Source organism: Equus caballus, chromosome 5 (genome assembly GCF_041296265.1).
Source record: "Equus caballus isolate H_3958 breed thoroughbred chromosome 5, TB-T2T, whole genome shotgun sequence".
Classification (NCBI taxonomy): Eukaryota; Metazoa; Chordata; class Mammalia; order Perissodactyla; family Equidae; genus Equus; species Equus caballus.
The window spans coordinates 19,054,576-19,342,933 of record NC_091688.1 but is presented as its reverse complement, the minus strand read 5'-3'; the positions used below and the strand labels follow the sequence as shown (position 1 = coordinate 19,342,933).

The 288,358-nt window shown below is 38.4% G+C and overlaps 4 protein-coding genes across 13 annotated transcripts; 2 read left to right on the top strand and 2 right to left on the bottom strand.

Annotated features, from left to right (window-relative positions):
* The first annotated feature begins 60,891 nt into the window (after window positions 1–60,891).
* IVNS1ABP (influenza virus NS1A binding protein) lies at window positions 60,892–81,982 on the top strand. 5 transcript variants are annotated; one of them, XM_005609791.4, is made up of 15 exons: window positions 60,892–61,214; window positions 66,829–67,057; window positions 67,838–67,966; window positions 68,184–68,353; window positions 68,490–68,565; window positions 70,359–70,532; window positions 70,850–70,975; window positions 72,326–72,433; window positions 76,400–76,529; window positions 76,765–76,989; window positions 77,452–77,573; window positions 77,666–77,792; window positions 77,879–78,010; window positions 78,128–78,301; window positions 80,080–81,982. In XM_005609791.4, exons 3-15 carry the CDS (start codon window positions 67,856–67,858, stop codon window positions 80,331–80,333), a joined length of 1,929 nt encoding a protein of 642 aa, XP_005609848.2. In that variant the 5' UTR covers window positions 60,892–61,214; window positions 66,829–67,057; window positions 67,838–67,855; the 3' UTR covers window positions 80,334–81,982. The 5 variants fall into 5 exon arrangements, with proteins under 5 accessions (XP_005609848.2, XP_023496478.1, XP_070123984.1 ...); XM_070267880.1 differs by lacking the exon at window positions 60,892–61,214 and adding an exon at window positions 61,907–62,056; XM_070267881.1 differs by lacking the exon at window positions 60,892–61,214 and adding an exon at window positions 61,930–62,116.
* A 4,782-nt stretch (window positions 81,983–86,764) lies between these two features.
* SWT1 (SWT1 RNA endoribonuclease homolog) lies at window positions 86,765–188,310 on the bottom strand. Of its 2 annotated transcripts, XM_070267875.1 has the most exons (20): window positions 188,149–188,289; window positions 185,328–185,456; window positions 178,691–178,780; window positions 175,737–175,820; window positions 174,155–174,213; window positions 167,930–168,671; window positions 162,395–162,454; window positions 161,028–161,157; window positions 160,003–160,104; window positions 159,422–159,610; window positions 155,292–155,385; window positions 148,345–148,490; window positions 146,715–146,878; window positions 145,354–145,492; window positions 140,905–141,053; window positions 139,860–140,047; window positions 133,214–133,345; window positions 101,307–101,373; window positions 97,988–98,052; window positions 86,765–87,747 (listed from the first exon to the last, which is right to left on the bottom strand). In XM_070267875.1, the coding sequence occupies exons 3-20, from the start codon at window positions 178,769–178,771 to the stop codon at window positions 87,618–87,620; spliced, it is 2,721 nt and encodes a 906-aa protein (XP_070123976.1). In that variant the 5' UTR covers window positions 178,772–178,780; window positions 185,328–185,456; window positions 188,149–188,289; the 3' UTR covers window positions 86,765–87,617. The 2 variants fall into 2 exon arrangements, with proteins under 2 accessions (XP_070123976.1, XP_070123977.1); XM_070267876.1 differs by lacking the exon at window positions 185,328–185,456 and having other exon boundaries at window positions 188,149–188,310.
* Window positions 187,884–225,981, top strand: TRMT1L (tRNA methyltransferase 1 like). Of its 5 annotated transcripts, XM_023640706.2 has the most exons (16): window positions 188,358–188,977; window positions 190,361–190,504; window positions 193,770–193,880; window positions 195,154–195,267; window positions 201,779–201,843; window positions 203,300–203,429; window positions 204,860–204,983; window positions 205,455–205,534; window positions 209,782–210,031; window positions 210,650–210,862; window positions 212,154–212,344; window positions 218,586–218,664; window positions 221,348–221,514; window positions 222,210–222,272; window positions 224,489–224,615; window positions 224,720–225,981. In XM_023640706.2, the coding sequence occupies exons 1-16, from the start codon at window positions 188,719–188,721 to the stop codon at window positions 224,970–224,972; spliced, it is 2,370 nt and encodes a 789-aa protein (XP_023496474.1). In that variant the 5' UTR covers window positions 188,358–188,718; the 3' UTR covers window positions 224,973–225,981. The 5 variants fall into 5 exon arrangements, with proteins under 5 accessions (XP_070123980.1, XP_023496474.1, XP_001491202.1 ...); XM_070267879.1 differs by lacking the exons at window positions 188,358–188,977; window positions 190,361–190,504 and adding an exon at window positions 187,884–188,101; XM_001491152.5 differs by lacking the exon at window positions 190,361–190,504 and having other exon boundaries at window positions 188,393–188,977.
* An 18,381-nt stretch (window positions 225,982–244,362) lies between these two features.
* RNF2 (ring finger protein 2) lies at window positions 244,363–288,116 on the bottom strand. The gene is made up of 7 exons (XM_023640704.2): window positions 287,781–288,116; window positions 257,318–257,406; window positions 252,890–253,050; window positions 252,023–252,238; window positions 247,690–247,962; window positions 246,666–246,837; window positions 244,363–246,371 (listed from the first exon to the last, which is right to left on the bottom strand). The coding sequence occupies exons 2-7, from the start codon at window positions 257,402–257,404 to the stop codon at window positions 246,270–246,272; spliced, it is 1,011 nt and encodes a 336-aa protein (XP_023496472.1). The 5' UTR covers window positions 257,405–257,406; window positions 287,781–288,116; the 3' UTR covers window positions 244,363–246,269.
* Between the last annotated feature and the right edge of the window lie 242 nt (window positions 288,117–288,358).

Here is a 288,358-nt window from a genome sequence, read left to right as displayed (position 1 = left end):
TTCATCCAGTAAAACTTCAAAGTTATTTGCTTGCTCCAGAAAGAGCTGACAGAATAAGGATGTCAACCTGGATTAAGAGCATATTCAAGTAAATGCAAGCAACAATTTTTAATTTCTTCAATCCAACTTTTAGCTATGAGAACTATAGTAGAGGAATGATGCAAGAAAGAACAAACAAAAAGAATGAAAATCCTACTGAGTTGTTTGCCAGAACCCCATGATTTCTTGTTTTTTCCACCTACCATTGGCCACTCCTCAAATATCCTTTACTAGTGCTTCCTCATCTCTTGGACTCCCTTTTTTCAATGTACTTTTTTAACAGCTAAGGCTGTTAAATTGAGGCATAATTTATAAACCATAAATTTCACGTTTTAAGCATGCAATTCAACGATTTTTAGTAAATGTACAGAGTTGTACAACCACGCTGGAATCCAATTTTAGGACATTTCCTTCACCCCAAAAAGGTCCCTCATGTGTGTTTCTTTGACTTCTTAGCAAGGAGCTTAGTCTTTGGATCATCACTTTGTAGATGATCTCATCTACACATTTTAAATGTCTCCACATTTTAAATACCAGGTATATACTGAGGACTCCCAAATCTGTATCCCCACCCTGAACCTCTTCCCTGAATTCCAGACTCGTCTCCTCTTAAATGTCTAATAGGCATCTCAAACTTAGCATGCCCAAAGCCGAGTTTTGATCTTCCCCTAAAACTGCTCCTCCCATGGTCTTCCTTAACCAGTTAATAACAATTCTTTATTCCAGTTGCTCATGCCAAAAGCCTTGGAGTCATCCTTGTCTCCTCTCTTTCTTCACACCCAACACCCAATCTATGAAGAAATCCTACTGACTCTACCCGTAAAAATATATCCAGAATCCAGCTACTTCTCATACCTACACTGCTTCTACCTGGGTCCAAGCCACCACATTTCTCACCTGGGTTATAGTAATAGCCCCATTACTGGTCTCCTGCTCCTACACTTACCTCTTAACATTCTATTCTCAACACAAGAGCCAGAGTGATTGTTTTAAAATTTAAGTCAGGCTATGTTACAGCTCTACTCAAAACTCTGCAAGGACTTCCCATCTCACCCAGAAAAAAAGTCAATATCCTTACAGTGGCTCACTGGTTCCCATAGGCACTCAGCTCCTGGTGCTCTTCCCCTCGTTCACTCTGCTCCACTCTCACTGGCCTCCTTGCTCTTCCTCGAACACATCTAGCTCAGAGCCAGAACCACCCTCTTCCTTCTGCTCACAAGACTGTTCCTCAGAAAACTGGATAATGTGGACAATTTCTGTATCTCCCATAAATCTTTCCTCAAATCTTCCTTCTCAGTGAGGCCTATCTTCATCACCCTATTTAATACAATAAATTTCCCCCTGCACTCTCAATCCCCCTTACCTGGTTCTACTTTTTCTTGTTGCATGAGAATTTCCACACTTTTACTTGGCAAACTGCTCCTAAATTTAAGAAGAACAAGCAAAGGGCCAAGAAGAGCGAGACAATTTTTAAGGAGAACAAGGACAGCTATTCCCTCTACTGGATAGGAAACTCATTGTAAAGCTGTAGTCATTAAAAGAGTATGGCAATGGTGCAGAGATGGAAAAACGGGACCAGCAAATAGAATAAAGGGCCCAGAAATAAATCCATGTCTACATAGGAACTTGGGATATGACATGTTAGCATTATAAATCATCGAGAAAGAAAAGATTATTTAATAACTTGTGCCAGGACAATTGGCTTTCTATTTGGAAAAAAATAAAATTAGATCCCTATTTTACATCATACACAGAGTAGATTCCAGAAGGATAAAGGAACTAAACGTAAAAAGAAAAGCTTTCAAAATCTTAGAGGAAAATATGTTTGTGACATCCTGGTAGGAAAAATTTTCACAAACAAGATAAAAACTGCCCAACTATAAAAGAAAATACTGAAATATTTGGCTATATTAATATTAAAAAGGATCTGTATAACAGAAGACACAATAAACCAAGTTCAAAGAGATGCCACAATCTAAAAGATGATACATATAACTGAAAAAGGACTGGTTTCCAGTATTTATATATTTTTTAACTGCCACTGATTTAAAAAAGACAAATAATTCCATGGAAACACTTTTAATGTTTAAAATAAAATTTAAGTGTTGAAATATGTGACTAGGCAACTAATTCACAGAAGGGGAACTTTATCTGGCTAACATACGTAGAAATATGTTCAACCTTACTGAATGAATATGCAATTAAAATGATGATACTCTCCAATTGGCTCTACAAAAATAAAAATAACTTTGATAATACAAAGTGCAATTCATAAGGATGTATGGGAAATAAAGCTGTTATACACCCTGACGGGGTATGTAAACTAGTCTAACTACTTGGGAGAACAATTTGGTAATAGCCAATAAAGTTGAAAATGTGCATATCATAGAATCTAACAGGTTCGTTTTTAGAAATGTACCTAGAGAAACTCAGATGTATGCACACAAAATTGTGTACAACCATGTTCATTGCAGTTTTGCTTATAATTGAGAAAAATAATGGGAAATAATTTAAATATCCATTGACAAGAGAAAGTATACATAAGTTGTGATATTATATGCATTAAATTCAGCATAACAGTATATTCCAAAAACATAGTTGTGATTTTTTAAAAAACAATATGCAAAGCATATATTGAATAGGATATTAATTATGCTAATTTTTATAATACAAAATATGATTTGTAAATATGAACACATCTACTAAAAATGAAAGACACATACATGGAAAAGTACATATGTTTTGCAGTAGATCACAGAAATGGCCACAATATACCTCCCCTCCTAGAAATCCACTCCCCCTCACAACATGACTTTACCACCCCTTCTGCTAAGAAATGAAGTCTATTTTCCCATCCATTGAATCTGATGTCTTTGTGACACTCATTTTCACCAGTAGTATGTAGTGGAAGCAATGCTTTGCCACAGGTCCTTCACACTCCATTCTATGTCCTTCTTAGAATCTTGCTGCTACCTTGTGAATAAGCCTGGGCTAGCCTGCAGAGTGATGAGTAACCCATGGCCCAGACAACCCTATCACCCCAGCCTACAATCAGTTAACCACTAGATACACAATTAACCCTGTACTAAAATGAGCCAGCTCCCAGGTGACCTGCCAGTTGACATAGAACACGTGAGCAATCCCAGCTAAGATCGGCCCAGCCTACTTCGTATCAGTAGGAACACCCAGCTGACCTGTAGACTCATGAGCAAGAACAAATGGTTGTTGTTTTAAGTCACTAAGTCTTTGGGGTGATTTTTTCACAGCAATAGGTAAGCGATGCATGCATCATCTTCAGAACAATAACCTTTAAGGAGAGAGGGAAAGGAGAGATATCAAGGGGAGACGGGCACCTTCACCTTTTACATTCAATTTTTTAAGGATTTAAAAGCCTTCAAATCCTGTGTTAAATCTGGGCGGTAGTAACCTGGGAGTCTGCTGTATTATTTTCAGAATTACTCTGAATATTGAAATGTTGTCTCATTTGTGTAAAGACACATGCTACCATTCTTTCAATTTTTGTCATATTCATATGAATGTGGTAGAACTAGACATTACTGAAAGATTTGGTTCTCATGCCGACTGGCTACACAGAGACTTGGAAATATTAGACTTCAACTTATGTAACTGACCTCATGAACCACAGTGACTCAGACAGACCAAATATTATGATCACACCTCATTCTGTGGTAGCATATAAACAAGAGCTAACAGAAAAATATCAAACCCTCAATTAATCAGAACTCAAGAAACAAATTTTCTTTCATGAACAAAATCTATTTTTAGGAGAAAACAAAAACAAGCTGTTATCAAAGATATTCTCTGATTTTCAGGTTAAGTACTAGGGTCAGCACTGAATCAAGCTAATCTTCTCATGTTCAGTATTTGTGTAGGAGAGTGATGTACACTTTTGAGAAATATTTTCATCAAAGACTGAGCTAAAATGGATTCCTAGCTGATCTTCATTTTACAACAAAAAATCAATTTAACTGTGCATCCCATCCAACGATGCTGCTTTTATTGAGATAGAACTGTTTATTTCAATTTTGCTGCAATTTAATTGCAAGATTTAAACAACTCATACTGGAAGAGACCGTGGAGGGAGGAAATTAAAGAATTTATGCAAAATCAGACCCATCCATAAATCCCAAGACCCCTATGCAACCCGTTGAAAAAGTTCCATTAATCTTTATAAGACAAGAGATTTCTAAAGAGCCCATGGCCCTGATTTTGATAGGATCCTTTCACCCTCAACCCCACAGTCAAATAAATGGAAGACCAAGTCTGTACCTAAAACTTTGTGTGAAAATATAAATAAGCAATAACCAATCTGTCTGCCGTTTAGAGCCAGGAACACAAAAGCTTCCTTTACATGGAAATTAATGGAAAGAGCGGAGCCCACATCATGCCAAGTGTGAGAAAAGGCATTTGTGGCCAAAGGCAAGGTCAGGAGAGGGGATCTGTTAGAGTCTGATGTGAGGCAAACAGACAAAAGGAAGTAGAAAGCATGCGCTCTGAAGTGATTCAAGCCACGCACGAACCAGGCCAGCAGAATGGATCAAGGCTATGCAGAGCTGAAGATGAATCAATTTCATTTATAAACAGAATTGCAAGGCTAACCTTTTCCAATTTGCCTATCTATTAAATGCACTTTTTTCTTTCTGTGTCTTCTACTGTCCATAAGTGATTACAATACAGTTTGTTATCAGTTTTTGAGGTTTGATCTCTGATAAAGAATGACCAGAGAGCTTCAAAAATAGTACAGCAGAAGGTCAAAACGGCACAGTGAACCAAATAGCAAAATCATCTATCCCAATATTTGAGAAAACAGAAATCAAAAAAATGTATCAATAATATTTAAAATGTAAATAGCGCTTAATATGTGCCAAGCATTATTCTAAGGACTTTAGACATATTAACTCATTTAATAATATAATATCTTTAGGAAAAGCAACACTATTATTATCCCCATTTTACAGATGTAGAAACTGAAGCACAGATCATAGCTTGCGTCTTTAATTACCATGCTATACTGCTCTCAAACAGATAAAGCAGGCGAAAGGGAAATGTGAAAAGTAAGAAGAAAAAGAAGCCCTCAGTTACCGAACAAGGAAAGAGTCTAAGCTTATGCTAGAAACTTTGAAAACAGGCATCTAAAAACAAAGAAAGAAAAGAAACTGAGAGTATCTGCTAATCCTGTCTCCACTTACCAGAAACAATATTCAACTAACATTTTGAGTCAGACAAACCAGAAAATTTTTGCTCGCAACCTCTCTCCCTCCCCTACAAAATTTGGAGATAAGCGAAGCAATGGAGTCCACAGGCAGTGTCAGGAGAAGTCAGCAGTCCAGACTTTACTCTTTTCCAGGGCTCTGTGAAGAACTGGAAAAATGAACTAAAGCATGAGAGAAACTGTCTAAAAAAAGAATACACCCCCAACTAGTTCGACTGACCTTTGGTATAGAACATTTACCAAAATCTCTGATGAGAGAACAGAGCTCAGGTCTTCCAATGAAGACTGCAGGAAGCTCTGATCTCAATATGCAGCCTATAAACCGTACTCTAAATGAAAGAGAAACAAATCTCAGGTAAGGTGGAAAGTGTCCAGAAGAATATACCTATAGCAGAGCAAATTGAAGTTCAGTCCACACTAAAAATGAACAAGAGAAAAATTAATGGCATAGCAATGGCAAACACACGTATGCACACACACGAAAGAAAGGAATATGACATGCAAAAAAAGCAAATGAAGAACCCTGTCCAGAAAAAAACACAATCCAAGGAAAATTCACTGTGAGTGCTCTCATTGCAGAACATTAAAAGAACATAAACTCCATAAAATGGAGGGAAAAAAAAAAGAGGCTAAAACAGAATAAGATGAAAAGAAAGTTTGCAGAGTTAAGAAAACTAATTGGGCACAAAAACCACACCATTGGATTAGGTCTACAAACTATGACCCCTAGGACAAATCCAGGACACCACTTATTCTTATAAAATTTTATCAGAACACAGCCATAGCCCTTCGTTTATGTAATGTCTGTGGTGGCTTTTGCACTACAACAGCAGAGTTGAGTAGTTGCAACAGAAGCCATACGGCCCGGAAATATTTACCAAGGGTCCTTTTACAGAAAAAGCTTTCCAACACCTGCACTAGAGAATTAATACATTATAAACAGGCTGGCTCTCCTGTTCTGGGCTCTTCTACATACCTCTGTACCGCTGCTTTCTGGTTACACCCTGAAACTGAACACACGCTAGTATAAACACAGTATGAGTTGGTGGGTCACACTTCAAACCAAGCCCCTGAGAACATGCCTTGAAAAATGTACGCTTCTAACCCTCAGCTCAAGCCTAGCATCTTTGATAATATGTAACTACAACAGCTAACATTTATTTAGCATCCTATGCTAGGTACTGTTGTGCTTTTATAAGAATACAAGAAAACGGTAAAGGTGGTATACAGATAAATAAAGTTTAGGCAATACTACCTCCATGGAAAACACTTCACTGTTGTATAATAATTCTGCTTTATAGATCCATCTACAAATGAGACAAGGAGGAAAAAGAAAAGGCAGGCTCGAAGTTTACACCACTTTATTCTGCTTCCATAAACATGTTTTCTTGGAAGCATCTTTGTAGTAAACATTTTAGAGATTTATTTACTTTATTAGTTTTCAGGGGAAAAAATGGGCTGTAACCCTGATTATTGAAGATTTATGATTCTTTCAAAAATTACAAAGTACAATGCAAAATTATATGCTACTACTTTAACCTTGGCTAGGAATAAATAGAAAACACATTTATTCCCACTGGCCATTGGATTGGAATTTACAACTTTGAGGAAAATATCCCACTGAACTAGCCTGATAAAAACTCCTCAAACCCCTAATGCAAGTTGCCACAGATCCCTTGGGTTTTTCCTACTATTGAACAGATCTTAAGTTTACTTATTTGAAAATAATTATAAAGACTTGCACAGGGTCGGCCCACAGGCACAGCAGTTAAGTTCACATGCTCCGCTTAGGCACCCAGGGTTCACCAGTTCCGATACCAGGCACGAAATTACGCACCACTTATCAAGCCATGCTGTGGCAGCGTCCCACATATAACACAGAGGAAGATGGGCATGGAGGTTAGCTTAGGGCCAATCGTCCTCAGCAAAAAGAGGAGGATTGATGGCAGATGTTAGCTCAGGACTAATCTTCCTCAAAAAAAAAAAAAGGGTTTGTACAGAAAGTAATTTTGTTCAGAAATAAAATTTCTCAAAATGTACATACTTCATTGTAATATTGTCACTGTTTTGTATATTCTGTATGATCACTACATTTCAATTTCAATTGCATTCCAGCACCCAAGACATTCAGAACATACTTAGACATTGCTAGCTAATAAAACATTTTAGCATTTATTCTCTAAATATTTATCCAACCCAAACAATGTTCTCCAGGCACTGTGCAAGGTGCTGGAGACAGTAATGACTAAGCCTCATGCTTTCTGGAATTTAAATTCCTGAGTATAGATGAGCTCTTCCAAGATGGATATGTAAAACAGGAGTGGGGGAAAAAATCCTTCTCATGTGCAAACCACCATCATTTGGTGGTTGCCTCAAGCATTTCTGAGAACTCTAAGATAGCATCAGGCATCAGAGAAAATTGCCAAAATCAATTAGCAATGTCTGCTTTGGGCGTGTGTGATTGGTTCCTATTGTATGTTTGCTCTCTCTTGCAGCATTATAAGGAAAAGGGACCAAGTATGGAATATCGGATACCAATATTTAAGTTATGAATAAAGGAAGGGGAAGAGCAGTGGAAAACTATTCACCAGCAACGTCACAGAAGCTAAAAAGAAAAGAGTTTCCAGGCAGAAGGAGTCAATAGCGTCAAAGGTCATACTCCTGAAGGAAGGAATTTCGACAAACTGTGTTCATTGGTGACTTTCCTGGAAGCAGTTTCAGTAGAGCGGTGGAGTGGAACTTATGTACAGAGACTAAGGAAGTAGGGAAGTGGATACAATCTATACATTTTTCTAGAAATCTAAGATTTCTCACACTTCACACTGCTTCTTAATGTATAATAATGTGTATTTGGTTCTGAGATTGTTTCTTTGTTCACAATTATGTACCCTGAAGTTGAAACTTCTAGGCTGTGATCTTCTGGTATATCTAAATCTCCATTATACCATTTTTCTCTATAAACACAGATAATTCTTGGAGCCCGTCTTACATTATTCTAATGCTACATTCATACACCTACTTTGCTATTTTTGCTGAATTTTTGACTTCCATTTTTTGCTAAATAGTATCTTCTGTTTCAATAACATGAAATTTACTATACAATATTTACAGCTCCCAGGATATCAGATTGGCATTCACAATGGCTGTCTTCAACTAAAGTTCAAAGATGAGTTTTGATTCTTCAAAATTTAACTTATTAATCAGGATTTTAGGTTTTTTAAAAATCCTTTTAGAATATATAAAATCCTGAATTTGGTTTGGGAACCCCAGAGTAAATAATTCACTAAGGAATACTTCATCTAAGTCACACTGTGATAGAAAGGCAGAAATAAACATGATTTCTCAATGTGAATATTCACTAAAATTGTAGACAATTTTATACTAATTTATAAGACTCACAATACTGAAAATATAATAGGGTGAGTATGGCCAGATCCAACAGTACAACCATGGCCAATTTGCCACACCTCACTAGTGAGGACCTGGAAATACCAGTTTTCCACTCACACATCAAGGCTTGTTCCAGGGAAAGCATTGAACACAATGTTTCAGAATAATCTGAGTTTACCACACATTTATACATTTGAACTAAAATATTACATCAAGACTCAGAGAAATTGCAAGAAGGTGAGTTGGGAAGAAATAAACCATGAACAGAGCTGAGAGTCACGACCTAGAGTCTATTCTCCACTTTGAAGCTGAAGAAAATGATTGACTTGCCTGACTCATGGTTTTCACGGCTCAAAAATGAGGGAGTTGAGTTAGAAGAGCTCTAAAGTTCTTTCCTGTTCCAATACCCTACGGCAGTGTGAGTCTACAATGATAGGAAAGCAGAATAAGATACCAAGACAAATTAGAGCACAGAAGATCAGCTTCAAACTCAAGAAGAGCCCTCGTGTTAAAGATTAGATTTGTACTTAGGACATTCGAGGGAAACTGGCACGCAAATCCACTCAGAAACAAATACTGGTTAGTCCTTTGGGGCTAAGCTGCAGGCCTATTATGAAGGCAGTTATGATCAGCTAAAATGTGCCTATATAATCAAATCATCCTTGTATAAGGAAGGATGAAGGCGACGCCAGCCTATTACATCATGAGTCATTAAGTGAGTGATTTAAGCTGTGTCAATAGCTTGTATAACAAGAAAAAAATCCATTGCTGTTAAATATTAGGGTAAGATTTGTGTCACATAATTTAAAAGTCAGGATCAAATAATTTAAAAGTCAGGATCAAAGCTTTGTTGTGGCGCATACAGACTACCAGCTCAATACCTCATCATCCTTTTATTTCCTTTTATTTTTATGCCTAGCAAATATTAAGTCTTAATTTGGAGGGCAGTTCTTAAATCTAGACTAGTCTAAAACATAGCAAAATATTCCATCCTGTCAAGCTAGTCATTGCTCATTCCCTAACTGAATTTTAAAAGATATCTGTCTTTTAACTTCATTCTCAATGACCAGTATGAGGTTAACCATATAAAAGATATAAGGTCAAATCCCTTGGTTTTCTAGAATCACCAAGTGAAATCCAATTCTGAACAAGCCTATCAAGTTATAGATTGCATGTACCAAAATGTTGAAAGAGTACCTCATCATATTTGCCATTAAGTGATAATCATTCATTCAATTTTTACTATTTTTCAATTGTACCAAGCATTTTACATAAATTATCTCACTTAATCCTCACAATAATGTAGGAGGTAAATATCGTTATGCTTATTTTACAGAAGAGGGAAGGAAGTCTTAAGGAAATGAAACATCAAAGTGGCAAAGCCAGGCTTTGAAGTCACTTCTCTTAACTTCTGTGGGAATCAAAGTGTGACAGATGGAAGATGAGCAGTTGTTGAATTCAAGAGAATAAGAACTTGCTTGCTCTAGTAAAATCAGGAAAGGTGAAATTCTACCTTCCTTATGGCACTTTGGAATATCAGGCACTCAAAGAATCCATAGTGATTGACAGCTGATTGATCAAGCCCGGAATTCAGCGGGATCATTATCAAAGATGAAGACAGTTTGGTTGTGACTGCAATTGTGTTAGGTGGGCAGGAAAGGTGTTACTATCCTCATTTTACAAAGGAGCAAACAGAAGCTCAATGATGATAAATAATTTACAGAAAGTTACACAGCCAGTAAGGAAAGAAGCACAGACACACGTAGAGGTCTTCTGAAACTAAGTCCGGTGTTCCTTCCACAGAACCACAAAACCTTCCCAAAGATGGCACTCTGTTTAACTCAGTGAGGGCCATTTGCCTGTTTTACTTCGTTGTTTGGATTCTTAGTGACTTACCAAGACTATCTTGGACTTTCCTCCAATCCCAAATAGTCTAAGTTCTATGTTGGTGACCTTGAGTACAGCCTTGAATTAGATGCAGCACCACTCTACTGCCTGGAGATGGACTGAACCCTCCAAGCCCCAGAACCTGGAAATAATGAAGGATTGCTGTGCAATGAGGTAGTGATATCCTTGAGCTTCAATGTGACAGAAGGAGATGATCACTCACTGCGGACCTTTGGAGCCGAGAACAGGCCTGACATTCAGAAGGAACTCTATAAATGTTTGCTTACTAAGTAACTGAATAAACACAGCCATAGTGACCACTTCTGGTTTAGCCAGTAGTCTCCAGGTTAGGGAGTATGAATCCCAAGGGCTATGGTCCACCAGGAAATAGGAAGAAAATATTAAATTTTTACATAAAATTATGTCATCTTTTTAAAATTTCTATTTTGTTTTATAATGTATATGGTGTATTAGCATCGTGGTACATGTAAATAATTTATGAATAAATGTATAAATATAAACATACGAATGTTAGGATTACATGATACAAAAGGTTTTATTGATAGGGATGCATAATAAAAACATTTTTTGAAACTTCTGGTTAAGATAATTTAGCTGCCTTGCCCTCCATGAGCACCTCGTGTCCTTGAGTGAGGGTAAGAATCATTTGGGTTGCTTGTCAATGATGCAGGTTCCAGGGTTCCATCCCCAGATATACTGACTCCGTAGATCTGCGTCAGGATCCAAGAATCTGCATTCTTAACAAACAACCAAGTAATTCTGCTGCAAGTGGTCTCAGGAGAAGCCCTACCTCACAAGGCTGCAGTGGGCTGAGGGGTCCCCCTCCTCCCACCATCCCTGTTCAGATACCTCTATACAGTGTTGAGAACCAAAGGGATAAGGCTTCTCCTAGGTGTGAGCTTAATGCCTTAAAGAAAAAATACAATGGTAATAATAATAATGATGACAAAATCAGCTACCATTTACGGAGCACCCACTTGGTATAGATTATTTCTAATCACCACAATAATCCTACAAGGTTGCTATCATCAGCCTCATTTTGACAGAAGAAATGAGTCTTAGCAAGGTTAAGCAAGTTACCTGAGATTTTCCATTGCTTTTGTGTAAAGCTTCAAGGCGCAGAAGAAACTTTCTTTACAATTTCCCAACAACCTCATCCCACTTCTGTATGGGAGAAGCATGTTTATGCCCTTGATCCTTTCTCTGCATTCAGATTCGCATGACTCAAAGGTCGCTAAGATTCAGACTTCTGGTTTTCTCATTGCCAGCCACTACCTTGTCTTTGTTCCCAAAGAGCTTGGGAAGTCCAGAGATGGCTTATCTATACTCTACTGTAATAATCTACCCACAAATAGAGGTTAATTAAAGATGATGACTCTTTTAAATACAAATACTCTGAAGTATTTATGTTGAATTTCGCTTCTCATATCCTCAACTGCCATCTGTAAATGGGAAGTTTGGGAAAAACACTTGCCCAAATCCTTCTATCCCAAATGTTAAAAAAGGATAATTCACCACAACTTTCAGCAATGCATAATAGTCATTTATTTAAAAGAATTCTCCTGGATTCGGGGCCAGAGGCATCTCCCATCTTCCACATCTTCCAGTCCACTCATTTGCTTCCCCTGTTAAAGCAAGTGAGCCACATTGGGGAAGTCCACACTATTCCCAACTACAGTAGCTGTTACTGGCATGAAGACATGAAGCAGCTTGGTGGTACCAAGACTCTCTAAAATCTCAAAATCCAATTCCAAAAGCCACATTAATCAGAGTCCTAGCTTCTCTCTTGGATTCTCACTATGAGGGAAACTAGCAGCCTTGTCGTGAAGACACTCAAGCAGGCCCACAGGCAGGTTGAAGGCAAAATGGAAGGTACTGAGGCCTCCAGCCAAAAGCCATGTGAATGAGCCATCTTGAGCCAATGATGCCCATCTTGGAAGTGGACCTTTGAGCCCCAGGCAAGCCTTCAGATGACTGCAGCCCTGGCTGACACTTTGACTGCAGTAAGCGAGAGATTCTAGGCCAGAATCACCCAGCTAAGCCACTCCCAGATTTCTGATCCTCAGAAATTATGTGAGATAATAAATGTTTGTGGTTTTAAGCTTAAAGGCACATATACACACATGCTACAGCAATACTACTCCTAGGGCTCGTCTCTAAAATAAAAGGCCCAAACCATCCCCACAGAGATTTGTCCTGGAAGGCAGTCTGGCCTGAACACCAAAACCATGTTTTGTAATGGTGTGTTGTTGACTCCTCTTCCTATATTACCAACCCTCAAGTGATTATTAAGAATTAACATCTCCCTCCCTTCTCACTGCCTTCCTGGATCTAATCAGGAGGGGAATGGCAAGTGCCAGGGCAGCTATGGTTCTAGTCTTTACCCATAAACTCATTGCTAAGTGTTGACCTCTCATAGCAGAACATTCTGACCCTGAACTATTCACCAAGCTTACATTTAAGTAGCTTACAGCAACATACAATCTACTCACAATAAAGACAGCATAGCCCTTGATCTCCAGCCTCTCGGAGCTTTTGAGAGTCTGCAAGGAACCTAGATTGGCCTATGTGTTCTGTTGCTATAACATTCATGCTTCTAGGCCATGATCTCTGTCCTACTCTGTTGAGATTCCAAGGAATTTCCACAAACTGGTGCTGAAGATGAACCGTGTATTTCATTTTGGCCCAAAAGGAAGCAAGGAGGATTCTAATTATTCAAACAAGGAAGTTGTGAATCTTTGGACCTTAATGATACCTCTTGTGAATGTAAATATGAGCAGTAAGTTCTGTGGCTGGTACAGCATGCCAGTATAATAAGATAAAAATCAGCCTGTTTTTACTTGCTCCATATGGGCCTGGGGCACATCCTCACCACAGAATTTATTCTCTGACTTCAAAGAGAATTCTGCTGTAAAGAAGTGATGCATTTGGAACTGAAGAATGAAGCTAAATATATGCCAGTATATAATGATGGTTGGAAAGACTTTTTTAAAACTTCCTTGTTTATGTTTTGCAAATCATAGGCCTTTAGCTTAATGTGTGCTGCCCACATGAAATGGCCCAGATATACTCCTGTAGACTTTTTGATAGAGAATTCTCCTTTTTCAGCTTCACTCTCCTTCATTTTATGCAATCTGCACTGAGTTTCAACAATATGAGGATTCAGTGATTCATTATCATTTAATTTCATAAAACGTAGAGTATAAAATAACTTCTATCATTTTAGATTTTAATGGTTATTTTTCTTTGGGCCATAAAATTTTCTTAATTGCTGGAAATGCATCTTAGAGGAGCTATGTTGCCCTCCCTTATCACACTATTGGCACTCATCCACACCATTCCAAACAGGTTCAAGTTGAACCATTCTGCCACTAGCTAGCTTTGTGCCTCAACTTCCTCGATTTATATGGGAAGATTTGAAAGGTGTGGTGTTTAAATTCCCTTCACATAGCATATTCTATAAACCCAAAATCTTTTCTTTTTTTTTTTAGGAAAAGCTTGTGAAAAACTGACCCTTATATTTACAGTTACAAAACTTAAGTAGAATAAAAAATGGTCTGGCCCAAAACGCTTCAGGATAACCTTCCAGCATTTTCTTCGATTGTTCGCATCCTTTCAGAGAACTCAGCCTCTTCCGTTCACCCTCTGGATCTCCCACTGTCCAAGGAAGGGCTTTCTGCCCAGTGCATTCCTTGGTTGAACACGTTTCAGGATGGGCAGCCAAAACAAAGAACACTATAGCACTGCAACCGGTTTATTACAGTAGTTTCTAACCTGGCTACGGCCACCAGCTAGGGGCTGTGGCGAGCGCTCACACTGGATGTGCTCTGCTCCATGCATATGTAATTCTTCTCTTAATTAAGTATCTTCTCCCTCCTTTGAAAATGTGACTGTGTGAATCCTATTCCAGTTTGCTGTCTTATTCATCAGAGGTCACAAACTGACCACATACAGACATGATTCAGCCTAGAGAGATGTTTTCTTTATCCTCCACATTCTAGGACCAAGCATCCAGTTGGCCCAGGACTCTCCCTGGTTTTAGCGCTGAAAGACCCATGTCCCAGGAAACTCCTCAGCCCCAGAAAAGTCAGGATGCTTGGTCACCCTATTAAAAATGTTGGCCCAAGAGGTTTTTTTAGATTTTTAATTAGTTGCCAAGATTTAAATATCAAGTGAGTTCACAGAAAAATCCAGATTTCTGGCTTGTCTTTAAAAAAGAAATACCTGGCACCACTGAACCCTCTTTCATGGCAACAATCAACAGGAGCTGAGTAACTGCTGCCCCATTAGACAAGTCATGTTATTTCCAAGGTCCCAGAGGCCTTGCCACTCCAACCTACTCCCCCAGTGCCAGGCTGAACACCATTCATTCATCACTGCCCTAGGGCTGTTGCTTTTCTTATGGTAAAGTGGAAAGAGAAATGTTTCCCATAGCTATGTCTTTTATCAGAAGGGTGAAGATGAAAGATCCACCAATGGGAGAAAACATTTTTGTCTGTGGAATGAAGAATATGCCTACCTGTTAATAGATCTGGCCCTCTACACCTGGTACACAGCCTGCTGGCCCCTCTAGGCCTTGAAGTCCTGACATACATCATGGTCGTTGGGGTTAGTACCTTTATTCAGGAATTTGGCAATATTGGTCAAAGTGCTCAGGCTGCTAGCATCCCGCAAGCATTATTAAACCATGCTTAAACACTTGATCCTTCCTGACAGGAACTCAATTTCTGTCATGGCTTCTGCCCGATGTAAAAGTCAGATAAACCTTATTGTCCTCACCAGGGATTTCTTGAGTTTCAGCCTCTTTAATTAATTTCTGTGCTTCATTAATTTTGAAGTCATCAAGGATGCTAGGCAAACACATATAACCTAGGGCAGGTAATCAATTTTAATCTTCTTTCACATGGGAATATTCATAAAATGGTCATCCCGTGCATTAAAAAAAAAAAATTGGCTATCTTTACATTCTTGTCTGTGTTTGACGGAAGTTAATCCTCGCCCATAAATAAGCAACTAACCTGGAGGGAGTGGCGATTCTCAGCTTCCTGTCCCTTCTCAAGGGGCAGGGGTGGTGCCCCTCTTTCAGCTCATCATTTTAATCCCAGCAAACGGCACATGCCTGGCCCATAGTAAGCACTCGAGTAGCATTAATTGAATAAATGAATGAATGTATGTGTGTGAATAAATAAATGTTGCAAAAAAAGGAGGAAGCTCTCAAGTTGGGAGGACAAGAGCTCAAACCCCAGTCTCTAATCCCAGCTCTGCTCTTCCTAGCCAGGTGTCTTTGAACAAGCGATTTCTCTGAGCCTCTGTGTCCACACCAGCATAACAGAATTAATATTTATGCCTCAGAGGGAAGCTCTGAAGATGAAATGGGAGAATGTTCCAGGACTACCACACAGCAGGTGCTCAATAAAGAGTAGCTATTGTAGAAGTCCTTCACGAGGGAAATTGGAGAGAAAAAATAGAAGAAATCCTTAAATTGTCTTTAAGTGTGAAGTACTTAAAAGGAAGAATTTAAAAGTTGTAGAGAATTTCAAATTTCCTAAATTTGATAAAATCATATTCTTAAAAGCACATTCTAAAGCTTTGTTTAGGTTTTTCTGTATCTCTATATTTTTCGTTGAGCAGGGGCTGCCAAATTATCATTTCATATTGATTCTATTTAAAGCTAGATTTTAAGTATGTAAAACAGAGAAACCAAGCACACCTATAACTGCAATAGGCTTTTTAAATATTGAAGAGCATGCAGATGTCAGGTTAAGAATAAAAAGAACGTGTCAATTTTTTCCTTCCAATAAAATGAATTAAGTAAAATATATATATTGCATTATGTGATCTGATGTAATGTATATATTTTAGGAAAATAAATAGATTCATTCAAGTAAATAAACTTTTATGGATTTTAATTAATAAAAATGAAATCAAGTAATGAATTTCTTTCTTAGCCAATGCAAAAACTCCCTATCTGAGATTTTGTGCCACTTAAGGCCCACTTAATGACTTTAATTTACCACTGCCCTAAGTTGGAAAGAAATGTGCAGAGCAAGCTGTGAAAACAGTGCCCAGGCTGACCCATATCACCCTTTTCTTGTAGCTCTGTAAGGTATAAACAGTTCCACTCTCCAGGAGCTCTCAGATCATGGCTTTATTGAGCATGGTCTGTTTGAGACTGATGCTTTAGGAATGGTGATGCTATTTGCAGTCACAAACATGCTATTGTGGGGCTGGCCCCGTGGCGCAGCGGTTAAGTGCAGACGTTCCAATTCAGCAGCCCCGGATTCACCAGTTTGGATCCTGGGTGTGCATACGGCACCGCTTGGCAAGCCGTGCTGTGGTAGGCATCCCATATAGAAAGTAGAAGAAGATGGGCATGGATGTTAGCTCTAGGCCAGTCTTCCTCAGCAAGAAGAGGAGGATTGGCAGCAGATGTTAGCTCAGGGTTAATCTTCCTCAAAACCAAAAAAAAAAAAATCATGCTATTGCATCTTTGGGGAAAAGTAATTATCCTGAAACTGTATGAACACTATCCATCAGTACAGTGTACAAGAGAGTCTTGACTATTTGACTTGTTCTCAGTGTGACCTTATTGTTTGGCAGATATGAACTTGAAGATTCATTTACATTTTTCTATCACTTGTCTCTCCATCCTGTCTTACCACCACACCTGCATATGATGGATTGGCCCTCAACACCCATTCTAACCTCCTTACAATGTGCCTTTCTGTGCTGCAGAGACTGGAAAGCTAAAAGCCACACCTCCCAGACCTGCTAGCAGCAAGAGTTTTAGTTTTAGTTTGTTCCACTAATCAGAAATGCTGGCACAAGAGCTGGAAGATCAAGTAAGGTGAAAGACATGCTTCGGCCACTTTTGCTCTTTCTGCTGGCTGACACTGGGGTGGCAGTGTCTGGTTTTTCTGGGACAGTTCCCTGATCTTGACAGTTCCTGATAATGTCAACCTCCTTCTCATGCTAGCTTTCTGGTTCTGGCAGTGGTGGTTTGGTCTCAGAGCCAGTAGCTGGCACCTCAGCTTCCCAGTTTACCTGGAGGTCTCTGGATTGAAGAGCAGTCCTTCCCTCAGAGGTCCAGTCAGTATATGGCTTTCAAGGTTGTTCTTGAAAGCTCAACCTGGAGGCTATTTCTTCAGCCTTCTCAATGATTCTGTGAGCCAGATGCTGTAATTAATCCCCTTCAGCTTAAACTAGCTAAAGTGAATTCTCTTCTTTGCAACTAAACCCTGACAGATACAACCTTTCACTCCTAGCTATTAAGAATCTTTTCCAGGGGCCGGCCTGGTGGCGTAGTATTTAAATTTGCACACTCTGCTTCGACAGCTCAGGGTTCACAGGTTCAGATTCCAGCCTCAGACTTAGACACTGCTCATCAAGCCATGCTGTGGTAGCATCCCACATACAAAATAGAGGAAGACTGGCGAAGATGTTAGCTCAGGGCCAATCTTCCTCACACACACACACACAAATCTCTTCCATGCTGAATCAGTTAGGATATAGGCTTACTCATTCAAGCAGTCCACAAACTATGGGTTTGGAACTGTTCTAGACTGTGAGGATGCCATAATAAACAAAGCTTATAATACCCAGTGATTGGAGAACATTCAGAGAGAGACAGAAACCCGCCACGTAAACAAACAAGATAATTTCAGAGATAAATGTGATGAAGAAATTGAATCAGGGTAGCATGACAGAGAGTGACTCTGATAGCAGGGAGGGTCCTGTTGGATAGGGTGATCAGGGAAGTTCTCTCTAAGCAAGTGACATTTGAGTAGAGACCTGAGTAACAAGTTGGGGTCCACCACATGGTGACCTCTGGATACAGCTTTCCAGGAGTAGGAAATGAAAGAAAAAGATGGGAAGGTAACAATGAGCTCAGGATGTACAAGAGGCGGAGAAAGGCCGATGTAACCAGAGCTTAATGAGCACAGAGGAACAAGGTAGGAGCCCATTTAATTTATTCACTTGCTCATTAAATATTTGTTGAGCACCTACCACTCACCAGGCTCAATTCTGGGTATTTGTATCACAGCAGTGAACAATAGAGACATATACCCGTTCTCATGGAGGTTATATTCCAGTGGTTGGGAAGGGAGGAACAATAAACAAATCAAGAGGTAAAAAACATATTGTCTTTGATCAGTGGTTCTCAACTAGGGATGACTTTGCTCCCCAGGAGACATTTGGCAATGTCTGGAGAACTTATTGGCTGTCACAACTGGGGAGGAGGAAAAGGCTTGATAGTATTTAGTGAGTAAAAGCTAGGGATGCTGCTAAATGTGCTACAATGCACAGGGCAATCCCCAAAAGCAAAGAATTATCTCAAAACGTCAGTGCTACCAAGGTCAAGAAACCCTGTATTAGATGGTGACAAGAATTACGGAGAAAAAAGCAGAGAAAAAAGTAGAGAATACCAGGGGCAGGGCAGAGAGGAAGACGGAGTATTTCAGGGGAGAACTCAGTAGGAATAGGACATTTGAACAAAAACCTGAAAGAGGTAAGGCAGGGAGCCGTGCAGATGTCTACAAAAAACATCGTAGGAGAGAGAACAGCACATGCAAAGGCCACCGGGAGGAACTCTGGAGGAAGCAGTCTGGGAGGCAGTGGAGATCAGAGATTCCATGTCGGACACACTGAGGTTGAGATATCTACGAGAAATCCAAATGGAGATGTCACAGGCCATAGAACACGAGTCTGGGATTTAGCAGAGAATTCTGGGCTGGCTATATAAATCTGTGAGAATCGATGAATGGATGGTATCTAAGGGCACAGGTGTACAAAATCACTAAGGAAGTGAATGTGGCAAGAAATTTGATGACTGGAGAGTTAAGCAGGGCCCAGATTTTACAGAATAGTTATCAAATTGCTAGAAATACGTGGTCAAATATTTTGCTAGAAAAGACAAGATATAATTATTAATCAGAATCCTGTTTGTAAAATGTATGACCGCTGTTTAACCTTCATATATTCATCTTTCAAATTAATTCGCAAAAGTACATAATTATTACCATAAATTCCTTAAAGAAAGGCTAAAAACAAGTATCTAAAGAAACAGTATCATAGATTACTGAGATTGTTTAAAGAATTCCATAACTGGACCATAAAAATCATCTAATCTGAATCCAAAACATTAAAGCTGAGGCAACTGAAGCCCCACATTGCCAGGTCCTAGACTACTGGGGACTTCAGAGTACCATTTGGGCCTGCGGCCCAAAGCCACATGGTTAATTAGGGGCAGAAGCAGAATAGGAAGCTTAATCCCCTATTTCTCATTTCAATCCTCTTGCCACTTTATCATGCTGAGAAGTCAACTCAAAACCAAGAAGAAACCCTCATGAGATAATCATTTCAACTGGGGGAGAAATTTGTTTATGAATATTTGATATTCACGAAACTCATCCTATAGACAGTTGTAGCACAAAGCAAGGCACCTCTGTGTCTGCAGAATAGGAATCAATCCTGCATACTGAACTCAAGGATGAAACACACCAACCGAGTTTTGAGAGGACAAAATAAGCCCTCTGGCAACTGGCCCTGTCGCGCTCACAGCTGGGAGGAAGGTAAGGAAGTGAGTCAATATGGGGATGGAACTTGGTTAGCTGGAGATTTTGTTCTAACCCTGCAATAAACAAGCCAACATTGAGAAAGCTGCTATTTAGCCCTGGTGGAATATCCCATGGGTGTTGTTGGTGCTAACAGTAATAGAGGGCAGAGTGATTCTGTGCTTCGCCTGGAGAGGACAGGAACTAATCTCCTTTTCAACCTTGTCTCAAAGCACGCTCACAGATATATGCATTTGTTTCCATGGAATGAAGAGAGGTGGTGAGGATCGCTAGAGCTCCACTGTACACAAAGGAAGGGAAACATCAGAAGGGGAAGAGAGCTGGCCTAGTCATCTTGTGAGTCAGTGGTGTAAGCGGCAGTGTTCTATCCCGTGGCTTAGCCACTGACCATATTCCTCCTCTGTACACAGTGAGCAAACCCAGAGAAACAGAGCAGACTTGGGTCTGGACTAGCTCAGGGTAGGGGGAGATGAACAAGAGAGCTTACATTCAGCCAGTGAGTAACCCATCTGGCACATCCAGGGAATGCAAATCAAAAAACCTCAGACATGAAACCTCTGCCGTTCAAGCACACCAAGGTTCTCCCTCTTAGAGGGCATTTGTGTGCTATAGGACAAAAATCTGGCTTGCTCGCCTTTTTGCTCATTCCTATTTAAAAATTTCTGAATAAAAGTACCTTTACAAATGTCTCCTTTGGATATTTTTTCAAAATGGGTATGTTTTACGGTTGCTTTCTGGAACTCTATTTACTTCCTTTCTTCTATTCAGTATAAGATTACTCTGGGGACAGGAAATATGGGTTAGTATGAAACTTCTGTTGAAAAAGAGAACTACTAGGATCTCTGAAAAATCAAAGGGTGCAATAATCTACATTCCGAAAGCAAGCCGTTTAATGGAAAGCTCTCCACAGCTGCCTTCTGAGACATGGGGTCCTTAAGCAAGTGACCTGAATCCTATTGATTATTTTCCCATGTGATAGAACTTTGCTTATTTTCTAGGTCATTCTTGGAAAAGGCTTTCCAATATGGACCCTCTTTAAGGCTAAGGTCACATACTGTCTCTTCCCCAAAACTTCTCTGATTATTCCTCCCAGGGAAAATTTGTGTGTCTTGTGTCTAAATTCCTCCACTAGACTGAAATTTCCTTAAAGATAGGACTCTATTCTGTGTTTTTCAATCTTCTACTCTCCCTGTAGCATCTAACATGGCACTTTTGTATAAAAATAGAGAAATCTCATACAATGATAGCTAGAAGGAAAAGGTTACTTGGCTACCACACTGAAGGGGATGTTCCTAGAATATGTGTGGGGCGTATATAAATACACCAAGGAAGGTATTAGCTAAATGGGTGTTTAAGTGCACTCCACGTCATTGAAGATGTACAAGAAGAAAGAGTTATTACTCTTAAGAGACGCTGTACAGTTCACACGGCAGCTGGGGAGGTAAACCACATGACCTCTAGAACCCTTTCCAGCTCTAAATCTCAAAATGATTTCCAGAAGGTTTTGCCTTAACTAAATGGTCCTGTTTCACTAAATAATCCAGTGTCCTCCATGGACACTGCCACTACAGCAGGCAACTCTAGGAGCTTTTCCAAAGAGCCTGATTGAAACATCCCAGTTTATAGCTTCTAAGGAATGCACCACAGAAGCCTTCTAACTTTGCCGTAAACTCGTCCTCTACTTGATCATCGCAAAGGCCGTGCTTCAGGATGTCCATAAAGTGGTTGGAAACTGTACTCTTTAACTCTCAAGCCCAGATTCAGAAATTCAAGTTTATGAGCCAATTTTGGACTCCCTCACTCTGTGTGCTTGACCTCTCCAAGCAGAAACCAGATCCAGGAGTCTGAGAGTGACTCTCCTGATATTTACCGTTGTTGCAATTTCTCCTGTATCTTGTCAGTAGGGACTATTGCCTGGACTTTTGCCTACTTCTATTCTTTTCCAATAATTTTAAGTGCCAGGTTAACGACACAGAGAAAAAGTATCAGAAAAGTTGAAAACATTCCCCTTGAATGTGCCACACTGCCTGATTTTTCATGTTCCTTGAGGGGCCTCATCACTCTCTGAAGAACTCACACAAAACACTACTGAAGGAGACTACGCCTAACACTATGGAATAAGGCATGAAAAGTGGAATTTCAGTCATCAATGTGGTTTGGGGACTAAGCTAGAAAGAGCATTTCATTGTTGTCTGTCTATCTATCTATCTATCTTCTAATCACAGCACATATCACAGTAACGTTAGTCCCTTCGTGTGGTATGTGCGATTTTATATAGAGCAAACAGTTGAAGGAATGGAAGTTAATCAGGACTCATAGCAATATGTTATAATATGGTAAGCTGTTTATTCTAATTGTTGTACTACTTTGAAAAACTGATAAGAGACAGCCCTGATGGCCTAGTGGTTAAAGTGCAGTGCACTCATCATCGGTGGCCCGGGTTTGTTTCCTGGTTATGGAACCACACCACCCATCTGTTAGTTGCCATGCTGTGGCAGTGGCTCATATAGAAGAAGTAGAAGGACTTACAACTAGGATGTACAACCAAGCACTGGGGCTTTGGGGAGGGGGGAAAAAAAGAGGAAGATTGACAACAGATGTTAGCTCAGGGTGAATCTTTCCCTGCCAAAAACAAAAAAATACTGATAAAGTAAAAAACACCATGACAGACTTGTCACATGGTTCTTTTCACCAATCCACTTCACAATACATATATATCTTTTTGTGAGATTAATACCATTTTCCCCAGCTAGAGATTATTCTTATCAATATAAAGATAAACAACTATATATTAAATTCTAAAGGATAATAGTCACAAATTACTTAAAGTAATTCCAGCTAATTGAAAAACAAGTTCTCCACTTAAAAATTATCTGTGGCGTTTTAAACAGCTTCTTTGCTCTCATTGGGAAAATGTGATCTATCTGGGTATCTGTGGAAGTAGTTACAGTACAAAACCATCAAACCACCTCCGCTGGTAAACAACCCAACGAATGAGAGCAAAACCATAATTGCTTCAGCTTCGAAAAAGACTTCTCCCGTGGTATCACCATCAGGCTCGAGAAGACATTGTGTTGATTTATTGCTTGTATATGACTATACCGAAGAAGTGTATCCTAATGAGGTTGTAATGAATCCAGCAAAAAAAAAGCCTCCAACCCCTGTTATAAGGACTAGAGATGTATATTTATCTATCTATTTATTTAATATATATATATTTCCAAAACCTTCCTGATTTCCTTGGAAATACCAAATTTAGGCTTCTGTAGCCTAGTACATGCTGGTTATTTACTAAAGAGTTGTTAGTCTGAATTAAATCAAATATCCACCAAATCTGGTTAATCAAATACTATGAATTCATTCTTATGCTGACCAAAAAAAATAAAAGGAATTGAGGCACCACACCTGAGTTGCTATGAATCCAGTGTATTTATACCAGGACAAGTGACCACCAGAATCAGATGAGTTACAGACTCTCAATAATTTGTTGTGAGGCTATAAAGGAGGAATCGTATTCCTGCTGAAAACTCACTGACCAGGGCATGGAAAAATCCCAAACTCAGCACCTCCGCTTCCTTTAACCAGTCCTGCTGGCGTCCTGGCAGACCAATTTGGAAACCATGATTAATCCCCTGGTAAACAGAAAATAGGCTCTGGAGCCAAGAGAAGTCAAACCTGAGTCACTCTCTGGAGACTCTACCCTTCGCCAGTCTGACCCTCCCTCCTTCTCCAGGAGCTGGCCCACTTGCCGGGAGATTTTTAGCAAACAGGAAGGCCTTTCCTTGGTGACAGAGGAGCCCAATGAGGCAGAGATGGGAATGTCACTATAAATGACTGACTACAAGCTGGTGTAACCCAAATATATGCAGGGGTCACCATGTCCTATATGGGTCAAACGAAATTGGCTGAAACCCCATCCTACACGAAATGGAAAATCAATGTCCTTCCCAACTTTTCCAAGGATTGGAGGAAAGGAGGGCAATGTACCTAGATTTCTCTTTGTCACCAAAGAGTCTGTGTCGGGTCTGTGGTCATCCCACCATCATATAAATGTTACTATTGCAGTTGCCCCATGCTGGACAGGGACCTTCTTCCTTCACACCCACACCTCACTTTAGGTACTTACTCCTACTGGGTAGGGTACCCAGTACTGGGTAGTACTGGGTGTAACTAACTTTTGTGGAGGATTCAGTGCAATGGAGAAGAGTAAGATGGAAGCACCAAAAACAATTTAAAAGTAAAAATTAAATATCCCTGTTCTTAGGCTTTCAACCATCCTGGCCCAAGAAGTGTCTTACCAGCTGTCCTTTCTCCTCAGGCCCTCGCCTCCTACTCTGCCCACGCCTTCTCTTCTCTACTTCTTCCCCTCTCTTTTCTCCAGTTAACCCTTTCTCCCAAATTCCTGTCATTTCATTGTGCAAATGTTACTTTGACTTCCCTGTCTCTTTCAGGGAGACTGTGTCCTCATCTTGCATTCGTAAAACTTTTCCTAAACAAAGACATTTCTTTTTCTAAGAGGAAATTTACAGTCTGGTGTTCAAATACAGATATACACACCGACACATGGGTGAGCATACACACACACACACACACACACACCCCTGATGACCCTCAGGAAACAATGGAGCAGAGCTGAGAGTTCCCGGGAGCTGTGTCCTTAGGACTAGAATAGCACAACTGGACAGAATAAGAGGTTTCTTTACAATTGTGTCTTAATTTTTACCTATCAGTACAGCTTTTCCCTTACTTTCCTAGGGTGCAGCATTCACTGGAAATATTAAAGATTCTTGGCGGCTGTGTGACTCTGAGGACAGTTGGGCATCAAGAAACCCAGCTCCTATTACTCACCACACATCCACTGTGCTTCTGGCCGCTCAGGTTATCGCTTTTTCCCGCTCACACATGTTGTTTCAGACTCTACACTTTTGCTCATTCTCTCTCACTCCCGTCACACACACGCACGTACGCACACACACACACTCTCTGTTGCATCCTGGAATGCTTTTCCACATTTCACCTCTCTGAATCAGATCCATTCTTCAAGGTTTTTCCGCATGAAGTCTGCCAGATTGTGGCATTTGATTTTATTCTTTCTCCTACTTATTCATTTCATTTACGTAGGCGTTTCCTCCCTAATACTGACGTAAATTCTCTGAGGGCTCGGACTGTGTCTGGCCGTTTCTTTGTGTTCCCCACATTAACTAGCACAGTTCTAGACATGCAATAAGTGCTTGGCAAATGCCTGTTGGATTGAATTAAATAGATCACAGGACCTCTGAACAAGAGTGTAATTAACCACATAAATAACTAAAAACATTCACACACCTTTGAGAACGGCTGAGGAAACCCGGATCCCAGGAAACAGCATTGTATAGCAGATTTTAGTAGTTTCTAATCACAAATCCAATACCTACCTTTATTGTGACCTTGGGCCAGTCATGTAACTTTTCTGATCATCATTTTCTTTTATCTGTAAAATAAGAAAAATATAAACACTTGCTCTACTCAGTTCACATAGTAGTTGTGAGGATTAAACAGGAATATATATACGTGAAAGTGATCTGAGAAGCATTGTGAGCAAGACAAATAAATTATTACAAGTACTAAGAGGTTCCAAATAGTTTTAAAAGAATTTGAATAATTTATCAAGTAGCATAGATTATAGATAGAAAGTCATATTTATTATGAGGCGTTTTCCCATAAATAAATGCCGCTATTACTTTCCAAGAACATTTTCCTATTCATAAAGGAAGATTTATTACAGCTCTCCAACCTATGCAAATCTGACCTGTAAGCAAAACATCTCCTGTTTTTTCTCTCCTACCCAACAGAATTTGTTTCATTTCCTGCAGGATACGCTATCATAGGAAAATCAAGGTACATACAGCCCATCTTTGATGCTAACATTATGAAAATTATTACACATTAACACTCAACAGCAAACTATAGTAGAAAAATGTTTTAGATGTGACAAATTTTACTTAACATAAAAGAATAACTATTTTTAGAGTTTTTAAACAATAGCAAGCATATTTTCTTATAAGAATCTAATGAATTTTTAAATACTTTAGCCTATGGTTCTTCTCTCTTTATTTCAGTGTGTATTAGTTTCCTGCAAGTGCTGTAACAAATTATCACAAACTTGGTGGCTTAAATCAGCAGAAATCCATCATCTCACAGTTCTGGAGACCAGAAGTTTGAAGTCAGTTTCACTGTGCTAAAATCAGCAAGGCCACCCTGTGCTCCTTCGACAGGCTCTGAGGTAGAGAATGCATTCCTTGCCTCTCGCATCTTCTGTGGGGTTGTCAGCATTCCTTGGCTCATAGCTACATCACTCCAGTCTCTGCCACCGTGGTCACATTGCCACCTACTCCTCTGTGTAATTTCTCCCTGTGTCTCTCTTATAAGGATACTTGTGATGGCATTTAGAGCCCATGCAAATAATGCAAGGTAATCTCTTGTCTCAAGATCTTTATGTACATCTGCAATGACCCTTTTTCCAAATAAAGTAATATTTATGTGTTCGGGGATTAGAATGAGGATACCTTTGGAGTGCCATTTTCAGCCTATCACATGTAGCTTTCAAACTTCAGCATTTATCAGAATCATCTGGATGACTTTTCAAAACGCATATTGTTGGGACCCACTCCCAGAGTTTCTGACTCAGTAAGTCTGGGGTAGGGCCTAAGATGTTGAAGTGTTAGCAAATTCCCAGATGATGTCAATGCTGCTGGTCTCAAGCTCACACTCTGAGAGCCATTAGCTTATGTTATCTAATATTTTAAAAATTATCTTCCTGTTTAATTTTCCCACCTCAAGCTATATGTCAACTTTTTCTATGTCTTTTGTACATATTCTAACATCAGACATGTTGACACAGACAGCGCAGCTGACACCTGTTTCTCTTTTAGATACCGCCCTGCTTTCTGCTCTCTGTTAGAGTTCTGCATTTAGACATATCCAGAGATCAGAGTTTTTCTTCTAAGGACTCATTTGGTGCTCCCATTGGTTTCAGTGAAAGACAGCATAGGATTTATTAGTACACATTCCTTAGCCTCGCATTCAAGGGCCTCCACAATATCACTTTAAACCACACCTACAGTCTGCAGCTAAATTCCTCTCAGCTCCCAAATGCCCTGTACCCTTCTCCCAAGTAGGGGACTTCCTCACATGGTTTCAGCTAGATGGCACATCCGCTCATAACTTCTCCAAAGTTCCATCTATGCCTGTCAGAATCCTGATGTTCCATAAGGTCCAAACCACCACTTAGCCTTTCCTGTTCAAATAACAAGGTCTCTCCCTCTGCACAGACCTTTCTATAGCCCTTTGCATGCTTTTGGTGATGATTAGTATATTCTCTTTTGAATCATAACGACCTATGCACTTTCTAATCTCTCCATGTATTACAAACTTAAGGATAAAGATTGTGTCTTGTTTATTTTCATTTCTTTTGAGACACCTAACACAGTGATAAATGTTTGTAAAATTAGCAACAGGATTTTGTCTGTTGTTGACCACTTCGTATCTGCTCTAACCTCTTTGCAGTTAAAAAACACAGAGACAGTGGTGGTGTTTGCTTTGGTGACCCGGTACCACACGTCTTTGGGGGAACTACTCCCTCCTCACTGCAATGAGGTTATGATGATGGCTGCCAATCACAGTATCCCCACACCTAACCCATACTCCTCCCTACTTTTCCCACAGAAGTGAGCCCCTTTCCCAGGGTTTTAAACTAAGGTCTAGAGAAATGAGCCCTTTCCTCTCAGGCAGAGAAGCTGTGGATACGTCAGTCTTGTGAGGAATATAGGTTTGAGAGAATGAGGTTAGCACACAAAGAGAAATAAGGATGAGAAGAAGGAAGATGTGAGTCCCTATGCCGTCATATCCCCAGGCTCTGTGGTTCCCACCTTTCTAGCAGTTTCATTATATGAGCTAATATGGTTGCCATTTTGCCTACTCTGGTTCAAATTAGATTCTGTCAGTCAGTCAAGAGTCCTGACTAATAATCTATGTAAAGGTAGAGACTCATAATCCTTTAATAATTCTTATCAGAGAAGTGGTACATCCATTGTCCTGATGACAGTTTCTAATCCCTCAAGTTTATTAGACCATGCACTGTCCTTGAAGATATCAGGTATAATGGAAAGTTCTATATAATTGTTATGAACCGAAGGCAGCAGAAAAATATAAACAGAAGGGTCCAACTCTTTCCCCTCAGGAGAAATTTTCACAGGAATCTTGGTGATGAGGCCCATGTTATTAGTTTTATATTTGGTAGTTTAAAAAGATAAAGCCCAGAGAGGTCAAATAGCCCAGTTCTCTCCTTCAAGAGGCTTAGATCTAGTAGAAGGGGAAAGACGTGTAAACAAATTAAAAATAAAGTGTATGGGTACTATGGTAGAAGTATATGCAAGGTATACCTATGGGCACAAAGATGGCTGGGTATTTCTACCTAGAGGCACAAGAGAGAAAGGACTCAAAAATGACTTTATGGAGGTGGCAACTCTCGAACTCAGTTCCTCAGGACAAAGACTGGCTCATAGCATCAGCCTTGTTCTTTCTAGGCTTCTACTCATTCACGTAAAAATCCTTCATCCTTCAGTCAACAAGCATTTATAAGAACCTATACATGTGAGGTGCAAGTTAAACAAGACAAGGATCCTTTCCTCAAGAAGCTCATGGTTTAGAGAGAGACAGAAAATATCAACTTTTTAAGTACAACACGGTTAGAAGATAAAATGATATGATGCCTAGGATTTTCTTCCCCACAATGGATGGGGGACAGGACGTGGTTGGAGGAATAGATGCAACAAGAGCCACCATGGGGTGACAACGTTGAAATTAGATGTGGTGGCTTTGCAATGTGTCGACTTCGCTAGACTGAACCACAATTTTCCAGGATTTCCTCTCCTCTATGTTTCTGGTTAGGGTGGGCTACAGGAGACATTCTTGGGTGGAATGTGGGGAGTGAAAGTAAATCTGCAGCCATTTTTATAGCCATCCATATTGTCATTTATTTGCTGGTTCACCAGCTTGGAGTGAGACAGCAGACAGGCCTACAACTGTTCCATCTACTCCGGGAACTTCCTTTCGTTTCTCCAACTCCGGGGCGAGGTGTTTGTGTCTAGCTCTGTGAAAAAGGACCCTGACTTCTGCAGGACACCCACATCACCAAGGTCAGAGGCAAGACAAGTCTCCGTTTGTCCTCAAACTTGTCAGCTCCAAGTTGTCCAATCTTGCCCTCCCCCACTTTCCACCCATCTTTCCCTCCTGATTGCCTGCCCTGTGCACTTCAAATTCAGCATCAGATGCAAGGACAACAGCCTTGCAGGGACTATTTAACCAGGCCCCACAATTGCACAACTGCATATATACAAGCATACACACACACACACACACACGCTAAGGGTTCTGCTTTACTTATTGAACTCCGATTGATGTACTGGGTGATGGTGACATTGCGTTCATTATATTACTCTCAAATTTTCATATCTGTTTGAAATTTTTCCCACTTGCTCTCTATTTTAAATTCACTAAGGAAGACTTCGGCAATAGAGTGTGCCCAAGATGCTGTGGACCCTCCCAAGGAGAGCCACCTCAGGCAAGTGAGGGAGGAGCAAAAGTGTCCCCCGCACTGGCCAAACTCTCTTTGTTTGCTTCATCAGCTCCCTTTTGTGCTCCTTCCCCCTAAATGCAGGTCAGTTTAATCCTCTTAACCTTTCTCCTAAGCATCCACCCTCAAATGTCAACCAGCCTACCTATGGCATAGCTCTTAATTCTCCATAAATATCACTGTCCTCTTCATGCATTTTCACACTCTTGTTTCCAACCACATGTTAGATGTCTCCTTATTCACGGGCAACCATCATCTAAAATGTAATATTACTTTTCAGAACTAAAAGCTAATACTTTCAACTTTTAATTTCTCTTGGTCATTCATTCCTGGTCCCTAAACATAAAATCCAGGGTTACCTTTGACACCACCTCTCTTCCATCCAATCTTTGGCCATATCCTGTCAACTTTCTTCCACAGATCTTCTGTTTCAGAGTGTCACAATAGTTTCTCTTCTCTTCATTATCTTACCCATCTGATCAGTCCTTTATTCGTTCAATGGTTTTCTTTTTTGAAGAAGAAGATTAGCCCTGAGCTAACACCTGCCGCCAATCCTCCTCTTTTTGCTGAGGAAGACTGGCCCTGAGCTAACATCCAGGTCCATCTTCCTCTATTTTATGTGGGATGCCTGCCACAGACAAATGGTGTGTAGGTCCACGCCGGGGATGCAAACCAGCAAACCCCCAGCCGCTGAAGCAGCATGTGCGAACTTAACTGCTGCACCACCAGGCTGACCCTCAGAACAATGGTTTTCTAAGCATCTGCTATGTAGAAACTTGTGAGATAGATTGAGGGAGGAATTATATCCTTATACTGTATCATTGCTTAACTTTACAGCATCTCCCATTACTTATAGAATAAAACTCATGCTCTTGGATCTTAAGGTCATCTAGAATTTGGCCCCGTCTGTGGGAGAAAATGTGATTGCTCCTGTGGTGACCAAAGATGCTTTGGGGAAGGACTGTTTCTGAAGCAAGAACCTCCCTGGAGATCTGGCCGGGAGAATCTCTGTATCCTGCACCATTCTGAGTCAGAGTGAGTTAAGAAAATGCAGCTTTTAATTTCTTTCTAGTTAAAAACAAAACAAATCTGTGATTATGCAAATGTCATGTGTTCTTTTTTTTTTTCTAATTTCAAAAGTGCAAAGAAGTTAAAAGAATAAGACAACAATGTCCTATAATACTACGACCCAGAAATAGATACTTTTCATGTTTTGGCATACGTTCTTCAAGAATATTTAGAGCTTTAATTTGTAAACTTTGGATAATACTGTGCATACTGTTTTCTAATCTGTATATTTCATTTAACAAAATGTTGTGAAAAACTTGCCATGTCAATAAATACATTTCTGCATCTATCATTTTTAAAGGCAGCATGATATTCTATTGTATGCTTATAACAGTTTATGTACACGCTTCCCTTTTGGAGGATATTTGGGTTATTTCTAATTGTTCTCTACAAGAAAAAAGTTTGCAATACATATGCTTATAGATGAATATTTTTCCGCATCCTCAATGTCCTCCTTAGGATAAACTCCTAAAAGTAGAATTTCTGGGTCAAAGGGAATGCATATTTTTAAGGGTTTTGTTGTAAGACCATGTCTTTTTCTGAGGATCATTTGAAACACTTGTGGAGGACTTCAGCAACAAGCCAATGATATAAGGAGTCTGAAAGTGGCAGAACTACACCTAAAGATGCCCTTCGTCACCCACTTTCTGAAGACTTTAGAACTCTAAGGTGCCAGTAGGTTAATTACGTCTTTAGCACAATATATATTACCCTGATAGTTTGAAAGAAAACAGTTTCATTTATATAGACAGAATATACACTGTAAGAATTTTACTCATCATTTTCTTTCTTTCTTTCTTTCTTTCTTTTTTTTTTGAGGAAGATTAGCCCTGAACTAACATCTGCTGCCAATCCTCTTCTTTTTTGCTGAGGAAGACTGGCCCTGAGCTAACATCCATGCCCATCTTCCTCTACTTTCTATGTGGGACACCTGCCACAGCATGGCTTGCCAAGCGGTGCCATGTCTGCACCTGAGATCTGAACCCGGGAACCCCGGGCTGCTGAGAAGCGGAACGTGCGCACTTAACTGCTGCACCACCAGGCCAGCCCCTCTTTTTTTTTAAGGTATGCTTTTTGGTGAGAAAGACTGGCCCTGAGCTAACAGCTGTTGCCAACCTTCCTCTTTTTTTTTTCTCCCCAACACCCTGTACATAGTTGTATATCCTAGTTGCAAGTCATTTCTAGTTCTTCTATGTGGGATGCCACCACAGCATGGCTTCATGAGCAGTATGTAAGTCCACGCCCAGGATCCAAACCAGTGAACCCCAGGCCACTGAAGCAGAGCACAGGAACTTGACCCCTCAGCCATGCGGCAGCCCCCATCATTTTCTAATATTACGTAATTTGGTCCTGGGTTTGTTTCTTTGGGTAGGCATTTGCGTTGCGATTGTTATTTTTTAATAAGTAGACATTTTCTGTTTTAGCACAATAAGATAGTAATAAGTTTGTTATGAGATGGTATGGCTGAAAACTTCCACTCTACCCTTCTATAAAAATAAAACTTAGGGGCCGGCCCTGTGGTACAGCGGTTAAGTTCGCACATTCCGCTTCAGTGGCCCAGAGTTCACTGGTTCAGATCCCGGGTGCTGACCTACGCACCATTTGTCAAGCCATGCTGTGGCAGCCATCCCACATATAAAGTGGAGGAAGATGGGTGCAGATGTTAGCTCTGGGTCAGTCTTCCTCAGCAAAAAGAGGAGGATTGGTGGCAGATGTTAGCTCAGGGCTAATCTTCCTCAAAAAAAAATAGAACTTAGCCACCCAATGAAGAGCAATATTTCCCACTTTTCCTGCTAGGTGTGGCCATGTGACCAGGTTCTGGCCAGTGATATGTAAGCTGAAGGGATGTGTGCCCTCCCCTCTGTTCTTCTCCTCTTCCCACTGGTTGGAATGCAGACATGGTGGCAGTTGCAGGAGCAGCCACATCAGACTACGAGATAGAAACTTCATGTTGAGGATGGCAGATCAAGTAGATAGAAAAAGCCTAGGGCCGGCCCCATGGCAGAGCGGTTAAGTTTGCGCACTCTGCTACGCCAGCCCAGGGTTTCACCAGTTCGGATCCTGGACGCGGACATAGCACCGCTCATCAAGCCACACTGAGGCAATGTCCCACATGCCACAACTAGAAGGACCCACAACTAAAAATACACAGCTATGTACCAGGAGGCTTTGGGAAAAAAGGAAAAATAAAATCTTTTTAAAAAAAGAAAAGAAAAAGCCTAATCCTTTGCCCTGTGAATCTGCCGAATCAGTCCTAGTCTACTTAAGCTTGATTATTTTGTGAGAAAGAAATAAACTTCTAGACTGTTCCTTTGACCTTTGTTTCAGGAGGTGACCTGGTACCCTAATATGGAAGAAAGATTTGGGAAGCTTGGCCGTTTATTGAAGCTTGGCCATTACCAAATTAGTCCAAGTCACAGATTCAAATTGTAACAGAGACTTTTTTAGGTTAAGGGACAAGGAATATTCTTGACAGTCAAGTAAGTGAAAACCAGAATATTTTACGAGAGAAATAAGTGCAAACTCTTTCAACAACTAATGAGCTTTTTTCTTTGAATCAAAAATCCAGTTATGTAAAGGAAATGATTTGGCTTATTGCCTTTTTGGCTTGCATCTACATTATATAAAAAGTTGACGTGATGACCTGGGTTTAATTTTATACTTGATTTAATTTAATTCTTGATTTAACTTTTGTGAGTTTATAGATTTCTTCAATGTCCTTGATATTTAGGGAGATTATAAAGTTAAATAAAGCTTTAAATCATAAAAGTTAACTTGACTTAAATTGCATACGAAACCACGTTGGGATAAACCATAAACCAAGTTGGGAGCCAACTTACTTGTTAAAACTAGTAACTCCACCCTCCAAATGGACAGAATTATTTGCCTCTGATTTGCATGGATTTCCATTTTACACATCAGCCAAGCAGAAATGACTGGTTGCTAAGCAACAGCTTTCTTCTCAGGGACCAGAAATAGATTATATAGAAGGCCAATTTTTAAAGTATAATATACATATATATGAAGTTAAAGAGAGACCCAGCACCACAGTTTGGCCGTTTGCCAATGTTGAATTTATAATGACAGTATGCGAATTCCCAATACATTTGATCTATGAATTCTTCAGTAACCACATCACCTTGTATTTTCTTCCAGTATCTTCCTCACTACTGAAAAACAATGAAGTAAGATAGAAACTAGCCTTTTGCAGCAAATTTGCGTAGAAAAATGATTTGTAAACTCTACACTTCAATTTTGTTGAACCAAGGCGTTGCTAATGTAGCATTAACATTTCTGTAGCAATACTGTTTTCTTGGTTAAAACTGCATAATTAGGGGCTGGCCCCGTGGCCGAGTGGTTAAGTTCCCGCGCTCCGCTGCAGGCGGCCCAGTGTTTCGTTTGTTGGAATCCTGGGCGCAGACATGGCACTGCTCATCAAACCACGCTGAGGCAGTGTCCCACATGCCATAACTAGAAGGACCCACAACGAAGAATATACAACTATGTACCAGGGGGCTTTGGGGAGAAAAAGGAAAAAAATAAAATCTTTTAAAAAAAAAACTGCATAATTAATGCCCTAGGAGGATATACTCCAAGTGGTTAATAGTGATTACATAGGGAAATGACCATTTGCTTTTTCTTCTTTGTATTCTTTATAAAGAAAATAATAATTGCTAATATTGTCTGGGCATTTGTGAAGTGCTGTGCACTGTTCTAAGCTTATTATATGTATTAACTCACATTAATATTCTTCACTTGGCAGATGAGGAAAGAAGCTCAGAGAAGTTACATAACTTGCTCAAGGTCATGTGTGTAGAAAGCAGCAGAGAGCCAGAATTCAAACTCAGGCAATGAGACTCCATCCAAGTCTTTACCACTTTACTCTTCTTCACTTTATAAAGTAGTTCATGTATTGCCTGAATATCTTTTTAAAAAATTATGCTGTCTCAGGACACACGGAATTATAATTACATCTGGGTACTCAATTCATTAGCAGCTTTTCGCCATTGGCTTTAATCAGTTTTACAGCAGTAGGAGTTAAGAGCATAACAGAAATCTAACCAACGTATGAGGATCGCCATGTGGGCCGATTTTAGTTAACAGAGAACTGAAATTGTGCCAATTCAATTGAACCTGTGGCCACATGCTGTGTTTATTCAAAATAGATCATGCAGTTACAGAAGTTTCTAAGGAATTGCTTTAAATACATACCACTTACGGGAACTGATTTCCTTCTCAAATGTATTGTTAGTGATTTTTTTAAAAGATTGACTTAGTATACCAAAAAAATAAGAATAAAAGACAAATTGTTTTCATTTAGAGTACTTGATAACACATATCCTTTCTACCCTTTGTTCTGTCATTTGAATTCCTAAAATGGTATATATATTGATAAGAAACCGTGTTCTGGTGTATAAGTTTCTCTTTTCCTTCCTCACTTTTGAGCTCAGTGTAGCAAAGGTGAGTATTTTCCAGCAATACAGGCAGAAAGTATTTTCTCCTTCCATTATTCCCACCCCAAGGATGTAGAGAAGGTATTCAAAGTAAAGAAAAAATATAAATCAGACCAGGAAAGGAGCACTGAAACACTTTACTGAATACAATCATCTTATTAAAGAGAGAACACCCCAAATGCACTGGTTTGGGGTTAAAACTTTTTCTTACCCATTTATTCATTCATTCAGTCTGTGTGAGGAAACTATGCTGGATGCTAGAAACGCAGAAATGAAATGCACACGTCTAATCTTCGCATTCAAGGAGAGGAAGCAGGGGCCGGCCCGGTGGCACAGCGGTTAAGTGCGCACATTCCGCTTTGGCGGCCCAGGGTTCACCAGTTCAGATCCCAGGTGTGGACATGGCACCGCTTGGCATGCATGCTGTGGCAGGCGTCCCACATACAAAAAAAAAAGTAGAGGAAGATGGGCACGGATGTTAGGTCAGGGCCAGCCTTCCTCAGCAAAAAGAAGAGGATTGGCAGCAGATGGTAACTCAGGGATAATCTTCCTATAAAAAAAAAAAAAACAATAACTTTAAAAAATAAAAGGAGAGGAAGCATATTCATAAGCCCAAAATCACAGTTTAATACACAAGTGTTGTAATGGAGGCAGAAAGAGGGTCTTGGGGACCCATGGGATTGACCACCCAAGACAATGAGAGACAAGAAGGCTTCTATAAAAGGGTACGTGGGAGCTGGGTCTTGAAACATGAATGTCAGAAAAAAAAGGAGTTGGATTTCCAGAGTTAGAGTTAATAAAATGTGCAAAGTCCCAGTGAGATAAGAAGCCAAGGTTTATATGAGGTTAGTGAGAACTCCTGTACTGCAGGCCAGGGAGACAGGGGCCAGGTGGTTAACGATTTTATTCACTATATAGTGGAGAACTTGGACTTCATCCTGAGGGCTGGCCAGGAGGTGATGGAGACGCTAGAAGACAATGAAGCATGTTATAAATGTGAATGTCATAAACTATGGCAACATACAAAGAAAAACACAACTAAGGAAAATTGGGAGGAAAAGAGGGAACAAATACCTGTGTTAATTTCCTCAACTTTCATAGCAAATCTAAAACCATTCAGAAAACAGGCGCCATGTATATTGTCCAGTCATTAAAGGCAGCCACTAGAACTAAATGTAATACTACAGGTAACAAATATCAGGAGGCAAAAAACAGTCATTTAGGTAGAAGGATCTATGAGAATCTTTCTCATCCTTTACAGCAAGGAGTCAGTACACATTGCCCAGAATTGATAAATCAAGAGTTGGAAATTAGCAGCAGAATTTAAAATAGATGCCTCTGCAAAAGGAGACTTGGTTAAAAAATACTTTCTCTGGGTTTGATACATGGAATTCCCTGTATTTAGCATAAAGGGAGCATAGATGCTCTTTCTTTCTCTTTCATCACTTCCTCCAACAGGATATTTATTGCTGCCTCTTAACCTCCTCTCTTGGGAGAAAGTCTCCAAAGGGATGTTTATTGCTCTTCTGGGTTCAGTCAAAGCTTTGCTCATATAATGAGAAAAATATCTTTAGCCCATGCATTAATGATAAAACATAGACTCTTAAAGACCAATGAGCTTAAAATAATTAGTACTAATGCCACTTCTCTGCTTTAGTTACAGAAAAACTAGGGAACAAGAAATGTAAAACCTTTAATCCTAAGTTCATTGAGAAAAGACTATTAGTCATACTGTAGGTGCTAACGTAACAACTTAATTGTTTTTTATTTCTTCCTTGTTTTTCACACATATTAGGGAAGGTTCCAACCTTATTAAAACTGTCTTAATGACTTAGAATGGAAAAATGCCACAAGGGTCTTCAACTTTCCCTTGGAAATAACATCTTTGTGACAAAATTCAAGCTAATTTTTTTTAAAAAGCACATCTGAAAAAATCAACAACAAACTGCTAGAAGATTATGCTAAAAAGCAAAGAGCCCATATCCCTAAAAAAGAAGAGGTTCATGTCATCATTCCTCAGACAAAAAGAATGGCATCAATTACATTGCTATTTTGCATATGCAAAAACAATTTTTAAATATTTCTCATAGTAGGATCATCTGCAGAAACCATCAAGACACAATCAATAAGGCTTTCCTCTTCTCAAGCAAAAAAGTATATATATTTATGAGGTCCATATTCTGTAATACTCAAGAATATAGAGACTGACTCTGCGAAAGCTGGGTTAGAAACTCGGCTCTGACACTAACCGGGTGACCAGGGACAGCCATTTGATCTAAGTCTTGGTTTCCAATAGTACCTACCTCACAGGGTTGTGGTGAGTACCACCCAGAAGAATGGATGTAAAGTGCTGAGCACAGTGGCTGGCACAATGTTAACTATTGTTCTAAGTAATATGTTATTTATTTAACAGAATATTTTATATTTTAAAAAGCACTCTTTTAACACAAATATCCCAGGCTCGCAGTTAACTTTTAATAAACGAAAAATCAGAATTTTCTGGATGTTACGGATCCAGCAAGGAATACCTAAACAGTGTCCTAGAAAAAGACATCTAGAACCCATGAGGCAGGTTATGACATCACCCAGCCCCTCGCTGGCGGCATGATCTTTGTTGGGGCCATCTCATTCTGGAGGCAAACTTCTTCCAAGGAAGGTCATTCTATTCAGAGGCTGTTTTCTCAGGAGCAAGAAATGATTTGGTAATTGTCTATTGGAGTGAGAAGGATGGTTACATGACAAAGGGTACTTCCTACAAAACGCTTTCTAAACCCAAATGCTAACAAGATTTTCCTTTGACGGTTTTGTCCTAACATGTTGATAATTCCAGGATCAGGCAGTCTTCCCTTTGGCAAGAGATGGACGTGATGGGGCAGAGGAGATATTGAAAGTATGTGCGCACACAGAGAAGATAAATGACCCGCAGAGCCAAAAATATTTACCATCTGGCCCTTTATGGAAAAAGCTTGCTGACCTCTGCTATAGAGTCTAAACATTAAACTTTGAGAAGCTCTGCCCTAAAGATTTCAAACTCTATAAGCAGTCAAATCAACCTTGGTTTCTGTGTAACTAGTGAAATGACCACATTCTTCTAGTCATGGTTCTGGAATATTGACTGGAAAAGGACATTTTCCTTCTTCTGTCTATCTGCCTGAATTATTACGGATGAAATCATTCAAATTAAACAATCGGTTTATTGGAAGACACTCAGTTGTTATACAATCAGAATCGTATATCATTTGTTCCAACACTGGGATTGGAACTGAGAACAGGAACCAGAATTTTCCTGAAGCCAAAAGCTCTATGAGTCATGGAGCACCCCCAAGCCAGGAAAATAGCTCAAAAGCTCTAAAACCAGAAGTTTTTCCCATGCTTTTGGCACTAAAACTCATTTTTGTAGAAAAATGTGAATGGAACTGATGTGGGCTATTTGTCATCTTTATCCCACCCAGTATGACCAGTCCTACTTTTCTCTGCAGAAGTGTTGACATAGCTGATTGTGGGGCCCTGTCCCGGGGTCTGCTGGGTATGCAGTGAATGAGTGAGCCCTCACTACCTTCTCTAACCTGGGGGGCAAGCTGAACTCTGGGCCCAGCTGACCCTAAAGGTTTTCAATAAGGAACTGTGAATCTACATTCCATTTGATTATGGTCTCGGCAAAAGCAGGATTGTGCAGGTGCCACTACTTTGAAACCAGCAAGATTCTTTTTCCACAGTGCGCCCACATAACACGCCCCTCCAATTTCCTAGTGTTTGCAAACGGTATAAGCCAAACATTTGTTCCAGCAAACACGTGAATACATTGTACTAATAGGTTTCTCTTTTACAGACTGTGGACCAAGTAGTAGTAACGTCAAGGTTATAAACACTATGAGTACAAACATAAAGATTCTTAAAGCCGCACACACTGTTCTTTCTGTTGTTACCACTCCCAATTTAAATGAATTTCATTCAAAAAATTCTTTTTTGAGACTCTACTATGTGTGAGGCACTAAGGTGGGTACACTGATGAACAGAACAGGCATCTTCTCCTGTAGGAAAACTATGATTTGAAAGTGGATATACACGATTTATCTATTGACTCATTCCTTTATTCAACAAATAAATTTATTGAGCCCCTACTACAAACCAAGCACTATTCTAGGAGCTGGGAATTTAGCAGTGAGAAAATCCCTATCATCATACAGCTTATATCCTAGTGGAGGGAGACAGACAATAAGCAAAATAAATAAGTAAAATAAGTTAAAACAAAGCAGAGAAGAAAATAGGGAGTGCCAGAGTAGGGGATGCAATTTTAAATAAGCTGATCAGAGAAGGCTTCACTGACAAGGTGACATTTGAGAAAACTGGTACAGATGAGAGAGTGTCATGTAAATACTGGGGGGTGGGAGGTGTGCCAGGTAGAAGGAACAGCAAGTGCAAAGGTCCTAAGGCAGGAGGGCACCTGGCCAGCCTGGAGGAATAAGAAGGAGGTCAATGTGGCTGGAACTGAGTGAATAAGGAGAAAGGGTCACAGCAGACAAGGTCAAAGATGTGGGAAAGAAGATCATGTAGGATGATGCAGGCCACTGTAAGGACTTTGGATTTTAGTCTAAATGAAATGGAGACTCTTTGAAGGATTTTGAGCAGTTGAGGGACTAACCAACATTTTAAAAGTTTCTTTCTGCTACGCAAGTATTAAGTATGGAAGAACATCCAGGAAAGGAATTCACCTAGGCTAAGAGGTCAGTGAAAACCTCACTGGAGAAACAGCATTTAGGCCTGAAGAACTTGTGGGGAGTCAGCTCTAGGGGCAGAGGGAGGAGTTGGCTCCAGGCAAAAGGACTAGCAGATGGGAGGGAGAACAGAGCGAGCTGGAGGCTTTCAATGTGCAATCAGCATCCTGTACTTTATCCTAAGGCTAAGGAGTGGGGAATTATTGAAAGGTTTCAAGCAAGAAGTGACAGGAGCCGCTCAAGGTTTTAGAAAGACTGTCTGTTGTTTGTAAAATGGAATCTAAACCGTAGGTCATGACTCATCAATTCAGGGTGTTCACCAGCTAGCTTTTCTTTTTTTTATGAAGTAGAATAGAAAACATCAGATGCCCTATGGGTTATAAGGATAAGTATAGATGCAGGGAACTCTTGATTCTGTATATACATATATTCGTGTGTGTGTGTGTGATGTCTTTGTCTAAAGTTTGAAAGTCACTTGATTAGAAGGAAGGACACAAAAAAAGAGAGAGCAGGGGTTGGCCCAGTGGCATAGTGATTAAGTGCACACACTCTGCTTTTGCAGCGTTCATAGATTCAGTTCCTGGGCGTGGACCTACACACCACTCGTCAAACCATGCTGTGGAGGCATCCTACATACCAAATAGAGGAAGATTGGTGCAGATGTTAGCTCAGGGACAATCTTCCTCAAGCAAAAAGAGGAAGATTGGCAACAGACGTTAGCTTAGGGCCAATCTTCTTCACTAGAAAAAAAAAAGAGAGAGAGAGCAGTAGAGGGAATGTGCTATAATCTTTTTAAAGGTATCACTGGTTGCTGAGATTAGAATAGGGAGAAAAACAAAAAGGCCTGTGAGAAGTCTCAGAGACCCACCTAATGGATGTAGGGGCGAAGGAAAGGTCCAGAGCAGTTCAGGAACTGGATGGATGGTGGCAACATCACTGAAACTGAGAACATGGGTAGGGAAGATAATGAATTTAGATTTTAAGTGTTGCCTGCAAGACATCACAAGGGAGATTCTCAGTTTAGAGCCCATAATGAGGCTGGATACTGAGATTTGGACGTGGTCAGCACTGATAGATGAAAAGAATTTTCAAAAGATTTGGGGCTGGCCCAGTGGCCTAGAGGTTAAGCTCATGCACTCCACTTCAGCGGCCTGGGGTTCGCAGGCGCGGACCCGCACACTGCCTATCAAGCCATGCCGTGGCAGGCATCCAGATGTGAAATAGAGGAAGATGGGCACGGATGTTAGCTCCGGGCCAGTCTTCCTCAGCAAAAAAGAGGAGGATTGTCAGCAGATGTTAGCTCAGGGCTAATCTTCCTCAAAAAGATAAATTAATAAATAATTTTTAAAAAAAGATTTCATGACAAGTCATTCCAACATATTTTATAGTCATCTCATATAATATTTTGAAGTAAAATATGCTAAACATTTGGGGACAAACTTGTACTAAAAAATTTCTTTTGTTTATCTGGGATTCACATTTAACAGAGCATCCTGTATTTTGTCTGACAGTTCTAATCAGTGTTCAAGTCTGCTGAGAACACAGGCAGATACACCAGCTAGGACACAACGACAACAATCCAGGCGAGAAGTTCAGTATTTCACAAGGGCTTCTTTGCTTGACTAGTATAAACGGAAATCTTAAAATGCAAAATGGAATCATTAACCCAACCTTTGAAATAATTGTAAGCATAATGATGTCCTACAGAGGTACCCCTGGGTCACGATGTGTACCTGTGTGGCTCAGATTCATAATGGGCCCCACTATCTGCTGTAGCTCACTGGCGGGCTGCAGTATCTCACGGAACACATACCCCCAGAGAGAGAGTTAAGCACCAACACCCAGCTGGGTTGTCCTAAAGAGACTTATCTGTGGGAGGAAAGTTCTGTTTGCATTTTCACTTCAGTAGAACTTAAGTATTGAACTTGACATCAGAACAAAAACTGAAAGGCCCGATTGTTGATATAGTTTCCCTTCAGGAAAAACTTTTTAAACCAGACAGTTCCATTAGAGACCCGTGATTTGAGTAATTTGGCTTTAAAAAGAAGCAAGCGAAAAGTGAAATGAAAATAAATCCAACATATCAAAACTGTTTCAAAATACTTAATATTTTCTTCCTTCAGAGCAGCTATGCTCCTACCACCCTGACATTTCATACTCTCTATGCTATAGACTGAACTCCATGGCCTTGATCTGTCAGCAAACACTGAAGACCCCATTGTCCCTGGGCTCTGACTCCAGAGGACTCCCGGGAAAGGAAGGAGCAAGCAACTGAATCCACACACACACTCTGGAAGTGGATCGGCAGATCCCACACTGGCAGCTGCTTGACTTTTGATAGCCACAAGCTCCATGATCAGATAGCTCTACAGACAAGGCAAAGCAATTTTTAAAAACCTATAAGAAGACGTGTAGTAGAACTATGACTAAAAAAACATGAGTGACATCTGCCATTTAACCATATGACATTTTCAACACCCAGATTCGAATGTAACCACAGTGAGGGCAGCAATCCTAGTCTGTGCTCTGGGTGCCAGTGTGGTTCACAAAAAGTGGGCAAGATGAACAGTCCCTGGTAGCCAATCGTTCTCTTCAAGGGGATGCTGGAACTGTCCAGAGCTTTTCATTTTTAAGCTTCTCAAATGCAACTCAGTAACCAAAGGCAGACATTTCAATTCTTTCACTCATTCAATGAACATCTGTTGAGGGCCAATAAGTTGCCAGGCACTGTGCTGGGCTCTGTGCTTCAAGAACAGAAAAGGCCATTCATATGTAAACTGGAGGGACTACATTGTACAAATCTGCCCTTTAAAAAAGTGACCCTAGATGCTGTCTTCAAAGAAAGTTAGTATAGTAAAAACCACCAAATTGGACACTTTAAAAGGGTTAAGCAATGTGAGTTATATCTCAACTTTGGAAAAGTGGAAAAAAATAAACAGTTAAAAGTAAAAAAAACAAAAGCGGGAAGTTAGAGTATAATTAGATATTATTTCTTTTTTATCCAAGTGGATAAAGGCAGCAAAACTAATAATTTTTAATTAATAAAAAACTAGAAATTGTCAAGTTAGCCTAAGACACTACCAAAAACCAAACAATAAAGTTACAAAAATTAAAAGACAAAAAAATGACTCTTTAATCTCAAAGTAAAGACTGACTTCTGACTGCCCAGGATAAACAATTAAAATGACTGACATAAAAGAAAAGAAAAACAAAAAGGAGGGAAATTCTCTTAAATGAAAAGTTTTCCTGGATTCTCGGGCAGCTATTTTTAAAGGGAAATGATTTTGAAAATACTTAGGAGTACTTTGGAGATAATTTATCCTTTTTTTCAATAAAAGCTATTTAAGAGTTGTTGAATCTTTTATTACACTACTTAGTAAATTTCAAAAGGCCCTAGAAAATTGTGCTCTGAATTAATATGTCATTGTTTCATTAATTACCATATCTAATTAATATAATATTATGCAGATCTCCCTAAGTAAATCAAAGTGCTTCGCAAAGTTATCTATCCTCTACTGGAATGTTAAAGAAAAAATTACTGGCGGCTGGCCCGGTGGCGTAGCAGTTAAGTTCCCACGTTCGGCTTCGGCGGCCCGGGGTTCGCCGGTTTGGATCCTGGGTGCGGACATGGCACCGCTTGGCAAGCCACGCTGTGGTAGGCATCCCACATAGAAAGCAGAGGAAGATGGGCATGGATGTTAGCTCAGGGCCAGTCTTCCTCAGCAAAAAGAGGAGGATTGACAGCAGATGTTAGCTCAGGGCTAGTCTTCCTCAAAACAAAAAAAAAAAGAAAAGAAAAAGAAAAGCTTACTCATGACCCTTGTTGAAGACAGGAAGGAAGACTTTATTCAAGGGGAGCGACTACAATGGGGTTTTGTAGTAGAGGAGAGAGATGGGGCTCCAAACACAAGGAAAAGTGGGGGTGTACAGCCAAGGAACAGAATGGGGGAGGTCAGCGGATGGGAAAGTACTAAGAGGAAGCATTATGGGTGAGGGAGGATTCTGGCTAAATGACCTCGCAGCACTCTTGCTGAAGGCGGCCCACGGTGACCAGATATTACCAGGGGGCTGGTGGAGGATAAGGACTTCGATCAGAAATGGTCTACAAAGGCTAAGTTTTCCTTTGAAGTCCTCCCCTTAATTCACACTCAGCTGGCCACGTCTTGTGCAACTAAGAATGCCCTTGAGGTAGGAAAGCAAAACTAATTTAGGCACTAAGAGAACCTCAGTGCGGTTCCTATGTGACTGTGGATGACAGTTAATTATGTGTAACGAGGTCTTCAGGAAGACAAACTTATGTAGGTAAGTTGCCTAGTACATGGTTAATAGTCAACAAACTTGCAGGCCTAAGTTAAGAAGAGCAATCAGGGGGCCGGCCGGGTGATGCAGCGGTTAAGTGAGCACGTTCCGCTTCTCGGCGGCCTGGGGTTTGCCAGTTTGGGTCCCAGGTGCGGACACGGCACCGCTTGGCACGCCATGTTGTGGTAGGCGTCCCATGTATAAAGTAGAGGAAGATGGGCACGAATGTTAGTTCAGGGCCAGTCTTCCTCAGCGAAAAAGAGGAGGATTGGCAGTAGTTAGCTCAGGGCTAATCTTCCTCAAAAAAAAAAAAATGAAGAGCAATCACACCTGCCTGGGCATGTCCCAGACCCAACCAGGGTGAATAAGGGGTTTAAGGCAGTGGTCTTCAAACTGGGGAACCCACAATACTAGGGTATATATATATATGAAGACTTTCCAGGGGTTCACAGGCAAGGATTGTTTTCACAGAATCAGTGTTCAAATCCTCGACTCCCACATGTCCTCTCATGACACTGCTTTACTGCAAAGAAAGCTGTGGTGGCCGGTGGTTGCCTTTCCCACACGCCTTCCCAGCCAAAGGCCCTGCAACCACTTTACAAAAGAAAGTGAAGGCGAAGCCCCGCGGGGCCCTAACCTTTATGCGCTTGCTCCAGGGGTAAACACCTCCAGGCCACCAAACAGGGTCACAGGGGAATGTGGATTTCCTGAGGACATTCCCAAAGAGAGAGCAAAGCAAAGAAAGCCACCACAAGGTTCTGTGCCTTCTCTTTCTCTCAACTCATTCTCTCTCTCTCTCTCTCTCTCTCTCTCTCTCTCTCTCTCGAATTCAGAAGTGAGATTGCACAGACACACAGACATGCATTCAACCATGTCTACTTTCAACAAGAAAACAAAAATGAAGTCAGCCCTTTCCTGACTGAGAAAGTCAGTCTGATTTGGCCGGATACTTTGCTCTCTCACTTTGTAAACAATGTCTGATCTGAATGAGGCAAACCTACAACTCTGAGATTTTGAGGACAAGGCATTCAAAGCATGATGACTATATAGATTCTTTGTCCAACATGTTCAGATGTTGACTTGGAAATGTGCTAAGAGATACAAATTTTACAAAGATCTTTTCAAGCTTTCAAGAGCAAAAGGTTTGAAAACCATTGGTCTAAGGAACTTAACCCCAGGAAAGGTCTATGCTGGCTTATACATGTGATTTAATGACAAGCACAGGCCTTTGGAAGGAAAAGGTGACTTTGAATGCAGCTGGATTGTTCTCAGCCTGATCCACAGAAACTTTTGTCCATTCCTAGGGAAGATACATCTACAACAGTGCTGGTAAATAATAACATGGGGGGCCGGCCCCGTGGCCGAGTGGTTAAGTTCGTGTGCTCTGCTTCGGCAGCCCACGGATTCACTTGTTCGGATCCTGGGTGCAGACATGGCACCGCTGGTCAGGCCACGTTGAAGTGGCGTCCCACATGCCGCAACTAGAAGGACCCACACTAAAATATACAACTAGGTACTGGGGGGATCTGGGGAGAAAAACCAAAAAAAAGAAAAGAAAAAAGAAAGATTGGCAACAGTTGTTAGCTCAGGTGCCAATCTTTAAAAAAAAACTCCTATTAATAATAATAACATGGAGCCACAGTACCCAAACATTTGTGGGAAACAGCTCGAAGTGGCACTGTTTTAAGGTGGACTTTGATACAAGTGAGGAGTGAGGTACTACCTTCGTGATGGTGCCCATCTCAAAAGCTACAGGGCACTGGAACTATCCGAAAGCACAAAGTAGACAGAGAGATCACAGAAATTCCAAATCACTTGTGTGACAAACCCTGGAGACTTCCTGTAACTGTTGGGAGGGGCTGGGAGTGGCTCCCTCATTTCATCCAAACTGTAGGCTCAGCATCTCATTGATGTTCTTTGAGCCCATTGGGTGTGGTCTGGGGAAACCAGGGAACTCTTTAGATAAAATGTCTAGAGCTCATTACATATGTAATCCCTTTCTTCACTCTCTCCACCTCCAGCCTCCCTCTCTTTCCAATTAAAAATATGAGGAACCTGAGGCCCGGGAAATTGAATTGTCAAAGGCTCTGAGGTAGTGCCTATTCAAGCTGGGACAGGAACATAGATCTTTCCATTTCTGCCTCTGTTTAATCTGTACTCAGCTCTCCTAATTTCAAGTCCAGAATTTTAGCCACAGACTAGACACTACTGGAAATAGACTGTCTCAGAAGGCATAACTTTCTTTATATTTTTCCTAAAGTTGTTTTTCATGTCTTTTGGCTAAGAAGCAGAAGTGGCTTGGACTTGAGCAGGAAGCTGGGAGTGAAGTTGTAACTGTCCCTGACTCACCAGGTGCGTCACTTCGCTGGGCGGCAGCTCATCCACCAACAGGACAAGCTCACTGGGAGATGTAGGCTGGGATTTGTCTGGATCCTGTGTGATCAAGGATACAGCATTACTGTTTTCCTCCTTCATTCCCAAGGAAGTATGCTCCCTTTGATGGTGTCACCCATTGCAGGGCCTTTGGGATCTCTGTGGATAACAGAGGCCTCATTTGCTAAAGGAAAGAAAATTCTTTACTCTTTATATTGAGAACTTCATGAAGGATTTACAGCCCCACTTGGCAAAACACAGATAATAATGAACATGAACTCCATGAACTCACAGGAAAGATCAACTATATATAGTCTCCAACAGAAATTCTCACCTAGACACTATCCTACATTTGAAGACTTACACTTCACTTGCCAAAAGAGATTTGTAGACTTCTTTGTCAAGGACCCTTTTCTACGGGGTCCAGTGTTATACCACATTTCTGCAAAGTTGACATTTCTAACCTAAATCAACGTAATATGGCTCCCTTGAACACCAGCTTTCCAGACTTATGGGGTTATACATCTTCTGGGTGACTTGACTGGATCTCCTGAATCATTTTTGTAATAACCTATATTTCTCGAACAGTTATTTCTGAGCCAATCCAGCTCACCAGCACCCTTTATGACCCAACATGCCTCCAAGTATGACTTAGAAAGGGAATGGCAACTATAAAGATGGAGAGCTTCACTCTCTCTTCCTCCACACAAGGCACATACTGTCCATCAATAGCCACACTTTTCCCACTGCCTTGAGACTCAGTCTCAATTCCTCACAACCCAATACTCTAAGCAATACTGTCAACTAATTGCCATCTAAATTGAAATCTATTTGCTCCCAAGATTAGAATAAATCACTAGAAAAATCTAACTAACTGTTCTTGAGAGGTATTTTTTAACATCCCAGATCTTATGCCTGGCAACCTAATGTCACATTCCCAATGGTAACATTCTTTAGATGACTCCAAAATTCCATCTCCCTTTGTTTGAACTACGCATTAAAATTCTAACTCCCTTTCTGAGTTTTGACTTGTATGAGGAAATATCTTCAGGTGGAGGACTAGGAACAGCTCATCTACTCCTGAATTTCTTTTAATTCTTTAAAACGAGTAGACCTAAGTTGGTCGTTAGGTTTTTAATTTGACTTGAGTTTAAAGCTGACATATCTGTTCATATTTTATCTGCTTATCCATCCTTAAAATAAGTAGTCATTGCCTAGTTATTATTAAATATTGGCAGACTTGCTTCAGAACTGTAAGATCACTAACTCCTAACAGATAAACACTATGGAAAAGTAATTCCAAGACTTAAATACTTTTTAGGATTTCAGACCTTAAGGGGAAAATCTTGGAGTTGCCAACAGAATCAAATGTATCTGATTCAGTATTTCACTAAGTGTGTGCCTTAGAACAGAAGAACATAAGCGCTCCCTAAAAGGGATCCTGTGATCAATTAAGTTTGGGAACCCTGAATCCAATAGCCCACTCAAAGATTCACAAGGCACATTAGCATGTCAAAGGATGTAAAAAGCACAGCAGGAAATAGACAGGCCTATCCAGTTGTACCGAAGACAAACTTTTGGAGGGTGCTGAAGCTTTGTTATCTGTTCATGAAACATCTGTTAACAAGTCCTCTGAAGAACACACTTTAGGAAATCTGAGCATATCTAACCTCTTGCCTCAACCAGACACATAATTTAAAATGTGAATGGCAACCATCCTCTATAAAGCATCTTCAGGTCTTCAAAACCTCTGTCTAATCATCCATAGAGTCAAGTTCTTTGTCTTATCAAACTCTCGTTTGCAATGATTCAATCCATGCATCTCAGCTTTTTCCCTCTTATTCTCTCCCTCGTGGATTTGGGGAACTCATAAGCTTTCTCCTTATGAAAACTCTCCACTAAGGCTTTTTTTTAAATGCAGATATGATAATGCTCCTCCCTAGATTAATATCCTTCAGTGGCTCCACACTGTCTTTAAGACAATTTCAACTTCTACAGAATAACTAGTAAGGCATCTTCTTCCCTGCCCACCTTCAGGTCTTTTGTTGTCCAATTTGTTGCTGTCTTACTCTCTCTCCATCATAATCTCCTTGGGAATCCTCAGACACGCAGTCATTATCACATGCTTTCTAAAATGCCCTTCCCTATCCATAACCATCCTTCAAGTCTCAGGTCAAACCCCACCTCCTCTGGAAGTTTCCCTGATCACTGCCCTCAAGACTTACTTGCTCTTCTTCCAGACTCCCATAGCACTTGGAGCCTCTCTCCCTCAGCATTATTACAGTGATTATAGTCATATATGGCAATGTCTGTCTCCTACCCCACAGGATGAAAACTGTCCATAGTGCCTGGTCTAGAGTAAGCATGTAATAAACATTTGTTTCATGAATTAATTAGTAAACAAGCAGACAAGAATTTGAGATCAGCTTTCCTTTTTCAGTAAGAACCACTGGTTTTACTTTACCTATCCTATGTTCTACCACCTAATTTCTCCCTGCTTTTCTTAGGAACCTTTCTAGTGTCTCCACATCCCTATCAAAGGGGGAACCCAAAAATAGACCCCGTGCAGTACTTTGTGGAATCTGGAACAGAAGGTTCTTTCCTTTGGCTGAATCTGTAATGAATCTGATTTCAAATCTCCCTTCAAGTTTTGGTATTTCTTCCCACAAACATTTTCTTTCAAGAATAAAAACAGGAGATTAAAGTTAGAACTTTTGTGGGTCTATAAAATCACAGTGTTAGCAATAATTTCAGATTTCTTCCAGAAAATTAATTATCTGAACAGTAATATTGCTAAGAATTCTCAAAGACGTAAACTACTTTGTGCTATATGTTACTTTACAAAGCTCTTTATTAGAGGATTATGTTTCAGGCACTAGGGGGAATATGCTATTTTGAATGTTAAAGGATTTTAGGTTCCTTAAAGGATTTTAGTGCCTTTGGAGTTAGGTATATAACTTGTTTTTGAACATAAAAATATTAATAACCTAAAGATATTTGTATAGCTTCCCTAAAGACAAACTAATGAAAACGATGATTAAAAAGAATTTAAGCCCACTATGTTGGATTGTTACGGAAAATGAATAAGAAAAGAAAATATTCTTTTCAGCCATATGTAGAACAGTAAAATTCAGAATCACAAACACAACTATGCATTGTCAAAACAATGACTAACGATATTTCTTCTATTGTGCCTAGTGGCCAGAAGAATCCCAGAATGGGACATTAATAAGTTCTTTTAATTATCAGCACTCCCTGGAAAAAGTCCATCTTGAGAAAATACGCCAGGAACATAGCAGCTCTGATGACAATGCACAGACCACAGTTGCAGTTGAGAAACAGGCTGGTGACAGCCAGGACTGTTGGGCGGCAAGTGATGAAAAGCCAAGTCACCTGGCCTAAGAAAAAAAAGAAATTAACTGACTCATATAAAAGTCTAGGCACTGGCTTCAGCATGGCTGGATCCAGCAGCAATATCCTTGCATTACCAATTTCACATTGCTTTTGAGCTGTGCAAGTACCTAGCTTCCTATTTCCTAGAAATTGGGCATCCTGAATCCATGGGGTCATCTTTTCATATCATAATGGTTACCTCAAATGCAAATGTTCTTTTTATGACAATGGAAGTATGCTGATTTGTGAGAAGGTTCTTATTTCACAGCATGTTAGATGAAGTTTTACTTGTCTCTATATTTTAGCTGAAGTCCCAAAGCTGAGAATAATAACAGACAATTACCCCCACTTTCTAAAAACAGTGCCTGACACATCCATGGCAGACTTAGTAAAATAAAACAGATCACTCCAGTATCTACGAAACCCTCACCTCCAGCTTCTATATGACAAGGCCAAATTGTAAAAGGTGATTGAAGAAAGCCAAGGAGAACAGGAATTCAAAGGAGTAGAGAGTGTTTTGGCTTTTTTTCTTCCTCTTCTCATGCAGAGAGAAAGATGTGCTACCTCCCAACCTCCCACATAAAGGAGGGAGGTATCTGCAGGAGGGGAGACAGGCGCCTTGCTTCCTAGGGGAAGTGTAATTTATCAGATGGTGAGATGAGAAAAATAAGGCAGAGTAAGGAAGTGATGGGTGTGGGTGTGTGTCACTTGAGATAGAGAGGTCAGGGAAGGCCTCTGATAAGGGGGCATTTGAGCAGATGCCTAAAAGTGAGGGAGCAAGCAAATAGCTGGGGGAAGAGTGTCTCAAGCAGAGAGAACAAGAACCCAATGCTCTTGGCGGAAACACGTTTAATATGTTCTGGGATGGAAAGCAGACCAATGCGACTGGAGAGAAGTGAGCCAGAGGGAATATGGCAGGAAAAAAAGGCAGAGATTAGAATGAAGTTGCAATTACTACAATGGGTAGCAGTAAAGGAAGAGTGGGACAAAGATCACACCCTCCACATCCACGGCAGGTATTGAATCAGGCCTGGGCTCGGTGGGGGGGGGGGGGGGGGGGGGGGGGGAGGCCAGGGGAAACTTTGAATTAGATGTTAGATTATATGCAATTGGATTAGAGAATTAGAAGTAAGGTTTTGATTTAGACCGAACTGTATTCATCTATTAATATCTGAAAGTAAGCCTTAAATACTCAAAAGTGACTAAAAAGCTATGAGATCTATCTGAAGGGTTATCTATAGGGCAGGATGGAGAGAGTATATGTTCAAAAGTTAGAGAAAAATAAAGCCATTCCTTATTTGTACCCCACAGAGCTTACCCCACTCAATAAACTGATTACTTTCTAAAAGATTCAAAGCCTTTGTAATCCACCTGTGAACTCACTGTATACAGCACAATTTTTTACACATTGGTATGTGTAAGCTTGTAAAAATGATATGACACTAGGTCAATGGTCAGATAAGACAAAGTTGAGCTAGGGTCTAACCCTCTAAATAGTACAATTCAAAACCTGAGATTAACTTATAGAGTTTACACATGACCTTTAATCAGAGTCACCTACAAAGGACTTACTGTGAACTTGTTAGATAGAACCAATAACCAAACAGTCTAGGACATAGAAATGATGTTTGCTGCTTGCTAATTTCAAATGCGCAGTGTAGGTTCCAGGAAACACAAACAACTGCAGTATTTAAGATGAAATAAATTGAATATAAATAGAATAATACACAAAAGGGACACTTTTTTAAATGATAGAAATCATTAAATTGGCTATTTTTACTTCCATTTTTGGCTTAAACAAGATGAAAGTTTGTTACTCTTTCACATAGAGGATGTCTAGAGTTTGGCAGTCCAGAGCAGGAATGGCAGCTCAGAGGTCATCCGAATCTAGAGTCTTCCTATGGCACTGCTCTGGTCATCCTTGACCTGTATCACCTCATGAGCCAAAATGATTGACTTCCACCCATGACATCTGACTCCCAGCCAGCAGGAAAAAGGAAGGCAGAAGGGTTTTATTCTGCGGCCGGCCCTGTGGCCAAGTGCTTAAGTTCATGCACTCTGCTTCGGCAACCCAGGGTTTCACCGGTTCGGATCCTGGGCGCGGACATGACACTGCTCATCAAGCTGTGCTGAGGCGGCATCCCACATGCCACAACTAGAAGGACCCACAACTAAAAATATACAACTATGTACCAGGAGGCTTTGGGGAGAAAAAGGAAAAACAAAATCTTAAGGACACTTCTATGAAGTCTTTGTACAATACTTCAGTTTACTAAAACTAGCTGTAAGGGAGGTTAGGAACTCTGGCCTTCAGTTTCTAAAGAGGAAAAGGAGAACGGATGGAACACATAGGCAACTAGCCGTTTCTGCCTCGCCTTGTTTCTCTTAGGAAACTGTTCATGGAGTTAGGTCCATACTGTTTATCAGGAACAGTTACTCCATTTCTTACGTCTGCAAGCCAAGTTGGCGGGTTTACAGCTCTATTTACTGGTTATGTTGTGCTTCTGATTATCCTTAATAGCTAATTCCACTAGCTTCAAAGACAAAAGTTCAGTTACATAACCTATCAATATCCTCCCAGTCCACCCCTCCCGCAGATAAACTAGCTGTGTCTGCTGATTCATTTGTCTCCTATGGAAATTATTAACAAATCAGTTCAGTAAACACGTACTGAAAGGCAGAGCATGATGGTGGAACAGGAGTGGGCTTCAGATCAGACTCTCCTGGTGGAACTCCTGGCTCCAACATTCAAGGTATGCGACTTTGGGCAAACTTCTCAACATCTCTAAATTCCCATTTCCCTATCCATAAGATAAGAATAATAATAAATACCTCTCGAGGCTGTTGTGAGGAGTGAATAAAATAACACGAGAAGTGACCATATGCTGCTATGATACTCAAAATTGTTATCCCATAATTCCCTCCTGGCTCCTGGAACGCTTGCTATGTGTCAGGCACCAGGCTTGGCACTGTGGTTGTTAAAACATGAAGAAGACATGGAAGAAGCTTGTGATGTAAGGAGGAGCTTAAGAAATCCAGAAATAGGCTCTGCAGAGAAGGAAAGGCTTCACATATGTGCAACATTAAAATAAGCGTACCTCCCTCCACTCATAGCAAAATTGCAGATTATCTTCCAGAAAATGAAATGACTCATTTCATTAAGAACTTGTGTGCTCGATTTGCTGTTTGGTGACTAATATTGTCATGTGGGCCACTACATGTAGATAAACAGGGTCACTTGAAAGGTTTGCATGACCCCACTTACATATTTTTCTGAAAAGTGACGGAGAAGTACCTACATGGTACTTTGTCGACCATTTTGCGAACGTCACATATTACATTAGGTTAGAATTTGAAAGCTAAAACAAACTGGTCATCACATTACAAAGACTCAGGGAAACGTCACTTTCTCTCTATCTGTGTGTCTTCAAAGCTCAAGGCAATAATAGTAACACACTATTCAGTCCCTCCTTCATTCGTTGTAGAAAGGCGTTTTGAGGCTCTCCACTTGTCTGGACTAGGGTAGGCAATGGGGATGCGAAGATGAATAGAATGGCATCTACCCTCCCAGCGAGTAGCATAAAGAGGGGGCACAGCCAAGTGATACTTTCGTTACTGTGTGATTAATGCTACAAAGAGGGGAGATGTCCCAGGGTGCTATGTGAGTTCATACGAGGGACAGCCTGCCCAGCCCTAGCTGGCCCAGCCTCGGCCAGTCAGAAAAGGCTGCCTGGAAGAAGTGAGTTCTACGCTGAGGCCTGGAGGACGAGCAGAAACTAACCAGGTGAAGGGTGCTCCAGTCGGTGAGAATGGCATGGCACATCCAAAGGACATAGTATACTAAGGAAGGGAGGGGCTCAATGTGGCTGAAGAGGAACAGGAGGGATGAGATTTTCTAGGGCCAGTTCTTGCATGTAGCATAGACACGCCCAGGGCAGAACCTTGATCCCCACTGTGAATCAGATCACAGCCTTCTCCTAATTTTCCAGGAAATGCAGAGAAAAACAACAGGATTTATTTCATTATGGGAAAAAATAATTTTATGTGAAAATCTGAGAAACAGTTACACAATGACACTTTTCCACTTGGAGGAAACACAGGAAGCAGTATACTGTTTACACACACTCATTCTAAAAAGCTTTTCAATTCATTATAAGTGCCCTAAGCCTTTAGTAACTTGGGTTTCATTCTTTATACCACTTTACAAATAACACAGTAAAGAAACGACTATGATTCTGTGGTGTCTTTGAGGATTTTCAAAACCATATATAACTTGCTTCCTTGATGTAGACTCTCCAAGAAGTTCAGGCTAATTATAAGGCATGTCTATATTACTGTCCTTTTGGGTGAGAGCTCATCACATTTCATAAACTTAATGAGACCAATACAAATTGGTACAACTCTAAGAGACTACCCAGAATTTCTATATAGTGACACTGTGGTCAATTAATGAAGGTAATTTCTCAGTAGGCAATGTGGTACCTTTAAAAAATGCATATAACTAGAGGATTTTTCTCTTTCATTTATATTTAACATGCAATTGGATATCCATAAATTCGTTCCAGATAGAGTAAAAACAATAAAAGTTTTATGATTCGGCAGACCCTTAAATCATTTAAGGCACTATAATAAGCTATTGAAGAAAGAAGTTTAAAAGTTGACAGGATCCCCTTATAGCAAAGAAAATGTTAGTACTTTGTAGAGAGAGGAAAATTCTTCCCAAATTTCTTATTCAACTGACATAAGAAAATCATTTCCAAAACCTGGATTAATCTATGTTTTAGAAGATGAAAATCATGCGCAGAAACACTAGGCTAGGTGCTATGGTTACACACAGAATGAACCATGGTTCTTATCGCCAGAGAGCCAAGCACAAAGCAGAACAGATTACCCTCTCCTTTCCTATAACAGCGTAGGTTTTAAGGCTCCCACCACTAACGGAATAGAACATTCTTTGAATCTAGAACAACACGAACCTAGGTGAAGGGAGGGTGGAGTTGAGACTTCTATATCCCCTTCACCATATTTGAGAAAGAGAAAAGAAATTAGCCAAGGAGACCAAAGTCCTTGTTCTAGTCACTTGAGGGTACTTTACTCTCTCTGGTATGTGATACGCCTGAGTAACCACTTCCTTTCTTTTTTTTTTTTTAAAGATTTTATTTTATTTTTCCTTTTTCTCCCCAAAGCCCCCAGGTACATAGTTGTATATTCTTCGTTGTGGGTCCTTCTAGTTGCGGTATGTGGGACACTGCCTCAGCGTGGTTTGATGAGCAGTGCCATGTCTGTGCCCAGGCTTCAAACCAATGCAACACTGGGCTGCCTGCAGCAGAGCATGCGAACTTAACCACTCGGCCACGGGGCCAGCCCCCCGACTTCCTTTCTTATTTTACTAGTCCTCTATCACTCCAGCTTCCTCCACCACTTATCTTCACTACTTAGAAACATCAGTTTGACAGAAAGAGCCATGAGAGGCACAGGTGATTCTGACATTCATTCATCCAACACTTCTAGATGTCTGAGAGCAGAGCCCGGGTTACTGCCACGTACTCAAAGATTCAAACCACTCATCTCTTAAGTCTGCAAGTATGAAAGTACCCCATGTGGATTAAGTGACAAATGAACATTACAAGTGAAGAGCCAGGGTTCAGGGAGATGGAAGAGAAGTTATATATGCTGGAGGATTTGGGGAGGCCTTAAAATTTGTCAATAAATATTCACTTATCACCACCATGTGCCATGTATATACTTCTGTGAGGCAAGTATTATTGTTCCCATTTTTTTTTAAGATTGGCACTTGCACTTACATCTGCATCTGTTGCCAATCTTTTTTTTTTCTTCTCCCCAAAGCCCCCCCAGTACATAGTTGTATATTCTAGTTGTAGATCCTTCTTGCTGTGCTATGTGGGACGCCACCTCAGCATGGCTTGATGAGTGTTGCCATGTCCATGGCCAGGATCCCAAGCGGCCAGACCCGGGCTGCTGAAGTGGAGCGCGCAAACTTAACCACTCTGCCATGGGGCCGGCCCCTATTATTCCCATTTTAAAGATTAGAAATAGAGTCACCAAGAAGACAAGCAATTTTCCTAAGGCAGTTAATTAACAGAGCCAAGATGTGGACCTAGGCCTTCAAGTCCAGCACTCTTTCCACTATACTAGCTCACTTCTTGGAAATGGCAAGGTGTCAAGTGGGTCTTGAAGGATAGGTAGGAGCAAGGTGCTGAGAAGAAAGAAGTGTGGACTGACTGAGGGAGACGGGTATCTCAGGCACGGTGACCCACAAGGGTGTTGGTAGAACACGTTGCCACCACGGTTTTTAGTTCACATTTTTCTCTCTAGTAAGACATTAGAGAAGAGGTGATTGGGCAAGAAAACATTTCACTTGATAATTCTGTTCCCAAGGGCACCAATTTCAGAGAAATGTGGCCGGGAGAGATTACTCTCAGCGTTGGAACCCTTAGATAACAACTTTATGACTTTCTGTCTTCAGCAGTATAGAAAACCTAGTTCACTAGAATCTTGTAAAATTTCATCATTTTCTCATTGTACTTCACTCTGGGCTCCTCTAGACAGTAGGAAATACTATAGAAGAAGGGAGAACGGATGTTAGAACCCCACTGCTCCTTTCTGTCTTTTTCTTTGAAGTAGTCTCTTGTCTTCATATGTTAAGTGATCAGTTTACACTAGCAACAGTTGGCTGGCTAGTCCAGTTGAACTATATTGTGTAACTTTCCTCTATCAGGTAATAAGTTTTGGATGTGAAAACAACAGAAGATCTCTTTCTTTTCTTACAGGATTCAACTGTATAGATTGTGCTACATGTTACCACACTTATGTTTATACATTTGATTTTAATGTTTACGTTAAAAACTTAGTTTAGAGTAAAGGTTGCTTATTCCACGCCTTGCTTTTTCTCAGCAATCAAGTTGATTAAAAAGAAGGTTTTTTTGGATGAAGTCTTTTGGAAAGCTTAGGTTGCACATTAGAATGCAAGAGCTGAATCTACACTTGTGGCCACATAGCTCAAAGAGATAGCATATCACATTTCTAGATGACTGAGGGCAGAGCCTGGGTTACTGCTGTGTAATCTTGAAGGTCATATAATGTCACAGGAGGAATGTTTGAATGACATGAGAAGTTTTAATTCCTAAAAAATTGTTGAAAGAAAAATAAACTATTAGGGGATTTTGGTTGTTCGAAGAAGGGGCTAGATTTGTTCTCAAAATCTTTAGCAGCACTAACTTTAGAAAACTAGCAAAAGGTCATTAGTAAAACAGTCAGCTTGGATAATGTAATAGCCAGTAAGGATAATACAGCACCAAAAGTATTCTGATTTTATAAGCTCTAGATTAAAAAAAAAAAAAAAAAAAGTACTATCTCAACAGTTTGCCTGTTTGGAAACAAAGTCTGTATGGAAGTCTTACCAGGAAGATGGCAGATGCTCTCTAAAAGAGAATACTTAAGCAAATTTCTTAGAGAGGCATCAAGTTCTCAGATTGTTATGCATTGCAATACATAACAAATTCCAATGACCTATTTTAACGGAAATGTTTAGGATTTTTTTCCCTGTGCTTTTGTGCCTTTTATGACACTACCATTTTCTTGTTTCTGCTCTTAAGACACCTCTAATGTACTCTAAAATCATTTTAAAATGCCAAAAGAAAAGAGGAGAAAGAAATTGAGAGAAATCAGCATTGATTGCAAGGGATGAGAGAAATACATGAAATAGACAGTCAGTCCCTCAGAGTACAGGGAAAACTAGTTGACTGGAGGAGGAAAGCATTGCTTTGCCAAGCCGTAGATTGGCAACAATTTTCATTAGGCAAAGAACGTCCAGAAAATGTAGATCGTGGATCAAAAATAACGTAATGCGATATAGAAGCTTTAAAATGTAAACAGATTTCCAATTTAAAAATGTTAGAATCAGACTTGTAAATTGTGTGAATTGCTAATTAGTGTATTTAGATTAACTTATCATAATTAGCATGGCTAATAAATGAGAGGTGACTCATATCTGGAATGGACCGGAGCATGTTCATATGCCTAGACGGGGCTTTTGTATCTGCGGTGGTTATCAAACTTTAGTGTGGATACAAGTCGTTGGGGTGCTTGTCAAAATGCAGATTTCCAGGCCCCGTTCTACAGCAGGGTTTCTCAATCTTGTCACTACTGACATTTTGGGTGGGATCGTTTTTTGTGTGGGTGACTGTCCTGTGCATTGCAGGATATCAGGCAGCATCCAGGCCTACTATGTACCAGTAGCACCCCTCCCTTAGTCTTGTTTCCAGAGATTGCCAAATGTCCCTGGGGGCAAAAGTCACTCCTCTCCCTTGAGAACCACTAGTCTAGGGTGAAACCTAGGGACTTGTCTTTCTAATAACATCCAGGTGATTCTGACGAATGTAGTCAGTGGACCAAACTTGAGAAACACTGAAGTGTTATGAGTTAAATTATGTCACCTCCAAAATTTATACGTTAAAAGTCCTAACCCTGAGTATCTCAACACATGACCTTATTTGGAAAAAGAGTGGGCCCCTAATCCAATAAGACTGGTGTCCTTATAAAAAGGGAAAATTTGGACACACAGACAGGGACACATGGAGAACGCCATGTAAAGATTTGGAGCTATGCTGCCACAAGCCAAGGAACTATCAGAGGCTAGAAGAGAGGCCTGGAACAGATCCCTCCCTAGCACCTACAGGGGGACCACAGCCCTGCAGACACCTTGATCTGGCGCTTCTAGCCAGAGAACCGTGAGACACTCAATTTCTGTTGTTTTAGCCACTCAGCTATGGTACTTTATTACAGCAGACCTAACAAACTAACACATAGACAAGAAAATACAAGTCTGAGTTCAGGTCTGGGACAAAATTTTAAAGAGGATCAGAGAGGAAAATGGAAGAATAGCAGATTGGCACCAATTCCTAATTTATCTTTTGCAGTGCCTGACACAGAATAAGTACTCAAGGAGTTGATAGTTTTTATTTTTATTAAGCACTCTCCTAATATATCTTGTCTAATTTAAATATTAAGAGCAAAATTTATAACATAATTGTTACTTTGTAAGGTCGAAATTGCCCACCACGTTCCATTTTCAGGTTTTTACCTGGATTATATATAGTACTTGGAGAGGAGTTACCTGGAAAACAAATGGAATGTAAATTATGCCATTATTCATAGAGAAGGTAATATGTAAATGTGAAATTCCATACAAAGTAAAAATGCATTGACTAATCTACACTGTAGCTTTAAGAAAAGTGTTGACTGTTTCAGGTCACAAAGGCACTATTTAGAGTACAGCAAGTGGGACCACGTGTCCAGCAGGCCACACAGTCATGTGCCTACCTGAAGTGGGCAGATCATACTCTCTCACTGGAAGGATGAAGCCCTTGGTATTAAAAGAATTTAAAAGGTATGTACTGTAATAGTTTCATTTGCAATAAAAGTGAATACTGTTATTATCAGAAGACAAAAACATGAGCCCAGTGGCAAATGTCAGTCTTTTTCTCAAGAAACATATAAGAATCATACTAATAGATATCCTAGTTCCTGTTTCCTACCACAATTAAATTGGGGTGCAGGGGAGGAAAGAAGTCTCCTTGCCTCTAGATTTTAGAGTAAGAATTGTAAAGCTTCTATTGCAGATGAAGGGCCCCAACATTTATATTTCCTGCTCCTATAAGCATAAACTGGATAGGTAATGATAAAGAATGGTAGGAAGCATGACAGAGAACTCCTACCAATTAATCTGACTGATCAAATACAAACAAGGTTAGGCCTGAACTACTTAAGCGCCCTCCCTGAATCGGGATAAGCTAACAGGATATTAACCCGGAAGCCTTTGCCAAACCCTAAACAATTTTACCTCACTAAATCCCCTCACCTTCAATCTAGGAAACTTTCCAGCGTGCCCTTCAGAGTCACACGAAGTCGCTGTCAGCGCCCAGCACACGCCATGCTTCCCCTAAACAGCTTGCCTCCTGCGGGCAAGGTGGTGCGGTGGACAATTCAGCTTGGCACCTGGTTTAAGAGGCCCCAGGAGGTTTGGATAGGGACTACGAATCCTCAAGGCTATTTTCTTTTTCCAAAAGAGGGCAAGACCAGCAATGTACTGACTCAGTGTCTCCGAGAGGAGAGCTGCACTCAGACCAAACAGAAGTCCGGGGGACGAGAAGTAGTAGTAAACAGGTTTTTATAGCAACACTAATGTCAAATACGCCTTCTTTGACCCCTCCAATTGCTTTTTCTAAGTTACTGTAGCCTCTCGCCCCTTCTCTCAGCTCGCCTCTCCCGTTCCTCACAATCTCCACGCCTGCCCCCCGCACACCACCACCCTCCAACAAAGGTAAGGTCGACTGCGGCCAGCTCCAGCCTAGGGCGGTTGCCTAGATGGAAGTTTGACGCCGAGAAATCTAATCTCCCACGACTGATCTCTCTAACTGTTATGCCTCCAGGGGGAGGCAGAACAGGTGAGGGCGGCTGGAGGGAACCAGTTCCCGGACAGTCCGAAAGGGCGAGGCGAGGGTGCGGGGCGAGGGAAGGAGGGACGACGGCGCGACACGTAAAAGGTGGCGCGCTCAGAGCACTGCCTCTCTCCCGGAGATCACCTTGCGTTGACCTAGTTGAGCGGTGCAGTAAGGAATCAGAGAAGAAGAAGAAGGGCGGGGCAGGGCGGGGCGAGAAGGGGCGGGGTCGCGCGCGGGGGCGGGGCCGCGCGCGATATCTTTCTGGTCCTCGCCTGTGATTCGCGGACGGACTGGAGCCGGAAGCGTCTGGGAGGCGTTGGCGGCGGCGGCGACGGCGGCGGCGGCGGCGGCGGCGCACGTGGTGACGTGCGAGGGGGTGCGGCGCGAGCGGGCGGCGGCAGCGGCAGTGTCTCCGGGACGCGCGTGGAGGTCGGTCGCTGCCAGCTGCTGGGCAGTTTCTCCGCCTGCTGCTTTGGCGCGGCTGTGCCAGCGAGCGAGCGAGTCCCCGCGAACCCTCGTTGGCGCTCCCGCCTCCTCGCAGCCTCTGCGGGCTGACCGCTCGCCCTGCCGCTCGGTCACTCCCGCACTCCGCCGCCTCGAGGCGCTTTTCGTTGGGCCGATTCCCGCCCGCTTCCTTCTCCCCTTCGAAGCTCCAGAGATGAGTTTTTCCATCTCTTTAGAGATGAACCAGGTATTACGCGCTGGTTCGAGCTGAGGAATGGCGAGCGGGGGTCGGGGACAGGGTGGGAGGCGCGGAGCGCTGTCCTGGCGCCGGGGGGAGGACGCCCCAAGCCGCCGCCGCCGCCGCTCTCTGGGGACGAGGAGCCGGCGCCGCGCGGGCCCCGCGCTCCCGGCGCTGCCATGGTTGCCAGGTCGCGTTGGCGGCCGAGGGCGGGTGCCGGTCGCCTCGGAGAGCGCTGGGGCTCGCGTCCCCTCTCTCCGCTGGGGCAGGGGAAGCCAGGCGGGAAGAACGGGAAGTTTTTGCTTGAGGGGTCCTCGGGGGCCGGGGACCGGGCGCCGCGGGGCTGGGACGACCTGCAGGAAGGAGGGCGCGGGAATCTCGGTTCCCGCTGTCAGGGACCGACGCCTCGTGTGTGGGTCCGCCCGGGCTCTGGACTCCACTCCGTGAGACCTCCCGGGCCCCGGCGCGTGTGGGCGGGGAGCCGGCCCCGGGCTGCATCGGGGCTCCCGCTTGGAGGGGGGCAGCACCGCGTCCCCGATAGCCGGGGGCCGCGGGGTCCTTTGTTCCCGCTCCACGTTGCCCGCTTTTCTTGCCAAGCGCGGGGAGAAGGGGGCGGGAGGAGGGAGGGAGCGGCTGTCCTGACGTGTCGGCGCTGAATGACTGCGGGGCGGGCCAATCCCGGGCGGGGGTGTGCGGGCGCTGGGCTCCTCGACTCCCGGCCCTCGGAGCGCGCGCCGACCCGCCGCGCGGGGAGGGAGGCTGGGGCTGCGCGGCTCTCCAGACGGTCACTCTGCGGCGCTCGCCGCTTTTTTTTTTTTTTTTTTATTAATACAAAAGAAATCAGCGGAGAGGTTTGCTCTTTTTCTGTCCTTCGTATCTTGCAAAGGGTCTCTGGGTAGAAACTCCTGAAGGTAGGAAGAGATCAGGCGGTATCTGATGGAGTGTTGAACGTAGGGAAACTTGAACCACAAATATTTTAGCAATAGATCTACTTTTTCTCGATACGTAGTAGACAGATCTTTTGTCCGAGACAGCTGACGTTTCAAAAACTATAGCAAGTAGAAGTCAGCTGCCTAAAGGGCGCATTTTTGTTTCCTAATGTCTGTTGTCAGTGATGGAAGATTAGAACACCCTGGCATCAAGCTGTTGTTTGAGGACTTGTGTGTGGTGATCTTCTGTCTAGTAGTAAATAACAGCTCTGAAAGCCTAGTACTACTCGTAACAGATGAACAACTACAGCACGGACTAGACTACCAGAAGCCATATTTTCTTTTAGTAATTGTAGCACCGGCGGTTGATTTAAGGATAACAAAATACTAATGAATAGCTTTAAGCATAATCCTGCTGAAAGTTCTGTCTTAAAGATGCTGAAGGAGCAGTTGTATTTGTATATCTGGAGGTGAGGCAAACACTGGCTATTTAAAATTGGATTGAGTATGCTACCTATCAAATGTAATTTGGTAATTTGGTAGCTGGAGGTAAAACCAGAGTAGATCCACTGACCGAAAAGAGACCCAGAATGGTTTTCCTCTGTATTTTCCTAATAGATGAAACCTCTATAGTTAACTAATGGATATTATTTTCTTAATTTATCTTAATTTGTAGTTCTGCTTTTCTAACTTTTCCCCCAAATCAAAGAATTTCAAGTTTTGGGTTTTGTTGTAAATTAGTGTCTTTTTGGCTACTTACTTTGGTGTAGGGTTTTGTTTTTCTTGCTTGAAGGATATTTTAGGTGGCAGTTGAATTCAGTTTAGCAAAAAAGTGTTTTTTTAATGTAAAATGTTTTCCTGTTAGAGAAATGTCTTAATCATTGACTCTGAGATGAAGTACCCCGAAAACTCATTTCATTGACTTTTCGACAGTACGATCATACTGTCAAATCTACATAAAGGATTCTTAAAGTTTGGGGATCCTCCCACCTTGTGCTCTATGGAGAATGTAAATGGAGTAATTATGAATAAGGGAGTGATTTCTGGGTTTTTCTTAGAACCACAGAAAATACATGCTTATCTTCACTCGTAAACTTTAATTACCACCTTGTAAATGATTTCTAAACTTATACCTGGATCAATATTCTTATACTTTTGCCCAGTAGGTACCTTAGCATTACAATATCCCAAAGCAAATTCCTCTTTTTCCTTCATTCCTAACTTTTAGCATGTAGCAAACTAAAAGTGGCTCTCTTAGGTGTTTCGGAATTCTAATTTTGATAATGATGCCACATATTCAAGCTAAAATATCCTTACTGCCTTAGTTAGGATAAGTAAACATATGTAATATCTTTACTTCATTTCCCTGCCTCCATGTTTTACCTGTTCCTCCAGACCATCCCTCACATTTCTGCTAGTCTCCTATGCACCTCCTTGCTAAAATCCTTTTTTGCTCTCCAGCATTGTTTAAACCTTAGCATTGATGTCTCTTACTTCCTCTTCCACTATTTACCATATGCATCCTGCAAACTACAACCTATTGAAACAGAAATAGCTGCCGTTTCTGGAATATGTGTGCTGTCATACCTTTTTCCCCTTTTGTTTGGGCTATTTTCACTGCTTGGGTTATCCATCGTTCTCATTCATCTGCATTCAAGGCTGGGGAATGGAGTCAACTCCATTGTGTTATGAGCATATGTTTGGTGCCGCAAATGCTTGTGGGATGAAAGAACTACAGCACAATGAGGTTAAAAGTGTGGAGCAAGTGAGAGAGATGAATGGTGATAGTCGTTTCAGAGGTGACATTGGGAATCTGTAACTTCTAGTTTTAAAAAGATTCATTGATTTACTTTGTATTCTTATGAAGTCTGTCCTTTAAGAATGGAGTTGACTGCTATTTTGTATGAGTCAGCTGCCCTCAAAAGATTGCCTTGAAGCCTAAATAATACTTGTAATTTGCCTTGAGGTTTTAAGGATGCCTTGAAAGTTTGATGATAACGTTTTATCTTGCTCTTACTGAAGGCCTGAGAAGAATTTTGGAGGAGGCCATATTGTGCCTACCTTTTTTACAACTCTTTGATAAGACCTGTTGAATTCTGTTTCCCTTAAAATCATCTTTTTGGGGGTTGTGGTAATGTGTGAACTTCTGGATGTTCCTAAAGTAGTGTTATTACTCATTTATGAGTCTTCTGTCTCTCTTTCCTTTCACTGGCCATATTAAACACTGAAGTATATTTACCGGGATGTATTGTATTTGATTTGTTTTAGTTTTAGTGGACTAGTGGAATGTATATTTTAAATGTTAAACAAAATTCTAAGTTTTAGACTCATATAACTCTCAGATGTCGGAGCGTTTGGTTTGGCTTTTCAAAGAAAAAAAATTCTCCTTGCATTTTTATTCTACCAGTTATTGAGCTTGAGTTTCGTAGACCAAACTAAGATCTTCTGTGAATTTTTGGAGTAGTTTAAAACACTCAGTTTGCCCAAGCTTACTTTAGTGAAAGTGAATGTGAACTTCCAAAGACATAATTTTGCTGACAGAAGTTGATACGACCTCCTCCAACTTGAGGGGTGGGTGAGAGTAGGGACATACTGTATATGAGGACAGTAATTGAATAACGTAAGTTTGCTGCATTAACTTAAATGTCAGTGGACTTGGACTAGCTTTTAAAATCAAGTAGAGTTGTACTAATCAGTAGACAGGAAAGAGATGAGGTTCATATTAAGACCTTCGTGTACTGAAAATCAGCAAGTACTAAATTTAGTAGAACTCAGTCTATGGCAAAACTAATAATATTGTACAAATTTGTGTGCCATGAGTTGCTCCAAAAATTCTCCAGTGTTTTCTCCCAAAGAACTGCAGTGATTTTAATCAGCTGCTGCTGTTGTTTTCCCCAAGATAAATATAAGGTAGAACTTCGAATTTATCAAATATGAATAGATGCCATTTTTATTCTTGATTAGCTCAAGGCTAGTTTACAAATAAATACTGAATAAAACGAGTCAAAGTTTAAAACATTTATAAATCTCCATATGATAATGTTTTTGGTTTTTCAAAGGATACTTTTTAATCATAACAATGTAATTTGCATGGTGGGTTCCCCTCCTTTCATCCTTGTTTTATGCGCAGCTAATGAGACTGAAGTAAAGCGTTACCAACTGTGCCTGTGGATTGGCCACCCCAGCATATACCATATATGCAAAGTTTTTCTCAATTTGAACTGGGTCTTGGTTGAAAATGTATGAAGGTTTCTTTAGGATAGTGTGTTCTCTCTGTGTACGCAGAATTGTGTGTTACCTGGAAAATGTTTGTTTTGTTAGAACTAGTTTCTTAAGAAAAGCTGAATTATCTAATCTAGATGCAAGTGGAGAGCAGAGGAAATTAATATTACATAGTGGTATGATATTGTTTCACTGCAGTGGTAAGTACTGACAACCTGAGTCAGAATACTCAGGTTTCCTTGAAATAAAACCTAAGTCATGGAGAAACCAGTTAGGGCATATGGGACCCAGTTCTCTTTCAGATTGTGCACGTGTTGAACTTAACTGTTGTTTGTTGCAGTAGAACTGGACCAGCCTTCAGTGGTTGTTCACCTTAACATAATCATTAGATTTAGATTTGTGGGTTTGATTGATGTATATCAGGAAAATCTTTGTAATTTTAAGATGTCCATTTTAAAAAGTATGCTCATCTTTCAAATAATTTATTTAGTACTGATTTCCTGAATTTGGCAGTGGTGTGATAGCAGTTCAGGTGATTAAAAAAAATACCTACCACCTGAATTTGACACTTGTAGTTGATGGCATGGGAAAGAATAGGTAAGAGGACTCAATATGCTTACCTTGAAGACTTGGTTTGAACCAGAATTGTTCCATTGGTAGTTTATTACTGTTTATGAGGAAAATGATCATGCAAAGCACAGGCATCAGTATTTTCCCGTTTGTTTGTTTAGTTCATTTTAACAAATTACTCATTTTTATATTCAAGTTTCTAGGCCAGTTGTTTTGCTAGGGGGGAAATGGGATGGATACATAGATGCACAAGACAGAGGCTCTGCCTTCAGGGACCTTGAAGCAAGGAAGATAAAGATAAAGCAGGTCTACAGAAACAACCCAGAACACACCAGCTGGAATATTACATACTTTCAGAGAGGGTTCAGTATGTAGAGGACGGAGAGAAACTGCTTCTCATGGCGGGTGGCGGGCAGCTTTTGGCAGGGGCTCTGTGGAGGTCAAATTTCATCTGGCAGAGGTTGGACTAAGAGTGTTCCAAGAAAAGAGAACACCACATTTTGGGGAACAGTGTATCTGGTTTGATTGTAACATTGTATACGTGTCTGGGAATAATGCCCAAAAGTTGCTTGCTGGCTGGTGAAACAGATTACATGTTTGTATATTAGTTGCAATCTAATAGTAAAGAATATTAGAGTTAACCAGTGTTTATATTTGTTCTCTAATCTTGTTCTTGTGTATCTCACTTGAATGATAAACGTTATTAGCGCCTGCCTTCTGGGGAAGGATTTTTTTTTTTGATCACCTGAGTAGTTGCAGGTTAAATGAAAAATTTTTATGTATAAATGCATTTTGAGGTAAACTCAAAATCTCTTCAAGGACTTACTTTGCATGATCTGATCTACCTAGATCAATGACAGTCTTTGATCATTCTGAATATCTAAACTTTGTCGATGTTACAGATTATGATGCATGATTATCACAGAAGAAGTTCGTGTCTATAGCTTTTAAGGACTTGATTACATCATTTTCAAGCCTGATAGTTTTGGGATCACCGTTAAAGCTGAAGACACCTCTGCCTTCACCTCAACCACCAGTCTTCATACCGCAACGAAGTGCTGAGTTTTAACACTCCTTTTTCCTTGGATTATTTAAGACATCCCTGAAATACATTTCTCACCAGTATAACAGGTAAGTGAATACTCAGTGCCCAGTGCAGCATTGAGACACATTGTTTTTCTGAAGAGTGTGCTGAGTACACTAACAGCCTTTTTTTAAAAGGCAGAGAAGTCAGTAATCATTTGCAGAAAAAACATTTTCCTATTTTTTCTTTTCTGTAAACTATTTTGAATTTAAATAAATTAGTTACTTGAAACTGAAATCTCACTACTGCTTTTTAATGATGTATGTTGTGTAGCCGTTACTCAGTTGTTCATAAGTAAAGATGAAACGGAAAATCTTTTAAAAGAACATAAATTTCTATCATGTATTCTTAGAAGATAAGTGATTTAAAATATATGAAACTTGCAAAGGGAACAGAGTTTAAGTTCATCCTATATGTCAGTCTTGTTTGTGAGTAAAGAATGACAGCAGCCCACATCCAAGGAAACCTATACATGGTGACCACTGCACATCCTTCCAGGCTTTTTGGTTGCTCATTGTGTGCGTTTGGGCAGGGCTGGGTTTACATTTCTTTGCCTTCACAGTGACTGTGCTAATAGGCGTGGAAACCTGGCCGAAAGTGTTGAGATACCCAGTGCTGTATGAGTCAAAAGACTCATAACTGAAGGACAGGGGGACAAAGACATTCAGTCCCAGTGTTGCTTCAGCATTGTTTTTGTGAGATAAAATTTTTGTGTGCTGTTGATAGGCTGGAATTTAAAAATGAAAGTATCGTATATCTCTTTAAAATATAATTATAAAACTCACTGTTCACAAGTAAAATAACTTGGGTTTCTTTCTGCCCTTCAGCCAAATTTCTAAGGAAAAATGATTCCCAACGGATATTTAATGTTTGAAGATGAAAATTTCATTGAGTCTTCTGTTGCCAAATTAAATGCCCTGAGGAAAAGTGGCCAGTTCTGTGATGTTCGACTTCAGGTATTTAAAACTTAATTGGAAACTTACAGAATTGATCTTTTATTACTAAAAGTCATAGTGCTTGGATTTGCTTATTTTCTTTTTCATGGGGAGCATTTAATGAAATGACTTTCAGAAAGAATGATTTACCTAGTAATGTAAGATAAAGGATCTGATGTAGTAATTAGCTAGAGAAATAGTCCACAATACTTCTAATTTTAATTCCTCATAATTTCAGGTCTGTGGCCACGAGATGCTGGCACACAGAGCAGTCCTGGCTTGCTGTAGTCCCTATTTATTTGAAATCTTTAATAGTGATAGTGATCCTCATGGAGTTTCTCACGTTAAATTTGATGATCTCAATCCGGAAGCTGTTGAAGTCTTGTTGAATTATGCCTACACTGCTCAGTAAGTACTTTGAAGTAAATCATATAATTAGGGAATGTCATCAGGAAATTCCAAGTCTTCCTAAATTTATTTAAATTAAGTATCTGTGTTTTGAGGCCTTGGTATCATAAATGATAAAGAACTTTTTTCTTAATAGGTTGAAAGCCGATAAGGAATTAGTAAAAGATGTTTATTCTGCAGCAAAAAAGCTGAAAATGGACCGAGTAAAGCAGGTAGAGTACCAGAAGTAATATACAAGGAGCACTATTACTAGCAAGTCTTATTTTATATGATTAGAATGCCTAATTTGTCATAAGACGTTTGTTAGTCTCAAAAACTTGGAAATGTTCCTTTTTCCACTAGAGAACTGACGACGTTATGTATTTTAACTGTTTAGCTATAGTAATGTGGCAAGGTCACACTTCCTTCCAGATAATTTGGGCTAAAATCTTGCTCTTTCAATAGTCTCCTGTGGCAGAGTGGCTGTGTCAGTCTCTGAGAGCATGAATTAAAATATTCCTGTTTTCCTCAACAGTTCATGTAACATATCCTCAATTCTCTGTTCTTCTAAACTTCTGGTTCCTCTTTAAAAGTGTTCCTTCTAGAATTTAATGCCATTGAGAAGTGCTTAATAATTCATAGGGAAAAAAGCATTTAATCCTCTAATGCTTGGGGGTCCGTTAATTGGAAGCCTCATGCCAGCTGCCTGTTTTTATGAAGTTTTATTGGAATACAGTTTTCATTTACATATGGTCTATGGCTGCTTTCCACCTACAGTGACAGTTGAGTACCGTCATGCGTTGCTTAATGATGGGGATGTGTTGCAAGAAATGCATGCATCATTATGCAGTTTTGTTGTGTGACCATAAGAAACAGTCTCAAAGTTTTTGTTACCTCCCCCTTAACTGCCTAAACGAATTCAGATGGAAAAATCTATCAGGAAGCAAGTAGCACAATGTGAACTGGGTGGTAGACAGGGAGGAGCCTAGAAAAGCCTGTCTTTTGGGCTCCCCTCTGTGTTCTTCTGTTTCTCTGTGGCCAAATACTTGTTTTCCAAGTGTTCACCCCTTCTCACCTGCCTTTGAACTGCCTTCCTTCCTTTGACGTCCCTGACTCTCTACCCTCGACATCTTTTGTCTTTAGCCAAGGATAGTATTTTAGGGAGGGGCTTCAGCCATTTTGGGGAGTTAATCAGTTTTCCTGGGTTTCTCCCATATATACATGTTATTAAACTTTTGTTTTTCTCCTGTTATTCTGTCTCATGTCAAGTTAATTCTTAGGCCAGCCAGAAGGACTAGGAGGATAGAGGAAAATTTCTTCCTCCCCTACGGTACTTGCACAAACCTAGATGGCATAGCCTGCTACACACCTAGGTTATTGGTACAAATCTTAGGGGACCACCATCATATATGTAGTCTGTCACTGACTGAAACGTCATTCTGTGGCGCATGACTGTAGTTGTGACAGAGGCAGTATGGCTCACAAACCTAAAACACTTACGATCTGGCTCTTTAAGAAAAAGTTTCCTGGCCGTCTTCTAACATCATTCCTGTGTAATAATCCTTCTAAGGTTTATAGCACACATCTCTCAGGTTAGCATTCCAGGTTCTCCCTAATGTAGTTGTATTTTTCCAAAATTATTTCCTAATTGTCTTATTTTTTCCTCCAGCCAAACTAAATTATTTACAACATCTTCCCTACTTCCATTCAACATCATCACGTCTCCTGTAAAGCCCAGTTCGTATACTGCCTTTATGAAGCCTTATCTAATTATCTAGTTGGAAATACTGTCTGAACATTTCCTAGGTATTATCATAGTATTTCAGTTTGTGGCATCATAAACAGCTTACACATTTGTATGACAGTTGTTGATATTTATTGTGTGTATATACGTGTTCTTCCCACTGTGTTAAAGCAGTGATTTTTGATTCATCTTTGTCTTCACACAGTGCTTATACATTGAATATTAAATATTTGTTAAATAAAATATATGTAAGTGTTGGCACTCGTATATTTCTTTCCCAAGGTTTGTGGTGATTATTTACTATCTAGAATGGATGTGACCAGCTGCATCTCTTACCGAAATTTTGCAAGTTGTATGGGAGACTCCCGTTTGTTGAATAAGGTTGATGCTTATATTCAGGAGCATTTGTTACAAATTTCAGAAGAGGAAGAGTTTCTTAAACTTCCACGACTAAAGGTAAGGAGTAAAATCTCTAAAGACACGTACTCCTTAGTTCCAGGCACAGAATGTTTGTCCACGTTTCAAGCAAGTGAGTAATGGTTATGCAAGAGACAATAATTTGGATGAAATTGTTATTTTTAGCAGTGTAATGGTTTCTTGGCTACCAGTTCATTTATTTTCTTTGTTTTTGGCTCTTGATTTCCTTACAAATTAGAGTAAATGTATGGACTGCAGTTGGGTATCTATGACAGCTTTGTTATGAAATAGAGAATTAAGCTGAGAATTAGAGGCTCAACACTGATTCGTGTGTCATTGTTTTTTCCCCACTCTAGTTGGAGGTAATGCTTGAAGATAATGTTTGCTTGCCCAGCAATGGCAAATTGTATACAAAGGTAATCAACTGGGTGCAGCGTAGCATCTGGGAGAATGGAGACAGACTGGAAGAGCTGATGGAAGAGGTTAGTTTTAAAGTAAATGGGATTCACCAGTTCTTAAAAGTTATTTTGCTATGACCTGAAGGATTCCCTTTCACTTTTATTTTATAACCATGACCCTAAAGAATTTAAATTTTGCTATAGGTACCCCTAAGCTGAGAAACAGGGGGGGTGTCCAGGTGAGCTGAATGAACTGTTCAGTTTGGTCTTCTGCTTTTCTTTTTTTATTTCTTTGCTTATTATGTGCTGTTAACTTTCTTTAAAGTAGCATGTAATTTGCTTTAGAAATGGGAGGTGGTACTGAAATTTTCTTAGATTCTTAATTTTTCTTCACAGGTTTTTGCTTTAAATTTGACAAGTAGGTAAAAGCTTCTAATGGTTGTTCCTCCCCATTGATTTATCTCCCCATAGGTTTATTAACAAAACTAGGATACCCAAGACTGAAGAAACAAGAAGAAACCTCAAGTGTATTGACACGTAAAGAAGCAGCAGTCCTGCCCCAGTTCTCCTAAGAAAAATCCGCTGTGGGCAGAGAACGATGATGATTTAATGGTGTTTACTCCTTTACAGGATTCCTATCTTTAAAGCTTTGTGTTTTTCAATGGTGTTGTTCATACATGTAGTCACTCACTTAGTTTGGGCTACTTTTAAAAAATACACAAGAAAAAAATTGATGGAGAAATGGTGGGAGTTAAACAGATGCAGACGGAGCAGTGCAGTGACCTTGAGTTATCACTCCACTAAAGCCTTTCGGATTCACTAAAAGTTTATGAAATCTGTTAGCCCTTGAACAATACTGTTATCATTATGTTCTAAGGAGGCTAACAGGTGATCTTTCAGTTCTGTATGGTTTCCCACTTGAAAGTCAGATGCATTAGCCATGTATTTGCATCTCTTAAGGGAGGTATCTCTATAGCTTGTTTGAATTTTTGCATTTGTTTTTGTGTATTTCTTGACATGACCCACAGGACAGAAATATGTTTATGCAAATCAGACCACTTTTCTTCAAAGGTGTAAACCACATTCAGTATTTTAGTGTAAATATGTATATTCTTTAAGAGCCTATATATTGTACCAGTGCCTTTTTTTCTTAATGCTTTATAATAGAAGCTATGAAAAAATGAAGATTTCTTTCAAGCCAGTCAAGCCAAGGACTCTTCAGCCAGTGTTAGAAGATTTTGTATTGTATTTTTGTTTTTAAAATTTTTACAACCATGACATGTATTTCCTTTACTTCGGGATCCTGCCAGAGTAAGATGTCAAGAAGCTCAAGAAGCACACTGGAGGTTACCTTGAGGCGTTTGTGTGATCTGCATTCTAGTGGAGTAGCCATGGAGACGGTAGCCACATGGGTGTTCTGTTGCTGTTTTGCAGGTTCAAACCTTGTACTACTCAGCTGATCACAAGCTGCTTGATGGGAACCTACTAGATGGACAGGCTGAGGTGTTTGGCAGTGATGATGACCACATTCAGTTTGTGCAGGTACACAATGCACATCTGAGGTAACCTCAGGTTAAAATTTGATTAGAGCATTTTATATAGTGGACTGAAATTTTCCTTTAATAAAGGAAAGTGGAAGACTTTCTTTGGTAACTGGATAGAAACATTTTCGGGAGAAAACGAGCAAATGTTTCTTAGAGTTACTACCATTTTTGCCACATAAAAATCAACAAATTAGGAAACCCATTTAGATTTTTTTCTCAATAAAATGGAATTTACAAGTAGTAAGAAAAAAAGCCAATAAGATGAAGTAATGTGGAAATTGTTATTTTGGTTAGATTACAAAAAATGGTTGCTTGCAACAGGAAAAACTGTTAGACCCAATTTTTTTAAATCTCAGGTATAAACTTTTTAGGTTTATGGACAAGTAACATAGAGAAAAATGCACAAATCATAAGTGTGACATACTGAAACCACTAGTTTAAACACTAGCCGGGTCAAGAAGAAGATTTCTGGCATCATGGAAGCCTTCCTCTTGCCCCTACCCAGTCACTGCCCTGCACTACCTCACAGGGAGCCGTTAACCCAGCTTCTGAAACAATGGATTCGTTTGCCTGTTTGAAATTTATTTAAATGGTCATACAGTGTGTATTCTTCCTGTTTGTCCTTTAGCTCAGTATTATGTTTGTGAGGGATAAACTATAAAGTAGGCTGAGTTGACCCAGTTGAAGAGGTATTTTCCTTGAATAAGTAGAAGGTAAATGACAGACTCAGAAATAACCTGTGTGGTGATGTTATCAGGTGTTCTGTGGCAACAGTGGCTGAACATCTTTATTTTCACAAAGTTTCTGGGTTTGAGTTAGTTGAGAATTTTGTTCATGTTTGTGCATTTTGAACATTTAGAATATTTTCCCTCTTAACATTTTTTTAAAGCACTCTTTCAACAAGCAAAGTTTGAGTGCCTGATAAGTGGCAGACCATGGTGTTAGATGTGGGGACACAAAATATGTAAGCGACAGTTTGTGTTTGCCAGAGCTTACAGGAGGAGGTAAAACAACACAGCCTTGTAAGAGCTATCTGCAAAAGGCAGAAAGCGGGGCCCAGAGCGGAGCCGAAAGGAGAGAAACTAGAGAAATTTCACAGAGGAGCCAACATTGGAGCAGTCTGACGATTTAGAAGTTTGCATAGCAGAGAGGGAACTGTGTCACTTAGCTAAGAATACCTGTGCAAGGATGATACTCTTGAATTACAGATCATGAGACTGGGAAAGGAGGTAAATGCCACCTGATTGGGGCTTATACTTTATCCTACAAGTGGATAATTTTCGAAGAATTTTAGACAAAGAAGTAGAGTGATATGAACAGGTATAGTATTTCACAACTATAGTAATAGTGAGAAACTTGGCAATAGTCCAACAATAGGGGGATTGGTTAAATTATGGCATTTCCATACAGCAAAGATGTGTGCATTTACTAATCGTATTTTAGACAAACTTAACTATCAGATGGCAGCCTCTGGGTCATGGAATTCCAGTTGATTTGTGTTTTTTTGCTTCATAAAATGATGGCATTAAACTCTTCTATTTTTATAACCAGGTACAGAGGGTAGATTAATGCTTGTGAGACTAGTTTGTAGATATTACAAGCAGTACTTAGGTGAAAAATGATAAGGACTTGATGTAAGGGCATGAAGAAGAAAGGGCAGAATCTAGGGCCAGCCCTGTGGCCGAGTGGTTGGGTTCATGCACTCAGCTTCAGTGGCCCAGGGTTTCACTTGTCCGGATCCTGGGCATGGACCTAGCACCGCTCATCGGGCCGTGCTGGGGTGGGGTCCTACATAGCAGAACTGGAAGGATCTACAACTAAAATATACAGCTACGTACTACGAGGCTTTGGGGAGAAGAAGGAAAAAAAAGAAAGGGTGCACTCTAGACATTTGTAGTTACAAAGGTTGAGTTTGTAGTCCTTAGTATTCTTTAGATTAGGAAAATTAAAAGGAAGAATTTGAGAGTGAGCAGGATTCTCACATGTGTGACTCATTAGGAGGTAGTGCCATGGATAGAGATGAAGTAAAAAGGATGAGGGGACACGTTAGGCTTCAGGAATAGGCAAAGAGGCTGAGAAGAAGCATTAGAAAGGTAGGAGGACAGTTAGAAGGAAATTGTGTTGTAACCTTTAGTGGATATAATTTCCACAGTATTAAGATTAAGAAACCTTTAGCTTGAGAAGTGATGGTGGCTGAAAAAGAAAGAGCCACCAAAGACTGCTCCCTGGGGAGCCAGAGGCAAAGAGTGTGGGCCAGTGGGTGGGCTGGGTGGGAGCAGCTGGTATGGGAAAGTTTGAAGATAAGGGAGAGGAAAGGATTCTGTTTAAAATTCCAGAAGGAATATAAAGGAGTTAACCAGCATTTCTATAGAAGGCCTGTTAGTTCTATAACGACACTAGTCTTCATTGTTATCATGCTTTTCTCTTTCACATTGATTTTCTCTCTATTACAGTCTGTATATTAGAACAGTTTTCTTACTGCGATAAAAGCTCTTAATGTAAGCATTGTCAATTTGTGGTACTTTAGGTCCCTTCTTCCCACAGATTGGGATGAGGTTTTATGGACCTTGTAATTCCTAGTAGCAGAGGATACAGTCTGTCACAGTATAAAAAGAGTGGCTTTATAGTCAGAATTCCTAATCTTTATTTCAGTTGTGTTACCTTAGGCAATGCATATCTTCTGAGTTTCAGTATTTTTATCTGTAAAAGGGATAGGTAATATTGACCTCTCTGGATTCAAGGAGATGATGGGAAAAGTGCCTAATAATAATAAAGTGCCTAGTAAATGTCTAAATGGAACTTACTGATAACCATTAACATGGTACTCTGCCTTTTATCAAAATAGCCTACATATGCTGTAACCACACTTGCTGAATGCCCCAAATGAAACTTGATAGTTTTTTCACAGCTTTAAGTAGCTACTGAAATCTCTTTCTATTGTTACATGGCTTTTGGTTGCACTAGAAGCAAATTTCCATTAGATACCTTACCTACCCATGTGGCTCTGGCCCTGGGGACCAAACTAAGTGGATGAGCAGACGTGGCCAGGTTCTGAAGGTGGTACCTGTTCATTTGCCAGTTCCTCTCTGGGTAGTTGACTCTTCAATTCCATATGATCATATCCTTTGGAAGTGTCAAGGGCTAAAGTAATTGGAAGGAAGCCATCAAAGGGAACGCGTGCACGGGAACACAGTGTAACCTCTTATAGTCATTTGAAAATTTGCAGCTTTTACCCATTTCTCCCTCTTTTAGTGTTCCTGTGTATTCTACTTTTGTGAATGTTTGGTTGTTTTAGTAGTATTGTCACATTTTGGTTAGTGTGTGTGTGTTTGGATGTAGTTTTATTTTTCTAGAAAACCGGTCTATACCTATGAGATAGTCCAAAAGAAATAGACTTTCAAGTGTTTCTTGTACTGGCAACTTTTTCCTGTAAAATGCTTTCAGAGAAACTGGATGAATATCTCTCTGCTCACTTATTGCTGGCATTGTTATCAAGGATACTAGTACATATGATTTAGTTAGGTTTGACAGTTTCATGGAGACGGGCTAAATGTATTCTCTCAGTTAATTCATGGTGTTTTAAATTTATAACATCTTTTGGAAGATTCTATACTTAATATCAAGAATACGTGAGTTTATGTGGATTATGGGGAGGGGGTTCCCCCCATCCCCCCACCATTGAGCTATCTGATACTTGATCCACAACATGTTCTTTTAATTGTTTAAACCTTTTCTGACCAGGCTATCTGTGTAGGTGTAGTTGTATTATGTGGAGATGGAAGTATGCCAGTAATTTGTGTCAGTTGGAAAGTGTTGGTTTGTGTTAAATTTAGGCATGCTCTAAATTTCACACATTGGTGAAGGATACTAAGTGTTTTCTCAGTGTTGTGGACTAGCTCAGGAACAAGGGTACACCAGGTGTGGTCTTTGGCTAGGTTTCTGTAGCTACCTTTTGATTTTGCAGAAAAAGCCACCACGTGAGAATGGCCATAAGCAGATAAGTAGCAGTTCCACTGGATGTCTCTCTTCTCCAAATGCTACAGTACAAAGCCCTAAGCATGAGTGGAAAATCATTGCTTCGGAAAAGACTTCAAGTAAGTCTGTTACACTTGTCAGATTATCTTCAGTTTATTTACTTTTTAAGAGGAGTGTTGATTGGAACAATTTAATACTTTTAAGTTGACTACTTGAGGAAGAGACTCAGAAGCAATTAAATTTGGAAGAGAATAGCAGGTTGTTCCAGCTGGAATCTGGAGTCCAAGTCAGGATCACACAGCAACCAAAAGTAATAATAATTGCATCTTAAACATAGAACTCTTGTGCTTACAGATAACACTTACTTGTGCCTGGCTGTGCTGGATGGCATATTCTGTGTAATTTTTCTTCATGGGCGAAACAGCCCACAGAGCTCACCAACAAGTACTCCAAAACTAATTAAAAGTTTAAGCTTTGAGCTGCAACCAGATGAGCTAATAGAAAAGCCCATGTCTCCTATGCAGTACTCCCGGTCTGGTCTGGGGACAGCAGAGATGAATGGCAAACTCATAGCTGCAGGTAAGAACAGGAGGAGGAGTGACTTCTTACCAGAAACCTTCAACTGGCTAAGCCTCTAAATGGATGTTTATGCTTGCTTGTGACATGCACACTTTGAAAGAGAGGGTTTAATATGCCTTCTTCCTTGGCATTCCACTTTACCATGTTCTGAGACAGAGAAATAACAAGTAAATACTATTTAATTGCCAATCTCAAGTTAATGTCTCTTTCTAATTCTTAAAAACTGTAAAGTGGATAAATTGTTCTAATTTTCAAGCCAAGACTAAGCAATTTACTCATACTGATGCTATTGTTATTTAGCTGTTATAAGCACTTAGTTAAACCATCAACTAATAGGGCCTTACTAAGTTGGTAGATAAAAATTTCTTTTTCTCATTGCGCAGATTACTTAAACCATTCTGGACCAGAATCCCTGGTCCAGTTTAATATTTTAAACATAAAACTTTATGGTTCTTTTACTAGGTGGCTATAACAGAGAGGAATGTCTTCGGACGGTTGAATGCTATGATCCACATACGGATCATTGGTCCTTTCTGGCTCCCATGAGAACACCAAGAGCCCGATTTCAAATGGCTGTACTCATGGTAAGTACATTGGGTTGCAAGAAGCAGCAACCCGATGCTTTTTCTCATAACTCCAGGATGGTGGAAGTTCTAATCTCTCACTTTTGGCAAAGGGCCAGCTGTATGTGGTTGGAGGATCGAATGGCCACTCAGACGACCTGAGCTGTGGAGAGATGTATGATCCGAACATAGATGACTGGACTCCTGTTCCAGAATTGAGAACTAACCGTTGTAATGCAGGTGATACTTCTTTCCCGCTGAGACGATCAGTATTTAAATATGATAATTAAGTTATCATTATATAACCTTATTTTATATTCACATAGGAGTATGTGCTCTCAATGGGAAATTATACATCATTGGGGGCTCTGATCCGTATGGTCAGAAAGGACTGAAAAATTGTGATGTATTTGATCCCATAACAAAGTCGTGGACAAGCTGTGCTCCTCTTAACATTCGTAAGTTGATTTTTTTATAAGGTTTTTTTTAAAGATCTCTGAATCAACAGTATGTGTAGTACACACTTACAGTTTTGGGAGATACAGTTATAATTTTGGTTTGACTTGATTTTACAGGTAGACACCAGTCTGCGGTCTGTGAGCTTGGTGGTTATTTGTACATAATTGGAGGTGCCGAGTCTTGGAATTGTCTGAACACAGTAGAACGTTACAATCCTGAAAATAACACCTGGACTTTAATCGCGCCCATGAATGTGGCTAGGCGAGGAGCTGGAGTAGCTGTTCTTGACGGTGAGTGTTGGGATTCGGAGAGGTGAGGAGTAGGTAATGGGAGGAGTTTCTTCTGAAATTCCAAGAGAATGTCAGTGATAACTATATACTGGTATAATTAAGAAATAGAAGCAGGGCCAGCCCTGTTGGCCACATGGTTCAAGTTCCACTGGCTCTGCTTCAGTGGCCCTGGTTCACAGGTTTGGGTCTTGGGTGCAGACCTACTCCACTTGTCAGCCATGCTGTGGGGGCATCCCACATACATAGTAGAGGAAGACTGGCCCAGATATTGGCTCAAGGCAAATCCTGCTCTACTGGGAAAAAAAAAAGGAAGATTGGCAACGATGTTAGCTCAGGGCAAATCTTCCTCACACGCAAAAAAAAGAAATCAGAAGCAGCCATCTTTTCTGAAGCCTTGGTGGTTTGTCTTTTAGAAATGTCTTTTCTAGTCAGAGACTCAGTATTTGATATATAACTATTTATTTATTTATTTTTGGTGAGGAAGATTGGCCCTGAGCTAACATCTATTGCCAATCTTGCTCTTTTTGCTTGAGGAAGATTGTCCCTGTGCTAACATCTGTGCCAGTCTTCCTGTTTTGTATGTGAGATGCCATGGCAGTGTGGCTTGATGAGCGGTATGTAGGTCTGTGCCTGGGATCCAAACCTGCGAACCCCAGGCTGCCAAAGTGGAACATGTGAATTTAACCACTATGCCACCGGGCCTGCCCCTATAACATAATATTAATTCACAATTTTTTGATGGATTCACTGAATGAAGTTCTAAGTCATTTTCTTCCATAAACCATATTCATAATGTTCCATCTTGAAGTCTGAGGTTCTTTAGAGCAGGAATTTGATTTGTAAAACAAAAGTGAGATCATCTAGATCTAGTGTTTTAATTGTGCACTCCGTACCTAATCTGAAGCGAAACTTTTAGACTATTGTTAACAAGTCTTTCCGAATCATTCAACTTAGTTTTATTTAGACACAGCTTTCTTTTCACATCCATTTTATTGGTTTACATACTGTTGAATTATAAAAAGCAGAATCTTAGTAAGCTTGTGGCCCAGCTGGTGAAAGCATGTATGTACACACGCCAGCAAGTAGCCCACTGGCCTGCAGCCTTCAGCCTACTGTGAGCTTTGTCAGTTCTTTTATAAATACGTGGATACAGGTAGGTTAAGTGACAATCAGATGAGAAAAGAATGAATTTGAGAATTCGTACTAAAATTTTTTCTAAGCAACAGAGTATTTAACGCTAATATTTTATCTGTTTGAAAATAATTTAACTACTAAGTGCTCTGCCTGTATATTTGAAAATAGTCATAACTTTTAGTCTGTTTCCAAGAAGAAATTTCTGTACTGAAATATGCTTTCCTAAAACTTCTTTTGATTCTTAGTTCTTTAATACAGAACTTCCAGTACACAGAACTATTTTGGTTTGCCACTTATCAGCTGTGTCTTTAGGCAAGTTCTCCAACATCTTTGTGCCTTATTTCTTCATCTGTGAAGCAACAATAATAGCAGCTACCACATAGAATTGTTGTGAGAATTGCATTTTAGTTAGATGCTGCCCCCCGCATTTAAATTGCCTGAGTTCCATGTACAAATGACTTTTTATCAGTTCCATGTGTAACACAGCTTCTAGAGAGTGCTTGCCACATTAGCAGGCATTTAATAAATACTTTTTGTCAGAAGAACAGGCATTTCTACGAAGAACCACTGAGTTTAGCAAAAGACAGGTTTAGGGGTTTTTTGCCTTACCTTTCTTGACTTACCTTGTCTCATTTCTCTTTTAGGAAAACTGTTCGTAGGTGGTGGCTTTGATGGTTCTCATGCCATCAGTTGTGTGGAGATGTATGATCCCACTAGAAACGAATGGAAGATGATGGGAAACATGACTTCACCAAGGAGCAATGCTGGGATCGCAACTGTGGGGAAGACCATCTACGCAGTGGGAGGATTTGACGGCAATGAATTTCTGAATACAGTGGAAGTCTATAACTCTGAGTCAAATGAGTGGAGCCCCTATACAAAGATTTTCCAGTTTTAACAAATTTAAGACCCTTTCAAACTACCAGGCTTAGTGATGTAATTGTGTTTAGCTTAGAGGTACACTTGTGAATAAGGAGGGTGGGTGGGCATAGATGTTGCTAACAGCAACACAAAGCTTTTGCATATTGCATATTATTAAACATGCTGTACATACTTTTTGTGTTTATTGGGAAAGGAATGCAAAGATGAAGTTCTGTTTTGTGTACTTTTAGGATTACTTTGGTTATTTTACTTTTTGGAAGTTGACATTGTGAAAGAATAAACCAAGACTTGATTGGGCACGCCATTTCAAGAAACCCCCTCTCCTCCACATTTGTTTTGCCAGTTTGCACATTAAATAACTCTTCCCTCAAACGTGTATCATGGGGCAAGAGGGGTAGGATTTTAAGATATAGGCAGTTGGGTTTTTTAAGGGCCCTTTTTCAATAACTGGAACACTCTATAACAAGAGACTTATTTAACTAGATGACAATGACTATTTTTGTTTTTATTAAAGCTGACATGCCTACCAAGATTTAATCTTTTATGATTGCCTTTTTATAACTTTTTATATTCTCAGCAGAGAGCTTTACCTGTTGAAGTAAGATGTGATAGATTCAAATTACTGAAGCAGAGTGGCAGTCTTAAAGTATGCAGAGTGAGGTGTTCCTTTTATATGCCTAGAATGCAGACTTCTAAGCTTTTGCCTCAGCTACAAATTTTTTTTTTGAGAATGCAGTACCGATGTTTCTTTGAATGGAGTTGCTGAACAGTAACATAGCTGTGATTTTTATTTGAAACACTGATTTTAAATATTTTGACTTCTGGAGGGTATATTTTATATAGCAAGACACTTAATATATAACACAACAGTGAAGTATTTTATCTTCTAAATAATGCCTGTTTTTATTTATCATTAACAAAACAATCCTAAGTGGCAGCCCTCGATTGTGAAAAAATTAAACTGTACTGGGTTGATGAATGTAGCCTTTATCAGACTATGTTTTGTTCAGTTTTTCTGTTCATGTGGATAAGTATTGGCTGGGGTGACTTGGTATCTAATGTGTAGTGCTACGCATACAATTGATGGTGCCAAATTAGCACATCCTAATGCTTGCTGCTGATGCAAACATATTAAAGGTACTTTGCAGGAAATCCTTACACCATGGGATTAATATCCAAATGTTGTTTGTGTACTCATTCATTACTAAAAGTTTTGGGGGGAAAATTCTTTTTCAGTAATGATAAGCTTAAGGTGTTTGGGGAGAATATTCACCTGGCATCTTACATCTGAAATAATGACTGATGTAAGGTTTTTTTCTCTCAAAGCAGCAGCAGCAGCACACAGGAGTCTGATGAGCCAGCTGGGACAAGATGACTATCCATTGGCTAACTTGGGTTAGGAAGAAAATTAGGTATTTTCTCCAAATGTTCCACTGGTACTTTGACACTTTATTTCTCTCATCTGTTCCACAAAGAACCATCAGAAAAGGAAATCATTTCAGCTGGTGGCCGTGTTATTCCTGACCTTATCTATCACCGGTTTGGTTCTGGACTAAAACTAGGCTGGCAGTTTTGAATTTGCCTAATATGATGACTTTTTTAAATGATCTGTGTATGTTCTCTTCAGCACAAGGAAATAAAATTTAATTGGGGATACAGCAGTAACATCCTTGAACTCACTTCTCAGTTCCTAAATAACATGCTTAATGCAAATAATATGTGGGGATACTTTGGGTCAAAGTTTCCCTGTATTACCCATTGATGCCAAACAGTTTGTTTGATGGCTAAAAGTATGTTATAAGTATGTTTTGAATATAAGAAGCTTCCACAAAGGAAGCAGTTCTCAGTGATCTTTATCAGTATGAGTTTTGGAGTAGTTTTGAAAACAGTATTGGTTAGTAACCACTCCTGCAATCGATTGTCATAATGCATAAAACATTAGATTCCTCAAACAGTAGCAAAACACTATATACCCACTTGAATTACTTATACTCAAGATGAATTTTCTTTTATTCTGACTTTCAAGGTAGAGTTTTGAGTTTTGGCTTCTGTTATGTCATATACTTTACCATTAGTCAACATGTTTTAGAATTCCTTACATAATCATACTTTAGGGGAAAAAAACCTGGATTTGGGATTGTGATACAGTGGTAAAATCCTTGCTTAATACCCTAGGTGTGCACCCTATAATCTCTCTGGACTTCAGAATTCTTTCTGTGGGGGTGGAAGGGGTGAAGTAGATTGGCCCTGAGCTAACATATATGCCAATCTTCCTCTTTTTTTGGTTTTGTTTTTGAGGAAGATTAGCTCTGAGCTAACTGCTGACAACCCTCTTTCTGCTGAGCAAGACTGGCCCTGAGCTAACATCCATGCCCATCTTTCTCTGCTTTATATGTGGGACACCTACCACAGCATGGTGTGCCAAGCAGTGCCATGTCCGCACCCGGGATCCGAACCAGTGAACTCCAGGCAGCTGAAGCAGAATGTGCGCACTTAACTGCTGCACCACTGGGCCGGCCCCTCCTCTCTCTTCTTGTATGTGGGATGCCGCCACCACTTGATGAGCAGTGTGTAGCTCCACACTTGGGATCCAAACCCACAAACTCTGGGCCACTGAAGTGTGCGAACTTAACAACTACACCACTGGGCCCAGCCCTAGGACCTCAGAATTCTTAACTTCAAAATTGAAGTAGACAAAGGAGAAAGAGTCTCCCTATAGGATATTTCTGCAAATCCAGAGTTGCCTTAAAAGAGAATGAATCACAGAAAACTCAGTCTCCATAGCATTAGTTATTTGTATCCTACTTTGTTCCAAAAAAGCATTTGAAGAGTCTTTTCATTGAGACGTAAGATACAAAGCAAAACAAGGCAACACCAATATATAAATCTTGACTACTTAGTAAGGCCAAGCCACAAATTTGATCCTGTAAATAGACCTGTTAAGTAAGTTAAATCCTCTGTGTGTTAAAAAGGAATTACTTTGAAGCACCGGTTTCCTTCATAATAAAACCAGAAGTTTCTCAAGAGCCTTAAAATGATAAATTGAGTAGAGTTTATAAAAAGAGGGACATACTTGTGTGCACTGTCATGGGTTCTTCAGCCTACTAGCACAATGGCCAACAAAATATTTAACTCTCACTATTAGGAGCTTCATCCTGTATTGGGGGTTGAAAAAGGGTGAGATGCAAAAGCTCATTAAGCTGAGTATATATAGGGTTGATATCTTGTGGAAACATGAGACTCATGTGTCTGAATAGATGGCTACACATTTGCTCAGAATGAGCCAAGGGAACAATACAATTTTAGCCTGAAAAAAAGCACACGATACCAAACTTGAATGAATGAAAGAAATGAATGAGAAAATGAAACTTACAAGATGAACCGAACTGTCCAGCGAGTTAAGAATAACAGTTGCTATATTAAAAGTTGGAATACATCTACCAAATATAACTAGTTGTCTAATCAGTTAACAGGGCTAGCTATCCATTAAGGCTACTCCCAAATCATGATGATAAGCTCTACCCTCTGCATTAAGCAAGTGTTTTGTCTCTATCTTAACCAAAAGTGCTAACAAGTCTTTAAAGGTACAGGCTTGAAAGAAAACAATTTGTGTCCAGAACTCTCAAAACTCAATAAAACAATGCAATTTAAAAATAAGCAAAAGATTTGAACAAGACACTTCAGAAAATATAAATGGATTCTAATAATATGGAAATATACTCACTATATAAATCATTAGGAAAATATAAAAAGCAAAATGACATACATTTATTAAAACAGTAATACCTAATTCTGGTTAGGATGCAGAGCAAGTGGATCTGATACACTGGATGTGTATCAACCTTATGCATACCCAAATTGCTGGAGGAATCACAAAACTGGAAGGTCACTTTGGAAAAACAATTTGGCAGTTTCTTATAAAGTTAAATACCCTGTGACACAGAAAGCCCACTCCTAGGTATTTATCCAAGTGAAATGAAAACATGTTCACACACCTGTATGTAAATATAGCAGCTTTATTCATAATCACCAAAAACAAATCGACTCAAATATCCTTCCAACTGGTGAATGGATAGATTGGTACATTCATATAATGGAATACTACTAAGGAATAAAAACAATGAAGTACTGATAAAACAACATGGATGGATCTCATCGAGGGCTAAGTGAGAAGCCAGCCTCAAACGCCTCCATTTATATATCATTCTGGAAAAGAACTACAGGGATAGCAGACACACCAACGGCTTCCTGAGGCGAGGATGGGTGTTGACTACAAAGGGGCACAAAGGAATTTTGAGGCGCGATGGAACTCATCTTGATTGTGTTGGTGATTATGTGGTTGTGTTTGACAAAACTCAGAACTGTACACTTAAAAAGGAGAAAGGTTGTCTCTTCTAGCTTAACCGAAAGGAGACCAAACTTTTAAAAGGAAAAGGCTTTAGAAAGGAAAGGGGCTGGGACACGTACCTCACTAGAAATTACATCAGGGAACCGTTCATTACCACTGGCTGTGCATGGGTTATGTACTGAGCTAAGGTAGTTTAGCCCATAACCATTAGTCTATACGACAGAGTTGCAGAGGCTGAGAAAAGATTAGAACTCAAAGAATAGGATGTTGAAATTGGTTTGTAGTTAGGAACACTGAGCCACGCTAGTTGCTGAGATTTGGGTGTCTACCGCCTCACCTTCCATTACCATAACTGGTAATTCTGCTCAAGCTCATGGAGCTGAGTTATTTTCACAGGAGTGGGTTTTATTGGCAAAATAGCTAAAAAGCCACCAACTGGAATGGGGCTTGCCTGCCAGTCCAATCTAAATCAGAAAAGGGCTGTGGGTGGCATCACTTCCTGAGTGGAAGATGTATTTGATTATTCAATAGTGAGATATATTCCCTCTAAGAAGACATCCTGACTCGCTAGGGAGCTGAAGAGGGCTCTAATGGATGGATGGGCTGGGGAGGGGGAGTTGTTGAAAGTCAGCAGTATGAACAATATGACCTAGGCTCTGAAGGTAGACCATGACACCATCTAAATAAACCTGGACCAACGCTGAAAGAGTGAAAGGACTTCTGTTCTCCCTTAAGATCATGGGCAAAAGATCAAGGGAACAGCTTCAGGTCTGACTTGTGTCCCCACCTCATGTGACAAAGACCACGATAGGATAGTGAAGTTAACCCATCTGTGAAGTTGTAATCATGCAGTTCCAATTGCCTGCTGCAAGTCCTAACAGGAGACCCCGTGGGGCACCACAGACCCCTGTTCTTTAGCCAGCTTTTCTTTGGCCCAGAATGCTGGAAGAGGGGGGCTGCTCCAAACGAGAGGACCCTCTCTGATCTCTCAGGAGGGAAATGGACTATCTTTTGTAAAAGTAAGTAGGAAAAGGCTAGTGTAAATTGGTGCCGGAACTTTGCTGGAATAATCCTCATGGACGCCTCTCATGAAGTTATCACCAGCTCCTCACTAAGGCAAGGCCAAGGGCATTATGTAGAGAACCCCTGGTGTGACTTTCCCCATCAGGCACTTCTGGTTCATGGCATACTTATGGTGGTTTCTGCCCAAAATATAATAGCTATACATTGACGAATGGAGACTTTAAAACTTGTTTCTCTTTTAAGGATCTGATATTTTTCCATCAAAACATCTGCAAGGTGGGGCTTAGGATCCTTATGTCAGCTGAGTGACTCCAATCCAGAGGGGGGACCCAGAAAAGAAGGAGTAGAGGGTGAGGGGAAAGGGACCCCTCAACTCCTGCATTGGACCGTTAGAAAAAAAGTATAAAATTAATAAAGCTTAAGATCAGAAAAGACGACAATAAAGAAGGGAGAGAAACCCCTGACATTTCAAAGGAAGAAAATTTTAGAAGAATGTTTCTAAATTAAAAAATAAGACTAGAAAGAAGAAAAACATCTCCATATATCAATATAAAATGAAAAAAATTTAAGAAAGGTTGAAATAATTGACAAATTAATGCACAAAGTAAAAGCCATATAGACTAAGATAAAATTAAAATCCACGTGCCTAAGAGTGAAATATGTAGAGATATGCACGCGATAGGAGTGACAAGAAATTTCCTAAAAAGCATAACCTGTATTAAAAAGGGTGGTAACAAAGCAGAGCCCAAACCCAGTAATTACAACTAGAAGCAGGTGAGGGATAAGGAGCTGAAAAAAAGTTCTTTTGGTGGGGGAGGGGATGCTTTTTTGGCTCCTCAAGGAAGAAAGGCAAAGAGGCAGACACGCCCCGGCGGCATCTTCTTCCACCCAGGCTCATACCTCTGATGGCACTTTGAGCCCCAGGTGGAGGCGGCTTCCTCTGCAAACAGCTCAGTGGGTCCTCCCCACACCGCAGTGAGCATCGGAGCAGCTTCTCTCATTGGAGAGGGCCACTTATATAATCATACCTGTACACAGTTCAGAAACACAATTTGGAAGTAAAGTGAAAAGCAAAATCTTACTAAAAATAATTTATTGCTTTTTTAAAAAAAATAAGCATTTATAATAGAATACCAAATTAGATTTAATCTAATGTATTAACAAAAGCATAATATACTCTAGTAAACAAGGATTTCTAAATTACTGTGTAACTAAATAAGGAATAAGTCAAACTCTTGGTTTAGCTAGGGGCAACAGCAGTCACTGCCACCTATCCCATAAATCCACGTTGCTTCACATTTAAGAGAAACTCAGCCTTGGGGTCTCCTTGCTCCTCTCTTGAGAAATGCACTGAAAAGTGATGAGCCCAGGGAGGAGGACAAGAGGTTATATAGCAAGTTGGAGCTGAAGACAAAATGCTACAATCATTACCTCGGGGAAGTGGAAGGCATGTGTGTGATGTTTACCAGGTCTGCATGGAAGACTGTGATCATAAAACAGCCCAGGGTAAGATTTCGTTTGTAGAATGTGATTAAGCATGGTTACATCCTAATTCTTTCTTGGGGTTTGGAAGTGTCTCTGGTCCTGTACACATATTTAGGGTTGACAGAGATGCTACTGGTGTGCCCTGGGCTTTCCTCAAATGCCACAATGGCTCCTGCCCTACGATTACCAACAAGAAGCTCTCCTATCCTTAGACATACTGGCTCAGTATCAGCAGCAGAGGTAGGGAGGTATTGTCAACTTCAGATGAGTTGGGTCCACAGTTTATCCCATAGTGGATGCATTAGGCTTTTTGGAATTTCACTGAGATTGTCAGTGTAGGCAGTCACCTTTTTGGACCTGTGAGACATTTCTTACAAGTCTCTTGGGTTTGGCTCAAAAGGTTGAAAGCTGCTCTGTTGTTCTTTTAAGTTACAAATCAGCACTTTAAGTCCTATAGTTGAGCATGTCTTCACACCATCCCCTGTTTTTGGCCTCCATATAGACAGATGCATTGCACTGCTGCATGGTACGTTCCATCTCAACCAGCTGGCGGCATCCGATGGTTAACTTTTCCCTAGAGCATAAAGAAATATTACATCACTGGAGGACAGCCCATCAGATAAATGACAAAATCTTAATACAACAGGATTAACACTGGGATTTGAAATATATTCTTTGATATTTGAGAGAGAAAATATCAAGAGTTTGGGTTTCTTAGCAAAGACAAAACAACATGGCAGGATAAGCACTTAGTAGCACAGATTCTCAGACAGCCAACATGGAGAAGATCTTGGTACAATTCCTAGAATTCAGGAATGAGGGTTCCCGTGGAGACCTGCTGCCAAAAAGCAAAGTTGGATGCTTAAAAATAGTCCTTTGTATGGTCTCTGAACACCTCTCCCAGCAGGAGATAGGCTGATGTTAAGTTGTTCTAATCCAAGGGGTAAGCAACACCGTGGAGCAGGTCGCACATTTTTGTCTTACTGGGCTTGGGAGTTAAAGAACAGGTGGACTGAAGGATACTAAGAGGATGAACCTCCTGACATGCACAGACGCTGAGAGGGAATAGGACAGAGCTTCAACTCTTTAAAGGAATTCCTGAGATAAGGTACCTAGCAGTTAACAAATGAATATTAGCTAATAACTCTAACGCAGAGGTGGGGAAGTAGGGAGTAATGCCTAATACACGCCAAGCCTACTCAACAATTTTACCTAAGACGAAGCCTCACTGGGCTCTCAAAAGCTGACATGAGGCCTACAAACTGGGATCTGTAAGTCATCAGTCAGAGCACTAATCCACTATACCTGGTGTCTAGAGTCCAAATCTCATGGAAGCCTATTTAAATCTACTGGGAGATGGTCTACAAGTTCGCAAAGAATACTCAGCATTTAGTTCTGTATCTGGCACACTAGATGTTCGAGAAAGGACAGTTCTTTTTATTATGTAAGTTACTGTTACTACTACTTCAGCTTCTAAGATTGCTCCAAGCCATCTCCATGGTGTTGGGAGGACCACCAGCTATCTCTCGCCACTGCCTACCTGCCCATGGATCCCTTGATGTAGGGTACAAAGGAAAAAGAAGTCAACCGAAACTTAGGGAATAGCATGAGAGGTAGCAGTGACAGCAAAAGTAAATACACCATATTTTGAGCAGCCTCACTTCCTGAAGATGTGTGGTTTCTCTGAGGCTGATTAAAATCTGACTTTTGGCTTTGTGTTCACTCTAGTCCTGTCTCCTATATTTAGAGTGTGTTAAATTAGTGTTATGTTGCTGCCATTTCTTCACAACTACTCAGAAAATGATTTTTGGAAGACCCTAAGAGACCCAACACAGGAGAGATGTAAATGTTTTCCTATAAACTTAAAAATGAAACAAACAAAAACGGCAGGCCCTATTCCTGTTATTTATTCCACATGAGAAAAAAACTCCTTTGGTAACTAGACTTTGAATCTATTTCTGTGTCTTTTCTTTTCCTTCTTCCTTTCCTTTTTTCTCCTCTCACAGTTAAGGGGTGAGCTCTCTCTCTCCTTTGCATCCTAGTGGCATTTGGTTTCACACAAATAAGTGTGAATCAGCATCCTGACAATGGATTATCACCTAGAGATTTTGTTTCCTCCAGCAAGTTGTCATTGCTGACTGAGGAAAGCATGGGGTGTTTTTCATCATGTGTGTTTGGTCTACACTGGATTATGATGACAGGAATTCCTGAGTTCCTCTTCTCCACAGCTTGTATGTAGAACGGCAGAGTATTAGCTGTGGGGGCACCTTCACACCTTCGCCTGCCGTTCCGCAGCATCTCCAGTGGGTCGTCTCACCTTGGCTTTCACCTCTTGGTGATGGGACAGTTACAACTGTAAGACACAGCCCATTACAGATTTTGATATCACTTAACTGTTAGAAAGTTCTTCCTTTATATTGGGCCTAAAAAAACCCCATCTATCTGACCTGAGTCTGCCTAAATTAAAACAAAAAGTTGTTCTCCCTTTTTCTCCCAGTACAAATATTTCATGTCTCTTACAATGATCTTATTTCTCTTTTCCAAGTAAACAATCTCAACTCCAAATCCTTTCTGGAACAAAGGGCAAGACTGGAGGTTGTTTCTAGCTCTGTAATTTTATATTGCTCATGAAATTTCTGCAAAACTGCCACTGTTTCTCTAAATTGTCCTATTATGGGTATTAAATTTGCTTTGACCAAATCTCAGATAGGTCAAAACAACAGGAAATTTGATCAGATCAATTAAAAAGTAATTCCACTGGTTATTTGATTCATTTCCATGGCTAATTTTGTCAAAATGGCATGGTAGTAGTGAATTTAAGTGACCTGATTCCAGTATTTCATGAAGTTTTTCCAAAATCCTTTCCAGGTACAAGAAAAAAGACTAAAATGGATATTTGTTTTACAACTCTCTGAACTTTTCTATATATTTGCAATGTGTATCCAAGATGAAAGAAAAATGGAATACAATGTAATGCTAATATAAAAACAGTATATAATAGCTAATATCATAATCAATGGTGAAAGACTGAAAGCTTTTCTCCTAAAATCAGGAACAAGACAAGGATGCCCATGTTTACCACTGCTATCCAATATTGCCCTGCAAGTTCTAGCCAGAGCAATTAGGCATGAAAAAGAAGTAATAGGCAAATGAATTGTAAACAAAGAAGTAAAATTATCTCCATAGATCCTAAAGCCCACAAAATAACTGTCAGAGCTAATCCACTAATTCAGCCAAGCTGCAACATAAAAGATCAACAGAAAAAAATCAGTTACATCTGTATACACTACCAATGAACAATTCAAAAAGAAAATGAAAACAATTCCATTTACAATAGCATGAAAAAGATGAAAATACTTAGGAATAAATTTAAAGAGGCACAAGACTTGCACACTAAAAATTAGAAAACAATGCCAAAAGAAATTAAAGATCTAAATTAGTGGCATCCCATGTTCATGGATTGGAAAACTTAATACAATAACAATACTCCCCAAACTCAATGCAATCCCTATCAAAATCCTAACAATCTTTTTTGCAGAAATGGAAAAGCCGATCCTAAAATTCACACAGAATTAAAAGGGATCTCAAATCTTGAAAAAATTGTTAGAGGACTCACACTTCTTAATTTTGAAAAGTTATTATAAAGCAACTTTAATCAAAACAGTGTGGTACTGGCATAAAGACAGAAATACAGACTGATGGAACAGAATTGAAAGTCCAGAAATAAACCTTCACATCTATGGTCAACTGATTTTTGACAAGGGTGTCAAGACCATTCAATGAGGAAAGAATAGTCTCTTCAAAAAATGGTGCTAGGTGGGGGCTGGCCCCGTGGCCGAGTGGTTACGTTCGCGCGCTCCGCTGCAGGCGGCCCAGTGTTTCGTCGGTTCGAATCCTGGGCGCGGACATGGCACTGCTCGTCAGACCACGCTGAGGCAGCGTCCCACATGCCACAGCTAGAGGAACCCACAACGAAGAATACACAACTATGTACCGGGGGGCTTTGGGGAGAAAAAGGAAAAAATAAAATCTTTAAAAAAAAAAAAAAAATGGTGCTAGGACAACTTGATATCTACATGCAAATGAACGAGGTTGGATTCCTACCTCACACCATATACAAAAATTAACTCAAGATGATCAATGATCTAACTGTAAGAGCTAAAACTACAAAACTCTGAAAAAAACATCAGGGTAAATCTTTATGACCTTAGTTTTGGCAATGGATTGTTAGATATGACAGCAAAAGCCCAAGCAACACAAGAAAAAAACACATAAATTGGACGTTATCAAAATTAAAAACTTTTGTGCATCAGATACTATCAAGAAAGAGAAAAGAGAATTTATAGAAAGAGAAGAATATTTGCAAACTATGTATTTGATAAAGCTCGAATATCCAGAACATATAACATGTCAAGCTGCCAGATGTCAAGGTGGCGGATAAGGACTACAAGCCAAACCGAAAGCAACAGTCAAGACTTCATTCATTTACTGTGACACTGCAGCAAGAGGCAACATGAAAGGTTCCAGTTCCCTGCTCCATTTTTCCCCATGGACTGGAACCAGACAAGGGTCATATGACACATAGTGCAGATAGGGGACATCATCTCACTGCCCAGGAGCCCTGAACTAAGGCTCCTGCCTCTTCATGGACCCAGGGGGCCGGGTGTCTTAGTCCATTCAAGCTGCTATAACAAACTAGCACAGAATGGGTGGCCTATAAACAACAGAAATTTCTCACAGTTCTTTAGGCTCAGAAGTCCAAGATCAAGGTGCCAGCATGGTCACATTCTGGTGAAGGCCCTCTTTTATAATAGTATTAATCCCATTCATAGGGCTCCACCCTCATGACCTAATCACTGCCTAAAGGCCCCACCGTCTAAGACCATCACACTGGGCAATAGGGTTTCAACATATGAATTTTGGGGGGATGCAAACATTCAGACCACAGCAAAGGAGAACAGCTAGGAATAGAAAAGTATTGAGTCAAAGTGGAGAATAATACCTCAGCCAAGACCTCCAAAAAGAGGTCTCAGCAGAGGTGGCTGGGAGGTGCCTCAGCTGAAGCCCCCAGTAAGGAGGCCTCCCAATGGATTACCTGGGCTAGGAATGCGATACACATGTGAGCATGGCTGTCCAGGGGCAGGGGGACTGAGCATTGCCTAAAACTCCCTACAGAAGACTACAACACACTGTGTACCGAATCTGGTGTGGGGAAGGCAGCTTCCCCCACTGGAGCCTCCAGATAAAGCCTTAGGACTGCCTATGGGCAGGTCTGAAAGATGACAAATAGGATTTGGGCCTAGAGCCAAATTCCTCGTAAAGAACTCTCATAATTCAACAACAGAAAGAAAAACAACCCAATTAAAAATGGGCAAAAGACTTGAATAGACAGTTCTCCAAAGAAGGCAAATGAATGGCTAACAAGCACATGAAAAGTTCAACATCATTAGTAATTAGGGGAAGACGAATCAAAATTACAATGGGATAAAATTGTACACTCATTAGGATAGCTATAATCCAAAGAATGGAAAATAACAAATGTCACAGAGGATGTGGAGAAACTGGAACCCTCATATATTGCTGCTGGAAAGGCAAAACAGTACAGCTGCTGTGGAAGACAGGCAGTTCCTCAACAAGTCAAACAGTAAAATTACTATCTCATCCAGGAATTCCACTGTTAGGTACACACGCCCCCCCAAAACTGAAAGAATTCAAACAAAAACTTGTATACAAATAGCAACACTATTCGCAATAGCCAAAAAGTGGAAACAACCCACATGTCCATCAACAGATGAAGAGATAAACAAAATGTGCTATATACATACAATGGAATATTACTCAGCCATAAAAAGGAAGGAAGTGCTGATACATGCTACAATGTAGATGAACCTCAAAAACATCATGTTAAATGAAAGAAACAAGACACAAAAGGTCATACATTACATGATTCTATTTATATGAAACATTCAGAACAGATAAATCCATAGAGACAGAAAGCAGATGAGTGGTTGCCAGAGTCTAGGGGGAGGGGAGAATGGAGAGTGACTGCTTAATGGATATGGAATTTCCTACTGGGGTGATGGAAATGTCTTGGAACTAGACAGAGGTGATGGTTGCACAACAGGGTGGATGCCCTAAATGCCAATGAATTGCACACTTTAAAATGGTTAGTTGCTAATTTTATGTTATGCAAATATTTCCTAAACAAAAAAAAAATATACATTTATTTTGTAATATCTTCTATCACAAATTATGAAGTCAAAATGATGTTATCTGATATAAAGCAGAAACATCCAAGGTCTAAATTTGGTTTTTAGATTATTTTTCTCTAAGGCCTTTTTCTGTCCAAGGCTTCTTGGACAGACCAGGTCTCAAACTTGAGCGCACCCTACAGGGATTGTTAAAAAACAGATTGCTGGGCCCAACCCCCAGACTTCCCAATTCAGAAGGTCTGGGGAAGAGCCTTAAGAGTTTGCGTTTCTTGCAAATTCCCAGGTGATGTTGCCACTGAGGTCCAGGAACACACTTGAGAGAATCTCAGTTCTAACGCAATCTAGAAGATACTACCATGGAGCTGATTCCTGGGTCAGAAAGCAGTAATTTCTGAAAGCACTTGCCATAAGGAAAAGCAAGCAGCCCCTGCTACAGATACCATCTTAGGTAGTGTATTATTTGGATATGCCACATACTTGATGAGGCTGATGTCACAAACTAGTTTGCTTTTTGTATAGAAAAAATGACCTTAGAGACTTGTCTCACAAACACACTAGAACACTCTGTCCAGAACTTACAGGGCAAACAAAGTTAATTAAATACTGCTCCTAAATTATTTCTCAAATATACAGAAGATACCACATGAGATATATGTCTGGTAATCTGTTTGATAATCTCATTAATTTACCATCCTGGGTTTTCTGAGCAAACTCCTTACCGGCTCAGGGTAAGCAGCGCTCACGCCTCACTGACAAGAGCAAAGTCTACAAACTAGAGGACAGAACGCTAACTGACCTACAGATACAAACACCCGATTCTCCCATGTCACAGCATTCAGCTTTCCAGCAAAGCTCCCTTCAACATGAAACCTTAACTCCGTGCTTTATCAGAACCCATAAACAGTTCTTGGTTTTGCGCTACTTAATTACCTCCCTATTGCAATAAATACGGTGTTGGGCACATCAACAGTCTCCTCCTTCACAACTAACATCGTATAAATAAAAAGCAAAGATCAGCAAATTCAGACAATTTAAGTAATTGTCTTCCTTAACATTCCCAAAGGGGATCAGCTACATGCAAGTTAAACCATTCTTCTGTTTTCATCTCTGAGTCACAGGAAAACGCTGCCACTTTTTATCGACTGCACTCAGCCCTATGTCTAGTATGACCCACTGAAACCTCTCTCCTTTGGCAGCTTATTTGAAAATCGTGAGCTGCGGAGTACACCAGAGGCTACTATGGGAGATACTGTTCTCTGTAAATATAGCAAATAACTTCCAAACAAACAACGGGGTAACAAATCTAAAAGCTATTAATCGAAAGCTTGCTCAACAGCAATTGCAGTTTTTATTTTTTTTGTTACGTATTTTTTTTGAGGAAGATTAGCCCTGAGCTAACATCTGCTGCCAATCCTCCTCTTTTTGCTGAGGAAGACTGGCCCTGAGCTAACATCTGTGCCCATCTTCCTCTACTTTATATATGTAGGATGCCTGCCACAGCGTGGCTTGACAAGCAGTGCGTAGGTCCACATCTGGGACCGGAACCAGCGAACCCCGGGCTGCTGAAGGGGAACGTGTGAGCTTAACCACTGCACCACCAGGCCAGCTCACCAATCACAGTTTTTAAATGCATTCAAGGTATTAGATATATTTGATTTCTCTTAAAATCATCTTTTTGGGTATAAGAGGGAGCTTATTAATTAATATCATAGTTCAAATCCCTGGCATAGTAAGTGGAAAGAAAATAAAGAAGAGAAAAACAGGGGCAACTACTTTAACTTTGAACATTCAACTTTGACCCCTGTACCCCACCCCACCCCCAAAAAATCCTCCCAACTATTCCAAGGTAGCAGAAGTCAAAATAATTTTACACATCTCACTGGAACCATCTAGCAAGGGGACTCTGCCCTCCAAGTTATCTACAGTGGGCTTCCTACCTTCAAAAATATGACTAAGGTTGGAAAACATTATATTTTTGACACAAATCTCAAGTACATGAACCTCTGAATGTGGATTATCTGTAAAGATCTGTGAATAAGAGTAAGACTGATTGACAGTCTGAAGATGAGGGTAAAAAAATCATTTTCACCCCCAGCTACAACAGATTATGCATGCCCATTGGCTTCCTATTTTCTTGGAAAAGTTATTTTAATCTAATGAGTGAGTGAACTTTCTTAGCTCTGCTACTTAGTAACACGTGTGTATGATTATCAATCCTTGAGTCTCGACATCATAAATAAATTTATCAATCTGGAGTCTTTTTGGGGTTTTTTGTTGTTGTTCTTTTGTGAGGAAGATTGTCCCTGAGCTAACATCTGTGCCAATCTTCCTCTATTTTTTGAAGGTGGGATGCCGCCACAGCATGGCTTGATGAGCGGTGTGTAGGTCCTCACCCAGGATCCAAACCCACGAACCCTGGGCTGCCAAAGTGGAAGGTGTGGACTCAACCACTGCACCACCAGGGCAGCCCCTATCTAGAGTTTCATAGTAGAAGCACTTTGATGGCTAACTTTGTCGCCGTGCCTGCTCATAAAATTTTGTAGCCACACAGGTATATGTGGAAGTTATAAACAGCAAATAAACTGTGGTTTAGTGGTACAGTGGCATATTACACAGCAGTGAAAATACAGCCAGTTCTGCTACAGTGCTTGCTTTGAATACACAAATCTGTTCCACTGCCACTGATACGTTAAGGAACACTTTGAACACAACACAAATTTTACATTTTCTTATACACAATTTCAGCAGTGAGAAACCCTAGGTGAACAGAGAAAACTGCGCCCAGCTGCTGAGGAATACACAAAGCACACACAAGCACACACTTTAAATCTGAACCAACTACCTCAGCGTTCTGTGTTAGGAGCCACATCCATTCACATGTGATATCACAACCTTACACCCAACTTCAGATAACCCTCCTTCTATCACATCACACTAACCCACAAGCTGCAACCCTTCCAGTGACCACTTCTACAAGCAAACTGCAGCTCTTTTTCAAGGTAAGGGGTCAGATTTATTATAGCACTTACGTATTTATCACCCATTTAATGTGTAAAACTGTGATACCATTTTGATTAGGTTCCCATCTTTTTTTAATGTGTCTCATTAAGTTTTTGCATAATGTGCCCCAACCAGATTTTTCCCATGAGCCCAGTGGCTTTTACTGCATGATTCTGCACAGTGCAGTGATGAGATTTAGGATATTTAGTAGGTCATGTTGTAATAGAATCAACTGTAAACCGACTACTGTCCTATGCATCAACATGGATGAATCTCAACGTTGAGTTAAAAAAGAATATTGGGGCATGGTATGGGACCGGAGGGCAAGACTGAAAGGGTTCAACTGATCTTTGCTCCTCACGAATCTGTGTGCCTGGGCCCCAGATTGGAGGGCTTCACAGCTATACCCTATGTATACAAGAATCACTAAGCCCTCTTTTTTGTTATGTCTGAATGCTAAAAATTAGATTTTTAAATAATGAATATATATAGTGTGATATCATTAAGTTCAAAAACAGATGAAATTAATCAACATATTTTTATTGACACATAATGTGTAGTAAAACCATGAAGATAAGGATGAGAATTACAAACACAAAATCCCTAGGGAGGGGATGGAAGGGGAGACATAAATAGGGATGGGTAAAGGTCTATTTTGTCAACTGAATGGCAGGCATATGAGTTTTCGTTATACCAGCTGTTATTCAAAACATGGCCTGGGTAATGTAAGACTCTTTCAAAGTGTCTGAGAGGTCAAAGCTATTTTTATAATAAGACTAAGACATGATTTGCCTTTTGCATTCTCATTCTTGCAAGAGTGTACAATAGTTTTCCAGTGATACGTGACATGTGATTATCGAAACAAACTAAATGAAAAAGCAGCTATGAGAACCCAGCTGTCTTCTATTTTCTCTTTTCTTTATTATTATTATTAAATTTTTTTTGGTGAGGAAGACAGTCTCTGAGCTAACATCTGTGCCAATTTTTCTATTTTGTATGTGGGACACCGCCACAGCATGGCTTGATGAGTGGTGTGTAGGTCCATGCCTGGGATCCGAACCCGTGAACCCCGGGCCACCGAAGCAGAGCACACGAACTTAATCACACACTACTAGGCTACCCTCCCACCATCTTCTACTAAGCCAGACAGTAAGAGATTTGCAAAAATGTACAATGCCACTCTTGTCAGTAATATTTTTTGTTTGGGAAAAAAATCTTTTCATAATTATATGTTACTTAACATGTAATTAATTAGCTGTTGTTAATTTTAAATGAATAAATATTTTTAAGTTTCTCAATTCTAATTTCTAATACAGTAAATATAGATAGATAGGACCCTCATAAACAAAAGTTCTTTAGAGTCTTCAATAATTTTTTAAAATATAAAGGAGTCTTGAGGCCAAAATATTTGAGAACCACTTTAAACCTTATACCTGAACACACACGATTCTTTTGTATGTATGAAATATTTCATACCAGTAGAGGTAAAAAAATCATCGTGCAGTGAAGACATAAAAATAAGCTTTCAGTGCCACCATCAAGTGGTGCTCTATATGGTCAAAGCTTGTTAGGATGATACATCTGTATGCAGACATGACTCACCGATACTCAGTCTGTGAAACACAGCCATAAAGTTCCTGGGCAGTAAATCTGACATTTTTATTTACCTGAAAAGAATCAAGACATAGTTACTAAAAATGCATATTAAATCAAATGAGTGGTAGGAGCACAGTTAGTGTGGCCCATATTCTGAGAGGGCAGAATGTCAAGTTTCCAGTTTTTGCATAAAAAGGACTAAAGAGTAACAATTAGAAGTTCAGTGACCATAATGCTAACACCAAACTACCCGGAAAAATATTAGTCTATTGTTACGACCTAATCTGTTCTCAGAAACAGAAGAAGTGAGATGGGCCTGGGGTTAGTGGGAATCTCAACAAAGCAGATAATCACTTTGCAGATCAAATGGACAGAAAAAACCATGTACTCCATGAAATACTAAATTCTACTCCTACTGGCTCTTATCAACAGATTCATGCTTCAATTAACCTAGCCTTTTAAAAGATTTCTAATGCACATACTCAATATTTATTTTCTAGGAAAAGTAAATAAGTAAATAAATTGTAAAAAATAAAAATTTAAAATAACTCTATACTTAAAGGACTGGCGTAGATTTGGGGTCATATAGGTAGACTATTGTAGCAGAACCAGCCACATCTTGTTTATATCCTGAACATCAGAAATAATTCAAGTTGAAAGAAAAAGAAAAGTATTCAACTCTAACAACATTTCAATACTATGGCTGACCCTTCCAAAAGTTATTACTGAATAACCTTCACTTTCATTTAAATACTAAGGTTCTAAACTATGTGGAAAGGTCTCTTTGGGAAAAAGTTTGATTTATGGACATTTTCTAAAGAAATGTATTTTTCAGACTACCAAGGTCTGAGTAATTAAACTAATATGTTGAAGTTCATAAATATGAGAATTCAGAGATATACTTTACTACTGTAAATATAAAAGTCCTTCATCATACGATAGCTAGTCGTGGCACACACATGGAGGAACCGGGAAGGACTCCTGTATTCCTTGAGGCCTACTACTGATTTAGTTACATTCTACTTATGTGTGGGGAAGACTGGAAATTGGTTGAAGAAAATTCATTTTATCAGATTTCTCAACAAACAGCATAGTGCCTAAATTTTCAGAAATACTGAATTAGTGAACGGAAAAGAAATGAGACTATCCTCTCTTCAATTAACTGTTAAAAATATTTAAAGTAGTATTAGCCAGTATGCATTTTTTGGTGGGGAAAAATGTCCCCACTCTGAGTTAATTAATACTACTTTAAAGATTCATATCATGAAAATCTTATAATAGAGTTTAGGGTATTTCTTTTTCTTTTTCTTTCTTTTTTTAACAGAGCCAGGATGTGACCCCAGTTGAGTCTAACTTGAGGCCATGCTCTTTTTTTTTTTTTTTTTTTTTAAGATTGGCACCTGAGCTAACAACTCTTGCCAATCTTCGTTTTTTCCCCCCTGCTTTTTCTCCCCAAATGCCCCCAGTACACAGTTGTATATTTTAGTTGTGGGTCCTTCTAGTTGTGGCATGTGGGATGCCACCTCAGCATGGCCTGATGAGCTGGGCCATGTCTGTGCCCAGGATCTGAACCAGCGAAACCCTGGGCCGCTGAAGCGGAGCACGCAAACTTAACCACTCGGCCTCAGGGCCGGCCCCCAGGGTATTTCTTATTTGCAAAAGTTCCATGAGCTTCTTCAGTACTTTCATAAGAAATTCACCATATTTGTGTAGAAAAAGTTTCATTCACTGAAGTTTAAAAATATAACATTTTTAACGCATATAATCCTAAATTTTTGCTTAAAATTGGGATTATATATTTATGTACAATGTTATTTAATTATATATAATATTTAATATTAGATTTAATGATTATATGGAATTGATATATAATTTATCATAATTAATTTTTTAGGTACCCTACTATTTTTATTAAAAGAATAAAAGATACTTACCCCAGAACACAGCTGGGGTATTAGGGTGACGTGGCTTCAGATCACCGTAGACGACTTACAAAGTAGGCAGTTAATTCACTAATAATGTAGGGAAACTGAGGCACGAATTCATGATACATCACAGATTCTAGCTTGAAATATCTTGTTTCATCATATTAATTAATTTTGATATAAGACATTTTTAATTACTCATATTGGGACATTTTAAATTACCCTGTTAAATATCATTTCCATGCTCAAGTACACAATTTTAATTCCAGGGAACAAATAGCTAAAAGATGCCTTTGTCAGTAAACGTTAGAGCTGGGACTATAAAGTGGATTGTGGAATTGGTGTCATTAATTTTTAGTTGTACTATTCACAATGAATGCCAAATATTAGAAATGGCTATATTATTTTTAATTCTTAAAAAGTGAAGAACAAAAGGCAAAGGTTAAGTACAAAAATACCTATAATTTATCTACTGGTGTTATTCATATTTTACAGATGAAGAAACTGGAACCAAGAGAATTAATAACTCTTCTAAGAGCATACGGTTAATACATGGCAGAACCAACATTTGAATATGGGCAGTTTGACCTGAGAATCTGTGTTCTTAGTCACTAAGTTCTTCATGTAACAAAAATAAAGAGCTAACTAGGAATAAAAATGAAGAAATATATTTAAAGGAGTTTGACTGCATAAGAAATGTGAGACCTTTAGAGCATTTTAAAATTAAACACACACACACACCCCCCCCCACTTCAAAAGAAAGAATATAGGGGAACATGGGCAAAGAGCCTTAGGCAAACAGAAACTGAAGATCAACAGAATACTTTCCTTGCCTCAGCAACGATGAGGAGGCATGAAAGTTAATTTACAAAATATACTGGAGGCTCACCACAAACTCTAACTCCAGAGTCTACGCTGCCGCTGTAGAGGAAACTAAATTATAGCTTTCCTTCTCAGTAATCAGTGGTTATCAAGCAGAGTTGGTTCTACTTCCCTAGGGGCCATGCGAGTGCGTGAGTTGGGTGGGGTGTTAGAATATTTTTGGTTGTCACAATAACTGGGGGAGCTGCTGGCATTTAATATCTGAGGAGCAAGGACATTAAACATCCTGGAACGTTCCACACAATGAAGAAATGACCTGTCCAAAATGCCAACAGCACCCCCATGAGAAGCAATTCTGTGTTGGAGAAAGTGTATTCTTATAGGACTCTACTGTAGGTTTTTACTTAGAGAACGAAAGGAAAAACTGAATGTCACTGGCAAACTTCTGTGGCATTCAAGAATTTAAAGCAAGTATCAATTAAACCGCATTCCATTACGTTTTAGAACTCTACCATGTTTGTTTATATTAAGATGTTTATGGTGGAAATATGATAAATATTTTAAAATATTTCTCATACCTCATACTTGATTAGGAAGTTATAGAGGGTCTCGATATCTTGATAATTACTGTTGGGGGCCAAAATCCTAAACAAAAAAATGAAATAAAAACAAAGGAATGGGAATGAATGATTTAAGAAGAAACATTTCCTCAACTTTTCCTCAAAAACATATTCATATTATGAGAGATAACTTATTGTATAACAAGCTTATTAAAATGTTTACAACCTTTCTTGGTTTTTATTTACCAATTAAAATTACAAAACCATGAGCTAATTCAACAAAGATCAATTTATTAAAATATTTTTGCTTATTTATATTAATAACTTACATCATTAATCAACAACCATAAGCATTCTTATGTGAAATTAGGGTTCACAGTTTTAAGTTACAATGATACAGATTTCCCAAAAAGTGGATAGAAATGTGGACTGCATGTACACTTCTTATCTTTTAAGCTGCAGATAAAGCTTGAAGATTTCCCACACAAATGTTCAACGAAGTCAAACGGACAAATGATTAACTATCAGACACATAGAAAGAAATCCTAATACAAGATTTTGTGACTAAATTCAAACACTGTTTGAACTATCAGCCTAGCACTCTATGAAAAAGCATAATAATCAGACTATGTCAATTGCTGGAAACAACGATTCATAAAAATAACAATGGAAAATAACACGTAAATAAAAATATAAATATACAAATTAAAAAATATAAAAATAACAAATGAAAACAAGGAAGAAATAAAAATAAAGAAGGAAATATTTCTCTTTCTAGCATTAAAGTATTAATTTTCATTTTCTTATAATAAGTATTTTTTAATCCTTTCAAGATGAAGAATCTTTTTCTTTTGAAAAAAGAAAAAGAAAAGGAAAGCAGTCCTTTCATTATGGTACTGTGGTTATGAGCAACATCTGCCTGGGCTTCTAGCTGTGTGACCTTGGGTGAGTTCTATGTGATGTATTTTCCTTATCTGTTAAATGAGGATGGTTATCATCCTGATTTCATAGGATTATTACAAGAATTAAACGAGTTACTACAAGGAAAGTCTTTATAACAGTGTCTGATATACAGCAAGCACTATATATGTATGTATATCTCAACTATAATAGTAACAATAACATCTATTATCATCATCTGATAGTTTCCAGCCACAGAATAAGTGCCTGATGATCTAACTAATGAGAAGTCAAGCCACCCCAATTAATTCTTAACTTGCAAGTACCTTTTCATGACAACAGTGTCTCTAGGTCCCCACCTCCTTGCCAATCGCCTGAAACTGTCAGACTTTAGAGCTAACTGATCTCAAAAACCTTATCAGATCTTTGAACTATTTGGCCTTTATTAGATTTGTGGGAGAGCTTTTGTAAATCATTTTTCAGGATATAGACGAATTTTTAACGGAGTCATGCTCCTTTGGGGGAGACATATCCAGAATATCTTTAAGAATATAGAAAAATCTGCCTAAAAATAGCAGTTTCATGGAAGAAGTTTTTCTCCCAACAAGTAATTTTAAAATACAAATAATCTCTTAGCAACAACAACGAAAAAGACAGAGGATAATACATTGCGGAGGATCCATGAGTAATTTGCTTAAAAAAATGAGAAAAAAGCTATCTAGATAAGTTAAACCACTCTTAGAAAGGCAATGTGAAAATACAGTGCATTCTAACTTTGCAACCTAGTGTAAACAAACTATCGGCAATGTGGAATAATTTACACCTATTCATTTTTATAGCTTTGGAAATAATCCAAACTGTCCATAAAAGAGGGTAAGGAAATTAGATGAAACAAGATGTTTTATATTAAGAGCCTTATAAATTCCAAGCTGATATCACAAAAGAAAGTACTTTACTAGTGAATAAAATGAACATTTCTCTGTCCTGAAATACTTTACAGAAAAACTGGTTTCAGGTGAATCAGTCATTTATCTATAGCAACAAGTCATATCCAAAGTAAGAAATAAAGAAAATAATTACATCATCCTAGTTTTCCAATTAGCCAAAAACTGAAAAATTTTTAAACTCCCAACCTGGTTTTATTTTCTAAAACAGTTTTACTAAGGTACAGTTTACTTACCATAAAATTCACTCATTTTAACAATTCAACGATTTTTAATAAATTTACAGAGCTGTACAATGATCACCACAATCCAATTTTAGAACATTTCTTTCACCTAAAAAAGATCCCTCTTGCCCATCTGCAGTCATTCTCTGTTCTCACCCTCCAACCCCAGCTCCAGGCAACCACTAATCTACTCTGTCTCTGCAGAGGTGCCTTTTTGGACCACATTGTTTTTTCAGTCTGTAAGTTCTTTCCCTTTTTACATCACAAAAGCATAGTTCTAACTGTATATGATACTATATATAATACAGAGTCCAGTGATGAGGCAAATTCTAGTGGATAATGGCTAAACCTCACAATGTATCTGGTAAGTAAAAAAGCAAGATGCATACTAAAGATGCCGAAATCTGAACAAGAGACCCTTTATTCTCTCATTCAATAAATATTTGAGATCTATTATGAGCCAACCAGTGTTCCAGGCCCTGGGACACGTCAGTGAACAAAAAGACAAAGATTCATAGTAGACCAAAGCATCATAGTTCTAAGGAGCATACGAAAGGAAAAAATCCTGACCAAGCACAGAAAGATGATGAAGGAAAAGAAATATCTCATTCTTAGCCTTTTGACAGTCTCTTCTCCCCATTTATCAATTGCTACTTCTAAACAAACAAGTTTACAAGTTATTCCTGTGATGAAACACGGGAATTTTAACCTTCCAAGAAAGAAGTCATTTACTCCAAATGTAGATACTTGATTATTTGACAAAATATCATAGAATTATATTCTAATAAACAAAAGTTTATTGGTATCTCAGCAACATTCACAGATATATTACTGTTATAATCACAATAAAACTGTTATTTTTTAAAACTAGGATATACATTACAGGATTTGTTATAAAATTTGTTATTCTTAAAGAATGTTTTGAGGTAAACTTAGCTCCAAAGAGACTGGACACTCTTTATTAAAATACACTCAATTTAGGGGTGAATTTAGACTTCATTACATCCTATGAACTCTGAGTTGATGAGAATGGAATGTGACCCAGTATAAAAAAATTGCCAACTTTTACTAACTAGAAGTACAGCCTGTTGAAAATACACAAAAAATAAAATGGAGAAAAACGGTTTATGGACTTTCATGCCTTAGTAATTCCCCACACAGAAATTCTTGAGAGGTCAGCCTTTTCTATAGCTTTCTCATTTTTTTTCTTATACCAGTATGAAGACAAAAGACTCTTAGAATGAAAGTCCTAAAGTTACCCTTCAATGGCCACTTTTAAAAAGAATAATAGAATGAAGAATTAGCTCTTAGAGGAGAGGAAATGAAATACTTTTCAGAAAATGACCATTTTTTATTTATAAACATGTCCACATTTGTCCTTTCAAGAGAAATCATAAGTATTTATCAAATGTACTATTTTCCCAAATGTACATTACACTAAGAATATAAAAGAAAATTACAAACCATGGTTGCCTATCTTCAAGTTGTTTATAATCTTGAAATTTCACTTTACAATTTTGGAATCAGAATTGGGGAACAGACATCTGAAGAAGGATTTAATCTGCAGCTCATAGGTTATTCACAAACCAAGTCTGATCTGAATGCACTGTGGTTTCTTTCATAACAGCATCAGTGATAATACATAACGTCTTAGCGAACACAAAGTCTGATACTACTCTACATATATCATCTCCAACCCTTGAACATCGTGAATTTAAATACGTGACCCTGACCAAGTTACCTCCTTCTCTGCACCCTAGTTCCTCAGCTGTGAAATAAGGAGAAAGTAGCATTTACTGTAGAGTGTTATATGAAGTAAATAAAATATCGAAAGCATTCAGCACAATGCCTGCCACATGTCAATAAATATGAGCTGTTATGAAAACCAGTTTTCAGATGTAGAAACCAAGGGTCAGAGTTGTGAAAACCTTGCACAAGATTACACAGAGTGGGGGGAGGTGTTCAAATCTCTGTTGGTTTGACTCTTGGAACCCATGCTTTTTCCACTAATAAAAAGGATCACCACCACCATACTCTTGCCTTTAACTGATTTTACAAACTCAAATGAAATAAAGTTCTTTTAAAACATTGAAAGAATTTTATATGTAAGCAAAAAACACTTTAATGTGCCTTTTATCAAATGCCTCTGGCAAACAATTTTGTGTATGTTCAAACACTGAATCTCTGTAGTTGCTATATCTTTTTCAAAGCCACAAAGGAAGTTAGTAGCAGAACCAACACTCACTAGAAGTCCTGACTCTTAACCACAGAAGCACTTTGAGTTTTCTATTAATCTATGAGCAATTAGCATTAAGTAAGCAAGATATTCACCTGCATAAAGCAAAGTTTATTTCCATCTCATCCAATATTAGAGAAATATCAATAGATCTCTTTAAGAAAAAAGACTGTGCCACTCGACTCAAGAATGGGGAAAGGTCTAGAATATTCAAATTTAATGTCTAATTCTAGAAATTCAAATGAAGAGAGAGCATGTTCTTGGATATTGATAAATCACAATGTACATCCCACAGAACTGAATAAATTATGCTCCCTGCTGGCAAGACAAAGTTTTACATTAATATAATATTTAAACTAGTTTTGAGTGGGGCTGGCCCCATGGTGTAGTGGGTAAGTTCAGCGTACTCCACTTCAGTGGCCCGGGTTCATGGGTTCAGATCCCGGGGCATGGACCTACACCACCTGTCAGCCATGCTGTGGCGACAACCCACATACAGAGTGGAGGAAGACTGACATAGATGTTAACGCACGGCTAATTTTCCTGAGGAAAAAAATTAAAAATTAAAAAAAAATAAAATAGTTTTGAGAGTGTGAAAAAATTAAAGATGAATTTAAAAAGTAATTACATGGCTTATTTCACTTAGCATAATGTCCTCAGGGTTCATCCATGTTACAGTATATGTCAGAATTTCCTTCCTTTTTAAGGCTGAATAATATTCCATTGTATGTACATACCACATTTTGCTTATCCATTTATCCACTGATGGACACTGGGTTGCTTCCATATTTTACCTATTGTGAATAATGCTGCTATGAACATGAGCACACAAATATCTCTCTTGAGACTCTGTTTTCAATTCTTTTGTGTAAATACTTAGAGTAGTCCAAATCATAGAGACAGACAGTAGATTGGTGGCTGTGAGGGGTTGGGGGGAGGGGGAAATGAGGAGTTACTGTTTAATGGGAATAGTTTCAGTTATACATGATGAAAAGAGTTATGGAGATGGGTGGTGGTGATGGTTGCAAAACATTATGAATATATTTAATACTACATTGCTAAATTTTTAAGAACACTTAAACATAGCAAAGACAGTAAATTTTATGTTATGTGTATTTACCACAATAAAAACAGTGGATAGGGTTCAGCCCAGTGGTGCAGCTGTTAAGTTCGTGCACTCCACTTCAGCAGCCCAGGGTTCACTAGTTCAGATCCTGGGCGAGTACCTACACTGCTTATCAAGCTATGCTGTGGCAGGCGTCCCACACAGAAAATAGAGGAAGATGGGTACAGATGTTAGCTCAGGGCCAGTCTTCCTCAGCAAAAAGAGGAGGATTGGTGGCGGATGTTAGCTCAGGGCTAATCCTCCTCCTCCTCAAAAAAAAATTGGATAAAACAGTAATCACATGGAGTGAAAATGTTTGTTTACAGCATTATTTTACAAGCTCTTTTACATTCTCTAAAGCTAAGAACTGACTCAAGACTTAAATGTTATTATGAAGTAATATTACATCATTATTGAGAATAATATCATTTATTCAGCAGCTACTTAGTGCCAGGGACTGAAAAAATGCTATCTCCTTTAATCTCTGCAATTTAGTAAAGCAACTATTATAAACTCTATTTTATAGATTAGGAAACAAATAGAAAAAGGTTAATTAACCTATCCCAGTGACAGAGTTAGTCAACAGAGGAACTAGGAATCAACTTCAGCTTGTTCTGATCCTCCAAGCTCTGTTCTTCTCATTTTAATACAGTGCCATGCCAGGAAAATATTATTAAACTGGGTTTTGCTGATGATGAATTTAAGTTGTATTACTGGTAAACTGGGTAAAACTTTATCAAATCGACAATAAGGAAACACTCACCAGGAAAAAAGTCTTGGATCTTAGAGTGCTGATTTTTTTTTTTGGTCATTTATTACAAGTAAAATTAAAATCATGTTTCTTTAGTTAATTTGATGAAATCAGCTACGCAAATGGGAGATAACCATCAGCCCCAGATTTTGAAAGAACACCATATATAATTAAAAATGGTAAGAAATAAAATTAAATAATTTAAAGAAAATAAACGTTATTTTATGTTCCTGTTTTCCCTTCAGAGACAAGGAACTTTGCAAGCTGATTATAGTAATTTGATATAGGTATTAAATATATAAACTTTTGAGTAGTTTGGACAAAATTAATAATTAAAATTTGCTCAATTCAGAATACTGAAAATCTTTTCTTTTAAGTTGTTGGTGGGAACAAGGAGAATTTATAGGTAATTTTATTGAAATTGAAATTTAATTACAAAAGCAATTCTATAGAAGGGAAATATTTTGATAGTTAAAGGAACAGATTATATGGCTTTCATTTGTGCTAAACATAAATATACCTAGAATTAGAATATACCGACAAATACTACAGCTTTTTGTTAATTTTGCAGAAAGGTTAAAACACTATGCATTCGTATATTTTTCACCAATCCTACTATCTGGGTCACCTTCTACACTGGCATTTAAGCATAATAATATAATGATTATGATCACAGTCTCTCTGGAGTCTGTCTGCTTGAGTTCAAATCATAGTTCTACCACTTTCCGGCTGAGTAGCATCAGGTATGTTACTTTACCTCTCTGTGCCTCCCTTTTTCATTTGTAACAGGGACAAGCAATAGTACTTATCTCACAAGGCTGTTAAGAGGATTAAATGAGTTAACATATATAACATACTTGGAACAGTTCTTGGCTCAACAAAATGTTAGCTATTATTATTATTCTCTCTCTCATCTCAAAAAACACTCCAATTATCACTGTAGCTTGTCGATTGAGAACTAAATGAACATTCAGTTCAAACTGGGGATTTGCTCTCTTCTTTTAAGGCCTTCCCAGTAGTGAACTTTGAAGTGATCTATGTGAATGGCAATGATTTCTCCTCAGTCCCGGATAGTGATGTAAATAGCAATAGAAGTCAAGCGAAATGAAAGGCAGATCACCAATATGTAACTAATAGCACTTTCAATCCCTCCTATTTATTGTAAATAAGGTAAAAGTGGAGCCAAATTCTAACAAAACCATGATTATTATCAAAACAGAACCTAATCTGTAAAATATGCTCTGGACATAGGGGAACATAAGGACTATGCCTTACCCATTGGCTACCAACTAGCTGAGAGCAGAGTGTTTCACATTACCAGGGTCCAGGAGCACCCCTGGAAATAACAGTTGTTACTGACAATTAGCTGCGGCCACATTACTGAAATTTGCTTAGCTGTTTTGGCCAACCCAGGACAAAACATGCACGTTCCTAGTCTCAGTTTTATCTTTATCTTACTTTGGGTGCATCTATAGGAACTGAGGTCAATGCTACAATTCATTCCCAGAAAAGACATGGGAAGTGGATCTGAAATACTTGGAATCTCTCGATGAAAAGACAGTTTGTGTTGTTACCAAAAATCCATCTTATTTATTAGGTTTAGTGTTCAGTGAAAAGCCATCTTCAGAATTTTTAATTATGTTCACAAAGCAGCATATTCTTATCCTGGCTAATGAGGCTATGAAGATAAGGTGTTTTCTAACTGCAAATTCATGCTTCTGTCAATAGGAATCTTCTTCTGTGATACACTGGACAAGTATCGGATGGCTCTTCATAACTGAAAAGACACTTTTTGGCAAAGAGATTTGGAATAGGCTGGGGAAGCTGGGTCAGAAGACCATGGGATCCTATACCATTAATCAGAAAGTTCTGAAAAATGGCAGCCATCATGTGCCAAGAGTTCTAACACAACACTCTGAATTTCCTGAAATCCAGCACTTATTTTTGTTATTGTGCCTTGGCTACTGTTATGGGCTGATATTCATATGTCAAAGCCCTAACCCCCTATACCTCAATGTGACTGTATTTGGAAATGCCTCTTCAGAGGTGAAAGTTGGAGTGCCATCAGCATCATGGCAGAGTGAGTTCTCCAACAATCTCTCCCCTCCACCATACAACAAAAAAGACACTCATACTCCAACAGAGGACATCCGTACAACACAAAAGATGTCTGAGAGACCCATGCAGCCACACATCACAGGGTGGTGAGGCTGGAGGCCCCTTCAGAGGAGGTGGAACAGGGTAAGAGAAAACTGAACTCCCTCCCCAAAAGACTAAGATTCGGGGCTGCACACAGCCTCCAGGAGGGAAGGAAGTGGGGAGGGGACGCTCATTCGTGGGAAGATCAAAGATCCCTGAGGGCCCTCACAGCCTAGGGGAAAGCCTCTACCAAGGTGAAAGATAACTCGGGCATGACTTCATCAAGCCAACAACCCAGGAGAGCAGATAGCGAGAGCAGAGCAAGTAAGCCCAGGAGAGCATGCAGGAGAAAGTGCCCCAACCCCCATGTGCCCAGTGCCAGCTGCAGTGCCTGGGATCCCTGCGGGATGCAGAGGACTTAGAATATGTGGCTCTTGACTCCTACCCAGTGGCAACAGGTGGTAATTGTGACAAAAAAATACCAGGATACGAAAGAACAAAGTCATGCCCTCTTGCAGTATCAAAAATTATATTAAATCTCCAGACCAGAGTGAAAATGACAAGCACCCAGAAATCAGTCTTGAAGACACAGAAACATGTAATCTAAATGATAGAGAATTCAAAATAGCTATCAAGAAAAAAAACTGAATGAGTTAAAAGAGAATGTAGAGAAATAATTCAACGAGTTCAGGAGTTACTTCACAAAAGAGATTAAAACTATAAAGAAGAACCAATCAGAAATATTGGAGATGAAAGACACGATCAATGAGATAAAATAAAATGATTCCCTGAAAGCTGGAGCGGACATCATAGAGGACTGAATCAGCATAATCGAGGACAGACATATTGAAATGCTCCAGATAGGGGCTGGCCCCGTGGCCGAGTGGTTAAGTTCGCGCGCTCCGCTGCAGGCGGCCCAGTGTTTCGTTGGTTCGAATCCTGGGCGCAGACATGGCACTGCTCATCAAACCACGCTGAGGCAGCGTCCCACATGCCACAACTAGAAGGACCCACAACGAAGAATATACAACTATGTACTGGGGGGCTTTGGGGAGAAAAAGGAAAAATAAAATCTTTAAAAACAAAATGTTCTTTATAAAAAAAAAAAAAAGAAATGCTCCAGATAGAGGACGAGAGAGAACTAAGACTAAAAAGACATGAAGAAACTCTCCGAGAAAGCTGACTAAATTAGGAAATGCAACATAAGAATTATAGGTATTCAAGAGGGAGAAGAGAAGGAGAATGGAGCAGAAAGCTTGTTCAAAGAAATAATAGCAGAGAACTTCCCAAACCTAGGGAAGGAGATGGAAATCCATGTGGAAGAGCTACTAGATATCCTAAAAATGTCAACGTAAAAAGACCTACTGCAAGGCATACAGTAGGCCAAAGAAAAAATACTAAGGGCAGCAAGGCAGAAGAAAATAACCTACAAAGGAACCTCTATCAGGCTGTCAGTGGATTTCTCTGCAGAAACCATACAGGCTAGGAGAGAGTGGAATGACATATTCACATCTTTGAAGGACAAAAATTTTCAGCCAAGAATACTCTAGCCAGTGAAAATATCCTTCAGATATGATGGAGAAATAAAAACTTTCCCAGATAAACAAAAGCTAAAGGAGTTCGTAACCACAAGACCCCTGCCACAAGAAATCCTCAAGAAAGCTCTCATACCTGAAACAAAAAAAGGGAGAACGGTATTACAAAGTATGGAGTAAGGAGACAAATAGGTAGACAAAATCAGAAAATTGTACCTATACGTGAGAACAGGTTAGCAAACACTCAAGAACAGCATTAAAGATAAAAGGAAGGAAAACACCAAAAACAAAGATAATCTTGTCATTTTAACCACAAACGCACAACACAAAATGGAATAAGATGTGAGAAAAACAACTTAGGAAGGGAAGAGGCAAGGGACTGAATTGGTTTAGTGTAAGAAAATAAGAGGCCATCAGAAAATGCACTATCTTATCTACGAGAGTTTGAATACAAACCTCATGGTAACCACTAAACAAAAGAACAGAACAGAGACACAAATAATAAAGGAGAAAACAAAGAAACACAACATAAAAAACTGCACAACTGAATTGGTAGACTGAAACACATGGGACAAGAAACAAAGGAAATACAGGATAACCAGAAAACAGTGATAAAATGGCAGCATTAGGCCCCCACATATCGGTAATCACCCTAAATGTAAATGGACTGAATTCTCCAATAAAAAGACACAGAGTGGCAAGATGGATTAAAGAACAAGACCCAACAATATGCTGCCTCCAGGAAACACACCTCAGCTCCAATGACAAACAAAGGCTCAGAGTGAAGGGATGGAAGGCGATACTTCAAGCTAATGGCAAACAAAAGAAAGCAGGTGTCATAATACTTACATCAGACGAAGTAGACTTCAAGATAAGACAGGTAAAGAAAGATAAAGAGGGCAGTATATAATGATCAAAGGGATACTCCACTAAGAAGACACAACACTTACAGATATCTATGCACCCAACATAGGAGCACCAAAGTACATAAAGCAACTATTAACAAACCTAAAAAGAGGTATTAATAACAACACAATAACAGAATGGACCTCAACACTCCACTCACATCAATGGATAGATCATCCAGACAGAAAATCAACAAGGAAACAGTGGAATTAAATGAAAAGCTAGACCAGTTGGACTTAACAGACATACACAGAACACTCCATCCAAAAACAGAAGAATACACATTCTTCCCAAGTGCACACGGAACATTCTTGAGGATAGACCATATGTTGGGAAACAAGGCAAGCCTCAATAAATTGAAGAAGATTAAAATAGTAACAAGCATCTTTTCTGATTACAAAGCTATAAAGCTAGAAATTAATTACAAGAAAAAAGCTGAGAAAGGGACAAAGATGTGGAGACTAAACAACATGCTATTGAATAACCAATGGATCAATGAAGAAATTAAAGTAGAAATCAAAAAAAATCTGGAGACAAATGTAAATGAAAACATACTATACTATCTCATAAGGGATGCAGCAAAAGCCATATTAAGAGGGAAATGCATCACAATACAGGCTCACCCTAACAAACAAGAAAAATCCCAAATAAGTGATCTCAAACTACAATTAACTGAATTAGAAAAAGAAGAAAAAAATAAAGCCCAAAGTCAGCAGGAGAGAAATAATAAAAATCAGAGCAGAAAGAAAAACAATTGAAACAAAAAAGGCAGCAGAAAGGATCAACGAAACAAAGAGCTGGTTCTTTGAGAAGATAAACAAAACTGACAAACCTCTAGCCAGAGTTACAAAGAAAAAAAGAGAGAAAGCTCAGATAAATAAAATTAAAAATGAAAGAGGAGAAAAAAAAATGGATGCCACAGAAATACAAAGGATTATAAGAGAATACTATGAAAAGCTATAAGCCAACAAAATGGACAGTCTAGAAGAAATGGATAAATTCTTAGACTCTTAAAACCTCCCAAAGCTGAATCAAGAAGAAATAGAGAATCTGAATAGACCAATCACAAGTAAAGAGATTGAAACAGTCATCAAAGGCATCTGAAAAAATAAAAGCCCAGGATCAGACAGCTTCCCTGGAGAATTCTACCAAACTTTCAGAGAGGATTTAATATCTATCCTTCTCAAGCTATTCCAAAAAATCAGGGAAGATGGAACGCTTCCTAACACATTCTACAAGGCCAACATCACTCTGGTACCAAAGCCTGGTAAGGACAACATAAAAAAGGAAAACTACAGGCCAATATTGCTGATGAACATAGATGCAAAAATCCTCAACAGAATATTGGCAACCCGAATAGAGCAATACATCAAAAAGATCATACATCATCATTAAGTGGAATTTATACCAGGGACACAGGGATGGTTCAACATCCACAAATCAATCAATGTGATTGATCCACATTAACAAAATGAGGAATAAAAACCACAGGATCATCTCAATAGATGCAGAGAAAGCATTTGACAAGATCCAACAGCAATTTATGATAAAAACTCTTAACATAATGGGGATAGAAGGAAATTACCTCAACATAATAAAGGCCATACATGACAAACCCACAGCCAACATCATACTCAATGGGGAAGGACTGAACGCCATCCCTCTGAGAACAGGAACAAGACAAGGATGCCCACTATCACTCTTATTCAACATTGTACTGGAGGTTTTGGCCAGAGCAATTAGGCAAGAGAAAGGAATAAAAGGAATCCAAGTAGAGAGTGAAGAAGTGAAACTCTCACTGCTTGCAGACAACAACATCACTAATCATCAGGGAGATGCAAATCAAAACTACACTGAGATACCACCTTATGCCTGTTAAAAAGGCTATAATCACTAAGACTAAAAATAGCAAATGTTGGAGAGGATGTGGAGAAAAGGGAACCCTCATCCACTGCTGGTGGGAATGCAAACTAGTGCAGCCACTATGGAAAACAGTATGGAGATTCTTCAAAAAACTAAAAATAGAACTACCACATGACCCAGCTATCCCACTACTGGGTATCTACCCAAAAGACTTGAAATCAACAATCCAAAGAAACATATGCACCCCTATGTTCATTGTAGCATTATTCACAATAGCCAAGACATGGAAACAATCCAAGTGCCCATTAACTGATGATTGGACAAAGAAGATGTGGTGTATATATATATATATATACAATGGAATACTACTCAGCCAGAGAAAAAGACAAAATCATCCCATTTGCAACAACATGGATGGACCTGAAGGGTATTATGCTAAGTGAAATAAGCCAGAGAGAGAAAGACAAACACCATATGATTTCACTCATATGTGGAATACAAACAAACACATGGATAAAGAAAACAGTTCAGTGGTTATCAGGGGAAGGGGGTGGGGATATGGACACAGGAAGTGATGGGGAGTACTTACGTGGTGACAGACAAGAAATAATGTACAAATGAAATTTCACAATGATGTAAACTACTATGAACTCAATAAAGAAGAGAGAGAGAGAGAGAGGAAAAAAGACTGACCCTAAGCTAATAACAACAAAAAAAGAGGTGACAGTTAAATGAGGCCATTGGGGTGAGCCCCAATCCAATGTGACTGGTGCTCTTATAAGAAGAGGGACTTGAGACACACAAAGACACCAGGGATACACACGTAAAAAAAGGATGCCCATCTGAAGAGGCACCAAGAGGGCAGTCATCTACAAGCCAAGGGGAAAGGCCTCAGAGGAAACCAACCCAGCTGGCACCTTGATATTGGACTTCAGCCTCCAGAACTTTGAGAAAATAAACTTCTGTTGTTTAAGCCACCCAGTCTGTGGTATTTCCTTATGGCAGCCCTAGCAAACTAATATGGCTGCCATCCTTAAATAGTGGCGGCCCAGCTCTGAGAGCCATGGACCTCATGGTTAGAAGCAAGATGGAACATTTCCCAGAATATTCACTGAGTAGCTAGTTGCTAAATAACTATTTTATTTCCTTTGCTTCGTAGGATTATACTGCCTGCTGGATGATAACCTTACTACTTGAGATGGTGCTGCTGGAGGCCAGTTCTATGCTTAGCACTAACAAAGTCTTGAAGGGGGCCAGAAGGAGTATGACAGGCTGATCTATCTTCTACTTAGTGTTGAGGCCCCTGTGGGGCTCAACTAGGTCTTCAATGAGTCCTATGCCCACGATAAAACCAGATACTGCCAGCTAAACCTGCATAACGCGCAATCACAGATTCTCCTAATACTTTATGAATGTTATTCCTTAATGATTAATTCTACCTCACTACCAAGTAACTACTATCTTTCCATTGTAACAGGCAAATAGGATCTGTCTAGATCACAAGGAAGGAACAGAATGAAGATAGGAGCTCAAAGGGAAAGAAACAAAAGATTGAGTTATCTTGTGCTGCCATCATTTACTGCTGTAAAATCTCAATACATCCAGTCAGAGCTAAGACAATTCTATTACTGCCTCATTACAAGCATACTTCATTATATACAGAAATTGTTGATCACATATCAAAAACATCAGAGAAATGTTTTATTGAGAAGAACCCAAGGAAAAAATTTTTGAAGAGTAAAAAATGTTTTTGTGATACAAATACATTTAATTGACCAACACTGAAAGTGTACTTTTTTTTCTGCTGAGGAAGACTTACTCTGAGCTAACATCTGTTGCCAATCTTCCTCTTTTGGCTTGAGGAAGATTTGCCCTGAGCTAACATCTGTGCCAATCTTCCTCTACTTTGTATATGGGTTGCTGCCACAGAATGGCTGGCAATGAGTGGTGTAGGTCCACCCAGGGAACTGAACTCTGGCCAGTGAAGCAGAGCACATGAAACTTAACCACTAGGTCACAGGGCCGGCCCTGACAGTGCACCTTTTAAAATATATTAGACTGTTTACAAAAAGAAGGCAACCCAAACCAAGATACCACCTCATACTCATTAGGATAGCTACTATTTAAAAAATAAAACAAAACAGCCAACAGCATGTGTTGGTGAGGATGCAGAGAAACTGGAAGCCTGTGCACCATTGGTGGGAATGTAAGATGGTATAAACACCATGGAAAACAGCATGGTGATTCCTCAAAAAGTTAAAAATAGAATTACCACATAACCCAGCAATTCAACTTCCACGTATATATGCAAAAGAGTTGAGAGCGGGAGTTCAAAGAGATATTTGTAAACCCACGTTTAGCAGCATTACTCATAATGGCCAAGGAGTAGAAGCAATGTAAGTGTCTATCAACAGATGTATGGATAAACAAAATGTGGTATACACATACAACGGAATATGATTCAGCTTTAAAAAGGAAGGAAATATTTTTTTTGAGGAAGATTTGCCCTGAGCTAACATTCACCCCAACCCTCCTCTTTTTGCTGAGGAAGGCTGGCCCTGAGCTAATATCTGTGCCCATCTTCCTCTACTTTATATGTGGGACACCTGCCACAGCATGGCTTGATAAGGTTTGTGTAGGTCCATGCCCAGAATCCAAACCAGTGAACCCCAGGCCACCAAAGTGGAATACAGGCACTTAACCGCTACACCACTGGGCCAGCCCTGGAAGGAAATTCTGACACATGCTACAACACAGATGAACCTTGAAAACATTATATTAAGTTAAATACGCCTCTCACAAAAGCACAAATACTATATGATTCCACCTACAAGAGGGCAAACTTTGTTTAGCAGAAAGGCCTTTTTGAAGAACCAGAAGACTTTTTAGAATTACTATGATGAAAGGGTCAAGAATAACTTCGTGTGTCATGAATCACTGTTTTTTTTTTGTTGTAACGCTGATGTTTATTTATTATGAATAGTTTTATCTTTTCATGTATTGTCTCAGAAACATTTATAGTGACTTAACCTTTGTTTTCTCCGGGAAATCTGAAACACAAGCTCTTCCCTTGACCTTGTGATCTCCTCCAGCTACAACACGTCCTTCTGCTGTTTCTATTCCTCGCCTCCAGGTCCTGCCTTAGCCTATGATGTCTAACATCTGCCACAACACTCTTGTGAAACTGCCACTAACAATTCACCAGTGTCTTCTATGCTGCTCAATCTAATGGTCGCTTTTTAACCTTATCTTATTTGGCCTCTCAGTAGTAAAATGAAACTGTTAAAGATTCTTTTTCTTTTGGAACTCCTTCCTTCCTTGATATTTGTCTCTTGAACTTTTCATTCTATCTTCCTGGTAACTCATCTTCAGTCTGCTTTTACAGATCTGTAATATTAAACTGAGCTAATCCACCTAGGCTGCACAGGCATTGGCCAATAAAATCAAGGCATGCACACTGTTCAAAGAAAACCATCTTGGATCCTCTCTTCCTGTTTCTGCCCTTGGCTTACTTCCCCACTCCTTTCCAGTGTCTTCCAGACTTCTACCTCATGTGTTTTCACCTCAAATTTCCAGCATCACACTTGTCTCTTGGGCTTAAGGAGAGTTTCCCAATATCTTTATTGTCCCTTTGGTACTACTAAGACACCATGTGCACTCATCCTCTAAAATAAATAACCATTGTTTTCCTTTCTCTTCCCAATCTTAGAAATATATCCAATTCAACTATGCTTTTGTAAGTTCTAAGGCATTTCTAAAATAACCCATTACAAAGTTAAAAATTCAAACAAATGACATATTTTTAAAATGCACCAAAACAACCAGTTTGCCCACTGTTGCTTTTTTTCCATAAAGGATCTGCTGTGTTGGTACATGGATGCTAACTTAGTCTTGACCTAGTGTGGCCATGTCATAGGATGGAAATTTTTATTTCAGCTTTAAGACAGGTTTTAACAACTCTTTCAAATTATATGGTGTTGAAAGTCAGCAATATCACCTCAGATATAGTTTTCTTTTCTGCTTTTATTACCCCAGTTGTTTCCTTTGTTAACATCTGTCTCTTGAGACAAGACCATTTACCAATGCAAACCTTTTCTGGAATATTCATTTCAACCAAGGAAAGTGGACTCATTATCCTCTCAGAAAAATAAAAGGCAGAAAAAGAAATTCAGAACAACAAATGAAGAACGTGAATATCCTTCCAAGGCAAAGATATTTTCTATTTTTATCAGTCATATAACATTCTTTTAAATTAAGTTTATAAATTGTCTAAGTTCTATGAAACCAACTAAAAAATATCTATTGAATATAACTAACTTGAAAGTCATTTATCCAGTCATAAAGTTTAGTGTATTTAAAAGTGAGTTCTCTAGAATCAGACCAGTTTCAGTAAGTCATTCTGCCAAGTATAAACTGTGTGACCTTGGGCAACATAATCCGTCTGATCCTACTTCCCCATATGTAAAATGGGTATAACAGCCAGCCCCTCTGATAGGGTTACTGTATGGATCAAATAAGATCACGTAGGTAAAGAGCACAGTGCCTGGAACATGCAAGCACTTAATAAATGTTACCTATTACTATTAAATTATTACTGTTATTAAATAGTATGGGGTTCAAAGCAACATGTAAGATACTTTAGGAATACCAAGGATATAAGATATTGATCCTGCCTCATGGAGTTCATAATTTAGGAGTAGAAGTAAAATGTCTGCAAATAATTGTAACAGGAAGCAATAAGTGCCAAGAACTTTAAGGGTTAATATAACAAACTATAAAGTCTGTGTGTAGCAGGTGGCTTCTGAACTGAGAATGGGCAAACGGATGATAAGATTTTGAAAAATATGTGGAGATTAAGAAGTCATTCCAGGCTCTGAGAAGAGATTGTGTCAAGGTTCAGAATTAAGAAAACACAGGGCTTGCCTTGAAAACCACACACACAAAATTAATTTGGCTTCACTATAAAGTACACCAGGGGAATATAAGACTAAAAAGGTATGTTAGGACCAAGCAGTAGAAAGCCTTGACTGCCAAATTGGAAAGGTTTTATTTGAATCAGAAGGCAAAGGGAGAAAAATGAATGTCTTTGGAACAAAGGAATAAATAAAACAGTTAAAATATGATTTAAGGAGACTAGAGAATTGTCAAAGGAGCCTGAAGGCAGGAAGACTAATTAGAAAATGATCACAATAGCCCAGGCATTAAGGAGTTAATGCTGGAACCAGAAGTTCTGCTAACAGTAGGAAAAAAGGATGTTACAGTAAAAGCAGGAAAGGGAGAATCAACAGGATTAGTTACAGAATCAATAGTAATCTAAGGTAATGCTGTAATTCTGAACAAGGGGTAACTAGGAGAACGATCCTATAGTTAGTCCACAGGGGAAGTATGGTTTCCTGAGCATATACCTCCACAACTTAGCACCAAGGAAAAAAAATTTTTCTGAAACAAATCAGTAAGCATAATAGCAATAAAACAACAGCAGTAGTAATTATTTATATACTATTTGCCAGGTTCTGTTCTAAATGCTTTACATATATTAATTCATTTTCTCATCACAATAATCCTGCGAGAAGATAATATTACTTCCCCATTTTTGCGCAAACAGAAGACAAAGGTTTTAAGTAAGTTGCCCCAAGTCAGGAAACTAAGGAGTAATAGAGCAGTGATTTGAACCCAGGGAAGATGGCTCCAGCGTCCATGTTCCTACTCACTATACGAAATGCCTCTAGATATACCATGCACGACATTAATACCCACCCTAAGAAATGGTTTGCAAATGTATTGCAGATAGAGCCTTAGTGATCATCCAATTCTAATCAAAGTCATCAATATATCTCCTTAGGGAAATAGGAATGTAACGTAAACAACACTGCAATCTGTCCAGTTGTGTTTCAACATTTTGAGGTAAATATTAGGTTGACATAACTGACCAAAAGAAGTAGCCTGCATTGAGCTTAGAAAAAAGGATTACACAAAAAGAATTTCCCTGTATAGGGGAAAGGCCAACTATTTGGCAAACAAAACTCTAGAGTAGAAAAGAGATTACTTTAGCTTAAGGTCAACGCCCCCAGGAGTCAGCAAGAAAACTTGGTAGTAGTCAGTTTGCAGTGTAAACTGTCCTCTAGGAGTCATCTAACTTATAAATATTTTGGTTCAGCCGGCAGTTACTGATTTCAATGTAAATAAATAAACAGGTGTTCTGATATTTCAGCCTACTTTCTTCTAAATGTGGTCCCTGTGAGTCTGATAAGTTTTCAGCAGACTGGTAAAATAAAATTACTAAACTTGGAAATTTGGGGCTCGAACTCTGTACCTACAACTAGGCAATGATTGTGTTAAGATCCAGGTGACTAGCTGGTTTCTTTCTCTATTTATTTCTGCAATTATTGATTGCTTATTATATGTTAACTCCTGGGTGAGGTGGGGATATACCAATATATCACAAATCAAAACAGAGCTGCTGCCCTTAAAGCACTTACCATCTAGTTTCCCTCTAAAACAGTAGTATAAAAAGAAGTATCTGCTGATTAATATTAGTTGTATTTGACAGAACAAGGTGGCTGAGGTAAATGGGATGGGAAGTAGAATTTTCATTCACTCTATTTTTTTTCACCTTTTGTTATTTTTTAAGCAATGTGAAGGCATTATATATTTTTAAACGATTAAATAAAATTTTTTAAAATTGGGAAAAAAGAATTGATGAATCAGAAAATAAATTTGAGGAACTAGTCAGAATACAGCACAGAGGGATAAAAGAGACAAAAAAAAATAAAAAAGGAATCAAGAGCTATTGCTCGGAGAATAAGGAGAGCCAGAATAGGGATTCCAAAATAAGAGAATTAAGGAGAATGGAGGAGAGGCAATAACTAAAGACATAAATGATTGAGAATTTCCAGAATCCAAGATGTGTCTTCAGACTGAAGAAAGCATATCACATCTCAAGAAAGATAAATAAAACAAAACCTATACCTAGACATATTGTGATAAAACTGCCAAACATAAAAGTTACAGAGGAAAATCTTGAAAGCATTCAGGGGGAAAAAAAGACAGATTACGTACTAAGAAACAGCAATATGCTGACAGCCAACTTCCCATTTCCAAGAAGACAGAAGATAATGAAATTATAACTTCAAAGTGCTTAGGGAAAATAACCATCAACCTAGAATCTATACTTAGCTAAATATCAGTCAAGAATGAAAGCAAAATAACATTTCAGTGAGAATGAGAGCATTTCCCACTAACAGAGCTTTGCTAAAAGAACTACTGAAAAATTTGCTTCATGGCATAGGAAACTGAATCCCAAAAGTAGGATGAAGGAAGCAATGGAAATTTTTAAAAACCTAACAAATATGTCAAAGCTAAAACAAAAACTATTTTATATAATAGTAAATAATTCATGGGAGGTGGTTTAAAACAATGTGGTACTATAATGTAAGAAATTAGGACATGTTTGGAAATGTCAGGACAAGGAAGATGAGAGAGATCAGAATTTAAGTGTTTTTTTTCTTTTTTTAAATGTGGAATGATTTTTTTCTTTTTTTAAAGATTTCATTTTTTCGTTTTTCTCTCAAATCCTCCCAGTATATAGTTGTAGATTTTAGTTGTGGGTCCTTCTAGTGTGGCATGTGGGACGCCGCCTCAGCATGGCTTGATGAGCAGTGCCACGTCCGCGCCCAGGACTCAAACAGGAAAAACCCTGGGCCGCCGAAGCAGAGCGCGCAAACTTAACCACTTGGCCACGGGGCCGACTCCTAAGTGTTCTTAAGAGCCTTGTTTTATTCAGAATCTGAATGATATTGGTATTTTAGACTTTATAAGTATGCATTTCTTAGTCTAAAGGTAACAACAACAAAATTAGAAACAAAATGTAGAACTTCCAAAGTAGTGGGATAAAAGAGGGAATTAGAAAAACTAACAACAGTGCAGCCACTCTATGATATTCACATGACGAAATCATCTAACAACGCATTTCTCAGAACATATCCCCCTCATTAAGTGAACATGAGTGTATTCAAAGAAACTTGGGGTTGTGATTTTTGTCTAATGGAGTGAACCTCAATAAGATTCATAGAAAACAGTTTTTAGAGGATTGTTCTGGTAGAAGTACCACCATTGGACTAAATGGGATAGAGACAATACAAAACGAAAAGAGGTCTTTGGACTCCCCTACTTTCACCGGCAGGAAGTAGGCTGGCAGGCTCCTAAGTTGCAGCTTTTCTTATGGAAAAAGGTCAAGGGTCAAAAGCAAGAGGCCAGAGAGCAGAGTCAAGAGCAGCTGTAAATAATTCCCAGGCAGCAGAACTGAGCCCTAATCAAGGAAGTGGCAACATGTGCACGACTGGATTTTAGAATTGCTAGGGATCGTCTCCGCCTCTTCTTTTCCCCCTTTGCCAATGTGAAGGTGTACAGTAGTTATCCAATGCCTGTCCTGATATTATATGTTGGGAGATGGGGGGAACCAGCTCGTCTCTTTAGTTCATAGCAGTTAAGATAGAGAGTAATAGTACTCAAGGAGCTGTACCAAAGGAGTCATACCCAAGGAGCCTCGCATCAACCACACTGGACCTGATTTAAAGATGAGATCCTAGACTTTAAGCTACTATCATATGGGATAAAATTTGGGGGTCTTGGGATGAGGAAATGAGCATACTTTGCTATTAGAAGGGATGTAAACTGTTGCGGCCAGAGGCAGACTGTATTAGATTGTATTTTCCAAGATGGCCATACGACAAGATCTCTCATCCCACATGTTCCTCCAATGTAATACTGACATTCCTCCTCCTATCAACAGGTAGGGTCTATGTTCCCTCCCCCTGAACCTAGGCAGGTCTGTGACTACAAGGAAAATGATGCTATAGGATTTCTGAGGCAATGTTATTAAGGGCAATATAGCTCCCACCTGATATTCTAGGACACTCCTGGAAACCAGCCTTCAGCCTGTGAGGAAGCTCAGGCTACACAGAGATGCTACATGTTGGTGTTCAAGGCAACAGCCAGTATCAGCCAGTCTTGGAGGTGATGCCAGACACCAGCTGACTGCAATCGCACAAGAGATCTCAAGTGAGAACTGCCCAGAAGAGGCCAGTCAACCCCCAGAACCATCGGAGAAAATAAATAATTGATTGCTATTCTTTTAAGCCAATAAGTTTTGGGATGATTTGTTATGTAGCAACAGATATCCCAGAACATGAGGGTTGAGGTAAGGGAAATCAACCATCAACTAGATAAACTATAAAATACGCAATTGCTTTTGCAGATAATCTTTTCATTGATTCAGCACAAAGAATTGTTGAACTGTGTTTGTCTGTTTTTTTTCTTTTTGCTTAGTCATACATTCATTAGCTTTTTACTGAAGGTTCCTTCTATAAAGTCCTACCATTATGTTAGTTAACTAAGAAAGACTATTTTCCATGTCTCAGCATGTAGAGAAGTAAGAGCAGTACCTCTGTTGGCAGCAGGAAGCAATCACCCCAGAGCCCAGGAAAGACACAGACCTGGAGTATAAAAATTCATAAGGAATAGCGTCCCTTCCCACAGGAGTCATTTTGTCACGGAACTATCTAAGTTGAAGAATTGGTAATTAAATTTCTGAACATGGAATTCTATTTAAAATGACTTTCAATAGAAGGTTGAAAATGCACAGGTATGAAAAATATGTTGGCCCAGGTTATAATAAAATTATATCTCTGCAACTTCTCTGAAAATCTATGCATCCATGAAAAAAAATAATTCGTGATTAATGGTACTGAAAATAAGCTGCATTTTCTTTTTTGTTTTGTTTTGTTTGAGGACAGATGGTTGCTTGTTCATTAGGCCCTAAGCTTAAATACGTAATGGGAAAATAAGAACTACAGCTTAATTGAATGGAACACCCTGCACTGAAGAATGACTACTACACACGAAGTATTTTATAGCCTCACAGCCAATTCTCTTAACTGTTTACAACTGTTTCCAAGCAATCTGGAGGAACTGATGACTTGTTCAAAATATCATAGTGATCGTGTATTGTGTTCCTACGGTACAGAGGACACCAGGATAAAAAAAAAGTTTCAAAATGCATTACAAACCCTCTTCTTTTTCAGTCCTCCTGATATTCCCACTTTCTCCCCTTTGCTCTTTCAGTCCTTCCAACAGCACTGAAGTTAAGTATGTATGTTAAATTTTGTTTAAAACATCTAGAGTGGTTTCTGTTTTCCTAACTGAGCAATGACTGAAACACTTGTTACCAGGAGAAGAGTTATTTGGTATAATAGTGGAGAAACCATTATCATTTGCTTCCCTTGATTCTTGGATCTACACATTGTAAGAGAGAAACAGCACCCTAACTTCACAGGTTACAGGTGATATGGTAAATAAGTCTTTTACAGGTCACTCCAGTGTTTTACAAACCTAGTTCTTCAGATGAGTATATGATAAAGCCAGTGAATTCCACATAAACACATAGCTGCACTTCTTTTGCTACAAAATTAGTTTCTTAGTTGTATGGGATATCAAGACAGTGGCCAAGACATTCCTTAAATCAACAGATGGAGTTGCTGGCAGAAGCACTGCAGTGAGGGAAAGCAATTTCATATCCAAAAGAAGTGCTATTCCAGTGAGGACAAATCACTGTCCCCTCCACGATGGAAGGGGTCCAAACCACGGCCACTAAGTAGCTTACTGGTCCCGTAGGGAACGGTGCCTTATTGAATGCTTAGCATTTGCCTATGCTACTGGCAGTTTGGACTCTCAGCAGTAGTATTTGCCAGAGCAGCCTTCATCAGGGGAAGTCCCGAGTTTGAGCTCATGTTATTCAGGCTGCCATTGTCCCTTTGTATATGATGAGCTCACTGACCAAACCCTGGGGTGGCTAGGGAAAGAGGCTGACTGACATCTGCAGGACAGCTGATCTTGTCTGTCTGATCACTCAGTGTCGCCCACGCAGTGGGTAGCCTCTGATGAGTACTCACATGGGACACCAATACCCTCATACTGTGGGCCCATTATAAGATGCCCACACACACAGACTTCCCTCGCCAGACTTCCCTGTCACCGATCCTCCAATCTTGTTTTCTTTCCAAGTTTCTAAACAAACCAGTAGTCATTGTTATTAATCAAAGTGATCTGTCTCCCTCTCCATTTCTCCAACTACAGTGGAATTTTAGGTCTCTAGGGACTAGTACTAACTCAGAGCCAGTAACTAGTAACCCCTAAAAGGTCTGAGTATTTCACTTTTTCTAAAATAGAGTCACCCTAGTAAATGAATGCAAGTCCTTCTGAAGAAAGCTCACTGATACATTCTTTATAGTACCTCTTGCTCCAATAGTGTACAAAAGTGCTCACACTTTTTAATCTACATTATCAAAAGGGTTTAAATAGGGCTGGCCCCATGGCCAAGTGGTTAAGTTTGCGTGCTCCGCTGCGGCGGCCCAGGGTTTTACCGGTTCGGATCCTGGGCACAGACATGGCACCGATCATCAGGCCATGATGAGGCAGCATCCCACATGCCATAACTAGAAGGACCCACACTAAAATATACAACTATGTACTGGGGGGCTTCAGGGAGAAGGAAAAATAAAAAAATAAATAAAATTTTAAAAAAGAAGTGTTTAAATAAAATCCACATAAATTAATATCAAAAATATAATTTTGATGACTTGTCTTAGCTCAACAATTAAGTTGGGGAAAATATAGCTACACTGTCAAAAAATGAACTAATTTAATGTTGGCAAAAGAAAGAGTAACTGGAAGATTTACAGCTTAGAGTTCCAGTTACATTCTTATTAAGGGTAAGTGTATGTTGATTCTAGAAGCTTTATTATCCCTTCTTAACAGGGATTGGCACATGAAAATGTCAGATAATTGCAGGGGTTTCTGATATACAATAAACACTCATGGAGTGTCTTCTATATAGAAAACACTGTCCTCAGTTGGACTCAACATTTTACGTTATTGGGAAACAGACTTAAGCACACTGATTACATCACTTCTCACTATGGGCAGACGGTTGGCCTACCAAGGTGTTAAAAGTTCTTTAGAGGCACAAGAGGACATCTCTCAAAATAGATGAGTATTTTTCAAAATACTAGAGTCTAGGGTACCCTTTAACTTTAAATCTTTTTAGAAGTACTCTGTAGGATGGAATTTGAACTGATCATCTGGCTTTATCTCATATATTTACTATAGACTTACTATTCAAGTTAAAATTATTATGATAGCCCTTATTTAGCACCTTTAATTGAGTCCTCCAATTTAATTTATTTTACTGATGTTTAACCCCACTGGTTTAGTAATTTATGCCATCTGCTTCACTAAAAATGTAGTTTCTGGTGGTTTTAGCATTTCTTAACATAAGACTTAGTAGCAGAGAATTTTAATCAAATATCAGATCAATAAATCATTAGGGAGAAATAACCGACTACAAAGAAAAAGGCAAATTTTAAAAACATTGCTTTTAAATAAAAACAACTCCATAAACAAATTAAGATATTTATCTTCAAGAAGTAATCTTCATATTATATTTGATTGTTTAATTCTGGTGTGATCAAGGGGTTTAAGATGGGAAATACCTAACTCCGTCATCCAAAAGTGGATTTTATTCACTAAAACAAGGGAACACCAGCACCTAGAAATGCTTTTGGGGTGGTAGGAATAGCTGGCATCACCCCGCTGATATTTAGGATAAAAGTAAACATCCTTATTTCCTATTCTTAAATTACAAACTCTGAGAAATATGGATAAGAGCTTTAGATGTGTAAAATGAAATCTAGTTATTCTAAAAGTTAAGTCACGAGTGACCTATTATCTTCAGTAGCATTAAAGAGCCAGGTTAAACAAAATATCAGCTTGTGCTGGATAACTCAGTCAGGCTGTGTGAATGCCACATATTTTGTCAGTTAATTTAATATAAATTTTATTATGTATTATTTATAACATTTGATGTAAATGTTAGGTTAGAGCAGTGTTTAATCAAACTGCAATATAAATATCACAAAAAGCTTTTACTTATAAAATAACTGTCTATATTTTACGTAAGACATTACATACGTCACATCAGAAATCTCTGCTTATATTTCTTGAGTCTCAATCACTCCCATTAGATTCCACCTTTCCTTCTACTAACACTAATTTAGATAGTTGATACAGAGAGACCAGGATTAAGTAATCAAGGATAACATGTGACCCTAAGAGCCATTTGGGCAAATTACTAGAGGCTATCATCTGTTCTAGACACAAATGCCTTTTTTATCTCCTCAATCTCTTTCTTCCAGTCTTTCTCCTTCCCCTTGATTTTCGTATTCTTTACCCTTTCTTAGCTTGCACTTCTCTCTTCTGTATCTCTTCTAAAATCTCTACATTACCTATTTATCTAATGTCATAATGTAGTACTATTAGCAGCATTCAGTTCTAAAAGAAGTTGTTCTCCACCAGAAAGACTATAAAACTCTCACTCAATACGCTATTTTTTTTACCATCTGCTATGTGTACCTGTGATAGAGATATAGATGTAGATATAGAAAAGGAAGACAAAGAAAGGTAAGGAAAGTTTCTGCCTATAGGTATTCAAAATCTTAGGGAGCTGATTACGAAATAAATTGTGAAAAAGTTACGTACAAAATGATGGCATGGAGGGTGAAGTAACTAAGTGTCCTTTCCTTTTTAAATAATAGGTTGTATTACTTTCTCTTACTCAACATAGCAACTGATACACTTGGTGACAGACAGGACAAGGGGTGTGTGAAAAGTCTGATGAAGAGGTGCGGTGGTATCTGGGGAGTTGTGGGGACCCTGGCGGGGGAGGGAAGGTGAAGTCTGATTATCGAAAGACAGAAAGGCCAAGCTTCAAAGAAAGTAGGTTAGACCTAAACGCGGATAAATCTCTCCACTCTAGATAAGGAAAATTTTTATCAATGGCTGAACATCTCACACACTGCAATGAGTGAGATGCTGAAAAGTCACATTTTAAGGTGTTTATTTTCTACACACGTCTCTAATATAACCTTTTGTTTCAACAATTAGCTTAATCTATAAAACATCCTAAAGAGTGTTATCTCTGTGTCAACTGAAGGATGAGCTTTTCTAAATAACCTTTCTAAAACCTCAAGAGGTCTGCTACCAAAACATTCAGTATTACGTTAATAAAGCAGCCTCTCGAGTGCAAACTCCACACTCTTCGAAGCAGCTACATCATTAATGGATCTGAAAAGCTGCTCTGATTGTGGGATTCCTTTTCCCAGGAATCATGTACTGTTACACCAGTATATGTTTTGTTCTTATGTCAAAATAGGGTAAGACAGTAATAGGAATTCACTTTTTAGACGATTAGTAAGAAAAAACATATGTAAATGACACACACACAAAAAACCCCAAACTTTATGATTGTAATCGTGTTTTAGAAAACCAGCTCTATAAAGTATTTCAAACCAAAGCCACAGGAATCTAACAGAGGTTACTAAAGTTTTGAAGATTATTAAGGCATTTGAAGATGACAAAAATTAATCATCTTCCTTTCCCAAATCCAAGTGGAAGTCTCACTTTCCAAAATCATATTCCATGATGAGGCATGAGTGTCCATGCAGAATACGATCATGTCCAATGCACAAATTAGCACTCATTTATTCTATATTTAAATACAATCAAATCAAACACGACAGCTAGAAAAAAAAGGTTACCTAAACTTAAGAGATACCCTTTCATATAAAAGCATCCCCTCCCCCACAAAACATGTCAAGCTATTTATAAGGAACTCCCTCCCTCTCCCCTCCATATGATTCAAAATATGAAACTGAGAAAACACTCATCATCTCAAAGACTTCATTTAAAGCAACTTGAGCTCGAAATCTAGAGTTCCTGACATTGACACTGAAATGCAGAGTTCTCACACGTTAAATTAAGTGACAAAATGAATATACGCACTTAGGCATGATCTAGTTATATTTTTGGATTCAAAACGCTACCTTTTTTTGTTTTTCTTTTAAAATAATTTAAACCTTATTTTATAAAAGTGAAACCCCTGAACATGACTACAACATGAATGCAGACTGCAATATCTCACCCTCACTCTCCGCTTTCCTCTGCTTCTTAACCAGGCAGCTCATCACCTACCTCACAGACCCAAAAACACACTTACAACACTTTCATTATTGTTTTGAATATTAGCTTTCAAGCGGAAGCTGCACACATTTATACATACTATGCCTCAGAGTTGGGGTACATGACCTGTTTAGTTAACTTTGGGGAGATGCCAGTTTAAGCACAAAACGGACATAGACATTTAAGAACATTTTTTGATTAATGTACAAGTAGAACTTTTCTTATTTTCAGAGTTTGCCATACGAGTCTTCAACTAATTTTTCACTCCAAACGAAACCTTATAATCTTTATATACTAAACAAAAGGTTTTTGTGATCTTGAGAGCAACCTGATCAATCTAGACATAAGTTTACTAAAGCATAAAATGAGACTAGATAATAATGACCTAAAAAGAAATCTTAAAATACTTTTATCTACATAGGAAAGTACTGACTTTGGTTCTCTAATGTTTAGATAAGGAAACCATTCACAAAAGTGCTCAAATTAATACTGTATTATTAATTATAATTTCCTTTTATAGTCCACATAAAAGGAAAGATGAGAAAGAGAAAAAGCAATTTCTAAACCAACAGCAAATCAGTTCATTAAATTCCCTCTCTCACCAAAGAAGAAAGTGTGCAGAAAGACCAGGAATCAGCAATACTCCCACTTTTCAACTTTTGCACAATTAGGTATTCTGCTCCCAATTGTAACTCTATGGACAACTGCTCCACCCCATCTTGTTTACCACAATCATGTTTAGAGCCTTATTAAAACGGAAATACACATTTTTAAACATTTCAAATGTAAGTTTTAAAAAGAAAACAAAGACTAACACAGGTAACAGTTTAAAAAATATTCTCAGATACATCATCTCATTTATTCCTCTGAAGAAGGCATCAGGATTCTCATTTAATAAGGAAAGAACCTAGCTTAGAGAGGGTAGATGACATGCCCAAAGTCAGCCACAAAGGGATAAATCTGGAACCAGAAGCCCAAGCTCCTAGTTTAACAAATACATTTTCATTCACTTCTTTAATTGAAGCACCTGGTTAACAGGTCACCTTACTATTGATTCCTAATGTAAAACCACCTATGATAAATGAAAAGAAACAGAGTTGCAATATTCACTGAGCATATACCTCAAAACCAAATGAAACTATTCCATTTTAACAAGCATCAAAAAAAATGCTAATGAATTTTCAGTCACTACAAAGTTGAGTGTATTTTTCAATGTTTAAAAATTTTAAAATACACCCATAGTTAGCCAAAAAAATTTTTTAACTGAACTTATTTGATATAACTACTTTTCTTAAAAGATTTTAAGACCGAATGTACACTTGACAAAATAATATAATTATTAACTTCTATTACATCTTTATTTAAATGCTTATTATCTGAAGAGTAAAAAAAGCCTTGCAGTTTTAGAAGTTTCCTGTTGATTAATGAATCCTGAAATGAGCGAACTTTTTATTCATAACGCCCTCTACTGGTAGCTCAAGAGGTTCTAACACACTGATTACAGGAGGTTGGACTCGTTTATTTAAGCCTAGTCCCCCAGGGCCTGCATACAAATCCCCTGGAAAGCTTGCTAGAAATACAACTTCCTTCTTCCACAAAGTATCTACAGATCTACAGATATTGTGATTTTAATAAGTCTGGGGTAAGATCTAGAACTCTGAGTTTTCACAGGTTCCCCAACAAATAAGTGGAGAATCATTGGTTTGGTTAGTTATACCAATAGCTGACTCTCAAAGCACAGCAACTTTGTGAAAAGCTCTGAGAAGGGATTATTATGCCTGTTTTATAGACGAAGTCTAAGACTCAAGACAATTTACCCCAGGTCACAGGCTAAAAAGTAGCAGAGCCACTGACATTTTCTTATTCTTGGAGGTATGCGTCCTTAGAGGAAAGAATAACAAAATTGCACCAGCCTTAAAATTCACATTTTTATTTCTTTAGATAAAGCTGATGTAAGCAGTACATGCTATCCTTTCTCAACTCTGGCTTCACATGAGAATCACCTGGGGAGCTTGTAAAAATGCTTATGCCCAGGTCCCACTCTCAGAGATTCAGATTTAATAGGTTTAGGATCGGGCCGAGCCACTGTTCTTTTTTCTGAAGCTCCCAGATGATGAGAATCGGCCACCAGAGCTAAGCACTCAGGCCGGTGGTGCTCGGCCTTCGTGCACAGAGTCACCTGGAGGACACAGACCGCTGGGCCCCGCCACCAGCGTTTCTGATTCAGTAGGTCTGGGAGGGTTTGAGAATTTGCATTTTCAACAAGTTCCAGGTAGTGATGATGATGCTGGTTCTGTGATCACACTTTGAGAACCACCAGTTAGGCATATTGGTTAGCAGTTCTCAAACTTGCCTAGACACATTAGAATCGCCTGGAGAAATTTTAAAACTCCTGATAGCCAGGCACACCCTTAGACCAATTACATCAGAACATCTGGGATGGGCTAACACAGGCATCCGTATGTTTAAAGCTCCTAAAATTAAAAAAGTTTCTCTACAGCAAAGGTTTATAAAACTCATTAATATGGGATACATGGTGATTTTCCAAGAGGGTAGTACAGTATACAGTATTTCCAAAGCCTTTTGGACCAGAAACATGCCTGTGAAGGCACACAATTAACAGCTCTGAATATGTGAAATACTAGCCCATAGGATAAAGTGGAAACTGCACCGAGTGGCCTAGAAGACATTCCCTGCCACCGTGGATCCAGCCTCATCTTTGCTCAAACCGTCCTCCCTCCACTACGTGTCCCTATTAAAATACTGATAACTCTCTATTGCAATTATGTTTCAACGTGACTGTTTGCACTCCTTCTACAAGCTCTTTGGAGGCAGAGGCTGCATCTTATTTATCTTTGATTCCCCAGAGCCTAGTATGATGCCAAGTGCAGCTGGGGCTCAATAAACATTTGTTGAGTAACTGAACACAGATTGATACCTCTACTTTCTGTAGAAAAGCTGGTATCAAGCTTGGCTTTTCTGCAACCTAAAACGTACAACAGCTCTTACATAGCTAAAATCAGAATTGAATAGTTTTCCCTCATAGAGCTACTCTTATTTAATACTGTTTTAAATAAAAAAGGGACTATTCACACTTAGAGATGATATTTAATTTGCCTTGGGATCTGCCAAATGTTCAGTTATTATTACCAGTGGCAAAAAGCGTTGGTAATGTTTTATTCTAAGAATCATTTAGGGGCCAGCCTCATGGCCTAGGGGTTAAGTTCAGCATGCTCCACTTCAGTGGCCAGGGTTTGTAGGTTCGGATCCCAGGTGTGGACCTAGTCAGCCATGCTGTGGTGGTGACCCACATATAAAACAGAGGAGGACTGGCAACAGATGTTAGCTCATCATTAATCTTCCTCAGGGAAAAAAAGATCATTTAGCCAATTATGATCTAAAAAAAAGTACAAATGCTTTGTGCGTTTACAGTGAGATGAAGTTTCCAAAAACCTTTAAAGAGAAAAGGGAAAACAAAAACTACTGGTTTTTTTTGAAAATCCAAGTTTTTCAAACTTGGACATACTAAAATCAAATCAGTTTTGATGTTGTTTTTCAATTTATAAAGAATAGTATTCTTCTGTTAGGAAGCTGCATATCTAAGTCAGGTCAAGCAATTTTGGTATACATCAAAAAAACGTGCAAGATTAAGTTTAGTATTCTTCTTTAGTGCCACAAAAGGAAACATTTGACATCGTGCTATAAAGGTGCTATGGTCCATTCTATAGCTTTCTGGCACTATGTTTTCTATATGCTTCACAAATATTTAAAATAATCCTATTTGTATAAGTCTCAAAGCATGATAAGACTATGTTGCTTCTCAAACTTCTTCAGTTTGTAGCACTGCGAGACTGTGTTGGAAGAAATCTATCGTGTTAACAAACACTAACACATAATTGTTTTTAAAGCGCAGTGATAAGTGACATACATTCACTCAACAAACAATTACAGAGTGTCCACTACATGCTAGGCACTGTTTCAGGAGCCACAGTTACACAATAAAGAAAATAAAGTTCCTTGTGAAGCTTACAATCTGGTATATATCTTTCTTACAAAGGAAAAAAGTGGAAACATTCTTGTGGTACAAACTAGAAATAGAGATTCTTTGCAAAGGAGGGAGAAGAGTTAAATCTAAAAGCCGTTAGTGTCTAAAACTTCCTGGAAGACTTCCAGCAACTCTGAAAAAGCCGATAAGCCTATGAGAAAGAGAAAAGTAATAAGCTGAAACTTTAAAATGAATTAGTGTTTACCTCTGAATTCCTTCAAGAATATCCTTCACAGCTGCCATTAACTTTTGAAGATATACAAATGCTTCTTCAAATGATGCTATTTTTGAAGAAGTCAGAGCTGAATTTGAGTCTAATCTTTGAAATACATCCATGCTAAAATAGAGAAAAAGAAAAGATACTCATAGGTACACATGTATATTTATTGTAATTCAAGTATTTCTATTTCTAATGTATAACTCTTATAATGCTGATCTATTTAAATTAGAAATAAAAGATAGTGAATGTCCAGGCTACATTTCATGCAACAGATCTAAGTCAACAACTATACAGATCTAATCTAAAGTAATACTGTAAAAGCTGTGCAAATAATCTTTCATTCTAAGAGACCATAAGAGATGGAAGGGAAGTAATATTATCAATCTACACTCAGGTCAGTACATAAGTACTGACAGTACTCCAGTTTATACAAGGATAGAGGAAAAAAATTAGACATCAGATTGTTTGCTGAAAGTGGAAGTTATAAATGTTCATACACTTTACCCTGGTAATTCCAATTTCAGAAATCTACTACATATTAATAATAATTATCCACAATTGAGCAACAATTAATAACCACCTAAATGTTCAACAATATAAAGTGTTAAGTAAACAGTGAATTAGCCACTTTATGAAATACCAAACAACTATTAAAATAATGTATATGCCATCTATGAAACAGAAAAGTATAGGTATACAAAATTTACTTATATAACATAATAACCACCATATAAAAAATCAAAAAAAGAATCCCCCCAAAATTCATATTCACCCAGGATCTCAGAATGGGACTTTATTTTAATAGGATCTTTTCAGATATCATTAGTTAAGTTAAAATCGGGTCATACTGGATTAGGGTGGGCACTACCCTACCTGAAGATGAAGGCAGACACTGGAGTGAGACATCTACGAAGATTACTGGCAGCTACTAGAAGCTGGAAATGGTCACAGGACAGATTCTCCCTCAGAACCTCCTGAAAGAACCAACCCTACAGACACCTGGATTTCAGACTTTCTAGACTCCACAACTGGGAGTGAATAAGTTTCTTTTAAACCACCTAGTTTGCGGTAATTTCTTATGGCAGCCCTAGGAAACTAACATACATGCCTAAAACAAAGCTGGGTATACAGAATAACAGTAACAATGTTAACCATCGTTACCTTTAGGTAGTAGCATTCAAGAGAATTTTCTCTCCTACTTTACAGCACTTTCAAGGTAACTTTTTTTTAATACAATTGTGGCAAACGACACATAAAATTCACCATTTTAAAGTAGAATTCAGTGGCATTTAGTACATTCACCATGTTGTGCAACCATCACCACTATCTAGTTACAGAATATTTTCATCACTCCAAAAGGAAATCCTGTATCCATAAACAGTCACCCACCATTCCTCCCACCCCCTCAGTTCCTGGTAACACTCATCCATTTCCTGTCTCTGCAGACTTGCCTACTATAGGTACTTCACATAAATGGAATCATACACTCTGTGACCTTCTGTGTCTGGCTTCTTTCATTTAGTACGTTTTCAACATTCATCCACGTTGTAGCATGTATGGGTACTTCCTTTTCTTTTTATGGCTGAATAATATTCCACTTTATGGATAGGATATACCACATTTCATTTATCCATTCATCTGTTGATGGGCATTGGATGTTTCCTCTTTGGCTATGTAAATAGTGTTGCTATGAATATTCATCTATGAATTTTTGTTTGAACACTTGTGTTCAACTCTTTTGGGTATATCCTAAGAGTAGAATTGCTGGGTCATATGATGATTATATGTTTAACTTACTGAGGAACCAGGGAACTGTTTTCCAAAGTGGCTGCACAATTTTACATTTCTACAAGCAATGTGTCAAAGTTCCAATCTCTCCACATTCTCACCAACATTTGTTATTTTCCCTTTCTTTAATGGCCATCTTAGTGAATATGAAGTGGTATCTCATTGTGGTTTTGATTTTCATTTCCTTGATAACTAATGACATTGAGCACTTCTTTACGTGCTTGTTGGCCAGCTGTACATCTTTGCTGGAGAAATGTCTACTCAAGTCTCTTGCCCGCTTTTTAATCAGGTTGTCTTTGTGTTGTTGAGTTCTAAAAGTTCACTGTAGATTCTGGATACTAGACCCTGATTAGATATATGATTTACAAATACTTTCTCCCATTCTGTAGGCTGTCTTTTAACTTTGATGCAGAAAAGGTTTTAATTTTGATGGAGTCCAATTTATCTATTCTATCTCTTGCTGAGCTGTGCAGATCAGTCTGCGGTGCCAGGCAGCCCTGCCCCTATTTTATCTTTTGTTGCTTGTTTTTGGTGTCATTGTCTATGAAATCATTGCCTAACCCATGGTGAAAAAGATTTATTCCTAAGTTTTCTTTTTTTTCTTTTCTTTTTTTTTTTTTGAGGAAGACTATCCCTGAGCTAACATCTGCTGCCAATCCTCCACTTTTTGCTGAGGAAGACTGGCCCTGAGCTAACATCCTGCCCATCTTCCTCTACTTTATATGTGGGACGCCTACCACAGCATGGCTTGACAAGTGGTGCCATGTCCGCACCTGGGATCCGAACTGGCAAATCCCAGGCCACCGAAGCTGAATGTGCAAACTTAACCACTGCACCACTGGGCCGGCCCCTCTGTTTTCTTCTAAGAGTTTTATTGTTTCAGCTCTTTTATTTAGGTCCTTTATCCATTTTGAGTTAATTTTTGTATGTAGTATAAAGTTCAGGGTCCAACTTCATTCTTTTGCATGCACCTATTGAGTTGTCCCAGCACCATCTATTAAAGAGACTATCTTTCTCTACTGAATGGTCTTGGCATCCTTGTCAAAATCAACTGCCCACAGAGTAGGGGTTTATTTCTGGACTTTCAATTCCATTCCATCGATTTAGGTATCTATGTTTATGCCAGTAGCACACTGTTTTGAATCCTGTATCTTTGAAGTAAGTTGTGAAATCAGGAAGTATGAGTTCTCCAACTCTCTTATTAAGTCTTCCAACCCACAAACACTGGATTTTTCCATTTATTTAGGTCTTCTTTAATTTCGTTCAGAAATGTTTTGTAGTTCTCAGTACATAAATCTTACACCTCCTTGGTTAAATTCATTCCTAAATATTTTATTCTTTTTGATGATAATGTAACTTGAATTGCTTTATTTTTCTCTCTCTCTCTCTTTTTTTTTTTGGTGAGGAAGATTGGCCCTGAGCTAACATCTGTGCCAATCTTCCTCCTTTTGCTTGAGGAAGACTGTCACTGAGCTAAGATCTGTGCTAATTTCCTTCTGTTTGTACGTGGGAAGCTGCCACAGCATGGCTTGATGAGCAGTGTGTAGGTCTGTGCCCAGGATCTGAACCCATGAATCCCAGGCAGCTGAAGCAGAGTGTGCAAACTTAACCACTACACTACTGGGCCGGCCCCTTTACTTCCTTTCCAGACTGTTCACTGCTAACATATAGAAATACAACTGGTTTTGTGCATTTATTTTTAAAATAAAAACCATAAACTTATTTTATTTAAAAAATATTTATCTCTAAAAAATTTTTATACATTTAAAGCCTAATCATATAAAATTTTAAAAATACAGAAATGTAGAAAGAAGAAAATATGTAATGTCCATAGTATACAAGCAGAGATAAGCATTATTAATATCCATGGGTGCTTCCTTTGTCTTTTTCCAGGTATATATGTGTTTAGTGTGTGTGTGTGTGTGTGTGTGTGAAAGAGGGGAGGAGGCAGAGAGGCCAAGAGACAGAATTAACGAAATAGGAAAACAAACTCTTCCGGGAGAGCCATCAGTAAATCAAAACTCTACATACGAGACACTTATTCCAAAAAATTCCATTATAATTGTTATACAGACTTATATACTTGAGGTGAAAGAATCACGGCACTAAAAGGCCCTCCACCAGGATTTATCCTAAATGGCAGAATGTAGGAGAAATGGGGAGGAGATGAGGACAAGAATAGCCACATCAGTCACAGGACAGACTGGCAGAAACAATCATCTACTGCATGTACTATATTTCAAAACATTAAAATATTTAGCTTCAAGTGAGATTTAAAAGTTTACCATTACTTAATCTCTGAATAAGCATTTGGGTCAGCTGATTAGAGCCAAAGCAAGAGAAAACTCTTACCTAGCCGCTTTTGTTCTGAGTCAGCCATTTGTAATACGTAATCTAAATCCTTAGATAAAACTGTGGTACAACTTTAAATGCCATATTACTATCTAGCTAGGATGGAGAGGGTAAGTTAAACATTCTTCAGTAAAGAAGATAGCATGAAGTAGAAAAAAACTTGAAAAATATATATGGTATCTAAAAACTGTCCGAAGTCCAAAACTCTTGGAATTTTAGAATACGTAGGGAACTTAAAAATCACCTACTTCTATTTCCTGATTTCAGACGAACAAACTGAGTTTCAGAAAGATTAGATGATTTTCCCAAAGTTATTGTCTTTATATCCCATAGGAACTGTGGTGTGCACATTTTGTAAGGAGCAAACTTTTTTGTTCATGTAATTTTTTATATAAAATAGAATAAAGAATATGCAAAAGTAGATCAAATTAATATGAATTTTTATACATTACATTTACTTTATTATAAAGTCAAAGATTAAGAATAATGAGATTGTTTTGAATGTAAACATTTCAAATCAGACATGGATTACAGTTGCAATCTAATGTCAGACATTCAATTCTAGATTATTAAATAAATTATTAAATTGGTTATAAGTTGTCAATTTATAAAAAATATCAGTCTATAGATTGTCAAAACCAATTTCTTTTTTATTTTGCCTTCACAGTATTAATGAAATTCTGAGCCATAGAAAATAGCAATGGCAAGAGGTAAGACATTATGTTTAATTAAAGTTCCCATTGCGAACACAACATACATGTTTAAAAAAATGTCTCAGAAGCTTGAATGAGAAATAGCAGGAAAGATTTCTTTCCAACTTGAATCAATAGGATCTAACCCTTATCCAAATTCCTTATGAATAGAAAAGATACAAAAAAACCTGAGCTGGAGTGCCATAAGTTCTCAACTATCTACTGAAGCACGATAAGAACACAGGGCAGGAAGATGGCACTTACAGCTGTGTGTAACTGCTCCAGTAGTTTGATATGAGTAAATGCACCCAGGGCCTACCAGACCTTCAAATGAGTATCGCAACAGTAAAGACCCAAGCATGAATATGTGGAAAAGTTCTACATGACTCTGGTCCACAATCAGGCATGAGAAACAATAAAGGAGGCTGATAAAGTAGACTGATAAAGCAATACAAGCATTTTTCACTTACTGAAATACTATAAGGTAAAGTCTATTATCCAGATATTACCCAAACTCTGTAAAATCGAACAGAAACGTATGTATATTATAGGTCAGCTCTAAGTTACATAAATTACTCAAATGTTTTCTAAATGAAAAGATTAAAATATCTTAGATATGGTTTTAATCTATTTTATTTTAAATGAAAAGATTAAAATATCTTAGATATGGTTTTAATCTATTTTATTTTGAAAGTAATAATCTCGGCCTGGCATACGTGGCAACTTCTGCTAACAAGAATATCTGATTAGCCAAAACATTAAAAATACATTAAGACTGAACAAAACAGACAAAACCTTTATCTTACATGAAAATACAAATTTTTAAATATTTCCTTAGCTCACATAGGTACAGTTTTTTCTTATACTAGTATGAGACTATAATTTGTTTGAAAAAAAGATTTTAATTGTAGCCAAGGACTAAAAATGGGCCACAAATCTACAGTGTTGTATAATAGATGATTGATTGAGAATAGATGTTTAAGTGGAGTGCTAATATTACTTTGCTGCTCTTGTGAACATCTAGAACAGAGAGATAATCTTAATCCAAAACAAGTCACACTGCGCCCTTGAACCAAAATCATACTATAAAGTGTATAATATGATTGGCAAATTAATTATATAAAGATTATGGGTCTGGGGAAAACTATGGGAGGGAGTGTTGGCCTACTTTAAAATCAGCTGTTTTAAAATCATTTTTTAAGTTACACTAGCAGCAGCCCATTTAAAGAACTACTCACAAATGGTCACTACCTTTTCATTTTACCAAGACCAGAGTACTTCATGTGTGTGAAGGTAATAAAAGCATTTCTTCCTTTTAAATAAAAGTATTTATCTTCCTTTTTAAAAAATCTTACATGAATTTTCCCTAATCTGGACTGACCTTTTCTTAAATTATTTTAAATTTTATTAAGGCTTTGTATCCTGCTAATTTGTTTAGCCAATCTAGGTGACTATTCACTTGTTTTGACATAAAGGCAATTCTTCTCATCAAGATTTCACATGTGAATCACCCGGAGATTTTTTTAATGCATGATCTCAGCTTCACCTCAGTCCTACTGAATCAGAATTCCTAGGGACAGAGTCTAGGCATATATATTTTTAAAACTCTCCAGGTAATTCTGATTTGCACCCCTATTTAAGCATCACTGTCCCTAAGGTACCAATTTGACAAAAAGCCCTCAATAAGACAATCTAGTACATTAAACTCACAACCCAACTATTCACCGAACCAACTGTTCAATGAATAACAGTATTGAGGGAAAACCCAAAAACTCAAAAAATTCTTAGAAATTTGGTACCTGTTCTGATATATAGTAATCCAAACATTCTCTAGGATAGACCAGATTTCTTGATGCCTGTTGGGCTGGGGAAGAGGAGAACCTGGGAAAATGGTGATTTCCTGGTTATTAGACTTCATCAAAGAAGAATCTTCTTTCTTTTTACCCACTGTATTTTCTGAAGGATCTTGCTTAAGTTTTGCCTTGACCTGGGGAAATAAGAATTACATAATATGCAGCTAGTCCTTCACTAGTAAGTGAGAGAAACAGAACGTCAATTGTACTTACAAATGTTCTAGCTTTCCAGGAAGTGCTGACTATTCTTTGTCCTTGATTATGTACAGAATATTCCCAGAAAAGCCTCAGAGCTAGAAAAAATATTATCCTTTTCCATTTATATCAAATGATATTTCCAATCTACTAATTATAGTGGCCTTTCTTAGCTAACATGTTAGTATCAATTTAAGAACACTGTTCGGACACTTCTACACATATGGCATTGAACTAGATAGAGGACACCTAGGGTACAATGATAAATAGGTGTAATCAAGCCTCAGCACCTTACAATCTAGTAAAAAGAATGAGACTGCAAAGGGTGTGAAAAAAAGAAAAATCAGGATAGAATGTAAACCTTATGCTATGGGCAATGGTGAAACACTGACGGTTTCTAATTCAGGAAGTGATACCCTCAGAACCGCACTCTAAGACACACTGGATCAAAACATGCCTCAAAATACTCTGGAAATTTTTTAAAACATGCAGACAACAGCAGGTAAAGGATATTTTCATTCTAACTTATTCTAACGTACTAAAGGCATTAAGCAAATACTAAGTGAATTGAATGGAGAGTAAACAGTTATTATTATAAGTTATAAAACACACATCCTCTTATGGAAGCCGTGTCACAGCAGTGCTGGGATTTTATATTATTTCATTTATGGATGGAAGAAAGCTGTGCAGTGTTGTTTGATTGCTCATTTTCCAGTGCTCCAGACCATGTCTGCTAAATACATTTTTAGAAGGGATGTGATTAGCTACTCTAAACAGCATGCCAAAGCTATCTTACCTCTGTAAATGTTTGGAGCAGTTTGCTTACTTGAGCAAAGGCCTGTGGAAGAACACCATCATAATGCGACCTTGTGCTGAAAGCATGTAACAAACTCTTAGAATCCTGAAGCAGGAATTTCACTGTTGTAAAATCCACTGCACTGTTAGCTGGAAACAGAAAATTAAGAAGGAAAAAACACGTAAGAATGAGTATACAACACAAAAACATCTTTGGAAAACCAATCTAATATTAATTGTGGAAGTTAAGAAGAGTACGCATTCACACCTACATGACACTCCTAACTGATCGCTCTGGTGTAAAAAGCAACAATTAAACAGGCTTTGTTGGAGATAAATTCTTGGAGTTGCTTCTCGTATTGTGTATTCAGATTCCAGGAGTTCCCTAAACACGGTCAACTTCACAGTAAAAGTTAAGTGAGAGAACATTATGCTCTTCAGAAAAGAGAGAGAATCACCAAATAAGTTAAACAACAGATTTTGAATTCTGAGGTTGTTTCATACACAAATTACTGTGGAGGCATTGGAAGAGTCACATTTCGGTGGCAGGCGTGTAAGTTCTATGTGGTACCTCTCAATCAACTCAGTTATCACGTTGAGATTTACCTTCAAATTCCATTACATGAAATGTAATACTAGGTTTATTGAAAATAATGTGTGCTCTCTCTCTGCACAACACAACTTCAGCAAAAAATAAACAATTTGGGTAAAAGTGAGCTGTGGGCAAAAGAAGCTGGCAGAATTTTTGTCCCCTGTAAATTAGTAAAGTGAGTTAATCTACAAATAATAATTAAATGGTATAACAATTTTCTCTCAAGAAACTAAAATTACTTACATTAAATTCTCAAACCAATTAGAGGTTAGTGGCAATAATTTCAAAGATTTAAAAAGTTAAGAACAATGAAGATAAGTAACTTTCTAATGTCACCAAAACTCAGAACAGAAAAAATTATTTCCATTACTAAGATAGAATGCTACATAGTTTTCAAAGGCATTTAGAATAACCATGCTGCAATGTGTTTGTTTTGTTTTCTTTTAATCTTCATCGTTTCAGAGACTCTGTTATATTCTGAAACATCAGCATAGTTTTTTTACTGGAACTGTGAGGTAAAGTAACAGAGTTCCTCTGTTTTTCTTTTTTTTCTTTTTGAGGAAGATCAGCCCTGAGCTAACATCTGCCAATCCTCTTTTTGCTGAGGAAGACTGGCCCTGAGCTAACATCCGTGCCCATCCTTCTCTACGTTCTATGTGGGACGCCTACACCAGCATGGCTTGGCAAGCGGTGCCACGTCTGCACCCAGGATCCAAACTAGCGAACCCCGGGCCACCAAAGCGGAACGTGCACACTTAACTGCTGCACCACCAGGCTGGCCCCCAGAGTTCCTCTGTATCACTTACACAAGAAGCATTTGCTTACGAAATACTGAAAGATGAAATGAAAATAAAAAGATTTTAATAATTAATTATACAACATTCAGAAATTCTAATCTAATCTGATGGTTATAGCCAAGCTTCTGGCTTCTCCTTTATCAAACAAACACTATTATTTCCTTACAAAACACTCTTAGTTGGGGGCTGGCCCAGTGGCACAGCAGTTAAGTTCGCACATTCTGCTTCTTGGCGGCCAGGGGTTCGCCGGTTCAGATCCCGGGTGCGGACAGGGCACTGCTTGGAAAGCCATGCTGTGGCAGGTGTCCCACATATAAAGTAGAGGATGATGGGCACAGACGTTAGCTCAGGGCCAGGCTTCCTCAGTAAAAAGAGGAGGACTGGCAGTAGTTAGCTCAGGGCTAATCTTCCTCAAAAAAAACCCACATTTTTAGTTATTTTTTAAATCAATGAGTTTAAATTCCTGTGGGAAAAGAGAGATGAGAGATGCCACACATAGGACAGCATGTAGACTAGATGAATCCAGTAAGTCTCCTGAGGAGGAGAAACTGGACACAACTTCTTTTAAGGGTGCTTCTCCAAGGCAGTCAGTGTTCAGTAGGGCTTACATTCTTGAATCAATCATTTGATTTCTGTCAAACAAAAATCCTTTACTAAGATTTGGGCAAAAGGGAAATAACAAACATAAATTCAGTACTTAGACATAACATAAAGAAATCTACACAGTTTAAACAGTTTAATGCTTAAATAGGTTAATAATCATTTAGATTAAAGTAAATATAGATAACAAAGCCAGAAAAAACTACTAGTCATTTTCCATACAATTTTCTATGAAAGGATCTAAGGATATGAGTTTGCTATACTGAAGTTAAACACATACGAATAACTCAACAGCTGAGGATACTATTAAAAGATATTAAACAAAATCATAAACTGTGATTTTTCCAATTCAAAATTATTTTAGAGCAGAAGGCACTTTTATACTTCTATTATGTATTCTTCACAAGTCAGTAAACATTAGGCATCAGATTCTTCTAAACCAAGGATCAATAAATTACACACACAATGATTCCAAAAATGACTTTTTAGCAGAAGCAACAGTCACCATCTTTTCACTTCTCTCCCTACTGCCAGTTAGAGCTGCTGCCCACTACCTCTGAGCTGCGTGCAAGAGCGAAACACGGCCCACCGCTGGAAAACAGACAGACGGAAGATGGCAACTAGATACCCTCCGTTTGAAACTAAATCTCGTTCAAGATCATACACAGTTTATGGATTTTCTCTTTTGAGAGAATCAACTAAATTATGCCCCTAGTAAAAGATATGAAAAATGTTTCTATATATCTTGTAAAACTGCTTTGAAGACATGTCCAGTAGGTTGTTCCATGTCCCTTAAATAATAATACCCCTAATAAATAAGTTCCATAGTTAAAGACAATGCCTGGAAAGTATCTTTACTTAAAAAATTGGTAACTTTTAAAAAGAGACATTCATGCAACACCTACCACGTATAAGTCATAAGTCGCTAATTAGGAGCTTTAAATCCCCTGGAGGAATTTTTAAAGATATAAAAATTTTCAAAGGGTTTACACTTCAGGGGAAAGAGAGAGACAACTGGTATACCTACTATAGAATATTTTTTTCCTTTTGTTTTGTCTTAGCTTCCAGGAAGCTTAGTGTTCAAATCTATATTCAAGTGATGCAATAATTGTTTGCACATGTTTTAGGGTAAAGCTATCTTTCTGATTCTTTATTACCTGGCTCCTGTGCCTTTAAACCTAACTTAAACCCTCTTGTCATCAGATTGTTATTTAATAGCCCTCATACTCACAGTTACTTTTTAAAAGTTGACAGGATATAAGTAATAAATAAAGTAATACATAGAATAGATCACTTCATGTTAGGAGTTCAAAAAAATCAAGAACCAACTGAACATCCTAGTAATGGTTACACTTTGCTTTTTATTTGTTTGTTTTTTGAGGAAGATTAGCCCTGAGCTAACATCTGCTGCCAATCCTCCTCTTTTTGCTGAGGAAGACTGGCCCTGAGCTAAGATCCGTGTCCATCTTCCTCCACTTTACATGTGGGATGCCTGCCACAGCATGGCCTGCCAAGCGGTGCCATGTCCGCACCCGGGATCCGAACCGGCACCTTGGATCTGAACTGGCAAAGCCCGGGCGGCCAAAGTGGAACTTGTGAACTTAACCACTGCGCCACACCACGGGGCCGGCCCCTACACTTTGCTTTTTAAAGGTACAGCAATACATATCTGTTTGACTCTGGATAAATCACTTACCCTCTCAGGGCTAGTTTTCTTCATCATACAACAACGGGCTTTAATAACATTAGATCAGTGCTTTTCACATCTTTTTCTTCTTAGCAGAGAAACTTTCTTTTTCAAATCTTACATGGAATTTCCAAATATAAACAGATAAAAGGAAGCTGCATGACTAAAGTCGGAGTTGAGGGCCAGAGGCCACTTACCAGGCTCCCCATCCACCAACCTTTCCTCCTCCAGTCTGTGGCAACTCCAGAGGCACTGCAAGAGGTTCTGTACAACGTACTTTAAAAGCCACCAACTAAGTGCTGGAATATAGTCTTTTGTGGTTCTAAAATTCACTATGCACCACAGCCAAAGCTTTCCTATTCCTTACCCCTACAGTTTAGATAGAAACCTTGATACATTATTTTTAAAATTAGTACATGAAATGTGGTCAGAGTTTGCATGTTAAACCCAATGAGAAATTTAAAAAATCTAAATAATTCTATTTGTATATCTGAATAAACTGTAAAATATGGTTTAAAAAGTTTTAAACATTATTAAAAATTATATATTCACAACATCCAGTAACATCAACAATGATACCATTAAGAGTCATAAGCTCTATGAACGAGATCCATTCAACCAGCTGCCACAAATTCCTATTAGAAATTAGAAGCATAAATGAATACTTAAGAACTAAATGACAAATTTTATTAGTTCATCTTCACATCCCATGGAATATATCTCCTAGTCTCACTTTAACACAACACTGTTAAATGCAAAATAAAAGATTCATACCTTTATAGAGATTTTCATATAGGCTCTCAATGGTTAAAAGCAAGTTCTTTTCCATAACTAATCCAAATACAGCCAACCAATGTTTTCTAAAGCACTGTAATAAGTGTATTAGAGTCCATGGTGGTTTCAAGTACAGCATCTAAAAGGTATTTAGAAAAAATTAGCATCTATTGATTTATTTATTAGTCCAATTATTAAAAAGTACCTATTCAGGAATTCCTACATACATTTTTGGGCAAAATATAGTTAAATTCTTTTTAAACTAAAAGATATTTTATTAAAGCCAATCATAATCTTAAAGGCTAATTCCATTGCAAATTGCTTTTGTAAAATTCATATTTGTATTAGTCCTTATAGTTTCAGAAACTATATGTGCGAAAAGCAAGCACAGTTCTAACTGGAAAAAGCATAGTTTTAACCAGCAAATGGCATCAATCTACTTTTCAACACAGTCATTTCTTTGAGGAAATCAGTCTAATTATTTCATATAACTGGAAAAAATCTATACAGAAAAAAGTGGTCAACTATGCTTGACACTTGCTACACTCTTGCAAAGACATGTATAAAAAGAGATTGATCACTTAGCACCACAAGATGTCAGCATGGCTTTTTTTGAAGCATTCACATGCAATGATTTTCCTAGACTCTATTATGAAATATCCAATTTAAGTCAACCCTCCTAGAAGCATCTGATCATTCTTCATCTTGGTTCAAGACTTGATAATAATCAAGCAGCAAACATATCATACTGGCAAACATTAGCATCTCAGTGAGTATCTGGAATAGATACAATCTATAGTTGATGGGGAATAATGTTTCTCCCAGCTATAAATGTCAACAGCAAACAAACCTTAAACTAAACTAAAAAGGCCACTATAGCCAAATGCTGTGTTTTACTGATTGCAGAAAAGATGTGAGTCTAAAGAAAATTCAAGATATCTTGCTAATAAGATCAAATTTATACTCTGATTCTCATATTTACATGACATAAGCCAAAATATATACTTCTTTGTCTGAATACATATTGCTAGGGGAATTCCCTATACAAGACATTTTGACTCACATATGAGAGAAATTTTTCTGAATTCAACTTAAGCTCCCTGAGGCAAGGTGTTTGACACTAGTAGATTCACAATAAATATTTGTTCACTGAAAAAATGAATAAAATATAGTCCTGGTCTTTAGGAAATGTCCATCAATTTTCAAAAAGTTTTTTCAAAAACTTCCAGAAAAAACATAATATGATATAGATTAGCACAATGAAGCTTACACATTTTATACAAGAAATATTTCTTAAAATAAGGTAACAAATCTTTAGCAATAAAAGAGAAATTTCCAACTATTAGGGTTGAAATAATCACCTCCATCCAAAGGTTTCCAAAAGCAATTTTCATTTCTGTTTCTAATATTGAAGATAAAGCTGTTCCAAGAGATTTTTCAAGGTCAGATATGATGCTTTCAAGCAGAATGAGTAGTCCAGAATTTGTAGATTCTTCCTCACAGCTCTCTTCCAAAGGTGCTGCTTCTTTAAAACAAACAGTTACAGGCTTTATTTAGGACACGGATAGTAAACATTTCACATATACAGTTAGTATTAAGCCATAATTAATAAATATTTTATGTATATAATTAGAATTTGAATTACTTGGAAAACAAACCAATACTTTCTTTAGAAACATGTATCTCTAGTATACTTGTTGTTTTAGATGCAAGATAAATATACTATGTTAGCCAATGCTTTATCTTTTTGACAAAAGGCAACTAAATATTTTTACTAAAATAGAAATTTAAGAAATGAGTGTGATATTTTAACTACAATTTTATTTTTATTTTCCAAAAAAGGAAAAATTCAAAAAATGCTTTACATTTATAATAGAAAACCAAGAACTATGGATCAAAATGTTTCCTTCCAAAAAATAGCATATTTTTCCAATTGCAGCTCACATCGAAAAGGACCAAATATGTTATGAAAGGACCAAAATCTCTGGCTTAACTGCCTTTACGCCCTCTCCTTTTAAAATGAGCTTTTATTATTTTAATTAATATCATTTCATTAACATTTCTATTTTGATACCTGAAAAGAACTGCAATTTCTTTATTGGAAAATTCAAACTATTAAGTGGTTTATCTCTAGAAAGACAAACTAAGGATTTAAAATGACAGTAATATAATGGGCAAACTGAAAGTATGTTACCCCTGAAAAACCATACACTGGAATATCCTGTTACCTCTAATAAATGCCATTTTGAATATTATGACAAAAGAAATTTTATTACCAAAGAGGTCAAAAAAGTAGCATGGGTACATATGAATTTTTCTATAATTATATGTAAAAGGTACATACAATATTAGAGATTTCAATAATTACATTCCCCACAGAGGAAAAAGGTGGGATGTATTTTTAAATTATGTCAGATTTAATATAATATGCCATCAAATAACAAGCTATAGAACAGATTATTCTGGTCAAGAAAAAGAGATTAAACAACAGTATGGCCTTTAGCTTTTTTAAGTATTAGTTTAAAATTTAAAAAGATTATTACTAGAGTCCCTCAAGTTTCTCTATTACTGAGTTTTTACTGTATTAATAGAAGGTTATGAATATAAGGCTAATTGTAGAAAGAAACAAAAAAATTCTCTCCACCTCAAATGAATATTTCCTGTAGCTACTATTAATTTAAAAGCCATACTCTTCAAGGTACAAAATAGCATGCATACAGTGATTATAAATATGTAAAAATGTGAGTGTGCAGACAAAAATTCAAATTAATTTGTAAAAGTGTATTTAGAAGGCAATAATGTTAATTATGTTTTCTTTTGGATTACCATTATAACATTCATTTATTTCTACTGTTTATGTGCCAGCAAATATTGCAAACAATGTTATTTTAAATGTACAAGATGAAAATTTACTATTAATTCCAATTGTTATCAATAATCTTAGGATATAAAATAAGATATATTTCTAATTATTTGTAGTAAGAATACTACCTGCTTTCAATTGCTGCTTAGATATACAAGGCTGATGACATACATCTGTGTTCAGAGATAAGTTTAATAACTCTGCACTCAATTCTTCTTTACTGAGTGACTTCACACCACTTATTAGGCCTTTGTTTCTTAAATTTCTATCATCCCTAAGGTTGAGGTTAGGAGGAAAAAATATTTTATTTTTTGTAAGATAAATCACACAGCAACTCAAAATACATGGGATCTAATCAGAGGTTGGTGATTCTCAGCATACATATTAACAAAGGACAGCAATTTCTTTTTAAACAGAAAAGGTAAAGGAATTAACACATAGCAGAGGCACATCATATGAGTTTTTGAGGATAATAATAATTATTATATATCAAAAGTTTTCCTGGTACCAGGCACTGTTCTAAGCACTTTACACATATCAATCCATTTAATTCTCACAACAAACCTCCTAGGTGGGAGTGGTACTAATCTTATCGCCATTTCACAGATGAGAACCTGAGGTGTAGAAAGTTTAAGTAACTTGTCCAAAGTTATACCTGGTACGTGGAAGCCAGATTTGAACATAAGAATATGATCATCCAAAAAGAAATAAATAGAGAGCCACGGTAAGAGAAATAATTTACACAGGGCAGGCAATTACAAATTTAGTCTGAGGGAGCATAAGACAAACGGTGTAAATTTGCTATTTGCAGAAAGAAGTCAGTATAATTAGAGCATAGTGCAGGAGACCAGTTTACGTGGCTAGAGAGAAAGGCAAGGACATTAACAAATGCAAAGACATTTTTAAGGGCTTCAATGGCGAAGTGACATGATCACATCTGTGTTTATTAAATTGTTATTCTGGAGTCCAGCAGGCTTCCAGCTTTTGTTAACGGCAGAACAGCTTAATCAGACTAACTTTCCCACAGATGAGAATTAGAAAATCTGAACAACAACAGAAAACTATCTGAAGGCTCTAGAGAGCACTAAAATGTAGGCAGAAGCTAGAAGAGGGTCTACCCTCAAGACAGACACTACACTGGGGAAAACAAGAAGTTTCTATCTTTTCGCCTGAGGGCATTCCCCAATTCATCAATGGCTTATGACAGAAAGCCACAGTCTTAGTGGCTTGAAATGTCAGAAGACAATGTTCAGGACTGGCCAGGGCAGATAAAAAGTTAAAGGCGAAACTGAAGAAGGGAGGAAACCACAGAGTAGGTGAGCCCTAAAATCTGCACATAAATTCTGCCTAGAAAAAACAACACACTGCCAAGAGATGAAGCAATCAACAGAACCAGATTCTGATATGACACAGATGTTGAAGGTATCTGATAGGGAATTTAAAATAGTTTTGATTAATATGTTAAAGGCTTTAATGGAAAAGGTAAACAGCATGCAAAATCAAATGGGCAGTTTCCGCACAGATGAAAGTTGTAAGAATCAAATGGAAGTGGCTAGTAATTAAAAAAACCAGTTATCAGAAATGAAGAATGCCTTTGACAGGCTCCTCAGCAGACTTGAAATACGTGAGGAAAGAAAAACAAATTTGAAGACAAGTCAACAGAAATTACCCAAACTGAAACAAAAAGAGACTAAAAGGTTAAAAAAAACCCAGAGCTGTGGGACAACATCAAACAGTCTAACATACACACATGTATTAGTTATCTACTGCTGTGTAACAAGTTATCCCAAAACTTAGCAGCTTAAAACAAGCATTTACTCTCTCACAGCTCCTAAGAGTCAGGAATCTGGGAGCAACCTGACCGGATGGTTCTGGCTCAAGGTCTCTCACAAGGCAGGAGCATAGTATTGCCTAGGGTTGCAGCCATGTCAAGGTTAATTGGCGCTCATTCATGTGGCTGTTGGCAGGCCTCAGCCCCTCACTGGTTCTTGGCTGGAGGCTTCAGTTTCTCACTATGTGGGCCTCTCCAGAGGGCTGCTCACAGCATGGCAGCCTGCTTCCCCAGAAGAAGTGATCCAAGAGAGAAGAGAAAGAAAGAGAGTGGCCAAGAAGGAAGTCCCAGTCTTTTATAACCTAATTGCAGAAGTAACATTATCAGTTCTGATGCCTGCTCTTTATCATGCAGTCAACTGAGCCTGGTATGGTGTTAGAGGGGACTACACATAGGCTTTAATACTAAGAGGCAGAGATCATTGGGGTGATCTTGGAGGCTGGCTACTACAATGTAATTCTGTAATAAGAGGGGACAAAAGAGGGAATGGAGCAGAAGAAATATCTGAAGAAATAATGACTAAGAATTTTCCAAAACTAAAGACAGGCACCAAACTACAGATCCAAGAAGCTCAGAGAACATCAAACAGGATAACTTCCCTTTTCTCTACCCCACCCCCACATACACAAACACACACCTGGGCACATCTGCTAAAAACTGCTAAAACAAACTGCTAAAAAAGCAAAAGACAAAGAAAAAAATCCTGAAAACGAGAGGGAAAAAAGACACATTATATAAAGAGGAATAGAAACAATTATAGCAGACTTCTCATCAGAAACCACACAAGCTAGAAGAAAATGGAGTGACATCTTTGAAATACCAGAAGGAAAAAAAAGTCAACCCACAATTGCATATCCAGCAAAAATACCTTTCAAAAATAAATAATAAATAATGACATTATCAGGCAAACAAAACTAGAAAATTCATTGCCAACAAACTTACACATGTCAAAGAAAGTTGTTTAGGCAGAAAGAATATGATACCAGACAAAAACCTGAATCTATAAAAAGCAATGAAAAGTGCTAAAAATGGAATGAAAGATTAAAATATTCATTTTTTTATTTTTAATTGCTTTAAACAGTAAATGACTGAAGCAAAAATAGTAGCAAAGTATTATGTGTTTATTATTTCATAAAGGTAAAATACACGACAATGACATCACAACGGATGAGAGAAAGAAATTGGGAATATACTGTTATAAGATCCTTACACCTCATGTGAAGCAATATAATATTATTTGAAAGTAGGCTTGGATCAAGTAAAGATGTATATTGTAAACACTAGGGAAACCATTAAAAAGTTTTTCAAAAAGGTATAAATAAATCAATAATGGAGATAAAATGGCACCATAAAAAATAATCTAAGAAAGGAAAAGAAGAAAAGAACAGATGAAACAAATAGAAAATAATTAGCAAAATGGTAGATTTTGATCAAACCAAATAAATCAATGGTATAAAGTCACCAATTAAAAGACAAAAATTGTCAGATTGGACAAAAGTACCAACTCTATGCCATCCACAAAATACTAAAGACATAGATAGGTTAAAAGTAAACAGATGGTGGGGCTGGCCCCATGGCCGAGTGGTTAAGTTCACACGCTCCGCTGCAGGCGGCCCAGTGTCTCATTGGTTCGAATCCTGGGCGCACACATGGCACTGCTCATCAAACCATGCTGAGGCAGCATCCCACATGCCACAACTAGAAGGACCCACAACGAAGAATATACAACTATGTACTGGGGGGCTTTGGGGAGAAAAAGGAAAAAATAAAATCTTTAAAAAAAAAAAAAGTAAACAGATGGAAAAAGATATACCATATAAATACTAACCAAAACAAAACTGGAATAGTGATACTAACACTAAACAAAGGAGACTTCAGAACCAGGAATATTGTCAGAAACAAAGAGAGATATTATATAATGAGAAAGGGGTAAATTCTCCAAGAAGAGAATCCTAAATAATCCTAAATTTGTATCCATCTTACTACAGAGTTTCATAATATATGAAGTAAAACAAACAGAACTGAAAAGAGAAGTAAACAAATCCACAATTATAGTTGGAGATTTCAATACTCTTCTCTCAGTAATCTTAGAATAAGTAGACAGATAATCAGAAAAGTTATAGAAGACCCAAACAACACTATCAATCAACTTGACCTAATGGAAGTTTATAGAATACTCCACCCACAAGAGCAGAATATACATTCTTTTTAAGTGCACATAAAACATCCACCAAGGTAGACCATATTCTTGGCCATAATACAAACTTTAACAAATTTAAAAGAATAGAAATCATATAAATTATGTTTTCAAGCCATAGCAGAATTAAAGTACAGATAAATAACAAAACAATAACTGGAAAAATTGCAAATATTTGGAATTAAGCAGCAAACATCTAAACGACCTATGGGTCAAAAAGGAAATCATAAGGGAAGTTATAAAGGATATTGAGTTGAATAAAAATAAACAAACAACATATCAAAATTTGTGGGATGCAGCTAAAGCAGTGCTTAAAAAGAAATCTACAGCAGTCTCAAATAAATGACTTAAGCTTCCACCTTTAGAAACTAGAAAAAGAGCACAAAGGGGCAAGAGAGTATTTTCGGGGGTAATGGAAGTGTTCTATATATCAAGGAGGATGCGGGCTACACCAGCCTACCCCTGTCAACACTGTAGAGTTAAGATTTGTGCATTTTAATAGGGTATGTTCTTCCTCAAAATACAAAGAACTGTATGAAGATAACCATATGGGGAACAGAGAGTGGATGGAGATATAGATAGAAGATGGCAGAATTATGATAATTGTTGCAGCTGGGTACTTTGGAGTTTATCAGCTCTCTTTCATTTTGAATATGTTGAAATTCTCCATAATGAAATTTTTTTAATTAAAAATTTAAAAATACCTTTATTACTTTTTGAAGCGTAAATGAAGGAGAGCTAGAGTAGAAGTAGAGAGCATAATTAATCTTAGAGTAGAAAAGGAAGAAAAGAGGAAAAATAACGTGGTTTGACATAGGATGGTGGCAGGGGAGATACAGAAAAGACCATACAAGACTCGTAATTGACTGGATATAGATTACGAGGGAAAGGCAGGTATCAAAAATGACTCCTAGTTTTCTAGCTTTAGCAAATGGGTGGAAGGTGGAACTTTTTGTTCAGATGGAAACAGTTTAGAAGGAAAGATCAGGAGTTCATTTCTGGAGACAGTAGGTTCCAGATGCCTATGAGACATCCAAGCAGAGATATCAAATAAGTAGATGAACATACTAGTCTAGAGTTTAGAAGAGAGATATGGACTCAAGTTACCAACTAGGGGTTGCTGGCCCATATTTAGGATTGTAAATGTAAGTAGAAAACTTAGAATCAGGTATAGTATATAGTATGATAGAAGGGTTCTCCTTCACTATCATTATCAATTAATATTAATTATCATCTTCATCATCCATTTAAGCAATATAAATGTATCCTTATAATAAGGAGGTGTGACTCACACAGTAGGCATGACTATCACCCTTTATAGGAAAAAATAAAAATAAAAAACAGGCTCATGTGGAGCATGATAACGCCAGAATGAAAAGTAAGGTGTGACACATGGATAAGGATAACAGATTGGAGGTTACCAGAGAAGGAGGTTCGGGGAAGGTGAAAGGGGTAAATGGACACATGTGTGGTGACAGATAAAAACTAGACTATTGGTGGTATACATGATGCAGTCTATATAGAAACCGATAATATAATAATGTATTTGTGTGTGTGTGTGTGTGTGTGTGTGTGTGAGGAAGATTGCCCCTGACCTAATATCTGTGTCAATCTTCCTCTATTTTGTACGTGGGAGGCTGCTACAGTGGTGTCTAGGTCCACACCTGGGATCGAAACCTATGAAACCCAGGCCACAGAGCACACAAACTTAACCACTACACCTCTGGGCTGGCCCCACATAATAAACTACACCTGAAATTTGCACAATATTATAAGCCAATATGACCTCAATAAAATAATTTTTTTTAAAAAGTAAGGTTTGATTACAAACGTTCATTTCACTACAAAATGTTACATCTGTTAATCCCAAAACACTGATTGCAGAAATAACGGAGAATTGATAAAGTCTCTTCAATTTAATTTTCATTCTAAGTTGAACTTTAAAAAAATTACACAATTATCTCTCAAATCTAGCTTATCTCAAATTCAAACTGATTAACATATTACTAGTTCTATTTCAGCCTTCAACAAACTCCAAGACGACATATTATGTCCTTCATCAAAAAATAATTTAAAGCCTAGAGATAGAAATCTCTAATATTTCATTTAATGCCAAAAAGAATAACATCTTTGAAGACAGCTGAAATGATAACTGACCAAGCCCCCTTACAAGAAAAATCTTAGGGCTCTTCATTTCTATAATCACTCCCTTTCACATAGAATTCAGGCACAATCATGAAATTGTAAAACTCCCATTTCGCAGTGAATAAAATTCAGACTAAAGCTGCAAATTAAAATTGCTCTGCTTGGTTCCTTCAGAGCTTTTTCTCACATATGATGAATACAATTTTGCTTAACATTGTTAGTTTTACCTTAGAATTAAGTTATGAAAATATCAGTTGGGAATGGAAGAAAGGAAGGAGGAGGAAGGAAGGAGGAGGAAAAACTCTTATAGAGAGCATTTGATGTACTGGGCACAATTTTAAGTCCTTTATATATAGATATATTTTTTTTTCCTCAATACTCACAATAACCTCACGAGGCAAGTATTATTATTCTCCCTATATTTTACACGTAAGAAAACTAAGTCAAGCAACTTTCCAAGGTCACAAAGCTGATAAGTGGCAGACCCAGGACTCCAACTCCAACCCCATAACAGGCACCCAGGACATAAGTGTAACATAACCTACCCTCCCCAACAAACTAATTAGTCAATTAAACAAGCTCCTTGCCCCATGACCAAAAAACGTCAGATTTTTATTTCTGAACTATTTTACTGGAATATTAAATTGACTTTCCCCTGCTTTTTCAAAAGTCTTCTAAATATCATATAAATTAAACTGAAATGAAATTTCATGAGATTCAAATCTCATTCTTCCATAGCTTACACATTATAAGAATGTGAGATATAACAATATGCTTACCGGCAGATTTAGAAAATTATGTATGTTTCAGATCCTTGGTATGGTGGATACAGTAAGATTTTTAAAAATTCTTTGGGATAAGTTGCTATTTAAACATAAGAGTAAAATGACTATGAAACTCACGTGCACAGAATAACAAGAGAACAAGGGAATAATTGCTGGTACTGAAGACAGCATTTTAATACTCGATCATCATTGTTCTCATCACTCAATCCATCTGCAAATTTAACAAAAGCAACAATCAATCAGCACACTAAAATCCCAGATACTGGGGCTGGCCCCGTGGCGGAGTGGCTAAGTTCTCGCGCTCCGCTGCAGGCGGCCCAGTGTTTTGTTGGTTCGAATCCTGGGCGTGGACATGGCACTGCTCAGCAAACCATGCTGAGGCAGCGTCCCACATGCCACAACTAGAAGGACCCACAACGAAGAATATACAACTATGTACTGGGGGGCTTTGGGGAGAGAAAGGAAAAAAAAAAAATCCATATACTATATGAACAATCTAGGCTGTATTTACAAATCAAAAACATCTAAAAGAAAGAAAACTTTTTAAATAAAAAGAGGACACAGCAAAATAATGCCATGAAAATTCTAGATCTAGAATTCAGGAGCATATAGTGGTGGGTTTAACAAAGTGGTTAGTTTACTACTAAAATGGAATAAGATAAGCTTATTCAGAAACACAAAGGAAAGAAACATAATCAGCAAGTTAAGTGCCATATTAGAAACCAAATGCTATGAATTCTAGTCTCAGGTCAGTCACTTAGAGATTATAAGTAAATTATGCGATTACATCATGCTTAAAGCTATCTCAACTTAAAAGACGTTTGTACAATAATGAGCAACTGTTCTACCAGCAACAGAACCACTTTCATGTGTCTGCTTTTCCTTAACCTCTAAGCAACAACATTTAGAGATGTACTGGAGAAGGCAATATGGGCCCCAGGCAAAGAATACAAAAAGTAATTTCTAACAAATGTTAATTAACGGCTGACAGAGGGTCCAGTGGCTTTCTTCAAGCTTTAAAGCATATAGTAAAAGCTTGGTTTTTGTGAAAATAATGTTCTATGTTGAAATAGGACCATAGACAGTGTTTGTCATAAGTCCTTATGCCACCTGCTTCAGAACTCTCTAGGAGGCTTGCAGATTGCGGGACCACACCCTAGACCCACTTCTGGAAAAGAATCTTGGCAAGTCTCTTAACACACTAAAATTCAAGACATACCAGCCAATAAGCCTTAACTTTTTTCCCAGATTACAACCTTTTTTCCCTCAACTTTTGGCCTACATTACTTAGTCCTTCAAACATTCAAATTAGAAAACTCATTCATTCGTGTAGTAGATATTTATACAGGGCCTGATCTGTGCCAGGTCCCTGTGCTAAGTAACTGGATATGCAAAGACCAATTTAGGAGCTCACAATCTCGTCGTAGTCTAGACAGAACTCAACTGATCTCAGCGTGAGCCTGAGGGAGAGATGATTCAGTTCTTTAATCAGCAGTGAGCCAGACAGACATATATTACAGCAGCCAATTTTCCTTCTTTTAGCTCACAGAGCAAATACCATAATAATGCAAAATGGGCAGCTCAAAATCATTAGTTAACTTTAAACAACTCAATTCAGCAGATGAAAGGAGGTTTAAAGGTTACAGTACCCTGCTCTAAAGGTATCAAAGTTCAGCATGTTATCTGCTCTATCACTTTTTTTAGGATACATGGGGTTGGAAAAGACACTTAAAACTGCAAGAATAGTCATGAAATATTTATTGAACAAATATTTTTGAGCATCTGCTCAGGTACTATTCAAAAGTGAACAAAACAAAGTCTCTGGAAGCAGACGAATCTGGGTTTGAATCCCTGCTTTCTCACTTACTAGACGTATAATCTTGGGCAAACCGCTTAACCAGGAGGTTTAAAGGAGGAAATTGATATGAAGCATTTGGCCCAACATATGGTAACAGCATGTGCTTTTTAAGTTATGTATACTTACTAAGAGTCAGCTTAAATGGTACCTCAACAGCAATGACCTCTACTGACATACAACACTACAACAAATTCTGTATAAACTACAGTTAATATGATTTTTAATACTGAATAGAATTTAAGCCTCTCAGCAGCAGGCTGTGTCTGTTTCGTTCACTGCTGCAGCCCCAACACTTACAACAGCATTGGCACAAATGTTTGGCAAATAAATGAATAAACAAAAAGTAATAAAAGAAAACATAAAAATGATGGAACAAATGTCTGGTAGGGGAGGTGGCATATAACTTTATTTTTGCCTTTAATTATTTTTACCTTATTATAAAAATAAAGTAACTATAGAAAATCAGGAAAACTCAGAAAATATAAAGAAAATTAAAATAACTCATAATTCATCAGCTAAATATAACCAATATTCACTATCTCTAAGTATATATGCATAATCCAACAAATTTGGGGTTGTACTTTATATTCTTTTAAATCGCACTTTGTTTAATATTACATTTGATGAACATTTTTCAAAATATAGTATTCTCTCATATGGCTATAGCATCGTATATAACTTCTCCAATTGTTACATTGTTTCAAATTTTTTGCTATATAAATAACACTGTGGTGAACACTATTTATACAAATCACTGTGAGCATCTCTATTTCTTTAGGATACATTTCTACAAAGAGAATTATATCTTTAGGCTTCCTGATCCACACTGATAAATTGCTCTCCTGCAAAGTTACTAACTCATATTCCTAAAGCACTGAAACACTGTAAGTATTCCTAGCAGCTGCTGAGAAGGAGTAACTTTCTAAACTCAGAAGCAATAAAAAAAAATAAAGGAAAAAGTGAAAGCTACAAAATAAAAATTTTTATACATGGGACATTAATAATATTAAAAACAACAAACAGGAACACACTTGCAGCAAACAATGGGCTGACGAGTTGTATTTCTTCTTTTGTGAATTACCTATTAATAATCTTTGTCCATTTAGGGGAAGAGAATTTTACGTTTTCCAATCAATCTGCATAAGCTTTTCATATAAGGAAGACATGAGGGAATTACCACCTATTCCAGGCCATGAGCAACCAAGTACTATAACGTAACATATTAACCAATCTTCACAACCACTTTTTGAGCTGGAGGTTATTAGCTCAGGGCCAGCCTTCCTCAAAAAAAAAAAAAAAATGGGGCTAATAAAATTATCTTCCACAAGTACTATAAGGTTTGAATGAGATATTAGCTGTAAAGCACTTGGAAAAGGGTCTGGAGAATAATGGCCATATAAGTGTTATCTATAATTATCATTAATATCTATACCATTATATAATAAAATGTATTTTGCATCAACAAACTAAAAACAATAAAATATTAAGAGTAAGAAAAATTCCCACCGCTTATAAGGACTGGGGCTTTACCAAAATGATAGCTTAGATCAAGGATTAGTTTTGTTAACTGTGTGGCTGTTTAAAATAAAAAGTCTTGGGGCCAGCCCCGTGGTTGAGTGGTTAAGTTTGCGTGCTCCACTTCGGCGGCCTAGGGTTTCACCGGTTCAGATCCTAGGTGTGGACATGGCCGCTGGTCAGGCCATGTTGAGGTGGCGTCCCACATGCCACAACTAGAAGGACCCACAACTAAAATACACAACTATGTACTGGGGGGATTTGGGGAGAAAAAGCAACAAGAAAATAATAATAAAATAAAAAGTCTTATCTGTTAGTAACACATACCAAAGTATTTATGGGTAAAAACGATATGATATGTTATCTAGGGTTTGATTCAAACTACTGCAGGAGTTCCAGGAGTTGGGGGAGAAACTAATATGGAAAAAAAATTAGGAGGAAATCTATAGACCTTTATTATAAGAACACCTGCTTACTATAGATTCTGACAAACGAGAGGAAAACAGTGCCTGCTTCTGCATCATACTAACTGCATACAGTGACAGACTAGTAACCCAGATCACTTACTGGCCTCATCACTCAACAATGATCTTTACAAAAAGAATCCAAAGTACTGTACTATAGACAACTATACATTAGAACTATGTTGTCACTATCTGTGAAATACAAACATAACCTAAGGTGGTCTAGGAGAAAAAGAAAAAGAAAAATCAAAGACCCCCAAAACCAAAGCCTAATAGAACACCCCAAATGTGTTCTGTATTTCACATTCCAATTGTTATACATTTCTTAGAAGTTCTGCACCATTTCCCTCCAACGAGTCAGCACCCAAACAAATCTTAATCAGGAAGGACCGTGAGAGAACAATACTTACAAAGTTTTTGAGATGCAAGTTGTATTGACTGACCCCATAGCTTTTGATCTTGATCTTTAAGACTGTCATTGATGAAATGAACTGCAGGTATGGCTTTGTGCTGGGCATGTTTTAGCAGTTTTCCTGCCTTCATACGATCTAGCTCTTGCACAACAACCCAGGGAATTATTAATACAAGTCTGTCAAAGCCTAAAAAATAAAAAGATTTCTTAGAAGTCAACAATACTTATTACTAAATTGAACTGCTGTAGGAGAATTGGAAGTTTTTTAAAGTAAGGAATTCACAACCTAAACAAAGAGATAATACATAAAAAATGAAAATTAAAAATAGACGTAAGTGTCAAAAGAATGTTACAAAAACAAATACTATTCGATATCAAACAAGAGAAGTTTAGATTGCTGGGTTAACCTGTGAAGGCTCTGTTTTTTTTTTTTTTACTTAAGCTGATTATGCTTAATACATATGTGCTTAATAGCATACCAAAATGGAAACATATGTGGGGAAAAAACCCCACATCACTGTTAATATAAAATATCAACTCAAATAAGAAAATCAGAATCAGTAAATGTTTTATAAATACCTGTGATTTCTGTTGTCTTCAAAATTTTAACAAATTTGAGATGATTCATCAGAATATTTGTATCAATTACAATTAGAAGCTTTTTGTCTGAAGCAGTATTTGCTAGAGAAAAACAGCAAAGTTAGGATTTGATGACACTTCATAATAGAGTTGTAAATAAAATTTCGATATCACAGAACTTTGATAGCATTCTTAAGAGAAGGTAGTCCTTTAGACAACAATAACAAAGGTAAATTTACTCCAATTCTTATTTAAGAACAGTAATCAGTGTTTAATTATCCACTAGTACAATATTATGAATTGCTGAATTTTGACTTCAGCTGCATATGATAAATGGGTGAATTTTCAATCATAAACTAACCCGCCCTAGTAGTAACTATGTTGCCAAACACTGTCCTGCATCACTGGTAATTGTGTGCTTAGGAATTATAAGTTAATTTTAAAAATACTCTGAGTAAAATATAATTGAAAAGATAAGTATGCGTAATAGAAAGAAAATGTGATAATACTAGCATTGTTATTTCATAGGGCCAGTGTGAGGGTCAGATAAGTTAATGCACAGGAACCACTTAGTAAACTGAAAAATGCAATGTGAATGTAACATAGCATTACTATTTTTATAAACACAAATTAAGAGAGTATACCAATAGATTTTGGATAATATCTATCATCATCTTCTCCCGTAGTGAGAATGATCACAATTTTATATATAAATAAGAAATCCATGAATAGAAATACCTTTGAGCAATTTGCATTATTTCTGATCAGTGCTTTACATAAATGAAATTGTTAAAAGTTATGATTAAGAGCAAGAATAAAAGACAACTCACAACTCTGATTACCACCCCTTGGCAAAAAGAGAAAGCGAAAAATCTTTCTAACCATCTAGTAATGTGAGATATATAAAACAAATGATGATAAGACAAATATTAGACCTTATCGTTGTAGCCAAAAGAAATATACTTTCTTAATTTTTAAGAAAGCACAGGAGATCATGAACATTATCATATGCATATAGAGTATACCAGCAGAGGAATGTACATCATCTTCCACCAAGTCAATTTCCATACTCGTTAACTCTCCAGAAGGTGGAACCACAGGTAAATCCGCACTTTTTCCCACACGCGCAGCATGAAGCTCTTCCACTATCTGCATCTAAATTGTAAGACTCACAGTAAAATAGTTTGAATTATTTAGTCTGCAGATTAACAAGAGAAGAAAGCAATTAACTCACTTAAGACGAGATGATTTGTGGAAATAAAGAAATTTACAGAAATATGGAGACAGCATGGTAAAAGAATACAGATTGTAAACACACACAGGCTTTCTAAAAATAGGTCTTTTCTCATTACTTCTCTAATCTTAGGCAAGCAAGTTATACAACTGCCTTGAGTCTCAGTTTATTCATCTACAAAACAGGAATGTTAAATACCTATTCCCTTTGAGCATTTGTGTGAGGATTAAGTGAGATAATGTGACGCTCTTCTCACCGAGCCTAGTACATAGCAGATCTGCAAAATAACTTAATTCTCATTCCTATTAGCACTTCAAAGTATTTTAGGAGCCAAATATGTTTTTATGTGGATGATGAGTGCTCTTCTTGAGACTTCTAAGATAGTTTATGAACCATCAAAAACTGAAGTCTAGCTCTCAAGACCCTTCTCACTTAGGGGGAGTAGTTCCCTGATGTATTTTGATCCAAAGAAATGAAAACATAATCTGGCTTTAGAGCAAAGGGCAGAGATCTTTCTTCTACCAAGCAGCACTGACCCAGAAGACAGAAAAATACAAAAATATGAATGCTGTCACAAATAAAAAGCAATCAACATGGTTTTAAAGTCTTCTTTAAATAGAAAACACAAAGTATTCTATGAACCTAATTTTAATTTAGGACCAGAGAACATAAAATCCTCTGCAACAACTCTGAGGGTCAATCAGGAGATTCTAGCAGGGAAATGAAGCAACAGGTAAAAATAAATATGCAGCACTCTCATTTTCACTGAACAACATTTTCATGTTATTGCTAATTAGAAAAAGGAGGCGAAAACATGTTAATATCATACTGCATTTTGGCAAGCCTAGGCATAAGCATGCCAAAAGCGTGATAACACTAAATAAAAATCGACATAATTTGTGAGCCATAGGCTGCACGCTCTTCATTCAAAACAGATTAGAGCTTATCAGAAACAAAGGCAAAAAGGTGATCAAGTAAATGTAAATACTTTTCCAAATAGTTTTCCATCACTTCATAAAAACTTATATATTGATTTAAGTAGAGATCACTGTTATTTTTATATCACCAAGGTTTTTATGGTCATTATTTCTAATTAAAATTAGAACTGTTTGACATAATTTCAATAAAAATATTGAAAAAAATAAGTATTTGAGTAACCTCTTGATCTGTATCTTGAATACTTTCAAGGGACACTGAAGAACACGGTGCTTCAAAACTCTGAAACGAAAAGTAATTTTATTAGTTAAGAACGAAGCAGATACCCAGGGTAGGGTTTTCCAGCCTGGGCACTATTGACACTTGGGGTCAGATAATTCTTTGCTTTGGGGGCTGTTCTGCACATTGTAGCATGTTTAGCAGTATCTCTGGCCTCAACCCACTAGATATCACTAGCATGACCCGCTCCCTCTCCTGACAATCAACAATGTCTCCACGAAGGCAAGTGCCGAATGCCCCCTAAGGGGCAAAACTACCCCCAGATGAGAAACTGCCCCTAGAATAGAAAAGCCTCACTCTGCTAAGTCATGAAAGATGGTAGAAATTCTTTAGGGTTTTCTCATTCATATATGCATTCCTAAAAATATTCATATTCTAAGAAAAAAACTACATGCCACTCTAAGAAATAGAAAGAACCAAGGCAAGGGTAAACAGGCTGGCCTTCAGCGGTGGGAAGTTTTCATCCAGAAGTAACTGAGCCATTTCTAAAAGGGACATGACAAAACAACAAAGGGAACTTGAAGATTATAATATGGTTGAGGAGGAAAAGCCAAAAAACGCACAATTGTATTATACGGGGTAGAGCACCAGAGGTTTGTGCTTTATTTCTGGTCTTCCAGCAGAGATTGAAAATCTCTCCACTAACTCCAGTTTTTCACTGGCACTTTTGCTGAGTGGACGAGACCTACCTGACCATACAAACCAGGAGGGAACTTGGCAAAAGACACTACTAAACCAAATTATCTTCTAAGAATTCTCCAAGTTAACACCAAACTCACATGTATTTTACAGGAGGCTACACATGGTACAAATTACAGACCCTCTTTAAATAAGTGTATCGAATGCTGCTTCATTGGGAATTCAGCTTCCAACCTAACTGCCTAACATCCACCTTCACATGATATAACACTTTATACATTACACACTTAGGCCCATGACAGCTTTTCTATTCCATGACCCTGGATTTCATGATCCCTTCTCCACCTGACTTTCAAGCTCACTAGATCTTTAAGGTTCTCTTCAGCTAAGAAGTGCCAAGCAAGCTAATTAGCAGAATTTCCTGAAGCTCCTGACATTTGAAATCTTTAATTGTCACTTAGGTCACTACTACCCTTCACTCTCTTTGACCACAGGCCACTTCCAGTGACTTCAATAAATTTTCTATCACCCCCAAATCCAGAAAAGTTCATGTCAATTGTCCCTGAAAACTTCCTCCTTATCCAAAAAGAAAGTCTTAATGGGTATTTAACTATTTGCCCTCCCCCACCATGCTTAATAAATACATGGAATGGGATGAAGCCTTCCCTAGGGATGACAAAAAGAATACCAATAATGAGGGTAATAATGGTTTTATCTACTGGAGTGGTTCTAAACTGAAAATCTGATTAGACTGCTTCCCTGATTACATTTCAGGGGCCCTGTACCATCTACAGAATACAAGATAGAAAACCAATCTTTCCCATGGGATACGAAGTAATACACTAGCTTCCTCTCTAACTTCTTCTCCTATGGATTCTCCACATATCTCAACTCCAGTCATACTGACCAGCTTAGTGCCCACGCACACTCTTGCCATTCAATTTCACAACTCTGTGCCATTACACACACTGGCCCTCCACCGTGGTGGGACAACACTGCTACTCCTTGCTCTATATACCTTTCAACATCAAGCTTAAGAAGCTCCACATTTGTGAGCCCTCCCTAAACTCATCCCAAAATTTATACTAACACCAACCCAATTCTTAGGGCTCTACTATTTCCTTCACTGTATCACAGTGTATTTGTTTACAAATCTCCCTCCCTGGGAACTTCCTGAGGATAAAGAGCACCTTATTTATCTTTAAGTCCCTAGAACCTAGAAACGTACCTGATACATAATAAGTACATTTAATTAATGTTTGATAAACTGATAGATTTGTACTTCACAGACTTGTAAGGATTAAGTGGGATACTGTTTGTAAAAGTGGCCTATAAATGATAAATCTCTAGAACATTAATTTGCAATGGTGAGGGAAGGGCGCAAACTGAGAGCGGTCTATATCAAAGGACTACAAGACCTCAGAAACAGAAGAAGTTATTTTCTCTCAGGAAAGTATAACAAGATTTCTAAACCACAGGATTACTAAATCCAGAAAATACAATTATTTCCTTGTAAAGTACAGTCATTATTTCAGGCAGATAATTATCTATTGAGGAATTTGTGAGGAAAATGACAATAAACATAATATTAAGATGATTAGCTACAGTCAATAATATGCTAAAGATAACATATTCAAGAAAGAACAATATTTTCTTACTGCTCCTGTGTCTCAATGACTTTAAGTCAGATAAGACTGCTATTAAAGGCATAGTTTATAAAGAGTATTAATTCCAATAATTGGAAAGTAATCATGTGTGGGGGCCTGGAATTGGCCACCCCAAGATGTCTCTTTGGCATGATGATTATTTGGGGCTGGAAAGCAACTGGTAAGTAGAATTTACTTACCCTTTATAAGAGACATTTACATTGTAAAGGAAATCTCCATCTGTAAAGATATCTCCCTCTCTACCAGGAAGAAGGGGGGGATGACCTTATCTCTAGAAACTCTTAATCAATGGGGAAGGCAAGGACTTAAATCTGCATTTGTTTATTGTGCTTGTCTGGTAACCTCCTGTAACTGACTCCCCCCGCCCCCAACATCCTCCTTTGTCTTCAGCTGGATATGATGTTTGGGGTGGTGGTTCTGGCCATTTTGGCGAGTTGCTCAGCTTGCCTGAGCCTCTCCCATGTATACACTGACAAATAGAAACGGCAAGCCATAGGATATATTGGAGTACATGAGGAAGCCATTCGGTGTAAACCTAATTCAGCCTGACTTTGCTTTTTTCCAAAAGGGCCTGACTGTGGCCATTGAGCACACTCTGTATATCTGCTTTAAAACATTTCCTATGGCAAGAATAAATGGCCTTAAGACAAAGGTGCAACTTCCCCCCCACATTGGCATTTCCTTAAGGATAAGCATCTTTCCTTAGGCTAGGAACTGATTGCTGCACTCACCTTTGAACACCCAGCTCACCTGTGACCACCCAGCTCAAGACAACAGACCTGCCACCCTGCTGTGTTCACCGAGACAGCAGACCTATCTCCTGTTTCCATCAGTCGCTGTGCTGACAGAGCAGTCTCACGACTACTGTAAAAGGGACATTTCAATCCTACGTGAAACATCCTGTTTGGGGGTAAATAACCACTCTGTGCACCCCACTTCTTCGGTACCTTTTCTTCCTTTGGGAAGAAAGGCCCTGGGCCATGGTCCTCAGAATATAAAGCTTTGTTTAATTTTCTCCTGCTGTTCTGTCTCATGTGAACTTAATTAGTTCTCCGGCCAAATGAACCAAGAGAGGGTAGAGGAAATGTCTTCCTGCCCTACACATGCAAAAACTGCTTCCCCTACGACTTAATATTCATGCTATGTACCTCCTTCGGTTTGTGTAGCAATTCACTATAGAGACCAAAGGAACCCAGAAGATGCACTGCAGGGATTTCTCATACTATTCCTGAGGTGTGCACCACAAGAAGAACACAAAGCAATGATACAACGATGTTCACTGAACATACTGGCAACTTCAAGTTCCTTTCTTGCATTTACTCTAGGGAACTAATTATAACACAGGAGAAAACTGGAGCTTTCCTTTAAGAAAGCAATAAAAAGAACAAACTCAATTATTTCTCTCTTTGGACCCTTTAAGTTCACTGAACAAAAAGTGCTCTCTCTCAAGCTCTTCTGGCCTTGCTCCTTATAATCCCTCCATTTTTCATAGGAAGTATCTTATACTGCTATCTATAGTCTTGATTCCTAAAAGCAGGTAGGCTCAACCACCCCTATTTCAAGCAGTCTCTAAATTTCAGAATTTTTGAAGTTTTCAAGTTCTAAAGTTACCAAAGTTCTAAAAGTTTTCTTAAAGGTAAATAATTTGCCATAGAAACAAAGCTATAGAGATTAGTTTCTCAAATTAGTCCACAAAAGCCAATTTATTACATAATTTCAAAGCAAACTAGATGTGCCAAGCTTTCTAGCCTGGATCTCTGTACATGTACAGTCATGTGCAGTCAACAATGGACCGCATATGCTACCGTGGTCCCACAGATTAGTACTGTATAGCCTAGCTGTGTAGTACAGGCTATACTATCTAGGTTTGTGCAAGTACGGTGGGAGAGGAAGAAATTTTCCTCTATCCTTCTAGATTCTTCTGGCTGGTAAGAATTAAATTGACATGAGACAGATTAACATGAGAAAAACAAACAAATGCTTAATAACACATATATATGGGAGAAATCTAGGAAAACTGAGTAACTTGCCAAAATGGCTGAAACTCTCACCTTAAATAACATCCTCAGCTAAAGACAAAAGATGGTGGTGGTGGGCAGAGTCAGGGACTTCAAAGGGAAGGAAGATAATTTACAAGCAGGTGAAAAGGAGCAAATATTTGGAAAACAAGTGTTTGGCCATACAGAAACAGATGGACACAAAGGGGAGCCCAACAAACAGGCTTGTCTAGGTTCCTCCCTGTCTACCACCTAGTTCATGTTGTGCTAAGGTGATAGCTCACTTCCTGAGACAGGTTTTTTACATTCTTTTAGGCAGTTAAGGGGAAGGTAACGTGAAAGACTTTCTGAATCTTTTGTTTCTTAAAAATAATCAACCTAAAGTAATCTCCATATTAAAGAGACACATTTTGGGGTGGTAAATTTTGTTTCCCTTCAGTACACTCTATGATGTTCACACAATGACAAAATCACCTAACCACACATTTCTCAGAACACATCCCTTCGTTAAGGGTTCATTAACACAGGACTGTAGTTCCCTTTGCCTAGAACATCCCTCCTTCTCCCATTCCACCCACCTCACCTTCGCCTGAATAACTCCTAAGCATTCTTTAGTTCTCAGTTTAAACGTTACCCGCTCCAGTAAACCTTTCTTAACTAATCCCTCCACAGTGTACCAAGGCCATGTTAATCCTCCGCTGTAATCCCATATTAAGTGATAAGTACTTATCAGACTTAGGGTGACAGCTTGCGTGTCTCCTCACAGGAATAAGTCTCTGAAAACAAAGACTGTGACTGCAGTGCCTGGCACACAGGGGCACTCCAAAAATAATTTGTTAAAACTATTCAGGATATTAAGCCCTAGGTGTTCTATAGTACCTGGGGTTACAGAAGAGCCTAAGACACTGGAGCAGTGCTTTTCTGAAAGGACTATCTCTAACTGCGTCTTTCTACATTTTTACATATTCCCTTCTATTACTGATCCTTCATGCTTACCAGGATATCTTCCTAAGGAAGCTGGAGTTAAAAGGGCAAAATAAAGGAACCAATACAAATCTTCCTAACTAAATTTGAATCAGCCCACTACGATCACAATCAGTGAAAGGAACAACTCAAATCTGAGCATACTAAAACTCTTCGCTAAAACCTATATTCTTCATTTTGTACTACTTTACCTGGGTTAGGTTTGCACTAGAACTTGAATCATTACTTTCATGATGCTCACGATGATATTTTCCTTTTGACTCATGAACAGTCTGCTTACACATGGAATCTGAAAATAAACGTTCTCTTGGGTGCCTAGTCAAATTAAAGGACACCCAGCAGCCTTCCAGGCATTCTTTGTTCTCCGGCTTAGTCTTCGATTTGGTAGAATCTACACTGAAGACACTTCCTCCTACAAGCTTCTGGAGAGTATCACAAGATTTTGCTGGGATTTTGAAACTGATCTTCCTTCTTCTAGATTTGAGGGGTTCCTTAATTATCTTGTCGGAACTGTAATCCTGAGAAAATTGGATTCTCTTCCATTTCTCCAAAACACATTTTTCAGAACTGTCTCCAAATTTATTGTACTTTTCTTTCTCGTGTTCTTTCATCTTCCCCCTCTGAGCAAGTAAATGAGCCCATTTTTTTTCATTTGCCTCACCTTCAGCTTTAGGTTTCACATCTTTGGCAATCTCAGGACTGCTAAAGTTTTTATTTCCATGGTCAAGCTTACTCCTAACATTTGTCAATTTACTACCTTTCACTTTAAAATCTACACATTTATTGATATCCTTTTTAGCTCCATTTGAAGAAAAACTCTGTGAAATCATTTGATTATTATTTGAATATGATGCTTCTTGGAGTTTAACGGGTCCTCGGGATGAAAAGCTGATTTTTGGTCTCTTTCGGGCAGTGTCAGTTTCTACATTCAGTCTGTAAAGCAGCACAGAAACCTATGTTACATTATGATTACACACGATTATACATAATGTTGCACTGTATCATTTTAGTTAGGAAATAACATAACTGGACTGACACAAACTTCATAAAAAGTAAGAAATGGCTACATTAAGAATGAAGTAGAGGGGCCAGCCGGGTGGTGTAGTGGTTAAGTTCACACACCTTGCTTTAGTGGCCCGGGGTTCAGGGGTTCGGATTCCAGGCGCAGACCTAGCACTGCTCGTCAAGCCAAGCTGTGGCGGCATCCCACATGAAATATAGGAAGACTGGCACAGATGTTAGCTCAGCGACAAATTTCCTCAAGCAAAAAGAGGAGGACTAGCAACAGATGTTAGCCCAGGGCCAATCCTCCTCACCAAAAAAAAAAAGAAGAAGAAGAAGTGGAAAGGATTACTCAACAAATGGGTGTTGCAATAATCAATTTACTATTTGGAAAAAGTCCAAATTTACAGCTTTATATAATACCAGACAGCATAAATTAAAATTAAAAGGACCGGGAATTGGTATTTGTTATAAGTGTGACAGATTATTAGTCTTAGTTAATAAAAATCTCATCAAAAACTACTAAGACTCTAGAATAGGACATCAACAGAAAATTAATGAAAAAGAAAAAGAGAACAGCTAATAAACATTTGGGGAAAAAAGTCTGACTTCTCTAGTAATCACAGACACGCTAATTACAACATACCATTTTCTTCTATCAAATTAGCAAAGATTTTAAAGTAACATTAAATATTGGCAAGAAGTTATAAAATGGACTCTCTCATATGTTCCTGGTGGAAATGCAAAATGATACAACAGTTCCACAAAATAATTTGACAGTATAATTAAGAATTCTAAAAATGTTCATATTCTTTCACTTCTCAGTAATTACCATTTTAGAAATCTATATCAAGGTGAAAAAAATCTGAAATGGACTAAAAAATAAAAAGATATTCAATTCAGGATTACTTATAACAGCAAAAAATCAGGCACAAAGTAAATGCTAAAATTTTGGAAATGACTAAGAAACATATCATTCTATCAAATATGACAGAATACCATAGTCATTTCAAATGACGTTTATAAAAAGATTTCAATAACACAACAAAAAATATTGATATAACATTAAGCAAAAAACAAGCAGGGCACAAATCTGTATACATAATGTGATCTCAACAATTTAAATAAGCATAGTAAAAAGGCCAGAAAGAAATGTGCTAAACTATCAGAAACAGCAATAGCTAGAGGTAATAATAATGTTTTCCTTTTTAAAGTAGATATTACTTTGTAGTCAAAGTGAAACACAATCCAGTAATTTATATTAATAAACCCTTGCGTGTTCTAAGTGCCTGTCACTCTGGAGAGGCAGCAGAGGACACACCACATAGAGTCCTTACCCACAAGTGGCTTACAGTCCAGCAGGGGAGAAAGAGATGGCAAATAAGTGACTTCCCAAGTAATTAATCACGCAAGAGCAAACTATAAACATCACAGAGTTTTTATAGGAGTTTTACTTGAGTCTTCATCTGGTTTTATTTTCTTTGCTATCTTCCTACAAAAAGACTGCCTATCATTATTTACCTGTTATTAAGTAACAATAAAACAAAACTTCACATTTTAATGGGACCCTGCTTGGCATCTAATAGTATATCATGTAAGATGTCAACTGTATTAAAGAAAAATCAGGAAAACAACAAAGAAAACAACAACTTTAAGAGGACCCTGTAGTTCTCGGAGCATTTTCATATTCCTATTTTATCTGCTCTTCCCAATAGCCCTGGGCTGCATATTTCATAGCAATCTACGCACCATGTTCTGTATGGTCATAAATAATGAAAACTCAACATTACAAGGCCTTTTAAAAGACCAATAAAATTAAATCTTAAAATTACCTCTTATCAGCTAGTTTTGTGAAACGCTATAGTAAGATAATGCAGTTTTATATTTGCAACCCAAAATACTAAAGTTCTGAGATCTTTTTAGACATAAAAGTTAGACATGCAGCAAATACTTTTTTGTCAATGACTTAGTGTAAAATCAATATTCAGCTGAAGCTGAATAGCATCATCCTGGATTGAACTCTTACGCCAAAAGAATAAATGTGAAATTTTGTCAAAATCTAATTATAATTAGCTTATTTTAAAATTTAGTAACCATTTTAAAATGTAACATGCTGCACGAACAATAACTTCTCAACATTATCAGCTCCTAGATTGCTCCGTTGGTCATGATAATGCACATTTAGGATACTAAATTACATACTTAATCTCAATTTAGGTCAATTGAAGAATAAAGTACTTTTTAGCTAATTCTGCCAGTAATGGGTACTGCTGATAGCAATACTGTCATCTCTCTAATAGTAACTGAGGCAAAACTTATCTCCTTTTCAACTCCTGGAATTAAAGACTTGGTCAATGGTGACGATGCAATTTTATCGACAAAATCCAACAAACTGAAAGTGTGCTGCTTCTAGAAAGGCTTTCTGAGTCTTTTCAAAAACAGACTTAAAGCTGTTGCCATTTTTACATTTTATTGCTAATACATCTGTATGTACTTAAACCAGAGATCTGGAATTGTGGTAATGGTACAATGTAACTGGCTTTCAGAATGACAAAATTCTCTCTGATTTTCCATCTGCATCTCAGCTTTTGCTGTTTGCACACCAATTTCGAGGCCTTCCCCGCAGTTGAATATGGAGATTTTTACAGAAGATGCCATATACTATAAATAAATACTTGTAACCTTAAGGCAAATTAGTTTGCTTACTTCTCCAACAAGTAAATAACAGCAAACAAACCACTTTCTCTGCAGGCAATGACTGCTAGAAATCCTGCACTGGTTTTTTTTGTGGGGTGTTTTTTTGGTGAGGAAGATTGGCCCTGAGCTAACATCTGTTGCCAATCTTCCTCTTTGCTTGAGGAGGATTGTCACTGAGCTAACATCTGTGCTAATCTTCCTCTATTTTATGTGGGATGCTGCCACAGCATGGCTTGACAAGCGGTGCTCGATTGTCTGGAGATCCAAACCTGCGAACTGTGGGCCCCCAAAGCGGAGTGTGCGAACTTAACCACTATGCCCCAGACCAGCCCCCTGCACTGTTGATATTAATGCCTGCAAAAGCACAGTATTACAGCTTTCTTTCATCCAAGTAACCTTTTAAATATGTAATAGCTCCTATAACATATTGTTTAAGTACATGACAAGGAAGTTCTAAAATATGTTGTATGCCAAATAGTTTGTCTTTGTTTATTTACTTATTTATTTATTTTTGAGGAAGATTAGCCCTGAGCTAACATCTGCTGCCAATCCTCCTCTTTTTGGGGAGGAAGACTGGCCCTGAGCTAACATCCATGCTCATCTTCCTCTACTTTATATGTGGGACACCTGCCACAGCATGGCTTGGTTAAGTGGTGCCATGGCCACACCCAGGATCCAAACCGGTAAACCCCAGGCTGCCAAAGTGGAACGTGTGCACTTAACCACTGCGCCACCAGGCCAGCCCCAGTTTGTCTTTGACAAAAGAACATTTCACTACAAGTTACACCTAGAGTGCTTGCCAATATTTGCAAGTGAATATTCAGATATTAACAATGAATCCAAATGCCATGCCTTGCTCACATTATTGACATTGTTACCCTGATTAGATATGATGATAACCCACACAATGGCATGGTCACTGATCACATGTGGGTTCCAGGATGCAGAAATGTTGTTGAAGTAGGCATTCAACTATTCACCATTGCAAAGGCTGAAGCCCAATAGCGGTTTTTGAGTAAATTCATGAATCCTTAGAATAATTTAAATGCTAATCCCAAAATAATTCAACAACATTATTTCTTCCTCCTCCCAAGATTATGTGACCAAGTCTAAGGGGGCAATATACAGATCAGAAGTCTGTCTACGCTCTTATACATGGATATAAAATCAAGGGCTAGAAAATGTGCCCTTAAGCAAATCAAACAGTGTTTTAGAACTCAAAAGAAAAGAAAAAAAGGATACTAGTACAAAAGGCATTAAAAATCCAGTTCAAAAAATTCAGAAAGTGATAGCATAACACGATATTTGTGACAGAACATACTTCCATAGATAACAACACAGAAGCAAAGTATCACAAAAACTAGGAGGAGATGATCCAAAAGAAAAGCTGAAGAAGAGTCAGAGACAAGCTGGATTTGTTGTTTTTAGCAAACATAACTGAGCTTGTCTGGAAAGCAGAACGTTTATTTCTATACTTAATGCCATTTTACTTGTTTTCCCATAACTCCCTATTTTCAGAGAAACCTTGATATTATCAACTTTGATCACGCATTATACTTTTTCTATTTACCCCCATTAGTGGCAAGAAATTCCTTTACCACAAAATTCTCTGAAATTTTTATCCAAAGAATGCAGAAGTTAAAGATCAATAATCTCCATTATTCTCCTATCCCCCAAGTTCTTTAGTTGTAGCCACACTCAGTTTAATTCACATGGTTTTAAAGCCATTTCAATTCAATAAGCTATATAGTCTCTTCATGGGTGATATGTAAAAATAATTTATCCAAAATTTCTAAATCAGCCTCATGACTTTTTCCATAACTATATGTAATGAAGTGACAAATAAAAATGGCAAGCAATAGGATTTATTGGAGAATATGAGGAAGCCATTTGGTGTAAACCTAATTCGGCCTGACCTTGTCTTTCCAAAAGGGCCTGACCGTGGCCGTTGAGCATGCGTTGTATATCTGCTTTAGATATTCCCTATGGCAAGAACAAAGGCCCTTGAGATAAAGGTGCAACTTTCCTCCTCCTCCCAACGTTGGCATTCCCTTAAGGATTAAGCACCTCTCCTTAGGCTAGAAACTGACTGCTGTCCTCACCTGTGACCACCCAGCTCGAGACAATAGATTTGCCTCCTGCTACGCCCTCCGAGACAGCAGACCCACTACCTGCTGTGTCCATCAAGCACTGTGCCGACAGGGCAATCTTGTGACTACTGTGGGAGGGACATTTCAATCATATGTAAAGCATCCTCTTTGGGGGTATATAACCACTCTGTGTACCTCACTTCTTTGGTGCCCTTTCTTCCTTCAGGAAGAAAGGCCCTGGGCCATGGTTCTCAGATTTCAGCTCAGAATAAACTCTCCCAAATTTTCATTTATAGATTGGTTATGGATTATTTTCGTCGACAGAAGTTATGTATCTTCTAAAAATGTGTCAAAATCAAATCACTTTGAAATAAAATTTACATTTTTTTCTAAGTATCATTGACACAGTATAGAATTCTGATAGACTTTTTATTTCAGCCAACTCTTCCTTGAATTTATACTAATATTAAGAAAATTCAATAATCATAATCTGTAATAGACCCAGAAATATCTGCATGTGAAACAGTACTAATCAAAGTAAATAAAGGATTTTGCGAATCTAAACATTTAGTCTCACAATTCTATGCCAAAAAAGTAAAAAGATATCAAGAAAAATGGGAAATTTACCTGTTCAGTTCTTGTCTTCTTTTTACATTACAATACAGAATGTCTGTATGATCTGATTTCTAAAAGAAAAAATGTACCATTTAGGAAATATAAATTATACACTGGTATTGTAGTTACAGGGGAGGAGATTGGGAGATAATATTTCTTTCCATATCTATATGTTAGTGAATAGGCTGACACAGTAACTTCCTCAATCCTCCCAATAATCTTGTGAGACAAATATTATCATCCCCATTTTACAGATAAAGTACCCAAGGCTTAATCAGAGCAAAGCATCTTCCTCACGTCACAGAGCAAGTCAATAGCAGAGCCACGATGTGAAACCAGATCTGTCTACTCTCTCTACTCTCTCACCCCGTCTCTCTATGCACTCTGGGAATACCGGGCTAGGCATAAGAAAAATAAGAGAGAAACAGGATATAGTCTCTGCCCAAAAGAGCTCAGAGCAAAGTAAAAGAATAAAGTAGAGAGCAGTAGAAGGATGCGTACAAATAATGTAAGGACATAACTACGGGTCAAAGCAGAAGAATAGATAATAAGTTGTAGAGTTCAAAACATCCATCATGCAAATTTGGAATATACCGAGGAAAAATGGTGAGCAAAATATATGCTAAAGATTGAATACAAATGGAATAAAGACTAATGGATAAAATAAAAAGGCATTCTCAGCTAAGAATGTTTAAGAATTCTAAGAAGCTGGAGATGACTGGCATAAATTCAGCAGAAAGAAAATAAACCAGCCTAGCTAGAAGCAGAAGGACTGCTTTGAGGAAGAAGAAAAAAGAAAACTGTAGAGTTAAGGTATGACCAAATGTAAGAGGCGCGAAGGATAAACTAAAAAGTGACTGAAGATTTCTCAACAGAGGAGAAATATGATGAAATCAGTGTTTTAAGGAGGTTAATATACCACCAATAAATTGAAACAGCACTTTCATTATATGAAAACAAACAACTTCTTAAAAACATAATTCTGTATTCATAGAACTTTCACAACTACTCTCTCTTATTACCCACAACAACTATGTGGCTATCCCAATACACACCTAACTTCAACTTGAACGTGGAAGTACTTCACCAGCCACCCACGCACTAGCTTCATGTGTTCAGTCTGCTGCCACTGTTTCTAATTATTTGAATGACAGTGGAAAGAACTCTGGACTTGGCCCTGTTGCTGTAAACAATTTCGTGTCCTTGGACAAGTCACAACTTTCTGAATCTCAATTTCTGAATCTGAAAATGCAAACACTATATCCGCCTTGGCTACCTCAAACGGAAATTGTAAAGACAAATATAACCAGATGTGAGAAAAGACTTAAAAACTGCCTAAATTTATATCCACGTCGTCTAATCCCACATGATGGGGTCTATCAGTACAATGCAATAAAGAACTTGATAAATGCTTTGTGCTGAGGAGAAGGAAGAAAAAACAAAACACTAGTTTTCCTTCTATTGGCTACAATAAGATATAAAGAAAAAGTTAATATAAAAGTAGTGGCACAATTTATAGTATCATAAGCCTTCCAACTGTATATTAAACTTTAATATGAATAATTTTGAGAGTTACAGTATCTAAGCTACTCACCAGTTTTCTCTTCTCTGATGAAACAGATCTTACAGAGCAAGCTGAACCAGCAGAACTCGTCGAGTTTTTTTTCTCTTTCTTATCCTGAGAAAGCCATTTGGAAAAAAGGAAAGAAAAGCACAAGATAAAGCACAGTGTAAGACAGCATCATTTCATCACTGTCATTATAAATCAACATTCCTTCTACTTAATAAGAAACTTCAGAGGGAAAGAATGTTTCAAAGCACACAAAATTTGGTAAGAGGAAGAGAAACTCAACCAGAAGGGAATCTCAACTAAAAATCGGAAGATACAGGTACTCTTGAATCAGAGATGAGACGGGATCCAGGTGTTACAGCAGAGGCCAGTAGACAGCTCAGATAAGGGAGTGGCACTGCCATGGTGGGATTCAGCCTTCTACAAAGCAAACCCACGTTATCTACTTCTTTTTCAATGGATCCTGAATTCAAGAGAGCCAGGACAAACATATTCTGACTACCAAGCATGTACCAAAGACATTCTAGACGGTGGGGACAGATTAACGAAAAAACAATAAAAGTCCCTGCCCTCGTGGAGGTTACAATCTAGGGCAGGAATTTACAAATAAACAAGTAATACACTTAGTGTGTCAGATGATGCTATGGAAAAAAATAAAGCAGAGAAAGGGTCAGGAAGGGCTGGGAGGTGGAGGCGGAGGCAGTTGCAACTTTAAACACAGTCAGAAAAGGCCCCACTGATAAGTTCACAGGAGAATGGGGGATAAGAGCAAGGGCAAAGGCCCTGAGGCAGGAATGTGCCTGGCTTTTGGAACAGCAAGGAAGCCATGGAGTGGAGAAAGCAAGGAGAGAACGAGAGGGAGATGAGATGGAGAGAGCAAGTCGCTTTGTTAGCCCCTGCAAAGAACTTAGCTTTTACCCTGGATGACGTGGAAAACCACTAGAAAGTACTGAACAGGGGGGTGACATAAACTGACTTACACTTTAATAGGATCACTCCAGCTGCTGTGTTGAGAAGTGAACAGAGGAGGCAAAGGCAGAAGCAGGGAGATCAATTTAGACACTACTGGAATAATCTAGAAGAGCAAGCGATGGCCTAGATCACAGTGATAGCGGTAGAGGAGGCAATCAGACTCTGAATATATTATTAAGAGAAAGCTGATGGAATTTGCTGATAGACTTGATGCAAGGACAGCATGAGGACAAGGGTTTTGGCCCAAGCAACTGAAAGAACAAAACTGCAATTTACTAAACTGGGAAAACTGTGGCAGGCATCCCACATATAAAGTGGAGAAAGATGGACACGGATGTTAGCTCAGGGCCAGTCTTCCTCAGCAAAAAGAAGAGGATTGGCAGTGGATGTTAGCTCAGGGCTAATTTTCCTAAAAAAAAAAAACAAGAAAAGCAGAAAAAAAATATGGGAGCCTGGAGGGCTGCTGGGAGGAGAGGGGAGCAGCAAGTTAAATGACACTCCCACCAAGACACAGCCCTTTGCCCTCTTGTCAGTCCCCACGTGGGGCTGCGGCCTTCAGGAAGGACTTCTCCTAGCTCCGCTGGTCTCAGTTCAGCAACTCCCAGGTTCCCTTCCCTCCTTCCCCTCCCCCTTCTCTACCTCCCCTCCCCCTCTCCTCTCTAGCCCCCTCCTCTCTCCTTCTGTTTGCTGGGTGCTTCACCCCAGCCACCAGCCACGGGGCTGTTCTTTCCCACAAAGATCTGCCCTCTGCTTTTTTAAGAAAAAAAAAGAAGATGAGGAGGAACCAGCAAAGACCACTTCGAAGAAGTCACCAACGAGGAGGAAAATAAGGAGAGTATGGTGTCTCAAAAAGCTAAGGAAAGAAAGTGTTTCAAGGAGAAGGTGAATCAGCCATGTCAAATACTGCTGACGGGTCAAGACAGACGGAGTCTGAAAACTGACCAAGGGATTTAGCAACGTGGAAACCACCGGTGGCCGTGATGAAAGCAAATTTGGAGGAACAACGGCAAGAGGGAATCTGATTCAAGTAGGTGAAGAGAGAATAGGAGGAGAACTACAAAGAAAATGCCAATTATCAGTGTCACATAGGGGATAGATAAATCAAGGACACCAGAGGACTGTCTGGCCACGTTCCAGGGGCCCTTTTCCAATTATTTCTGTACCTAGGAGGCCAAATTAGTAATCAGGAAGTTAGTAAGCAAGGGAAAAACACCAAAAAGTTTAATGATCTTTGGGATACTGCATCCAGGTGATGAAAAAGCCTATGAACTACCAGAGAAATCACTTACATAGCGAATATTCACCTTTGCCAGATTTTACTCTCCCATCTTAGATGGCATTACAGCATAAACATCGTCTAATTCTGATGATGCACTATGCAGACTATTCAGAGAGTTTATAATAAAAAACTGATGGCAGGGTTTTTGGTTTGCTTGCTTTGGTTACATCAATCACATTTCAGTCTTGCTTCCTGGAGACAACACCCAGCTCAATTACTTAGACATTCTAAATTTCATCTACCAAAACACTTCTAAGGCAGAGTGCTGACAGTAGCAGAGAAAGGAACATGTGAGCACACCTTCCCTACCCTTAGCCTCCCCTACACAGGGCAGCCAGTTCTGACTGATTAGCACATAATCCTATCCAAGGCGGAGAGAATGGAGAAGGGAGAAGATGTGCAAAATGGTCTCCTGGTGAGTTATTTCTATGAAAATGAGGATTTGGGGCATAGAATTGAAGTCAGGAATGCCAAGGCAAATTACTTACCTCTCTAAGCCTCAGTTTGTTCATTCATGCAAATGGGTTATTAACCTACCTCGCAGAGTTGTGAGGAATAAATAAAATAATGCAAAGAAAGAATGGGAAAAACAGATGACTTCTCCTTGGTCAGAAGGGCAGAACAAAATGTTTACATATCTCATTTTAAGACTGAGGTGTATTTTTTCATTACACAAAAATAAACTGTAAAAAAGGGTATCTTTGGGTCAGTAAATCAAAATTCTTACTTCTTCATCAAAGTTGGGTGATGAGGTGGTGCCTCTTCTCTGAGACTTGTCTTTTTTTCCACAAGATTCTTTGTTGGACATTTTGAAAAGCTAAAACAAACATTAAAAAAAAACAAAAAAAATTAGAAATTATTCTTTTGGTTATATTAAGATTGGAGTTTTATAAAATGATTTCCATTTGCTAACCATTCCCAAGGTGACAGGATTCTCTGATCGTTCCACTTTACTTATATTCTCTCTCATAGACATTTTTCCCTCTCCGTCAGCTTCATCTACCACCTTTCTAGGAATGACTTTCAAACTATGCCTTTAGCCCTGACTTCTCTCTAAGCACCACATCACCTTTTCAGCTGCCTGCAGGACTGCAGTATTTTGCCCCACCTACACCCCAAGACCAATTAGTCATGAGTCTTTATTTTCCTGACACACCCTCTGTCACTCACTGGGTAAGACTTCCAGCAAGTCATAATCATTTTTTGAGTCCCAGTTTCATTATATGTAAAATAGCAGTAACCCATCCCAGAGGGTTTTTGAGGGACTCAAATAAAACAATGGATGTAAAAAATACTCTGCACAGGGTAGTATACAGTAGGAACTAAATAACTACTGGCTTACATGGTTGTTTTTCTACTAAATGCTGAGCTCCTTGAGGAGTATGCTGTATTAAAAACTTAGGAGGTGCTCATAAATGTCTCAGCAGGCATTTATGAGTGAATGAGTGAACTTTTCTTCCTCAGAACAATCTTCATTCTTTCATTGTGGGCCACTTCCAACTCTTGCCCATTGCATTTCCTCCTTCCACTTCCCATCCTAGTCTCACTTTTCCAGCCCTGCTCTGGATCCAAGTCAATACTGTTAGCGGCTGACCAAAAAAACCCCAGTAAGACAACACTGGTATCCCTTATAGTCATAAACATTCTCAAGTTAGTGTGCACCAGAAGCATCCTGTGTTGAAACATACAGGCCAGACACTGGGAACACCACTAGGTCTGCGGGGCAGGAAGATAAAAAAGGGGTCTAGGGGGGCTGGTGCAGTGGTGCAGTGGTTAAGTGTGCACATTCTGCTTCAGTGGCCTGGGATTCACTGGTTCGGATCCCAGGAGCAGACCAACACACTGCTTGTCAAGCCATGCTGTGGCAGGCGTCCCACATATAAAGCAGAGGAAGATGGGCACGGATGTCAGCTCAGGGCCAGCCTTCCTTAACAAAAAAGAGGAGGATTGGGGGCGGATGTTAGCTCAGGGCTAATCTTCCTCAATAACAACAACAACAAAAAACCTCAATGAAGAAAACAAAGGAGGTCTAGGGGCCAGCCCAGCAGCATAGTGGTTAAGTTCGCGCACTCCACTTCGGTAGCCCGGGATTCTCAGGTTTGGATCCTGGGTGCAGACCTACACACCACTCATTAAGCCATGCTGCACAGCATCCCACATACAAAGTAGAGGAGGATTGGCACAGATGTTAGTTCAGCAGCAATCTTCCTCAAGCAAAAAGAGGAAGATTGGAAACAGAAGTTAGCTCAGGGTCAATCTTCCTCACCAAAAAGAAAGGAGGGGTCTAAAAGCAAAACTCAAAGGAGAATTTAATGCTGGTAGTGACACGTATTGAGACTATGAACATAACAATGGCCAGAAACCAAGCAATTGCAATTACTCCTGGTCAATCATGATCACACTAAGTGCAGTTCTATAACAGAATGACCCATTATATGAAATCAAGCTCTTACAATACTTTGATGACTATGAAGGGAAAGAAGACAAATGCTGATAGCTAACAGAAAAGCTAATAATAATACAAATCAGTAAAAGAATATTCAACATAGACTTCTCAAATCAGATTCTAAATTGCCCAGAAATTTTGCTTTGTAAGACAGTTCATGGCAATCACTGAATTCACAGTTGAGTTTTCAGATTAGAGTAATAATCTCCTTTTCCTTTTCTTGTTCCCAGGATTCCATTCCGTGGGAAAAACAGGTATAATAAAAAACAATAACTTCCATGAAATGAATTTAGATGCAATGGATTGGTTATAATGTTACCTTTTACAATTTAAACTGATCCCTGTTGGTCTGATTACAAAATTACACACTAATTTAAACCTTTTCACCACAAGACAAATTGAAAAAATACTGCAGATAGTGGACTATTGAAGGAAAAACACCTATATGTTCACAATGACAAATGCTTTATATTTGTTTGCTGCCGAGACCAGCTAGGCATCGAGCCGAAGGAGTGGACAGAATTAATAGACAGAACACAATCTATATATTCAATGGGACAGGGGACCATCAGCCTCAATAACTGAGGTGAGGTCCCTCTGATGGCCACGTATTTATTTGTGGGTAAAGAATCACAAGCATGTACAATACCAGGAACTCATGCCTGCAGGGACACTCAAGCCAAAGCCCACAGGTCCTATCCTTCATCCCTCTGAAGCACACCAGCCCTATCCCAGGTCAGTCCCTTGGGGAGTATCTTAAAATCAATCAGCAAGGTATGCCGGCGGCATTCGGTTCCTGCAAGGGCTCAGCGTTCCCAAGCCCCTTGCCTTCATGCTCAATAACATACACCCCTCCGGCCTTGAATCCCAAAGCACAAACAATCTGGTATAATAATTATAAGAGTCAGCAGATCACATATCTCCCAGCCACCCATTCGGAATTTATTTTTCCTAGGCTTAAAGCCTAGCAAGAATGCTGCTATGATCTCCTGCAGCATTTCCCCCTTTTTGTTTTTGTAAGAAGAGGTAAGCAGTCTGGGCAGTTTCTCTCTTAGCCAGTTCTCAGAAGGTTTTTCTCGTGCATCTGAGGACCAAGCAGAAAATAATGAAAAAAATACATCCTGATATAACAGTTCCAATAAGGCTACCGTCAATGGTTTTTATCCAATCAGTAGGAAATATCTTTGACAAGCCAGTATGTATACCATCAAATAGTTCAGATTCAGATAGCAAAGATAATTTAGCATCTTGCATATGTTTTACTTTAGCTTGCAATAAATCTATATCTAATGTGAGATTGTCCTTGAGGTGGCCCTTTACATGCCGCCTAATAGTGCTCCAGGCATGCTTGCTATCATTATAAGGATGTGGTGTGATACAGAGCTCAGTAACATTCCAATCACATTGCAGTCTGACTAGCTTTTTTAAGTTATGTACTTCATCTCCCAACATTAATACAGCATTTTCCAGATCCACTAGCTGTTCATTGACTCTCTGATCAATTCTTGTCTGACTGTTCCATGCTTCACAGGCATTTTTATGCCACTGTTGAACAAAGGTAGTGGTTTGAATTGTTTGATGCAGTGCCACCCCAGCAATGGCAGCAGTGGATGCTATTGCTATAAGGCCTAATATAGCAGCAATCAATAATCCTATGAATCTTTTTGATCTTTTTAAGATTTTTCTGAATTAGTTGAAGTAAGGCGTGGGTATCAGGAGATCCTTCCCACGGCCTATTTTGATTTACTGGAAGCCAAACGCCCAAATGTCGCCTCAATAGCATATATGAGTGAGAATCATTGTATAAGGAGCTATTGAGATAAGCGTATAATTTGCAATCCTTACAATCCACAGTTTTAGCTGTTTTATTAATAGATACCGTAACTACGGCCAATACATATGGATCTCCGACACAGGCTTTGATGTAAAAAGTCCAACTGGCAGACATGTTGAAAGATAATTTTGTGTTCTCATAGTTTCCATCCCAAATTCTGAATCGCCTTAGACTGAAGGCTAGTTTCCATAAGTCAATCTGTGGTCTACCCTTACTAAATTGAGGTTGTGGAGGACAAAATCCTTCCCCGTGCCATAAAATGGGATATTCACTATGTGTTGTAATAGTAGTGTGATTATACCCTGAAATTTGCCACCTTAACTTTTTATAGGGACTGCAGGCGGAGTCTGTATGGGAGCAATTTGAGACTGCATACCCCCTGGGGAACCAGTCACACACTGTTCCATAGGAACCATTAATCAAAATTGCCCCCTCCGTCCCGCGACAAACATCCCAATGTATTCGATCAATTTTATCCACCCATAATCTTCGGCTAGCACATAATGGACGATTTGGAGCTGTAAGATTGTTTTGGGGGGCAACGGAATAGTGACAACTGTAGCCTGGTAACATATGTAATTGTGCTTGGCTATGATTTCTATTGAGTATGTAAGTAGATAGCCAAGCCTGGGTAGTGAAATTTAAACAGCCTATTCCCCTTCCTATACAAACAGGCCAAGGGTCAAAACCAAAATTAGTTATGTCATATGGGGTAGCTTCTTCCTTTCCAAATATAGGTAGATGGACATCCTCGGGCCCCAAGACCCGGGATGAATCATTAACATATACAGGGACAGAATTTTATCCCCAGTTTAATTTTATAATCTCAAAGTTTATTGGAAACCTATATTCCAGAGTGTCAGAGTCCTTTCCATGAATTTCTCAGGAGATGAAACATATTTGCAAAAACATTAAAGTAAAACAGCAACTCTCTGCAAATAACAAAACATTCAAAAATGGTAACTGACAAAGACATTTGACCATGTCTGTGATATATAACATTTTGAGATACTAACCAGAATTATTTTGAGATAACCAGAATTATGGCTGACAATCAGATCAGATAATTTTTAAAATCCTTATATCAATAACACTCATTTACATAATACCATTTAAGAAAGTTTATCATTATTTATTTGACAATGCTTCTCATGTAATTTAACATACAAAATAAGCCTTATTAGTTTAGCATTTTTCTTATAGAAAGAGAGCAAATTTCTCTGAGAAGTCCCAGGGGCCCTCTGAAAATCCCCAGAGAAACCTTCCCTCCTCTTCCAAGTCAAAAGAAAGCTTTTATTCAGGACTTGAATATTTGTGTGTGGGGGGAAGCTTGTCAAAAATATTAAAAGCTTTAAAACATTTGTTCAGATGGGAAACAAAGTTTACTGCGAAACCATGTTCAGGTATCTATTCAAAGTGACAACAGAAACAGTCAAGGGGAAACAGTTAAAATAGTCAAAAAAAAGCCTCTTTATAATCTTTTTATTAAGAGCAGATTAAAAGTTTAGGAAAATTATCTTTTAAGAAAGAGGAAACCAAGTTTTAATTTTGTACCAGTTTACTTTTGACATATAAATTTATTTACTTAATTGGATTTATTTTAATCTTAGCCAACTTGACCATACATAAAACTCTTTAGGGCTTTATTTTTACAAAGCTTTGGTTATTTTGTTTACATTTAGAATTTGTCCCAGCACTTTAGGACAAATTTATCTTTTTCAACTCAAGAAACAAAAATATTTCCATTCTTTATATTTCTTTTTTATTGAAAACATATATTTTATTTTCCTTGTATACAGACCTTTTAGAAATATATGTTTTCTCATAGAAAATTCCTCAGCATACATAAAACATGTTTATCAATAAATCTAAGCACTTCTCAGTCTCTTTGATATAAGAAACTAAAAGCCAACAAATATATGCTTAGTAGTTAACCTTTAATATTTTATCTTACATAGAAATGACCTAGATACCCAATAAACTGTTATTATTTAACTTAACTTAGTAAAGCTATAAAGTTTAAGTTTCCAAAAAGATTTTGGAAGCTGTTTTCTTAAGTATGCAGACTATAAAACATAATTATTGTACTTAAAACTCTTATCCAGTTTTAACAATTTCTTTTAAAAACTTCATGTGACATTACAGCAGTTAACTATCATCCTCAGTTGTTTTAAGTACATATATCATAATATAATTACTATACATATAATTATTGTCAAAAAGTTTTTCCAAAAACTTTTATTTTTTTCACATTTGTTTAGTTTACCTGTTCTTAATAATTATATTTAGATCATCTACAAAAACTCCACGAGACATTAAACAAAATTAGCTATTATACTGAGTTATTAGTTTTGCGGATAAATTTTGCAACAGAGATGACATGAGCTCATTTGACCAGTAAACCCAGGCTGTACATGTGCATCATAGCCAATGCTGATGACTTTGAGGACATGTTTATTTTAAATGAAACCAGCAAACTTAAACAGGCTTTCATTCATCAAAGATCACTTTACATCATGTTAAATAACTTTGTCTCTTAGAAGTTTTTGCATATTCATTAAAGACTGCATTCCATTATGGGAGATTTCGAATCCTCTTCTGAAACAGGTTTTCAGAATGGCAATTACAACTCTAAATTATCTCAAAAGTTTACTTATTTTTACTTGTTCGATTTTAGATCAGGAATTTTGGGGGAGTTGAAGCTCAGCTCAGCTTGCTGGGAAGCTCAGCAAGAGAGTAGACAAAAGCAGCAGATTTGGGTTCGGCCACTGGCATGTTTAATTATTTAATGATTTTCTCTTAAAGAGGCAGTAAAGTATTTCTAATTTTATTTAGAAGCCTCAAAAGATTAAAACAGGCTCCATGTTGTTGCAGCTGGCTTTTCCAGTTGCATACATCAGTTCGGGTGAACTGAAATTGGCCCGTTAAAGTATATCAATTTTTACAAAACTTTATCTTACTAACTCTTATACTTTTAATTAGAACTTACATTTAGAATTCCATTAACAAGTTTTGGTATTACAATACTGTTCTGTACTTTCAAAATTACCCATTTACTCTGTTAAAATCCCTGGAAACACTTACCCCAACGGGAGATCTTCAGAGGCCTCTATCCACACTGCTTCCGGGTCCCGCACCGCTGAAGTTCCACTTTTGCTCTTGGCGATGTTTCCTTCATGCCCCACATTGGGTGCCACCTGCTGCCGAGACCGGCTAGGCAGTGAGCCGAAGGAGTGGACGGAATTAATAGACAGAACACAATCTATATATTCAATGGGACAGGGGACCATCAGCCTCAATGACTGAGGTGAGGTCCCTCTGATCGCCATGTATTTATTTGTGGGTAAAGAATCACAAGCATGTACAATACCAGGAACTCATGCCTGCAGGGACACTCAAGCCAAAGCCCAAAGGTCCTATCCTTCGTCCCTTCGAAGCACACCAGCCCTATCCCAGTTCATTCCCTTGGGGAGTATCTTAAGAACAATTAGCAAGGTATGCCGGCGGCATTCCGTTGCTGCAAGGGCCCGGCGTTCCCAAGCCCCTTGCCTTCATGCTCGATAACATACTCCCCTCCGGCCTTGGATTCCAAAGCACAAACAATCTGGTATAATAATTATGAGAGTCAGCAGATTACATATCCCCCCAGCCACCCATTTGGAATTTATTTTTCCTAGGCTTAAAGCCTAGCAAGAATGTTGCTGTGATCTCCTGTAGCATATGTTAGTGTGAAATTCATATTGATTTTATGAAAACCAAAATATAAACTAAATGCAAGGAGACTTCCTGTGCTGGCCAGGCTCCAGAATTGCTCCCAGTGATGTCAGCTGCCTGGCAATTACACTCTTACGTAATCCCCTCTCACAATAAACAGGGCTGACCTGTGTAACCAATAGGATACTGCTATCTGGTGTATGTGGCGAGGTACCATAAGACACTGTGGCTTCTGCCTTTCTCTGTCTTGAACTGTTCACTCTAGAGAAAGACAGCCACCATGTCACCGGACATTCAAGTAGGCCATGGAGAGGCCCCCAGGGAAGAACTGAGGCCTCTTGCCAAGAAAGAATTGTCAGGCACATGAGTAAGTCACCTTTGAAACCGACCCTGCAGCCCTAATCAGGCCTTCACATGGCAGCATCCCTGGCAGGTATCTTCTCTGCAACCTCATGAGACAATCGGAGCTAGATACCCAGAAAGCTGTTTCTGAATTCCTGACCCATAGAAACTCTGGGTAATAAACGTTAATTGCTGTTTTAATTAATTAGTTTAATAACTGTTTTAATTCAGTTTTAGGATAACTTGCAATAGATGAGTAATACACTCACTTAAGATTCTTCAAACTTTGAAGATTCCTTCTTTAGACCCTTCAAGAGCAGCAGCCATGCTTAGAAATTCTTACTAAAACTCCCATAGAATGCATACACTAAAATCTAACTCTTTTCATCTTCTAGTTTCCAGCTGGTATTAAATGATGAGATTGACATACTGAATCAAGCTTTCAATTAACCGTCTAGTCTTTTGGAAAAAAAAGAAAAATCAATGATTCTTCAGTAAATATAGCCACCACTCATTTCTATAAATTATGTTATCCTTTTTTTTTTTTTTTTTTTGCTGAGGAAGATTTGCCCTAAGCTAACATCTGCTGTCAATCTTTTTTTTTTTTTCCTTTTTGTATGTGAGCCACCACCACAGCATGGCCACTGACATGATGTAGGTCCATACCCAGGAACAGAACCAGGTCACCAAAGCGGGGAGCATGGGAACTTAGCCACTATATACCACTGGGGCTGGCCCTCCCATTTTTAACTGACTCTTAACCACTGAGGCAGCTACAGATTCAGGAATGCTAGTAAAAGTTGGGGGTGGGGGCACTAAGAAGGCTTTAGAACTATAACTCACAAGAGCTTCCAGGTTCTATAAACTATGTTTATATTAAAGTGGGGAGGAGGGGAAAAAACCCTCCAGACATACTTCCTAACTTCTGAGGAGCGCGTGAAGGACTAAATTCCTGCTAGAGTTTCAAAGCGCCCAAGAATCACACCCGCTCTCCCGCGGGTTCTCAAACAAGTGCGAAATAAACAGACCAATGAGATAAGCATTAAGCATCAGCTTTATTAATTGGGAAAACCGAACTGGAAGTGTGATTTTTCACCCTGAAACTAAAAGGGGCTTCCCTCTCCTTCCCTGCTCCCTATAAGCTGCAGACCAGTCCCAGGCAGAGCAGCCAGAAAACTCAAGTTTCCCTCTGTCTGCCCCAGTGGGCTAGAACTGGCGAGGCTTGAGCTCGAGCAGGCCCAGGGAGCAAGGCAAGGGAAACACAGCGGCCAGGGGACACGGGCGTCCGCCTAGGGCATCCGAATCGCATCAACCAAGCGCTCCGAAGCTCCACACACTCAGAGCTCGGGTTACTAAAAGCCTAAAGACAAGCCTAGGGCGCGCGCGCGCGCGCGCACACACACACACACACACACACACACACAATAATAATCCCTATCCACAGGACGCTTACGACCACAGCGCAGCGCTGATCCTGGGAATACGTAGCTTAAAGCAAAAATAAAAACAAAGGAAAAAAGAACGTTCAGGTCACGATGTGGATGAGGGTGGGAAATAAAGGGCACACCTCAACTCCCGGTCAACAGACTGGCAGGCAAGCTAATGGGTGGCTCCCGAACCGCCGTGGCCCACGGGCCCCCTGACGACGGGCGAGGGAGGGCCATGGAGGCAGGGCCGGGCCAGAAACACACCCTTCACGGAGCTGGCTTAATCCGGATCCGCCCACACAGTCGCCCCGCCCACGCCCGAGGAGCTCCCGGAAAGCTCCGGCCGGCCGGCCGCCGGCTGGGGACCGGAGTGAGGTGGGGAGCCTGCCTGGCAAAACGTCAACGAACCCCGAGTCCCTTACCTTACTGCGCCGGCTGCGGTGGCGACTCCGGAGGCCCGGGCCTAGGGAAAGGGACTCTCCCGACCCCGACGCCCGCTGGGAAATGTAGTTCTGTGCACGGATCCGGCTGCCCACTCCAACGTTCGGGAGCGTTTGTTAAGCTTTGCGTTTACTTCCTCCAAGGGCTTGGAACGCCGGCTGCACTCCAGGCGGCGCGGTGCACGCTGGGTATTGTAGTCTTGTTTCGGTTCGGAGGTTGACGGCTAGAACAGAGACGCACCGCGGAAATGGAAGTCTTTTACCTCATTGGACGCCGTCCCCGATACGCTTCTGCGCAGGCTGTGGTGGCGTCGTAACGCCTGGGGGAAAGGGAAGCGGCCGGGACCGCGAACCGCTGCCTCTGGCTTTTCGTTTTTCTGCTGACAGGATTTGGTCCCTGGTTCTTCATCTTTTGTCTGTTGCACGCATCCCGCCCTCCCCATTTGCTTTCCTACTCCTTGGATCCAGCCCTCTGGGCATTCACGCCAGTTCTCTCACCCCGCCGTGAGCCCCTCCTGGTCCCCGGGCGGGCCTGGCACGGAGGCGGTAACTATGGAGAATATGGCGGAGGAGGAGCTGCTACCCCAGGAGAAGGAGGAGGTGGAGGTGGCCCAGGTCCAGGTCCCGACCCCGGCCCCGGACTCGGCTCGGATCCCAGCTCCGGCCCCGGATTCGGCTCCGGCCTCAGCCCCGGCCCCGGCCCCGGACTCGGCTCCGACTCCGGCCTCGGCTCCAGCCCCAGCCCCTGCCCTGGCCCAGGCTCCGGCCCTGTCCCCGTCCCTAGCCTCTGCCCCTGACGAGGCTGAAAGCAGTAAGTGCAGGAGGCCCAGATCTTTCTGCCGCAGAAGCGAGCAAGTGCGCCTTGCTGGGGAGTAGGGGAGGCCCTTCACTGGGACGGTTTTTATGGGGAGAGGCAGGTCGAAGGAAACGGGAGGAGGAAGGAGGGACCCGTGTAGCGGGTAAAACGGGCACAGAATGGGAGAGGGCCTCTCCGCAAACCTGGAGGACATCTCGGTGAAGGATCTGTGCTGCAGGAGGAAGGAGATAATGAGGTCTAGGGCTGCTTCGTTAAAGGGGGTCTTTTTCTCGTACAAAGAGAAAGTTAGGCCTAATTTGGTAGTTTCCCTTTCAGTCCCGTCTGCCACGGTTCACGAAGCCCTTTAAAATGCGACATAGTTCACTGTGGTAGATCTTAGCTGCCAAGGTTTAGAAACTGTTGCTGTTAACTAGCTTTTACGGCTCGACATACACAGAGAGGGGTTTTTCTCATGATTTCATTTTCTTTAGCAACTTGCTTCCAAAAAGGATTTGAGGCCGATGGGCAGTTTAAGAAAGAGTCGACTAAATTTATGGATGTCTTCCCTCAGCCATAAGTACCAATTGAGTTTTGTACTGCATTCCATCAGAAGTCAACTGAAAATTAATAGCCCATATTATTGTGCTTCCAAATGTGCTTGCATGTTTTCTAAGTGGTGATCTATTGGACCGTAAAAGAATTTAAAAGATCGATGAGTAACACTTTCTTAAGAATCTTCTGAACAGTTTAAGCTGTAAGATCTAAGAAATTTTTTTTAAATGATTTTATGGTCCATAAATTGACCCTTATACTCTTTCTGACTTATAACGATATATCCTAATTCACGGTCTTTCCTACTTCTAGGCCAGTGTGAGTTTAATGTTTATAAAACATTTGAATAGTTATAGACTAATAGAATTATTCTGGAATTTTAAAACAACATAGAAATTGTCGTAGTAGCTATAAAAGTAGGGCTGATCACAGAAAAGATGAAGTCAGCTTGCCTCAGGTAGGCCCCTCCTCATCCTGTAAGATCAGAGCTGGCAGGTGCAAAATAAGGCCAGTTGTTTCTTCCCCCACAACTACAGTGGGGGATAAGGAGGTATGCTCTCCTGAGGAGGTTCCTAGTCACCCCTGGAGGGCATGTTAATACTAATCAGAAGTGGTTCAGCAGCTTTAGAGAAGACATGCTTTCTTCACCTCCCCACCATCAAAAATATGTTAAACATAGTTTGGGAAGATTTATTCGTATACTCCAAAATTTACAAGTATCTAATTTGAGGAATGTGCACTGTTTGAGAAACCTGAAAATGCGTTACTGGGACAAATATATAATGGTTGAGGAATCTGAAATGCATTAGAAATATATACTAATCACATTTAAAAAATTACTTTTAGGTGGTCTGGTTAGTCCTTTGAAATCAGTCTTAAGTAGGCAAGAGGAAGATGGCATATCTGAAATAGAATTGAAAATTGAGGAAAAAGTAACAGAAGAAGTGAAAGAACCTCCTAGCATCTTGTACTCATCTGATTTGACAAGAGGTTTGCCTGTTGACTTCTGAATTATTAGTGTGTTACAGAAAGGTTGAGTGATTAAGTACAGATTGTGTGGTATCTACTATCTTGAACCAGAAAGTGATTTCAGAGATGTATATAGGCATATCATGAATCTTTAGATAGATCTTTTTTCTTTTCTTTTCTTTTTTTTTTTTTTTGCTGAGGAAGATTCACCCTGAGCAAACATCCTTGCCAATCTTCCTCTATTTTTTGGTATGTGGGCCACCAGTGCAGCATGGTCGCTAGCAGAGCTGTGTAGGTTTGCACCCAGGAACTGAACCGGGGCCGCTGAAGTGGAATGCACTGAGCTTAACCCCTCGACCACCGGGGTTGGCCCTAGACAGAGCTTTGAGAGTTTTCTTCTATAGTGGGCCACAGGATTTTCAGGTTTTCTCTTAACTTACCAGGCCCCTTTTTCTTACTTTGTACTACTTAGTAGTTAGAATGATTTCAATAAGCACATCTTTATTGGTACTATACATCTTGTTTCACGTACATAGATGCTTGAACTGTGGAAGCCAAAAGGCTTTATGATTACAAATTAAATAGCTTGGTTTGTACACACGGATTCATTGCCTGAATCTTACTGTCTGAACTAGCAATTTAAAATTTTTAGTCAAATGGGGAAAAATTTTGCCTGTTTATAGAAACTATATCTCATTATAAATCATTTGAACAATACCTAGTATAAGAAGTTAACCATAACGTTTGTTGCTCTTTGTTTTTCTCATTTAAAAAAAGGTAAAAATTTGTCTTTTAATAAATTTGAGCAGGAATATCTGATAGTGCTGAACTGAGTTCCACAATTATTGACTCAGTGTGCTACTGCATCCAAAAAGACTAACGATTTTTAAAAATTATTTAACAAACCCTCGTGCCTGCTGTGTGCAAGTTCCTGCACTAGGCATTTAGCCATTACAGAGATGAATAAGGCGTAACCCCAGCCTTAGTGCTTATTTGTGGGGGACGCAAGTTACACAGAAGATAAACAAAGGAACTGGGAGTGAAGCTTGGAGAGGAATAGGCAGGCAGGTATCAGTGTCAAGAATAGAATTTAAAAGACTTAAGTTTCCAAATTATATAACCTAATTGTATAATGAATTTGAGAGAGCCCTATGGTTTATCCCATCATCTGTCTCACTGGGGATCTTTTCCTATCAGTTATTCTTATAGATTCAGGCTCCCACTTTGTAAATGTTCCTTTCCTTTGGGGTATATGTATTCAGGTCTCTCTGTTCTTAAAAAAAACGAAAAAGCAAGTTACAATCCCATCATCTCCTTTTGTGTGTCTGTGTGTGTGAGAGAGGGGAAGATTGGCCCTGAGCTAACATTTGTTGCCAATCTTCCTCTTTTTGCTTGAGGAAAGTTGTCACTGAGCTAACATCTGTGCGTCTTCCTCTATTTTATGTGGGATGCAACACAGCGTGGCTTGATGAGTGGTGCTAGGTCCACACCTGGGATCCAATCTTGTGAACCCCAGGCTGCCAAAGTGGAGTTCGTGAACTGAACCACTAGGCTGTTAGGACGGCACCCCCAATCCGTCTCCTTTTTTATACTGCCAGACTTCTTGAAAAAAATAATCTACGCTGATTTTCTGTAATTGGTTTCTCCTTCCAATTCCATTTGTACTCCCAAACGGAACCTTCTTTCTTAAAGATCACCAGAGACCTGCTAAATACTAAATATTGTAGTCTTCTTCATCTCTACAGCTATCTGTGATACTTAGTGTTGAGCATTTCTCTTTTATCGTCTCTTTTGGCTTCTGCATTATCTTGATTCTCCTTACCTTTATTTTTGAATCTTCCTTCCTGATTCTTTTTCTCAATGTCTCTTACAGATACCTACATCGCTCCATACCTCACTTCCAAATTTTGTCCATTTATATTAATCAGTAGTAGTGGGTTCAGCAGCATTGGGGAACGCATTCCCCCACACCCCTAATCAAGAATATATTGACTCTATTTTGGAAAGATTTACTGATATATTCCAAAATTTTACAAGTGTCTAATTTGAAGAATGTGTAGTGTTTGAGAAACCTGAAAATGCATTGGGTTTTGACTTATTTCTTCTCTTTTTCACAAGATTTTTTCGTTAGGCTTTCTTATTGATGCTCAGTTTCTTCTAACGTGTATTTGTGATTTATATCTAAGCAGAATTCCTCCTGAGGTCCAAAAACAGGTCAGCTGCCTACTGAACTTTAGTACATGAATACCAGTATACATCAAACATTATGTCAAAAACAAATTCCCTTTTCTCCTTTCTGCCAAGAGTATTTTTCTCTTCCTTCACTGGTTCATGGTACCATTATTCTCAACCATATAAACTCAAAATCTTAGAGTCATTTTTGATTTTACTCTTCACCCTTCTAACATGCTAAGTTCTTTGCTTCTTTTTTACCTTCTATTGTCCTATACCTTTTTATTACTAATTTCTCATCTCAATTGTTGATCCCTGGTACTATAGCCAGAGATACCCTTCTGAACCACATTCAAATAATATCATTCACTTCCTCAAAAACCTGCAAAGACTTAGCCACTGTCTGAAAAATAAAGTCCAAACTACCTTGCATAGAATTTATGCTTTCCATGCTCTGTACATATTTTTATACCAACTCCATCGCTGAAACATACTACATTCCAGCCAGGTGTGGGATAGAAGTGGTTGTTATTTTTTTACACCACATGACTTTGTTCATGAGGTTATTTCAGTTTATAAGGCTAGTCATCAAATGTCTACATATTGAAATTCTATTCACACCTTAAGTCTCAGTCAAAGCCGCTTCTTCAGTGAAGACATTCTCAAGGCTCTTGTCGGAATTACTTACTTTTTCCTCTGTGTGTCTGCATCATATTACATTTACCCTTGGTGTTCGTTTCGTCATGCCTTGTTTTAGTAGTTAACATGTTAATCTCTCCTACCTGATTGAAAGATCTTTGAAGACAGGAAACATGTTATGTTTCTTACTTTAGTGTTTTGTACAGAGTAGAAACATTTGTAGAATTATATCGAATAATTATATACGATTTTAAAGCTGTGAAGTTACCCAATTGAGTTTTTCCCCAACTCTGCATTCTGAAGCACACACTTGTCATTTTATAAACTGAGTTGCAGCGGTATTCCCCCTCTAGGTACTAGGGCACTATGCTATAGGAAATAAAAGTTTTAAATTTTATGACATGATCTGATAAAAGTGGATCTAGAATACAGATTGCTAAAGCATGATCTTCTAACTCTCACAATTTCCTTTCAGAGAGACATATCTCAATTCAAAGGCAATTTGCGGATCTAGAGAAGCTAGCTTTTGTGACTGAAGGGGATTTTGATTCTGCCACTTCATTGAACTCAGATAATCTTGATACAGGTATCTCCATGTTTTGAGTCTTTTTTCCTTAATTTCTAGTGGTTTGTCATCTTTTAACTCATAAAAAGTTTGCTAAGAATAGACTTATTTCCATTAAACTAGAGCAATAGTAAAATAAATTTTTCTAATTCAGGAAATTGATAGCCTTCTATATGCAAAGGTGCTGTGAGAAGAAGTTATTTCACAACTCCTGAAGGAAATTACAATCTCATGGATATATAAGGGCTGTGTATTCTATAAGTTAGTAATTGCATTTGGCTATGAGTAACAAATCCCAAAAAACAATGCTTTAAATAATATGGGGTCTTATATTTTCTCATGTAAAAGAAGTCCCAAGGCAGGCAGTTTAGGGCTGGTACAAGAGTTCCACAGTGTTGTCAGTGCCCCAAGCCCTTCTCTGCTTTGCCATCTTTAGTGTTTGGATTCTATCCTCAGGATCACCTCATGGTTTTTTGAAGTAAGCAGACTATACAAAAAAATAAATTGTGCCTATACTTGCAGTGTGCTATGTGTGAAAGATATCTGTTGGATTAAAAATTATTGAGAGAGTTACTGATTATTTCTATATATTTGTATTGCTTTAAACCTAAAATTGAGATATTATTTTGGACACTATGACAGTTTTTATTTGAGATACATTTCTAATTAAATAAAACTTCTATTTGGATGATCCATAATCTTTTTGAGAATATGTTAATGAAGAAGGAAGAACTTGCCAATTCAGTGATAGGAGACAGTAGTTCTAATCATGACCCCAGTCTCAGAATAGCAGTTATATTGGATTTCATCTACTTCTGCTTCCTTCTTCCATTTTTCTAACTCCACCTGTTAACTGTTTTGTTGCTGTCAGAATAGGAGAATAGCAGAACGGGTGCTTGTGTTCTCTGCCCAGCTCCTGCCCCTCTAGGACTGTGGCGGCTGCTAGCCTTTCCCCAGTACAAAATACAGAGTGATGCTCTCTCTGGCAGGCATTTTGGCTGGAGGGGTGTCATGTAGTTTATCTTCCTCATCATCTCTGTTCTCAGTTGCAACAAGGACGTCAGCAAGCCACAGAGAGGAGACTTTTAGGAAAAAGAACAATCACTGACCATGTGCTAAAACAGTTACTGTTAACTGCCTCCTGAGACAGGGCTGACTCCTCCCTAATGTTAAGAAAGGGATTATCCTAAGTATGTGATGCTGGTAGGGGCCCTGTTACTTCTTTTGTAGCTGAATCCAGGCATTAATAGGTAGTATATTCTGTGCTTTATTGATTCTTTTTTTCTTTTTTCAGGAAACAAACAGGCTTGTCCACTGTGCCCTAAGGAAAAATTCAGAGCTTGTAATAACCATAAGCTTCGTCGTCACCTTCAAAATTTACACTGGAAAGTCTCAGTTGAATTTGAAGGTTAGTACCTTTGTGCTTGCTAAAAAGTGACATAAATGCAATTCAAGATTTGATACCAGTTTGGGAATTTTACTGTAACATAATCAAATATTTTCACTTTAAAATTAGGAGCAATTTAATGCCCCCCTTTTAATGTGTTTAATAAGCCACCATATAGCATTCTAGGCAATGATATGAATGACATAAGTAGTTTAGTTCAGCAAACATTTATTAAACATCTCTTCTGTACTGGATACTCTGCTTGGACCTGGGGGTCCATAGTTCTTAGTGAACAATGTTTTAATAAGTTATACTTTTCCTTTTATATTAGAACAACTACCATTTTACACGTTTTTGAAGGTATAATATGTGGTGATACGAGAAAATAAAATAATTGGTATGAATATTGGAAAAGAGAAGATAAAAGATAACATCTATTTTTCTGTTGATGGCTTGAAAAAGCTACTAGAGTGAATAAGAGTATTCAGAATGGTGGTGGGATATAACATAAATATTCAAAATTATAGCCTTTCTCTACTCTAGATAAATGGAAATTAGAAAAATATACCAATTATAATAGCAACAAAAATGACACAATTTGGGGGAGTAAATTTAATAAGAGGACTCATGTAAAGAAATTAATAAAGTTGAAGGACCAAAAACTGAGATCTTATCAAGTTAAAAGATTTCCTAGAGATAGTGAATTATTTTAGATTCTGAGATAGTGAATTATGTGAAATATTATAGCATTTTTGGAACGAGATCTGGCAACATCTTTTAAAATTTAAAATACACATACATACCATCCATCAGGCAATTCCTCTCCTGAGAATAAAGGAATCAATAGATAAGGTAGATTTATAAGGATATTCATTGCAGTATGTACTTAGTGACAAAAACTTGAAACTAAAATAAAAGAGGGATGGTTGAATAAATTATGGTACATACATACCACAAAATATTATGCAGCTATTGAAAAGAGTACGTTAGATCTATACCAGCTTACTGGGAAGAATTTCCATGGTAAACTACTGATGAAAATAGCAATATATAGGGAAGACTGTAATATTCCATTTGGATAAAACAAAAAGAACTCCCCCAAAATAAACCCTAAATATCAATTTTAAACATATGTATACTTATATTTGCATATGATTATTTGAGCATAGATGTTGTTAAATGTGGGAATCTGGAGTTTCAACCAAACTGGATGAAATAGCCAGTGTGAAATACCCAGAAAAGAAGCCAGAACTATTTTCTTAGTGGTACTGGTAAGAGGTCATCACTAGTTACTTAGAGGAAAGAGAATTAGAGACTAATTCAGAAGCCATCTTGTCTTTTATGTTTAATTACAGTCATGCGCTGCATAACGAAGTTTCAGTCAACAATGGACTGCATATACAATGGTGGTCCATAAGATTATAATGGAGCTGAAAAATTCCTATCACCTAGTGACGTCGTAGACGTCTTAGCCATCATGACGTCATAGCGAGACACATTACTTATGTGTTTGTGGTGATGCTGCTGTAAACAACCTACTGTGCTGCCAGTCATATAATAGTATAGCACATACAATTATTTATAGTACTTAATACTTGATAATGATAATAAACTACCATGTTGCTGATTTATGCACTTACTATACTGTACTCTTATTGTTATTTTAGTGTACTCTTTCTACTTATAAAAAATGTTCACTGTAAAACAGTATTCTGTGTTACACCAGCAGCAGCCTCGTACATCTTGTGTTTACCACATCTCTTGATTACATTATTTTGTCTTGTGCTTGATTTAACCTCGTGTTGTTTTGTTCATCATGGCTTCCAAGCATACAAAATCCACTGCTAATGTTGCCAGTAAGAGGCCACTTCAAGTGATTGGCCTGGAAACAAAATTAAAAGCAATTAAGGACTACAGAGGTGGAAAATCTATGATGGTTATTGCTTGCTAGTCAGGCTTGTCCCCTTCCACCATAACTACCATCTTGAAGAACAAAGTGACAAAAGCTGTTAAAGGATCTGCTTCATTGAAGGCAACAAGACTAACAAAAATTCAAGAAGATCCTCTATCAGACATGGAGACACTTCTAATGCGCTGGATTGAAGATCAGACACAGAAGCATAACCCTCTCAGCACCATGACTGTCGCAATCCAAAACAAAAAGTTTGTTTGCAATGTTGGGGGAAAAAAAGGCTGGATCCGACTACAATGTCAGATTTACTTCTAGCTCTGGGTGGTTTAAATGATTCAAGAATTGCTATTCATTACATAATATGAAAGTGAGAGGTGAGTCAAAGTGTTAATGCGAAGGCAGCTGGAGAATTTTTTGAAACTCTAGATAAGCTGATTGTGGAGGAAAATTACTTGCCACAGGGAATGTTCAATATACATGAAACTTCCCTGTTCTGGAAACGAATGCCTGAAAGGACTTTTATCCATAAGGCCGCCAAGTCAGTGCCAGATTTCAAGTTTTTTAAGGACAGGATAATGGTCTTGCTTCAGTACAATGTTGCGAGCTACAAATTGAAACCCTTTGTGATCTGGCACAGTGAGAACTCAGGGCCTTCAAGCATAGCAAAAGCACACACTGCCAGGGTCCTACAGGAGCAATAAGAAGTCATGGAGGACCCAGCTCCTCTTCCAAGATGCCCTCCTGAATTGCTATGTCAGAGAAATGGAGAAGTGCTGTTTGGAGAATAATATACCTTTCAAGATTGTGCTCATTGCTGATAATGTTCCCAGAAATCCTCCTTTTATTGGTGATCTTCATCCCAATATCACAGTGGTGGCTCCCTCCAAACAGCACCTCTTTGATCCACCTCTTGGATCCAGGAGTTATAGCAGCTTTTAAGGCCTGCTACCTGAGGAGGACCTTTGCCCAAGCTATTGCTGCAACTGAGGAAGACACCGATGCCATTCTGGAAGGATTACAACATCTATGACTGCGTCAAGAGCTTTGCTTTGTCTTGGGGTGATGTCACCAAGGAATGTGTGAATGGCATCTGGAAAAAGACACTCAAGATGTTTGTGAATGGGGCCGGCCAGTGGCACAGTGGTTAAGCGCGCACGTTCTGCTTTGGTGGCCCGAGGTTCGCCGGTTTGGATCCCAGGTGCGGACATGGCACCGCTTGGCAAAAGCCATGCTGTGGCAGGCATTCCACATATAAAAAAAAGTAGAGGAAGATAGGCACGGATGTTAGCTCAAGGCCAGTCTTCCTCAGCAAAAAGAGGAGGATTGGCAGCAGTTAGCTCAGGGCTAATCTTCCTCAAAAATAAATAAGTAAATAATAATAAAAAAAATTTTTTAAAGATGTTTGTGAATGACTTCAAAGGATTTTCCAAGGATGAGGGCGTTGCAAAAACCAGCAAAGCTGTGGTTGAGATGGCAAACAACTTCAACATGGGTGTGGATGAGGATGACATTGAGGAGCTCCTAGAGGTGCTTTCTAAGGAATTGGCCAATGAGTTGTTGGAACTGGAACAGGAACGCATAGTTGAAGAAGAAGCATGAGAAAAGGAAGCTGCAGGAGAAGAAAAAGAAGAATCTCCCAAGAAAATTCACAGTGAAGGGTTTAGCAGAAGCTTTACAGACCTTAACAAGCTCCTTAAAATTTTGGAAATATGGACCCCAAAATTGGAAGGTTTTCATTAATAGAGAGGAAAGTTTGTGGTGCACTGTCTGCTTACAGGCAAATCTATGATGAAAAAAAGAAACAAACCACCATGGACATATTTCTGAAAGGAGTGACACCTCTTCAAGAAGAGCCTCAGGCAGGTCCTTCAGGAGGTGTTCCAGAAGAAGGCATTGTTAGTATAGGAGATGACAGCTCCATGTGTGTTATTGGCCCTGACGACCTTCCAGTGGGACAACATGTGGAGGTGGAAGACAGCGATATTGATGATCCTGACTTTGTGTAGGCCTAAGCTAACGTGTATCTCTGTCTTAGTTTTTAACAAAGTTTTAAAAAAAAACTTTTTACATAGAAAAAAGCTTATAGAATAAGGATGTAAAGAAAGAAAATATTTTTGTACAACTATACAATGTGTGTTTTAAGCTAAGTGTTATTACAAAAGAGCCAAAAAGTAAAAAAAAATAAAAGTTTATATAGTGAAAAGGTTACAGTAAGCTAAAGTTAATTTATTATTGGAAAAAAGAAAAAATTTGTTTATTGTAGCCTAAGTGTCCAGTGTTGATAAAGTCTCCAGTAGCGGACAGTAATGTCCCAGACCTTCACATTCACTCCCCACTCACTCACTGACTCCCCCAGAGCAGCTTCCTGTCCTGCAAGCTCCATTCATGGTAAGCGCCCTATACAGGGGTACCATTTTTTATATTTTACCCTGTATTTTTGCTGTACTTTTTCTATATTTAGATATGTATAGATACACAAATATGTACCATTGTGTTACAGTTGCCTACAGTATTCAGTACAGTAATGTACTTTACAGGTTTGTAGCCTAGGAGCAATAGGCTATACCATATAGCTTAAGTGTGTAGGAGGCTAGACCATCTAGGTTTGTGTAAGTTCATCTGTGATGTTTGCACAGTGATGAAATCACCTGACAACGCATTTCTCAGAACATATCCGCATCGTTAAGCAACACGTGACTGTATATATAAGAATGTGTAGTAAATCAAGTTGACTTCCTATCAAAAAAGAACGGTCTCATTTTAATTATAAAGGTCTCTTTCATATTTTTTATGTAAGCCATCATTTAATCTTTAGGTTTGGTGTCCCTCCTCCCAGTTATTCTTTTCTTTTAAATGGCTTGTGATATTTCTTTACTTTCTTGTCAGTGTGGGCTCTTGGGTTCTTTCGCGTGGTGGTGATCTGGTAGATGGTGAAATATGATAGTTTTTGTCTTAGTGAGTAGGCCTCAAAGAAGCTGGCAAATATGTTCAAGATAGAAGTAACAAGATCTTCTGAAGGAATAGATGTGAGGGAAAGAAAGCCAAGAATGCTTGAGTTTGTGACTTGGACAACTGTAAAAGTGTCGTTGTCCTTTACTGAGCTGGAAAAGACTGAGTTAGGACCAGGTATAGGGAAGAAGGCCAGGACGTTAGATTTAGGCATGCAAAGGTTGATGCAACTAGTGGAGATGTCAAGTAGCTTGTTTGCCTTATGATTCTGGAGTTTTGGGGAAAAATTTGGGCTAGAGATACACATCGGGGAGTTGAATATAGAAAGTATTCAAAGCCATGAGACTGAATGGGATAACCATGGGAGAACATATAGATGGAAAAAAAGAAATAGTTCAATGGCTGAGTCCTGGGGCACTTCAACATATACAAGTAAGAGAAATGATTGGAGTGCCATATGAGAAAAAAGGAGTTAGGGATAACTTATAGGTTTTGAGTTAGGAGCAAGTGGAAGGCATTATCATTCATTAAAAAAGTGAAAGAGAGGGGCCGGCCCGGTGGTGCAGCAGTTAAGTGCGCACGTTCTGCTTCGGCAGGCCGGGGTTCGCTGGTTCAGATCCTGGGTGCGGATGTGGCACTGCTGTCAAGCCATGCTGTGGTGGGCATCCTACATATAAAGTAGAGGAAGATGGGCATGGATGTTAGCTCAGGGCCAGTCTTCCTCAGCAAAAAGAGGAGGATTGGCAGCAGATGTTAGCTCAGGGCTAATCTTCCTCAAAAAAAAAAAAGTGAAAGAGGAAATGATAAATTTAGTTCTTAACATGCAGGTTTTGAAATGCTGAGCTGATAACCAGTCATACATCCTCAACAGGCAATTGGGAAATAGAGATCTGGCTCTCAGGAATGAGTTAGTAACTAGAGCTATAATTTGGGATTTCTTCCCCCAAGGGAAATCATTGCAATCATGAAAGAACATTTTACCAAGGAAATGAGAAAAAGTCATGTAGCAGATCAAGGCTATGGAAAACCTACATTTTAGATTGTGAAAGGGAGTAGGATCTGTAAAGATTAAGAAGAATGGAAAGAAAACTAAGATAATACCGTATCATAAATGAAGAAGAGGCTGTGTAAGGGCAAATGTAGCATAAGGCAAAGAAGATGGAGCCTAAGAAAAAGTCAAGATGGAAGAGAATAGATGATAAAACTGAGTACCAAAGTAACTAAATAGTTGATCCAAGATAACACAGATAGTCTTGGCAGAACCAGAATTTGAACCTGGATCTTCCGTATTTGTGGGGTTTTTTTCCTCCCCAAAGCCCCAGTATATAGTCATAAGTCATTCTAGTTCTGTGTGGGATGCCACCACAGCATGGCTTGATGAGCGGTGTGTAGGTCCGCACCCAGGATCTGAACTGGCAAACCCCAGGCCACTGAAGCAGAGCATGTGAACTTAACCACTCAGCCATGGGGCCAGTCTCTGTATTTGTTTTTATACTTGATCATATATAATAAGTGTGTAAACCTAAGGCAATCTCATTCAAATAAATTATGACATTCCAAATATAAGAATAATCCCAATTATTTTTATGAAATAAAATTTGCTAATAATTTTTAATGATAATTAAATATTTAATGAACAGTGACATGACAGCCAGCCATTCTTCATTCTAGGTTACAGGATGTGCATCTGTCACTTACCTTGTCGACCAGTGAAACCAAATGTTACTGGAGAACAGGTAATCACGTTAGATATTTTATTTTTAAATTTAACCTTCTCTGAAGAAACTGCAATTTTTGCTTGCTTTAAAACTAAAATGTGCATATTCAGTTATGGAGTATACTTTAAGATTTTGTTTACAAGTGCTTTCAGATTATCATGGTAGGAAAAATATGAAATGTATGAAAAAAGTTGCTGTATTGAACTTTTCATGGTATGGTTTTTAATTTCAGTCTGATATATTGCTCTCTTGTGTTCAAAAGGAAAATTAAACCCTTTACTAATTTTGGAATGGAGAATCTAAATGGAAAATAATTTTTTTCCTTTAAAATGAATTTTGATCATGGAATAGTTGTATAATTTTTATATAATATTTTAGTGACACTATCCTGGATGCATGTTAGCCAAATGAGTCCTCATTATTCATTTTTCTTTTGTGTCACTAAAAAGAGTAAAATTCTAGAGGAAAAAACCCAAACATTTCTTAAGCAGCCATCAGGACGATGCTTGGCCCATCAACCCTATCCAAAGTATTTTGAATATGATAACCAGAGTACCATAAGGAATCCTGTGCAATGTTCTTGGCTATTCTCTACTCGCTATATGATCCCAAGTAGATAGGAGGAGAAGCACTAAGAGTAAAAGGCATCAAAAGCAGGAAAGAGCCATTGGAGAAGTCTTTTTGTTCTTGGCTAAATGAGAAATTATAAAGTGAGAATTTTTTACTTGGAAAAATAGGCTTTTCATTATGCCTCTGACATTTAGTGGTGTGCTGGAACTAGCTCAAATTTCCAGAAATCTTGAAAGCTGTTTGTTAAATGTGGCCATCATTAAAAATCAAATTATATAAACTTAAAAGTGAATAAAGGAGAGACTAAATCCAGATATATTAAAAACAAAGGTAATAGATACACAAAACTCACTACTTCCTAATTATTTTACTACATTTTACTATTATCTGTGCTCTTAATGGTTATTTATATATACTATATCAGCATGGTGGCAGTGCTCTCTGATATGATAATGCTCATTCTTCCCAAATTCACATTCAGTGATGTCACATTGGTAGCTTAAAATTGGCCATGGTAGAGTGTTCATACCACAGATAGCTGCAAACACTACAAATCAGGGCTTTATTTTCCTGGAGAGCCAGTTGTTAAACATCTACCAGCACACTGCTGCTGATATTATACCATCTGTAAGTGCTGCTTATAGAAAACGGGGTACAGTTATTTGCTGATCAGAATGGAAAAAACTAAGAAATTAAACTTGTGGCCTATTGTAAAGTAAGATTAAAACATATATGTAAATATAGGTAAGGAAGGAAACATCCTTTCAAAGTCACATGGCAAAATTGATGCTATCTTCTATACAAGATACACTAACATACTTAAATTTAGAACCTTAAATAAACTTTTTATTTCATTGCCTTTGTAACCTATTTGTGTATTTAAATTAAATACTCTGTTTGATAGATATCCAGTAAAATGGGCGCCCATTATCATTGTATCATTTGTTCAGCAACAATCACCAGAAGGACTGATATGCTAGGACATGTTAGGCGCCATGTGAATAAAGGAGAGACTAAATCCAGGTATATTGCTGGTAAGTTGGGCAATCTCATTAACATGTTAATAAGTAAACCCTTACACGTGATCTAAGTGTTCTTTTCAGACATCAGGCAGATAAAATATAGTGACTTAACCAAACCATTTAGCTAATTACTAATCCATTACTTCAGGTTTCATTTTCTTCCTGTGAGGTTCCCAACATTCAACTCTTCTTAGTTTAACAGATATTTTCATAAGTACGTAGAAGAAAGCAGTTGATGCTCAAGTAAATACAGGCATCTTAATGAAAGATTATAGGATTATATCACTAATGATGGCACCTGCACCATAATTGTGCTACACTTAGGTTGAAAAACACTGGAAAAAGGAGGTAGAGTGATGTAAAGACTATTTATTATCCTGAGTGATAGCAAGTTATTAATACCTTAATACTGAGGCAGTCCTCAGGAATTAAGAATTAAGCCCGCATGCCCTAAGGCATCCAGTGTATGTAGTGAATTAACTTCTATACATCTAGAATGGTACCTTTCTTTTAAGAATTGAAAAGAACAGTCACTGAAATAATTTTCTACAGTTTATTTTTCTCACAGAATCTGGTTTTTTGAAAGGCTGATCTTGTGAGATATGTGACATTCCACTTTGGTGGGTATAGAAGCATATATGACACAACACTAGGAAGGTTTAGTATTATTTGGCATTATAGAAAGAGAAATATCGTTGCCATTTAGTTAACATTCAGATTGTAATATTATCAAGAAATCCAAACTTAAAGAATCTCAATTATTTTTCTCCACACATATTATATGTGTTTCATTTCCTAAATATTTAAAACACTCACACAAATATATCAGTATTTCATTTGGGTTTATAGCTAAATGATTCTAATGTGTATTAAATGTAGAATCATTTTTTTCTATTACTTCATAGCCATTTGAATGTAATTTGTGATTTAAGATCATAGTTACAAGAAAATGTTCTAAAATCCAGCTTGTTTAGGAAATATAGTGATTCTTAGTCATCCATACTGGCTAATGGAATATAACCATACAGAGATACTAATTTTCTAATGATTGTACCATAATAAAATATATTTAGCAGCCAACTTATATACACACAATATAGTGTTTGATGAGTAATAAAGGTATTTTAGGATTTTGTGCTATCTTAGGTTGATTGTTTTTAACTAAGAGTATCATAATACAGATGTATTGATGGGCTAGGCAGTTAAGATTTTAAATTAATGAACTTTAATTCACCAAATACTTAGCTGAGTGCTACTCTTTTCCAGAGACAGTGCTGAAGAGATCCGTTTTGGGTGCTGGGTTTTTTTTTTTACATCAACCCAACTGATCACATTAACACAAAATATTATAAAGGAAAATTATTTTTTTAATGTACATTGTTTTAGATATTTAGAATAATTTTGTATTTCACTAGAAATCTGTTTTTTTTCCCCCATCTTAGCTTCTGCTGCTAAACCACCTAATGAGATTTTGAAAGAGGCAGACACGGATGTACAAGTTTGTCCTAACTATTCTATACCTCAGAAAACAGATTCCTATTTTAATCCCAAAATGAAACTAAATCGGTAAGTTGAAAAAAGGGTTATGAGATGTTTCAAATCATTACAAGTGTACCTTCTCTTAATCTTTATGTTCTAATATATTGAAATTTAAAACTGAGTACAGAATGAAAATCATCTGTTTTAGCATATTCTCAGAATGATTGTTTTCTCTCTTTTTTCTATCAAATCAGTTTCTTTCTCAGTAAAATATGTCTAACTTTCTATCATTAATAAACAGGCTGGTGCTTTTGTGGGCAAGTTTTATTTATAAAATCATTATTCATAGTGAATACTTGTTAATAGAACTCAATTAGATTCATAGTTTAATTTCACAAATTTTTAGTTCTTATACTATTAAGGAATATGTTATTAGGTCTCTTTTCAAAATAGTTTGTACAGTAAATAGGAACCCCAGTTCTTACTATTCTTAAATAATCTACAATGATGAAGCCATGGTACAGTAAAATTATTTCAGATTATTATACTTTCTTGTAGGCAGCTAATATTCTGCACATTGGCTGCTTTGGCTGAGGAACGAAAACCTTTGGAATGTCTAGATGCCTTTGGAGCCACTGGTAAGTAATGAAGCTTTTTTGGAACCCCACTTTGTTTATCAGCTTTGTACAGCGTCTTTTCTTTTTTTTGTTTGTTTATTTAGCCAGTTTGAAAACTGGGGATTGATTTATATGAACCTGAACAGATTCTTTTTTTTTTCCAGTTTTACTGAGAAATAATTGACATACATTGTTGTATAAGTTTAAAGTACACAGCATGATGGTTTGATTTACATATATTGGGAATTGATTACCACAGTAGGTTCAGCTAACACCATCATCTCTTATAGATAGAATAAGAAGAAAAGAAAAAAGAAAAATAAATTTTCTCCTCGTGATGAGCACTCTTAGGATTTACTCTCTTAACAGCTTTCCCATATACCATACAGCAGTGCTAGCTATAGTCATCATGCTGTACATTACATCCCTAGTACTTATGTGTCTTATAACTGAAAGTTTGTCTCTTTTGACCACCTTCTTTGTACAGTATCTTTTCTTAGAAAATTTATATGGATATCTTATCTAATAGAATATTTTGACATAAAAACATTAAAGATCCAAGGTAAATTTTTTATTGTGAAAAAATTTTAAATATATACAGAAGTAGAGAGTATAATAAATGAATCCCTTTGTATCCATCACTAACTTCAAAAATTATCAACTCATTCTCAGTCTTGCATCTATATCCCCATGTACTTTCCCTCATACCCCCATCCTCCATCCCCATTATTTTTAAACAATCATAGATACATCATTTCATCTGTAAATATTTCAGTTGGATCTCTAAAAGATAAGGGCTTTTTAAAAATAAAGCCATGATACTATTATCACACCCAAAAAAATTAAGAATAATTCTTTAATATCATCAAATGTTTAGATATGCCCAATTATCTCAGAATTTTTTTAAAAATTCAGTTGAGAATCCAGACACAGACTATATATTTCAATTGTTTGATATGTCTCTCAGGTCTCTCTTTAATCTATATTCCCTTCCCTTCCATCATTTTGTGTGCATGTGATAATTGTTGACATAACAGGTCATTTTCGCTATAGAGTTTTTGCTGATTGTATTGCCATGGTTATAATATGGCAGTATGATTAGTAAGTTCCTCTCTCTCTTGTATTTTTGCATTGGTACTTAGATCTTCAGGATTGATCACATTCAGATAGGATTTTTTTTGTTTTTTTGCAAAAATACTTGTTTCCTGTAATCAGCAAGCTTCGTGTTTGATTGTCCCTTTTTTTGTGATGCAGTAAACATTGCCTAGCTACTGTGCACTGGGGTAAGATGAAATTTTAAAGATTTAGAACATTTTTCCCGAAAAGGATTTAACAGTAGAGAAGAGATAAGGGAACAAGTAGAAAATTTCTAAAAAGCCACTTGTACCTAATCCAAGTTTTTCTTCTTAAAGGTTTTAGGAGTATATTCTTGGGATGTTTGTACCAAAAGGATGAAACATGACTTAGCTCTCCCTCTTAAGTTCCTCTCTTCAGGGAAAAGTAGTGATTAAAAGCATGGACTGTGGAGTCAAACTGCCTGCATTCAAATCCCGGCTTCCTCACCTGCTTGCTGTATGGCCCCAGGAAATTGTGCTTCCATTTCCTCATCTATAGAAAAGGGAGAACAGTAGTACCCACCTTACAGTAATGTGAAGATTAAGTAAATTAATACATGTAAAGGCATTAGAACAGTCCCTGGTATATAACAAATGCTATAAAAGTATTAGGTATCATCATTATTGTATTATTACTACTTCTACTACCATCATCATAATCATTAGTAATGTCTCAGTGTAAATATGATAAAAGTGATGATTCTAAGCTGATCATATCCTCTGAGCCAGTCAGATTTTAAATTTGAATCTTTTTTTTTTCAACTCCTTCACCCTCCACTCCCCACATCCACTCGGCACCTGGTACCTAAACAGAGTCCAGTTGTAACTGAACTCACTGGGTCCATCTCTTGGTGAGTGCAGAGCCAAAAAGCACAACCAAGGCTGAAGTGGGTGAAGAAAAAGTTTCCTTGCTTGCACAAGCCATGGAGAACACCAGTGGTAGCTCCCAAAGCAGTGCCCACAGGCCACCTCCCACTCCCCACTCTCACCCCCACTTAGTGCTGGTGGAGACTTTATACTCCAGAGTGCAGAGGATATGTTACAGCTGTGTAACAGCTGGGCTTAATCAGGGCGCATGTGCAGGCCATTACATAACGAGTTTGATGCAATATGCCATAACATAACAGGTCCATGGTAACTTTTGGACGCTTAGAGCTGGAGCAATTTGCAGGGGTCCTGCTGCAACCCTGTAAGTTTCACTGTAGGATAGCAACATCTGCAAAAATGAGGACACTAATTCCTGAAAAACAGCATATTTAGTTTTCTCCTTGTCTGGAAAACTTTCGACAGACTATGTTTGGTTATGGATCACATTTTCAGTAACCCTTTCCTTGCCTGGTTTCTGATCACACAGCTGCTCAGAAGGCAATGTAATATCCTCTAGAGTCTGATCCCAACCTACTTTTCCAAATTTATTTCCCAGCATTTTTTCCACTCTTTTTTCTTTTTTTTACATTCAATAATATTAAATGTCTATCCTAGACTAGGTACTGTATATGTTTTTTGATAGCAAAGTCATTTTTTTCTTTTTTCTCCAGTTTTATTGAGATGTAATTGACATGAAACATTTCATAAGTTTTAGATGTACAATATAATGATTTGCTTTATATATTTATCACAAAATAATCACCACAAAAAGTTTAGTTAACATCCATCATCTCACAGTTACAGATTTTTTTCCTTGTGATGAAAACTTTTAAGATCTACTCTCTTAGCCACCTTCAAATAAAGAATATAGTATTGTTAACCATAATAACTATGCTGTCCATCACATCCTCAGAACTTTTTTATCTTATAACTCTAAGTTTGTACCCTCTGACCACCTTCACCCAGTTCTCCTACCCACTCTACAACCACCCTCCCATCCACCCCCACTCTGACAGCCACAAATCTCACCTCCATTTCTTTTTTTTTTTTTAAGATTGGCACCTGAGCTCTAAGAACTGTTGCCAATCTTTTTTTTTTCCTGCTTTTTTTTTTACTCCCAGATCTCCCCAGTATATAGTTGTATATTTTAGTTGTGAGTCCTTCTAGTTGTGGCATATGGGACACCACCTCACCGTGGCCTGATGAGTGGTGCCATGTCCATGCCCAGGATCCAAACCAGCGAAACCCTGGGCCACCGAAGTGGAGCATGCAAACAACCACTCGGCCACGGGGCCAGCCCCTGATCTCCATTTCTATATTTGGTTTTTTTAGGTTCCACATAGAAGTGAATTAAAACTATTGTCTAAGGAAGATCTTTTCAGCCTTTTCTTTTTAATGTACCTTTTTAATTTTATATCAGGCTCATAGCAGTCATTTGCATGTTTCACCATCTAAAATATGGATATTAGAACTTATTTCACAAGCTTGTTATAACAATATGAAAATATATGTAAAGACCATGGCACATAGTAGATGTTAATTTTTTACATTTATGAGGCACATATATGGAGAAGATGGTCAATACTTCCTGTGTATAGGGGATTTTCTAATCCATATTGGCTGGGCTTGTGTCACTATCTCCCATTTAGTAATGAATGTTCCTTATGCTTAATCCAGTAGGCATGGAAAGCCTATGAGAAGAGGCTTTCTTGGTCTGATTTCTTCTTGATCATTTGTTTACGTATACAAGGTTGTTCCTTTTAATTCACAATGATGCTGTTGTGCAGTATTTGAAAAGTGTTGATCCAGGAAAGTTGTTTTCAGATTTTGGTACATTGGGATAAAATTCAGCAAGAAGGGTTCCATCTTCCCATCCTCCCTTCAAGCAGAGTAACCCCACTCTTACTCATATTGTATATTGACTTTGTATGTAAGATTTTGTTTGAAAAAGTGTTCCATTGTAAGAAAAAAGAAAAAAACCCTTCTATTCTCCACAATAAAGAACATACATGGAGATTTTATTTGAACAGAGATCGTAGAAAAGTTTTGTAAGAAATATTTAATGAAAATTTCTTGGACACATTTTTTTGTGGTAATACAAAGGCTTCCGAGGCTTTGTAATGAGAAAGTAGAATACGAATTATTTATGAAATAAATATGAAAATATTAAGATTTTGAAACAGTTTGTTTTTGTTATTCATAAAATTGCATTCTTTATTATCATACTGTTTTTATTCTTTAATTATTACAATTTAAAAACTCATTTTTCTTCCCATTTCTCCTAAGGGATAATGGGATTACAATGGGCAAAACGTCTCGGAAATGCAGTCAAGGTTACAATTAATGACTTGAATGAAAACTCGGTGACATTGATTCAGGAAAACTGCCATTTAAACAAATTGAAAGTGGTGGTGGACAGGAAGGAGAAGGAAGACACTGATGATATTCTTGAAGAAGGAGAGGAGAACCTTGGTAATATTGAGGTGACCAAAATGGATGCCAATGTACTGATGCATTTGAGATCTTTTGATTTCATGTAAGTGAAAAAAATTTGCTGTGTCACTTTCTAAACTGACCTGGATTTGGGGGCCCAGGGTGAGGAGTTAAAAATTAAGATAGTTTGGGGGCCGGCCTGGTAGCGTAGTGGTTAAGTTCACATGCTCCACTTCAGCAGCCTGGGGTTCACAGGCCCGGATCCCAGGCATGGATCTACACACTGCTCATCAAGACATGCTTTGGGGGTGTCCCACATACAAAATAGAGGAAGACTGGCACAGATGTTAGCTCAGGGCCAACCTTCCTCACTAAAAAAAATAAATAAATATGACAATTTGTTATTGTTGTTTGTTTAAATTAATACAGTTTTTGGCATTGGCCTAAGAAATGCAATAAGAACATTTTCTAGCATTTGAAATAAAATGCCTCAACATGACAACTTTTCCTCTAAACTTGCTTTTACATTTTTTTTTACATTTTACGTCTCACATATTGTATGATCATTTTATTATTTACTTTAAAAACAGAATTATGTATTTAAAATAGATTTGTAAAGTACTTTTGAATCCATGGGATTTTATCATTAGAAATAATGACAGTGGTATAATTTTGGATACTAGTATGATTTTAAATATGTCTGTATTCTTTTTGATTTTAGACACCTTGACCCTTTTGGAACGTCAGTGAACTATCTAGATTCTGCATTCAGAAATATAAGAAACCTTGGCATAGTGTCAGTGACTTCTACAGATATCAGTTCTTTATATGCCAAGGCACAACATGTTGCCCGGCGTCACTATGGTTGTAACATTGTCCGAACAGAATATTACAAGGAGCTAGCAGCTAGAATTGTTGTAGCTGCAGTGGCAAGGTACCAAGTTGTCAACAGTGTGCATGTGTGTTTGGGTATATGATAAAAAGAGATAATATTACAAGAAGTGCTTATCTCATTTTTCAAAATATGCCCAAAATACAAATTCTGTATTCCACATCTGTAATCTTGATTTGTGTAGTAATCTTATGTGTTAGAATTTGATAGAAAAGCTTTGCCTAAAATAGTCAGTTTACTCTCCAATTTAAAATGTTATTAAAATAAAATAGAAGGAAAAGATAGAAATGAAAGTTAATTGCAAATCAGTTTATTTCAACAAGGTAGGGTAGCTAGGAGCTAGCGCCATGAAAAGGGAAAGCAAAGATTGCTTTTAGATTTCGAAACAATCATTTTTTTATGTCTATTTCATCTTATCTTCTTTGTTTACATAGTTTGAATAAAATGATGGCTTATAAACTCGATTCAGCAAAATGATCTTACCTACGAAACAAAAATTTCTCTCTCTTTCTTAGCAGGATTTCTAAACAATTTGTTTTGAGCACCCGTTTTATGCAGAATATGCTAGAGAATAATATAAATGGACATTGAGAGTATAGATAATAGATGATCAGCCAGCTCACTCAATAGCCCCAACACTAGTTTCACAGCATTTAGATTGAAATTCCTATCTCAGCATAAATACAGATTATTAGACTTCATAGACCTTTAAGATTATTCCTAATTAACTGAAAACTCTGATGTTCAGTTTGTTCATGCCAAGGACCTACTATACATACTCAAAAATGTTTATAATGTAACGTCAACAAATTCACATACATACATGTGAACTAAGTTTAGTGTATAACTGCAGAGGGGAAACTAAGTACAGAAATAGTGTACCAAGTAGAATTTAACTCAAGTCTGTAAAATTAATAGTGGCGAGGACTTTGCCTATTCATCTTTCACTGAATATTTAGCAGCTAGCACACTATCCTGCATGTAGTTAGTACTCAATAAACGTACATTGTTTGCAAGAAACTTCTATTAAAAAAATAGGTGAAAATGAAGAAAGGTGGTGGTGATGAGAAGAAACAAAGCAACACTGAAAAGCAGCGACTATAGCTCTGTTGGGAGGCTCTCGCGAGGGAAAAGTCTAGTTACCAAAGACCCTGCCAAGCAGCGTTGACTTCCTAGGTTTCAATTTGTGTAAAAGCACTGCCACAAAGGATTGAATTCTCCTTATTTTCCCATGACTGACCCACAGTGTACTGTCCAGGTTCGTATTGTCAGTATAATGCCAAACAAAGGAAAAGGATAAGCCCCCAAAGTAACTTTAAAAACTTTTTTCCAGAGCTGCAGCCCGATGTAACAAAGGCATAGAAGTGCTGTTTGCAGTGGCTCTGGAACATTTTGTTTTGGTGGTTGTGAGAGTTTTGAGGGGGCCTACTTCTGCAGATGAAACAGCCAAGAAGATTCAGTACCTGATCCATTGTCAGTGGTGTGAAGAGAGAATTTTTCAGAAGGATGGTAATATGGTAGAAGGTAAATTCAAGTTTCTCTTGGCTGTATATTGTGTTTAATTTATGTATAAGCCTCCAATGAATAAGCCTTTTTCACATCCCTAATTATACATATTGTTGTCCTTTGATTTTAAAGATTACAGTGCTAACTTTATTTCCTAAACTGGATTTCCTTTCATCAACAGACAAGACATTCCTGTGAGTTTATTAAAGTTGTTTACTCATGCTATACAATTTATGCTCTCTGGCCCTGCCTTCTATTAAAATGCCTAGAAATAACTTAGTTTCCACTGTCACTAATTTCAGGAACGTAAGTCAGATTACCTCTTTGTCTAGGCTATTTTAAATCATTAATTTAATTTTATAAAAATAATTTTCATGTTTCTGGGTGAATATAAAAGCCTTCAGTTATAAAATTCATTCAGTAGACATTTATTGAGCCTCTACTATATGCCAGGCTTGGGGAATCCAGGAAAAGGATGTGGTTTATGCCCTCTAAAAGCTGTTTCTCGTTTGTTTTTCTGGGACATAGAAACAGTTACCTCTTATTTTCTGTTGGGTTCTTGGCATTTTTTAATATGGATTTTTAAGAATTCTTTATATGTTAGAGTTTAACCCTTGTGATATGAGTTGCAGATATTTTTTTCTCATTTTTCACTTGTGTTTGCATCTTTTTTAAAATCTTTCATGCAGTTCTCATTGTTGCTGTTATTAATCAAACTTTTCTGTATTCTAGATTTTGTTTACAGTTAGAAAGAGCTTTCCTATTCCTAAATTATTCAAGGAAGGTTATGTTTTATTGAATAGTCCACTTCTTCTCCACTGATTTGAGAATACCATCTTTATCTTATTCCAAAGTCGCACATACTTGAGTTTGTTTCTGAATTTTCTATTCTGTTCCAGTGGTTGGATGTCTATTCATATACCTCTACTGCACTGTTTGGATTATAGCAGATTTGTAGTGTTGTTTAATGTCTGTTAAGGCAATCCCTCCTCAAAGCTCTATTTTCAGAATGTTTCTGATAGTGGATCCTTTTTTTCTCTTAGTAAAAAAGTAAATAAATAAACTAGTTGGTATTTTATTTTGATCACATCCAATTAAGGAGGATACATATTGTTGTGGTCTTGAAGCTTCCTAAGAACCTGGTATGCTTTTCATTTGTCCAGGTACTTTTGCTATGATGTTAACTGATAGTGGCAATGGAAGGCATCCTCTCATGTTCCTTATTTTAGTTCCTACTGGTACTTTCTGATTCAAGAATGAATCTGAGATATATCTGTCACTTATCATGTTAAGAAAGTATCATTCATTTCCAGTTTTATTGTATTTGGTCAAGATGTTGAATTTTGTCATGCTATCTTAGCATCTGTGGAGATGACTGTATGGTATTTCTCCTTGTATCTATTATTTTGATTAATTTGATTAATTGTAATAAAATTTCCCGATATTAAATCACTCTGGCTTTCTAGAATAAACTACTCTATCAGGAAGTACTTTCTTAATATGGATTCTATTTACTAAATATTTTAAAAGGGTTTTTTTCAATATTTATAACTGAGGTAGTATATAGTTTTTCTTTTTAGTGTAGTTTTGGTTGCACTTTGGAATCAGTTTAAACTCCTTTCAGAAAGAATTTAGAGTGTCGGCCCCATGGCTAAGTGGTTAAAGTTCTGCATGCTCCACTTTGGCGGCCCATGTTTGTGGGTTTGGATCCCAGGCGCGGACCTACTCCACTCATCAACCATGCTCTGGAGGCTTCTTACATACAAAGTGGAGGAAGATTGGCACAGATGTTAGCTCAGGCTAATCTTCCTCAAGCAACAACAAAAAAAAAAAAAAAAAGAAGAAGAAGATTGGCCATGGATGTTAGGTCAGGGTGAATTTTCCTCACCAAAAAAAAAAGAATTTGGAACTTTTCCCTTTTTTCAATGCTTGGGAACAGTTTAACTAGCATCAGAATTATTTGTTTATTAAAGGTTTAGCAGTATTCATCTAGCTTTTCTAATTCATTTACATAGAGTTGAGCCAAGTGGTGTCTAATGATTCTTTTTAATTTCCTTGGTTTCTGTGGTTATATTCTCCTTATTTTTTTTATTTTTAATATTTGTTCTTTTTGCCTTTTTTCTTGACTACATTAGATACTGGTTTATCTATTCTGTTGTTGTTTATTGTCTTTTTCTTTTTGGTGAGGAAGATTCACCCTGAGCTAACATTTGTGCCAATCTTCCTGTATTTTGTGTGTGGGTTACTGCCACAGAATGGCTGCTAACGAGTGGTGTAGGTCTATGCCCAGGAACCAGACCTGGGCCACCAAAGCAGAGCGCACCAAACTTAACCACTAGGTCATGGGGCTGGCCCCTATATATTGTCTTTCTTAATGTTTGCTTTTGTAGTAGTAAATATATACTTCTGTAATATGGATGTATTGATTTTAAGTAATATACTGTGGCTTCTTGGTGTCATAAATGAGGTAATCAGCCTCCCATTTTCCATTTTCCCTTACTAACTTTTGTTCATTATACCATTTGTATGTTACTAGAATATGTAACATTTATATTCTTTTTGCCAATATAATCTACACATTAAATATATTCAGTGCTCATCATCAATCTTCTTGCCATAATTTCTCTAATCATCTCTTAGTTGGCTAAATTTAACTTTCTGCGTTTAGTTAAGAGGGTTCGTGGGCAATATACCACTTGATTTCTTACTTGTTTAGAGCTCACTGTTCGTAGCTTTATACTTCACTCCCCTGAGACTGTTCTCACACTCTAGTTTGGGTTGTTTGTTTTCTAAGTCTGCTGAAAGCTGTTGCCCTTGGGCTTCCTTTTAACCATCATCCTGGAAATTTTCTTTGGCTTCTTGTGATGAATCTCCTCTGTCTTGTATCTTTATGTATTTTCCACTTTCCTTGTTTACTTTCTCGTTTTGAATGAATGCTTTTTCCTGTAGCTTCTTGAGAAGGATAGCATGGCCAGGTATAGAAGTCTAGGTTGGAAATTGTTTTTCCTCAGAATGTTTAAGGTATTATTCCATTCCATTCCGTTATTCCACAATTATTCCATTGTATATTCCAGTGTTTAAGGTATTATTCCATTGTCAATAGACCATGACTTCTGTCTATTCCATATATTGATAAGTCTGCTATTGTTCTTATATCTAGTCCTTTGTGGTTTTTTCCTCTCTTAAAATGCTCTTAAAATATCTTTTCTTTACCCAATATTCTAAAATAATTTTGTGGTATGAATTCCTCTTTTTAAACTCATCATGCTGGACAACATGTGAGCCCTTTTAAGTTGGAAACTTGAGTTCTTCAGTTCTGGGAAATTTTTTTGTATTATTTCTTTGATAATTTTCTTCTCTCGATTTATGTCTGTTTTCTCTTCCAGGAACTCTTTTTCCTTATATGTTGGATCACCTAGATAGATCCTCTAATTTTTTTTTTATATCTCTACTATTCATTTCTTTGACATTTAATTCTACTTTCTAGATTTTCTTGATTTTTATTTTCCAACTCTCCTATTTAAATTTCTGTCACCTTTTGTTCATTTCTAAGAGTTATTTCATATTTTCTCATTGTTTCTTTTTTAGTAGTGTCCTATTATTTCAGAGATGCAAAGTCTAATCTTACATTTCTAAGAATATTTGATTATATTTGGGTATATTTTATGTATAGGAGAGGACAGGGTTTTTTCATCTTGTTTATTTTTGTATTGTTGTTGCTGTTATTTTGTTGTTTTAGTCCTTCTGTTTCCTAACTATTTCTCTTTTGTAATTTTGTTCTCTTTTGTGGTAGATCTCAAATGTCTAGTGGCCTCTGGTTGTCCACACTAAAAGCTATTTGGAAGCACTTGGAGTAGGGCTTATAACCTGATGGATTTTACTGTAATGAGAAGGCACCAGTCTGCCTTTTCACTAGGAGATCACCCAAACACCAGTAAATGTATGTAGGTCTTTCTCCTGGATGGGTTTTTCTAGAGAGGAATCTTTCAATCTTCTGTCAGCTTTCTAGGAGCCATGTTGGGGAAGAAGACTAGGTCTTACCATTTATGCATACTTTTGCTTAGTCTCTTTCTTTTCATATGCCTCCTCACCCTCAAATATGACAAATGCCCCTGGTCCCAGATCCTTGATGGTTCAGCCTTATCTAAGATTAACTTCATCTTTTGGAATGGGGAAGACTTAGAAGCCAGACTGTAGGTATTAGAGAGGAAGATTAGGAGTCTTAATTCAACCTCTTAAAAAATTTTAACCAGGCCTCTTTTTTGCAGTACCACCCTATACCCATCTTCAGAGACAATCAGTACCATTCATTCTCAGGCTTTTCTGGGGTCCTACAATGCCAGTGCGCTTCCAGCTTTGTTGGTAGCCCATCTACCCATTTCAGGCTTAGGCTTTCTCTGGCCTACTAAATCAGTTATCTCCTTGTGTATCTGATTCCCACTTCTGACATTTTATTGACATCTCTCATCATCTTTTGTTACCTCCTTTCCCATTATCTTTGGGGTTTGAATTTTATTCCTTTGCTCTCATTTTAATAGTACTTTAAGAGACAGCAGAGATGAAGTATGTGTTCTATCCATTACATTTAAATAGAAGTCTCCCAGTATTTTTTGATTCATCTGGAGTTGCTTTTTTAGCCTATATACAGTGACATGGAAATACTAGTTTTCTTTCTTTCTTCACCCCTTCATTTTTTTTTGCTGAGTAAGATTTGCCCTGAGCTAATATCTGTTGCTGGTCTTCCTCTATTTTGTATGTGAGCTGCCACCATAGCGTGGCCACTGACAGATGAGCAGTGTAGGTCCATGCCCAGGAACTGAACCCAGGCCGCCAAAGTGGTGTGTGCCAAACTTAAGCACTAGGCTACAGGGGCTGGCCCTACCCCTTCATTTTTTGCTACTGGTAACTTGAAATGATAGCCCTGACCCCTCAGAGAGGGAATTTGCTGATGTTGACACAGCACTGAGAAATCCTAGGCCAGGAGCTTGGGAAAAGACATAAGTTTGTATGATGGGAGCATTTTGCAAAGTGCATCAAGAAACAAACTGACTAATACAAATTCATGTGTGCTGCCTGCCTGTGGTAAGTGGGTATTGATGACAAAACCATAACTGTAAATGGCCCTAATTTGAGTAATACTTCCTATAGCATTTGTAATTTGGTTATTTAATGGTTCCAGGGAAGATTTCTTGAATATATTCATGTAATGTTTGAGGAACATAGTTTTCAGCAAAGCTAATGTCGATAACCACACTTTCCCTTAACACCTAGAGTTAAACAATACTAAAAAGTTGACCCAGGAACAGTGAGGGAAACCTTTAAGTAAATCTGAAATAAGATCTCACAACTGTGTATTTACACTATTTAATTGCATTGAATAACAGAGTGATATTGAATAGCAGGAAGCTGTAGATCTGTGTCTCTACCACCATAGCCCTGGGTTCTGGGTATATGTAGGACTGACTGATCAAATCAGGCCATTCCAGGACAGTGAATGATCAGCCCAGGAATGGCCCAAGGGAAGGTAGTTGGAGAGAGTCTAATTTAAAATGACTATTCTGGGCCTGAAGTGAACTGAAAAAGTCCATAGTACAATAATTTTGCCCCATTTTGGAAACTAAGAAGAGTACATGTACCTCCCCAGTTTCCTTGTGGTTATATCAGGCCTCTCATTGCTCTTTAAACTGAATTAGTTTCTTCTAGCCTACACTTTGGGAGCTGAATATGAATCAAGCCTAGGAACAGAGTAATTGATACTCTTCCCAATTGCAGAAGAGTTAATTTGTGAGAAATGTCTTTATTTTGGTGAGATGTTGGTTACATGGGTACATATATTTGCGAAATGTATACATTCACATAAAATGTACACATTCTATTACATGTAAATTATACCCCAATCAGTTGATTTTAAAATATGGATATCTTGTGGACTTTATAAGACTTTGTCCTACTTAAATTATTTCATGTAGTATAGTGTCTAAAAGCTAGTAAAAAGTTATATCCCTAATAAGCCATTTAACATGGATTTCTACAACTTCTCTTAAGCTTTAATCCTCTGATCTGTATAATTGAGATTTTAATAGTACCTACTTACAGCTGTAAGGATTAAATTTTTTTTAAACATATAAAATACTTAGCACAATACCTGGCACATAGTAGATCCTCAGTATATAGTAGCTTCAAATTATTATTAATATAACAATTACTACAATTTACATTGTCATTTCTCCTTTGATTTCTCTTTTTATTGTCTTCACAGAAAACCCATATAGACAGCTGCCCTGTAACTGTCATGGAAGCATGCCTGGAAAGACAGCAATAGAACTTGGACCTCTATGGTATGTGATTAAGCATAATAATATATTCAAAATTGATTTATGTATTGATTTGATTGTTGACTTTTGATTATGTGCGGTAAAAGACAAGCAAATTTAGATTCAGGTTTTTTTTAAGTCTAGGCAAATAATTATGACTCTCCACCTGAGGTGTTGTCTGTTTTCAGATTTTTCTATACCATTATTCTCCCAAGTTTGTAGCAGCGCTAAGAGGCAGTAGGATCAAAGAGAAGCCTGGCTGATCTGCAGACTAGATAATTCATTTCTGAATAGTAAGAATGAGGCATTTTTCAGTGATAATTGTAGAACTAGGCTGTGATTGTAAAGTAATCGTGGTTACTTTTTATAGAAGAGTCAACTAATATAAAAGGTCTTTGAGGAATCAGTTTAAAGTGAGAAGGACGTGTGAAAGTAAATGTCTGCTTTGTTTTAGGTAAAGCTGTTTAGGTGGGGCACAACTGCAAATATTTAATGTATGTCTGCTTTTGCATCATTAGTAACTACTAATTGTGTTTTTAATGCCTTAAAGTTGGATTGTTTTTAATCAGAATCCTTACCTTAAGCTTGTTTGTTACTAGAGATTCTTGTAGAAATTTGAGATTCTTAACAATATTGTGACAAAAATCATTACAAACTTCTACCTCACTACTTTACAAGGTCAAGGTTTAGCCTTCTGCTAAACCTAAAAATTAACCTAAATGGTAAATATGTTTGTGTTGATGCCCATTATTTTATCTTCATCTGATGTAAATACCTTTAGATTAAGAATGACCTAGCCATATGATTTCAGTTATATGTGGAATCTAAATTAAAAAAAAACAAATTAACAAACAAAACAGAAACATACTCCAAAATACAGAGAACCTTGGGGCCAGCCCTGTGGCTGAGTGGTTAAGTTTGCGTGCTCTGCTTTGGCAGCCTGGGGTTTCACTGGTTCAGATCCTGGGCACGGACCTAGCACCACTCATCAGGCCAGCTGAGGCAGCATCCCACATAGCACAACTAGAAGGACCTGTAACTAGAATATACAACTATGTACTGGGGGGCTTTGGGGAGAAGAAGAAGGGAAAACAAAAGATTGGCAACAGATGTTAGCTCAGGTGCCAATATAAAAAAAAATACAGAGAGCCAATTGGTGGTGGCCAGAGTGGGCAGGGGGAAAGGGCAAAATAGGTAAAGGGGATTAAGAGGTACAAATTTCCAGTCATAAAATAAGTAAGTCATGGGGATATAATATACAACATAGGGAATATAGTGAACCACATTGTAATTACTTTGTATGATGACAGATGGTTACTAGTCTTATCAGGGTGATCATTTTGTAATGTAAATAAATGTCAAATCACTGTGTTATACACTTGAAACCAATACAATATTGTTTGTCAACTGTACTTCAAAAAAAACAAAGAGCGAATGACCCAGCCAGCCTTACTTTCTAGTACTCTCTTACCTATATCATCTGCTACACGTTGATCCTACTCACTGATCTCAAACTGGGGAGATTAAGAATAACAGATTGCTGGATCCAGAAGGAAGATCTTCTAGTCCAACTCCCTCATTTTACAGATGAGAAAATTATGGCACAGTGTTTTTAAGTGCTAGCTAAAACTGACCCCCAAAATTACTTAGTAGTACAAGCAAGGCCAGAACTTAGGTTTTCTGACTCCCAGGACTGAGTTCTAAACCATGCCTTATGATTTCCTCACGCAAAGCCATTGTTCATGTCTTTACTCTCATCCAGAATCTCTTCCCCCTTCCCCACCTCCAATTCAGATTCTACGTCCTCTTTGAAGTCTCTCCTTAGTGCTTCAATCCAAAATAATCTCTAAATTCGCTTTTAGTAAATCTTACAGTGATCACTCATTTAACATTTTAAAATCGTATATCCTTTCTTATATGTTTGCTAACCCTAATAAGAATACCCACCATTCATTGAGGACGTGCTTTGTACTAGGGGTTGTAGATGAGCAATCTCATTTAATTCCCATAACAAGCCTGTGAGAGGTTTTCTTTCTCCATTTTATGATGAGGAATGTGAAACTCAAAAGCAGTAATTATTCAAGCTACTTACATAGTTAGTAAGTGGTGGAGCCAGGACAGGAATCCAGGTTTATTAGTCTTGGAATTTCATATTCTGTCCATTAAACCTATGATTCTCAAATTAAATGAGAAGCATATCAGACTCACCCTGGGCCATGTTTTAACTACATTTCCACCACCACATGTAATTCTCATGTATCTCCCCCTGCCCCGCCCCCACCATATACACAGTGGCATTAAGATTTACTGTTACTGACAGGAATATGCATTGTGAAAACCTCTGCATTACACTATGTCCCTATCTAGATCCTGGCTAGATTTATAGGCTTTTATAGGGTAAACATTGTATTCTATACTTTGGTGTATCTTCTACCACTCTGTGTACCGCAGGGCTGTACACCTTATGAGGGCTCAGTAAATTCTTTTTGATTTACTGTGAATGAAATTTCCTGACTAATCCCATGATAAAAGGAGTGAGCAAATAGAAAATCAACAATTTTAAACTAAATCATAAATCCTTTTTTAATTTCAGTATTTATCTTGTAATTAATTATATCTCTTAGTTATGGTTAGATTATGGAGACTTATTTTTTTAAAGAAAATAAACATTTCTCAAACCCAGTTTTCTATTTTTTCATTTTTTCAGGTCAAGTTCCCTTTTCAATACTGGATTCCTCAAAAGAATGCTATTTGAGTCTCTTCACCATGGTTTAGATGACATTCAGACCCTAATAAAGACATTAATTTTTGAGTCAGAGTGTACTCCTCAAAGTCAGTTTTCAGTTCATGCACCTTCAAATCTCAACAAGCAAGGTGACTAATTGAACCCTAGCTTACTAGCTGACAAATTGGTTATCAAAAATACTCTATCTTCTTGATCTCTTATTTGGTGTTATAATCAAAAGCAATATAATTATAAGTAGTGTGCTTTAAGTAATCCTCTCTAATGAGTCTAATTATAATCCGTTTGTTAACTTTTTTTTTATTTGCATGGTTTTCTTCAGGTTTATAGTCATGACCTGAAATGAATAATGATTTTATTAAGGTATATATTTTTTTAATTTTAGTAGATTAAAGAACTAAAAGTCCATTGTGATTTTATTACCTTATATCTGCAAGAGAAACTTTAGAAATTCTGAGAATATTGTGGCCAAAATTTTGGGTAATATCCATTAAGACATGGAAGCTAGATTTGCACATTGCTCAGTAAAGCTAAGTTTTTTCTCTTTTGTTTTCTCTTTAGTATAAATAGGCTTTTGTAGTTTATCTGGCTGTTGATGTAAGAGTGGGCCTATTAGACATCCTAGCATTTTCATAAGTTATTACAAGAAGCAGATAATATAGAGGTTAAAAAATGTAATTCTTGCAGGCTGTTTTGGCCACAGAATCTCTTATGTATTCATAAAAGCAGTGTAGATAGAATTTAGTAAGCTTTTATTTAAACTTTAAATTGTTGCTTAATGTCATCCTATAAAATAGTTTATTATTCCCATTTGTTTTTATTTTAGAAGAATGTGGTGTATTTATAAAAACTACAGATGATACCACAACAGAAAATTACATTGTACAAGGTATGTATGTAAATATGTGTATATATGTACATATGTATATATCAGTGCAAAAAGGCAGATTGCAGAAGGATGGGAAGAGAAGAGATTGCTTTGGGAGCCTACTTCAAAATGCATTTTCAGCATACTATCCTGACAATGTAATTATAGTAAAACTTGTTTATCTAGCATTTGCACAGTTCAAAATGTCTATTAACATGTACTTTGTCCACATCACTAATATGTGGTAATCCCCTTGAAAGAACTATAAGAGCTTGAAGAACCATGTGAACCAAAATAATATCAAATTATATTTGATAAAGTTAGAGTTAAGATTAAATTTTATTCTAATTCTTTAAACTTTCTCATCAACAAATGATTTATAGCAATTCCATTGATTAACCAGAAGACGCCATTCTCTAGCTATAAGAATTTATTATATGGCCTTTCTTATAATTTGGGATGTGTGCATACTTGAAAATATAGTTGTATACTTTAAAATGTAAGCATTGCAAATTCATATCAAAAGTGTGTTGAGATTTATAATGTCAGTGCCTTACTGTCCAAGGTTTTGTTTTGCTTTCTAAAAGACAACTTTAGATTCTACATAGTTTTGAATACAGGTAACAAGAAGAAAATAGTGTCAAGGTTGAAAGAGCAGAGAATTGTAATTACAAGATATAATTTTGTATTAGTTGCTTGGCATTTTAGTGTTGATCTTCAGAGACAAGAACACTTCCATTCCTGTCAATAGCATATGGTTTAATAACTACTGCATGCTATTTCCAACAGTCTTGTTCATTTGGCATCTTCAACTAATTTGCTAACATTCAAATCACTTAAAATGATTTATTCTACTTAATTTCTCTGTCAGAGGGAAGAAGACATTATAGTATATTAAAGAGCATTAGATTTAAGAGCCTCATTCTGCTTCTTTGTGTTGTTCTGTAACCTCAGGCAGGTCCCTCATCTTTGGCAGGGTTGTCTTAAAATCCTTTTTAGAATAAAGTAAAACCCAAGTTTTAAAAATATTTAAAATCTCTGAAACTTTGTCATATAAAAATTCAGAGAATTAAACTAATTTCTAAACATATAAAACCTTTGATGATAGAAAATACCATGCCAAAAAAATCCATGTACTGCTGACAATAGTCATTATTAAGGTATTAGATTTTTAGTCTCAGACTTTCCTAGCGCTTGTACTAAATATGGCGTAAATATGCCTTCTTAGAAGATTTCGTGCAAGGGTATAATCAGGTTTTAATTACCTGATTTAATGGAGGAGCCCTGAGTTTTGTTTTTGTTTTATGCAAAATGGCAACAGTTCAACAATAATTTATATTTATCTTTGAATGCAATTTATCATTTTCATGCATCAAATTTGCCTTCTGAATACCTTTGCTTAAGTGAATGTTAATTGTTTTTTGTGAAGAATTAAGATTTGGCCGTAACATCCATATATAAATAACTAAGAGTTGAACATTCAGCAAAATCTCATTTTAATAACTTGGATATCTCAATTTTCTTCCTTTTGTGATTTTTGGAAGGCTACATTGCTAGAAACTTATTTGCTAGCTTCCTTTCACTTAAAATGGAAAGGCTACATACTGTGGTAAGTAGTAGGCAATGATCATACATTGTACCTTTATAAGTTTCTGTATCCAAGCCCTTGAGACTTATTCTGTTTTTGTTTTATGTTCACTGAAGACATACTATGTATCAAATATTGGCCTTCAGTAGAGAGTACAATTATAAAAATGAAGGACAGTATCACCAGGAACTTAGAATATAATTTGGGAAGAGAGGACTTAACACACATAAAAGACCTACACACATGAAACAAGAAAAAATGACCGAACTTAATCAAACCCTGAGTAGTGTGGTATTGACAGTAACGAAATTTCTCAGGTGATCGGCCCAGAATTCATAAATGGCTTTCTACAGGAGATGGAAATAAAATTGAGGCTTGAAATTGAAGAAGGTAGAAAGGAGGTTCTGACTCAGCAAACAGTTAAATATTAAAATTACATGGGTGAAGGATAGTGAAAATATCAAGAATATTTTATTCTTATAATAAAAGTTATCTTAGTATAACAATTAAGATTGAATAGATAGGTTGAAATGGTATGTATCAGAGGATTTAGACTTGAGACAGTATATAGTTATAAAAGTATTTGGTTTGTAATATTTAAGAGAATGCTAACTTTGTGTATGTGTGTGTGTATATGTGTATGTTTCAGGAAAGAGAAAAAGTAATGAAACAAGCACAAATTTAGCCAAGAGGCAAAAGACTGATGTCAATACTGAACATCCTCCCTTTTATTACAACATCCACAGACACAGCATTAAAGGAATGAACATGCCAAAGTAAGACAGCCAGTGAATGGCAAAGTGTATATTTTATATTTTAATGCTATTGTGATTTAAATATACAAGAACCTCATTATTTTTTTTTCCTTTCCTTGCTGCAGGTTAAAAAAGTTTTTGTGCTATCTTTCTCAAGCAGGCTTTCGAGTAAGCCGAACTCATTTTGACCCAATGGGTGTTCGTACAGATGCACCCCTGATGCAGTTTAAATCTATCCTTTTAAAGTACAGCACCCCCACCTACACTGGAGGACAGTCGGAGGGCCACGCCCAGTCAGCATCCGAAGATACAGTAGCTGACAGAGTTGAAATGTCAGTGAAGGACAAAGCAGAAGCAAGTGGTTGCAGAAGATGGTAAATGCAGAAGAGTTTATTCCCAGTTATCTGTTATTAGATGGCCTAATAGTTCTCTATTCCAACTGTAGTTCTTTTTCTATTCTTTCAATTCAGTGGTGTAAAAATAAAAAACATTGCTGTTTCATTCAAAAAATTAGCTGTTTCTAACTTAGCTGATTTGGGAACTATGCTCTCCAAGTTTTTCTTATTTTAAAGAAAACTTAAAGTTCTAGTGAAAACATTTCATATGAAGCCAAGTTTATAACTGAGATCACCCTAGTGTTTAATAACTCAGAAAATGTTCACATGCAGAGTGTTGGGAATTTTATGTTATGGAAACCATCCTTTCTGAATCACAGCACTACTTAAACTGATTCATGATGTTTGTTATTCTGTTTGTAGTGTTGTACAAAATGAAGCCAGAAGCCTGTCACGTATTGGAATGACCCAGAATAGAACAGGAAGAACAGGGTCCATTCAGGTCACTAATGTATTTCACAATTACAAAGCTAAAATATGTTCCCAATTTTAAGAAATCATACCTCTCCCCACGTTTATCTTTTAATTTATTACTAGCTTTTGAGAAATTAAATACCTTCCTGAGATAGAAATACATTTTTCTTATAAGTTTAAGGTCTAGATGACTAAACTTCAGAGTAAGAATTTGTCAAAGTAAATTGAGACCGTTGTTCTAATATAATAGTTGTTCACAAGCACTGAAATTCTTGAAGAGGAGAAATTTTGTTGTAAATTAAACAAATTGGGTGATCTCAAGTGCCTCACTTAATACACGTACAATATTCATTTGCTTGGTTGTGCTACCTCTCAGAAGTAAAACTTGTCACCTTATGAACTTATGAATTGAGGCTTTTTTGGTTTGGGGGGTGGTTTTTTTTGTTGTTGTTTAGTTTGGTTGGTTTTTTTGATGGGTGTATGTGCTAATTTTGTGTATAAGTATCCCAGGCTAACATGACAATGAAAATTAGTTCGAAAAAATCTTGTTTCCATTAATAAATATTGTTCTTGCTTCATTTGAATGTGAGAATTTGGATGAAAGGATTTGGTATAAAGTTTAGGTTTTTGTCTAAAGGATTTAATCCATATTTACCATGAAGTATTTCTCAGATGAAGTAACTTTTTACAAGCATTCAGCTTGGGGGATGGAGAGGGGGTTATAACTGAAAGGCTTAAATACACTACATCAGAAAAAAGCATGCCCATGACATATACAGAAATCCAGGGGGTGAGGCTTACATCAACATAGAATATTAATTTAGCAGAAATAAAGGAAAATTTCTTTGTTATTACAGCATAGTCCTAGGAGGATGTTTTTCCTTTTCTCCCATTAATGGAATCATACATTTTAGTAAAATAAAGGAATAGGTGAAATGCAAGTTAGTTTCTATAATGGCCATAAAAACACCACTATGATTCTTGCCACTTAAAATTATAACTCACAAATGAGCACAAAAGGAAATAATAGTTATTATTTACTTTTTTTAGTTTGTGTAGTTAAAAAAAATTACTATAAATCCAGAAGGCAAACCAGTACTTGGATCATTTGATTTAATACTTATTGTTAAATTGAGTATCAGCCTCAAATTTTGCTAAATGCTATCAGCATGACATATTTTGATCAGTGATGAAGTTGGGTTTTATGCCAGGAGCCTAATTTGATATAGAAATATTTAAATATAGAAATATTAAAATCATATTTTAAATATGTGTATTCATTTCACATATACAGGCAAATATCCTGAAGAAAGTTTGGTAGGAAGTAGTTGGAACTCTGTAAAGGTACTGTATCAAGCTAAAGAGGAAATACTTTTAAAATTCCGTTTAGCTCTACATTAGCACCTTGTTCCCGTAACAGTAGTAATTTGGGACACTGCAAATGTTGACGACATTGTAAAGTAATATCAGTTGTAACCCTCCATTACAATTTAGTAAACACAAGAAACCAGTTCTTACTCCACTGTGAGGAAACCAGTGTCTTGACTCTGCTAGTTGCTTATGTTAATATTCAAACCATACACTCAGGAAATGGGGAAAGAATCATGAGATGGGTTTGGGGGCCACTGTGGTGGATTTGGGTTAAAACTCCGTTTATCACCCGACTTCCATTAGATTCCACTCTGAATAAATGTGTGATGTTCTGTTTTCCAGAAATTAGAACTAACTCAAGACCAGTTTGGTAATCACAAAAGGTCTAGGAATTTCTTTCCTTGTTGCATAATGGCTCTAGTAAGTGACCACAGGTTACTTAGGAGAAGGCTAAGAGAAACATACATAATACATACTTGTGATGTTATGGCAGGGTCCTTTCTCAAATGGTTCTGGGACTGTGAATTAAATCAGGCCTGGGAATTGGTAAGGGATCATGACTACTGTGGAAGCTCAAGTCAGACCTATAATTTTCAGCTACATAAATAAATAGGGCCACTTTTGTCCTTTGAATCACAATAATCAATTTGCCAAGGCCAAAAGATCCCTGCGTCAGACTATCCTGATCATCCTGTCAGCCCTACTGCCTGTTATAGTAACTATCCCCACCTTTCTAGTCTAGCAATTAAGGGAACTTCTGGGTTTCCGACACTGCAGGCTTGGCAGCGCCCATTGAATCAGGGAGTTCATTTCAATTTGAAGCATCTCCCACTGGCATCCCTGGCCTGCAGTCTACTGTAAAGCTTTTCAGGGGTACTAGTTCTCTGCTCACCAGTGTATTTCTCAATTGTCTTGGTAAAGAGAGTCAACTGGGCTCTCATGAGGCACACGGTGAGAGATGGGTGAGCAGATCATACCTAATAAATCCTCTTCAACATTCCCCCTTCCAAGTCTTTGATTTCTTCCCTCTACATTATATCAAGGAATTTCTAACATCTCACCTTCGATTTAGATGAGCCACTGCTAAGTAAAAATTTCTTTCAATCAAATAAACAAAACTATGCCAAACTGTTCAAGCTGACAAACTGAGCCAGAATCTCCAGTATAAGTGTACATGTATCAATAATTTGACCCAGTTTAAAATTGTTCCAGGCCAGCCCTGATGGCCTAGTGGTTAAAGTGTGCTCTGCTTCAGCGGCCCGGGTTTGGTTCCCGGGAACAGAACCACACCACTCATCTGTCAGTAGCCATGCTGTGGCAGCAGCTCACCTAGAACTAGAAGGATTTACAACTAGAATATATACAACTAGGTACTGGGGCCTTGGGGAGGAAAAAAGAAGAGGAAGATTGGCAACAGATGTTAGCTCAAGGCGAATCTTTCCCAGCAGAAAAAAGAAAATTACGTTTCTTCCTTCAAGATCCAACATATTCAGAATCTAGTTCCATGGGTTTTCTCCACTTATTATCAGTATATATGATCAAAAAAGCATTTTCAGGTCACACTTTGTATTTGTCCCTCAAGACATGCTGGGATCTGACTCTAATTATGTCCCAGAGGCAATGAGGGATTGTAGGGATAGAGCATACGGGCTGCTCCTTGAAGTGAGGTTATTAAGGGGTCGTCATGGCAGCAAACATCTAAAGGGTTTTTTCCATTTCAAGTGAGGCTCAGTGGAGTTAAGGATTTAGGATACCCGTTCATCCAAATCTTTCTAAAACTTACTCCAATCCTCAGAATGCCACTCTTTCCTGACCAGTGTCTCTGCTTAAGAGAGCCAGCAAGATAGCGAATTCAGCCACTTTACAGGATCAAACCATTTCTTTTCCGACTATCTCAGCCTTAAAGTTACAGGGGAGGCTGGAAAAGTGAACATCTCACAGCTTTAGTTGTGAGATATGTTTGACTCACAGTCCAGTACTTCAGTTGGTTTTAAACATTGCCCCTATCATATTTTTTAATTTCCAAATTTTTATTCTTGAATATTTCCTTTTAAAGATTTTACTTTTAATTTGTGAATGTAAGCATTTCTCTGAGATTTTATTTTTAAGGGTTTTTTTTTTCCTGCTTCCTGCATTATCTTTTTCATCTTTTCACCTTTCATCAGTTTTTATCTGTTTGTTTCAGTCTCTTTCATGTCAGAGGCTTTCATCAAATGTCTGGTGATTTGGGTGAGCTTCTTATATTTCAGTAGTTTTGTGTGCAAAGGTACAGTCTATTTACTGGTGGGCCTTACTGCAAGGTGATTGAGCAGTGCAACTTCGTTTGGGTTACCCTCAAACGTCTTGGTGGCTTTAGCCAAGAAGAATCCTCTAATCTTCTATCTAGCAGTCAACAGGTCTAAGCCTAACTGCCAGCATTCAGGGACTTCATCTGAGAAGGGAACAGGTTCATCTCACCATTCAGTATGGGGCACCCTCCAGTGTGCCTGGTGTCCCATGTCGCACACAGCTCTGGATTATTTTTTGTTTATTTTCAGTTGCCCTTCTCCTGCTGGGACAAAGGAAAAGTAGTCATGTGGTGGTGAGGGATGGTTTCTCTGGCTCGAAATACTCCTTACACACGCCATTAACCTACCCCATCTCCATACCCATTTTGCACACTTGCCTTTCCAGCAATCCAGAGTCTCCAATTGTTAGGCCTTCCTTCATCCTCCTAAATCAGTTACCTATGACTGTTGACTGTCCATGTGAAAACATCTAACTTCCCAATGTGTTGACAACTGACATCTTATCTCCACAATCCTTGTCTTTGACTTCTTGAGTTTATTCATTAAATATATATATATATATATATATATATATATATATATATATATATATATTCCTTTGGTATCATCTTAATAGTTTGGTTTAAACCAGGCAGTTTAAATTTCAATCAACCTACTAAACAGAAAAGGTACATTTTTAGAAAATCACCTTTTCTTTCCAATTGCGCAGTACTCTCAATGTATTTTTATTACTGGTCTCCACGTGAATAAAATTTGGTCTTAAGACTTTAGCCATCATATTTTTTGCGAAAAGATTAATTTAGCATAATTTAGTAGTACGCTTTCATCTCTGCCTTAGGAATTGCCTGCTACCCTGTGTCTAGGCCCAGAATAAGTAGTAGCCACTGCCATGGGCTGAATTGTGTCCCCCCAAAATTCATGTTGAAGTCCTAACCCCTAGTACCTCAGAATGTGACTGTATTTGGAGACAGGGTCTTTAAAGGGGTAATTTAGATTAAATGAGGCCATTGGGGAATGACCCTAATCCGATATGACTGGTATCCTAATAAGAGATTAGGACACATCCGTCCACAGAGGAAATACCCATATGAACACAAAGGGAAAAGATGAAATCTACAAGCCAGAGAGAGAGGCGTCAGAAGAAACAGCTGTACCAATGCTTTGATCTTGCACTTCCAGCCTCCAGAACTGTGAGAAAATAAATTTCTGTGGTTTAAGCCCCGCAGCCTGTGGTACTTTGTTATGGCAGCCCTAGCAGACTAATAGAGCCACCTAAAGTGGAGATTGATAATAAATGCTATACCCGATGAAAGAAAATCAGTTAAGATTTTGAGGGGTTCATTTGAAAGAAATTTAGTATAACTTAAGACCACTAAGAGAACTCTCCAATTACATTCTGCTAAAATAATCATAGTTTAGTGACACAAGTAGTTTACTTATTAAATCAATTCCTAATTAAATAAAATTACAAAAAGAAATTTGTGGTCTTTAGCTTTAAGTTCCCAAAAGCATAGCAACTAAGGCAGAATTTCTTTAACAGGAAGGAAATGTATAACCATATTCAAACAGGCCATAGTTTTACCCCAAATAAATAAATCATCTTGGTATGAAGACATTGTTTGTAAGCACCAGAATTCATCATTAAATGCTTAAGCTGGAAGCAACCTTAAATACCATCTAACACACATCTCTAATTTTACTCGGGGACCAAAAGGTTCGTATGGTTAGACTAAGAGTATGCGGAATGGCACAGAAAGTTTTATCTGTAAATGACCCGTTTGTCTTCTATAACGAAGTTGTTTTTAAAAATAATGACTTTATTGAGATATAAGGCACCCACCATAAATTGCACCCTTTCAAAATCTCTCTTAAGGATTGTTTCAGGGGCTTTTAGAATATTCAGAGTTGTGCAAGCATCACAACTAATTTCAGAATTTCTCATTTTCATTACCCCAGTAAGAAACCCCACACGCATTCCCTACTCGCTCCTCAAAGCTTGGCAATGGCTAATCTGTTTTGTGTCTGCCTATTCTGGGAGAACACTTCTCCACGTTCCTGGAAGCAGAAGTCCTGTATTTAACCATTTTATATGTGGTTAGATTTGGTGTGCTAGTGGGGTCTTTTTGACATTTGTGCCTGTGATTCATAAGAGATATTGATTTGCAGGGGTTTTTTCCATGTGGTGCTTTTGTCTGGTTTGGGCACCAGAGTAATGCTAGCCCCATAGAATGAATTGGAAAATGTACCCTCATGTATTTTTTGGAAAGATTTATGAAGGATTGGTTTTAATTCTGTAAACATTTGGTAGAATTCACCAGAGTAGTCACCTGGGCCTGGGCATTTTTCTTTGTGGGAAGTTTCCCTATTACTAATTCAATCTTTTATTTAGGTCTATTCAGATTTTCAATTTGTTCTTCAGCCACTTTCAGTTTGTGTCTTTCTAGAAATTTGTCTATTTGATCTAGGTTATCTAATTTGTTGGCGTACAAATTGTTCACATTATTCCCTTATGATCATTTTTATTCCTATAAGGTCAGTAATGATGTCCCTCTTTCTTGATTTTAGTAGTTTGTCTTCTTTTTTGGATCACTCTAAAGGTTTGTCAATTTTGTTGATGTTTTCAAAGAAACAGCTTTTAGTTTCATTGATTTTCTCTATTGTTTTCCTATGATGTATTTTGCTTATTTCTACTCCAATGTTTGTTGTATTTTTTCCTTGTACTTGCTTTGGAGTTAGTCTGCTCTTCTTTACAGCATCTGAAGGTGGAAGCTTGGGTTGGTAAGGCCTTCTTTGTTACGTACGCATCTGCAGCTATACGTTTCCCTCTAGGCACTGCTTTACTTCACCCCTTAAGTTCTGTTATGCTGTGTCTTCATTTTCATTCACTTCCAAATATTTTCTCATTTACTTTTTATTCTCCTTTGACCTGTTTTTTTTCCAGGAGTATTGTTTAATTTCCATTATTTGTGCACTAACCAATTTCCTTCAGCTATTGATTTCTAATTTCACTCCACTGTAGCCAGAGTCCATATACTATATAATTTTTTTTAAAATTTACTGGGGCTTGTTTTCTGGCCTAGCTTATCATCCACCCTGGAGAACATTCCAGGTTCACTTGAGAATATGCATCATACTGTAGTTGGCTGAAGTTTTCTATAGATGTCAGGTCTAGTTGGTTTACAGTGTTGTTTGAGTCTTGTTTCCTTGTTGATCTTCTGCCCTGTTGAACCGTCCACTATGAAAATACGGTATTGACATCTTCAACTATTATTGTTGAATTGTCTATTTCCCCCTTCAGTTATGCTAGGTTTTGCCTCATCTGGAATGTATTTTAGGGTCCTGTTGTTTGGTGGTTACATGTTTATAATTGTTACATTTTCCTGATGATTGACTCCTTTAATCATTATAAAATATCAGTTGTTGGAGAAGATCCAAGATGGTGGCATGAGTATTCTTCTTTGTCTCTCCCCCTTCAAATCTACAACTAATTGGACATTCATCACTTAACAAAGGATATCCATATAGCATCTCAGGATGCCTGAGAGACCCACACTGCTATACATTGGAAGGCGGACGGACTTGCCTCCAGGAGGAGGTGGAGATAGGTGAAAACTCTCCAACCCCGACCCCCGAACAGCCTAGTACCTGCGAGCGGCTTTCTTCCAGCAGATGCCCCCCAGAACATCGCCACACACCAAGGGCAGGAGGGAGCACACACCAGAGGAGCGACGGTGGAAACAGGTGACCAGAGCCCTACCTAAGCCCCCCGCAATTACACCTAAGCCCAGAGGGAAGCTCCAGAGTTACACACCGGAGGCGGTGGGGAAAACCCCTACCCGCCATTAGTGGAGAGGCCCCACCTAGCATCCACAACGCCAGGAGGCTCCCAGAGAGAATCCCAAACGGGGCGGCGGCCCGCCAGCTGCCGCTGCCAGCTCCACTGACCGGGCTTTCGCCTGGGAGGGGCTTGGGACTACCGGAGATCTTCTGGGAGAGGACTGGGGCTGGGTGGAGCTCCAGCGGCCAGCTCCACGGCCCGGGGAGGAATCTCTAGAGTTCCGTCCAGGCAGCAGGCAAAGTCTCTACCCACCATTAGCGGAGAGGCCCCGCCCAGCATCCACAATGCCTGGAGGCTCCCAGAGAGAATCCCAAATGGTGTGGCAGTGTGCCAGCTGCCGCCACCACTCCACTGACTGGGCTTTTGCCCGGGAGGGGCTCGGGACTACCGGAGATCTCCTGGGAGAGGACGGGGGCTGGGTGGAGCTCCAGCAGCCGGCTCCAAAGCCCAGGGGGGAAACTCCAGAGTTCCGTCCGGGCAGCAGGCAAAGTCTCTGCCTGCCATCAGCGGAGAGGCCCCACCCAGCACCCACAACGCCGGGAGGGTCCCGAAGAGAATCCCAGGCAGGGCAGCAGCCGGCCAGCTGCCACTGAACTCAAGGTCTCCAGCTATCCCTGAGACAGGGCAAGGGGCTCCCCGAGATCCTAGGGGAGAGGATTGAGGCTGGGTGGCGTTCCAGCAACCCAGCTTCATGGCCCAGGGGGAAACTCTACAGTCTCACAGCAGCCTCAGCAATAGCCTCTGCACAGCAGTAGTAGAGATCACCCACCCAGGAACCACAAGGCTGGAAGACCCTGGGACAAAAGTAGCATAGCTAGGTGAGCTAACCACAGACTGCAGAAGATGCCCTTAGCTCTGCTGTGACCCATAGTGGACAACTGAGATTTTGTGGGCGCCGACAGTGACAGAGCTGCAAATATAAGTGATCCTACCCCTGGCCGCTGGGAAAGCCCATAACACCGCTGCAAACCCTAAGGAGGGATCACGTCTAGGGGGTCTGCAACAGTAGGCACCAGCAGCCTGAAGCCCCCTTGTGATGGCCCCCACAGCTGAAGAGGGAACCCACAGGATCACTGTGACTGCGAGGAGGGGCCCAGGCCCAGTTAGCAACAGCTGATAGGGTTCCTGATTGGTGCAGTATAAACAGCTGTCCCCCTACCACACCAGTAGAAACAAGTGGAAGCAGTAACTAAACTCCATCTCTATGCAGAGGTACAAACCTACACCATCAAGCAATATGAAAAAATATATTAAATCTCCAGAACAGAAGGAAAATGACAAACACACAGAAAACAATCCCAAAGACAATGAAATATATAACCTAAATGATGATGACTTCAAAACAGCCATCATTAAAAAACTCAATGAGTTAAAAGAGAATTCAGATAGACAACGAGTTCAGCAGCTATGTCACAAAAGAGTTCGATACTATAAAGAAGAACCAAACAGAAATACTGGAAATGAAGAACACAAGAGAGGAGATTAAGAAAAATCTAGACACACTGAACAGTAGGGCTGATAATATGGAGGAAAGAATTAGCAATTTGGAAGACAGGAATATAGAAATTCTGCAGGCAGAGGAGGAGAGAGTACTAAGACTAAAAAGAAATGAAGAAACTCTCTGAGAATTATCTGACGCAATTAGGAGATGCAACCTAAGGATTATAGGTATACCAGAGGGAGAAGGGGGCAGAAAGCCTATTCAAAGAAATAATGGCTGAGAACTTCCCAAATCTGGGGAGAGAGATGGAACTTCATGTGACAGAAGCCAATAGATCTCCAAACTTTATCAATGCAAGTAGACCAACCCCAAGACATATAGTAGTGAAGCTAGCAAAAGTTAACGACAAGGAGAGAATACTAAGGGCAGCCAGGCAGAAGACATTAACCTACAAAGGAACCCCCATCAGGCTATCAGCAGATTTCTCAGCAGAAACTTTACAGGCTAGAAGAGAGTGGAATGATATATTCAAAAATCTGAAGGACAAAAACCTGCAGCCGAGAATTCTCTACCCAGTGAAAATATCCTTCAAATACAATGGAGAAATAAAAACTTTCCCAGATAAACAAAAATTAAGGGAGTTCATTGCCACAAAACCTCCTCTTCCAGAAATGCTCAGGAAAACCCTCATTCCTGAAAAATCAAAAAAAGGAAAGGGGCTTCAAAACCAAGAGCAAAGGAGAGAAGTAGAAGGACAACAACAGAGAGTAGCAGCTCTCCATCAGAACAGACTAAACCATGGGACGAGAAACAAAGGAAATTGAAGAGAACCGGAAAACAAGACAGAAAATGGCAGCGGTAGGCCCCCACATTTCAATAATCACTCTAAATGTAAATGGATTGAACTCTCCAATCAAAAGACACAGAGTGGCAGGATGGATCAAAGAACAAGACCCAACAATATGCTGCCTCCAGGAAACACACCTCAGCCCCAAAGACAAACACAGACTCAGAGTGAAGAGATGGAAGACAATACTCCAAGCTAATAATGCACAAAAGAAAGCAGGTGTCACTATACTAATATCAAAGTAGACTTCAAAGCAAAACAGATAAAGAAAGACAAAGAGGGACAGTATATAATGATAAAAGGGACTCTCCACTACGAAGACATAACACTTATAAATATATATGCACCCAACACAGGAGCACCAAAATTTGTAAAGCAACTCTTAACAGAACTAAAAGAAGACATCAACAAAAATACAATAATAGTAGGGGACCTCAACACCCCATTAACACCAATGGATAGAACATCCAGACAGAAAATCAACAAGGAAATTATACAGAATTAAATGAAAAATTAGACCAGATGGACTTAATAGATATATATAGAACACTTCATCCAAAAACAGCAGGCTACACATTCTTCTCAAGTGCACATAGAACATTCTCAAGAATAGACCATATTTTGGGAAACAAAGCAAGCATCAATAAATACAAGAGAGTTGAAATAATATCAAGCATCTTTTCTGATCATAATGCTATGAAACTAGAAATCAACTACAAGAATAAAGCAGAGAAAGGTGCAAAAATGTGGAGACTAAACAACACGCTACTGAACAAACAGTGGATTATTGAAGAAATTAAAGAAGAAATCAAATATTACCTGGAGACAAATGAAAATGAGAACACATCATACCAAAGCATTTAGGATGCAGCAAAAGCAGTCCTAAGAGGGAAATTCATTGCAATACAGGCTCACCTCACTAAACAAGTAAAAGCTCACTTAAGCAACCTCAAACGACACCTAACAGAATTAGAAAAAGGTTCTTAGAACAAACAAAGCCCAGAGTCAGTAGAAGGAGGGAAATAATAAAAATAAGAGCAGAAATAAACAATATTGAAACGAAAAAGACAGTAGAAAGGATAAATGAAACAAAGAGTTGGTTCTTCGAAAAAATTAACAAAATCGACAAACCCTTAGGCAGACTCACCAAGAAAAGAGAGAAATCTCAAATAAATAAAATTAGGAATGAGAGAGGAAAAATCACAACAGATACCAACGAAATACAAGAGATCATAAGAGAATACTATGAAAAACTATATGCCAACAAATTGAACAACCTCGAAGAAATGGACAAATTCCTGGACTCTTACAACCTCCCCAAACTGAACCAGGAAGAAATGGAGAATCTGAATAGGCCAATCACAAGTAAAGAAATAGAAACGGTAACCCAAAACCTCCCAAAAATAAGAGTCCAGGACAAGACAGCTTCTCTGGAGAATTCTACCAAACATTCAAAGAAGATTTAATACCTATCCTTCTCAAACTATTCCAGAAAATTGAGGAAGACGGAGTACTCCCTAACACATTCTATGAAGCCAACATCACTCTGATCCCCAAACCTGACAAGGACAACACAAAGAAGGAGAACTACAGGCCGATATCACTGATGAACATAGATGCAAAAATCCTCAACAAAATTCTGGCAAACCGAATACAGCAATACATCAAAAAGATTATACACCATGATCAAGTGGGATTATACCAGGGACACAGGGATGGTTCAACATCCGCAAGTCAATCAATGTGATACACTACATTAACAAAATGAGAAACAAAATCCACATGATCATCTCAATAGATGCTGAGAAAGCATTCGACAAGATCCAACACCCATTTATGATAAAAACCCTCAATAAAATGGGTATAGAAGGAAAGTACCTCAAAATAATAAAGGCCATATACAACAAACCCACAGCCAACATCATACTCAACGGACAAAAACTGAAAGCCATCCCTCTGAGGACAGGAACAAGACAAGGGTGCCCACTTTCACCACTCCTATTCAAGATAGTACTGGAGGTGTTGGCCAGAGCAATTCGGCAGGAAAAAGAAATAAAAGGAATCCAAATAGGCAATGAAGAAGTAAAACTCTCACTGTTTGCAGACGACATGATCTTATATATAGAAAACCCCAAAGAATCCATAGGAAAACTATTAGAAACAATCAACAGCTACAGCAAAGTTGCAGGGTATAAAATCAACATACATAAATCAGTAGTATTTCTATACACTAACAATGAACCAACAGAAAAAGAACTCAAGAACTCAATCCCATTCACAATCGCAACGAAAAGAATAAAATACCTTGGGATAAATTTAACCAAGAAAGTAAAAGATTTATACAATGAAAACTACAAGACTTTCTTGAAAGAAATTGACAACAACATAAAGAGATGGAAAGACATTCCATGTACATGGATTGGAAGAATAAACATAGTTAAAATGTCCATACTACCTAAAGCAATCTACAGATTCAATGCTATCCCAATCAGAATCCTAAGGACATTCTTTACAGAAATTGAACAAAGAATCCTAAAATTCATATGGGGCAGCAAAAGACCGCGAATTGCTAACGCAATCCTGAGTAAGAAAAACAAAGCCGGAGGCATCACAATCCCCAATTCCAAAACATACTACAAAGCTACTGTGATCAAAACAGCATGGTACTGGTACAAAAACAGGTGCACAGATCAATGGAACAGAATTGAAAGCCCAGAGATAAAACCACACATCTATGGACAGCTTATCTTCAACAAAGGAGCTGAGGGCCTACAATGGAGAAAAGAAAGTCTCTTCAACAAATGGTGCTGGGAAAACTGGACAGCCACATGTAAAAGAATGAAAATTGACCATTCTTTTTCACCATTCACAAAAATAAACTCAAAGTGGATCAAAGACCTAAAGATTAGGCCTGAAACAATGTCTTCTAGAAGAGAATATAGGCAGTACACTCTGACATCAGTTTCAAAAGAATCTTTTCGGACACTATAACTCCTCAGAGGAGGGAAACAATAGAAAGAATAAACAAATGGGACTTCATGAGACTAAAGAGCTTCTTCAAGGCAAGGGAAAACAGGAATGAAACAAAAAAACAGCCCACTAATTGGGAAAAAACATTTACAAGCCACTTATCTGACAAAAGACTAATCTCCATAATATACAAAGAACTCCCACAGCTTAACAACAAAAAAAACAAACAACCCGATCAAAAAATGGGCAGAGGACATGAACAGACATTTCTCCAAAGAAGATATAAGTATGGCCAATAGACACATGAAAAGATGTTCATCATTACTAATCATCAGGGAAATGCAAATGAAAACTACACCAAGATATCACCTTACACCCGTTAGATTAGCAAAAATATCCAAAACCAAGAGTGACAAATGTTGGAGAGGTTGTGGAGAAAAAGGAACCCTCATACACTGTTGATGGGAATGCAAACTAGTGCAGCCATTATGGAAAACAGTATGGAGATTTCTCAAAAAGTTAAAAATAGACATACCCTATGACCCAGCCATCCCACTACTGGGTATCTATCCTAAGAACCTGAAATCAGCAATCCCAAGAGTCCCATGCACCCCTATATTTGTCGCAGCATTATTTACAACAGCCAAGACGTGGAACCAACCCAAATGCCCAGAAACTGATGACTGGATAAAGAAGATACGGTATATATACACAATGGAATACTACTCAGCCATAAAAAAGGACCAAATTGTTCCATTCACATCAACATGGATGGACCTTGAGGGTATTATGTTAAACGAAATAAGCCAGACAGAGAAAGACGAACTCTATATGACTCCACTTATAGGTGGAAGTTAACATATAGACAAGGAGAACTGATCGGTGGTTACCAGGGAAAAGGGGGGCTGGGGGGGGGGCACAAAGGGTGAAGTGGTGTACCCACAACATTACTAACAATAATGTACAACTGAAATCTCACAAGGGTGTAACCTATCATAATCTTAACAAAAAAAAATCAGTTGTTGCTACTAGCAATTTTTGTTTTAAGTTCTATTTTGTCTGATATTAATATCTTACTTTGGTTCTCTTTCGGTTATTGTTGATACATGCTTTCCCATCCTTCTACTTTCAGCCAATTGGTTTCTTTGAAACTAAAGTCTGTCTCTTATGGACAGTATATAGCTGCATCATGTTTTCAATCCCTTCTGCCAGTACTTGCCTTTCATTGCAGTGTTTAGTCCGTTCACATCTAATGTAATAATGCTAAGGGAATTTACATCTGCCAGTTTGCCATTTGTTTCCTGCTACATCTTCTCTATTCCTGCTTTACAGTCTTCTTGTGTTACATATTATTTTCTTGCATATCACTTTAATTCCCTTGTTTCTTTTGCTGTTTTTTTTGGTAGTTATTTTCTTGGTGATTGTGCTAGGGATGACAATTAACATCTTAATTTAAAATAATATAGTTCAGATTAATACCAACTTAATTTCAGTAGTCTACAAAACCTCTGCTCCAGGATAGCTCCATTCCCTCCTTGATGTTTTATGCTATTCTCATACAAATTATATCTTTATACATTATAAGCCATTCAACAGTTTTCCATGTATTACTTTATAGTTTTCTCTTGAATCAGAAGAGTTACAAACAAAAGTACTGTTATGGACTGAATGTACATATCTGGGCCGCGCCCCCCACCCCCCCCCCACCCCCCCCACCACCAAATCCATTATGTTGAAGCTCTAACCCCTAACATGATGGTATTCGGGCCTATGAGAGGTACTTACGTTTAGATGAGTTCATGAGGGTGGGACCTCCATGATGGGATTAGTGTCCTTGTAAGAGAAGGAAACCAGAGCGCTCTCTGCCATGTGAAGAAACAGTGAAAAGGCAGCCATCTGCAGGCCAGGAAGAGGGCCCTCATCTGGAACCACATCTACTCACACCTTGACCTGGGACTTCCCAACCTCCAGAACTATGAGAAATAAATGTCTCTGTTCACACCAGCCAGTCTATGGTATTTCGTTATAGCAGCCTAAGCTAATACAAATACATTTATACTGTCTTTTATCTTTAATTGTGTAGTTAACCAGTGTGCTACTTATTTCTTTGTGTGGATTCATGTTACTGATGTCCTTTCATTTCTGCTTAAAGGACTCCCTTTACTATTTCTTGTAGGGCTGGCTGCTAGTGACAAATTTGTTCTGTTTTTATGTGGGAATGTCTTAACTTCTCTTTCATTTTTTGAGGAATAATTTTGCTGCATAAAGAATTCTTGGTTGACTTTTTTCTTTCAGTACTTTGACTGTCATTCACTACCTCCTGGCCTCCATGACTTCTCATGAGAAGCAAGTTGTTAATCTTATCAAAGATCCCTTGGGGCCCAGCCTGGTGCATAGTGGTTAAATTTATGTGCTCTGTTTCAGCCGCCTGGGGTTCACAGGTTTAGATCCCAGGCATGGACCTACACACCACTCATCAAACTAAGCTGTGGTGGCATCCCACATACAAAATAGAGGAAGATCAGCATGGATGTTAGCTCAGGGCCAATCTTCCTCATAAGAAAAAAAAGAAAAAAGATTCCCTTGGATGTGATGAATCACTTTTCCCTTGCTGCTTCCAAGAGTCTGTCTTATTAAGCATTTGTTGAGCTTCTTAGATGTGCAGAGTGTTCTTCATCAAATTTTGAAGTTTTAGGCAATTACTTCTTCAAGTACAGTTTGTGCCCCTTCCTCTTCTCTCCTTCTGGGACTTCCATTATGCATGTTAATACACTTTGTGGTGTCCCACAGGTCTCTGCAGCTTTTCTTTTTCCTTCATTCCTTTTTTCTGATAGGATGCACTCAATTGGCCTGTGTTCAAGTTTGACTACTTCTACCAGTTCAAATCTTCTGTTGAGCCCTCTATTGAATTTATTTCACTTACTGCATTTTTTCAATCCAGAATTTCTATTTGGTTCTTTAATCATTATTTCTGTCTCTTCATTGTTACTATTTGGTGAAAGACTGTTCTCACATTCAGTTTTTAAGATGGTTTCCTTTAAGTCTTTAAGCATGTTTTTGAAAGCTGAGTTTAAGTTTTTGTTTAATAAGTTTTTAATAAATTCAATAAGCCAACAGCTGGGCTTCTTCACAGACATTTTCTTGTTCCTTTGCATGTCTTGTAAATTTTTGTTGAAGACTAGACATTTCAAATAATGTGGCAACTCTAGACAACAGAATCCCTTCACCTCCTCAGGCTTTGCTGTGTTTGCTGTTTGTTTAGTGGCATTCCTGCACTAATTCTGTAAAGTCTACCGTCTTTGCTGTGTGTGACCACGATATTCTGCTTTGTTAGCTTAGGGGTCAGCTAACGATGAGACAGAAATTTCCTTAAAATGCCTTGAAACAGTCTCCCAACCTTGACGAAGTGCTCTGTGAACGTGTTGGGGTATGCCTTCAACACGCCAACATGCAGTTTACGACTCTGCCTTATCCTTCACTTCCTGCTTGCAGAGCCTCAAGTTCTGCTACAGGTAAGATCAGTCATCTTCGTTTTTTTCTTGGGCATGCACACAGCCTTGCACATGCATGTGGCCTTCTAGAGTCCCAGGAATATGTTGGAGCTTTTCAAAGCCCTCTACAGACATGTCATTCCTCAGCTTTTCCTTTTGTTTTTCAGTTAGCCTCTTTTTTGCACCAATTGGTATCACTGCCTCAAGCAGCTGCTATACTAAATAACTGCAGCTTTTCTTGACAAATAGGCTGAAGCTAGGGTTGTTTGCACCGAGTGAGTAGAGTCAGGTCAAATAAAAACAAGCTCTGAGAATAGAGCCTTTAAAACAGTGAAGTACTAGACAGGTCGAAGAGTCATGCACTGCGTAATGACTTTTTGGTCAACAACAGACCACATATACAATGGTGGTCCTGTAAGATTAATACCATATGGCCTAGGTGTGTAGTAGGCTAATAGCAATCAGGTTTGTCTAAGTACACTCTATGATGTTCACAGAATCATGAAGTTACCTTACAACACATTTCTCAGGACGTATCCTCGTCCTTAAGAGATGCATGACTGTAGTGACAACCCTCTGGGGTGTGCTTTTTGGGGAGCTTCACACTCCTTCCAATGGCTACTAGACTGCTTGTTTTCATGGCTACTATAGTTGCAAGGCTATTCGTTTTCAAGGCTACCCTGGAACTGGGGGAAAAGGGATAGGGCAACTTAAAATGCTACAAAACTTATTCTTACTATTTTTATAGAATAAATGCATTTTAGTTTGTTGGAAGCCTTTAATTTTTAGAGTTCTGAAAAAGTTGATTTTGACAACTGTTATAGTGTTCTCATTGCTTTCATGGAAAAGCAGATTTTCAGAGGTCCTCTATTAAGAGTTTTCAAGGAAGTCATTTTTATAGTTATAACAACTGCACACTAATTAATATTCCTTTCTTATAATTATGCTTCTAAGATTTAGAAAAGCAAATATTTATAAGTAGAAATGTGATGGGAATTTGAAAGAGGTGTCTTTTCTCATGTGACATTTCAATTATTTCATGTTTAGTTATCCAAGTCAGAATGGTGAGCCTGTTTTCTCAAATGTACAAGGAAAATATTGTCTTCTTCACAGGGTTCAGAGATTTAAAATGATAATATAAAACTTATTATTAAGCTACACTAATCAAAACAGTGTGGTACTGGGAAAAGGACAGTCATATAGACCAATGGAATACAGAGCCTAGAAATAAACCCTCACATAGTCAATTGATTTGTGAATATGGCTGCCAAGACAACTCAATGTAGAAAGGGCAGTCTTTTCAACAAATGGTGCTGGGACAACTGGATATCCAAATATACATGAACAAAGCTAAATCCTTACCTTTCACCATATACAAAACTCAGAATGGATCAAAGAACTAAATGTAAAAGCTAAAACTTTAAAACTCTTAGAAGAAAAAAACATAGAGGAAAATCTTCATGACACTGGATTTGGCCGTCTTGGATACAGTAGCAAAAGCACAGGCCAACAAAAAGAAAAAAATAGACAAATTGGACTTCATCAAAATTAAAAACTTTTGTGCATCAAAGGACACTATCAAGAGAGTGAAAAGGCAAACCACAGAATGAAAGAAAATATTTTTAAAACATGTATCTGATAATGGATTAATATTTAGAATAACGAATTCCTACAACTTGACAAAAAAACAACCCAATTAAAAATGCGCAAAAGACTTGAATAGACATTTCTCCAAAGAAGATATATATACCAATGGCCAATAAGCAACATGAAAAGATGCTTAGCATCACAGCCATTAAGGAAATGCAAATCAAAACCACAATGAAATAAAACTTTACACCCATTAGGTTAGCTATTAAAAACAAAAACAAAATAACAAGCATTGGTGAGGATGTAGAGACTGAAATCCTTGTACGTTGCTGTTGGAAATGCCACCGTGGAAAACAATCTGAGATTTTTCAAAAAGTTAAACACAGAATTACCATACAATCTAGCAAACTCACTCCTAGGTATATACCCAAAAGAATTTAAAGCAGGGATTCATATAGGTATTTATACAAAAATGTTCATAGCAGCATTACTGACAATAGCAAAAAGTCTCCATCAGTCTAAGTGTCCATCAACAGATGACTGGATAAACAAAACGTATATATACATGGAATACTATTCAGCTATAAAAAGAAATGAAATTCTGATACATGGATGAACCTTGAAAAGATTATGCTATGTGAAATAAGACAGACACAAAGGACAAATATTGTATGATTCCACTTACATAAGGTGCCTAAAATAGTCAAATTCATAGAGATAAAGTAGAATAGAGGTTACCAGGGGCTGGGGGTGGGGGAGAAAATGGAGAGTTATTATTTAATGGGTAGAAAGTTTCTGTTTGGGATAATGAAAAAGTTTGGGAAATTGATGGTTATACAACACTGTGAATGTACTTAATGCAACTGAATTGTACACTTAAAAATGGTTAAAATGGTAAATTTGGTTATGCATATTTTACCATAACAAATTTTAAAATGATAATGTGTCCAAAGGCCCTCACCACATTTAGTGAGCCTTCTGTTCCTCAGTTGAGATGGTGGTTATAGAAGTTACTTAGAATACTTTATGAAATCTTGGTTGGTAGTGGTGGTAAACAGTACCCACCCCTAAAACACACACACACATACACACACATACACACAACACTACACTCAATGCTCTATCAGATACCTCTAATTATATTTTGCAAAAGATTGCACATCCAATGAATTTACTAATGAAGCAGAGTTTACATCCTCCCATACTGACAGATAAAAACATACATTCTCTAAGCACAAAGCTTATATTCACAAATAACTGTTGGCTTAATGACAAAATTTCAATTAATAATCACAATGTGAATTTAGTTATTTAATGCAACCACTAATCTAATGTCACCAATAAAATCTAAGCTGTTACATCACAAAACCAGGGTTATATTCAGTGGACATGCATTAATAATCTATACAACTTAACATTATACCAGAAAACGAATCGAATACAAAATTTCCCTTGATTTTTGGTGGTTTTCAAATTTCATGGCACAGATTACCAAAAAAACTGTAGAAACAGATTTTAAATATTTTCAATAAAATGGTAAAAAATTGAATAAGCCTTTAAAGTTTTCATATTGGGCTGAAGATTTAAAACACCAAGCTGGCCCCAATCTGTCAAAAATGACAGATAAATATTTACAATGATTAGACAGGCTTTAGTTACAATGGTACTTGGAGGACTACTGCTCCCTGGCAAAAACCCATCAGGGTTAATTTCTCAATGCAAACATGTCTTTGTAAATACTGTGATAATATAAACTTGGAAACATACCTGGAAGCGGGACAGGGATGAAAAATAACACACAATCCTATTTCTGACCTGTCATCATAAAGCCTTCTGGCTCCAAACGCCCAACACTGTCCCTCAATATAAAACTAAATTAAGAGTAGAATGACTTTACCATACTGGCTGACATTCTTCTACAGAATTACCTTTCACTACATATCAAGGCAGGGCTCAAGCTCCATTAACTTGCTTCTCTAGAGTGTAATGAGCAGAGCACCAAATTTATAAACTGATATGGCAACCCAAAATGCTAAACACACTTTTCAAACAGAAACAAACTTTTTTTCCCATTGTTAGTTCTATGTGCCATATTATTCTTGAAACTTACGTGGCTACCAATAAGAAAAGAATAGGGAAGCTTTGAACATATCTTGTACTTTTTCATCAAGGCTAAAGTGCAAAATATCTCCATATGTCTGGCATTTTAATAGGAAAAAAATGACGCATAATAAAGGAACTGAAGTGACAGGAGAACTAATACAAAAAAAGACTTCTTTAAATATACACTTGAAGACTACATAAGACCAAATTAATTTTTCTTCAGTGAAATCTGTAAATGAACCAAGTTCTCACAGAACTTAAGATCTTGTTTGATTCTCTTTCCCAGGATCAGAAATTCCAAAATTAGAGGGGGAAAAAATGGAAAAAAATAACATTGCATGACAATGGACACTAAGTTCATAAAGAACCTTCTTTTTTCTAAATGAGATATTATGGAAGAAAATACCATGAAAATAATAATCCTATGAGAATTGTTTTTTCAGCACAGTAAATTTGAGCCTTGGTCTTCATGAAGATACTACAGCTTATATAGAAAACTATAAATATACAAGACTCCAGGAAAAAAAAGTCAAAATACATATTATTTAACATTCTGTAGGCCCAAAAAACTTGAGAGGAGGAAAAAGGATGGCCAACTCAATCTTCACTTAAGAATACAGAATTATGAAAAATTTCCTGGGTCAAAAGTTCCAAGGTGCTCCAAATTGGAACCATACTTTGTGAAAACATACAACTTAGATATATTTTTAACAGGAAAGAGAAAGTACTGAATAACTGCAGTCCCTTCCAAAAAGGAAATCTTAAATTAAGGGAAAAAGATTCTAATAGTGTAAACGAGTCTGGCTCAGAAAGAAAACTGAACAACATATCCAAGATTCTGTCCATAAAAGTAATGGCGGTACATCTTTAATATTAAAGAAATAGGCTATAAAAAAGTTCTTTCTCAGAATTGGTTTTAGTAAAAGCTCATTTGTGCTCCTTTGTGGGTGCATAATAAAGTTCCATGGGTTTGTTCACTTTCCAGTATTTCTCACTGACCAATTCCAAAGAAAAAGAGCCATTTAATACCTAAAAGAAAAAAAGAAAGAAAGTATTATGAAAACTGCTCAAAGCACAACAAGACTGAGATGGAACAAACATAAAAGTCCATATCTTTTAAAAAAAAAATCTTAGGGTAAACCTCTTATCACTTACACTATTCACAAATGAACAAACAAAGGATATCAAAACATTAACCACCTGTTGCAATTTCTCTTTCTCTCAGGGTCCTGCAGCATTTTATTAGGCCCCACCCCATCACCTGCCACTCTCAGATGGTCAATGTGGTCCCGGTTTCAAGAGCCTATTATTTTAAATACTCACAGTGAACTGGCCACTGGCTGTCGCTATGTAAATGGTATACTGCTTCTCGCTGGCTGTATCAAGGTTCATCTGGTTTGATTCTCCTTTGCTTCGAAGTTCTTCTAAAGCTAACCTCACAGCCAGATACTTGGATAAGTGATCAACAGTGGCATTACCTGAAGTCTTTATGTATCTGGAAAAATAAATAATTAAAACTTTAATTTCCAGATTAATGATAAAAATGTACTTAAATTATAGAATGTACTTCTAAAAAGCTACATAAAATGTAAATGTCTCAATTATTGACAAAATAATAGCAGAAATTTACTCCTCTATTATCTAAAAATTTCTTATTGAAAGATACAGAAGATGGGAAAGTAAACAGCTCACTGTCTGTCTACCAGGCCACAAAAGCTCTACCTACCTTACCATCCATAAAACATGAGATAAAATGACAAAAGTCAAACAGAAACACACACAGTACTGAGGGGGAAAACAGAACATACCCTTCGACCCCAATGATCAGAGTTCTGCTGTCAACAGCAGCAAGAAGAATAGTAAGAATATAAGCAACTTTCTTATTGTCTAAGAATTAACCAATTTTCTGGTTTTTAAGACTGAGCATAGAAATGCTAATCTTGGGATTCTTTTAAAGCATGGTATACTGTTCAATCACTCACTGAACAAATATCTGATGCTTATCTACACACGATGGCAGACCGTGTGCTGAAGATACAGTGGTAAAGCACCATGCTTGCCGGCATGGATCTTACAGACAACTGGCACCCTCGTTTCATTGTTAAGGAATTTAAACGGTCCTTTCTTCCTCTTCTACCTAGGAGGGTCATTCCTTTCAGATATGCAACTGTGGGTGGGAAGCACATGAGGAAGGAAGAAAACAATACAGGCAGCCAAAATATCCAAATGAACTCTGGCAATCAGTGGGATGACAAATATTGCCCTTAAACTTCTTGTGCAAAATCGTCTTTTAGTCCAAATTAAATATTCTGAAGTCAGATAATCTGAAACTAATCTGCACACTTACCGTGTCTGTGCACTGTCATCTTTTTCCATAAGTGTGGGATGAGGCCTGAATACTAATTCAATTTCACTAGCACCATCCATTACTGGGTCAATTGCCACTGTTGCATTGTTATTATCAAGCTCAAGCCCGGAATCATCAGATGTTTTGGTCCGTTTGTTACTAGGTCCTGCTTCCTGATTACTGTGTGTGGATGCATTACTACAGTGAGAACTGTCACCATTGTCTTCTGCTCCACTACCATTTTCAATCTGTTGTTTCTTGCCTCGCTGTAATCTAGTTAAGGGAAATAACAAAAAGGGGGGTTGCATAAAATTTACATCTAGGCCTTTTCAATGCATCAATTTTGAAGCACATTTACTGAACTTTAGAATTCTGTAAAAATCTTGATGATCGACTTTGCTCCAAGTTGGATAACAGCACTTATTTCCCACATGTCCCTGAAAGGTCTAGAGAACCTCACTCACACACAGGCAAACATCGGCATGACTGAAACAAATGTTAATATTCACTGAATACTTTTCTTTATTGATTATAGGAATTATTGGCAAATCCTTATTTATATTTTGATAATTTGTTATGAGATTTTAAATCTAAAGAAAGGCATGATTCAGATATGAAAGTTTTAAAGATCTGAGGGAAGATATTCATGCCTCTTTAAAAATCTTTAAGGAAACATTTAAGAGAAACAGTAAGCACACCCTCCCGTCGAACTCACCCAAAGTTTCTAATACAATGCAAAATTATTCTAATGAGGAAACTGAGATGGTGTCTAAATAAGGAGCATGGATACAGAAACAGCTAACAAGCTCAAATACTAGCAACCAGTAACTGGGCAAGGCACACTGTGTATAAATCTTATCTACTCGTCAAAACAACTGGCAAGGCAGTGAACATCATCATCATTTTATAATGAAGAAAACCAAAGAAATGGAGGTTCAAGGCCCATAGTTATAAGCTAGTAAGCACCAGAAGTAGAGCTAGGACTTGATACACATTCTTTCTACCACATTGCCTCTCTCTATCTGTATAAACAAGAAAAAAGGAGGGATATATGAAGAAATATGAAAGAATGACATGCACTTCTAAGAAGTGTCATCATTACAAATTTATTGCCAGAACAAGGAAATAACAGCCCACTGTTTAGGAAAGATGCTCAAGAACTCTCGTGCTTTCTTTCAAAAAAACAAACTACTACTTATGAAATCTATAGATCATTTCAAAACTGAGGGAATGACTAATATGTTAAATGACAAAACTATGATCCCAAAAGATATAAATGCACATAATGAAATATTACTACCTTACAAAGGAAGGAAATCCCACACATGCTAAACACAGATAAACTTCAACAACAATGAATTAAGCCAGTCACAAAAAAAGACAAACACGTGTGATTCCACTTATGTAATGTATTAAAAGTAGCCAAATACATAGAAAGAGAAAGTAGAAGGATGGTTACCAGGAGCCAAGGAGAGGAGGAGGAAATGAGGAATTAGTGTTTAATGGGTACAGAGTTTCAGTTTTATAAAATGAAAAGAGTTCTGGAAACTGGTTGCAGAACAATGTGAACGTACTTACCCTACTGAACTGTATACTTATAAATGGTTAAGAGGGTAAATTTTATGTGTTTTTTCATACAATTAAAAAAGATATAAACAGGCCAAAATAATGAAACAAACACAACTCAACAGTGAAAATATAAGGATTATACTTAAATATTTCCTAAAATCCACAAATAAAGCAAAAGAAAAGTTGTTTCGGTTGACTATAAAGTAATCTAATGGAGTTGCTTGTCTTGATGTATTTATTTTTATCTCACACTTTCTTCCTTTTGGTTTGAGGTGACTGAGCTAGATTAATTTCAGGCAGCATTCATAGAACAATGTTCAGTAATGGAGATCAGTAACCTATTATATCCTGAATTTATCAAATCATATCTATAATACTGTTCTAGAGGTAGCATTTCAAGAATTGCACCAACAAACTTGAATGTCGTATGAGGACAATAAAAGAAATTAAGAATGTAAATGTTTAGCCTTCAGAAGCACATATAAGAATGCCTATCTACACAAAATTATTTGAAAAACTAGTGGATACAAGCAGAATCTGAAATAAGTGTAGAATCCAACATAAGTATTTTGACAAAGTCAGACCAAGACTGCTATACACAAGAGACTAATTTTAATTCAATATGAAGGAACAACTTTAAAAAAAAAATCATGCATAAAAAAATATTTACTGAGCAGCTACCTTAAGCCAAGCATGGTTCTGTATACTGGTGTTAAAAGAATCAATATTACGAACAGTCTCTATCCACTTAGGGCTTACATTATTCTAGTGCAGCAGGTAACACATACGTATTCAGAGAATGATAAATACTGTGGAGAAAGATGAGGCAGAGAGTGTAAGAAAGTATGGAATCCTGGAGTGGAAGATGGGAACTTCGCAGACACCTGAAGAAAGTGAGAGTGTGTGCCATGTGGATTATGTGGAAGAAGAGGGCTCCTGAAAAACAGAACAGTAAGTACAAAGGCCCCGAGGCAGAAGCATGCTTGGTGAGTCTGAAGAACAATAAAGAAGCTGTAATAAAGTTGTCAACCAATGAAAGAGCTCCTATCATATACTCTTACCACTAGAAACATTCAAGCAAAAACAAAGGACTATCTGTAAAGGATTTTGCAAAGGGGATTCTTTCTCCTGGTAAAAGACTAAATTGAACAAGCATGAAAGTCCCTCTCTCTTTTAGGAATGTATAATTCTTTTAAAATAAATACATTCAACATTTAATACTGTACTCTGCTAAAGAGAGTTGTAGGTCAGTTTAATATTCAGTCATACACCACATAACTTTTCCATAAAGCTGTTACCGAACAGCACATACAACAGTAGTCCCATAAGGTTAGTACCCTAAAGCCTAGGTGCGTAATAGGCTATACATCTACGTGTGTGTAAGTACACTCTATGATGTTTGCACAATGACAAAATCACCTAACGATGCATTTCTCAGGATGTACGCCTGTCGTTAGAATGGAGCACATCTTTTAACGTTTAAGCCAGTGGTTAAAAGTTGCACTTCCAAACCACTTCTGGAACCTTAAAAATACCAATGCCAGGGCCCCGTCAAATATTCTGACTTACTTGGTCTGCAGTGATATCTGAGGCCCTGGGATTTAAGCGCTTTCCAAGGGATTCTGATGTTCAGCCAAGGTGAGAACCACTAAACTGGGATTGGGATGGGGCTTTACTGGCATCTCCCACTTTGGAAAATGATGACTCTGCCTGAGGCCTGAGTATATTAGGAGATGTCAGAGAGAAAAAGAAAAATGGGAGTGAGGAAAGTGACCAAATTACGTAGGGTGTTGGAAGCCATCATTAAGGTCTTTTAATCTGAATGTGAACAGAAGCTATTAGAGGCTTCAGAGCAAAGGAGAACCATGATCTCCAATCTAACAGAATCACTCTGGCTGCTGTGCTGAGAATTGACTATGCGGGGATAAGCATGGAAAGCAGAAAGACCCAATTAAGAGGCTATTTCAATACTTAAATGAAAGATGCTGGTGACCTAGACCAATCTCACTATATTATGAAGAAAGCTAAAGATATATTGATTCACAGATTGGAAAACAGACTGTAAGAAAAAAGAGAGAGGTTAAGGGTAATTCCAAAGTTTTTGGCTAAAGCAAGGGGAATGATGGAGTTGCCATCCACTGAAATAAGTAAGAATGAAGAAAAGTAAGGAGTAAGAACAAAAAATTCAGTATTGGACACGTTAAGTTTGAAATAAGGAACGGCTACTGACATACAAAGGGAACCAGGAGAATATGGTTTCTTGAAAGCCAGGTGGAGAAAACTATTCAAAGAGAAAAGAAAATTAATTGTCTAAAATGCCACTAAGGAAGACGAAGTCTGAGAATCAGCAATTAGATTTCACAAAATGGAGGTTACTGGTAACTCTGGTAAGGGTGATATGGGAGTGGGGACAAAAGCCTGATTAGAGAGGGTTCAAAATGGAATGGGAGAATAATTAAGAGAGTGAGCATAGACTAGTCCAAGGAGTTTTGCTGTAAAGAGGAGAGGAGAAATAGAATGGTAAGTGGAAGAAGAAATGGATACAAGAGAGGGTTTTTAAAGATTGTAGTATTTTAAATGGAATATCCCATTATGCTTGGAGGCATATATTATACCTGCAATAAAAGGTAACCATGCAGAACTACCAGGGTATTTTTTTTTACTGCCTTTTATCTTTTTCAAAATGGAGACTGTTGAGTAAATTCAATATTTAATAAAGTATTGAGAAAAATGGGCACCCTCTCTGGCCTTCTTTCCCACATACCTGTTCATGGCCTGTATCTTCAGTCCTTCCTCGATGCTGTGACTGAGTGCTTGTTGATTATTGTGCTTGTTGATCCTGGCTAACACTCTCTCTTGATGAGCTTCATACTCATCACGGCTTGGATAAATTTTGCTGATGAGTGCATCAAAGTTCGGGTCCGGCCTTAGTGATCTTTTGGAAACCAGCTTTTTCCGACAAGTAGGACATTCTTTGTTGCTAAATAAAAAGAAGAGAAAGAAAATGTAAACAATGCTAGTGTCTCTGAGATAAAGACAAAAACACTCAGCTTCTGGATAGTTATCATCTTATTCTAAAATGTTTACTAAGTCACAGAAATTTAAACTAACTAACCTGAACTTCCTTGAAAATTTGACTAATGGCTACGTAAGATTCTGGAAGCCTCAGACACTATACTACTTGCCAATAGAGAAAAATGTCAATACTTCTCTATGAGAGTTTATATATAACCATTTTAGAAATAAAAATCTGTTCTTGCCTAATATAAATTTCCCCTCTCTGAGATCCATGCCTCACAAGGAAAAACTACCCACTAATACATACCAATGCATATGTTATCAATTCTTTTACTAAAATAGCATTCATAAGGATATAATTTTATATACTTAAAAAGTGGAAAAACCATAGTTTCATGCTTTGTAATTTCCTCAAAACAAATACTCATCTTAAAAAGCTGCTAAAATTGTATAAAATCAACTGTTTCAAAACAAAGATTCTCCAATAATTAAAACCAAGACTTCAGAAAAATTTCCAGTTCTTAAATGAATACTTACAGGGAATGTATTTCTCAAAACCAACAGAGCACTGTCCTGGTACAAGTTAAGCACCTAGCACAACACTTCAACATACCCACTTCTGAGGGCTGTGATAATGCAGTCTGCACAAAAACGATGTAGACACTCCTTTGTAGTCATGGTGTTCTTCAACATATCCAAACAAATTGGGCACATTAATTCACTGTGGAGACTTCGAGGTGAAACCACAATTTCCAAGCCATCTGTTATTGCCTCCTGTAAAAGAGTCACCTTAAAATTAAAAGCTATCCAATTTTCTTTATTATGGACAGGTTCAAACATACAAAAGTAATAAAATGACAAAAATGAACATCTATGTGCCCATCACCCAGCCACCACCATCGTCAACTCAAGGCCAATCTTGTTTTAGCTATAATCTCCTCCGACCCCCTCAGCCACAGCACCAGTGCATTATAAAAATGCTCTTATTTTAATGCTAAAGATATTAATTTATTTAAAAGCTAACTAACGGTAAATTAGCCTAGTAAAATAAAAAAGAAGCATTGAGCCAGCCCTGATGGCCTAGTGGTTAAAGTTGGGTGTACTCCACTTCAGCAGCCCAGACCCAGTTCCTGGGCATGGAACCACACCACCCATCTGTCAGTAGCCGTGCTGTGGCAGTGGCTCACATAGAAGAACTAGAAAGACCTACAACTAGATATACAACTATGTACCAGGGCTTTTGGGAGGAAAAAAAGAGAGAGAGACAAAGACTGGCATCAGATGTTAGCTCAGAGCAAATCTTTCCCAGCAAAAAAAGCACTGAATTTGGAATCAGATTCCTTAGGTTCTAGTTCTAGCCATATTAACTAGCTATGTGACTCCAAGTAATTATTTAACATTGTTTTCTTACATGCAAAATGAAGTTACAGCTAAATGAACCCTAAGAATTCCTCCGTCTTCAAAAACCACACCATTTTGATAATACATTATATGTTTCATGCTATTCATTAAAAGATTTTAAGATTCCAATACAAGTATTCTCTAGTTTATATACAGTCTAACAGGATTTCATTTTAAAATCACTTTTTGAACCTTAAAAAGTCTAGGTACACAGAAGCAGTTTTATACCAAGTGGTCAGGTTCTCAGGCTAACCCTACAAACTGATTTAAACCACAGTACACCAGAAGTATAATGAGTGTTAGTATTTCTGTTATGTCTAAAAATGTTTCAGTGTGAAAATGCACTTGCAATTCCAATGCAGAATTCCAGGACACATCTCCCAGCTTCAGAGAGATAAGTGACTCCCAACTCCTACTGTCTTCACCACCACCACTACCCACTCTTCCCACAAGGTGGCAGTGAGAACAAAGATTACCTAAACTCTTAAGGCACCAATACTGGCTCCTATGGATTGAGTAAAGAGGTCTAGTAGGTAGCTATTAAAAAGGAAGATGCAACATGAAAAGATGCTCAACATCACTAATTACCAGGGAAATGCAAATCAAAACCACAATGAGATTATCACCTTATACTTGTCAGAATAGCTATTCTCAAAAGGAAACAAATAAGTGTTGGTGAGGATGTGGAGAAATGGGAACCCTCACACATTGTTGGTGGGAACGTAAATCAGTACAGCCACTACAGAAAACAGTATGGAGGGTCCTCAAAAAATTTAAAAAAGAACTACCATACGATCCAGCAATTCCACTTCTGGGTATTTATCTGAAGAAAACAAAAACACTAATTAGAAAAGATATATGCACCCCGGTGCTCATCGGAGCATTATTTACAATAGCCAAGATATGGAAGCAACTTAAGTATCAACAGATGAATGGACAAAGAAAATGTGAGACATATATAGAGGGACAGACAGATACACACACAATGGACTACTACCCAGCCATGAAAAAGAAAAAGAATGAAATCTTGCCATTTGTGACAATAGGGATGAGCCTAGAGGGTATTATGCCAAGTAAAATAAGTCAGACAGAGGAAGATAAATACCCATGATTTCACTTATATGTGGAACCAAAAAACAAAACAATGAACAAACAAAACAGAAATAGACTCACAGATACAGAGAACAAACTGGTGGTCACCAGAGAGGGGGCAGGAGGATGGGCGAAATAGGTGCAGGGGATTAAGATGTATAAACTTCTAATTATAAAATAAATAAGACACAGGGATGTAATGTACAGCATAGGAAACATAGTCAATAGTATTGTAATAACTTTGTACAGTGACAGAGGATTACTAGTCTTGCCATTACTAGTGATCACTTCATAATGCATATATAAATGTCAAATCACTATGTTGTACACCTGAAACCAATATAATATTGTGTGTCAACTAGACTTCAATAAAAAAAAAGTAAGGGAAGATGCAGGTAGAAATAAGAGGCTTCCCATATGTTACTGAGACTTGCCGTTTCTGCTGGCTCTCCATCATACTTGCCTTTTCTCTACATGGTCAAAACTTGATGACCCCACAAGGAAAGACGTGGAAACTATAGATATTGCCCATAACAGACTCAAGTAAAATATATTTACATTTATAATAATAACTACCACTATTATCAAGTGTTTATTATGTCCTAACTTCTCTCTACACATCACTTTCTGTATTTTATTTTACTTAGTTTAATATGTAGACAAACTTTTGACTTACGAATTATAACCTCTGTTGAACTATTACATAAAGAGTATGATGCTGACTCAGCTAGTAATCAAATCTGTCCTCCTCCTCCTCCTCTTTAGAACTTGCCTAGCAAAATCCTAACCCCAGATAACCTCAACCATCCACGTTCTCCACGCCTGTCCCTGTGCAGGTGTGTGGCCCTGTGGGGGGAAAGGGGGCAAGCACACAACGAGACTGGTATCACTCAAACTTTCACCAGCCTCAAATGGTGTTCAACACTGCTCAGCAACTGGTTTCCCTAACAAACTTGATTTTCCTTTCACTAACTATTTTATACCTTATCTTCTATCTGCAGACCTTCCTCCACCTGAACATTCAAGATTACCCTACCTCAAATTTCATTAAAACAAGGCTCTCTCATTTTCTATCAAATCATTATAAATTGTCTTCTTCCTTCTTGTTAACAAAGAGAAAGTACGTCTGTTCCTATCAAAGGTACATTCTTCTCAAGCATATCCCTCTCCGATTATTCTATTTACTCTCAAACTTCAGCAATCGCTCCCTCTCCAGGAAATCAGCCTAAATGAGTATCTCCATAGGGTTGCTGCATGGTGAAATGTAAATGATGGGGAGGATGCAGTTCTATCTCCCACCTTATAAACAAAACTAAATCTAAAACTTCCTGATTCCATGTTCCCCTCCCGTTTTTTTTTTTGTTTGTTTGTTTTTTTTTTTTTTTAAGATTTTATTTTTCTCCTTTTTCTCCCCAAAGCCCCCCGGTACATAGTTGTATATTTCGTTGTGGGTCCTTCTAGTTGTGGCATGTGGGACGCTGCCTCAGCGTGGTCTGACGAGCAGTGCCATGTCCACGCCCAGGATTCGAACCAACGAAACACTGGGCCGCCTGCAGCGGAGCGCGCGAACTTAACCACTCGGCCACGGGGCCAGCCCCTCCCCTCCCGTTTTTACTCTGCTTCTCTGCTCCTCTCCATAGCCAAACTTCTCTGAAGATTTGCCTACACATTTTCACTTTTTTCCCCTTCAACATAGCACAATCTACTCAAGTGACTGTACTCTTTTCAAGGTCATCAAGTATATACTGCCCAATCTAACATATGCTTTAGTACTCCTCATCTTATTCAACCTCTCAGTAGTGCTCAACACAATAACTGCATCCTACTTCTCGAAACACATCCTCTTAAGACTTTGATCTCCTCTCCCCAACTCCAATTTTTCCTTACTTTTCTCTGGCTGTCCCTTCTCAGTCTCCATTGCTGGCTCCTTTTCCATTACTTAATTTCTAAATATTGAAGCTCCTCTGGATAAAGTTCTAGGCCCTCTGCTCGTCTCTCTCTAGGTGATCTTATCCATTCTCATTCCTTAAAAAATGTGTAAAATTTTATATTTATTCCAGACTCCTAGTTAGTATCTCTGCCTGCCTGTCTTATAGGCATCTCAAATTTAAAATGAGTTTAGCATGTTTATCTCCTTCAAACCTGTTCCTCCCCGTCTTCCCCAACTTCACCTTCTCAAAATAGTCTTCCTTTAGTGTCTCCACTCCCATTATTATTTATTACAGCACTGAGGACTTTCCCTTTACACAATTCCTCAAATGTGTAATTCTGTGGATATTTACTTGTTTAATGTTTATAAATTCCAGGGGCTGGTGCCACATCTGTTTTATTCATCACTTCACTTAGTGCCCAGCTTAGGACCTAGTAAAGAGTGTGCACTCAAATTACTTGTTGAATCAATAAATTAAGTGTCATCCAAACACAAATCAGGACTGCTTGTATATAAATTTATTATTACTATTAAGTTCTTTCAAGTTTTCATTTTCTAAAAATGTATCCCAGTTTACATACATCTCATATGTCCTCAAGTTATCTTAGTCCACATTACCTGAGGTGTTCGTTGTAATTCATATAAACTGAGTTCCCATGTTTTGCTTAATGGTTGAGTTCCATTCGTCTGCACAGCCTGAGACATTGCTGGGAATAAAAAGAAGAGAAAAACAATTATAGTATCTGAAAGGGAAGTAAACCTCAAAACTGATTTTTAGGAATTGTGAATCCTGAGAATAATAAAAATAGAACTTATACACAGGCTCTTCAAAATTCCCATTTATAACTACAAGCTACTTATGAGCGTGAGACTATCACTGATCTTAGAATGCCCAACAGCTGGCACACAGAAAGCGCTTAATTATTACTGAATGTATAGAAAACTGTCCTAACTCAAAATAATGTGTTTCTGAAATTCATCATCATAGAACTTAGAGCTAAAGCAAGAAAAATCCAGACTCTTCAGCATGGCCAGCAAGTCCAACTTTTGCCAAAAATATAAAATCAACTTGATAGCACTTTAATCTATTGGTCATTCTGCTCTACGTGCATAGCTCCACTCGTGAAAAATTCCTACCTAATAAGCCAGCTTGTAATGTTCAGAAAGCTCTTCCTAATGCTGAGCCCCACAATGCTACCTATTCATCCTATAGTTGCCCTCTGGAGGCAAACTGATCAAGTCTAATAATTTTCTACATGACAGCCTTTCAAATATTTGGACACTGTTATCATATCCCACATGATTTTTCTTTCCTTTTGGCTATATATCCTAGCTCCTCCTATTGCTCACCATTTGCCACAATTTCAAGGTCTCCTCACCACCCTGATTCATTAATTCTGCCTTTCTTCTTATTACAAATGAACTGAACAATGTAAGGCCAACTTCTCTGCTGGTCTTTGAGTAGGGGATGGAATCAAGCATACATGTGAGGAAGACAGTCTTAGAAAACTCCTCTAGGGGCCGGCCAGTGGCACAGCGGTTAAGCTTGCGTGTTCCACTTTGGCAGCCCAGGGTTCGCTGGTTCGGATCCCGGGTACGGATCTATGCGTCACTTGTCAAGCCATGCTGTGGCAGGTGTCCCACATATAAAGTAGAGGAAGATGGGCATGGATGTTAGCTCAGGGCCAGCCTTCCTCAGCAAAAAGAGGAGGACTGGCAGGAGATGTTAGCTCAGGGCTAATCTTCCTCAAAAAGAAAAGAAAAGAAAAGAAAAAGAAAACTTCTGTAGGGCAGAGGAAAAAAAGGAGGTTCTAGTCATTCAAATATTTAGCAGGTATCTACTATCTGCCAAGCAAAACTGCTCTAGGTCCTTGCTTCAGAATTCATAGCCTAAAAAATGAGAAATAGATGTAAATAGCTAAACTACACTAAGACACATTCCAAGCAGCAGAATGGAAAAAATAATAGAGTTACAGAGGAGGATCAGGGAATTTGAGGAGTTAGGGAAGCCTTCAGCAGAGATGAAACAAGCCTTAAAAAATAAGAGAATAAGACACTGGGATGGGAGTACAAAAGAAAGTGGGTTCTAGGCAAAGTAGAGCAGCATGTATGAAGACAGGCATGAAAACCACATATGCTTGTGTTTGGAAGCTACTGGAAGTTTTAAATAAGACAGTGACATGGTCAGTTTCATGGAAACTCAAGCATTAGTGTAGAAGGCAGAAGAATGGACATAAGTGAGCACGACCAATGAGGAGGCTGCTGCAAAAGCCTGAGTGATAGTAACTATCTGAACCAAAGCAGTTAAGCATGGACAAAGAGACACAATGAGATAGAGAAACCAGTAAGGGATATATACGACACCTGTACAAGAGAGAAGGGTCAAGTGCGACTCTGGGAAAGCACCCATCCTTTACTGAGAGAGAGAACACGGAAGGAAGGCATGGGGTAGAAGAGAGGCGGAGTTGCTACACATACTGAGTTCCTGTTATTTATGGACCCCTGAGGTAGAGTGGTCCAGTAGACAGCAAGAAAGAAAAATCCCACACTTGCCTGAAGACACAACCTGCACGAGCACAGTAATTCATATATTCTACGCTAGCACAAGGACAATGAAGGACATGAACTGTTTGTATCCAGGAAATGGAATTTCCCACTTCCAGCAGATAGCATTTAAACAGAACTGCTCTCAACAACCCACCCAATCAGCAATTAGCTCAACTTTGCTTGGTAAGTTAAAAGCACTTCATTGAAATTTAACTAAATTCTAGCTCCCTTGAAAATTCTATATATCTTGTCTCTTCCTTTAACAAAAAACTACATTTTCACATGAAGTTTCTCCCTTGCCTAAGCAAAAATTTAAATAAATATGTTCAAACTCTTCAGATTTGAGTGAGTCGCGATTTTTAAGATTTTGAGGCTGTCCACTGGGTCCACCTTAAGGGCTCTCACTCATTTTGCTTATCAAAACTAGTGGAATCCTGGGCCAGCCCTGTGGCCTAGTAGTTAAGTTCAGCGCACTCCACTTGGGCAGCCCAGGTTCAGTTCCCAGGCATGGACTTATACCACACGTCTTTCAGTGGCCATGCTGTGGCCACGGCTCACATACAAAACAGATGAAGATCGGCAACAGATGTTAGCTCAGAGGGAATATTCCTCAGCAAAAAAAAAAACAACCAGTGGAATCCCAAACAAGCAAACATTGCTTCAGCTCTTTGTGCTTGAAATACAATCGTCTTTCAGTTCCATCATGATCCCTGATCAGTGTCCCCAACAGTAATCTGAAATCTGAGCAATATTTTACAGAGCTCTGGCCACTAATCTAGCTGAGTTTATTTGTTCATCCTAGGATTACTAGCCTTTGGTTCTTTGATCATCACTGAATGCTTTGACTCCACTGTCTCAGAACCATAAATTGAAAACATTTTGTGATAGAAACTTTTACTTGGTGAAACACTGTTTCTGTATCATTCAGTCTTCATGAGGATCGAATGATGGCACAGACTCCAAAATTGCTATCTAGTCAACCTTTAGAGGCTGATGGATACAAGAGTCCCATTAGACCAGCACCTGCTCTCTGGAGCAACAAACTTTGCTGAGTCCCTCTGAAAATCTTCACGAGGAGATTCTCTAAGGGAGAGATCACTTTGTTTAATGGAGGATGCCTTTCTCCTTCATATCTGTATCCTGGGGCTAAAGGTTACCAGACCATTAAATCATGGGACCTAGCCACTATTTTATAAGCATCATTTGATCCTACTATAGTCTGCGTATCGAAGTGAGTTTCTCCGCATCTAAGCTACAAACTTGAACTGGCAGAACTCCTGTCCCTTATACACACTCTTGGTATAACCCTAATTATTGTGCTTACTAGGCTAGAAGGCACAATTTCTCCAAGGATTTATAATTACCTCAGCTATTACTGGGAATTTTGGACACGTCAAAGATAATACATTTAAGAGAAGCTCTAGAAAAGAAAGAGGAAATACCAAATATACAATGGCCAGCCTTTTTGACTGGTATGCTGAGGCCTCAAAATGCAACTCTGACTTTAAAACAGCATCCCTTTAAAGATTCTCTAGCAAAAGCCAAAGAAAAGAAAGCACTCAAAGTACCTGAAACCTGCCCTCCTTATGCATCCAACATTATCGTGCTAAAATTTAGTATCAGCACCCTACCTATATTCCGTTTCCCTCTACTGCCTCCCCTAAAATGCTAAATGAACTATCTTTTCCTCAAGGTCTCCTCCAAGAAAACAAGCAGTGACCCAATACCCACTTAAAGTTGCTACAATGGTGAGCAAGCCAATGGAAACTAAATTAAGGCACAGTTGAGGGTTGAGCTAACAGTCATAATAAAAGACTTTCCAAAACCATAAGGCAGGCAGACTAATGACTGCTACTGAATTTCACATTTTATTATACACTGAATGTCCAGGAATCCTAGGCTTATAATAATGAATCCAGTTACCTGTAGCTCCTCAGATGGATAAAAATGGTTGAAAGCTGACAAACAGCTGTAAAAAGATTTTTTAAAAATCTGCAAAACATTCAACAGGGACTAGAGAGAGCAAGAAAAGTAGGATACACATAAGGCTTTTTCTGGTGCCTTTCCTTTAAAAGTTCGAGGGGCCGGCCCAGTGGCCAAGTGGTTAAGTTTGTGCACTCTGCTTCAGTGGCCCGGGGTTCGCCAATTCGGATGCTGCGTGTGAACTGACACACTGCTTATCAAGCCATGCTGTGGCGGCATCCCACACAGAAGAACAAGAATGACTTACAACTAGGATATACAATTATGTACTCGGGCTTTAGGGAGAAAAAAAGGGGGGAAGATTGGCAACAGCTGTTAGCTCAGGGCCAATCTTCCTCACCAAAAAATAAATAAATAAATAAATAATTGGAGGCTGTAAACAAGAGATGAAATAATAAACAGGAGACACGAGAAATTAGCTTCAAGGTGGTTGATCTATGTTGTGGGATACATCCAAGAGGCAATGTACAAAGAACCTCCCCTCTCTTCTTATTAATAGGCTAAGACCTCTTAAAAAAAATTGGAATGGAAAACTGCAAATCTGGATACTCACCAACATGGAGCTGAAAATGTTAGAAGAGCTTTAGAAAACTGACAAACCATGAACTAAAACAAACATACAACCCTTCACATAAAGCTATCAAAATAAAAACAAAATCAAAACATCCTTCAGCATCTAAGTATCAAGGACCTATTCATAAAGATACTGGCAGATATGGCAATCAAAAACCAACTGGAAAAGGCATAGTTCCATATTAGCAAATAAAGGATGTGTAAAGAACAATGGCCCCAAACCTACCCAAATAGGCTGCTCTGAAGACAACTCTGGAATCTTATTTCCTGTTGTTGAATTCAAGGTGAATCACCTATAAATTTAGATAGTCACCCTGTGTGTAGGTTCATATGCCATTATTTCTACCATAAATCCTACAAGAACATGATGATCTCTCAGAGAACTAAAACTACTCAGACAGAAGGAATTTTTTTTTTTTTGGAGGAAGATTAGCCCTGAGCTAACATCTGCCAATCCTCCTCTTTTTGCTGAGGAAGACTGGCCCTGAGCTAACATCTGTGCCCACCTTCCTCCACTTTATATGTGGGACGCCTGCCACAGCAAGGCTTTGACAAGTGGTGCCACGTCCACACCCGGGATCCGAATCAGCAAACCCTGGGCCACCGAAGTGGAACGTGTACACTTAACCACTGCACCACCCAGCTGGCCCCTAGAAGGAATTTCTAAGAATTCAAAATCCTAACCCATGTCCCAACCTGTAACTGTTATCCTGGGGACAACTATAAACAGAACATTCCTTTTTCCTGTCTCTAGAAAGCTCCTCCAGCAAATTAATGGGAATTGTCAAATAAAATACTCTGCTGAAGGCTTGTTTCTACAAACACCAGTTCACCTGCACATAACCAAATTATACCCGATTCGGATATTTGTATTCCTGTGGCAAATAAGACTCAGGAAGTAATTCACAAGGTAGTTGTAGCTCCAGAATTTCCTGGTATCATTTGGAAAAACTAGCTATCTCCATGGCTTTGAAAAGTTTTCCAGTCTTTCTGTTTCTATCTGTATTACAATCACATGTTTCCGGGTATCTAGAGTCTTAAATGCAACTGCATGAATGCTACCTTACCAGATAATACAGTAGGTAATCCTGAGACCAAAATAAGGACACAATCTTGCTGATCGCCAAAACCACTAATCTCAATTTTTAAGAACAGATCAGCAGGGTAGATACGAACAATAGTCAATGGCCTCTCCTGTAACCTGGCCAAGGAAGGTCAAAAGGGGATCTGAGAATAAAACATCCCATTTTTTGCCTCAGGACACAATCCACATAGAGAGGAAGCTGTAAATTCTACTGTGGCCTGAAGGACATGACCCACACACAGATGGGAAGTTCAAATTTCCACTTTGGGCAGTCACTGAACACATAAGCTCTCAAGAATTAGTTCCTCTTTGCTTTAGGTCAGTACACTACTTCATTTAAATTTCCCCTAAATTCTACCCTTCCCCAAAATCTATATAATCTTTCCTCTTCTTTCAATTAGTGAGAAACTGCATTTCTGCCTGTGGCTCCCCGCCGTCCAAGCCAAGATGTGAAATATATTCAGCTTCTGTTTTTCAGACGGCAAGGAATTGTGATTATGATGAATAGTGTTTGGAGCCATCTATGAGCAGACACTACTAATATACAGACAGAGCAAAGCAAGAGGAAAGGAACAGGAACGGACGGCCTAGGTAATAATTATAATCTGCAAGGCTGGCGAGAAGAGCTGAAGCCAGTGAAGACGGGAAATGAGGTGTCAGACAAGGTAATTTTAGGGATTCTCTTCAGCAAGAGGAGTGTGCTTCCTGGATGACTACGGTCTACAGATCCTCGCGGCACGAGAGATCCAGGTCCACCTGGGACCCAACCCCCAGTCACAACACCTAAATTACACTTCTAAACAAAAGATACTCGACAAAACAGAAATGTTTCTTACACAAAGTAGGTGCTTAAGTTTGTGGAAAGAATGTATAAATGGAAAGTCAGCATTAGTTTGGACAAGATAACTTTAGTGGCAGTGGCAGTGGCAGAAACAAAATAAATCTGAGGAAAGATCTAGTCACAGGGAGATTTTGAAAGCTTGACGCTTCAATAACCAAAGAAGAAATAGCAACAGAATGTTCAGAATGCTCTTTAGGGACTGCAATACCCAGCATTCAGGCTGACTTTCCAAATCTTCACCGTCATGGCAGATCACACAGTTCTTTTACAGAACTCAATGTGGTCTCAAAAGGTTTTTCAATATAGCTACCCATCGAGCAAAGAGCAGAGCAGACAAAAGAGATGAAAAGTTCCTATGCATTCTACATAGAAAGATGGTTTATCTTTTTTAAAACAAGAAAAGGTGAGACTTCTGTTTTCACATGTAAGTTGCCTCTCCATCCTAACAAGTAAAAAGTTCATACTGAAAAATCACAACTCTTCGTGGATCCATAAGCAAGAGGAGGACACAAAGCAAACCACTGGCCCCCAAAGTGTGAGACAGAATAGAGGGCCTCTCAGCAGAGCAGACCTAGGAGCAGAACCCGCAGCAAGAACCAGTGTCACGTAGGAAAACCTGAACTGTAAGTGAAAAACTGCTGGACGTTCAATGTGGACAAGTCTGAGAGTTAAAAACCCCAGGAGGACCCAGTCACAGGGGCCCCCACAATATTGTGAAATTTACCTCCAGAAGCTTGACCAGATTCCCACACTAAATATCAGAGAAAAATTCCTTCATGCTTCCAGCAGGGGGAGCAGAAAGGAACCGTTTTTAAATATGCCAGAGCACTCTGCTCTTCTCAACAAGGCCTGCCCTCAGGGAAAAGTAGTTAACCGGAGCCTAACTGTCCTGGGGAAGGGAAAATACTCAACTCCAGCCCATTCTAGCCTTCCTGTCCCACCTAAGGGGGAGAAAAAAAGAGAACCACTTGTGAAGTTCACTAAAAGACTGAGACCAGATCATAGGACTACAGAACCCTTCCCCCCACACACCTGACTGCACATCACTAAAGGCCTATTAACAGCAGTTCCCTTTAAGCCGGTAGATCATGTCCAGCTATCTAGAAAAAATTACAAGGCATAGCAAAAGGCAAAAAACACAATTTGAAGAGACAAGCAAACTTCAGACCAGCCACGGCATAGATGTTGGAATTATCAGACCAGGAATTTTAAACAACTATGATTAACATGCTTAGGGCACTAATGGATACAGCGAACAGCAAACAAGAACAGATGAGGAATGCAAGCAGAGAGATGGAAATCCTAAGAACCAAAAAGAAACGCTAGATATCAGAAACACTGTAACAGACATGAAGAATGCTTTTCATGGGATTAGGATACAGTTGAGGGCCTGGATACAGTTGAGGAAAGACTCTCAGCTGGAGAACATATTAGTAGAATCCTCACAAACCAAAAAGCAAAAAGAACAAAGACTGAAAAAAACAGAAGAAAATATCCAAGGACTCTGAGATAACTACAAAAGATGTAACATACGTGTAATGAGAATCCGAAGAGGAGAAGAAAAAGAGAAAGGAACAGAAATGTTCTGGCAATACAGGGCTCAGATAAAGTCTTAAGAAAATTTATTTCCAGGTTATCAATTTTCCTGAAATATTTTTACCCAAACTGATCTACCTGAAAACAGGCCTATCTATCTGTGTAGGTCCCTCTCCCCGCCACAATTCTTTCATAAGATCTCGTATCATTCCTTCACTCACTCAAATACTGATTACCTACTGCACTCCGTGCACTGTGCAAGGTACTAGGAATAAGAGCAGTGAACAAAATAAGTATGCACTCAATGAATTAAAAATTCTTAAGTGCTGCATAAAAGATACAAAAAAGGGCACTGGGGGATAATCAAGGGGAGAAAAGGAGCTCCTTAAGATAAGGGAATTGAGGAAGGACTGTCAAAGGAAGAGCCACGCTAGAAAGAAAGAAGGGCCAGTGTGGCTGCTAAGTAAAGGGGAAAACATACACGAGGTTACAGAACTAAGGAGGGGCCACAATGGTGATCTCAGGAATCAAATGGGGTTAAGCGGAGGAGCAAGAGCCACGTTGGAATGTGTTGAAAAGGAAATCAAAATTCAAATTATATGTTCTTTACAAATGAATAAAATGAAAATACTACCTTATGCAAATGCACGGGATATGTAATGAGAGAAATCTCAGAAATATTTATAACCTTCAATTTTTTTTTTAAATCTTTTTTTTTTTTTTAAGATTTTATTTTTTCCTTTTTCTCCCCAAAGCCCCCCGGTACATAGTTGTATATTCTTCGTTGTGGGTCCTTCTAGTTGTGGTATGTGGGACGCTGCCTCAGCGTGGTTTGATGAGCAGTGCCATGTCCGCGCCCAGGATTCGAACCAACGAAACTCTGGGCCGCCGGCAGCGGAGCTCACGAACTTAACCACTGAGCCACGGGGCCAGCCCCTATAACCTTCAATTTTTAAATAATAAAGAATGAGAAAAAAATGAACCAAGCATTACAAATTAGAATATGAACCTGAAGAAAGTAAAAGGGAAAAATGATCATTATAAAAGCACAAATAAAATAAAAACAATAGCTAAAGACCAAAAACAAAAAAGGAACTTGGTGATGAAAGCAAAATTTAGTTATTCGATACAGCTAATACTATAGCTAAATTTCCAACAAAACCAAAACGAAAAAAAGTTAAGAAATGAAATACATTTTTTTTTTTAAGATTGGCACCTGAGCTAACAACTGCTGCCAATCTTTTTTTCTTTTTTTTCCTGCTTTTTCTCCCCAAATCCTCCCAGTACATAGTTGTATATTTTAGTTGTGGGTCCTTCTAGTTGTGGCATGTGGGACGCCGCCTCAGCATGGCTTGATGAACAGTGCCATGTCCGTGCCCAGGATCCGAACCAGCAAAACCCTGGGCCGCCAAAGTGGAGCACATGAACTTAACCACTCGGCCACGGGGCTGGCCCCCGAAATAGATTTTTAAAATTAGATTATCAGAGTATGTTATATTCAACTTTAAACCAATAAATAAACCCAACTATTCCTAATTAAAAGTCTTAGTAAGTTAGAACTAGATGGAGAAAACATCCTTAGCTTGATGAAGATACACCAGAATGCCAATGTTTAAAAAAAAAAGCAATGGTAGAGCAAAATGTGTAATATCCTATTTTAGCAATTAAAAAGAAATCTAAACACCTAAATGTATGTTTGTGGTTTTAAATTCTGTTCACCATGTTTCAGTCACATTTGCCATCTTTCTCTTTATCAGTCTTGCCAAGCTCATTCTCATTTTAGAATCTTTTCACTGGCCCATCCTTCTGCCTGGAACAGAATACTCTCTTCCCCCAAGATTTACCCACAGCTACTTCCTTCATGCATTATAACAAAATTCTGACTTTGTCATTGTCTCATGTCTTCCCCTTTTTTTTACACCATAGCACTTTTATAGCCTCTAAGCTCCTTGAAAGCAGGGTAGTTATCTATCTTATTCACAATATCCCCAGTATCTTGCACTGTGCCTGGCATACAGCTGTTATTCAATAACACTTGCTGAGGAACTCAACAATGGCGATAACTAAAGAAAGGAACTCAAATTAGGCATCCTTAACATTTCACATTTTCATGACTAAAAAAATGTCACCTCTAATTAACATGGGAAAGGGTAAGACAAAAGGAAGATTTATCAGTTGGTCTATTTTCTATGTGTAGAGAAAACAGTTTATGTTTCTGCATGGTTAGGGCTTTCTGAGCAAAGAAATCCATCCTTCAAAGGGCAAGTCTTGAAAACTTAAAGATACGAGATTTACTTCTCTAGATAAGAGATTTACTTCTCTAGAAGTACGTGTTTATATTTCAGAGGGGATGAGACTATGGAGACATTCTAGGGGTTGTAAATTCTGAGACATCTCTCATCTTCCCCCCTAAAAATATTCATTTATATTTCAAAGATTAAGAACCTAGGATCCTCCCCTTCTGCAACCAAGAAGAATTTGTTTATTTTAGGGAACAAACGTCTCTCTTCCCTACCTCAGGAGGAGAGGTGGGCAACATGTATACAAGCTCCTGGATGCCTATTCTTAGGATTCCTCTCCTACCAAATGAACATTCTGCTCAGTGCATCGCTCTGGGGGGAAGAAATGGGGCAGAGAGGAATTGATGCGGCTACTGCTATAATAATTAATCTATCCCTGGCCCAGAAATTTCGTGTCTACTTTCAGGATAACATAAATAAATACAGCTATTAAAAATTAATCATTCTAGGGGCCAGCCTGGTGGCACAGTGGTTAAGTGTGCACGTTCCGCTTTGGCAGCCCGGGGTTCGCCGGTTGGGATCCCAGGTATGGACATGGCACCGCTTGGCAAGCCATGCTGTGGCAGGCATCCCATATATAAAGTAGAGGAAGACAGGCATGGATGCTAGCTCAGGGCCAGTCTTCCTCAGCAAAAAGAGGAGGACGGGCAGCAGTTAGCTCAGGGCTAATCTTCCTCAAAAAAAAAAAAAAAAAATCTAGTGGGAGCTAAAGACTGATCCTCAGAAATGAGAAGACAACATGAGCTCTTAACAAACAAACAAATAAATTAATCATTCTAACATATAGAATTTGGTTCCTAGAACTAATCCTGTAATTCAGCCTTTGTATTAATATATTTTTGAAAATGAATATAAAAATTATTTTTTCAGGACAAAAGTACATTAAGTCCCAAACTTTGAAATTAAAATTTTCATTCTAAGTTTTTCCATTAAAAATATATTATACCTAAGTAATGTGCCTGAACTATTAGAAAATTTGTATTTGTATACCAGTTCAATTACATTATAGACTAGTCTTTTGAAGACTAGTCTAGGGACCTAACAACTAACCATAACACTGTTTCTGCATAAAGATTTATTTAATAGTACCTGGCAAAGAAAGTAATGTAGAGGCTCCCTAAAAGTGCCATTTTCATCCCACACCTAACCTACAATCCTTAAACTGCTTGAGGGTAGTATAAAAAAAGCTGTGGTCGAGTCTACTCAGGTGAGCTGTGGCCAAGAACAGCTTTCCAGATTCCCACTCAACTCTCTGGGACCCCCCAAGACCCTCAAATCCCCTGACTGGGCCATACATTGCCCCCACGACCATTATCTAGCTCCTTGGAAGGAAAAATAGATCCACCAAACCATAAATTTCTCAAGAATAAGGGCAGAGAACTTCATATTTTAGGAATGTCCTTATGTTATGATACAACAAATGAGTCAACTAGAAAGCACAGTAAGTCATTTTTGGAACTGGATCAGCTTGAGTTTGCATCCTAGCACTGGCAGTTACTGGCTATGGATCCACAGGCAAATTTCTTAATCTCTCAAGGTTTTTTTGTGGTTTTTAATCCACAGTGACCAAAATCTTCAGGGTCATTGGCAAAGTTGAATGAGATGTTCATTTAAAGTGCCTGGCACATTCCATAAACGACAGCCATAAAGCTGAGAGGATATAATTGCCTGTATTTATTTCAATAAATGAGCATTCTTATTTCTTAGGACCCCCGCCCCCAATATGTAAAAGCCTAGGGAAAAAAAATTACTTAGCTACTTGCTAACTACATTAATCCCCTTTCAAAAAATAATTATTTTAGAAAGGAACATAAGAATGTTCAGTTATCTCAAGTGAGATCCTGGCACATGCTGAGTCACAGTCAATTTATAACTTAATTCTCAATAAGAACCTCAAGTGTATGCTTTCTATAGTATGGGTGAAAGAAAAATTCCTATTAAACAGCAGATGTGCAGGCAAAAGGGCTGACATTGGGTTGTAAAATTTTAGGAGTCTAAATTGTACTCTTACCAGAGTGTAGCTATAAGAAAGCAGCCATGAGGGACCTTCCAGACTGGAGGAAACATTTTTCCCAAAAAAAGGAGCTTTAAATATAACTTATTTTGAGCTAAAACCTCAGAGTTCTGTGCCTAAAAATGTTTGCCAGTTGCTTTAATCATAAAAATTGCCTGGTCTATTCAGAGTATTGAAACAGAACTACAATGTAATATGAGTGAGCTATAAATTATACTTCCCTAAAAGAAGAAAGGGTTTTTAGGTAAATGTGGTTATTTTGAAATGTCCATTTACACTTTGAAGAATGATTGCTGTATTAGTTTCCTGTAAGTGCTGCAACAAATTACCACACGCTTGGTGGTTTAAAACAAGAGAAGTTTCCCTCTCACAGTTCTGGAGGCCAGAAGTCCTAAATCAGGACCCTGGGTCAAAACCAAGGTATTGGCAGGGCGGCACTCCCTCTGGAGGTCTGATGGGACACTCTGCTCCTCGCCTCTTCCGGCTTGGGGTAACTGCTGGAGTTCCTTGGCTTGTGGCCACATAACCCGAATCTGTGGTCACAGTGCCGCCTCCTTTTCTGTGCATGTCACCTCCCTCTGCCTCTCTCTTACAAGACACAGGTGACGACACTTACAGCCCATCCAGATAATCCAGGATAATCTCCTATCAAGATATTTAAGATAATGACATCTGCAAAGACCTCCCTCTCAAATAAACTAACATTACATAACCCAGGGATTAGAATGTAGATATCTTTGAGCCCCATTTTTCAGCCTACCACACTTGCCAAAGCTAAGGGTAACTATATAACCATCTCCTCACAGCCAACACTTATGTCTTTATCCGGTATATGATTTGTTTCCTTAACTTGTCTTTTAAACAGTGAAATAAATATCACAAAATACAATCACTTTTAAATTACTTATTATCCCATTCTCCTATAAAGCGTTTTTCTTCTTTTGTGTTTGAGATTTGCTTCCCTAAGCACTAACCAACTAAGAAACAAAACTAAGAAACTCTCTCTTTTCTTCTTTTTTGTAGTAAGAAATTTATCTTTTCTTCCATGGTTATTGTCCCCTCTGAACAGAGAGTAAATAAAAGTTACATCAAATTAACTCTCCCAATCTTCAGTACTTTTCTTTTCGTCATGTGTTATATTTTATAACACATGAATAAGCACACCATTTGTTCCTTAAAAACACCGCCTGCTTACAGGATCCAGGTGTTCGATTTTAGAAATTTACTCAAGTCAAGGCAAACTGGGGAGAAATAATAAATTCTGAGTAAGCAATCCAACTGCCATCCTAACACTGCTGGCAGTAAGCGCCACCTCATAAAAACCACTTGCAACAATTTAATCTAAAACTACAGCTGTAAGACAGACACTAATTTCTATAAGCTGCTATGGATACAAAGAAAGTGTTCTTTGTTGAAAAAGTTGTCATTTGACTAAACATCTAGAATACTCATCTAAATTACTTTTGGTAACCTCATAGTTTATTTTAAAAGGTAATATAATCAATTCCTAATTGCATTCTCTCTCATCCACACTATGGAACAAAGAGCAGGAATCTTTCAAAGGTGTTGTGCCAATCTTCACTATCCAGTCTTAATTAAGTTTTTGAGTACTCATAACAGACTTAAATTTTTCTAGTCTCTAATAATTAAGCTATTGTAACAGGGAAAACAAATGATTTTAAGATTTTTTTAAAGCACCACATAAAATGCAGATCTAGATAATTTAGTGTGATCTGTGTCCTCCTACCATATTTCTCATCACACACTCATCTCCTCTAACACGACTCCTTCACCCCTCTCCAATGCCCCCCAACACACAGACTTCTTTAATGGCCCAATTCAGTCTTTCCCCAAGGCTTCAGGATGCATCTATCAAGGTCTAATATTAGTCAACACCAGTTACATCAGCAGCCTTGTTTTCCTTCTGTCCCTTTGCCTATCCGTATTAGAAGCTAAGAGACCCATAATAAAAAACAGTTCAGTTCAATAGATTAGGAAACATTTATTGGTAGCTACCATGTGATAGGAAACGAGACCCTGCAAAGAGTTTCTTGGCTAGTGAGCCCTGAACATGTTTTCAATACAATTTGGTAAATGCTGCAAGAGCACAAAGAAGCAAACAGAGAGGCAGAAATCAGAAGAGGCTTCCTGGAGAGACTCCTCCTTGGAGGAGAAGAGTTTAAGGTTAAGTAGAAGTTAACCAACTGAGGAAAGGAGAGCAATCCAGAAGGATCAACATAATAAGCAAAGGCACAACTCAGCATGGTGTGTAAGGGAAACTCCAAGTAGTTCACATTAAACGAGTGAGAAGAGTAGGTAGGGAGCAGCACAGAGTGAGGCTGAAGAATTAAACTGTGGACCAGGTCAGGGAGGTCTAATATGCCATGCAAAGGTGTCAGGAAAGACCCACAGTGGAATGACAAGGTCAGATTTGTGTTTGAGACACAGGTCGACTCTGGTAACAGTGGAGGATGGACTTGAAGGAGGCAAGAATACTAATTAAAGAGCTTGTGCAATAATCCAAATAAGCAATGTTTACAATGGGGCTGTTAATAATAAGGATGAATTAGGAGGGGCAGAGCTGAAAAATACTTAGGCAAAAGACATGGGATATAGAAAATGAGAAAGAAAGAAGAGAAAAGCCACAAGCTTAGGAGCTTTGGATATTGATGCTAAACACTGAGACAGCAAAACAGGAAATGGTATTTTCACCCCATCTATTCAACATATTATTGGAAGTACTAGCCAGATCAGTTAGGCAAGAAAAAATAAAAGGCATGCAAACTGCAAAGGAAGTAAAAGTATCTATTTATAGATGACATGATCTTACATGTAGAAAACCCTAAAGATTCCACAAAAAACTGTTAAAAACTGAACTGTTAAGTGAATTTAGCAAAGTTGCAGCGGGGGGGGGAAAAAAAAATCAACACACAAAAGTCAGGTGCATTTCCATATACTAACAATGAACAGCCTGAAAAGAAAATCAAGAAAAAACAGGGGCTGGCCCCGTGGCCAAGTGGTTGAGTTCGAGGCTCCGCTTTGACGGCCCGGAGTTTGGCTGGTTCGGATCCTGGCGTGGACATGGCACTGCTCATCGGGCCACACTGAGGCGGAGTTCCACATAGCACAACCAGAGGCACTCACAACTAGAATATAGAACTATGTACTAAGGGACTTTGGGGAGAAGAAGAAAAAAATAAAAAAAGAAAATCAAGAAAACAAATCCATTTACAAAGGCATCAAAAACTTAGGAACAAATTTAACCAAGGAGGCAAGACTTGTCCGTATACTAAAAATTACAAAACACTGCAAAAGAAATTAAAGACATAAATAAATGGAAAGATAGCCCATCCCAAGTTAATGGATCCTAAGACTTAATATTGTTAAGATGACAATACTACTCAAAGCAAGCTACAGATTCGTTGCCATCCCTATCAAATTCCCAATGATGTTTTTCACAGAAATCAAAAAACCCACTCTAAAATTCAAACATAATCTCAAGGTACCCCAAATAGCCAAAACAATCTTGCAAAAGAACAAGTTGGAGGATTCATACTTCTCGATTTCAAGATTTACTACAAAGCTACAGTAATCAAAATAATTTGGTACTGGTAATAAAGACAGACATTTAGATCAACCAATGGAACAGAACAGAAAGCCCAGAAATAAATCCTCACTTATATGATCAACTATTTCAACAAGGGTGCCAAGACCATTCTACAGAGGTCAGTCTTTTCAACAAAAAGTGCTGGACAAAATGGATATCCACATGGAAAAGAATGAAGTTAGACCCTGACCTTTTACTATATACAAAAATCAACTCAAAATGGATCAAAAATCTGGGGCCAGCCAGGTGGCACAGCAGTTAAGTTTGCACGTTCTGCTCTGGCGGCCCAGGGTTTGCTCGTTTGGATCCCGGGTGCAGACCTACGTACTGCTTGTCAAGCCATGCTTTGGCAGGCATCCCACATATAAAGCAGAGGAGGATGGGCATGGATATTAGCTCAGGGCCAGTCTTCCTCAGCAAAAAGAGGAGGATTGGTGGCAGATGTTAGCTCAAGGCTAATCTTCCTCAAAAAAAAAAAGGATCAAAAATCTAAACTTAAGAGCTAAAACTATAAATCTCTTAGAAGGAAACATAGGCAAAATTCTTTGTGACATTTGATTTGGCAATGATTTTTGTGGACATGACACCAAGAGCACTGGAAACTAAAGAAAAAACTGATAAATTAGACTTTATTAAAATTAAAAACTCTTGTACATCAAAGGGCACTATCAAGAGAGTGAAAAGGCAACCAAACGATGGGAGAAAATATTTGCAAATCATATATCTAATAAGGAATTAATATCCAGAATATATAAAAAACTACTAAAACAATAACAAAAAACTCAATTTAAAAATGGGCAAAGGACTTAAATAGACATTTCTCCAGAGAAAATACAAATTGCCAATAAGCATATGAAAAAATGCTCAACATCACTAATCACTAGAAAAACGTCAATCAAAACCACAATGAGATACTACTTCATACCCACTAGAATGGCTACATGGCTACTATCAAAAAACAGAAAATAACAAGTGTTGGTGAGGATGTGGTGAAACTGGAACCCCTGCACACTGTTGGTGGGAATGTAAAATAATACAGCTGTTTTGAATAAATTTTGCATATCCCTCAAAAAATCAGACACAGAATTATCATATGATCCAGCAATTCCAATTCTGGGTATATACCCAAAAGAAGTGAAAGCAGAGACTCAAACAAATATTTGTATACCCATGTTCATAACATTATTCACAATAGCCAAAAGGTGTAAACAACCCAAATGTCCATCAACACATGGATAAACAAAAAATATACATACAACAAAATATTATTCTGCCTTAAAAGAGAATGAAATTCTGATACATGCTACACATGGATGAATCTTTAAAAAATTATACTAAACAAAATAAGCCAAACACAAAAGGACAAAGACAGTACTGATCCACTTACGTGAAGTACCTAAAATAGGCAAATTCACAGAAAGTAGAATAATGGTTACCAGGGCTGGGGGAGAGGAGGTGATAAGGAATTACTGTTATCGAGTATACAGTTTCAGTTTGGGATAATGAAAAAGTTATGAAGACAGTGGTGATGGTTACACAACAATGTGATACATGGGAAATAATATTTCATTGTTTTAATTTGCAAGGCTGCAATCATGAGTGAAGCTGAGTATCTTTTCACAGCTTTATTGGCCATTTTTTGGTGTGTCAATTACCTATTCAAATCCATTTCTACTAGTTTTTTTAAAAAGCTAATCTGTAAGAACTTTTTCTGTTAAGGAAACTGACCTTTTGCCTGTCATGAGTGTTAAATATTTTTCCCCAGTTTGTTCTTTTGTCTTTGACTTCTTTAGGCCATAAATTCTATTTTTTATATATATTTAATGTATTTATCTTTTCCTCTATGGGTTCTTTGGAAAGATTACCCACACTCTAAAATTATTAAAACATCCATCATCCACCCATACGCTCTTGTAATACTTTCAGAGTTTCATTTTTTACATTTATGAGGTTGGGATCTGGCTCCCAGTCCCCCTTCTGCCCACGTAACTGGCAATTTGTCCCAACATCATTTATTGTTTCGTTCATCCCTTCCCCACTGATGAAGTTACCATGCTATCTTTTAACTCCTAACAAAAATGCGAAAAGAAAAACAATTACACATGTGAATATATACATACATTATATGCTTATATAATGTGTCTGTGTATATGAAAACTCTAAAATATAAAAACATACTAACTTCTTAGACAGTCAACAATAAAACAGGCTGCCTAACTCAGGTATAGAGTTTACAAATTCCTTAATAAGGTTATGAAGTAAAAAAGTAAGCATCAGGCAAACTGTCTCCTCCCTTCTCTTTGCAAAAGTTAACACAACTGTCACCCGGCTGACTCTTCCTCAAAAGCAGTGATGCACCAAGTTCCCCTTAGCAGTGTTCTCCCATGTTTGTACTCAGCCTTGCAAAATATTTGTTGCCACTAGGTGGAGACAATTTAATAATAGGAATACTACTGCTTACTGAAATAGCAGTAGCCACAAATTTTCTACAAATACACTCTAACGGCAAAGAAACTCCGCTTGCAAATTCTTGGGAGAAGTAGGGCTCGTCACTTTAGCTGATGATCCAAGTTCACTATATGTAAACTTAAAAATTTACATCAAGTAGTCTCAAGAGCCCTCTTAGCTCTAATATTTTCTGGATCAAAAGGCTTGCTTAAATGTCCTTAACAGTACAGTGCCCCAAAACAGTCCTATCCTCTTGAGCTAAGAAGCTATTCTACCTTTAGCAACTTCTTTCAACTGGAATACTTCAACCAACCACAACCAGTCATCTCCTCCAATCTCTTCTTTTCCAAGCAGGTTAAAAAGAGGCATATTGTGTATTAAAGTTCACAAATCTGGCATTTCCAAATCACAGCCAAGGCTTTCTGCATTTTTCTCCTTGCCTTAAAGAAAACAGCTGATACCATACTTTCTCGCGTCCATGTGGCTTGTTGCATATGTATTTTAAAAAATGAGCTGGCTACAGATTTCCCTCTGAACTCGTATCCTTGGTGCTAGAGGTTGTACACTTGGCGGGGGGGGGGGGGGGGGGGGGTGGCTTGTTTTTTTCTCATTTTTTATTTTATGCAACATTTGGTCAGAACCTTCCATTTTTGTTATTTCCTGAATCACTGTCCCTCTGACAAGACATTCCTTACACTGGTACTTTATCTCCTGGTTCTCATCTGCCAGTCTAGATTTTTTAACTCTTCTAAGAATATCTCAACCTCTGCTTGCCTAAGGGGTTTCCCAGTCTACTGCCTCACCCAATTATTTGAATCTAGTGACCTACTGCCAAACTACTGACTCACTAGCACTTTAGACCTCCAACGCTGGCATAATCTCGGCTCTCAGCACTCAGCATACACCAACTCTATACCACAAACTAACCGCTTTCTTAGAGAGGGACTACTTTTAATTCTCCCAGTGCCCCAAGACCAGGAGACACAAAGGCACTGATAATTTACTGAGCAGAGCAGAAAAATTCTGAGTTCCTAAGTAGAGCAAAGGAGGCTCCCAACTTCATTTCATATCTCTACCTAGAATACAGGAAACTGTAAACCAGGGAAAGTACTGATGTGGTAGCAGTAACCAGCTTACTATCTGGCTGTGGACTGTTGCTCTATGCCATCAGCACACATGGCTGGCCACCAATAAACATCTGTCGATTTAATGGCACAGACATCAGTATCTCTAACTTTGAGACGGAGGTATGAAACACAACTGAGGCATAAAGCAAAGCTTAAAGATTTACATAAGCTTATCATTAATGATAAGGCTAAAAAAAGTCTAGTAACTATTGACTTTTAGTACAGAGCCCCATATGCCAGAATAGAAGTTAACATCTTGTGAAAAGTGGTATACCTAGGTTGTTAGACTTTTCTGGTAAGAGAAATACCCATCAAGTGCAGATTTCTGCCAGAATCAGCAGACATGCTGATGAACACACGTTAGCCTCAGCAATTAACAGTGTAGGAGGCACAGCAACATTCCCTTGTGTCACTAAAAATATACTAACAGGGTCTACAATTCTGGCAAGGGCATAATCTGTTGAAAAATTAAATTTGTGGTGAGATAGTAACACAGAAAAGAAAATAACTAGATTAAGAAAAATAAGAGAAAGCTGAAGGCCAATGCCACATTCTCCTAATGGCACCTGGAATAACCTTTTCAGAAAACAGCTAGGCAATTCATTTTCAGAGATACACAGAAACATTCATATTCTTTCACCCAATGATCCCAGTCCTAGGAAATAATGCTATCAATAATAATAGGTAATATTTACAGAGTGTTTACCACTTTATATGAAATCTTGCATAATCCTAACAACAGCTATGAAGTATGTACTACTACTGCCTTCATTTAATAAATAAGGAAATCGAGCCAAAATATAAATAAACAAACAAGCAAGCAACTTGCTTAACGGTCTCACAGTTAGCATCAGAGGCAAAAACCAAACCCAGGTCTGTCTGACTAAGGTGGACATGCCTTTAATGACCACACCAAACATACTATTAATACTTTTATTACTACAGTAATGCCATCAGCAAGAAGACATTCTGCAACATCAACATCAGGAAATTTATTCAGTCATTAAAAATAATTATTAACACCATACGCAATGGTATTGTAAGCTAAAGTGATGAGAGGCCACTAATTTGCATCTGCGCTACGATGACAGCTATACAAAAGTTAACGTTCTGGGAGGTAACGTGGAGTTGTTGGGAGTTTGTGGAGGGGGTTTCCCTCCATTTTCCAACTCCCAATATTATTATTACCGTATTACAATAAGCACGATTTTTAACAAACAGTTTTAAGACAACAATAGGTAAAATAGAGGAGCAAAAAACCTATCTCTGGTGTCCCTTTATCACACCGAATAGGTACATTTTCTCCTGCAGAAAAAGAAAAACAACTATCACAGGGAATAGGAGCAGCCAGACTAAGATCTGAGACCTCAATTCTCATTCTGAGTTCTTGAAGCAATTCTGAATGGTAAAATGAATTAACCTTTCTCCTCTTCTGGCCTTCCCTGTCTACTGCTTTCTGCAACTTGCATCAAAAAAGTTTAAAACTGGGAAAAGTAGCTCCTGAGGTTTCAAAGGCCAGGATCCTAGGAGAAGAAATGTGAAAAAGAAACCAGAAACTTAGAGAATAGGAAGAAGTCTTATAGCTCTGAAAAAACTAAAGATTAGCATAATCTTTAGGTTCAGGAAAGCAGCAAAAATTTGGCAAAGCTCATATATACTGGAAATCTACATAACTTTGACAGAGTCAATATATAGATCTAAACCTCTTTATCTATGAAATGCGCATGTTTCAGGTGACATATTTTTTTTAGTGTCCATTTGGGCAGAGTTCCTTTTAGCAATTAAAATGTATATACACATTTATATATACTGTGAAAATTAATACACAGAAACCCCATTTAAAGTGGAGTCAGGAGGCTAGAAGGCAGAGCTCTCACACCCTCCCACAGTGGCAGAGCCCAAGAGGAAGAAGACCACTTCTTGCCCCGCGAGAGCTCAGCCAATGAGACTGTCACAACTCAGCCAACGAAGAGCCACTGTACCTAGAACTCTCATTCCTCCAGTGGACTCTGTGTACGACAGCCCTCCCAATCTCCTCTTCATAAAGTTTCTCCTCCCCTTGTTGCTTGGAACTTGCACTTGGCTCTCCAGGATTGCAGATCCTGAATTGCAATTTTTTGTTGATCCCGAATTAACCCATTTTTGCTGGAGAAGTAACTCATTGTCTATTTGCTTAAGGTCAACAATACATATTTAAATATATATACTTTAATGTCTATTAGGGCAAAGCTACTTATTAGCAGACTTTGATAATCTTAATGTGAGTTCTTCATATACTCAATTTCAAAAAGAGAAAGCCATAATAATAACATAATAAACAAAAACTTAAGTAGCTAAAGTAGCAAAACCCATTCTCTCCTAAAACTGATTCTATTTATTAAAGATTTTTTCTTTTTCCTTTTTCTCCCCAAAGCCCCCCGATACACAGTTGTATGGTCTTCGTTGTGGGTCCTTCTAGTTGTGGTATGTGAGATGCTGCCTCAGCGTGGTTTGATGAGCAGTGCCATGTCCGCGCCCAGGATTCAAACCAACGAAACACTGGGCCACCTGCAGCGGAGTGCACGAACTTAACCACTCGGCCACGGGGCCAGCCCGATTTTATTTATTAAACAATAAATAGAAAGGAAAATTGACATTAAATCAACACAACAAATACTGTTTTTGGGCACTTTTTATACAGCTTTCCCTCAAACTCCGCTTTTTAACAAAACCCAGAAGTCTATTGTTCTTAATTTTTCTGAGTCCACACCCTCCTTGAAAATCTGACCTAAGTCTATTTATTAAACAATAAATAGAGAGGAAAATTGACATTAAATCAACACAACAAATACTGTTTTGGGGCACTTTTTATACAGCTTTCCCTCAAACTCCGCTTTTTAACAAAACCCAGAAGTCTATTGTTCTTAATTTTTCTGAGTCCACACCCTCCTTGAAAATCTGACCTAAGTCTATTTATTAAACAATAAATAGAAAGGAAAATTGACATTAAATCAACACAACAAATACTGTTTTCGGGCATTTTTATACCGTTTTCCCTCAAACTCTGCTTTTTAACAAAACCCAGAAGTCTATTGTTCTTAATTTTTCTGAGTCCACACCCTCCTTGAAAATCTGATCCGTACGTCAGAAACTCTCACGGTGGGGGGAATATCATACAAAAGAACGCACACCAAAATCTCAGAGTATTCATGGACCCTTAGGAGATCCCTAGACTGAAGGCCAAGAAAACTTGTTCCACACTGTCTAAAAAAGAATCCCAAATGCTAACAGGAAAATAGAGGCTATCTTCTAATTCCTTGTCAGTTTTCTCCAGCTGTCCTGCACAACAAGCTACTGCCATCAAAGACAATTACAGATTCATTCTAGGAAAGGTAAACTTATAAAGAATAGGTACTGTTCATTACTTCTGTCTGGCTGCCACAATGAATGCTGAACCTCCCTATCATCCACATAAATACAAAGCTAAAAGGAGAACCTTGGGATCCAACTACAAGGAAATGGTTAAATACACTACGGTACATCCACTTGAAACATCATGCAGTCATCAAAAATTTTACCAAATTGATTATGGCATAGAAAATATTTATGATAACTAAAGTTAGATTTAAAAATACACATATGGGGCCAGCCCTGTGGCCGAGTGGTTAAGTTTGCACACTCTGCTTCGGCAGCCCAGGGTTTCGCTGGTTCAGATCCCGGGCGCAGACATGACACTGCTCATCAAGCCATGCTGAGGTGGAGTCCCACATGCCACAACTAGAAGGACCCACAACTAAAATATACAACCATGTACTGGGGAGTTTCGGGGAGAAAAAGGAGAAAAAAAAAAAGACTGGCAACGGTGGTTAGCTCAGCTGCCAATCTTTAAAAAAAAAAATACACATAAATTTAGGTCTACATATAACATACAGTTAAAACTATATTTTAAACAGAACAAAAACCAAAAGCTAAAACCTATTTCCAGAAGGAAACACATCAAAATTTAAGAGCAATTAAAATTGAGTATTGAAAGCATGGATGATTTCTTCTTTCTACTTCTTAAATTTTCCAAAAATAAAATATAAATTTTAAAACATTAACAATGTGACAAATGAATATTACAATATTTGATAAAAAGACAATTTAATAATTTACGGATTTTTTGCCCATTCTTAGCTCTTAAGCTACTTTTGAAAGCACTAAGCAACATATTGAACATAGAGACTAAAAACTATCCATTTAAGAAATGAATGATAGCTTATTTTCCTGTGAAACTTTTTATTCTCACTGGCACATTAATATCATTTTAATTCTCATAAATCAGCTATTCCAACAGATTACCAAAAGGTTTCAGAATAAATTGGCATTAATAATCATGTTATCTACATTATACATAACTGTAAAGTTAGTTTTTCAAAAGTTATGGAGATTTCTGGGGAGAAAAATATTTCAGGAGACTAAACTGGTAAGTTATCACGGACTAACTCAAACTGGTAAATGAGATCTACTTTTGAATACAAACACAATTGACTGTAAGAATAGAGAAATTTAATCTTAATATTTTAGACAATACTCAACTATCAGTATTTGAGAACCTTTAACAACACATTTCTATTACTTTACTAATTCAATGAAGTATGTTTTCTTCACAAATATGCCAATTAAAACTTTTAAGATTAGGGGGCTGGCCCCGTGGCTGAGTGGTTAAGTTTGTGTTCTCAGGTGTGGCAGCCCAGGGTTTCGCTGGTTCGGATCCTGGGCGCAGACATGGCACACTCATCAGGCCATGCTGGTGTGGTGTCCCATATGCCACAACCAAAAGGACCCACAACTAGAATATACAACTATGTACTGAGGGGCTTTGGGGAGAAGAAGAAAAGATTGGCAACAGATGTTAGCTCAGGTGCCAATCTTTATTTAAAAAAAAAAAAAAACTTTTAAGATCAAGAATAAGAGGATAGGGGCCAGGCCCGGTGGCGCAGTGGTTAGGTGCGTACATTCTGCTTCGGCAGCCCGGGGTTCACCAGTTTGGATCCTGGGTGCGGACACGGCACTGCTTGGCACACCATGCTGTGGTAGGCATCCCACATATAAAGTAGAGGAAGATGGGCATGGATGTTAGCTCGGGGCCAGTCTTCCTCAGTGAAAAGAAGAGGATTGGGAGCAGTTAGCTCAGGGCTAATCTTCCTCAAAAAAAATAAAAATAAAAATAAGAGGATAAGTTTATTAAAACTACACAACAGATATGATTTCTAATCTTGCTAAGCATATTTTGAAACGCACCAAGATTTTCTATAATTGATATTATAAAATAACACATAAATAAAACAAAACCACAAAAGGTAATTTCCAGTCAAAATAGTAATAGCATCTGTTTCCCCTACTCTCTCAGGGCCCTGTCATTTAAACAATGCGCAAAGCGGTAGCGTTTTCCTTCTTGTATGAGTGAAGTTTGCGGTATTAGCTCATGAAATAAGCAAGATCTCTAACCCTGGTGAAAAGAAATTAATAAGGCACATCAACCTTAAAAGTCAATTATTTAAGGGGGAGGTAATGCTACACTATCAACCAGACTTGGGAATAGTAGGGTTACAGGACATCCACAACTCCTCTCACACCCCATTTTCACCCTAACAACCTTCTTTGAAACATGGAAACTCAAAGACTTGAAAGTAGACACAAAACTATCCCCAGGATCTATGCCATAGGTCAATCAACCTCTGTCTCTCTCTCTTCATATACACCCCTTATATTGACAATGTGCTTTCTGTTTACAAAACTCCTTTTACCTGTATTACTGTCTTTACCAATAACCTGTAAGGTCAGCACAGGGTGGTATTTTTTTTTTTAATAGAAAAGAAAACAGACAGAAAGGCCAAGAATCTTGCTAGTGCTGGAAGCAGACCTAAAAACCAAGTTTCCTGAAGCTTCTCTACTATACACAACACTACCCCTTCTGTAATACAGAGAAGCCTTCTATAAAACATTTGGCTTGATTCCAAGACAGCTGTCCCAGACTGACTTCGACTCTATATAGTAAATAGTGTAAATAGTAAGGGTTTAATGCAATTACTGGCATGGAGGCATACATCTTTTTAAAAGTGAAGAATCAGCTGGTTTTAGGTTAAATCAACATAGTGTGTGTACGAAGGGGGAAACAAGCAGAACATTCTTCTAAAAAGAATTCAAAATGAAGTACTGCAGATTTTACAACAGTTAATAGAGGTAGTGGTAATCAACACAGGGAGTAGGAAAAAAGGACAAAGAGTGGACAGTTAAAAAGAACAATGTAAAAAGAAGCTACATGTTTTTATTTTTAGGAAACAGGCTAAAAGTACAGACAAAGTGATGGTCTTTACAATCTGGATAAATAAAGCACAGAGAGATGCTTAACTAATAATGATTATGATTATATGACAAAACTGAAGCATCTAAGGAAGAGCTTTCATAGGAGTTGGGCTGAACAGAGCAATCAGAGAGAATAAAGCTGGATTTGATCAAGATAAAAATAAAAATAGTAGTCATTAAGTGTAGCTAGGCAGAGAAGAGGCAAGTAGGTTGCTATGTCCCTTGGGTTCCCAAAGCACATCACTCACCTGTGACTGCATATAACAAACTGTACTGTAGTTTATTTGTCATCCCCACTTAGACTGTAAATTCCTCAAGGATGGAGACCTTGCTGAATTCATTTTTCTACCCCTAATCTCTAGCACAGCATCTGGGACACAGAAGATAATTAATAAATGTTTTTTGAACAGGCAAGGTAAGGACAGAATTTCTTATTTAAATTATAGTATTTTAACTTAGACTACTTGTGCAGGTCATTTACTCAGTGCCTCTCAACTCCAAAACCACAATTCTAGACTTTGCTCTATGGTGCTGTGGCTGAGACTGCACAAGTATATTTCACTGACTCTTCTGCCGGCGGGCTTTCTGTTAGGCTTTGCCAATGGAGGTAGTAAATGGAGACTAGAAAGCAGGAAGAAGGGTGAGGGGACTTTCTTCCACTTCCTGGCAGCAGCAATCAGGTTAGCCTCCGGCTTCTTTCAGTACTCCCAGAACTAGCCCTATTGGCAGCTGAACAACACTGATGACCTCAAAGGTTCCGAACTGGGCCAACAGAACCTCTTCTCTGAGCTCTTAGGTTGATACCAGAGGGTCCTCTTTTTGCTCTTATGCCCATCTAACCAATTCCCTATATCAAATCTCCTCTGTTGAAATCCCTATTGAAGTTTCCGTTTTCTTTACTGGACACTAACACATTGTTAAACACAGTGATTCCAACCGCTATCCTCTGAGATAACCTGCTGCTTCAGTGAAGGGTTATTCCTATTGATAAAATGTATTTTATAAAGAATAACTCAAAACCCTTTAAATTTGTGTCTGTTATGTTGCAGCATAAAAATCACTTAACTTTTGTAATTTAAACTATGCAGCTTGGAAAGAAAAAAAAGAAATATTTAAATAGTGCAGGCTATCCAAGCACACACAGCCATCTCCTTTCACTAGAGCACATATCATAGAGAAAATCTGAGATGGCAGAGCTGATCTGCTATTCCACAGTGGTCTCAGTTCCCACAAGCCTCTGCTAGTGTGAGCATTATGCCATGCTGAATGTGATTCTTATATTTAAAGACTTTTCCTTTTTTGCTGTTGTTCAACATGGTCCCTAAATGCAAGTTAACTACTTCATCTAGTGTTCAACAAAAGAAACAGCGATCTGTTTCAACACTAAAGCTGAGCTGAACTTACTGGTATGTTCTTCTCCCTTCCTAAGGGATTTTCAAGCATAATTTTTTAACTACATGTAATTTTCATTTTACACACTAACTTTAGAATCTAACCTCTTCATAAAATACAACTCCACTCTATAGCATAGAAACAAAAAGAAAATCCCCTTGCAGGAGTGTCCATAATCAAAACATCTCTTTAAAACAAATGACAATGCTTTGATACTTTTCATATGGTCTGTTGCTTCACTTAATAAGATGCCCTCATTAGACAATTTAATCTGAGGTTAATTTCAAAAATAACTTTTCATTATTGCACTTAATAAACTGACTTTTTAAAATTGTGACAAAATGGCAGATAAATAGAAGCAATAAACGTTGCTAACCCATACTCTAAATGAAACGAGAGAAGGAAAATTCAAGCAACAGAAATCTTTCTTGGAATTTTTAGTAATGTATATAGCTGCTGAGCGTGCAACAAGAGTTATCACTAGGTCTAGACACACCAGTCCGCTTCAGCTGCCTAACATCTGAGAGATAAAAGAGACGTGAAAAGAATTTGAAACTTCAAAGTCAATGGCCAATTCCACTGGAGTTCCTCCACACAGCATAAAACTGGATAATGGACCACCTACCCACCCAGCATTTCTAAAGTCAGAGACTCATCATCGAACTCCTGCCTATGCACATACTAACACGAGCTTCTACTGAAATGCCAAGAGTTCCATTACCAGTCAGTACATCCATGTAAAATCAACCAAACGGTACTCAACAAGTGACACCAGAGGACCCATCTGAAACATTAGGCAGAAAAGGTGACAGGCTCGTGGGGAATAGACAAGATATCTGGACCTGCAGGAACGGACAGGGTAAATGTTTTTTACCTTTTTTACCCAAATTATATGGGGAGCTACTCAGTTAAATACAAATAAACATTCAGTAAGTTACTATGATAACTAAGATTTCAGAGAAATGAAAAGAAAATCAGGAAATTAAATAACTGGTGTCTGATGACAATGTCTTCCACAACATATGTAAAAACAACACTAATTAAAATCAAGTGCAGATCTGTATGTGTGCAGAATGTACACAATCTCATAGTATTTTTCCTTTTTTAAAAACTGCAAACTATAATGCATTGTTTAGGTTCTCCAGATTTAATAAATGAGTCGCTACAAAATTATGAGGTGCTTTAACTCATACTAGAAATGCTGCCGTAATTTTAATGAAGTGCATTTTAATGTTAACTCACTTTTCTTGCTGGAAGGAATTACACTTTTTTGCTAACGTATAGAAATGAAACTGTCACTGAAACATCTGGTTATATATTATTCATTAGTCATATATCACCTTTACTCCAAAGACTGCATAATATAAATATAAATCATGAATAAATCAGACTAAAGAGATAGACCTGACACCACACACTGAAGGTTAGCAATAGACAAACGAAATTCCAAAGATGTTTGCTGACCTGCTCTCTATTTCTGTCCACACAAACCTGGGGTCTAGCTGACTGCGTGCTCCACACAGGCACAGAAAACCTCAAAATTCTCAGTATTCTGAATGCCTACAATGTCTACATTATGTTAGTGGTTCTAATTTGAAATTTTTCTACGCAGCACATTTGAGGACCATCAGCATATTTTTCAAACGCTTCAACAGACCAGCCTACTCGGGCAGTTTTCCTTCATAAATTCTCCATTTCACTCTCACACCTACTATAATTAACCTCAAATGTGGATTCCACAAGGGTCCCTGAAGGAAATAACTCAAATCCTTAGAAAAAGTGAGGGGCCATATTTGCTGTGCTTTCCCTGGAAAATGGAGTCTTATATAACTACTCATTATTTCACTATAAAGAACATTAAGCGTACAATCAAGATTTTAAAAGATACCTGTTGATTAGGAATATCAGGGGAAATATGACGAGAAAAAACGAATAACCAAGAATCATATGGCTGCCATTTAAATTCTTTCTAAATGAAAGCATCAAATATTCACTTTAGGAACCAAGAACTAACACCAATCTAGGTTATTAAAATATATAACAACCATACCCTAATGCAAGTGGGGAAAGTAGATTATCTGCCCATCACACTAAGTATTGCAGCTGATCGTCTTGGAATTACTGAAAGTAGATTTAATACAAATCACTCATACATTAGTTTTAAACATAATTCTCAATTTAAAACACTGAAACCATGTCTCGACTTTTTTAATTTTTAAAGGAAATAAAGTATATTACTAAAATACTGAATGCAAACCTATCCTTTTCACAGCAAACAAATTCCTTTGCACACCTCAAGGACGGCTGACATTTTCAAACCATTTTACCACGGAAAGGCACACATCCTCTAAAACTTATGACAGCCAGGCAGTAGACACCCAAAAAGGCATCAACAAGATAAGCCTGTAAGTGGTGTAAGCGTGCAAATAACAAGAATGAACCCCGAAGTTTCAGAGACCACATTTTTACTAACAGTATCTCTGGGAGCAGGCAGGCTACTTCTGCAGGAAGGGAACGATCCTGACAACGAGGACGAGGGCTCCCCGGCGACGTCGGGTACCCAAAATCTCAGCGTAAACGACCGAGTTCAAAACGCGAAGCTTCCATTAGAAAGAAAGCAAGACCTCCCCTCCCCTCCGACTCCTCCGGGGCAACCTCGCGGTTTTAGAAAGCAGCAACAGATACTCCCGAGCAGGCAGGCGGCACTCCAGGAATGTTTTAACCAGGAGGGGTCTCCCCGCAGCCTACGAGGAACCCTGTAGCCGAGCAGCGCCTCCACCCGCGAACCCCGACTCCAGCATCCCGGGGGCCAAGGGGACTATTTGCACAAAGCGCCCCCACCCCACCCCCACGGTGCGGGGAGGGGGGGAGAGCCGGAGGAAAAAAACCCGCATTCCCCAGCGTTTGCCTCCGAGGGGGGCCGCTGAGGAGGGCGCCCCAGCCCCGGGAGGCCAGGGGCCGCAGCGCAGCCCGGCCTCGGCGCCCAGGAGCGGGCGGCGCGGGGTTCGCAGCCGAGGAGGAATCCCTGAGCTTCGCCCACTCGGTCCTCCACAAGCCGGACTCCCCACCCCCGCCAAGACCCCCGGAGAAACGGGAACAATGAGCAACCGCGTCCCCCGCCCTCCCCGGCCCAAGCGCGGCCGGGGGCGGCGGCGCCATCTCCCTTCACACCCCCGCGGCCACACACCACCCCCCCTCCCCGGCCCCCGGGCTGCCGTCAGCCGCCCGCCGCCTCCCCGCCGCGCGCCCCGGCCCGTCGCGCCCGCGCCCGCGCCCGCCGCCTCCCCGCCAGCCCCTCTCACCGGCTCCTGCCCCAGCCCGGGGCGCCTCGGGCCGCGGCGGAGCGAGACTCGGGGACAAGGCGCCGCGGCCGCCGGCGCCGCCGCACAATATGGCGAGCCTCGGCTTCCGCAATGGAGCTCGGGAAATACAACAGGGGCCGCTCAATATTCATGAGAGACCGAGGGGAAGCCGGCCCGGCCGGCGCTGCGGGGAGGGCGGGAAGGAGGGAGCGAGCGAGGGGCGGAGGGGAGGGCCGGGGACGTGCAAGGCGCGGGGAGGCCCGCGGCGCGAGGGGAGGGGGCGCCGCCGCGTGCCGCCGGGAGGCCCGAGCCGCCGCCCCGCCCCGCCCCGGCCCCGCCCCCCGCTCTCCGCGGGCCCACGCAGACCCCGGGCGGCGCTGTCTCCTTCTCGGCCGTCTGCCTCCTGCAGCCTTTCTGCCCCGGCCTCGGCGCCCCATCACCCCTCCCTGTCCGGCTGCTGGGGTTCGGGCTCCGAGTTCTGCTCTGTCGTGATTGCCTCCTGTTCTTGCACCCATCCTGCCCGGTAGAAATCCTCCTTAGGCGTTCACCTCTAGAACTTTACCTGAACTTTGGCACCC

What these genes read in the sequence shown, in the direction of transcription:
- IVNS1ABP (XM_005609791.4), top strand. Translation starts at nt 67,856, where the DNA reads ATGATTCCCAACGGATATTTAATGTTTGAAGATGAAAATTTCATTGAG. An exon ending in AAATGGACCGAGTAAAGCAG is followed by an intron (nt 68,566 to 70,358) that starts GTAGAGTACCAG and finishes TTCTTTCCCAAG; the next exon opens with GTTTGTGGTGATTATTTACT. An exon ending in TTAAACTTCCACGACTAAAG is followed by an intron (nt 70,533 to 70,849) that starts GTAAGGAGTAAA and finishes TCCCCACTCTAG; the next exon opens with TTGGAGGTAATGCTTGAAGA.
- SWT1 (XM_070267876.1), bottom strand. Translation starts at nt 178,771, where the DNA reads ATGTCCAACAAAGAATCTTGTGGAAAAAAAGACAAGTCTCAGAGAAGA. An exon ending in CATCAGAGAAGAGAAAACTG is followed by an intron (nt 174,214 to 175,736) that starts GTGAGTAGCTTA and finishes TTTTTCTTTTAG; the next exon opens with AAATCAGATCATACAGACAT. An exon ending in TGCTCCAAACATTTACAGAG is followed by an intron (nt 140,048 to 140,904) that starts GTAAGATAGCTT and finishes TTATTTCCCCAG; the next exon opens with GTCAAGGCAAAACTTAAGCA.
- TRMT1L (XM_023640706.2), top strand. Translation starts at nt 188,719, where the DNA reads ATGGAGAATATGGCGGAGGAGGAGCTGCTACCCCAGGAGAAGGAGGAG. An exon ending in GGATGGTAATATGGTAGAAG is followed by an intron (nt 212,345 to 218,585) that starts GTAAATTCAAGT and finishes TTGTCTTCACAG; the next exon opens with AAAACCCATATAGACAGCTG. An exon ending in TTCAAATCTCAACAAGCAAG is followed by an intron (nt 221,515 to 222,209) that starts GTGACTAATTGA and finishes TTTTTATTTTAG; the next exon opens with AAGAATGTGGTGTATTTATA.
- RNF2 (XM_023640704.2), bottom strand. Translation starts at nt 257,404, where the DNA reads ATGTCTCAGGCTGTGCAGACGAATGGAACTCAACCATTAAGCAAAACA. An exon ending in GATGACAGTGCACAGACACG is followed by an intron (nt 246,838 to 247,689) that starts GTAAGTGTGCAG and finishes TTATTTTTCCAG; the next exon opens with ATACATAAAGACTTCAGGTA. An exon ending in CAGCCAGTGGCCAGTTCACT is followed by an intron (nt 246,372 to 246,665) that starts GTGAGTATTTAA and finishes TTTTTCTTTTAG; the next exon opens with GTATTAAATGGCTCTTTTTC.